The sequence below is a fragment of the Narcine bancroftii genome, chromosome 1, assembly GCF_036971445.1.
Source record: "Narcine bancroftii isolate sNarBan1 chromosome 1, sNarBan1.hap1, whole genome shotgun sequence".
Lineage (NCBI taxonomy): Eukaryota > Metazoa > Chordata > Chondrichthyes > Torpediniformes > Narcinidae > Narcine > Narcine bancroftii.
In genome coordinates this window covers 400,383,146-400,671,503 of record NC_091469.1, presented here as the reverse complement: position 1 = coordinate 400,671,503, position 288,358 = coordinate 400,383,146, and the positions used below count along the sequence as shown (strand labels likewise).

The following is a 288,358-nucleotide window of genomic DNA, read 5'->3' as shown; positions in this document are numbered from 1 at the left end:
ATAAATTGGGGAAGGTTTTTTTTTTAGTGTAGGGCCAAGAGGCTTTGTAAAAACTTTGGAGAGTGCCCAAGAGACGTCACTAATAGATTGTTGTTTACAAAAAAGGCAATAGATGAAATAACTTGTCAGAGCTGCAGGCTGTCTGGAGTGGAACTTGCTGTTCTAAGAGGGTCATGTGGTTTTGCAAGCAGAGAGAGAGAGAGAGAATTAAATTCTGCAGTTTTACAGTCAGCAGTAGCAGCTAGGAATGGAACAGGACAAGCTGGCAAGCTTGTGGAAAACCCCATTTTGGAAGATGGCATGTGACTGCTTCGTTCAGCCTGGTCAAAGCCCCTGTGGTTCTTGGAAGAGGAGAGGACTGGCTGCCTAGTGTTTCACTTGAAATAAGGGAAACAAAAAGGAACTCTGTGATGCCCTGAAAGAAAGAAGTTATCATCTGGAGAACCCTGATGGGGTAAGTTTCTTTGGCAAGACACTGATGTGGCTGGTTACAAGGAATCAGTGTGGGTGTCCAGCGAACAACAAATCTCTCTCTGAAAACAGACAAGAACCTTCCTGAGCGGTAACTATTTACCTTTCTAGCGGCAAAGTCTGGTGAACTTTATAAATGTTAAATTCTGTGCACAGTATAAGAATTGCCTGCAACCAGTGAACTTGGAGGAATGAGAAGTGAGATTGGACTGTGAACCAAAGAACTTTTCTGAACTTACACACACACATTACATACACATGCGCTTAGAATTAGAAGGGGGTTAAGTTAAGTTAGTAGTGATAAGTTAAAGTGTGATTCTGTTTTCATGTTTAAAAATAATTAAAAGCAACTTTTGTTTAAGTTACTATTTGTCTTGGTAAATATTTATTGCTGCTGGGTTTTGGGGTCTTCTGGGCTCATAACATTATGCACAAACTCCTTACAGACTGCACTGGATTTGAACCCAGGTGATTGGTGCTGTATTTGTGTTGAGCTAACTGCTCCACTAACTGCTGCCGTAATGAGCAGCTTAAGGAAACCTCTCCCAGATGTTTCAAGGGAGTGTCATCAGACAAATGCTGATGAGATATGTAAGAAGACATCAGGTCAGATGACCAATTGTGGCCTGCAATTGGTTTAAATCCATGTCTTTAAACAGAAAAGAGGTAAAGCTGAAGTGAAATACCAGTAAAATGCTCGGCTGGTTACAAGCTCAACAGCTGTGAGAGGAAGTTGGTATAGTGGTCAAAGCTCAATTTAACATTTAAGCATTGGATGAGCTAGGCAGAATATGCAGCATTTAGGCTTTACTCTGGAATCAGAAGCAGGAGAAGATGCACAGAACTGTAAAGAATACAGTGTTGGGATCCATCTGGTCCAAACCAGCTGATTAAAAAAGTTCTTGAGACAAATTGTATCCTTATCTCCTGTTGGTACTATGAAACCTGTTGAGTTCCTTCTGAACTTCCGTGCTTTTGAAATGAATGCCAGCAATAGGCTGCAGTCTCTAAGATACAACTGTTCGAATAGTTATCTTGGTCAATTTGAAATGAGATGTGGGTTTCTCCTCTAAAAGCAGCCACTCTCAACCTTTTTTTGTCTATGGCCCCTCAGAACTCCACTCAAAGTTTATGGGCTCCCTTCCTGTGAAGCAGTCAAGTTTAGTTGGTTTCTTCTGTACTTCTCTCCTACTAACTACATTAAAAACATTTTTAAAAATTATGATTTCAGTCCACCCTTAAATGCATGTGACCCAAGTTGAGAATGTCTGTTCGAAAGCATTTCTTCAGATCCTTACAACCCTTAGGGTGAGAAAAGTTACACTCAGTTCTCCACCATATCTTATATGTTAAATTAAAGTTGTCTACCTGAATCATTGTTCTGGTTTTCTCTCTAAACAGATGTTGCCTGACCGGCAGAATATTTCCAACAGTTGATAATTTTATTTCACATTTTCAGCATCAGTATTTTGCTTTTGCTTTTGAACTCATATGCACCAAATCTGCAGAGGAAGAATAAACCACCAGATAATGATGATGTGCACATGTAGAATTTTATTCCAGCAAAGAGACAGCAAATTGAAAGAAATGTAAGGCAGAATATTGGCAAACAAACACATTATTTTGAAAAATCAGACATGCGACCAATGATCATTGGATATCTTTACATTCAGTGTTGCTAAATAGTTAGAGATAATTATATATAGTCATCAAGTTGTGCAACATGGAACTAGGCCCTTCAGCCTATCTTGCCCATGTCAATCAAAATGACCCATCTACACACACCCACACTAGTCTCACCTTCCTGTATTTGCTCCATATCACTCTAATGCCACCCCATCAAGGTATTCAGCCCATGTTTTTCTTAAATATTTCAATAGTACCTACCTCAACCATCTCCTCTGACAGCCTATTCCATCCATCCACCACCTTCTGTGGGGAAAATAAAAGTTACCCCACAGATTCCTTTATAATCTCTCCCCCATTCCCTTAAACCTATATCCTCTGGTTACTGATTCCCCTACTTTGAGCAAAAGACTCTCTGTATTCATCCAATCCATTATTCTCATGGTCACCCTTCATCCTCCTGCACTCCAGGGAATAAGGCCCTAGCCTACTAAACCTTTCACTATAGCTCAGGCTTCTGGGTTCGGACAACATTCTTATAAATCTTCCCTGTACCCTCTCCAGCATGACATCTATCCTGTAGCACAGTGATCCAAATTGAACACAATACTCCAAATGGGACCTCAATAATGTATTGTACAACAGCACCATGACCTCACAGCTTCTCCACTCAATGTTCTAACTGATGAAAGCCAATGTGCTGATTGCTTTTTGACCACCCTATCTAGGTGTGCCGTACCATTCAAGGTACAACATACCTATACTCCCAGATCCCCACCTTTCACTGTGAGGTCCTACCCATCTTAGACTTCCTAAAATGTAACACCTATTAAATTTCTCTGCCCACCTGATGTACATGATGATGACATATGACTATTCAGATTTACCTACAGCATCAAAGTGCTTCATAAGAGACACCATCAGAGGATGAATATTTTCTCATAAAATTATATGAGAGGATATCATCATTGATTTTTCCTCTTAACAGAGAATTCAAAACCACTATTATCAGAAAAGCTGAATTGGTAAAACTGAAGATGTAAATTTTGAGCAATCACATAAACTACAAATGAAATTAGCCTGAAAATGTAGTAAATAAACCATGGCCTTTTCTATTTACCTCCAGTTATATTTCAACTATTTTTCAATATCTATGCATCCTTGTCTTAAATACAGTGAATGACACTGCATCTACTGCTTTCTTGAGTAGACAGTCCACAAATTCATTACTCTCTGGGAGAAGCAGTTCCTCCTTATACTCATCTTAAACTTATTCCCCTGAATCTTGAGGCTATGGTTCCCAGCTCAGTCTGAACTGAGAGAGGAAATAACCTCTCTTCTTTTTATTTTAACTATTTATTTCAATATTTTATATGTCTCTATAAGATCCCCCACTCTCATCTTTCTAAATTCTAATTAATCAACTTGGTGCACCTATCTGCACTTCTTCCAAAGCCTGTATATATGATCTGATATAAGGAAAATACAACTGCGCACAGTATTCCAAGTGCTGCCTCACTAGTACCCTGTATAGTTACAGTAGATCCTCCCTCCTCTTCAATTCAATACCTATAGCATTGAAGTCTATTATTCTTATTACCTCTTGATTAACTGCTGTTCCTGCTAACTAACATTTTTTGAGAGAGAGAGAGAGAGAGAGAGAGAGAGAGAGAGAGATCAATTGTACAGTGTTGCAGCCAGCAAAAGGAGCTGGGACTGAAATAGGAGAAGATGGCAAGCCTGTTTGGAAGACGGCTTGATCAAAGCCCTTGTGGTTCATGCAAGAGGAGAGGCTGTCTAATGTTTCACTTGGAATAAGTGAAACAAAAAAGGAACTCTGTGATGGCCTGAAAGAAAGAGGTTATCATCTGGAGAACCCTGAAGTGGCAAGTTTGGTCAGCGAGACACTGAAGTGGCTGATGGAAGTACATCAGTTGTGGATGTCCTGGAACAACAAATCTTTTGCTGAAAATCGACAAGAACCTTCCTGAGCGGTTACCATTTACCTTTCAAGCACCAAAGCCTGGTGAACCTTAGAAATGTTAAATTCTGTGAACAGTATAAGAATTGCCTGCAACTAGTGAACTTAGATGAATGAGAAGTGAGACTGGACTGTGTGAATTAAAGAACTTTTCTGAACTTACACACACATTACATATACATGCGCTTAGAATTAGAAGGTGGTTAAGTAAGTCAATAGAGTTAAGTTAAAGTGGGATTCTATTTTCATGTTTAAAGATCATTAAAAGCAACTTCTGTTTGAGTCACCATTTGTCTTGGCGAATATCTATTGCTCCTGGGTTTTGGAGTCCTCTGGGCTCGTAACAAAAGTGCTATGGAGTATTCAAAGAAGATAACATGGCAACACTTGAAACAATTTTTTTTCTTGATCATGATTTGAAATATCTTCCTTGTTTCCATGATTGTGAGAATGGGAATAGATAACTTTCAGAGAAGTTTCTCTTCCTTTTTAATATTTGTAATACCAGTGAAATTTTCATCTGTGCCACCAGAGTACTTCCTTTCATGCCACTCTGCTCCATTTCACAATTTACAACATTTAATGCAATTTGCAGCTCCTTTTACATTTGGGTCCCTCTAAATCGGCCGTTCAGTGTTCTGATGTTTTTGCTATTCACACTTAACCACTCTTAACTGGGACACTGTATGCATTCACAGTTGCAAGGAGCCATCCCTGGGGTTAGGGATGCCTTCTACCTGTAATGGCATGATGCATCAAGCGATGGTGGACCTGCCCTAAATACTAAGTCCTTCAGTCCCTATTGTTGTTGTACTGACTTATATAAACATTTATAAGGGACCGTGGGAAAGTGCGAGCAATAAATAGCAATAGTGGACAATTTTTAAACAGCATGAGACTGTTGGTAGTGCTATAACGCTCAATTTATAAATACTGTGGGGAAAGTAATGGTGGACCTGCCGTCCCAGAATGCCATGTGGCAGAGAAAGAGCTGCATGCACAAAGAACTCATAGAGGGGTTTCGCCACCTCATGACATTCTGGGAAGTCAGGTCTGTCATCGCTTTTTTCCTACAGTTTTTATAAATTGTGCATATTAGTGCTACCAACTTTCCCACGTTGTTTATAAATTATCTGCTATTGCTATTCATTGCTATTTATTTCCTTTCTTTCTCTCCCACTGCGACTTTCCCATGGCAACGTTTATACCTTCATTTTAATCTTTTCATCCTTCATATTCCTGCACTCATACAAAAACGGGTCATTTCTATCCAAGAATGCAATTGCCTGTTCTACACTTGCCTGATTGCAATGCTGGCTTCTGCAGATGCTGGGGATTGTACTAGGGGTCAAGGCAGTACATTTCCAGTGGGAGATGACATCATTTCACGCCAGTGTTGAGAAGATTTTCATTTTACAATAGACTCTTTTTAAGCTGATTGGCAATTAATTCCCAGGACTACTTGCTAGTTGTAGTGCACTGTTAGCTAGAATCAGACACACACAAAGATGAAGACTGTACAACAGGCTTTAATCCACAAAGACTTCCACAGAGCCAGGCTGGCTGTGGCTGCAGCAACTCTGAGTGAGGCCTCGGGAGGCTGGCGCAGGCTTATATCCCGGAGGGTGATTGACACCCGACCGGGTGGGGCTTGATCCCTTCAGGCCGACTAATTGACAGCCAGCCAGGTGTTGTCCTGTCCCCTTATATTCCTGCAGGTACAGAGGTTGCTCCCTGCAGTAGGCCAGTGATGTACCACCACACAAGTGTAAAATGGGCTTACAATGGCAGCAAAGAAATGTATAATAGCCCAGGTGTCTGTGTGATACATTTGTGACATTTGATTGAGCATTAATCATATTTTATGGTACTTGTCATGGTGCTGCAGCTGTTCTTAAATTGTCAGTATATCCTGCAAATTACAAAGAACTTGTTTTCTTTTTCAATCTTTTTACCAACTTCTCATGGGTGCGGGCACAAAAACGACTGATAATCTCATTTAAAAACTAGGGGATTTGATATACCACAAACACAAAGTTGAAATGAGTTATTTTATTATCTGAACTTAAATGTGAAATTATTTAATTCCATCCATCATCTTTACTGGCAGAAGGTGTCATGCTGAAACTTTAATGCTTTGTGTAAGTGTATTTTAACAAAACACTCCCTTTTTACTTCTCTGCCTGCATTTATCTCTTACAAATGTTTTGTCTCTTTATACCTGATAGCAGTAGTCACCACCTGAAGTCAATTACAGTTTAATTACTAGCAGAAGGGAAATTCTGTAAGGAAAGAGTTTTTTCCCCCACACTTCCAGCTTCAGGTCAGAAAGAGATATATAAAATTAAGTGTGGATACTTCTGTTCTGTTGAATGATTTTAAAGTGTTTTGTGAAATAGATGATTCTATTTTTCTTTTGCTATCTGGTAATGTTATGTTGTCTTTCAATGTGGTGACAAGTTGATGGAGTGTTAAATAATTATGTATATTGAGGTAAAACACAAAAGTCTGCAGATTGTCACTGAAGTAAAAACACAATACTGGGAAAGCTCAACAGGTCAAGCTGTGTACTTTTATAACAAAAGTAAAACTACGTAGCCAACATTTTGGACCTGAGCCTTTCATCAGGTTAAGAAAAATTGTAGGTAGATGTGGGGGAGGAGGGATAGTTCTGTGAATGGAGAGGGAGGGGGTGGAGAAAAGGAAGGGAGGAAGAATAGAGTGTAAGTTTGCAGAAACCAGAAAAGTCGATGTTAATGGCTTCCAGTTGCAGAGTGCCCAGGTGGAAAGTGAAGCATTGCTCCTCTAATTTTCTGGTGATCTTGATGGGATAGCACATGAGATCGTGGACAGACATGTCAGCATGGGAGTGGGGTACAGAGCTGAAGTGGTTGACCACTGGAAGATCCCCATCACAGATGCAGCAGAGTGAAGATGCTTAGTCAAGTGATCTCCCAGTCTGTGTCCAGTCTCTTTGATGTAGAGAAGGCATACCTAAGCGATATCAGAGAACTGTTATCAGACAGAAGGAGGTCCATGTTTCAGTGTTTCTTTCTGTACTGAAGTAACTCTTGAGAATCATCCTTTGGTTTTCTCCTTTCCCTTGCAAGTTTTTCATGTGATATCTGTTGAACTAATTCCCTCTTGTTAATTGTAATGCAGTTTGCCTTCATAATTCTGTGAAACAAATGCTGTTGGCGTTTGAGAACTTAACACTGCTTAATTTTTGGATGTGAAATTAAACTGATATATTGCATTTATTTTCCCTCTTAACTCTTTGAATGGTAATTATTTGGAATTTCCAATGGTTTAACAAAGCTCTCGTTATCCTCTTGAATTTGTTCTGGTGTACAAGTACATTTTTGTCCATTGCAGTTTGGAAGTTGGCATTATAATTTTCTAGATATGGTGCTAAACATTATTGCTGAATAGCAACATTGTGTTGCTGATGGTAAATGCTACTCAATTAATTATATTTTTAATAAACATTTCCTTGGCACATTCTTATTTCCGCCACCTCCCCCACACCTTCCCTGCTGCATTTGGTGTTTGGGGGGGGGGGGAGTCCCCAAGTTGCACTTCTGAATTGAAATGATCATCCTTTACTTTCTCAACAATCAGTTGTTGTTATGTTCATTCACTTGTACCTCCTTTTACTTAAAATCAATTTTTAAAAAATCGTTATTCTCTCTTAAACATGAGCTATAGATCTAAATGTGGCTGTGCTGTGCAAAACTAATTCAGCCATCTGTTGTCAGCCTGATCACATCATGAACCATCATATTGGTATGCCCTTCCGGTATAGATGAAAGCAATGACAAGGTATCTCTCCAACCATAATGACTGTAGTTTTCTTCTGGCTGATTCTGTTCTCGTGTTCCAACTCTGAGCATAAATGTATTTAAAGAACTGCTTTCAAGCTTCCATGAAGTCCCATTTCCTGCTGTGTCTACTCTTACTAACTGGGACTATGATGAATCTGATGAGAACTTGATTTTTGAATTGCCTTTTTAAATGTATGACGTTACTGCACCCCATCTCTGGTCATCCTGGTACAATGGGATTGAAAATCAAGCTATCCAAAACAGGTTGCATCTGTCACTGATACTGGGCAGAATCAACCAGACACTTGTTAAATCAACCTCGTGGCCTCCATTTGGCTTCGGCTTCAGGAATGAACAGGTTAACGTTCTTCATTGTGTAGTGGTCCTCAAGAGTTTGCAGAGGAATTTGAATCATATCCTGCAGGTGCCAATCATAAAGAGCTCTCAGGAGCTCATGGTGATAATTTTGTTATGCTGGTCTCAGAAACGTGTCAATAAGTAAAATACTTGTTAAAACCTTTTCATCTATGTTCTCTTTATTTCTGATATTATGAGAGTTCCTGTGAGGCACTTCAGGGTATGTGAAATGTACAGTAATTTAAAATAGAAATTTTGAGTTCTCCATTGCTTAACTTTCCCCAATTTTGTAGGTAATTTTTTTGCTCTCTGCCAATGCATTTTCTGCTTTGCTATTCTTGAGAAAAGGAAATGCAAATGAGAGTGCTTCATCAAAAGGTTGCAACCATTGCTGATGCAGGCAGACTATATTTATGTTCCTTTCTTCTTTAGCTTGGCTTCGCGGACGAAGATTTATGGAGGGGGTAAAAGTCCACGTCAGCTGCAGGCTCGATTGTGGCTGACAAGTCCGATGCGGGACAGGCAGACACGGTTGCAGTGGTTGCAGGGGAAAATTGGTTGGTTGGGGTTGGGTGTTGGGTTTTTCCTCCTTTGTCTTTTGTCAGTGAGGTGGGCTCTGCGGTCTTCTTCAAAGGAGGTTGCTGCCCGCCGAACTGTGAGGCGCCAAGATGCACGGTTTGAGGCAATATCAGCCCACTGGCGGTGGTCAATGTGACAGGCACCAAGAGATTTCTTTAGGCAGTCCTTGTACCTCTTCTTTGGTGCACCTCCGTCACGGTGGCCAGTGGAGAGCTCGCCATTTAACACGATCTTGGGAAGGCGATGGTCCTCCATTCTGGAGACGTGACCCACCCAGTGCAGCTGGATCTTTGGCAGCGTGGACTCGATGCTGTCGGCCTCTGCCATCTCGATTACTTCGATGTTAGGGATGAAGTCGCTCCAATGAATTTTGAGGATGGAGCGGAGACAACGCTGGCGGAAGCGTTCTAGGAGCCGTGGGTGATGCCGGTAGAGGATCCATGATTCGGAGCCGAACAGGAGTGTGGGTATGACAATGGTTCTGTATACGCTAATCTTTGTAAGGTTTTTCAGTTGGTTGTTTTTCCAGACTCTTTTGAGTAGTCTTCCAAAGGCGCTATTTGCCTTGGAGAGTCTGTTGTCTATCTCGTTGTCGATCCTTGCATCTGATGAAATGGTGCAGCCGAGTTAGGTAAACTGGTTGACCGTTTTGAGTTTTGTGTGCCCGATGGAGATGTGGGGGGGCTGGTAGTCATGGTGGGGAGCTGGCTGATGGAGGACCTCAGTTTTCTTCAGGCTGACTTCTAGGCCAAATATTTTGGCAGTTTCCGCAAAACAGGACGTCAAGCGCTGAAGAGCTGGCTCTGAATGGGTAACTAAAGCGGCATCATCTGCAAAGAGTAGTTCACGGACAAGTTTCTCTTGTGTCTTGGTGTGAGCTTGCAGGCGCCTCAGATTGAAGAGACTGCCATCCGTGCGGTACCAGATGTAAACAGCGTCTTCATTGTTGAGGTCTTTCATGGCTTGGTTCAGCATCATGCTGAAGAAGATTGAAAAGAGGGTTGGTGCGAGAACACAGCCTTGCTTCTCGCCATTGTTAATGGAGAAGGGTTCAGAGAGCTCATTGCTGTATCTGACCTGACCTTGTTGGTTTTCATGCAGTTGGATAACCATGTTGAGGAACTTTGGGGGGCATCCGATGCGCTCTAGTATTTGCCAAAGCCCTTTCCTGCTCACGGTGTCGAAGGCTTTGGTGAGGTCAACAAAGGTGATATAGAGTCCTTTGTTTTGTTCTCTGCACTTTTCTTGGAGCTGTCTGAGGGCAAAGACCATGTCAGTAGTTCCTCTGTTTGCGCGAAAGCCGCTCTGTGATTCTGGGAGAATATTTTCGGCGACACTAGGTATTATTCTATTTAGGAGAATCCTAGCGAAGATTTTGCCTGCAATGGAGAGCAGCGTGATTCCCCTGTAGTTTGAGCAGTCTGATTTCTCGCCTTTGTTTTTGTACAGGGTGATGATGATGGCATCACGAAGGTCTTGAGGCAGTTTTCCTTGGTCCCAACAAAGCTTGAAAAACTCATGCAGTTTGACATGCAGAGTTTTGCCGCCAGCCTTCCAGACCTCTGGGGGGATTCCATCCATACCTGCTGCTTTGCCACTTTCAGTTGTTCAGTTGCCTTATATGTCTCATCCTGGGTGAGGACCTCACCCAGCTTCAGCCTTAAGGGCTGTTGAGGGAGCTGGAGCAGGGCAGAATCTTGGACTGAGCTGTTGGCACTGAAAAGAGATTGGAAGTGTTCTGACCATCGGTTGAGGATGGAGATCTTGTTGCTGAGGAGGACTTTGCTGTCTGAGCTGCGCAGCAGGCTTTGGACTTTTGAAACCCATTGTTAACTTCCTTCAAGCAACTCTTTAACAGTGGTGAAGTTTTTCTTTCAGTATTGTTTAGAAGCAGTCTGGGATATTGACTATGCCAAAGATCAAATAGTTAATTCAATCACTGGTCTTTCATATGAAATGTGAATTTTCCCCAAGTATCTACAACTTATTTTCTTCCTACTTTTTATAAATTGGTGGATTTGAGGGAATATGTTGAAAAAGTGTGAGTCAGTTCTCATTAGCACAATGCATTCATGCTGTTCAGGTGATGAAGGGAGCAAATGTTTAATAAGGTAGTGATGAAGAACATTTTAACTTTGATTATATAGAGCTCCTTGATAGATGTTGCAGCTGGAATTATTATTGTAAAAAGTTAGAATGTGTTGTCTCTTTGACTTTATTTGATAACATTTTATCTGCAAGAGACAAGTAATAGCCACAGTATACCTAGTTTTAGATCAGCTCTTGTAGGCACTCAAATTATCTGGCCCTGTTAACTTTCTGGTTGTTGTGCTCATTCTCTTCATCAACTGCTGCAGGCTTAATATCACAATTACATCTTCACACCATTGTCAGGTGTCTTGCCTCAGAGCCACTTTAGCTGATGGGCATTGAAGTCATTGTTGGTACATTCCTTTGCCTTTCATGCTCTCACATTTGGCAAATTGCATTTAACATTAGATCAAAGGTTCTCAACCTTTTTTTGCCCCAGGCCCCACTTAATTTTTTCAAAAAAATGTGCGTCCCACCATTAGCAGAAAAAAAAGTTATATATTCTAAAGAAGTTCTAATTAAATCATTTACTGCATTTCAATGCAATTAAGGTTGGGAAAACACTGGAACACATTTCATAATTCAACTACTACTTCAATATGTCAACCATCTCAAATACATTCAACAATTGTCGTCACCTCAATGGGAATCTTGCCCCTGATACTGGCTGTAAGTTTTTTTTTTGATTCGAGGGATTAATTTTGTTAGTTTCGACCTTAAATCTCCATGTTTTGTAATTTCCAGTTGGATTCTCTTAGCTTGTAGCACTGAAGCCATGTTGTACTAAATAAGACGATGGAAAATGTATCAATCGTTTCCTTGCTAAAGTAGTCGAGTTTGGGTATTTCTTTTTGATCTTGTTAGACAGCCACATCATGGTTCCTTTCACTTTAAACAGAGTTTTCACAGATTCATCATGTTGCAAATCAGAACCCTTCTCTTGCTATTGCACTGGCTCTTCAGATAAGTCCACCAGCAATGGCTGAGTTAACCAAGAGGGAAAATCCATTGCCTTTAAATCACAAAATCTATCATTGAAGTCGGTAACCAACATTTTCCAATGGTCAACAATGTAATTTGTAGCAGTATTAGATACCTCACACTTAATCAACCAATAGAATTGGCTGAAATTTCTTGCTGAAATATTCATTTGGCACAATTCTTGACATGTCATAAATCCAAATATCTTTCTTTTTGCATCAATGAGCATCCTATTTGCTACTTGGAGTTGTATAATATATCTATAGATAGAGATAGATAGAGATAGATAGAGATAGATAGAGATAGATAGAGATAGATAGAGATAGATAGAGATAGATAGAGATAGATAGAGATAGATAGAGATAGATAGAGATAGATAGAGATAGATAGAGATAGATAGAGATAGATAGAGATAGATATTTGGGAGAAAAATTGGTAAAATTACAGAAGATTACATACATTTTAAAACATCTTTGAAATACTGAAGAATTCATATTCACTAACATTACAAAAACTGGAGAATGCTTTGCACATTTCACAAGTTGCTGCTAATTGAAATGATGTCATCAAATGAATCGACTGGAGACAGGTCGTCTGTGTTGAACATTTTTACAAGGGTTCTGAGCTTTCCGAAAAGAGCTAACAGAAAGTTCACTCCTGAGAAGTTTGTTTACCAAAGACTAACTCCTATTGTTTGCTGGAGAAGGTGGGGTGGGGGGGGTTGCAAGTGAGAGTCACATGGTTCTAGCAGTTGGGGGAGAGAGAGAGAAAAGTGTAAAACAAGTTCTCTCAGCAAGTGTGTGTGTGTGAGACACTGAAAGACAGCTGAAGCAAGCAGGAGAAGCTTGTTGGAACTGAAACAGAAGCTCCATAGTGGCGGATGGCTGGAAGTGCAATCTGTCTGATGTTTCTGTTGGAATAAGGAACAGAAAGGACTTCTGTGGTAGCCTTAAAAAAAGAGGTTATCATCTGGAGAACCCTGATGGGGTAAGTTTCATCAGCAAGACATTGATGTGACTTTTTATTTAAACTTTATTTAAGATTTTATAACATGAATAAGATATAAGATTACATTTAAAAAAAAATTAAAAATGAAATAATGAAATTACAATACAACATCAGTAATCTAAACAAACTATATCCCCCCAATAATTATTACACAACATTAATAAACCAACTCAAATTAATCCAACCTCCCCTCCTTCTCCCCTCCCACAATAAAGAGTGAAGGATTAATAAGATTAGTAATATATGTAAAAGAAAAAAACCCACTTACCAAAAAAAACAAAAACATTAAACAATAATCAATTCTTAAAAATGAATTGTAGCATGAGAAAAAAAGATTAAAAAAAACTTTCTCTATAAAAATAAACCTTCACCAAATATCAACTAACTTCACATCTATCATCATATTAGTCGCATAAACCACCATCTTAAAACAAAATCCAAACCTCATTAAGCATTGTACAATTCAATTTTAGTACTCTTCCACCATTTTTCCCTTTTGCTCTTGAATACTTATCCAATAAAAGCCCCAATACTACATTTAAATATCCCCAATCATTCCTTTAAAATTCACATATCCAAATAATAAAAACACATCGACAACAAAAACTATATCTTCAACAAATGGAGCATAAACAACAAACAAAATTCAAACCTTATTAAGAATTGTACAATTCAATTTATAACTTTCACCATTATTCCCTTCTTTCTGTAACTAAGATAATAAAATAATTTACACCAGAATTACCACTCCTTTCACCTTAAAGTTAAATAAAAAGCTTATCCATCCCATTCAGATTTAAATTTCAAATATTCCTTATCTACTAAATAAACTTTACAAAAAAAACCACGTCAACTTTTAATTTTTTAAACAAGCAAATACTTTCTTATACTTAATAAAACTGGTAAAACTGTAAGTATTAAAAAAAAAACAAATTTAAATTTAAACATTACTTAAAAGAACACACAAAAAAAAGAGAACGAAAAAAAGTAAAAAAAAGAAAAAAAAACACAAGCTCCCCTTATCCCCTCCTAAAACTACAAAAAAAATATATTAAAAAAAAATTTAAAAATAATTAAAAAAAAACCTTCACTCCTCAATCCAAAAATTAATAAGAAAAAAAAACCAGGCAGGAGGCAACTGCTACCTCCTCCTGGGTCAACCGCTCATTACGGTAACTCCCACACAATATCGGGTGTGAGATAACTCACATGTAGCTGATGACTTCTGGAAAATAGTGCCCACCCAACTCCCTCTCCCAACTCACGTTTCACATAAACTATCATCATTATTTAAGATTTTCTCAAAAAGAGAAAAAAAAATTCTTTTTAGTATTTTTTAATCAACTTTATCACTTCGACCACCATTATTTCCATTTCTCCTTGGAATTCGATTCCCATCTTGTATCTCCACTCTCTTTGGACACCGTGGAGGACTACGTCTTTCCTGAAATTGTATAATTGATAACGATTGAGCAAAATCCATAGCTTCCTTAGGATCATCAAAAAATTTTGATTGGTAACCATCTTGAAAAATCTTCAGTACCGCAGGATATCTAAATGTTGCTTTATAACCTTTTTTCCACAACATTTCTTTCACAGAATTAAATTCACGTCATTGAGACATAACTTCTTGACTCAAATCCGGATTAAAAAAAAACACGATTATTCTGAACCATCAAAGGAGATCTTCTTTGTTCTGCACTTCTTATGGCCACACGCAAAATTGTCTCTCTATCATAATAATTTAAACAACGAACCAAAACAGGTCATGGCTTTTGTCCAAAAGAAGGCTTTCTTCTCAAAGCTCTATGTGCATGTTCCAGTATTAAGCCTTCCGGGAACTTATCTTGTCCTAATACTTATGGAATCCACTCAGTAAAGAATTTTCTTGGATCTGATCCTTCCATATCTTCTGGTAAACCAACAATTTTTATGTTATTCTGTCTGGATTGATTCTCCAAATAATCAACCTTTTTCATTAAATTTTTATTCTGAATTTGTAAAATTTCAATTGTTTTATTGACACCTTGTAATTGATCTTGTACCTCAACTAAACCTTGGTCACAAAAATCAAGTCTTTCACTCATTTTAAACTTAAAAGGTCCATAATCAGCCATCTGTTGAGTATTAATATCCACCAAGGTATTAAGTTTAGTATCAAGTTGATCTAAAGCTTTAACAAATTCTTTCAATATAGCAGTTAACTTAGATTCAAGACTCTTAAGAAACTTATCGACTGAAGTAGATTCAGATACAGTAGGGTCCAGTTGTTTCTGAATAGCCAAAAGGTCTTGTATTCCCTCCCTTAATTTAATTGCTTTTCTTGCAGTGTGACTTTGTGTAGAAACCCCTACCATAACCTCCCCAGTAATATTTGGAGGTTGATGGCGAGGGTTATCCCCAAGCCATATTCTGTCAAGCATCTCCGACGCATCGAGGTCTATAGGAATCTTCATTTCAGGTGGTGCACTTCGCAGGGCCACCACTACATCAGTCAGTGGACGTCCCTTTAACTGCAAACCTTCAGCTGGCGGCTTCCCAGCTGTTTCAGCTGTCAAAGGCTCTGTGACAGCGCTCATAGTGGGCATTGACTGAAATACACGCACCTGGCTAGCCCTTTGTTCTAAGGGCTGCCGGGTGCCATTTTTAAAGAGCCCTACCGGCAGAGAACGGAGCTCCGCTGCTGATTCCTGTGCTTCTCCTCCTGGATCCATTCCATGCTGAGTCCTGGCTTCTTGTAAACAGATAGGCTCTGATATCTTCAGAAAATGTAATTTCTTAACAATCTGTTGCCATTTTTTCTTGCTTTTTTCAACAATTGGACCATTGGAAACTATTTTAACAGCTCTATCTATATCTAACCTTGAAAAGACTTTAATGGGCATTTAAAGACAAAACAACACCAAAGAGTCGGGAGAGGACTGGAAGGCACGTCTATTCCTTACGCCATCTTGCCACGCCCCCACATTGATGTGACTAATGGTGGTACCTCAGTTGTGGAATTTCTGGAACAACATATCTTTCTCTGCAAACCTACAAAAACCTTCTTGAGTGGTAAGCATTTACCTTTCAAGCACCAAAGCCTGGTGAACTTTATACATGTTAAATTCTGTGCACAGTATAAGAATTGCCTGCAACCAGTGAACTTGGAAGAATGAGAAGTGAGATTGAATTATGAACCAAAGAACTTTCTTAAATTTACACACACATTACATACACATGCGCTTAGAATTAGAAATGGGTTAATTTGGGTTAGTTAAGTTAATAGTGATAAGTTAAACTTTGATTCTGTTTTCATGTTTAAAGATAATTAAAAACAACTTTTGTTTAAGTAACCATTTGTCATGGTGAATGTCTATTGCTGCTCCTTTGGACTCATAACAGTTGCTTGTTCAATGTTTCTCAAAAATTTACATCCAGTAACTCACATAAGGTTTGCCATCTGTTGATAGCAAGAGCTTCATTTCAAGTTTGTCCTTCAAAAACTTGCCAAGGGGATCAAACAGTTCCATAAACCTTTTGAAGGAGTTTCCCTTTGACAATCATCTTACTTCAGTGTGAAGCAAAAATCTCATGTTCTGCATATTTATTGATATAAAACTGCTTAATCAGACACACACATTGGCATTAGCTTTGATCGCAGGATGCAGTTGATCGCAGGATGCAGTTGATCGCAGGATGCAGTTGATCGCAGGATGCAGTTGATCGCAGGATGCAGTTGATCGCAGGATGCAGTTGATCGCAGGATGCAGTTGATCGCAGGATGCAGTTGATCGCAGGATGCAGTTGATCGCAGGATGCAGTTGATCGCAGGATGCAGTTGATCGCAGGATGCAGTTGATCGCAGGATGCAGTTGATCGCAGGATGCAGTTGATCGCAGGATGCAGTTGATCGCAGGATGCAGTTGATCGCAGGATGCAGTTGATCGCAGGATGCAGTTGATCGCAGGATGCAGTTGATCGCAGGATGCAGTTGATCGCAGGATGCAGTTGATCGCAGGATGCAGTTGATCGCAGGATGCAGTTGATCGCAGGATGCAGTTGATCGCAGGATGCAGTTGATCGCAGGATGCAGTTGATCGCAGGATGCAGTTGATCGCAGGATGCAGTTGATCGCAGGATGCAGTTGATCGCAGGATGCAGTTGATCGCAGGATGCAGTTGATCGCAGGATGCAGTTGATCGCAGGATGCAGTTGATCGCAGGATGCAGTTGATCGCAGGATGCAGTTGATCGCAGGATGCAGTTGATCGCAGGATGCAGTTGATCGCAGGATGCAGTTGATCGCAGGATGCAGTTGATCGCAGGATGCAGTTGATCGCAGGATGCAGTTGATCGCAGGATGCAGTTGATCGCAGGATGCAGTTGATCGCAGGATGCAGTTGATCGCAGGATGCAGTTGATCGCAGGATGCAGTTGATCGCAGGATGCAGTTGATCGCAGGATGCAGTTGATCGCAGGATGCAGTTGATCGCAGGATGCAGTTGATCGCAGGATGCAGTTGATCGCAGGATGCAGTTGATCGCAGGATGCAGTTGATCGCAGGATGCAGTTGATCGCAGGATGCAGTTGATCGCAGGATGCAGTTGATCGCAGGATGCAGTTGATCGCAGGATGCAGTTGATCGCAGGATGCAGTTGATCGCAGGATGCAGTTGATCGCAGGATGCAGTTGATCGCAGGATGCAGTTGATCGCAGGATGCAGTTGATCGCAGGATGCAGTTGATCGCAGGATGCAGTTGATCGCAGGATGCAGTTGATCGCAGGATGCAGTTGATCGCAGGATGCAGTTGATCGCAGGATGCAGTTGATCGCAGGATGCAGTTGATCGCAGGATGCAGTTGATCGCAGGATGCAGTTGATCGCAGGATGCAGTTGATCGCAGGATGCAGTTGATCGCAGGATGCAGTTGATCGCAGGATGCAGTTGATCGCAGGATGCAGTTGATCGCAGGATGCAGTTGATCGCAGGATGCAGTTGATCGCAGGATGCAGTTGATCGCAGGATGCAGTTGATCGCAGGATGCAGTTGATCGCAGGATGCAGTTGATCGCAGGATGCAGTTGATCGCAGGATGCAGTTGATCGCAGGATGCAGTTGATCGCAGGATGCAGTTGATCGCAGGATGCAGTTGATCGCAGGATGCAGTTGATCGCAGGATGCAGTTGATCGCAGGATGCAGTTGATCGCAGGATGCAGTTGATCGCAGGATGCAGTTGATCGCAGGATGCAGTTGATCGCAGGATGCAGTTGATCGCAGGATGCAGTTGATCGCAGGATGCAGTTGATCGCAGGATGCAGTTGATCGCAGGATGCAGTTGATCGCAGGATGCAGTTGATCGCAGGATGCAGTTGATCGCAGGATGCAGTTGATCGCAGGATGCAGTTGATCGCAGGATGCAGTTGATCGCAGGATGCAGTTGATCGCAGGATGCAGTTGATCGCAGGATGCAGTTGATCGCAGGATGCAGTTGATCGCAGGATGCAGTTGATCGCAGGATGCAGTTGATCGCAGGATGCAGTTGATCGCAGGATGCAGTTGATCGCAGGATGCAGTTGATCGCAGGATGCAGTTGATCGCAGGATGCAGTTGATCGCAGGATGCAGTTGATCGCAGGATGCAGTTGATCGCAGGATGCAGTTGATCGCAGGATGCAGTTGATCGCAGGATGCAGTTGATCGCAGGATGCAGTTGATCGCAGGATGCAGTTGATCGCAGGATGCAGTTGATCGCAGGATGCAGTTGATCGCAGGATGCAGTTGATCGCAGGATGCAGTTGATCGCAGGATGCAGTTGATCGCAGGATGCAGTTGATCGCAGGATGCAGTTGATCGCAGGATGCAGTTGATCGCAGGATGCAGTTGATCGCAGGATGCAGTTGATCGCAGGATGCAGTTGATCGCAGGATGCAGTTGATCGCAGGATGCAGTTGATCGCAGGATGCAGTTGATCGCAGGATGCAGTTGATCGCAGGATGCAGTATCTCATGTTGAATGGGAAACTTTCTTTGCAACTAAGTTTTCTCAGTGGGTATCACAATACCCAACCAATATGTTTGGATTTTCATCCTTCATTAATTTTAAACATCCTGGGTTTTTAAAAAAAAGCCTAGCATAGCAGGTGCATCATCTGCAGCACAAGATACAATGTTCCCTTTTGGTATTTCATTTTCATCCAGATAATTTTTGAGCTTGCTGTAGATTTCAACTGCATTGGTGGTTATTTCTAATGATTCACAAAACAACATCTCTTCTTGAAACTCTATATGATCAATATTTCACGTTTGCCAATAAAAGAGCCTCACTCTCCTGTTAGGTAGATAAATCCAGTTGTATTGAGAACTTTTGTGATTTCAACTTCTCAATAAGCTGTTTTTGAACATCTTGACCCATGTCATCTATTCTGCTACAGGCATTACTCAATGGCATTTCTCAGATATCTTTGTCATCCTTTTGCAGAACTGTTTTGAGAATCAATGATATTGTGGGTTTAATCAGATCCACTCCATTTATATGATTCTTCCCATGTTTTGCTGTCAGCAGAGAAATTTCATCTCTTGCTTCAAGGGTGCAATTCAGGGCTGTAGTTTGTGCAGCGAATAATGGAGTGATTTTTTTGGATCAATTTTCAAACTTCTTTCAGTGATTTTTAAAATATTCCAATTTTGAATTGATATTTTATCCTCAAATGAGCTTCAAGATGGCCTGCTTTCATTGATGCATTTGTCGAAAAGGTGCATGTTCATCATGTACAGCAGGTATAAACCCAAATTTAAAGAACTCCACTGAATATTGAAGAAACTTTTGCTTGCTTGGTCTGCTCATTTTGAATATACAACTGCACAAGCTCCCTTAAACAGATTAATCAATTTTGTATTGTGTCTTAGAATTGAAAAATGTTATAGAAGTAATGATCAAATCAAAGAATACTGACCCTAAAAAAACACACTAGCATGGTTTCTGTCATTTTTTTCTCACCGAGAGTTTATCAAAATTGCATTGCTTTACTTTCTAGGATCCCTATTTTTTTTTTCAATTTTTGGTGTCCCCCTCATGCTTGCACTTGGGGCAGACCCCTCCTGCCCACCCCCCCACCCCCATCAATATGCTGGTGCACAAAGATACATGCAGATACACGTCTCACTCACCACCGAACTGAAAAAGTAAAGGGGTATGGATGGAGACATGATTGTTGAAATAATTTAGAATCCTTGTTGCCAATGAGATAATTTGGAATGGATGATAATATGACCAGTCAAAAAAATATAGTTGTAATGTTAACCAAGAGTAAAAACAGTTAAAATGTGGGAAACAACAGAGAAACATTGGAAGAGTGAAAAACACACATTATTGAAATAAAAAGAGCAAAGTGTGACAATGCGCATAATTGATGGACAGGCGAACCAGCTCCGTCTGTTATCCATGTGTCAGCAGAACAGCTGCATTAGAGATGGCGCTGCATTTTTTTTCTGTTCCGGTAGAAGCTTAAGGCCTGCATATGTGTGGGTAGCGTACTTTCATCACTGAGGCAATTTCTGGTGCGCGGGAGCTTGGAATGTGCTAAAATGGCAGCGTGCTTGCCATTTTAATACTGTTCAAGTTCTGACGATCTCACCGACTGCTGGTCTCATTCACTCACTCAGTTAGCTCGCTTGCTACAACTACTTGGAAGTTGCCACTATTGTGTTGTACTTGAGAGTGTTTCCAAGTCACATCTTTCACACCAACATAATGTTAATTTTTTCAAACCAACTTTTTAATTATTTCCCAAAATATGCCAATGACCCACTAAAATATTTTTAAGGCTCATGCCCTTCCTAAATATTCCCATGCCCCACCGGTGGGGCCAATGCCCCATGTTGAGAATCTGATTAATGAAATGATAAGGAAAAAATTAGAACTAGAAAGAGAAAATCTCAATGGACCGAAATGTTTTCTAAACTGTATCTAGATTCTCAAAATAGTTTTAACTATCAGATTCTCAAAATAGTTTTAACTATCAGATTCTCAAAATAGTTTTAACTATCAGATTGTCAGTTAATTCACTTAAAAGTAAGGGAAGTGAGGATCCAAGAAGAAATAATAGAAAGTTTTTTTTAGCAGAATTACAGTGCATGTCGATTGGGATAAAAGTGGATTCCCCCCCACCCCCCAACCTTTTCAGCCTTATTTTAAGAGTTTTATGGTATATCTGGCATATACGTTGATTCCAATTTTCTGGCTGCCTGAGATTCCCCGTTGTCCAGCATATATGTCGACACCCAAAGCTCTCATTTCTTGAGATGGGCCATTGACTGGCATATATGTCGACACCCATAAATCGCATGAATCAATTTATTGGCTGGAGGTGATTGCCATCGTGGAGGATCATTTTACACAATGCAGCACGCGATGAAAATATGAAGTGAGCTTTAATTGAAAGTGATAGAAATGGCCAAGAAAACCAACTGCGCTGCTGTAATAAAATTTGATGTGCAGAGAAGTTGGTAAGAAAATGGAGGAAGAAAGAAAAGACTTTAAGAAAAATATCAAAAAGGCAATGTTCTTTGAGAAAAGAAATCCCTCATTGGCCAGAGTTGAAAAATCACATTGAAGACTGATATATGAACAGAGGCAAGCTCGCTACATAGTCACCTGAAATAAAATAAGAACATTTGCACTGCAGTGGGACAAGTCACACCCAGACTTCAGTAATGATTTTGAGGTTACAGTAGGCTGGTGCAATCATTTCATGAATAAGAAAAATCTGGTATTACACAAAAAACAAAAATTGCATAGAAATCACTAAAAGATCTTGATCATAAAGTTGTAAGTTTTCACCATTTTATTATATGGAACTGGCAGAAACATCAGTTTGCATTGGCAAATATTGAAAACATGGATAAAACCCCAAGATTTTTGACATGATGGGTAATAGAGCAATGGAAGAGAAAGGTGTTAAAACTGTGCAAACCAGAAGTACAGGCCACAAAAGGACCAAGTTTACCGTGGTGTTATCGTGCATGGCCATGGTAAACTTCAAACACAAACTTAAACTGAAATGAAATTCCCTACAAGGATTTTTGTACATTTTCATGAAAAAGAATGGATGGATGAAAATTGTGTAAAACTAAATATCGACAATGTGTGGAATAGGCAACCAGGCAAAGAACAGAGTTTGCTGGTCGAGAATATGTTTTGTAGTCACTTAACTGAGAACACTAAAAGGAGATTAGCACTACATAATACTTACATGACAGTTATCCCAGATGAAATTTTTATTGAAACCTCTTGATGTCCGCTTGAACAAGCCATTCAAAGACCATGTGCACGAGGAATGGAATACGTGGAAGTCGAATGCAGAAAAGTTGTCTACAAAAGGCAGGGCAATGCTTGCTGCATCACTTCATGTGATGTGTAATTTTGTGCTTAAGGCATGGGACAAAGTTAGAGACTGTGATTAAAATAATTTAAAAAGTACAATGAAGATGATTTATTGTGGGGCACTGTCGATGAAGCTTAAACTGCCTGATCAGACACAGACTGGGACCCATTCGATGACTTTTTAAACAGTGAGAGTATGGATGTGCTTGCAGCCAGCTTTGCTTCAGATGATGAAAGCAAGAGTGATTTTGAAGGGTTCGAAATGCGCTGTTTTCAGACAATTATGGCAATTTTGAAGGGTGTTCATTTTGTTGTTTTCTATAAAAATCTGTCGCAGTCCAGTTTTTGTTTTTCAAGATCAACTTGTACACTGGTTCAGCTGGATTTAAGGTCTCAAAAGTACAAGTTGTCCTCCATATTTTGAGAGATTTTTTTGGGTATCACTACTTGACATGTATGCCGAAATATACAGTGGATTCCAAAGAGACCCATATTTGACAGTCTTTGCAGTTAATATATGACCAAAATGTATAATTTCATAAGTTGTCTGTCCAGTAATAGAACTTAAAATTTGTTACGGCTAAACCTCCATTCTTTCTAAATTTTTGAAGGTGGTCTTTATTCAGGCCAGGAATCCTGGGCAAGCATGGTGTCAGCAAGTGCAATGACAACCGGCGCCTCCAGTTGGAGCTCTGCGCAGAACAGCGGCTTGTCATTACAAACCCCCTTTTTCAGCAGAGGGACAGCCTGAAGACTACCTGGATGCATCCCCGATCCAAACACTGGCACCCCCTGGACTACATCCTGGTGCGAGAAAGAGACAAACGAGATGTGCTCCACACCAGGGTCATGCCCAGCATGGAATGCCACACTGACCACCGGCTTGTTCGCTGCAAGCTCAACCTTCACTTCAAGCCAAAGTCCAGTAACAGTAATGCCCCCAGAAAGAGGTTCAATGTTGGAAACTTGCAGTCAGACGAAGTGAGAAGAAACTTCCAGGCAATCCTCCAAGCAAAGCTCGAGGATGCAATCCGCCTCACGGACTCGTCCCCTGAAACCCTCTGGGATCAGCTGAAGACTGTCATACTGCAATCCACTGAAGAGGTACTGGGCTTCTCCTCCAGGAAAAACAAGGACTGGTTCGACAAAAACAACCAGGAAATCCAGGAGCTGCTGGCAAAGAAGCAAGCTCCCCACCAGGCTCACCTTGCAAAGCCGTCCTGGCCAGAGAAGAAACGAGCCTTCCGTCGTGCATGAAGCCATCTTCAGTGCAAACTCCGGGAGGTCACAAATGAGTGGTGGACTAGCCTCGCCAAATCAGTGACAAGATCTCCATGCTCAACCGATGGTCAGAACGCTTCCAATCTCTTTCAGTGCCAACTGCTCAGTCCAAGAATCTGTCCTGCTCCAGCTCCCTCAACAGCCCTTAAGGCTAGAGTTGGATGAGGTCCTCACCCGAGAAGAGACATATAAGGCAATTGAACAACTGAAAAGTGGCAAAGCAGCAGGTATGGATGGAATCCCCCCAGAGGTCTGGAAGGCTGGCGGCAAAACTCTGCATGCCAAACTGCATGAGTTTTTCAAGCTCTGCTGGGACCAAGGAAAGCAGCCTCAGGACCTTCGTGATGCCATCATCATCACCCTTTATAAAAAACAAAGGCGAGAAATCAGATTGCTCAAACTACAGGGGAATCATGCTGCTCTCCATTGCAGGCAAAATCTTTGCTAGGATTTTCCTAAATAGAATAATACCTAGTGTCGCCGAAAATGTCCTCCCAGAATCACAGTGCGGCTTTCGCGCAAACAGAGGAACTACTGACATGGTCTTCGCCCTCAGACAGCTCCAAGAAAAGTGCAGAGAACAAAACAAAGGACTCTACATCACTTTTGTTGACCTCACCAAAGCCTTCGACACCGTGAGCAGGAAAGGGCTTTGGCAAATACTGGAGTGCCTCGGATGCCCCCCAAAGTTCCTCAACATGGTTATCTAACTGCACGAAAACCAACAAGGTCGGGTCAGATACAGCAATGAGCTCTCTGAACCCTTCTCTATTAACAATGGCATGAAGCAAGTCTGCATTCTCACACCAACCCTCTTATCAATCTTCTTCAGCATGATGCTGAAACAAGCCATGAAAGACCTCAACAATGAAGACGCTGTTTACATCCAGTACCGCACGGATGGCATTCTCTTCAATCTGAGGCGCCTGCAAGCTCACACCAAGACACAAGAGCAATTTATCCGTGAACTACTCTTTGCAGATGATGCCGCTTTAGTTGCCCATTCAGAGCCAGCTCCTCAGCGCTTGATGTCCTGTTTTGCGGAAACTGCCAAAATGTTTGGCCTGGCCACCGAGTCAGAGGTGCACCAAAGAAGAGTTACAAGGACTGCCTAAAGAAATCTCTTGGTGCCTGCCACATTGACCACCGCCAGTGGGCTGATATCGCCTCAAACCGTGCATCTTGGCGCCTCACAGTTCGGCGGGCAGCAACCTCCTTTGAAGAAGACCGCAGAGCCCACCTCACTGACAAAAGACAAAGGAGGAAAAACCCAACACCAACCAACCAATTTTCCCTTGCAACCGCTGCAACCGTGTCTGCCTGTCCCGCATCGGACTTGTCAGCCACAAATGAGCCTGCAGCTGACATGGACATTACCCCTCCATAAATCTTCGTTTGTGAAGCCAAGCCAAAGAATATAAGAATGAGTCAAGGGAATTTAAAAAAAAAAGACAGGAATAAAAACAAACAAAGCCTGAAAAAGGTATATAAATTTAGGTAAGATATTCATTTTAATAGTTGATTCGACCAACCAAAGATGAAGAAAAGGGTGACCAGTTTGATAATGCCCCTCTCAAGTACTTTACTCCATTGATAAAAATTTCTTGAAATATTGTTTATATAATTTTTGCCATGTTTCTTATCTGTATGTATGGGCCAGCTTTATGTTTTAAACTATTCAACAGGTCCTTGGGTTTGGCCACTCAGTTGTTCTTTTTGGGTTTTTTAGTAAAATAGTTTGTTTCTTTATATAGAATAATAATATTATATATTTTTTAAATGTTTTTGTTGGGAGAATTATTTCTAATATGTAACATTTTCATTCTTTGGAATTTATTTATGATACTTGTACTATGTAGACTTGGACATACCATTTAAATTGTATTATTTCTATTCTCCTTGTGCTGTGTATATTGTGAAACGTTAATAAAAAGATTGAAAAAGAAATAGATATTTACAACTAGTAAGTGTTACACCCAAATAAGTAAGTTGATTTCTAACAGTTTTTAAAAGGAAGATTAATATTTATTGGTGCCAAATTATTCAAAGGAAAGTGTTCACGTATGCAAATTCAACTTGTAAAAATTGACTAAAATTAGAAAGTAAAGCAAGTATAGAAGGCAATGTCTCAATTTTAGAAATAAAAAGCAATAAATCATCAGCATGAAGTGAAACTTTGTGGGCTGTTCTCATCCTAAAAATGCTGGAAATATCATTAGATTCTCTGAAAGTGATAGCTCAGGGTTCCAAATCCAGGTCAAAATGCAATGGACTTAAAGGGCATCCTTGTCTGGTTCAACACTGCAATTTAAATGGTTTAGAATTCTGAAAATTAGTAAGAATACAAGCAGATGGTGAGAAAAATAATAATTTAATCCATTGAATAAAGTCATCCCCAAATTGTTTTTTTAAATAAATAATTCCATTCTACCCAGACAAAACCCTTCTCCACATCCAAAGATGTCATACATTCCAAAATCTCCTTAGAAGAAAAGTATATAATATTTAATATATAAAATGTATTGAAATGGGAATCTATGCAGTCTGATCAACAGATGTAATTTGCAAAATATTTTCAAGATTATGAACCAAAACTATATATAAAATTTTAGTATCAACATTGAGTAATGAAATTGGCCTGTATGAAGAGCAGTTGACTTGGTTTTTTTATTCTAGATTTACCCTGAAATTAACAATGAAAATGCAATTAATTCCACCGTCTAAAAAGACTTGTGTTTCACTGATGCATAGATATATTTCTTGAAAAAATCTAATTGAGGTCTTACATTTTTTAACATAAGCATAAACCTTGTTTTGTTTTAGATGGTGATTTAACCCTTTAATGTTAAACCTAAGTGAATTAATAATTTGATAAATTTTAACTTTTTTAAAGTAAAAGGGTAGCAAATAAGGAACTTATTCTAATTATAATGAACAGGCATTGAAAATAAGATAACTGAAAACAAAAGTGGCTTTGAAAAGCCAAAATGGCTTCCAAAGAAATGTTAATGCCCCCACCCTCCTCCCAAAGCCAGAAAACTAATCTATAGACAATTGGCACACTACTAATTAATTTGCCCATCCCCCAAATTTTCTGCTGACAAGAGTCCAATATTATAATGAAATCTTGAATGTGTTCCAGATGAGACAAAACACAGCTACTGCAGTTAATGCCAAGGGTAGAAACAGATATAATCACGTTTTTACAATATTAATAATACACTTTAATCATTATTAACAAGGGCAAAACTTTAAAAATAAAGCATATCCAAATATTAAAATATAAATTTATATAGTTAAATCAGAATGAAAAAGCTTAATATTATAAGCTAAATGACTGAAACAAAATGAAATATTTTAAAAAAACTAATTAAAATGTAAAAACACTAAAGACATTAACTCATTACCGTAATTACTATTACTGTAATTAAAAATTAAGAGATTCAAGAAATGAATCAGCTACAGAGAATTAGAGAAATGTTACTCAGATGGAGAGATAATAGATGACAGATCTTCTTTCAAAAATATCTAGGCCTCTTTGACGGAATGGAACAGAATTGTCCTTCAGTGTAATCCGAAGGTGCGCTGGAAAAAGCTGAGATGGCTGAACACCTTGATTATAGAATTCTGACACGATAATCTTGTATTTAACATGTTCTCTCATAACCTCAGGTGAATAAGCCTCGATGATCCTAATCTTCTGACCTTTGTAATGAGATTCATGTATCAAAAGCTCCTTAGTTTGAAATTCATGAAAAGACATTATAAGCAATCAAGGTTTCTGATCGGGAGCTAGTTTAAAAGCCAGCGATCTGTGTGCATGATCTCACACAGGGAGGGTTGGCAAAACTCCGGGTCCAAACCTGCAAAGAATTTAATAAGTTGTCCACCCTCAGTTAACTCTTCCAGGCCCAGAATTTGTAAGTTATTTCTTCTACTTCTGTTTTTGAGGCTAAAGTTCTTCTGCATTAATTTTTCATTAGTTTTTGATAGCTTTTTACAGAGCTTTTGCATATCATCCACTCTTCCATCCAAAGCGGTCGGTCATGATTGCTTCATTATCTTGAATAGGTTTATTATGTTCTTCTAATTTTTTTTGAAAATAATCCAATTTTGCATCCATCTGTTTAAACTAATTTCTGAATTGTTGTAATTCATCAGAGGATTCTTTTCTGTTTTTTTTTTAAAAAGCAATTCCATGATAGATTCCAAAGATGCTAGAAGGTCCTCTTTTCTAGTATCTTTAGCCTTCCTTGTAGTAGTCATGTTAAAGACAGTTACAGTCATTAATCCAAATAAATTCAGTAAGCAATCTGTAATTTAAGATTAAGGACTTAAAAAGGTTGCAAACAATAAGGTAAGTTGGAGCAACTTCAAAAGGCTGCTATTCGATCAACGGCCAGCAGGAAGTACCACATTTAAATGTTAAATTAATTATTTAACAAACGAAGCAAACAGTGCGGAATAGGGAACTAAATTTACTTGTTTGTTCTGCTGCTTCCTTGGCAGCAAGCAGATGGTTCAATTGTCTGTTAGCAACAGTGTAATTAACTCTCATATTTGCAGCTCAGTGGCTGTTAAAATTAGTTCATGCGTAATGAGTTTACTTGCTAAGTTTCAATAAAAATAAATTGTTGGCATTTTTGGCTAATGTAAATCAATAATTTGTTTTTACATAAAGGACATCATCCTCACTATATCTCACATGCAAAATAGTAATCACCTCTCAAAAATTAATTGACCCCAAGAGCTCATTTTTATTGCAGACAGTAAGTAACTTGCAATATTTCTGTGTTCGGCTGCTATAATTTCATATTTCAATTTTACTACCCTTCAGTGGATTTTTAAACTTTTTCTTAAAAACTGAAGGATTGGGGATTGGTTTATGCATTTTTCAATTGTTTAACATTAGTGTGAATGTTTTGCTGACTTGAATACAATGTGTCAGACCCTGGCCATACTGTGCTAAAAAGTGATCCTCAAAAATTCCTTTTATTTGTACTGTGCATAATTTGTGTTACAATGTACCCGATGGAATGTGCATAATTGGTGATTGTTCTTCAAGGTCATAAACCTTTGGGATTTATCCAGTGGTGTTGCTTTGGCCTTGGAGACTATTTTGGTGGTCTCTTCCAATAATCAGTCAAGTACAAATTGGAACTTCTGATTCAAACCATGAACAAAATTCAGTAACATAGTCCTTTTTGGACAAGTGCTGACCAAAACTCGCCTCTTCTTTGGCGTAAGGGGTCAAGAAGCAAATGATGCTCACAAAGCTTCCAGAACCCTTTTCGTGGGTCAGTCAACCTCGAGCGACTCTTACTCTGGTCACCATCCAAGTGCACTATTCCTTCTGCAAGCAGAAACCTTTTCATGGGTCAGTCAGACAAAAGTGACTTTCACTCTTTTTGGTCACCAAGTGGTCCTTTCATTCCTCTATAACTAACAGGAGGAAATCAGACAGATTTTCCAAAACAATGCACAAGGCCAATCCAGCACAGTATTTCTTCTTCATAGAGCGGTTTGCTCCTCTGCTGTCTCCTTAAAATGGCCCCTGAGCAAAACTTTGCACTGCTTCTTCAATATGCTGGTCATATGGCCTTAACACTTGGTATTTTCAGGGGTTCTCTCTTCATTCTGCAGATGCATCCAATTTTAGGAACATGCTGTTCAAAGCCTGCTCCCAGTTTCACACACTCCAAAGGTCTTACAGGGCTGTGCAAAATGTATCCTCATAAAGGGACAGTCCCACACAAATTTAAGAAAAAATATTAAATGGGAGTATGCAACACCATCACTATTTTCTTTTTAAAAGTTCTTTGCATCTACATTTCATGTCTAATCTAAACATTTAATACAAGAGCCATTGTTGCATTTGACCTAGTTTGCACTTTGCACCACATATCAGCTATTTTTTAAAAAATAGCCATTTTTTAAAAATGCCGAGGCACTTAAAACATGAAATACCACAGCCTGTAAAAACTGTCACAAGCAGTTGTAATAAAACGCAAAGCAAGACGTGCATAAAATGTGTAAATGTCTGGATTTCAGACCAACTTCAGCAATGATAGTTGCATATATTGATGTCACTGTCACCATGGCAACATTTTTGGCTTGAGATTGTCACCACCAGCTGTCATTGCCAAGGTTGTGTTTTCCAGGTTTTTAACATTTGTCTTTCCTCGTCATGTTGCCATTGCTTCAAGGTGTAAGTATGTCAAGGTCATTGTAGAAACATAATAACATGCATAATGCCCATCTTAAAATCTATGGTTGAAATTCTCAGCAAATCAGGCAGCATCCTCCAACGAGATTCAAGAAGACAGATTAGCTATCAGCAGAAATTGCCAGGTAACTCTTACAGTCAGAGAAGGAGTCGCAAAAGAGAGTTCCCCCGAGTCTACGAGTGTCTGTGAATTCTCCTCCAGCGCTTCCGCAACCACTCACAGTCCAGTCCAAACTACTGGTAACCTCAACCTCTGACACAATTGGGAACCCTTCAGCACTCTCATCATCCTCTTGCATCCCAGATCTGATACCTGGTACCCCGATAACTAGTCTCAAGCCAGACTTTAGCAGTCTACAGCCTGGTGTGAATCCTTTGACCGCAGTCTCCAGCAGCCCACAGCCTGCGTGGGTTCCGTGTCTCGAGTTGCAAACAGCCTGTCTGTTCCTCAGCCGCAGAGCCCCTGATCTGCTGCTGTGGTCACCACCCTATGGGTCATCTCCTCTATTTTGCCTTCTCAAACCGGGGCGGGGGGGTGTGTGGTCTCCCTGTTTTCTGGTGCCCGGCACCAGTCCTTTGCTTCCCCAGAATCTGCAACCCCTCGTGGCTGCTGCAGATTATAGGCACTCCCACCTTTGGTCACAGGATTTTAAATACAAGCACCATGGGCTCCTTTAACAGGCCATTTGTAAAGAGCCAATGACAGTCAGAGCAGATGGTTGGTCCTCACAGTGGAGCTCCCCATCGGTCCACACCAGCAGCTGTTACAGCAGCTCCAATGGTGCCATCATTTTTCACAGAAGACTAGAAAGCAGCGTTAATGTTTCCAGATAATGACCTTCAGTCAGAATTGGTGAAATGAACAAAGATTGAATGTGTTGAAAATGGTTAGAGAAGAAAAGATGAGAATCAGTTGGTGTCAGAGGAGGAAATTATTAAATGGATGTTGCAAAGCAAAGTAACATTGGATAAATAAAAAAAATGTATCAAAGAGCAGAGAGTGGTAATGGAAAGATTAATGTGACTGAGAACTCATTGCAAGCAGGGAATAAAATATACTGCAGTTTCCCAACATTGCATCTGCAGGCTGATGTTACGTACATTAGCAGGGTAAGTCAGGGATGAAGTGCTTTCAGAGGAATTTGTCTTTTATTTGGAAGAATGACCAGATTTTCTTTCAAATTCATGGCTGTGTTGCATTAAGATCTGAGTTCATTTCACATGCCATAGGTTGTAATCCATAATCTCTGGAGATTTTTGAACGGCATTCGAATTCACCCAAGCAAACTTGACTCCTACATTTGTTGCATTTACAAACTATTACGCAGTGTGCAAGCGAAAAGAAAATCGGAAAGCATCCATGATGCTGACAGGCGATTCAACGTAAAACTGGACAATGTTGTGCATATCATATTTTCCTCCATTAATTTCTTTCCAAACATTGAGGATGTAGGAATCATCTTTTTGGATATGAGTGAATGGAGGTCACACTGAGCAGAGTTGGAGAGGTCCCTCCCAACAACTATTTCTGATATCCATTTCTTACTTCATCTTAAAAAAGGTTCAAAATAATTAGGAATTTCTGCACTTGGAGTTTATTCTGATGTTTTCCCCCAAAAAAATTTTAATTGTTCTTGGGTACTACTTGAATACACTTGTTTCATTCAGTCTTCCTCACACCAGAATGGCACAAGCCCTACTGGAGCACAGTTTCATGGACATCTGCTTTCACTCTCTCTCCCCCTGCTGGATAGAGCAAGACTGAGTTGCTTAGGTCCTTCTACTCATCAGTTCTTGTATTGAACTGATCATTCTTCACAATTTTGGCCAGGTCCAACAAAATTCTGCCAACAGATGTTTTCCATCACTACTATACATTAAAAAAAAAGCTGCTCATAGGCTCAGTGGCTTCTTGACTTTGACACATTTGAGGATTCATGACAAATTCCAGATGAGTTTTAAAACTGTTCATTAATGAAAACAATAGAACTCGTAAACTCTGTGGTAAAGTTTTTAAAATTGGTAATGGTAATGATCAATGTCTAACAACCAGTCTCTTCGGTAACGTAACCTTCAATCTCCTCTGTAACGGTCAACAGAAAATATCGGAGCCTCACTCGTCCACCCTTTATTCCACTATTACAGTCAACACGGACTAACTAAATGCTTGAACCACACACAAACCCCGCCCATCTCACATACGTATTGGAAGATACTGAATGGTTGCAGCCTCTGGAACCCAGGATGCCACCGACACCCACAGCAAAACCAACAACGGTAAACAACAAACCTTTGGCTCATACACTGGCCCATATTTATTATATTTGGAATAATAATAGCACAATTATAAATAACAATCAAATACAGTAAATTCCAGTATTGTGTAGCTCTTTCTTCATTCTTCAAAGGCCAGAGGTTACCAGCACATAGCCTTGAAAAGAGTGATCTTTACCACTGCTCTGGACGAGTAAATTCTGTATAGTGGGAAATGGGGCAAGGTCGAAAACCTAACAAAATAGCCTGTTTAGTTTGTAAAAAAAATCCTCCTTCTCTTGTCGAAGGCAAACTTTGTTGATGGGTCTGTTCAGAAAGCTGGTTTTGGTTTTGATCTGATCTTGACATGCAAGTCACTTTTGTCCAGAATGGTCTCACAATTTTTCTAGCTAGCCAGGAGTTTCAAGGCATTAAATCATCCATGATGATCGCGATGTCTCCTGATGTGAAATTGTGCCCAATGTAAGACCATTTCTGGCATTCCTGCAGATGGGGAAGATGTTCTTTAATCCACCTTTTCCAGAACAAATCTGATGTATACTCAACTTGCCTCCACTTTTGAGCCTTTGTCTTCCTTCTGAAACTATCCTGGTGGCATTGACGTCAAAATTTGAAAGAGCAGAAGGGGGTTCAGGTTAAGTACTTCAAGGTCATTTGGATTTGTAGAAGCCTTGGTGATTGGATGACTGTTGAGATAGCCTCAGCTTCACATAAAACTGTGTGGAGACCCTCCTCATCAAGACTTTTCACATTTAATGTGGAATTGAGAACCTTTTGCACTGATCTAATTAATCTTTTCCAAACACTTCCATGGTGTGAGCCATGCAATTGATTTGTTTTTTTCTGGAGAAGTACATTATGGATTTTTTAAAAAACTTTATTTAAAGATTTTATTACATGAATAAAACAAAGAAATTACATTTAAAGAAAAAATAAAAATGAAAAAATTATTGCAACACAACATTAATAACCTAACTTAAATCAATCTAACCCCCCCATTTATACGACCACTAAAAAAAACTATATATAAAAAAACACCCTTCCCCCCCAAAATAAAGAGTGAAGAATTAATAAAGTTAGTAATATTATATATTAAAAAAACACTCAGAAACAAAAGAAAATAACAAGTAAAGATATTAATAAAAAAAGTTATCAAATCTAAAATATCACACATAAAACATATTTAAATCAGACTTAATTGCAAGTACTTAACAAATGGAGTCCACTTCAACTTATAAAAAGACATCCTGAATTGAAAAAGATATCTTTTCCATAATTAAACAAGACTTCATCTCTAAATACCACCTATCTAAGGTTAGTATATTTCTATCTTTCCAAGTAAGTGCTATACATTTCTTAGCCACTGCTAAGGCTAAATAGATAAAAGAAATCTGATAATCATTTAAGCCTAAATCGATTAATGATTGCATATTCCCTAATAAAAATATATCAGGATCTAATACAATATAGATATTATATAAACTATTAAATATAGATTGAATACCTTTCCAAAACTGTTGCAATCGATCACAAAACCAAACTGTATGTAAAAAAGTATTAGCCGTCTGATCACAACGAAAATAACAATCTACCTTACTAAGACCAAACTTTTTTAATTTCTCTGGTGTTAAATATAATTGATGTATAAAATTATAATTAATCATCGCTAATCTAGCATTAATCAATTTCCGAATACTATTCTGACAAATTTCCATCCAAGCTTCTTCAGCTATTATAGAACCTAAATCTTTTTCACATTTCAACTTATCTTTATCCCAATCTGTCTTATTTTCATTTTCTTGTAAAATACAATATAAATCAGATATATACCCCTTTTTTGGTATAGAAAGTACATATTTCTCAAAACTAGTTTCAGGCAATAAAATCATATGTCGGCCACATATCTGTTTTACAAATGATCTTAACTGATAATATACAAATACAGAATTTCCACTAATACCAAATTTCCTTTGTAATTCCTCAAAAGAACAAAAACATCCTTCAAAAAAAACAATCTGATAATTTTTTTATTCCTTTCCTTTCCCATTGTTTCAAAGTAATATTGGAGACTGTAAAAGGAACAAGTTGATTATTATATTATGGCAATCGCCCAGACCATTTATTTTTAAGCCCCAGTTTATTAAGTTTACTCGTCCATAAATTCAATATATGTTTCAATATTGGTACATCATAAGTTTGTAATAAATTTTTATTCCATCAAAACAAAAAACTCATGTGGAAATTTTTCTGAAATAACTGCCATTTCTATCTTTGCCCAACAAAGTGGGTCCTCCATATTCATTAATGCACTAAGAAATTTAAATTGAGCTGCCTCATAATAATATTGAAAATTTGGGATTCTCAAACCTCCAAATTGAAAATCCCACATCAACTTTCTCCTTGCTACCCTCGGAAATTTTCCCTTCCATAAAAAATCTCTAACTGCTTTATATAAATCCTTAAAAAAACTTTTTTTTTAAAATAAGGAATTGATTGAAACAAATACTGTATCCGAGGAAAAATATTCATTTTTATAGTATTAATCCTCCCCAATAAACCTAAAGGTAAATCCTTCCACCTAATCAAATCTAACTTAATCTTTTTTTATTAAAGGAAGATAATTAATTGAATATAAATCTTGATATTCTGTATTAACATTAATTCCTAAATATTTAATTTGTTTAGTCCACTTCAAATTTATAATATTTTTATATATTGAATAATCATCTTTAAAAATTGACAAAATTTCACTTTTAGCCCAGTTTACCTTATAACCAGATAATTGACCATAATTTTCTAAAGATTCTTGAATTGCTGCTAAAGAAATATCAGGATCCACCAAATATAATAAAACATCATCAGCAAATAAATTAATCTTATATTCCTCATTCAAAACTCTCATACCCTTAACATTTTCATTTTGACGTATTAATTGTGCCAAAGGTTCAATAACTATAGCAAATAAAGCAGGTGACAATGGACATCCTTGCCTAGTAGACCTTGTTAAATCAAAGGATTCTGAAATCTGCCCATTGGTAGCAACTCTAGCCTTCGGACTATTATATAAAGCCTTTATCAATCCAATAAACGAGAATCCAAAACAAAATTTTTCAAGTATTTTAAATAAAAACTTCCACTCCACTCTATCAAAAGCCTTTTCTGCATCCAACGAAACCACTATTGGATAATTCATTTGAGATTTAGATTTGTTTATCAAAGTTATTAAACGCAAAATATTATCAGACGCATATCTATTTTTTATAAATCCTGTTTGGTCTTTATGTATTATTTTAGGTAAATATTGAGCTAATCTATTAGCCATAACTTTAGCTACAATTTTATAATCCACATTTAACAATGATATTGGTCGATAAGAATAAACCTGTAAAGGAGCTTTATCTTTTTTTGGTATAACTGTAATTATAGCATTAGAACAAGATTCAGGTAATTGAAAAGTTTTATAAATTTGCTGTATTACATCCTTATAAAAAGAAGATACATCAACATAAAAAGTTTTATAAAACTCTATAGAAAACCCATCTTCACCAGGTGCCTTTCCATTTGGCATATCTCTTATTGCCATTTCAATTTAATTTTCTGTAAAAGATTTATCCAACTCTTGTCTATTTTCTTGATTCAATTGTGGCAATTTAATATTTTTCAAAAAAGAATCTATTGCATCTTCAGCTACATCTTTACATTCTGAAGTATATAATTTTTAAATAAAAATTACAAAATTCCTCAATTTCTTTTTGTCTAAAAGTAATACCTGATTTCTTTCTAATTGCTAGTATAATCCTAGATAATTGTTCTTTTTTCAACTGCCATGAAAGAACTTTATGAGCTTTCTCACCCCATTCATAAAACTTATGTTTAGTTCGATTCATTAAACATTCAAACCGATATGTTTGTAATTCATTATATTTAAATTTTAAATTAGTTAACTGATTCTTTTGCATTTCAGTAGGATTTTTTTTGAAATTCTTTTTCAGTAACAGTTATCTTTTTCTCTAAATCTTCAATCTCTCTAATTCTCTCTTTCTTTACTTTAGAAGCAAAACTAATAATTTGACCTTGTAAAAAAAGCTTTCATTGCATCCCATAAAACAAAATGACTAGAAACAGAATTAATATTATTACTAATAAAAACCTCAATTTGTTTTTTTAAATAACTAATAAATTCTGTTTTTTGTAATAGCATAGTATTAAATCTCCATCTTGGGGTTCTCTGAACATCTTGCGAACTCTGATATTCTAATAATAGTAATGAATGATCTGAAACCAACCTAGCATTATAATCCACAGATATAACTCTATCTTGCAAATGCATTGAAATTAAAAAAATAATCAATTCTTGAAAAAGAATTATGGCGTAAAGAGTAAAAAGAAAAATCTTTCTCTGTAGGATTAAATCTTCGCCAAATATCAACTAAATTCAAATCTGTCATCAAGATTTCTTAATTGCTCTTGGATACTTGTCTAATAAAGGCTCCAATACCACATTTAAATCTCCCCCAATCATCACATTAGAATTTGCTTGTCCAAGTAATAAAGACATATCCACAACAAAAGCTGTATCCTCAACATTTGGAGCATAAACATCAAGCAAAGTCCAAACCTCATTAAAGATTGTACAATTCAATTTAATAATCTTCCACCATTTTTCTCTTCATTCTGTAACTGAAATGGTAGATTCTTGTGCACCAAAATTGCCACTCCTTTTGCCTTTGAATTAAATGAAGAATAAAAAACTTGTCCAACCCATTCACGTTTAAGCTTCAAATGTTACTTATCCGTTAAATGAGTTTCTTGCAAAAAGGCCACATCAACTTTTAGTTTTTTTAAGTAAGCAAGTACTTTCTTACGCTTAATAGGAATATTTAAACCCTGAACATTAAGAGAAGCAAACTTGAATTGAGACATTTCTTACAACAACAGAACAAGAAAAAAAGGAAAAAAAACAAGAAAAAAAGAGGAAAGAAAAAAAACCCCTCCCCTTATCCCCTCTTAAAACTAGAACAAAAAAAAATTATTATATTTTTAAAAAATAATAAAAATAAACTTTATTCCTTAATCCAAAAATTAATAAAAAAAAACAGGTAAGAGGTTATGACTACCTCCTCCTGTCTAAACCGCACAATGCGGTAACTCCCACAAAATATTGGGTGTGAGATAACTCACACATAGTTGACGACTTCTGGAAAATAATGCCCACCCAGTTCCCTCTCCTAACTCCCATTTCACATAAAACTATCATCATTATCTAAATCTTCTCGAGAAAAAAAACATTTTTTAAATTTAATCAGCTTTGTCACTTCGACCACCATTGCTTCCATTTCTTCTTGAAATTCGATTCCCATCTTGCGTCTCCACTCTCTTCGGAGACCGTGGAGGACTACATCATTCCTGGAATTGTGTAATTGGTAACAATTGAGCAAAGTCCATAGCTTCTTTAGGATTGTCAAAAAATTTTGGTTGATATCCATCCTGAAAAATCTTCAATACTGCAGGGTATCTAAATGTTGCTTTATATCCTTTTTTCCATAACACTTCTTTCACAGGATTAAATTCACGTCGTTGAGACATAATTTCCTGACTCAAATCTGGATAAAAAAAACACGATTGTTCTGAACCATCAAAGGAGATCTGTTTTGTTGAGCATTTATAATAGCCACACGCAAAATTGTCTCTCTATCATAATAGTTTATACAATGGACCAGAGCAGGTCTTGGGTTCTGTCCTGAAAAAGGTTTTCTTCTCAAAGCTCGATGAGCACGTTCCAGTATTGAACCATCCAGGAACTTATCTTGTCCTAAAACTTGAGGGATCCAATCAGTAAAGAATTTTCTTGGATCTGGTCCTTCTATATCTTCTGGCAAACCAATAATTTTTATGTTGTTTCGTCTAGACTGATTCTCCAAATAATCAACCTTTTTCTCCAAATTTTTATTCTGAATTTGTAAAGTTTCAATTGTTTTATTTACATCTTGTATTTGATCTTGTACCTCAACTATACCTTGGAAAAAAACATCAAGTCTTTCATTTGTTTCAAGCTTAAAAGCTCCATAATCAACCATCTATCGAGTATTAATGTCCACCAAGGTATTAAGCTTGGTGTTAACTAGAACCAATTGTCACATTTGTGGCCCGAAATGTGAAGTTAATAAAACATCAAACACAAGTTTTATCAGGTAAACTTCTCAGGGTCTTTATTTTCCCAGATTTCTTTTGTTCTCCTGCTTGTGCTCTTATCTCCCTCTCATACCACGTGACTTCCGGTACATCTCATACATATTCATTATCATGACATCCCTCCTTTAATCAGAAATAAACTTTACCTTCACTTACCAATATCCCTCGGAAACATACAAACATCGTAACTAATGGTAATACTATAACTCAACTATATAAAATATACTTCCTACAGCACTCATACATGCACTTTATGATATAAGATTAAAATACTGTCCCAAAGTTCTTATTAAAACTATGGCACAAAGTCTTTGTATCGTTTGGGCACTTTCCGGTTTCGTTTCGGCCTGCCTGCGATATTGTTGTCGCTTCTCGGTTGTTCACTCTCGGCGTCGGAAATACTGCTCGCCACGGCTTCGGGTGTTTCTGGCGCTCTAGTCACTTCATCAGGAGTGCTGGTAACTGCCTCTGGAACATCATCAGGTCTCTCAGTTTCAGCATCTCGTATTGGCCTTTCAACCTCTTCGCTCGATGTATCTCTGGACTGGTACCTTTTTACACCTGATACATTTCTCTTATACAGGACTCCAGTCGGAGACTTGACCGTCACCATACTGTCACTTCTGGATACGACAGTATAGGGTTGATGGTAATAAGGTGTGTCTAGCTTACCACCAGTTTCATGCCTCACTAGAACATTATCTCCTGGCATGATGTCTAAGTACTTGGCTCCATGTTTCAAATCTGTGTACAGCTTTGCTGCACCTTTCTTTTCAGCATCGTGGTCCCCATCTCCTGGTCGTCTCGGATTTCCTTTATTTCTGGCATTTTTGTGTGGATTTTTCTCCCATAAAATGCTTCTGCAGGACTTTTTCCAGTGGTTGCATGAGGCGTTGCTTGATAGACAGCCACATAAGATAGCAATGCTTCTCGCCAATTTTGTCCTTCTGCGCGTGCAATCCTCAATCGTTTTTCAATGGACTGATTTTGTCTCTCTACTTCTCTGTTGGCTTGCGGCCATTTCGGAGTTACTTTATGATGGTGGATACCTGTGGTCCCCATGTATTCCGCAAATGTCTCTGAAATGAATTGTGGACCATTGTCAGGGTATAATGTAACAGGTAATCCATATCTTGCGAATATCTCTGCTAACGCTTGTATTGTTTTTTTCAGTGGTTGTGGACTTCAACACCATGTACTCATAGTATCTGCTGTAGTAATCTATCACTACCATAATTGATTCACCCGTCGGTAAAGGTCCAAGAAAATCAACAGCTACGTCGATCCATGGTCCTGTCGGGAGTTGCGTACTCCGGATCGGTTCTGGCGGATTACTCCTACTTGTGATTTGACATCCGTGAGAAGTTTTAACAAATTTCTCTGCGTCCTTATCACAACCTGGCCACCATACCTTGGTCCTGAGGTTTTGCTTGGTACCAACAATACCTAGGTGTCCTTCATGCGCTAAGGATACGATCTTCGGTCTCAATCTTTGCGGTATCACCAATCTGCAACCTCTCAATACACACTGTTAGATGCAACAAAGTTCGTCTCTAATGGGAATGTAAGCCTTGTGAGTACACTTGTCCCATTGTCCACTCTGTATGCATTCTCTTACTTCCATGAGTTCTGGATCACGTTCGGATTCTCTCTCGACTTCCTTCGTAGTCACAGCTTTCGGTGTCGACTGAATAGCTACGAAGCGTACAAAGCTCTCTGTTTCTGTTCCCAATTCTGACTTGGATTGTGGATCACCATCCTTCACCAATCTGGACAGCGGATCTGCAATGTTTGTTTTCCCTGCAATGTGGATTACTTTATATTTGTAGGGTTGTAGTCTGAGTACCCATCTCTCTACTCTGGCACATGGTTTGGATCTAGGTGCATATGTCACCTCTAATGGCTTATGGTCTGTGATGACTTCAAATTCAATGCCGTATAAATATGCATGGAACCTCTCACAGGCCCATACAAGTCCGAGTGCTTCTTTCTCTGTCTGAGAGTATCTTCTTTCCACATCTGATAATGATCTGCTGGCATAGGCAATGATTCTTGGTCCTCCATCATGCATCTGGACCAACACGGCTCCTAAACCAACGGGGCTGGCATCCGCTATGACTTTGGTTGATGCCGCCGGATCGTAATATCCAAGAGTTTTTGCATCTGTCAGGCTTTGCTTCAGCGCTGTGAACGCTTTCTTCTGCTCAGATCCTAAATGAAAAGGTACACCTTTCCTGGTTAGTTTCCTTAGTGGTTCTGCCACTGTAGCGAAATTAGGAATGAACTTTGCACAAAAATTGACCAATCCCAGGAAACTCCTCACCTCTGTTGCGTTCTGAGGTGCACGTGCCTCTGCAATAGCTTTCACCTTGGTCTCTGCAGGGTTTAGTCCTTCCCGTGTAAGTCTGTGTCCCATGAAGTCCATTTCTGACACACCGAACTGGCACTTGTTTCCATTCACGGTAAGGCCTGCCTCCTGTAGTTTAGATAGTACACGCCTCAACCGTTTGTCATGCTCTTCCTTCATTGGTGCATGGACTATGATGTCGTCAGAAATGTTGGCAACTCCAGGAATGCCTTGAATCACTCGATGGATTTCATACTGGTAGATCTCCGAAGCTGCATTAATTCCAAATGATAGTCTCTTGTAACGATACAATCCACAGTGAGTCACAAATGTTGTTACATTTCGGGAACCTGGATCCAGCTCTAATTGATGATAGCCCCATTTCAGATCAATTTTTGAGAATACCTTGCTGAGTTAGTTCTTGAAGTATTTCCTCCACTGATGGTATAGGGTGTTGTTCTCTAATTATAGCTTCATTGGCCATTCTCATGTTAGCACATAGTCTTATGTCACCCTTTGGTTTGGGCACAATCACTACGGGACTGACCCATTGTGTCGAATGTTCCACCGGTTCAATAATGTCTTGTTCGATCAATTCTTTAATTTTGGCTTCGACTTTCCCACGAAGTCCAAACAGAGTTCGGCGCATTGGTTGTGCCTTGGGTTTGACCGTTTCATCTACCGCTAGCTTCAATTGTCGACCTTTCAGCTTTCCTACTCCTTGGAAGACTGCGGGGAATTCTTGCTTCATATCCTCGTATGACTGAATTGAATTGACACAAGCTCCAATATGAAGTATTGCCAGGTCTTGCGCTGTGCTTCTACTCAACAATGGTTCTCCCCTCTCTTCTATGACCATAAACTCTGCTTCGGTGTACTTATCTCCAGCTTCAACAGTTGCAGTAAAACATCCAATGGTCTGCAATGGCTTGGTTGCTGTGTATGGATACAGTTTCTTGGAACACTTCTTTGAGGTACAGATGATCTTTTTCCTTTTCAACTTCTCCCATAAATGTCGATCAATCACATTACTGTCACTGCCTGAGTCTACAATGACCTGCACTGTCACTCCACCAATGATCACTGGGACCTTCTCATGACGTACTTCATTCATCGTCACTGTCTATCTGGTGAATGGTATCTTTCTTTCCATGATACTTTCCTTTCCCCCAGGCTTTGCCTTTGGAAGTTGTACTCTTTCTCTTCTGGTCTGCATTGGACTTGCTTTTGCACTTCTTTGCAAAGTGGTCCTTACCTCCACACTTTCTGCAAACTTTGCCTTTGGTCGGGCAATATGGGTCTTTTCCAAGGTGACCTCGGTTTCCACATCGATAACACTCCACATCATGTGTCGGCGTATATCTTGGCTGATTATGGCGATGTGAGAGCCTCTTAATTTGTTGGCTTGAGTTGTCTTTCAGGGTCATGGTGTGAAATTGCCCTTCAACAGCCTCTAATGCAGCAGCAATGGCTAAAGCATCGGTGAGTTCCAACTCACTCCCTCTTTCCAGTAGACGTCTTCTGAGTTTATCTGATCTGCAGTGCTGTACGACTTGATCCAATAATTGGTTGTCCAAATCAGCTGGCATGTAATTGCATCCAACAGCTAGCTGGCGTAGTCTCGTCACGTACTGAGCAATTGACTGGCCATCTTCTTGTCTCGTTCTCCGAAACAAATAGCATTGAAATGTAGCATTCGGTGTCACTACATAGTGTGCATTTAATGCATCTACCGCTTTCCGGTACTCATCCTTTCTTCCAGTATTCAAAAGTGTCTTAAATGTTTCCCGAACTGCAGGTCCTGCAGTGAAAAGAAGTAACGCCCTCCTCTGCGCTTTTTGTTTAACTGTACCGGTATCTAGAAATAGGCCACGACTGTCGGCGTAGGATTCAAATTCTTCCAGCCATGCCTTCCACTTCACACTTACATTGCTTGCATCACCCGTTGGGTCAAAATGAGCAATTCCACTATACGTTAGAAAGTCACCGTCTTCACCAGCCATGAGGAAATATTCCAGCCCCAAAAGTACTGAGACAAAGAGAAAATTCTTATCACCTTGAAGTTGTCTGTAATCCTCTGTAATCTTGTTTAGTCTTTAATTTTCTTCAAGCTTCTTTCATCCTCGTCGCCAATGTCACATTTGTGGCCCGAAATGTGAAGTTAATAAAACATCAAACACAAGTTTTATCAGGTAAACTTCTCAGGGTCTTTTTATTTTCCAGTTTCCTTTTGTTCTCCTGCTTGTGCTCTCATCTCCCTCTCATACCACGTGACTTCCGGTACATCTCATACATATTCATTATCATGACACCAATGATTTACCTATCTCTTTGATTGAAGAAGATAACTTAAATTCAAGATTCTTGATAAGCATATCAACTGGAATAGATTCAGGCAAAATAGGGTCCTGCTGTTTCTGAATAACCAGAGGGTCTTCTAATCCTTCCCTTAGTTTAACTGCTTTCCTTGCAGTCTGACTCCGCGTAGAAACCCCTGCCACAACCTCCTCAGCAATATCAGAAGACTGGTATTCAGGGTTGTCCTTAACCCATATTACATCAAGAGCCTTCATTACATCGAGATCTATTGAAGTCTTCATAACTGGTGGTGCATTTCGCAGCGCCACCGCTACATCAATTGGTGAACGTCTCTTTAAAGTTGGGTCTTCTGCTGGCAGCATCTCAGCTGTTTCAGCTTTCAAAAGTTCAGTGACAGAGCTCATAGCGGGCGTTGATTGAAATTCACGCGCCTGGCTAGCCCTTTGTTCCAAAGGCTGCCGGGCGCCATCTTTAAAGAGCCCTACTGGTACAGTGCGGAGCTCCTTTGCCGAATCCTGCACTTCTCCTCTTGGATCCATTTCACGCTGAGTCCTGGCTTCTTGTAAACAGGTAGGCTCAGATAACTTCGGGAAATGTAATTTCTTAGCAATCTGTTTCCATTTTCTTTTACTTTTTTTCAGCAATTGTACCATTAGAAGCTAGTTTAACATCTCTAACTACTTATAAACTTTTTAAAAAGTTTCAACGGGCACTTATAGACAAAACAATAACAAAGAGTCAGGAGAGGACTGGAAGGCACGTCTGTTCCTTACGCCATCTTGCCACGCCCCCGTATATTATGGATTTGACTTGTTTCCAGCTTTCAATTGCCGCCCTCAACTCGCGCTGAACTCCCACAAAATTGGTGCCATTGTCAGATCATAGTTTCTCACTTGACCATATCTGGCTGTAAAAACATTGAAGGGCATTGATGAAAGAGTCTGTGTCAAGTGATGCTGCCACTTCAATGGGAATTGCTCTTGCAGCTAAACGTGAAAATAACAGCTTCACAACACTCCTTCCATATTTCACTTCAAAGGGTCCAAAAATAATAGACTCCAACATATGTGAAGGAGAGAATCTGTCCAGGGGTAAACCTGTCATCTGCTGTCCAGGAGTAGCATTTAAATCCCGACTAACAACACATTTCAACACCATTTTCCTCATTGACACCAGGAATCCAATATTTTTGGCGTAGTCTGGATAACATATGGTTGCGACCACCATGACCCACCTCTTCATGAACATGTCAAAGAATTAGATCAGAAATGTGAAAATCTTTGGCGAGTATGACAAGCTGTTTCATCTCTTCTGGCATTGCTGCTCTGCTACGCCGCCCACCAACTCTTCATGTATCATTTTTCCATAATGGGGTTGAGTTTACAAATATGGCTTGTGCTCTTAACACTTATTCTTTTCCTCAGATTTGAGATTTCATGTCTTCTGGAAAAAGCAGATTATCTCCATTTCATTATTAGCCAGTCCCTCAACTGTGAGACCACTGTTTTCTTGAGTCCCAAGATTTCCTGTCACCTTTTGTGGCAGATCTCTTTGATCGATGTTATCTGGATGAAGCTGAGCAAGAACACTGCTTGCTTGTTTCCTTTTTCTGCTACAATACAAAAGCAGTCCTTTAAGTCTTTGCATCCATGCTACTGCCTTTTCAAATGAGTCCAGGATGAGAAGTGCTGGATTAAGTGGTTACTGGATCCACTACTTCAGACATTATCTGAGCACCATTAACAGTTATGCTCCTGAGTTCAGAGTTCTCTGGTGAGATTTCTTCCAATCCATTAGGATTTTGAGTCCACTCTTCCCAAGGCCGAAGAGGAAACGGGCCTCTACTCCCATATTTCTTCCTTCAGAAAAGATTTGACTTTCAAACCTTGGGAAGCCATGTCTGCTGGATTGTTTACTCTTTTAATGCACCTCCACTGTAGTGCATGTGAGACTTTGGCAATTTCAGCAACTCTGTTCACCATGAAAGTTTGGAACCTCCTGGTTGCATAGTTAATGTATTTGAGCACAGAGCTACTATCAGTCCAAAATATGTTGTACCATTTGCCACTCTTTTCATCACTCGATGTCCATTCTGCTCTCCATGGTGGCATCAGTCAACTCCATTCAAGTGATAGTGGCTGGCTTTAATGGAGCCATTCTTGCTTTTCCCATTGCAAACCCACTTTCACTTGGTGGAACATTGCTTCAATTCACATTGCAGTGATGACAAAAGGTTCTTTTAAGGAATCTAGCCAAGACTCCTATCAATGTATTGGTCAGGCCTGGCCTCTGTGAGAGCTGAAAATTTAGTGAAACTTCTCAAAATGTTGCTCCACAGTCAAACAACACTCAAAGTTTTTTTCTTTATTGGATGCAAAGCCCCATGTGTGGTAGATACCATTTTCTGCCATCGCTACATTACAAATCACCATCTGGTACCTTCTCTGTATAACCTTTGGGTATCATACCAGACATGAAGTTGGTGTCCGAATGAAAGTAAGAATCCCTCTTGAATCTTTAGGTTCAGTGTATGTTGTTCAGCAACAATTCTCTGGTCAGGCATGCATATTTCTTTCTCCTTTAAAGGAAATCCAATGCAATAATGACCATCCACTAACTTGGCAGATTTTGAGACTAAATCCAAGAACTGCTTGTCTTCCCTTGAAGGTTCTTGGTTATCACTGAGGCCCTCATGAAAATCAGTCCTGAACTGCTTTTCCCACAGCTCATCAAGTTTCATAACTGATCTCCCCTTGATACCTGTCACTGACTACTCCTGAGCATTACCATTTTTTTCCTCCTAATGGTCCATTAATTGTCCAACCAAGCATGGTTTTGACATGTAAGGTTTGTCTCCCACAATCCATATAACATCTTGTGGTTCCAGAGCCTTTGGTACATCTAAGCCAATCAGCAACTTAATCTCAGGGCCAATTTCAGGTAGAGGAGACCACTGATCGATATCGTTTTGATGTGAGATGTTTCCTTTGTCCATAGGCATAATCTTCTGGGTGCATCTGCCTGGGAGATCAGAAAAATCGGTGCTATCAAGTCTAGTGACCTCTAAGCCTGAAACAATGCTGGTTTCAACGACCTTCCTTTGACCCATATTTCTCAGTAGAATCCTTGACATTCTTTCCTGAAGATTAAGCATATTCATTTGTCTCACTGTGCAAAAGATGCAGTGCTACTTGGGTCAAGAAATGCGTAAGCATGCACTGTTGCATTCCTCCCCTTGCCTTGACTTGTACAGGCACTATTGAGAGTTTGCAGTTCTCTTCACTGGCCCCAGTAAGACCACTTGCCAGAAAGGAAGCTGCAGCACTGTTTTCATCTGCTTCCTTTTTTTCTTCTTGCTCCTTTTCTGTTTCCTTCTTTGGTGGATATGCAGAGTTCTCGGATGCTTTAAACAGCTGAGTCGCTTCCTGCAGTTTTTGCTGATGTGCCCTTTTCGCAGACAGCCCAAATGTACACCATTTTCCTTTTAGGAATATGATTTTTTTTCTCTCCCTTTGTGCCCTCTCTTCCAACTGTGGACACGTCTCTAAAGCATGTCCACCTCCACAGAACAAAGTTCTTCCCAACAGGCAAACTCCCCTTTTCCTCAGTTCCTTTATAATTTTCCTTTTTGCAACTGTCACCGTGGTAGCAAAGATACTTTCTTTTAATCTTGGATGAGGTTGTGACTTGGACCCCCTTACACCTTTGCTCACTGTTGGAGTGTTTTTGATATCTCCAAATACCAGCTCTGTTTCAATCTTCACTTACCTTTCAAGGAAATCCACCATATTCTTAAAGGTAACCTTTTGATTGTTTTTCTTGGAATTTACAGACCACACTTCCCCACATATCCTTATGTCAGTATGGCAACTTCATGTAGTCTATATATTCCATGGCATTACAACATCCTCTTAGAAAGAGGATATATGCTAATAGAGCCTTTGTGTTTTCAGTTTTTAGTAATGACCATGAAAGAGCCTTCTCCATACAAGTTGTAGCAATTTTATGCTCGTTTCCAAAATGCTCCTGTGGTAAAGACTTAGCCTTTGTGAATTCTCTGTCCAAGGCCGTATATGGGCAACTCCTTACCAGTTCTCTTGGCTGTCCATTTGTGCACTGTTCCAGATAATAAAGACAATCTATGTGTTTTTTGTTCTTGTATTCAACATTGTGATCAAAGTATTTAATTGGGAGTCTGACTAAATACTTTGAAAGATGGAATATGAAAATGCAGAATTGCATTCCCTTGGAGAAAATCACTTAAATCTAAGGGTGGGGGAGGGGGGGGGAACATAACACATTCATTAAAGAGTGGCAACCATATCTGAAATACGTGGGGATGTAGATTGACTACCTCCCCTTCCCCGTGAAACATAGATATTATAAAAATCTGTCCCAGTAGGAAAAGAGATAGAGCTAAGGAAATGGAACATGGCACAGGCGACATGCATGTTTTCTTTTCATCCCTTTTTTAGTTTATTCTTTTTTTCCTTGTGTTATTTAGTTAATTAGGTTGTTCTATTTTAGGTTTTGGTGGGGGCTCTGTTCCCCACTTGTATTTGTATAATGTATGATTGGTATAGTTATATGTTTGGGGGAAAGGTGGAGGGAGATAAAATACAGACACATGAACAAAGATTTAATGAATGCTTGGTACTGATGTAAGTCACCAACAAAAACATGAATCTCCTTCATGGGCATGGAAGAGAGACGCTGTAGCTGGATTAATAATGCAGAGATTTCATTTAGCCTTTCCATGGCTGAGAATTTGTTGCTCTGTTCACCGTTGCTTGGAGCAGGTAATGTATCTGGAGATGTGTGTACATGTTCACCCAGTGTTCTGATGATTAACTAGTGTCAAGGGAGCAATGGTGAAAGATTGGCTTGAGCTACAGCTCTTATGGTTGTTATTATTGGTGTTTGAGGATTGCTAACACTGTCCTTTGGGAGGATTTGTCCATCTGTATGCGTGTCTTGTGACTGTAGTATAAAAGGATCTGCCTTGAAGTTAAATGTTTTCTTTTCCTGTTGTCCTTTCTCCAAACATGATTCCATACCATCAGACACTTCAGATAAGTTGCTTCAATCACTGGATCCCTCGGATCTTCACTTTGGCCCTGGTAGCAGCAATGTTTGCTTCCAGCTACAGCTGCTCATTTTTTTCCCTCCTTAGCTGCCTCCTTACAATCATGTTTGTCCTTGAGCAATTTCAGCCTCACCCTTTGTACCTGTTGATTTAGGACTGGATACTCTGGAACTTCATTTGCTTCTCGTCCGTCAAACATTTGACACACTGCCACCTGGTTGTCTTTCATCCTGCCTTAATACTTGACTTTTTTTCCACATCCTTTGTATCTTCATCCTCTTCACCACCATTTTGTGACACACCTTCAGCCATTTCCAAATTTCTGACTTTAAGACCACTGCAGAAGACATCACAGCTCAACAGCTTGGCATAGCGGTTCGCACAATGCCTTTACAGTGCCAGTGATTGGGACTGGACCTGGGTTCCAATCCCGCACTGTCTGTAAGAAGTTAGTGCATTCTCCCCATATGTGTGTGAGTTTCCTTCGGGGGCTCCGGTTTCCTCCCACCCTTCAAAAACTTAATGGGGTGTAAATCGGGCGACGTGGACTTGTAGAGTCAAATTGGGCTGTTACCATGCTGTAAGTCTAAATTTAAAAAGAAAAATAACAAAATCTCATCTTCTATTTGGGTACGTTAAGGTATCTGGATGATATTGAACTTTTTGACTTTAGTAACTTTCTTTTGAGGGCTAGTCACTTCTTCCTGTTTCATTAAAAAAATTCTATTTGTGTAATCTGATAAGCTGGGCATATTTTATAACCTTTATATGCACTGCAAATACAAAGCAGCATTAGGTGCTTTATTTCACTGCTTCTCTCAGCACTTCCATCAATTTGGTCTTAATCTATTGGAGATTTGTCTTTGTTCACTTATCCTCCTTCCATCTTCTCTGCTAGTTCAGAGGAGGATTTTTTTACTCCAGGGAGACAACAGGTCCTGACAAAAGCCACAGATCACCATTGGAAGGCTATCAGTGTGGGGAGGAAGCAGTGGGAGATGTGGGAGGCAGAATTTCTCCGAACTTCCACAATCTAGCCATTAAGGAAGGCATGGCGTGGCAATAATGGATGAGTGATTAATTGCTGAAGTTGAGGATTTGTTTCAACCCTGTAAATAGCCATTTTGCACTTTAATTTTGAATCACTCACACACCCATTGATGAAGAGAGAGATCTGAGAAGAAATGGTTCCTTTTGTGGCTACACTAGGCTTTCATTGTATTTCTGGGTTCTCTTTTTGTTGGAGAGATGTCCCGATATGGTTCCCTGTCCACAACTCCTGGCTCATCTCACTCCAGCTCCGATCTCATGAACTTTGTTCTTGTATTCGTGCCTTCCTCTTGCCTCCCACCTCTCCCGAATCAAGGGTTGGAGAAAATGATGTCCAAATAACAAGAAAATAAATCGCCCTGAGATTCAAACAAATTATTTTTTAATGTTTTGTGTCACAAAGTATTGATGTGGGTGTGTGTGACTTAACACCAACAAATTAGTGTGTTTTCTGATTTTTAAGGCTAACTTTGCATGCTAATGTTCATGACCCCTGTAATTTGGCATAGCATTAATTTCCAAAGCTGTAGAAAATTTAAGTAAGAATTATGTATGCAAAGTACCTCTCCTAGAGCTTTGGCTTATTGGTGCCTGGCAGTTACTGATGTCAATGAATCATTTCACTGAGGTTTGCACTGTACAGGGCAAAAGTTGTACCTCGCATGCTACATTAACAGACCATGCAACTTTCATTGCTGCACTTGGCCTCTGTGGTAACTATGCTTCCAAGGCTTCATTGTCACAACCATATTGCATCGCAGGATGGTCCATGAATGACCATTAGGCTTCAGCTGATGTTCAAATTGGACTGGTACCCTGGCTCTGGTACCCTGAATAGCCATGTGCTCTCAAATGTGTTCATCTATAGTATATACAATAAATGAAGGTTGTTTCCAGAAATGAGTTGAAATATTTCATCAGTGTTTTTTTTCCCTTTATGAGTAGTGTGGGTACCAGTAGAAAGGCCAACATTTATTGCCACTGCTAATTGACATCGATCCACTATTTTGAACAACATTTCTAGTCAGCAGAGAACAGGAGAAAATAGAATGTGATGAGTGTAAGTGGGCATTTTGATGGGGCAAAGGGAATATTTCTGTGCTGTTGAATTCTGACGCTGAATCCATGACCTGTGTGATCTCAATGCTGGAAAGTCTTTTTGATAGAATTAGAATCTCAGCCTCTGACTTTGTGTGGCCAGCACAATTGAATAGTAGGTCCAGTTAAATTTCTGATGTGCGGTAACCACCAGGATGTGGTGGGGCTTTGTAATGGTAAAGATGAACAGTATCAAGTCAGAAGTCGAATCTTTCCCAATGGTGATGGGCATTTGCTGGTGTGAATGTTACTCGCCACCTCAAAGCTGAATGTCACCAAAACAAAGGAGCTGATTGTTTACTTCAGAAAGGGAAGACCACAGGTATATGATCAAGTGATCGTTGGGGAATCAGAGATGGAAAAACTTTTCTTGGGAGTCACCATCTTGGATGATCTTTCCAGGACTCGGCACACGAATAGCATCATGAAGAAAGCATGACAGATCCTTCGCTTCCTCAGGAGGTTCAGTGTGACATTGGGAACTCTGGCAAATTTCTACAGATGTGTGTTGGAATGTGTACTGATGGCTGCATCACAGTTGGCTCTGGGGACAACAAAACCCCTGAGCATAAAGCTTTGGAGATGGTCATGGACACAGCCCAGCACATCAGACTAAACCATCAAGGAATGTTGCTGTTGGAGAGCAGCAGTAATCATCAAGGATCTACATCACCCACCACACACTCTTTTCTCACTGCTATCATCAGGAAAGAGGTAAAGATGCCACAAAACTTGCACCATCAAGTTCAGGAACAACTGCTATCACGTCATTATCAGACTCCCCATGGCCGGCGTCGCCGTCGGGCGCCCCGTGGCCGGCGTCGCCGTCGGCCTCATTTAATTTCTTAATTTTTTGCACTCTGTTGATTTGTATCTCTATCTATAATGCACAGTCAATTTGTTTACATTTTTTTTGTTTCCCTGTGTTTGTTTAGTTCTCTTTTTTTCATCATGACCAGTAAGTGGTAATTCTACCTCTCCTGCAGGAAAAAAAAAGAACCTTGGGGTTGTATGTGATGTCATGTATGTACTCTTGTAGCAACTGCTGCTACGAAATGAAGAGATGTCCACACAGTACAAGGGTGAACCAAAAATGGACTTTATTATTTGAATTCATCGTGTTTCCCCATGGGGAATGCCCACTTCCAGTGATGTATGCACCGGTTTCTGGAAGTGACATCAGCGCGTTGCTGCATCACTCCTCGGCCAGTGGTGCACCACACGGATGCGGGTAGGGTGGGGTTCCCTTAGCTCGCACATGGTGTCAACCATGGGCTGCTTCTCGGCCCTGTGCCATCTTGGGATGGCTGACTATTCCGGTGATTCGGCTTGTCCGCCGTGTGGTCGCTCGCCCTGCTACACCCTGACAATGACTCTGAAATCTGAGTATTTCTATGTAGAGATGCATGAGAAATACCAGTGGTTGAACTTGTTTTCTGTAAAATATTCAATGTTTAAAATTATTTTGTCAGAATTTGGCATGTGTTGCAAACTGCCAATGAGTTTATTTAACAATTCGACAAAATTGCTGAAACAAATGTTACTGTTTGATGACAGGAATGTGATGATCTCTTTTAGCCACCCCATTCTGATACATTGGGAATATGTGCTCACTTGCAGGAATGCTGTTATTGATGAAGTGAAATAACTAACCACATCCAAATTGTTGTGGTTCATTTGATTATTTTAATGATGTGAAAACTTAGCACATCCTTGTCAGAAAACAATTTATCCCAATCCACGCATTCTAGATCCTTTCTCATTTCCTCAAAACTGGCCTTTCAATTCGAGGCCCAGACCTATCCTTCTGGATAATTAGCTTGAATCTAATGGCATTATGATAATTGGACCCAAAATTATCACCTGTCATGTCTCGTTCCCTCATAAGAGATCAAGTATGGCACTCTCTCTCTAGTTGGTTATATTGTTGGAGAAAACATTCTTGAAAACATTTGACAAATTTCTAGTTTTTCAGCCCTTTTTCAGTATGGGTATCCCAGCAAATATGTGGAGAGTTAAAATATCCTGCTATCTTTGTTTCCTGCAAATGTCTACTATCTCTCTACAGTTTTGCTCTTCCAATTATCGAGCCCTCTGGTCTGTCCTGCCTGAGCACAGCAGTGATGTTTTCCCTGATGAGCATTACCACTCCTCACCTTATTACCACTCCTCACCCTTTTTAACTTCTGACATATATGCAGTCGTAACATCATCTTTTTCCTCCTCCACTCCCCTATCTGCTCTGGCCTTCTGGTCCCCATTCCCTTGCAAATCTCGTTTTGACACCCCCCCCCCCCCAACCCCGGAGCAGCACTTGCAAACCTCCCGCAAGGATATTAGTCCTTCTCCAGTTCAGATGCAAAGCGTCCCATCACAAAAGGATTTCCCTTCACTGGAAGGGAGCCAAATGATCCTGAAATGCCCTTCCTGCACCATTCCTTCAGCTACCTTAGATTCCATCAGAGATGGAAGCACCTGGCTTCACTGCCTGAAACTAAAAATACATTCCTGGAGCCAAATGCAATTCCGTATATTTTATTTCCATCTCCGTAGAATTTTGAATAGGTACCAAAGAGCACAGAGAAGATGCTGGTGGAAATATCAAATGAATGTTTAATTGAAAAGCAAACATGATAGGTACTGGAAGTATGATTTGAGAAGAAAAAAAACCAAAAAAGCTTCAAGTGTTCACTCAGGTAAGGTAGCATCTATATACAGTGAGAATTTGTCACTAAAGGTTTTGACCTGCTGACCATTTCTAACTCTTGCACTTTTTTAAGGATATTGTTTGCTTTTCACTGATCTTTCCCTGTTCACAATTTTTAGCAAATTACTAGCCCATTAATAACTTCTAAATTTAGACAAAAACAAACGACTGGCCAGACAACACTTGATGGAGAGAAAAAGCAATTGTTATGAGTTGAAACCCTGCTTTGAGACCTTCCTAATTTACAAACTTCATATACTTGTTACGTTCATCTGAACTTGCCTCAGTTTAGGGCAAGCGGGTCATTGTAAAAATAAGCCTATTTAATGAATAGCTATGGAAAAGTGTATAAGACTCTACAAACCAGTAGAAAGTAAATTGTGAACCGATTGTATATCCTGTTATATTTGATCATTCAAGAAGGCTGCTCTAATATTGAGAATCTCAATCAAAGTCTTCCTCTATCAACTTTGACATTTAGAGAAGGAAAAATGTTGCAACGTGCAAATGAAAAATTATTCTTCAGCTAGATCATTGCGATGTGCTAAAAACCTTCAATTGTTCTCAGTGCTCTGAGTTGTCACTTAATCGATAACATCTAAAAATGAGCTATATATTCAATAAACAGGAAGCAAATACCCCTGAGGCAGGCTTTTGAATAGCCTTAAAATGTGTTATTTAAAACTTGATTTTCAAATACAAGTTTTTTTTTAAAGATCAAACATTTATAATTAGTTTACTTCCTCCTTTGTGAATTGAGATTATTCAAGATTTTTCTGGTTTTTTTATATATATATTTAAATTAATCAATAGTTAATTACATTTTGTTTGAACTCTATCCTGCGAAATTGACTTAACCTTTAAATTAATATGAGGGAAACTTTCAAAACAAAGGCCATTCTGACTTTCTGTGACAGGCTTGCCGGATTATTTTTGAGCAAAGTTTAAAAACAATTTTTTCCAGCTGACTGAGGACCAATGCAGCATCCAGACAAATGTGTGTAATGCTGGTCATCGTGCTGAATTACTGCAGCAAATGGTTTTCTTGCACCATGTACAATCTTTTGATTCTCTGGGAAACCTCAAACTTTTTCAGTTTTTTTGCAGGATAAGAACTGAACACTGTTGCAGCTGCCTCATTTCAATAGCTTTCAGATCGCTGTAATTTTGTTGTATCTTCTTCTGTATTGGAGAAGATGCATGTTATTCCTTATCAGAAATCCTGCAAACTCTAGAATCCTTTTTGTATCTTCAAACATTCTCTTCTTGCACAGTATTTCAATTTCAATCAATTTCGTCTTAACCTGTAGTTGTATGGACCAGATCAGAAGTAATTAAAACATTGTACAATGTTTTTCTTGGTGTTGATTTTTTTTTATGTGGGAGGTTTTGGTTTGCTTTGGATTCATCTGACCCTGCTTTCCATCTGATAACAAGTTTATGGTAACATATATTGTATGACGTTCACTGCTCTGTAATTCTTACATGCTCCATCTGAATGGGTGTATTATTTAAAATGAACTTATAAAAGAGTAGTCATTAAAATTTAAAAGATAATAAATACAAAAGACAGATAATTATTGTTACCATAATGCAAGACAGAAACAAAGTAGAGCTAAATAGTGCAGATTCCTTTTTGTTGAGTCCAAGTCGTTAAGTGAGAAGCTTCAAAATGCCCATAGGTGTTTGGGTGGGGGGTGGGGGGGGGGGGAGAGAGGAGGGGACTGTTCTTGAACCAGCTGGTCCAAAGGCTTCTGGACAATTTTCCTGAGGCTGTGTACAGGATATGATCTTTTATGAAGGCTACCTGCTTGAGGCAGTGTCTCACATGAATATCTTCAATGGATGGGAGGTCAGAGCCTGTGAGCGACTGGCCTTCTGCCGTTTTCTTTAATTGCAAAACTAGGCTGTGATACAAACAGCCAGAATACTTTCCACTGTGTACTGGTCATCATTTTTATATTGCTAAATGCATTAGATCCAACAAATTACTAAGACTTTTTATTGAGATGCTAATTCTGGATTGAGTGCTACTTAAAAGTTTGAATTTTAATCTGTTATTGTCTCTGAGAAGTTTATTGGGTATGCCCGAGCACTGTCTGCAGGTCATACACTTGCACCTTCTGGATAAATGCCAATAAAGTCCAGTAAAATACTCAAGCATTTAAAAAAAACAGATAGTAAAAGGACTAATAAATAATATTTACAATCATGTCAAACTTGATCACTTAAACTCAGGCATTCTAAGATGGGTCCAGCTAAACCTAGAAGACCATTTCTGCCTCGATGGAATTTCCAAAAATATAAATCGGGTCCTGACCTACTTCTTATCTCATTTCTCTGAGGGTGCTTGGGAAGTTCCTATGTGGTCGAATTGCTTCAGTGTAATGATAATTAATTTTTAAACCACTTCAGAGCTCGTATTTAGTTGACCTCCACCTCAATTATAAGTTCCATATCTGGGTTTATTGAATCTACATGCTAAACCTAACTCTTGGTTATTGAGAGTTGTGAAATATTTAGTAAATGTTGCATGGCATTTTGTGGCAATGTTTATGAAAGAAATTGTATGATTTTCCAATGTACATTTGTTAACTGCATTTTAAGTAGAATCATTCTGATTAATGGGGATTTCTATGTTCTTTTCTGTCAATGTACTATAGGTTGCGTGTATTTTTTTCTTATTGAATTGTTTGTTCCATGTACCAAAATACAGTGGGAAAAACTTTTTATCTGCACTGAATTTTTTTTTAAAGAAACAAGCTATAATATGAATATCACTGGGGAACAAGAAACATCTTATATTCTAAAGATCTGGCTCTTCATTATTAATTTTTTCCCTATTTCATTGCATCGCAAAGATGTCCAGGTGGATTCTTGGAACAATTCGTTTTTCATAAGATATAGAAAAAGATGTATACTATTCAGCCCATCGAGTCCACTCATCATTCGATCATGACCTGATCCATTCTCTAATTCAGTGCCAATTCCTGCCTTCTCAAACACTTGATATCCTGACTATAAGCTCTATCTTAAATGTCCCCTAATGACAGTCTCCGCAGCCACTTTTGGTGGCAAATTTCATAGGTTAATCACTCTTGTTAAAGGAATTCCTTCCTTCCTTTTAAATGGGTGGCCTTCAATCCTGAAGTTGTGCCTTCTTGACCAAGATTCTCCTGCAGTGGGAAATAACTGTTGTGTATATTCTGTCCAGGCCTTTCAATATTCTAAATGCTTCTGAGCCTCCAAGGAGTACAGTCAAAGAGCCATTAAATGTTCCTTGTATGCTATTCCCTTCATTCCAGAAATCATTCTTGTGAATCTTCTTTGAATCTTCCTCAATATCAGCACATCCCTTCTAAGGAGTCCAAAACTGTGCCCTGTACTCCAAGTGAGGCCTCAGCAGTACCTCATAAAGCCTCAAAGTCACAACCCTGCTCCTTTCCCCCCCACCTATTCAGGCACGCCCACCTCAAGATTTCTTCTGCCACTCAACTACACATTGTGAGTAATTTTCATAAGCCAATTAAGCAAACAACCAGTATGTGTTTGGGATGAAGTGAGCATCAGAAGTCAGAATCTGATCCAGCTTGCTGGAAGTATGAAAGATGAATGCCAACATCATGTTCACTTTCTTCACCACCAACTCAACCTGATGGTTACCCTTCAGGATATCCTATTACAATGACGTCCAAGTCCCTTTGCACCTCCAAATTTTGAATTTTCTTCCCATAAAAATTATAGAATTCCCTTTTATTCCTTCTACCAAGGTGCATGATTGTATACTTCACAACATTGAATTTCATTTGCCACTTCTTTACCCATCCTCTTAATTTATCTCAGTGCTTTTCAGCCTCTGTTTCCTCATCACTACCTATCCCTCCTCCTATCTTTATATCAACTGCAAACTTAGCAACAAAGCCATTTATTCTGCAATCCATATAATTAATCTGCAATGTAAAAAGCAGCTGCCCCAAAACAGGCCCCTGCAGAACACCAGTGAAAACCACTGGCCAATCATCCATCCATGCTCGAGTCTTTCCTGTAATTCCACGGCTCTCATCTGGTTAAGCAGCTTCATTTGTGGGACCTTGTCAAAAACCTCTTGAAAATCTAAATGTACAACCTCAACTCCTTTGTCTAAAGAATGCTTGTGCTTTTCTTAAATAATTGCAGTAGATTTGTCAGGCGAGATTTTTCCCTTCAGGAAATCATGCTGACTTTGGCCAATCTTGTCATGTACCTCCAGTTACTCTGTAGTCTCATTCTTGACAATTGACTCCAGCAACTTCTTAACCACTGATGTTAGGGTTAATTTCCTTTCTGCTGCCTCCTTCCCTTTTTAAATAGAGGAGTGACCTTTGAAATTTTCCAGTCCTCTGGAACCATGCCAGAGTATATTGATTCTTAGACAATCATTATTAATGCTTCTACAATGTCAAAAGCTACTTCTTTCAGAAACCGAGGGTGTATTCCATCTGCTCCAGGAGGCTATCTACCCTTGGACCATTCAACTTCCTAAGCACCTTTTCTCTGATCATGGCTGCACTTGTCTCTCTCTTCCCTGGCACCCTTGAAAGTCTGGTCTCCTACTGAAGACTTCCATGGTGAAGACTGCTGCAAAATATTCAGTTCCCCTACCACCTCCTTGTCTCCCATTACAGTTTCTCCAGCATAATTTTTTAACGGTCCAATATCTACTCTAAATTTTTTTCTTTTTTTAAACATTTTCATTGAGTTTGTCATCTAATAGTAACAAACAACAGGTCCTATATACATATCATGTATTAAACATGTAATGTAAATCAAAAGCCTATCCATAATTGTTTATTTGACTTGTTTCTTTAAGTTATCAAATTGTATAAATATATCCCAGTATGATTTTGGATAGAAAATAGATAAGACTAAATTAAACATTCCCTTTATATAAACAAAGGGTAAATTCTATCTTCTTTAATCCATGATAAACCATATTTAAACCCATGTTTAACTAATTAATCTAAAAATTGAAAGATAAAAAGAAAAGAAAACAAAAATCCTCTGGCGAATCTAACCCCTCCCTCTAACAAAGGTTAGCTTGTAGAATTTTGAAGATCTGGATTGAATAGCGACCTACAGGCACCAGACAGAGTTTTCGGAGCATTTTTCCATTCAAATATTTATTTGAGAATATACCTGTCCTGCAGCTTCCTTATTTCTCACAGAACTCCCAACTATTGCTGCTCTCCTGTCCTTTCTGCTCGTGTGCTTTTCCAAACAACTTTGTCCAGTTCCTTTTCACACCACTGCTGTCCCCTTTTTTCCCCACTGGTATGCAGATACCTCTGATTTTAGTTTCTCCCTCACAAACTGCAATCATGGTCACTGCCTGCTAAAGGGCTCCCTTATCAGCTCAATTTGTATCTTCACTTATTTTCCTTGTAATCTCTTCTCTCAGACAACCTCACCTCAACTACATCCTCGGGATCTTTTTCATGAGCTAATTAAGCAAACAACCAGCTTGTCTTTGGGATGAAAGAGGAAATGTGAGCACCAGAAGGAAAGCATGCAGTCACAGGGAGAACCAAGCAAACTTCAGTCAGATTCTGATCCAACTTGCTGGAGATGTGCGGCAGCTGCACTTGCTGCAGACCCATATCCAACTTTTATGCCTGCATTGCAGATAATCTCATGTGATGTGGCTTCAAGAGACACAGTGCTGCTTCTCCTTTTGAATGCTACATCAAAAATTAATCCATGGGGGTGATTTAGTGTTCTATGAACTGTTCTGTCATGTGCAATATGAGCAATTGAATAAGAGGTTAACAAAACCAATGGAAACCTGGATGGCCATTCAATAAGATTCATCTGATCTGTTAGCTCCATATTTTCTGTCTAGTTTTCTCTTTACTTAACAGCCTCTTTTCCATAATCTATCACCCCTCCCCACAATCCTTGAATGATCCTGTCTCCACATTATCACATTTTGGCATATTTCCAAATAATCCTAACTACCTTGAGAGAAGAAATTTCTCATTGATTCCATTTTAAATGGCCGGGCATTTATGAAATTCATTTCCTTTTTTTTTTAAAGCTTAATCTCATTCTTTCCCTGCCCCATCCCCTAACAAGGTCAATCTTTCTTGACATTTTTGTAGTTGCCATCCTCAAAAGATGTGAGGGGATTGGGTACTGTGTAGAAGGGATTTCTCCACATTACCATGCGTTTAACATTTTTGATGTGCCATTGAATTTTACTCTTGATTTAGAAAAAAAATTGAGCCATTTTTGTAGATAGTGCATTGAGGAATTGTCTGCAAGAGTTGTCCAAATCATGTGAAACCCACAAATCCTCTGTAATAAAAGGGCATAAAATCTTAAACAGTTGGGTGGTCATGGAACTATCTTAAAAATATTAGTGAAAATATATCTGGAACAGAACTTTAGGAACAGTTTGTTGGCCCTGTGAGGAAAAAAAAAGCTCAGCAAATTTTTTCTTGGGCAAATGAAGTGAATGACTTCCTTCATCAGTATCTGTCGTGTGGCTTTCTGTTTAAGACAGGGGTGGACAACCAGCAGCCCACGGGCCAGAGATCCAAATTTATCTGGCCTGCGACCCCACACTTAGCAATTAGCTACATTTTTAAGCCCCGCTAACACTGGCAGCTTACGGAAAAGTGGTTGGGTTTGGCTACCGTAGTGCAGTGTATTGTTGGACAATTGAGCACTGCCATGCCAGGTGGCAGTGGGATCTGATTTTGAACAAGCAACTGTAGTGGTGGGGCAAGACCGGACCGGCGGTACCAGCAGGTGAATGAATAACGTTGGTATCTGGTTCCCACAGGCTGACAGCGAATGTTTATTGGCGGGCACAGTGGGCCATAACCAGTCAGTGATGCAGGAAATCATTCTGGGATGAAGAGTTTAACTCGACCACAGGTATTCTTCTGGACCTTCAGGTATCAAAACAGCTATTGCTTGTGCTGAAAGGGAAAACTTGATATGTTAACATTGAGTTTGGAGTTGATAAACTCCTCCTTCTCCCATTAATTTTTATTGAGCTAGGCCTGATTCTTGTTAAAGGAGCCATTGTCATAAAATTTCCAGCAGTCACACTAGGGTTGTGGTCGGGTGGTGCATTTAGAGATGGTCACTCATTAGTGTCAAAATGTATCGAAATGCTCATGTTGAAACTTAGCAGAGTCTGTTGTGTTCACAAACACAGGACACATGATGCAAGTGACTTCAAGCAGTTTGCAACTCCATTCATTCAGTGTGGAAGTGGAAACCATACCAGAAAATTTTCAGGTGGAACTTATTGTGATGCAGTGTCAAGATTAGTTGAAATCCAAATTCAATGCAGATGATGTGTATTTAATTGACTTTTACAAAAAAAAACCATCTGTATGAGAATTATAAAAACTGGGTGGAGCACACAAAAAAGATGGCATCACTCTTTACGTCTATGAGCAAAAATGAAATACACCAAGAACCATAAGGCACATGTCAAGATTTAAAGATGCCGTCCCTGACCTGAAATGCATCCTCATAGTTTTTTTGGAAGGAATACAGTTGTACTCATTGTTTGAATTTTTTTTCTATGGATTGTACATTACATACTTAAAGCAGAGATGATCAAAAACTTGCATTATGTCTGTGTTTCAGTAATTATTTAGTTTGTGGTAGTGTCAGTGCAGCCTGCCATTCAACCACTGACACACCATCTGGTCCATGCATGGGAAAAGTTTGCCTTTCCCTGGATGAAGACATTGTTAACTTGTTCCTTGGAGTACTTTTGCATATAGCCCTGTTGCTGTTGGAGTCTGACAAGTGTCATTGTAAAGGAAAGCTAATATCTGAAAGACGATGAGTTCCGACATTGCAGGGTACTTTTTAAAGGGACTTTTGCATTCCATGCATACAATGTGAAAGACTATTTGCTCTGGATGTTCTATACACAAGGTTGCATATTTGCCAGTAAATTACAGATCAAGCTATCGTTATTATCTCCAAGCCAAGAGTGAAAATAGTTTGTGCGTCAAATCCAAAAAAATTACGAAATGTTTATACCCCAACATGCCATGAGAGAATTAAAGGCTCTCTTACTGTTTAAACTATGAGAATAGAGGAATGGCATCGTTTATATTTGTTTGCTTAATTGTGCATTTTCTTTTGAGCCATGTGGATTTTTTGATTCTGCATCCAGCTGTTAAATACGGTCGTAGAGGCTTCATAGTCAGAAGTTGTAGTTAGATCTCTGAGAAAGAGTACTTGCATGAAGGAAGCAAAAAGGTTGCAAATGGAAACCTTCATGTGTCTTGAAATCATGTTTATTTACTTCAGAATCAATATTGGTTTGAGCAAAAATACAAGTTTAGATATTTTTTTAGTTTTGTATTCCTTTTCTCCCTTAAAATTAAACTTCAATATAAATATTAAAAATTGCTTTCCTGAAACACCTTGTAAAGGTTAAAACCTTGTGTTTTTGATTTGTAGTTAATTTTGTGCCCATCCCTTCAAGAAAAAATATTGTTTGTAGTGTTACCATTAGTGACTATGACATCATATGTCATAATGTCTGAGCAGACTGAGAGTTTGCATCTCATTCTTCAAAGTATTATGAGATTATTTTTCTTTGAATTTATCTTAATTCATCTTATTTTGTCTTACTTTTGTCTATTCTTATCTGTTTGAAGTTGAATATCGTGATATCATTGTACAGTATGTTTTGTTTACTCATCATTATGAAAATCTCATTGTGAAGTTATGCAAAAATTTTATTTTTTTAATCAACGAATTAAAGCTACAACTACAAAATTTGGTGCATTGGATGAATAAGATATAATTTGGAATGTCATTGCTCACGTTTCCTTGTAGATGACATGTTTTGAAATTGGGAAATACTAGAACTTAGAAAGTGTTGTCTTTAAACCACCACCCCTCCCCCTCCCCCCCCTCCCCCCCCCCCCCCGTGTCAAGAGGTCTATTTTTTCTAGAATTCTATTCAAAAACTGACATAGATATTGGACAGGAGACAGGGAGAAAGCTGAGATTTGGTTTGCTCATGTTGGGGTGAGGGAGTGATAAAGCAAATCTTCAAATTATATCAGTAATAGCTAGTGAGATTTGAATTTGGAAGTAATGCAGTCAGAAAGAGTCACTCAGCTGCCACGCAAGGTTGTAGGGGAGATCTCCAAGATGCAGGCTATAGTTAAGGTTAATCAACAGGAACTGTCTTGATGGATTATCAGATTGACCACTGAAATGCTTGTGATTTGTCTCTGCTCAAAGTTTGGAAGGGAAGAGTGAAATGATGCTGCATTAATAAATTGTAAACTTTTATTCATTTAAAACAGCCTTTCCACAGAATAAGGAATTCTAGCCTTCTGTTATTTCATGAAATCCTGGTCATTATCTGTGAAAATACACTTGCTGTATTCATGTTTTATAAATGTCAGTAAGCAGTGGAATACATGAGACTTATAATGGTTGCCCTTTATTTATGGCCCTGTGATTCAATCATCAAGCTTTTTACCTCCTCTTGATTCTCATTCATTACCATCTTTACTGTCCAAATTTTAGACTTTATACTTCTGTGAAATAACTTGGAATATTTCTTGCATCAAAGGTGGATAGTAAATTTAAATTGCTGCTGCTTTGTTTTTTTTTACTGTGCTGATTCTTTTTCAGACCAGTGCTCCTTGTGCACATTACACCAAATTGGTCAGAGAATCAGCTCTTGTGTGTGCATTGCATCATTGATTCTCAAAGCTCACTGTGAGAGATGTGGATACTATAAACATAAACATGTTATTGAAAAAAAAATTGATGTTATTTTTCTTGAGGGTGGGTTTCATGGCTTTGTTTCATTAGTCCACACCAACGCAATCATAAAATACAAATCAAGAATATTTTCCTTGAGGCCCACAAGTTCGATACACAAAAGTACTGGAGAACCTCCGCAGGTCAAGTAGGATTCATAGGAAGTAAAAGGTAGGTAACATTTCAGACTTGACCTCTTGATCAAAATTGTGGAAGAGTTCAGGCCCAAAATGTCTGTTACCTTTTGCTTCCCGTGGTTGCTGCATGACTCGCTGAGTTTCTCCAGCATGTTTGTGTATTGCATTCGGCCCCAGCGTGTGCAGATTTTCTTGTTTAACTTTTAGGCCCGCAATTTCTGATATATTTTCCTTGAAGTAATGTAAAATTGATAGGTGTGTCATCTATATAAGCTTATCAATAGTTCACAAAAGGCTGAGTGGAGAAACAATCAAGCTTTTAATCGCTAAATCCAGGAACGCTATCAAACAACCATCTACCTCATGACTGGTTGGAGCAAAAGTAAAATGGTAGCATGCAAGGGGCTATGGGTAGGATAAATCTCAGGAGGCATATCTAGTCGGTAGCAGCCAATCACAGTATAATAGTTGTTCACCACACTCACCAACTTCTATTTGAATTTCCATTCTGTACCCATGTTGCCATTAGCTCAAATTTGTAATCCCTGCATAGAAATGAGTCGAATGAAAGTCTTCCTTCTTTATATCACCACAAGTAAATTCCAGTGTGAACTCAATGGTGTGCAAGACTCTTTGGGGACAAGATTTAATTTCTCCATTGTGATGAGGTAGGAGCCACTATTTCCACAGGATACATTTCAAATGATGTTCATGTTATGCATAACTGCTTAAAAGTGAAAATGGAACAAGTTAAACACATTACACTCATTCAGTTGTTCTACCTTGCCTGTCATTTTATGGAGCAGAAAGATCAAGCCAAAGTAATGGGAAATGATTAAATTTTTTGCAGCTTTTTTGATTCATTTTGGCAGATTGGAGAGCATTTATTTCGAGCGTTCTTTCAGACTGTGATCAGTGAAAGGAGCAAATGTGTTTGAACAGTCTTTTCATTGTACGTTTCCTGGTGTTTACAAGTTGAGAAATGTAATTGTTTCCTTCCATTTTTATTTTACTCTAATTTTGGGTTGAAGCAAAATAATTGTGAGGAGCAACTATTACTTGTGCAACGGTTGCTGTACGCAGCTTTTTGAATGCGTGTGTGACACTACCAATTCAAGTTAAATTAGGTATAGTATAAAAGTGAGGTCAAACCATGTAAATACATCAGAGTTTTGGTTGCTATGTAATACAAAAGTTTGGATCAAATTGGTAACTTTAACGTTTGATCTTTTAAATTGCCTCCTTAGTTAAGGAATTAGGAATGCACAATATATGCCAGGACTGTCAGTGAGGTGCACAAACTGTGAACTAATACCTAAACCATTGGTTCTTAACCCTTTTTCTTTCCACCCACATACCACTTTAAGTATTCCCTTTGCCGTGGATGCTCTATGATTAGTAAGGGATTACTTAAGGTGGTATGTGGGTGGAAAGAAAGTTTGAAAACCACTGTTTTAATTGTACCTAATTTACTCATTAAGTGGATGGTTGCATAACTCCAAAGGAAATGGGCCAATGACAAATTTTCTCAAGCAAAATATTTCAGTAATAATTGGGTCTAGAGCAATGATTCTCAACCTTCCCTTCCTACTCACCTTAAGCAATCCCTTACTAATCACAGAGCATCGATGGCATAGGGATTACGCATGTGAGTGGAAAGAAAAAGGTTGAGAATCACTGACCTAAACCAAATGTAAACTGAAGGAGAAGCATAAAATAGCCAATCAAACTTGTTCTTTCAAATATCTAGCATAGATGTATTTATAATTCTATTTCTTCTTTGGCTTGGCTTCGCGGACGAAGATTTATGGAGGGGGTAAAAGTCCACGTCAGCTGCAGGCTCGTTTGTGGCTGACAAGTCCGATGCGGGACAGGCAGACACGGTTGCAGCGGCTGCAGGGGAAAATTGGTTGGTTGGGGTTGGGTGTTGGGTTTTTCCTCCTTTGCCTTTTGTCAGTGAGGTGGGCTCTGCGGTCTTCTTCAAAGGAGGTTGCTGCCCGCCAAACTGTGAGGCGCCAAGATGCACGGTTTGAGGCGATATCAGCCCACTGGCGGTGGTCAATGAGGCAGGCACCAAGAGATTTCTTTAGGCAGTCCTTGTACCTTTTCTTTGGTGCACCTCTGTCACGGTGGCCAGTGGAGAGCTCGCCATATAACACGATCTTGGGAAGGCGATGGTCCTCCATTCTGGAGACGTGACCCATCCAGCGCAGGTCGGGTCAGATACAGCAATGAGCTCTCTGAACCCTTCTCCATTAACAATGGCGTGAAGCAAGGCTGTGTTCTCGCACCAACCCTCTTTTCAATCTTCTTCAGCATGATGCTGAACCAAGCCATGAAAGACCCCAACAATGAAGACGCTGTTTACATCCGGTACCGCACGGATGGCAGTCTCTTCAATCTGAGGTGCCTGCAAGCTCACACCAAGACACAAGAGAAACTTGTCCGTGAACTACTCTTTGCAGACGATGCCGCTTTAGTTGCCCATTCAGAGCCAGCTCTTCAGCGCTTGACGTCCTGCTTTGCGGAAACTGCCAAAATGTTTGGCCTGGAAGTCAGCCTGAAGAAAACTGAGGTCCTCCATCAGCCAGCTCCCCACCATGACTACCAGCCCCCCCCACATCTCCATCAGGCACACAAAACTCAAAACGGTCAATCAGTTTACCTATCTCGGCTGCACCATTTCATTAGATGCAAGGATCGACAATGAGATAGACAACAGACTCGCCAAGGCAAATAGCGCCTTTGGAAGACTACACAAAAGAGTCTGGAAAAACAACCAACTGAAAAACCTCACAAAGATAAGCGTATACAGAGCCGTTGTCATACCCACACTCCTGTTCGGCTCAGAATCATGGGTCCTCTACCGGCATCACCTACGGCTTCTAGAACGCTTCCACCAGCGTTGTCTCCGCTCCATCCTCAACATCCATTGGAGCGCTTTCATCCCTAACGTCGAAGTACTCGAGATGGCAGAGTTCGACAGTAATTCTATTTACAGTGTTGATAAAATGATATTTTTTAAACAAAGCTGTTTATTTTCCTCTGGTTTTCGAAGAAGAAACTAACAATCATCTAAAATTTTAAATGCAGCAAGATGTGATTATTAACACTGATTTATAACTTAGTAACTAGTATTGCAGTGGATCAAAACACATAGGAAAGTCATGAATTGTGATTAATGAATTGTGAACATTCTAGGACAGATTCTGAACATTCCATCAATCACTCAGCTTTATTCTGCATCAGCTTGTTTGCAAAGTCTCACAGGTCTGTTTGGATTTATGATAAGAGTTGCAAATGTTGGTGATCATTTGCAAAGGAAATAGTTCACACAGTTCTAGAACAACATGCTCTATCATTAGAAAACTCTAAAGGTGAAGAAATAAGTCAACAATCCCCACCAATTGATATAAAGCCTCAAGTTAAAGAGTTGAATACAACATGCTGTCAGTATCTGGCAAGTTCATCCTTGCTGGCTGTGGCTGAATTTGTAGATGATAGTTTATACAGGCATGAGTTTGTTTATATTACTAAAAACATGGCAAGTGATTTTTAAGTTACTTGACAGACACTGCCCATGAAGTAGAGGTGCATTTTAAAACTCCCTTTAATGAATGGTAGCTGTCTCAATATTCAATTTGTAATTTAGATTTTTTTGCTGCCCCAATAATTCATGGCAATCCTGGATTGTATATTTTGCATGCTATTTCTAGGTTGATATATTTCAGAACCCTAACAGCCTGAATATGCATGAGATTATCTGATCTCAGAAGCCAAGCAGGCACAGGCCTGGTCAGTACTTGGAGCAGAGACCACCTAGGAACACCAGGTGCCATCGGGACCTTGGCAAAGTGGCGAATCTATGTCTGCCTTATGGTGACTTCATTTGTTTATTTGCAGTTTTGTTCACCAAATGGCAGTCCCTCAGGAGAATGATTTGTTCTTTTCTCAAGTTCTGGTTGAGACCAGTGCATTATATATTGTTTATATTATGGGTTGAGTAAATGGGGACCCGTGTAGGAGTGGATCAGCACTACATGCCCAGCAAATTTGTACTTTGTACCCCTAGAGCTGTGAGTGCAATTTAATAAGTATAATGCAAAATCACATTCAACCAGGTATGTGAGGGTTGTAGTTGTGAGTGGTGATTTGCTTTGGTTACCTTTTAAGTAAGTTGATTGCATTGAGACTGCTTCAATGGGTCCTGTGGGCAAATTTTGGCTTGGATCTATGGTGGATGGATGGAAAGGAGAATGTGTGGATGCTCACAGTAAAACAAGATGGTAAAGACATTAATGAATTAAAATTGTTAATTTCTATTTAAATTTAGTCATACAGTATAGTAACGGGCCATTTTGGCCCATGAGCCTGTGCCGCTCAATTACATCCAATTGACCTACAGCCCCAGGTAAGTTTACAACAGTGGAAGAAACCAGAGCCCACAGAGAAAATCTATGCAGACATGGGGAGAACCAACTCCTTACAGACAGCACAGGATTTGAACCGTGGTCCTGATCGCTGGTGCTGTAAAGGTGTTGCGCTAACTGCTACACTGACCATGCAGCTCCGCCTTGACCTAACTGCTATGCTAACTGTGAAGCTGAGGGTCTCTTTCAATTTAAAAAAAATGGAAATGTATATAGGAAGAGCCTTGAAGAGCTGATGTTTTATTCATTAAGTGGCAAAATTGTTTGTCCAATAGAGCCTGGTTTGTGTATATTACAAAGGAGTAAAATTTTCATTTACTATATCAAGGGTATTCCCCATTTTATGCCCATATTGAACATTAGAAGTGATCTATTCATTAGTATGTCAGGCATCCACCCTCCCTGTTCCATGATTGTAATCTATATTTACACGCTTGGAAGTTGTTAGCAAATGCTACTTTTTTGACTGGGAATTTTATGGAAGTTTATGAAATATGGAAGCTTTCAGACTTAATTAAGTGTGAATAAACACAAAAACTGCAGATGTTGAAATCTTAAGTTTAAAACAAAATAATCGAGGAATTCACCAGGTCAGATAGCATCCATGGTCAGATAACATTCTGTATGTGAACTTTTTGCTAACCATTTCTACCCATGGATGCTGTCTGATCTGCTGCGTAGCTCCAGCAATTCTTTGTTTTATTTTGTGTGGTAGGGTCCTAAACAACTCTAGCCTCCATAATTCCCAAACATGTGAGTGGCATTAAATCGGTCTATGCATGCTTACTCTTCAAAGAGGTTGTACTGCATACTTGAGCACAGCAATTGGCCTGAGGTGAGATGATTCTTTTCTCCAAATGGCAATTGCAAGGGAAAATATTTAAGTAAATTCCTAAGGTTTTTGGTCTTTACTTCCAAAGGTGACACTTTAACGTTTTTTGAATATTTTATTTAAAAATTTTAACCATACATGCATTGAAATACATAATAATATATTGAGTATTGAATATATGATGATAATACCCCCCACCCCCCCCCCCTACAGTCCCAAGGAAAGTGAAGGAAAGGTGAAGGAAAGGTGAAGGAAAGGTGAAGGAAAGGTGAAGGAAAGGTGAAGGAAAGGTGAAGGAAAGGTGAAGGAAAGGTGAAGGAAAGGTGAAGGAAAGGTGAAGGAAAGGTGAAGGAAAGGTGAAGGAAAGGTGAAGGAAAGGTGAAGGAAAGGTGAAGGAAAGAATGAGAATGGTCTGCTGAAAGTATTAAGATCCATCTAGCCTAAAATTCATATCTATTTTTATCATTAATGGGGTTAAGAAGAATATTTAGAAATCTAAAAAAATTAAACGCTTAATCCTCTTTGTAGATGTGGACACCACATTTGTAAAAAAAAACATTTTTTTTTCCTTAAATTGTATGTAATTTTCTCGAGGGGAACACAACTGTACATTTTCCCCATTCCATTGATTCAAACTTGGGTGTAAATCAGATTTCCAAGCAAGTGCAGTACACTTTCTGGCCACTGTCAATGCAAATTTAACAAATTCTATCTGATAACTTCAATTTAGGTCTTATCCCTATAATGTTAGCTAATAAAAATAATGCTGAATTTTGTGGAAATAGGACTCCTATAATTTGTTCTAAAAAAAATGTCCTAATTCCAGCCAAAAAGGTCTTGCCTATCATAAGACCACGTTGAATGTAAAAAAAAATCCCAACTCTCCCTCATCCAAAACACTGATCTGATAAATCTGATTTCAATTTATTTAATTTCTGTTGCATGAGATACATAGGGATCTATACCACATCTGGTAGGTGATGTAGGATATAGACTAGTACAACATAATTTTTTTACATTTATTATATTAATCATATAGTCTCAACATAAATCAGCCCAGTTCTTCTCATCTATTATTATATTTAACTCTGTCTCCCATCTTTGTCTGGATTTAGGGGTCCCCACTTGAAGTAAACGATAAATTGCCGAGATAGATTTATTTGTATTTCCCTTTCTTATTAGAGTCTCCATATTGCTACACTTTGGTAAATACATTGTTGGACTCAGCTTATCAGTTAAGTAAGTTCTGATTTGAAATTATCAAAATATCATATTAAGAATACCATATTTATTCTTCAGTTGTTCAAATGACATCAATTGCCCTCGTTCATAGCAGTCTTCAATATATCTGATTCTTTTTACGAGACCAAATTTCAAAAATCCGATTATCTAATGTACAAGGTATGAGTCTATTATGAGTCTAAGAAGTTTTAAGAGAGAAATTACTTTCTATTCCAATTTCTGTATTTGTATTATGCCAAATTGTAATCAAATGTTTTAATAGAGGAGTCTCCCTTTCAGCAGTCATAATTTCGCACCCATTCGTATATAAAGTCTTCTGCTTTTCTCTCTCATAATTCTATTTTTACCCAAGCAGATTATTTGGGCTGCTCAATAGTAATTTTTAAAATTAGGGAGCTGTAAACCTCCCAATTTATATTTCCTTGTTAATTTTTATATAGAGACTCTGGACATTCTACCTTCCCATAAAAAAGTTAATCAAAGGCACCAGCAGATTCAACTGGGCAGACTCCAGCATGTGGGATTAGGTCAAAGGAGTCGCCCCGTTCTGTTTGCTCTTTAGAGTGGAAAAAAAACAGCTTCTTATTTTCACTGGCCATTCCCATGCTGATGTCTCCCCATGATCTACTGTACTGCCTGTATGAGGACACACACAGGTTGGTGGAACAGCATTCTGTCTTGAAAGTCTCCAACCAGATGGCATCAACATCAACTTATTCAACTTTCAATGACTGCCCCCCCCTCTTGATTTCTCTACTCCCAATGCCCCCACCCCATCTTTCCCATCTCTATTCCTCCTCCTGTTTTCCTCTTTTTCTCCACCCTCTATGCCTCCCCGGACTTTCCTTCCTCTAATTTCCTAGCTGCTTCCCATTCTTCCTTCTATCAGCTTCCTTAACTCTCTTCCATTCCTTCCTATCACATCTGAGCTTCTTTTCTTTCCCTTCTCACCCGTATTGACCTATCACCAATAGATCAGTGGTTAGAGCACTGGTTCACCAGTTCATTCCTTGCTGGGGCTTCATTTTGCAAAGTTCAAAGATTCTCAAATTGTATCTGAACTGCCATTTTAGGTGTAATGTTGGGAAATCATGGTAGTTCTCAATAAATCAAGTTTCTGACATGATACACATTTTGATTATTTTGTACCTTGTTAAGTTAAATATTTAATGAATGTGAGTCAATCAGTGGAAATTAATGTTTTCTATAACTGAAAGCCAGTAGGAATTTTCAAGTCATGTCAAGCCATAAATGTTTTTAAAAAAAGTTAACCTCTTATTAGTATATACCATCTTAATCTTTTTCATTTACATTGCATATTCTTTGGACATGAAACGCCTGCATCAATGATCTCTCTTGTCTGTGATAAATTTAGATTTGTATTCTACATGTATTTTTTGTGTAAATTTGCATTTTTTTACAACAAAAATTAATTGCCACCTGAATACTTCATTATATGACCAAACAAAACCTCTTTGGAAGCCTTAAACATCTATTGTCTCTGCAGTTCAGTTGAGCAAGATTTTGACTTGATAATTACTATTTGAATGAATTTTAGAAGCTTGAGATCTGGAAACATAGTTCCCTGAAAGTGGCGACTCAGGTTGGCAAGACTGGTGAAGAAGGCATGTAGCAAGCATTTTCACCATTGGGCAAGGTGTTGAGCTCTAAAGTTGAGACCTTGTGATGCAGCTGTGCAAGATTAAATTGAGTCTACAATTGGAACAGTGTGTGATTCTGATCATATCCGAGGATATCAATAACTTGGAAGTGGTACGGAGGAGATTCAACAGGATGTTACTGGGACTGGAGGGGTTTAGTTAAAAGGGGAGCTGGGTCAGGCTGAGGATTTTCTCCCTGGAAGGTGGGAGGCTGAGAAGTGATCTTATAAGAGATGTATTATATCATGATGGCATGAATTATGACTGCTCAGTCATTTTCCCTGTGAAGAGTATTAAAAAATTTGATTTTGGAGTAACTTTTCACTTGGAGGGTGGTCCATAGCTGCATGGAGTTGGAGGAAACTACAGAAGTGGGTATTATTGCAGTCGTTAAAGGAAACATTTGGACAGGTGAAAAGTGGCAAAGCAGCAGGTATGGATGGAATCCCCCCAGAAGTCTGGAAGGCTGGCGGCAAAACTCTGCATGCCAAACTGCATGAGTTTTTCAAGCTTTGTTGGGACCAAGGTAAACTGCCTCAGGATCTTCGTGATGCCACCATCATCACCCTGTACAAAAACAAAGGCGAGAAATCAGACTGCTCAAACTACAGGGGAATCACGTTGCTCACCATTGCAGGCAAAATCTTCGCTAGGATTCTACTAAATAGAATAATACCTATTGTCGCCGAGAATATTCTCCCAGAATCACAGTGCGGCTTTCGCGCAAACAGAGGAACCACTGACATGGTCTTTGCCCTCAGACAGCTCCAAGAAAAGTGCAGAGAACAAAACAAAGGACTCTACATCACCTTTGTTGACCTCACCAAAGCCTTCGACACCGTGAGCAGGAAAGGGCTTTGGCAAATACTAGAGCGCATCGGATGTCCCCCAAAGTTCCTCAACATGATTATCCAACTGCACGAAAACCAACAAGGTCGGGTCAGATACAGCAATGAGCTCTCTGAACCCTTCTCCATTAACAATGGCGTGAAGCAAGGCTGTGTTCTCGCACCAACCCTCTTTTCAATCTATTTCAGCATGATGCTGAACCAAGCCATGAAAGACCCCAACAATGAAGACGCTGTTTACATCCGGTACCGCACGGATGGCAGTCTCTTCAATCTGAGGCGCCTGCAAGCTCACACCAAGACACAAGAGAAACTTGTCCGTGAACTACTCTTTGCAGACGATGCCGCTTTAGTTGCCCATTCAGAGCCAGCTCTTCAGCGCTTGACGTCCTGCTTTGCGGAAACTGCCAAAATGTTTGGCCTGGAAGTCAGCCTGAAGAAAACTGAGGTCCTCCATCAGCCAGCTCCCCACCATGACTACCAGCCCCCCCACATCTCCATCGGGCACACAAAACTCAAAACGGTCAACCAGTTTACCTATCTCGGCTGCACCATTTCATCAGATGCAAGGATCGACAATGAGATAGACAACAGACTCGCCAAGGCAAATAGCGCCTTTGGAAGACTACACAAAAGAGTCTGGAAAAACAACCAACTGAAAAACCTCACAAAGATAAGCGTTAACAGAGCCGTTGTCATACCCACACTCCTGTTCGGCTCCGAATCATGGGTCCTCTACCGGCACCACCTACGGCTCCTAGAACGCTTCCACCAGCGTTGTCTCCGCTCCATCCTCAACATCCATTGGAGCGCTTACATCCCTAACGTCGAAGTACTCGAGATGGCAGAGGTCGACAGCATCGAGTCCACGCTGCTGAAGATCCAGCTGCGCTGGATGGGTCACGTCTCCAGAATGGAGGACCATCGCCTTCCCTAGATCGTGTTATATGGCGAGCTCTCCACTGGCCACCGTGACAGAGGTGCACCAAAGAAAAGGTACAAGGACTGCCTAAAGAAATCTCTTGGTGCCTGCCACATTGACCACCGCCAGTGGGCTGATAACGCCTCAAACCGTGCATCTTGGCGCCTCACAGTTTGGCGGGCAGCAACCTCCTTTGAAGAAGACCGCAGAGCCCACCTCACTGACAAAAGGCAAAGGAGGAAAAACCCAACACCCAACCCCAACCAACCAATTTTCCCCTGCAACCGCTGCAATCGTGTCTGCCTGTCCCGCATCGGACTTGTCAGCCACAAACGAGCCTGCAGCTGACGTGGACTTTTTACCCCCTCCATAAATCTTCGTCTGCGAAGCCAAGCCAAAGCAAAGGAAACATTTGGACAGGTGTACAGATAGGGAAAATTTAAAGTAATTGACCAAATTCCGATAAATAGGAGTAACCCAGATAACCAACTTAGTCAGCTTAGAGGAGTTGGGTCGATAAATCCATCTAATTTCATCCGAATTAAGAATATTTTTTCACAGTGGTAAAGATTGTAAATGAAGGGCAGGCAAAGAAAGATCCTGGTCAGTTTATTAAAACTAGCATATAAATACATTAGAAAATATGGGAGTAATTGTCAGATCTAATTTTCACTAAATAATGGAATAGATTTTTTCTTTTTTGTTTTTTTATTAATTTCAAATATACACTATATTTATGGAATACATAATATTAACAACAAATTTGTTAACTCATTAAGCTGTAAAGCACATAACCATAATTCAAAATTATAACAAAAAGAGAGAATATTTTTTCACGTATAGCATGATTTTTTTTTCTTCTACTCCTATTGCCTCTGATTTCTGTTGTTCAATTTGTTGAAAAAAGACGAGTTCTATTGCAAATTGGCACAATATTCTAATTGTCCTGATTAAATAGAAGCAATGAAAGAACCACCATTTTTTATATAAATTTAAGAAAAATCTTGTCAAATTAGAGATGATGTGACCAATTGTTTCGGTTCAGATCTGAAATGGAGGCTTATCTGCCCTTGCTGGACGATGAGTTTTCAATGGAATGACAAAGGAAGAGAAGAAATTGTTTTTGTGCTTGAAAGAATGATGACATGAACTGATTAGAGGTAAAACACAGGATTCTGTTGACATTGTGGTTAAGTTTAAAAAAAAACACGCACAAATGCTGGTGGTTTTCAAACTTTTTCTTTCCACTATAACAGCAGCTCACGTATGCAGGTGTTGCGAATTACATTGATACAGATTGAACACATGTTCTTCAGTTAATAGCATAGTGAGTGTACTTAAAAATATCATTTATTGTCTTCAGGAAGATTCAATGCAGCCGCAGCTGTGATGCATTCTGATACATTTTTGGCAACTACAGAGCACCAAACTGCATCTAGCTGATTGACATGCTTCAAGCATTCAAAACCATGAAGAGCAACATATCATTGAGAAATTATATTCTGCATTTGCACTACTTCCCAACTGATCTTGGTGCAGTCAGTGAAAAATATGGTCAAAGCCTTCACAAGGACACTGAGACCCTGGAAAATCAGTATCAAGGCAAGTGGAATCTATCAATGCTGGCTGACCATTGCTGGACACTGACAAAGGGGCATCAGATGCTGAGTACAAACAAAAGTCAGCAGCGAAACATTTTTAGGTCAGTTGATTAACACAGAGTCAGTATTATTATTCGATTAAATAAGCTTTGATTGAACTTGGCATGTTTAATGTTTCACCAATTTCCTACATGATACAGAAAATCTGAAATTATCTTTGTGTTTAGATTGAAGTGGTCTATCATAATCCCCATTTTATTGTTTTTTTACTGAAGGAAGCAAACCTTTTGGGGAAAAATGTTGTTGAAGTATACAGTAGAAAGCATTCCTTTTACAATTGGATTGACTGGGTTATGATTGATAAGTTCAACTATATTAACCAAATGATTTCTAAAAATTAAATGGGTATTGGCCCAAATGTCCATATTCAGTCTATAAAGCAAAGTTGATTAGGAAAATGATAAAGGTGGATATCTTGTGAAAAATGTATTTGTACTCCAGTTCAGGATCGTAACTGCGAAGGATACAGTATTAATGTGACAAGCACCAGAATAACATAGTGTTCAGTTTTAAAGTATGGGGAAATGGGCAACATTGGCAAACAATGTATTATGAAGTTATAATAATGGATGATGTATTCACTACATTCCTGTAAATTATGAGAAATGGAATTCTAATGAAATGCCAGAACTGCTTAAAAGAACAAAAAATCATAATAAAGATGCTGCCATTCAAGCTCAGAAGTGTGAAGAGGGATGGGGGTTACAATGGTGGATAAAATATACTTTGGGGACACAAAATGATGGATAAAATGGTGGATAAAATATCCACAAAATGGTGGATAAAATATACTTTGGGAACACAAAATGATGGATAAAATGGTGGATAAAATACACAAAATGGTGGATAAAATATACTTTGGGGACACAAAGACCTTATTCTCTCAAGTAGTTTTTATGTTGTTGGGATCGAAGTTGATGACCTGGCCTTTCAAATGGAAGATGGAATGGATATGAAGATGTGAATGGAATAGCATCTAATTTTTCCTCATTTCAAATCTACTTTTGTTTAGATACATAAATAAGGCTGACAAAGGGAGAATCTCTCCTGATATTTTGACATGTATTGGTTGTATGTTGAATTGTTATTGTAAATAAAGGAGAAAATAGAAAACTAATCTTGAAATGAATAAGGGAAACCTTGTTGGTATAAGCCTGTTGAATTAATTGAAGTAGAAACAGATGGTGGATGAGGATAATACAATGGAACAAATGGATTAGGTTTCTAGAAATTTTGCTAAGATAGATCATAGAATATGCAGAATCAGTAGATTAATTGCAGGATGGATAGCAAGTTGGCATTTGGCAGGATGAGTGCTGAGGTCCTCATTGACGAATGCTGTTAATACTTGTCATTCTAATTTGTATAAGTGATTCAAAATTTTGGCATCTGAATAAGTAGTTAAATGTGTTATGACACCAAGTTTCAAGCTTGCAGTTGTTGTCACCTGTACGGAGATGCAGTAAAACGGATTGTTTTGTCTGTTAAGCAGCAAATATGTCCATACATTGTACAGCAGAATAAAACAGTGCAGAAACAACAGTTATCAGTTCAAATGGTATCTGGGCAATTGTGAAATTAGCTCAGTGGTCTTATAGTAACAGGAAAGAAACTTCTTGAATGTGGTGGTGCATGATTTCACACTCTCAAATCTTCTTGACAGTAGGAGGAGGAAGATGAGAATGTGGGCAGGGTGGAATGAGTTCTTTAGTATGGTGGCTGGTTTTCTGAGGCATCGGAAGGTGCAGGTGGAATCAAAGAAGGGAAGGGAGATGTGTGTGATGGTCTGAGCTGCATTCACAATTCTGGGCAGTTGCTCGTTGTTGAGCAGGTCTTGTACCACATGGTAATCCATCCTGACTAGATACTTTTGATCCATCTTAAGTTGTTGAGACCTGCTGGGAGCATGCTAAATTACACCAACTTAGGCTCCTGAGGAGTTTCTTTGCTGGCAGTTTAATCTGAATGATCGAAGACAAGTCATTGGAAAGATTTACTCCTTGCAACTTAAAGTAAAAAAAAAAGAACCAAGAAGGAGAGCAGCGAATGACTTGCAGAATCAATGTATAATTTATCAGTGAATTTTAACATGTATTCTTAGAATTTAAGAAAAACATCTCATTACTTTGAAAATTCAAGTGAAATGGAATCAAGGAAGAAAGATATGGCTTGGGCTAAAAACGCATGACTAAAAGTGCCCATGTGGCTCAACTAAAGCCATAAACATAGCAGGGAGTATTGGAAGTGCCTCAAGTGAGATGAAATTTAATAATAGATTAAGTTACTGATTTTATGACTGAATTAATTAAAATTCATTAGAATTTCCTTGGCAAATTTTGGATGCAAAAGTAAAGAAAAAAATAGCTATGATAAATGTGAGAGAATAAACATCATGAAAAGTTGAACAACCTGCTTGTGAGTCAGGAAACATGATCTAAAGGAAGCAATTGTGATAGATAGAATAAAGTGAAGTCCAAGGCCATGTTGGGTTAGTGGGATGGATTTGATGCATTCAGGGGGCAGCACTTCAAATTCCTGGGTGTCAACATCTCTGAGGGCAGCATTCAGGGGGCAGCACTTCAAATTCCTGGGTCAAGTGCCTTCATGTTCTGTAACATATTTCAACATGATTTACAGCAAATTCCTGCACCCAGAACAAAGTTACCGAAGTCATCAAGGCTCACAATTTTTTTTGGCTCTTTTCAAGCTATCAGTTGTTATAGAGTTCTGTGTTGTGTATTGGCCTATGTGTTGTGTGGTTTTGTGTTGGCAAGTGACAGTTTGCCTTAGAGAGCCAAGGTGAAGGCGGACTGCTGAGAGAGTGGGAGATGGAATGAGCATGTGCAGAAGATGATCGAGAAATTTCTGGACTTGGAAAACAAACCACCTGGCTGTGAAGTGGAAGGAGGCCCAAGCAGAGTCATTGTCTGGGAGGCAGTTTAGAATGTTGGGCATTTTAAAAGGAATGAACATTCCGAAGGCAGCCAGAAGGATCTGGACCAAGCCATTGTTCAGCTCTCTGCAAGCCACACAAGAATACAACTTCAAATTCAATGAACTGATCTATCTCCCTCCTGTAAGCTTCCTCATTGCCATTTGTGATTCTGCTGACAACTGTGGTGTCTTCAGAACAATTGGAATTGTGTCTGACCACAGTCATGTGTGTATAATAAGTAGATCAGTGGGCTAAGCGCACATCCTTGGGGTGTACTTGTGTTGATAATTAGTGAGGAGGAAACATTATTTCCAATTTGTACTGACTGTGATCTTCCGATGACCAAGTCAAGGATTCAGTTTCAGAGATGGGTGCTGAGGCTTAGGCTTTGGAACTTGTTGACTAGCTCTGAGATGTTGAAGGCTGTGCTGTAGTCTATGTTAGAGAACCTGCCTGCATGTATTGTTATTGTCTAGATGTTCCAGAGCTTGGTGGAGAGCCAGTGACATTGTCTGCTTAAGAGTGATTGTGCAGAAGACAAATTGTATTGGGTTCAGTCTTTTAAATACATACGTGTTAATTTTGTCCATGACCAACCTCTCAAAGCACTTCATCGCAGTAGAAGTGAGTGCTTTTGGATGATGGTCATTGAGGCACCTCACTGTGGTTTTCTTGGGCACCAGGATGATTGAAACCCTTTTGAAGCAAGTGAGAACTTTTGATTGCAGCAGTGAGAGGTTTAAAATGTCTGTGAACGCTTAAGCCAATTGATTGGCACAGATTTTCAGTACCTTGCCATCAGGACCTGATGCCTTACCCTCTTAAATAATGTTCAGATGTCAGCCTTAGAGACAGATATCACAGCTTACTCATCCTTTGCAGGGATTCACATTGGCACTGTTCTTCTCAAAGCGAACATAGGAGGTGTTCAGCCCATCATAGATGTCCAGCTACTTATGGTGTTCACGCTTGTTTTGTAGGATAAATGGCCTGCCATAGCTGGTGATTATCTGTCTCTAGCTTTGTCTGGAATGGTTTCTTTTTTGCTGAGATAGCCATCCACATGTTGTACCCGGACTTCCATAGAGATCTAAATAACCAGCCTTAAATGCCCTTGATCTTGTCCTCGGGTTCAAATCTTCTGATTCATCCACGGCTTCTGCTTTTGGAACTCCCAGTATGTGCACCTGGGCACACACTCGTCCACTCAGGTCTTGATGAAGTTGGTGACACTTGTTGCTTATTCATTCAGGTCCAAGTATGAGTCATTGAATATGGTCCAGTCCACTGATTCAATACAATCCTGCAGCCTTTCCTCCATCTCCCTCAACCGTACATTCACCGTCTTCACCACTGGTGCTGTCGTCATCAGTCTCTGCATGTATGCCAAACAAGCAGGCATTTTTGATTGATCTGCTGTTGAGGGCATAATGTTGGTAATTTTTCAAAATGGAGCCGCCGTGCATTCCCTTTAAGAACAAAATTTGTTGCAGTAGAATTGAGTCCTGTTGTTTTTTTTCTTGATTGGTGATTGCATCTACATTGTGGTGTTGACTTTTTAGCTTCTGTTTTTGTAAACTGCAGGGATTTCCACTAAATGCAAATCGCAAATTAATTGTAAATATCAGTTATACAAGTCCTGTCAACAGCTACAAAGTTTTTAATTTATAACAACACTCTATACCTCCTAGTTTTTTCCCTATGGCCAAAAATGAGAGGCCAGCTATTTAGCCCCTCAGCTCGCCACTTATAAGCCATTTCATGCAACATGTTTGAACTGCCCCATGCTTGCAGTTGGGGATCAAACTGAGCCATAGTTGCTGCATCACTCTTCTCGCTGATGGATCCAACAAACGAGCACAGCAATGCATTTTTTGTGCCATAAATGGTGAAATAAAATTGAAGAATATTTTTAAAAACAAAACTTGAACCAGATTGGAAGGAAGTAAAATTAAGTTGTGCGTAACTGCATCGAAATAAAAATTTGCTTATTGGCAATGTGAATACAAATGTTGGGTCAGAACAACAACAGTTAAAAAAAAAACTGGAAAAATCCAAGTGATTTTAGACTCAAATCTCCTTGCTCATTTAAGCATTTAATACATTCTCTGGATTTATAAAACATGTATTTAATTTCACATTAAACTCCGAAAATTGTGTTGCTCTTCAAATCCAATTCTGATTTGTCTAATTGAGTGTGTATTGATTGTTTAAAGATGTTTTGACTCTTGGGTTAAAAAGTGTAGACTCTGGTTTCTGGCATTGTTCTGAAAGGACAAACATGGTCCTATTTTCTTGCATTACAAACTAAATCCAAGGCACTGCAGTTACAATGTGCAATCATTAATGAGTTTGGATTCTGTTCTCAAGTAAAACAAATCTATTTAGGAGCATGTAAAATAAGAACAGAAGTGTTCCATTTGGACTTTTGTACCCTATTCTACTATGATAATGGTTGACCAGCCACTTCACTATCTGGTTCTTGCCTTTTCTCCATATTGCTGTCTCTTCGTGTCTACCTCCTTGAGTATATTTTCTGCTTGGTCTCTACTGCCTGGTGCAGAACTCCACAGGTTCATCAGGGTTTTTAAAAAAAAAAAATTGGTTCGAAATGGCATTTCCCATATCACTTGCCTCCTGCCCAACTGTATATCTTCCTAACACCTCATCTATTTATTTCATTTCCAGAATTTTGTAAATACCTAGTGTCCTTTGGCCTAATTAACCTCTTTTCCAATGTTATTTCAGCCCTCTATTTGTTGTCCTTTTTTTTTGGTTGCTTCATTTCTGGCAAGAACCTCCTTTTTGGGATAAGGAGACCAAAACTGCATCAACTGCTCTGGAAAGGATCTCACGAAGGCCCTGTACAGCTGCAACAAGATATTTTCCTGTTCTCAATTTTTTTTCAACTGAAAACCAATATGCCATTTGCCTTCTCAACTGATTAGAACATAGAACAGAAAAATGCAGAAACAGGCCCTTTGGCTCATGCCCTCTGCACTGCACTTGATGCTAAATTAAACTAAATCTCTTTTGTCTGCACATGATTTATATCCCTCAATTCCCTGTAATTTCATGTCTAACAGTCTCTTGAATACTAAAAAAACTTATCTTTTCCCATGATTATGCCAGCTGTCCATTCCAAGTACCTACCATTTTGTGTATTATAGATGCTTGGCCAACCTCTCCCACTAGCTCATAGCCTCTAATCTAGGCAGCAAGAAATGTATATTGTGAACAGCTGAACCACAAGCATTGACCCCTGCAGTACAGTATTTCATTTGTCCTTGCCTGCCATCTGGAAACATATCCCTTTTTTACCACTTTCTGTTTCCTTCATGTTAAACAGTTTTCAATCCATACAACTATGTTATTCCCCAATACCATGTGCTTTAACTTTGCACAGTAACCACCTTGTGTGGGACTTAATAAAAAGGCTTCTGGAAATCAAAAGAACCCATATCCACTAATTTCTCCTTTACCAGTTACTTCCTTAAAACTCCTCAAACTGTCTAAGAGATTTGTTGAGTGCAATTTCCATGGCATAAATCCAATCTTTTTTGATGCTTTTCAAATGTTCTGTTATTACATCTTTGGCAATTTTTTTTCCCCACTACCAATGTTACACATGCTGGTCAGTTTCATAACAGAAAATAATGAGCTGATTTATTGTTGTGACCTCTAATATTGCTGTGAACTCTGTGGCTTCACCGTCTTGATCATTTTAATATTATCATCTTAATATATTCACAAAGAGAAATAATGTTTTGTAGCCCCCATATCATACAACTAAATGCATCGATGAAACATGTTACAAGATTCTGTTGGGAACATAATGAGATGAATACCTCAAACTTAAAATTTTATAACCATTGAAATTCCCTTGGATAACAGCAATGTTTATATTTTCCAAAATTTAATTGGAAAGCACTTGTGTTCAATGTTCTGCTCTTATTCACTTTAACCTAGTTTATCAGTTATTACACGAAAATACATTGTCTTGCATTTGGGGAGAAAATGCGTAATTGCCTGCTTGAGGTGGCTCTGTGCAAAATTTTATCTTCATTGTTTTATCTAATAAGAAGTCGTTGGCCTTCTCTGGAGGAGGAAGAGAGTCACATTTTGAGATATTGCCTCACTTTAAACAATCTTTTGATTGAAATGTATTTTGTTGGTTCTATGACTGTAATTTAAATACTGACTCCAATGAAGGAAAACTCAGCAATTTCCCAGCAAGAATACCCTAAGCTTGTCTGTAAAACTTGCGTGGATAGATTTGGTGCATGAATCCATTTCATTCATGAAGCATAGCATTGAGACATAAATGCAAACCTTAGATAATTGTGCATCATTTTGGAAACAATGGAGTTTGTTTAATTGTTTTCATTTGGATATTACTATTCCTTTTGAGTATTTTAAAACATTGAATCCATTTCTATACTATTAGTAGTTTGAGTTTTGGAGGGAAGCTTAGGAACCCATGAGTTTCTTTCACTTTATGAAGTTGCATATCTTTTAAAAGTAGTAAAAATGTTTTTTTTGTGCATGGGTTTGAGATTACCTTCCCTGACACTGAAAACCCTTTGTCACTGGCCTTTGGGTTTGTGAATACCCTCCACCCTCCTCCTTGATTTAAAAAAAATCTGTCCTTGGTTGTATGCTACTTCTCCTGTCAGTCCAGTGTTTGGATTGTTGTGCACTGTTGAATAATTTTATGGATATTTGTTGGATTTTATTCATTGAATACTGGAATGAAGGACAGGAAGAAAAAAAAAGTACTTCCTTTGAATCCAATTAGAAATATTTTCTCGGGATAAGATGAAAAGTGATTGATATTGAAATTGGAAGGACTAAGGATGCCTTGGTTGATGTAAGCCTGCACAATGTCTAAGAGAATTCCTGTAGTTTTTGTACCAGAGTCAATGGAAATATTCTTAATGAATGTAGTACAAAATTGAGAAACCTGAGTAAATCTGTTTCACTTGGAATCTTCTTCTATGGAATGCTGGCAGATAGATTGGGCAGTTGGCAGGTATGGTATGTTTGTGGTAGAAGAAGGTGGTGCTAGGAAAGGCAACATTTTAAGATATTTTGAATGAGACAATGGAAAGGGATCTCCCCTGTTCAAATGCTGATAGTGGAGAGGAAGTTGTATTTAGTGGCAGTGACAGTGTAGTTGATGGTCATTTGAATATTGAAGCCAGAGTGATTCAAAATAAGTGCAAAAGCATCCTTGTGGTCCTGGGAGATAAGTAAATGGCTGAGATTGCAAGGAAAGATTGAAAGTTAGTGATGATGAAGAAGTGATCTGTTCATATATTTTAATTCAATGTGTAAGGTCTCCAAATAAGCCAGTTAAACAAGAAAGCCTGCAAACCCTGTGATTGTAGTTTGATAGACAAACCTGCTGGAGAAACTCAGCAGATCCATAGATGCCTCAATAACCCCTCTTCATACCCTGTTCCCTGGAAGGATTCTAATCCTTCCTCTCAATTCCTCTGCCTCCATCACATCTGTCCCCAGGATGAGGTTTCCCTTTCCAGAACATCAGAGATGTCCTCTTTCAAAGATATTTGTGGCTTCCCCTCTATTGCCATCAACTCAGCCCTTTGCTGTATCTATTCCCTGCACATTTGCTCTGGCACCCTCTGCTCCGAGATGCAACAAGGACAGGATTGTTCATTGTCCTCCCATACCACCCCTCCAATCTCCTCATCCAACATGCAATCCTTCACTATTTATCGCACCTAAAACATAATCCCACCACCAGATACATTTTCCTGCATCTGATTTCCACAGGGACCATTCCCTCCTTGACATCCCTTCCCACTAATTGCTCCTTTGGTGCCTATTCCTGTGACGGCAAGAATTACTACATTTGCACCCACATCTCCTCCCTCACTGTCCTCTAAGTGAATTTTAAATCTACAGGGATTTTTTTTTTATGCAACCCAGTGCTCCCATTGTGGCCTCCTCTACAAGAGAGAGACTGGATGCAGACATGGATTTTGTTTTGCTGAGCACCAGCACACTGTCCACTTAAATAACGTGAACCTCCCAGTGATCAACCATTTTAATTCAATACCAGTGATCAACCATTTTAATTCAATACCAGTGATCAACCATTTTAATTCAATACCAGTGATCAACCATTTTAATTCAATACCCTATTCCCACACCAACATGCACTGCTACAAACCTAGGCTGTCTGGAATTCAGAGGAACAACGCCTAATATTCCATCGGCACTCTTCAACCCGATAAGATGTAAACAGACCTCCAATTTCCATTAAAACCCTCCCCTGAGTCTCTTCTTCCTCCAGCTCCCCACCCCTTCCCTCCCCTCTCTATTCAGAGCTCCCACTTCCCATCACTTCTCAGCTTTCTTTCTCTTCAAGCTCACACCCATATCCACTTATGACCTATGACCTCTTACCTCTTAGCCGGTTCTCCTCCCTCAGCCCTTCCTCACTCCTTCCCTTCCCTTTTTTTTTTAAATTCTGTGACCGATGTGCATTTTGCTCCAACCTTGATGAAGGACTTGGGCCCAAAACTTTGTTTACCTTTTACTTCTATGGATGCTGCCTGTCCTCCAGGCATTTGTGTATTACATCTCAAATAAGTCAATGGTGTGATTCGAGTTTTAAAGCATTAGAAGATGGCATTTAGTTTATTTCTGTGGTCTAGGCTGTTGACAAGGAGTTGCCACACTGCCAGATTTTTCACCATTCAGGGAGAGATCATTCAGTCATTTGATTCTCTTTCAGAAACTTGGAATTGGATTCAATTAAGCCATTCCATACAATTTCATCAGGCCTTCTGTTGCTTTCAGCAAAGGTGCACAATCCATTTGCACCAAGGATGCAAAGGTTAACCTCTTGCAACAAAAGCCTTTTGCTTGTTTTCTCCACATTTGTTTCCGCATCTCCACTTTGCTCCTGGAAAAGTACCATTCTACTATTCAAGTAGTCGAATGTCTGTTCGTAAATCCGATGTGACTTTAGTGGCATTTTTGAGCATCTTTTAAACAAGTCAAAATACATAATTAAGCTGAGGTTTGGTGGTGATCAATGTTGCTTTCCATTAATACAATGCTTTTAAAGCTATTATAAATCGTTGTGCCACCTGACCTGGGTTAATGACTTACACATTTTGGTTGTTGCGCAGAAACAAAAGATCTCTAGCAATTGTTCATGATGAAGAATATACATCGACTCATGATCATTGCAAAAATAGTTTCCATGCAATGTTATCTTTTGATCCAAATAGATTCTAATTAAGATGATTATGTAAAAAATGTTGCTTGATCTGATGCTTCTATTTTCCTTCAACACTTTTGCCTCCATGAAATAATAGTCCAACATGTTTTTTTAAACTTCATAAATACCTTGACAATTTTATCCATGCTATAATGCAATGAAAGTATGAACCATCAGTATAACTGTAAAACGTTTTGAAATCAGTCTCTGCTGAACAACATACAAGGCTTGGTTTCTGAAAGTAGCATTGTTGTAAGAAAATAAAGTTGAATCGGGAAACAAGAAAGCACATCGAGTGGTTAACCTTTTTTTTGGCTTCTGGACAGATGTGAATCATCTTAATTTGCTGCACTTCAGGTTGCCTCCCTACCCCAACACCACACCTCCTCTCACCAGCCTGGAAAAAAGGTACCTAAACAATTACATTTCCCATAAAGGATACACAAATAGTTTAATGCTATTTGTGCTCAATTCTCAGTAATCAAAATTTCTAGATGCATTGAGAAGTAACTGCTGGTTTAAAAAAAAAACTGAACCGACGCAATTCAGATCAGTAACTTTTTTCAAAATTATTTATCCTTGTGAGCAACAGTTCACCAAAGAAAACATGTTCACAATTGAAGGGGAGCAAAATGGACTGCATTTTGTTTTTGAGCTGTGCAATTGGCAATCAATGTTTCTATGGAAGGAAAGTGATTGAAGCAGTTGAGTCATGTTACTGACAACTCCTGCAGTGATGTTCTAGATCTGAGGAGATTTTCATCCCTTAATTACACCCATCTTATGATTGTGATTACTTCATCCCGGAAAAAAAACCCTTTTGTTTCCATTATTGTCGGGCCTTCTTGATTCTACATTCACTTGTTGGGGAACACTGTTTATGTAACAGTTAGCGCAATACCATTATAGTGCCAGTGACCTGGGTTTGAATCAGGCACTGTGTGTACGGTGTTTGTACATTCTCCCTATGTCCCTTGAGGGTTTCTTCCAGATTCTTGCCTTTCCTCCCATGCTTCAAAGACCTGTGGGGTTTGTAGGTTAATTGGTCACATGGTACATTTGGATAGTGGGGGATCATGGGTAGGAAGGACCTGATACTGTACTGTATCTCCAACTTAATTAATTTTAGTCAATGCTGCCTTCATATCGGGTGATCTCTCAAATTGAAGCTCTTGCTGAACACCAAATGGGCAGATTATTAAGAAGAAAATGCCATGAAATACCACAATGTTTTGCTTTTTGTTTTGTGATTTGGCTGGATAAAATGTACTCTATCCTTTTGCCAAGAGAGTCATCTTTAAGTTTTGCCAAGTTTGTCATTACATTGGAAGTTTAACTGGAGTGGAGCTCCAGCTGGAGAATGTCTTCAGCCCTGAATCAGGAATTGCGTTGAGATGCAAAGCCTTTAGCCGCATACAGAAAGTGCAACCCTTAATCTTTACCCAACAGAGCACTTGAAAAAAAAGTACAAGTTATTGCTGGATCTGAAAATAGTGGATAATTTAATGTGAAGAAAGAGGGCTCCTGCTATTCAATGACCAATGAAATATTGTGAAGTAATTAGCACGATCTCTAATTGTATTGATTACCATTGCCATCAAGAATGGTGCAACACTATCAATAATTCTTATTGTCAATTAAATTAATTTTCCATCCGTACTGGTGAATGCAGGTGGCATTTGTGATAATTGTTTCATTTAATAGAACCACGTGAGTTTGGTAAGTCACAGGCAAAAATTATTTTTTGAAATACCATTGTGATTTAGGAAGGATATTTGACTGTAATAGCAGGTTTGGATTTTATTTTTTACACACAAAAATATCCAAAGACTCGTACAGTGAACTGTCCTTGCAACAGCCAAACAGAACAAAATAATTGCAGGTTTAATTTCGACTGAAGATTATCTGCTGAATTTGGCCAAAGAGGAGGTGTGACTTCACTAATCACTTATTTTTAGCTTCCTCCTTCACTACCATTCCCCAACTATCCTGTCTGCATTCCTCTTGAGTTTGGATATCCATATATTTGATTAAGGCACAGTTGGGCTCTAGCATACCTTCTGATCATTGATTCTGACTTACTGTGACAGAATATCTGGGAGCAAGTTCACTGTTCATCATCTTAAGAGAAAATAAGCGATTGAATATTGCATTTTATACTATTTGTACAAAAAAAATCAGTTGAGTTGGCAGGAGTAAACAAGAAAATTTGCATATACTAGGATCTAGTGCAGTACATAAGAGCTGAAGAAACTCAACAGGTCATGCAGCATCCAGAGGATGTAAAAGGGTGTCAGTGTTTTGGCCTGAGTTTTCCTTCAGGGGTGCTGAAAACTACTGTGTATATATTCTTCTAATAATAAATCCCATGTAAAAGTCATTTTTTTTTGCCCCCAAATCACATTTTCTGTATATTCTGTGTAAAAGCCGACCATCCCCCCCCACCCCCCCCCCCCCCATTTGTGGCTCAGACTGCCCACCCATCGGAGTTTCTGACGCCCTGAATGTGGATCTTCACCTCGCCTCGGCCGCTCACCTGTTGAAGATCTTGATGGCCCAACGGTGGTCAAAAGCAGTATCCATGTGAAATTTGACCCAAAAAATTGGTCTCCAAAAATGAAATATTACACGAGTACAGACAGTAGGCAAAAGCCTGAATAAAATGGGGTTGAAGGGAAAGGAGCACAGGCTAATAGTTAAGAGTACTCAGTGGGAGGCTTGAAAAGAAAGAGGGTGAGAAGTGATGTGGAGAGCAGAATGTTAGAATGATAGCTCTCTGGTGAAGGAAGGGAGAAAGGGTGAGGGGAAGAGCAACTGGAGAAAGGGGAAGTAGAATGGAAATCGGAGAGTAAACATAAGGCCCTGGACAGATATGTACGTGTGGAAATAATGTGTGGAATTGAAATGGTCGGATGTTGGGAGGTCCTTGTGACAGCAGACACAGCGAAAGTTCTCAACAATGCAATCTCGCAGCTGACATCCAATCTCCCCAGTGAAGAAGCAGTCACATCAGGAACACTGAGTGCAGCAAATGGCCAAAACAGATTCCCAGATGAAGTATTCCTTCACTTGGAAAACCTGTTTGAGACCCTGCAGCGTGGTGAGAGAGGAGTTCTAAGTGCAAGTGTTGCACTTCTTCTAATCATAGTGGTAGGTACTAAGGGGCCAATTGGTGAGAAGGGATGAGTCGGTGGATTCTGCTTTTTGTAATTTGTATGGAAGGTGCATTGAGAAAATCAGTTATAGGGATAGCAATGTGGATCAAGTATCATAGGGAAAATCTGAGTTTTAATTGTTATCATTGCCTTTGCCTTTGAGATTGGTTGGATGCCACCTTTCTTGACTTGTGTGGAGCTTGTGGCAAGGAAATTCTGAGAGAGAAGCTGTATTTCCAGGTGAAGATGTGTTGTGACTTTAAATCTAGTTTGGATCTACTTGAAATGTCAAGTAACAGCTAAAAACAAAAGTGCTGGAAGAACCACGCAGGTCTTAGAGTCCATAGGAGGCCAATATGTTTGGTGCTGAAGGCACAGCTGGATTTGTTAAGGCAACAGGTGATCATTCTTCAGAGTCTTTGCAACTGCTAAGAACCTAATAAATCTCCTCCAAATGATCAAGTTCTGTGTCTTACAGTGGGCAATGTGAGGAGAGTGTTAGGCAAGGTCAACCCATGGAAAGCTGCTGGACCGGATAACATTCCTAGCAGAGTGCTCAAGGGCTGTGCAGCTCAGCTGGAAGATATTCTCACCAACATCTTTAACATCTGAGAGGTGCCGTGGTCCCAATGTGCTTCAAAGCCCCTACCGTTGTCCCTGTGCCGAAGAAGTTGTCTGTGTCCTGCCTGTCACACTCGCATCTATCATCATGAATTTCTTTGATAAGCTCATCATGGAGCACATCAAGCTCCCACTGCCTCCATCATTGGATCCCCTGCTGTTCACATATAGATCCAACTGCTCTCCAAACGATGTCATCACCACCGCCCTCCATCTAGCTCTGGCCCTCACCCGCCTGGAAAGTAAGGACTCATGTTTGAATGCAGTTTATTGACTTCAGCTTGGCATTTAACATAATCATACCTCAGTATGATTTGGGTCTAAACACCTCCCTCAACTTCCTGTTGGGGGAACCTCAAGCAGTCTGGATCGCAAACGACGCTTCCAAGACCATCACACTGAGAATGGGGGGCCCACAAGGTTGCGTGCTTAGTCCACTGCTGTTCACTCTGCTGACCCACAACTGTGCAGCTAAAGGGCCTATCTCACTGGCCTGGAGACTAGGTGGAGACCTGCTGGCGATTCGAGTCTCAGCTGGTTGCAGAGACATCTCCACGACGTCTCCTGGAGACTAGCTGGGTCTCCGGGGAGTTGCCGGAATTTCTGGGACATTTTCAAGCAGGTCTTCGCAATGTCTCCATCAGTCGCAGTGACTAATATTGTCCGCGACTGGGGAGACGTCTTCGCAACCTCTCTGTCACGGTGAGGCCGCAGCGATGTCTCCCCAGTCGCGGACAACATTAGCCACCATGACTGATGGAGATGTCGCCTTGGTGAGAACGCAAACCATGTTTTGGTCACCCTAGTTGCCATGACTGATTAGTCGTGGCAGTCATGGCGACATCTCTACCAGTGAGATACTACAGTAAGTATAGCTCAAACCACATCATGAAGTTCACTGATGACATGACCATGGTGGGCCTTATTAATAAGAATAATGAGTCTGTGAAGAGAGATGAGGTTTTTGTCACTAACAGACTGGTGCGGAGCCAACAACCTGTATCTAAACGTTAATAAAACAAAAGAGAAGGTTGTTGACTGCAAGAGGGCCTGAGGGGATCACTCTCCACTGCCCATTGACAGGTCCACAATTGAGATGGTCAAGAATATCAAGTTCCTTGTTGTGCACTTGACGGAGAATCTCACCTGGTCCCTTAACACCAGCTCCATAGCCAAGAAAACCCAACAAGGGCTGAGGAAAGTTCATCTCCCACCCTCCATCCTCACTACATTCTCCAGAGGATTTATTGAGAGCATCCTGTGCAACTGCATCACCGTCTGGTTTGGAAGCTCTACCTCCTCAGACTATAAGACCCTGCAGGGAATAGTGAAGTCAGTGGAAAAGATCAGTAGGGGCTCTTTTCCTACTATGACTGACATCTACAACACACAATGCATGTGGAAAGCAACAAACATTGTGAAGGACTTCACACACCCCTCACATAAACTGTTCTCTCTTCTGCTATCTGGTAGGAGGTAGCATAGCACTCGACCCTTGCTTCCAGATTTGACAACAGTTTCTCTCTTTCCCCCACCCCCCCCCAAGCCATCAGACTCCTGAATTCCCAGAACATATGTGGATAGTATACCATGGACTTTTATTGTATACGTCTGAATATTTTAAGTTCTATTTTAGATAATATATAAATCTGCTCTGTGGTCCTGGTGAAATGCTATCCCTGACCCTCTACCATCAGGAAGGATGTACAGGACCATCAAAATTAGGACTGGCGGGGTGGGCTGTGAAATTGATGAACAGTATCCTGTAATGTGGGGTCTCTAAAAATTAAATGAATAAATTATTCTTAAATATTTGCATATTTATTTTTTTATTACTGTATATTTTGGCATATAAGTCGAGCCAAGAAACCCTTAAAAATTTTTTTTTTCGCAAAAAGGTGGGGGTGGGGGTCGACTTCTATTCTGGATGTATTTTTGAGGCTTTAAATTCATCAAAAAAACCCACATTGATGTAGATTTAGCGTATAAATCGATGCTGGAAGCACCCCACTGCCAGCGCTGCAGCTCCCTAACACCTTCCCACTGCTGGGCGCTGCCATAACTGCTCCTACCTGGGACCCTGAAGTTGTCGTTGTCACTCCTGCCTGGTAGGTTGAGATTCCTGCTCCCACTGGGAGCACGATACCACTGCTCCAGCTCTGTGGGCTATTACAGTTGCTGCCTGGTAGGTTACGGTGTATTTTTTTTTTAAACTTAATTTACAGCTTTGTTACGTTTGGGGTGTTTTATAAAAATTTTGGGTTGTTCCTGGGAGGCCCAGACATCCCAAAAAATGGGGGTTGACTTATTCGCCGATATAACATAAAACCATTAAAATGAAGCTGGGGGTGGGACGGGTGTTGACCTATCTGCCAGTCAACTAATAAGCCAACATATACAGTATACTGTATTGGCATCTAAGACTACTCGTGTTTCAGACGATCCCCAAAATTTCCATTTAAAATGTAGATTTTGAGCTATACTTGCTGTATAAGTCATCTCCATGTCTGGGACTTACTACTGACCCATGAGCTGATGATGTCACATTTTTAAAAGCAAATGACCTCACCAAGGTTTAAATTTAATTTGCTTATTTAAAAAAAATGTCATTGGCTCTTGCAACAGGAACATAGGAACATAGGAAGTAGGAACAGGAGTAGGGCAAAAATGGCCCATCGAGCCTGCTCCGTCATTCAATAAGATCATGGCTGATCTAATTTATGACCTAACTCCACCTAATTGCCTTCTCCCCATATCCCCTAATTCCACTATCATGTAAAAATTGATCTAACCGAATTTTAAATATGTTTAATGAGGCAGCCTCAACCACTTCCCTGGTTAGAGAATTCCAAACATTCACTACTCTCTGGGAAAAACTATTTTTCCTCATCTCTGTCCTAAATCTTCTCCCCCAAATCTTGAGACTGTGACCTCTCGTTTTAGTTTCCCCGGCCAGCTCAAAAAACCTTCCTACATCTATCCTATCCATACCCTTCATAATCCTATATGTTTCTATAAGATCTCCCCTCATTCTTCTGAACTTGAGCGAATACAATCCTAGACGATTTAATCTTTCATCATAAGTCAACCCCTTCATCCCAGGGATCAACCTAGTAAACCTCCTCTGGACTGTCTCCAAAGCCAGTATATCCTTCCTCAAATATGGAGTCCAGAACTGGACACAGTACTCCAGGTGCGGTCTCACCAGTACCTTATACAGTTGCAACATTACCTCCCTACTCCTGAATTCAATTCCTCTAGCGATGAAGGCCAACATTCCATTTGCCTTCTTAATAACCTGCTGCACCTGCAACCTAACTTTTTGTGATTCATGAACAAGCACTCCCAAGTCCCTGTGCACAACAGCATGCTGTAGTTTTTCACTCTTTAAATAATATTCTGCTCTTTTATTTTTCTTGCCAAAGTGGATAACCTCACACTTACTAACATTGTACTCCATCTGCCAGACCTTTGCCCATTCATCCAGCTTAACTATATCCCTCTGCAGACTCTCCACATCCTCATTACAATTTGCTCTTCCACTCAATTTGGTGTCATCTGCAAACTTGGCTACACCACATTTTGTCCCCTCCTCCAAGTCATCAATGTAAATGATGAACAGTTGTGGGCCTAACACCGACCCCTGCGGCACCCCACTTGCCACTCTCTGCCAACCTGAAAACTCCCACTTATCCCGACTCTCTGCCTCCTGTCAGACAACCAATTTTCAATCCAGGCCAATATACTTCCCCGGACTCCACTTTCCTGTAATTTAATGATAAATCTCTTGTGCGGCACCTTATCAAACGCTTCTGGAAATCCAAATATACAACAGGCCATCTAAGGGTTGTACAGAGCCAAAAGCAGTGGACTGGGTGGATGGGCCTAATTGAGACTTTGCTGTTAAGGTTTGGATTTTATACTTGTTTTGGGGTGAATTTTTAAAATTCAAATCCTATCTTGTATGCTGACATTTATAATTATGGATGTGGACATGGTTTCATCTTGTATATGAACAATCAGTTAATGAACTTGAACTCTTCTCTGCTTGTTCTTTCTGTGACCATCCTATCTCTTCACCAAGTTGGAAGCAGATCTCTGGTTGGCCCATCAGAATTAAACAACTTTCCTCTCATTGATGTGTAACAAAAATTATAGTCATGTTTTGGTGTTGCTAAATTGATTAAAATCTCTGAAAATTTTGAATGCTGAACTTTAGTTCAATCCCTGGTTACATCTCTCTCTGTTCCCTGCAAAAAATATTAAGCTGTGGCTTTGAATAACTGCTCTTAACATGATTGCCTTTTTTGCCAAATCTACTGCAAAGTTGATTTCCAAGATCAACCATTTGAAGTTTCCTCATTTTATTTATTTGTAGTATGTAAATGTATTTTATCTGTTCTATTGCTCTGCATTTATTCAAAATTCCTTTTTTTAATCATAAAGCCTTTGACTGAGGTACTTGGCTTTCAATTGTGTTCCAACTGCATTGAGGTCGCTGTAATAGCCATTCCAATTTATTTCTTGTTTTATTCCTTTCTCGAAATGGAGTAAAATTGCATAATTGTTTCCATTCTTTAGGTATGTTGTTTCTTTAAACACTTGGCTTTTCATCACCTCTTCTTATCTTCATCTGAATCTTTCACACTTCACTATTTATCCTTTCCCACAAACGGCAGGAGTTTCATTTCTGCTTGCAAAGTTTGTAACATTTTTCCTGTGGTATGGAGAGGAACCCCAAATATTTTCTCCTTCACACAATGGTGCACTTACTTTCTTGTCCAATCTGCACTCAGTTCTGCACTGAAAAGTGAAGTGTAACTATTGATCAGGACTGACGGTCCCTTCTCAACTCACCATATGCCTGATAGTCGATAATTGAGATCTCATCTTTAACTTGTCCAATGGCTATTTATGGCTAATGTTTTGCAGCTCCATGCCTCTGGATCAGAAATGTAGCTGCATTTCAGGGATGGTAAGTAATTTTTTTTTAAATCAGTATCAATAAGCTTAAAAAAACAGAGCAGGTGTACAGCTTTTGAGGAATAATCTTGCACAAGGCTCAGCTGTAGCCTGAAATCTTTCCTTCGAGTGTTTTTTAGTCCAAGATATCAGTCTAATGCATTTATTATAAGCTTGTGGGTGCTGAGTCTGACGTCAGTACTCAGGAACATAATTATACACCTACAGTTCATCTCTTGTATAGCATTGATTGTCTTGCTGCTAGCTTTGACGGTATTGCTGCACCCATTTGAAAGATAACTTGTGTGGATCTGGTTTGATGTTGAATTTTTTTTGCTGTTAATGCTAATAGAGGTTTGAGGTACATGGACTGTATCCTTTTACAGTAAACTCATTGATCTGCAGCTGCTAGGTGCATTGTTCAATAAGATTTTCTACTCCTGGATAATATTGAAGGTAGGTGCTGTCATTTAAAAAAAAACAATTAAAGAATTTAATTTAAGTCGCTTGTTTTAAAAATTTCCAAGTGCAGGATTATCCTGGTTAAGATTGCTGCTATAAACAGGGCTAGTTCGTAAGCCTGCAGCCATACCTTTTTTCTGCATTGCTTCATCTTATTTATCGTACCTTTGCCAGAGAATGAACAATTCTTGTTGTTCAGCAATCAACTTTGCAATTAAAGCTTAAACTGTGCTTTGCATTTGCAACACCGCCTTCTTCCAAAGTTTCAAGGTATGGAGTTGCGACTGTCCGCCATCTACTTTTGGAGAGCAATTATTTTAATGAATCCCAATAGTATGTGGTCTGAAAAAAACTTGAACCATTTTAAGCTGTATTTTGTATATAAAGTAAATTCATTTTAGCTGATTGAGGACTGAACCTGGACTTCATAGCACCATCACAAGCAAAATTGTTTTGAGCAATCTCTATTTCCTCTATGCAAGAGAATCCTCTGTTTTGCCATTAGCAGTTACTTCAAAAACACCATGCCGCAGAATGTCAGGATATTCAGTGAAGCCTGATATTTCTAATATGCAAGATTTTTTTTTGATATTTCGGGTGGACAAAACATTAAGATCATTTACATTTAATGATGTGTTTTAAATTTGTGATATTTGATTAAGTTAAGAATAGACATATATAACCATAACCATATAACCATTTACGGAGCAGAATGAAGCATTCACCTTTAGAAGCAACTTGGCCTTTTTAAAGAGTCCTACTGATGATACTGCAGCATTGAGGCAGAGGGTGGGGGAGGCAGCTAGAAAGAAATGCTCTTGAAAGCTGTGTGAAAATGTAAATAAAAACAAAATAGTGGAAATGCTCATCAGTTCAGGCAGCATCCATCTGAAAGAGAAACATTAACATATCTGCTCCAGGTCGCCTGATCTTAGTAGCTCTGATTGAAGGTCCCTGAGCAAAAATACAACTTTTCTTTTTCTGCTCTGTTGTTTCCAGCATTTTCTGATTTCACATTTACAATATCTGATTTTTTTTTTCAAGGAAGGAATGTAAGAAGTTCCTGTGAAAATTGGTTGACTTTTAGGCATGCAAAGTTGATCAGCTATTAATAAAAAATATTTGGTACTTGTGGATATTTGTATCCCACTATTTTAGAACCTGTTTCATAGTGACCAGATGTACAATATTTAATATTTTATTGAATGTTCTTGTCCAGAAGCTGAAAGCACAACAGTTGAGTTTGAAAGAATTTCTGGATTTATCATTTTAATGTCTTCAGGATCATGGACTGTATGAAGATGGTAGGTTTAAAAAAAAAACGTTGTGTAATTGGAATAGGAGAGCTGCGATACAGATCATATTAACAAATTTGGTGCACAAGTATTAGGCTATTTGCTTTGAATTCAAGAATGATAAGTAAGCCATTATTTTAGATGTGGTACATGTGTTGGAACTTTTTTACATGCTGTTTGGTCTTGTATGTTTGTATGTTCAACCATTTTGAGAAGAAATTAAGTCAATTTTGGAAAAATTGTATAAGATTAAGTTACCATTAGATCCATCTGTTTTCTTTACTGGGTTACGTGATTCCTTTAAAGGGATTGGGGTTGGATAAATTTCAAGCATTTGTATATTTAGTGTTGTCCATAGCTCGAAAATGTATAGAGCAAGTACACAGAAGGATAATACAGGTATTAGTATCATGAGAAGCCATAATGAAATGAAAGCTTGTATTGTTATGGATAAAATTACCTTTGTTTTGCATGATAATTATTTTTTTTAACGTGGTCATTATATTTGGAATATATGCATTTAGAGGTATTTTGATTTATTTTATTTTTTTAGATTTTTTTTCATATTTTTTGCCTCTCCTTAAGAAAGCTGGCTGAAGGGGTGCGAAGGGGGTGGGGTTTCATTTTTTTCTTTTTATTTTCATATAAATAAAAAATTTGTTGTGAAGTGTATTTGAATGTTTACCAATAATTTTTCAAGAAATCAAGTTTGGGAAAAATGATAAGTAAGAAGAAGAAAACAAGAATAACAAGAAGAAAATGATTTTTAGGCCAATGAAATTGCATATTACTTTGAAAGAATGAATTGAGCAAACCTAAATTGTTTTTCTTTAAAGGCACGATATGTTGGGAATACAAAATCTAAATGGATTTGTGAAAGATGCTCCTTGCAATTGTTTTGTACATGGTTTTGTAAGGAGTATATCTTCAGAAAAAGAAAGGTGGAAGTTTTCATAATGCCCTTCAAGTTAATTATGGAGAAGGATAGGTCTGGGACCCAGATGAGAGTTTAAATTTGAGAGGCCAATTTTGAGGGAATGAAAAAGGATTTAGAATGTTTCGTTTGGGGTAAATTGTATTTAGAGAAGGATGTGCAAGGTAAGTGGAAGAGGGGTTGCCATGGTTAGCCTAGCAGTTAGTGCAACGTCTTTACAGACGCAACGATCGGGTCTGTGGTTTAAATCCTGCACTGTCTGCAAGAAATTTGTATGTTTTCCCTCAGCGCTCCGGTTTTGTCCCACCATTGGAAACATGCGGGGGTTGTAGGTTAATTGTGCAGCACATGCTCGTGGGGTGAAAGGGCCTGTTATTGTGCTGTATGCTTAAAAAAAATTAAAGACCTTCAAAGGTGAAATTATGAGAGCACACTTTGTATGTCAGGATTAAAGACAAAGACAAAGTTGAGAGGTATCGTGTGCCTTGGTTTTCGAGGGATAATGGGGAGCTGGTTCGGAAGAAGAGAGAGGTGTATATCAGGTATAGGCAACATGGAGCAAATGAGGTACTTGAGGAATATTTTTTTAAAAAATGTTAAGAGAAAACAACAAAGAAATCAGGAAGGCTAAAAGGAGGCATGAGGTTGTTTGCACAATGTGAAGGAAAATCCTAAGGATTTCTATGGGTATATTGAGAGCAAAAGGATAGTAAGGGGCAAAATTGGTTCCCTTGAAGATCAGAGTGGCCGGCTATATATGGAGCCAGGAGAGTCGGGGAGGAGATATTAAATAGTTTTTTTGCATCAGTGTTTACTCAGGAAACTGGCACAAAGTCTCAGGAAGTAAGGAAAACAAGCAGTGAGGTGATAGAACCTATCCATTTTAGAGGAGGAAGTGCCTGCTGTCTTAAAGCAAATATGTGTGGATAAATCCCCAGAGCCTGACAACATTCCCTTGGACCTTGAGGGAGACGAGTGTAGAAATTGCAGGGGCTCCAGCAGAAATATTTAAAATATCCTTGCCCACATGTGTGGGCCTGGAGGATTGGAGGGTAGTTCACGTTGTTGCTTTGTTTAAAAAAATGTCTCAAAGTAACTCTGGAAATTATAGACCAGTGAGCCTGTTGTCAGTAGTAGATCGGTTATTGGAAGTTACCAGATTGGATGCAGAGGTCCGGGCCCTTCTCTGAGCTTATGATGATGCCTTCAGGACAGAGGATAAGATGGCACAAAGATCAGCCAGGGCTGAACTCTCCTGTGCAATGTGGAAGGCAAAGTGAGAATTTGCACAGAAGATCCACACACACAGCTGCCCGACACCGGTAACATGAAGCTGTCACATTTGTGGCCCGAAATGTGAAGTCAATAAAACATTAAACACAAGTTTTATCAGGTAAACTTCTCAGTGGCTTTATTCTCCCGTTTCCTTTGTTCTCTTGCTTGTGTTCTTATCTCTCTCTCATACCACGTGACTTCCGGTACATCTCATACATATTCATTATCATGACATCCCTCCTTTAATCAGAAATAAACTTTACCTTCACTTACCAATATCCCTCGGAAACATACAAACATCATAACTAATGGTAATACTATAACTCAACTACATAAAGTTTACTTCCTACAGCACTCATACATGCACTTTATGATATAAGATTAAAATACTGTCCCAAAGTTCTTATTAAAATTATGGCACAAAGTCTTCGTATCGTTTGGGGACTTTCCGGTTTCGTTTCGGCCTGCCTGCGATATCGTCGTCGCTTCTCGGTTGTTCACTCTCGGTGTCGGACATACTGCTCGCCACGGCTTCGGGTGTTTCTGACGCTCTAGTCACTTCATCAGGAGTGCTGGTAACTGCCTCTGGAACATCATCAGGTCTCTCAGTTTCAGCATCTCGTATTGGCTTTTCAACCTCTTCGCTCGATGTATCTCTGGACTGGTACCATTTTACACCTGATACATCTCTCTTATACAGGACTCCAGTCGGAGACTTGACTGTCACCATACTGCCACTTCTGGATACGACAGTATAGGGTTGATGGTAATAAGGTGTGTCTAGCTTACCACCAGTTTCATGCCTCACTAGAACATTATCTCCTGGCATGATGTCTGAGTACTTGGCTCCACGTTTCGAATCTGTGTACAGCTTTGCTGCACCTTTCTTTTCAGCATCGTGGTCCCTCATCTCCTGATCGTCTCGGATTTCCTTTATTTCTGGCATTTTTGTGCGGATTTTTCTCCCAAAAAATGCCTCTGCAGGACTTTTTCCAGTGGTTGCATGAGGCATTGCTCGACAGACAGCCACATAAGATAACAATGCTTCTCGCCAATTTTGTCCTTCTGTGTGTGCAATCCTCAATCGTTTTTCAATGGACTGATTTTGTCTCTCTACTTCCCCGTTGGCTTGCGGCCATTTCAGAGTTACTTTATGATGGTGGATACCTGTGGTCCTTATGTATTCCGCAAATGTGTCTGAAATGAATTGTGGACCATTGTCAGAGTATAATGTAACAGGTAATCCATGTCTTGCGAATATCTCTGCTAATGCTTGTATTGTTTTTTCAGTGGTTGTGGACTTCAACACCACGTACTCATAGTATCTGCTGTAGTAATCTATCACTACCATAATTGATTCACCCGTTGGTAAAGGTCCAAGAAAATCAACAGCTATGTCGATCCATGGTCCTGTCGGGAGTTGCGTACTCCGGATCGGTTCTGGCAGATTACTCCTACTTGTGATTTGACATCCATGACAAGTTTTAACAAATCTCTCTGCGTCTTTATCACAACCTGGCCACCATACCTTGGTTCTGAGGTTTTGCTTGGTACCAACAATGCCTAGGTGTCCTTCATGCGCTAAGGATACGATCTTCGATCTCAATCTTTGCGGTATCACCGATCTGCAACCTCTTAATACACACTGTCCGATGCAACAAAGTTCGTCTCTAATGTGAATGTAAGCCTTGTGAGTACACTTGTCCCATTGTCCACTCTGTATGCACTCTCTTACTTCCCTGAGTTCTGGATCACGTTTGGATTCTCTCTCGACTTCCTTCGTAGTCACAGCTTCGGTGTCGACTGAATAGCTACGAAGCGTACAAAGCTCTCTGTTTCAGTTCCCACTTCTGACTTGGAATGTGGACCACCATCCTTCACCAATCTGGACAGCGGATCTGCAATGTTTGCTTTCCCTGCAATGTGGATTACTTTATATTTGTAGGGTTGTAGTCTGAGTACCCATCTCTCTATTCTGGCACATGGTTTGGATCTAGGTGCATAGATCACCTCTAATGGCTTATGATCTGTGATGAGTTCAAATTCAATGCCGTATAAATATGCATGGAACCTCTCACAGGCCCATACAAGTCCGAGTGCTTCTTTCTCTGTCTGAGAGTATCTTCTTTCCACATCTGATAACGATCTGCTGGCATAGGCAATGATTCTTGGTCCTCCATAATGCATCTGGACCAACACCGCTCCTAAACCAACGGGGCTGGCTTCCGCTATGACTTTGGTTGATGTTGCCGGATCGTAATATCCAAGAGTTTTTGCATCTGTCAGGCTTTGCTTCAGCGCTGTGAACGCTTTCTTCTGCTCAGATCCAAAATGAAATGGTACACCTTTTCTGGTTAGTTTCCTTAGTGGTTCTTCCACTGTAGCAAAATTAGGAATGAACTTTGCACAAAAATTGACCAATCCCAGGAAACTCCTCACCTCTGTTGCGTTCTGAGGTGCATGTGCCTCTGCAATAGCTTTCACCTTGCCCTCTGCAGGGTTTAGTCCTTTCCGTGTAAGTCTGTGTCCCATGAAGTCCATTTCTGACACATCGAACTGGCTCTTGTTTCCATTCACGGTAAGGCCTGCCTCCTGTAGTCTAGATAGTACACGCCTCAACCGTTTGTCATGCTGTTCCTTCGTTGGTGCATGGACTGTGATGTCGTCAGAAATGTTGGCAACTCCAGGAATGCCTTGAATCACTCGATGGATTTCATACTGGTAGATCTCCGAAGCTGCATTAATTCCAAATGATAGTCTCTTGTAACGATACAATCCACAGTGAGTCACAAATGTTGTCACATCTCGGGAACCTGGATCCAGCTCTAATTGATAATAGCCCCATTTCAGATCAATTTTTGAGAATACCTTGCTGGTAGTTAGTTCTTGAAGTATTTCCTCCACTGTTGGGAAAGGATGTTGTTCTCTAATTATGGCTTCATTGGCCATTCTCATGTCAACACATAGTCTTATGTCACCCTTTGGTTTGGGCACAATCACTACAGGACTGACCCATTGTGTCGAATGTTCCACCGGTTCAATAATGTCTTGTTCGATCAATTCTTTAATTTTGGCTTCGACTTTCCCACGAAGTCCAAACGGAGTTCTGCGCATTGGTTGTGCCTTGGGTTTGACCGTTTCATCTACCGCTAGCTTCAATTGTCGACCTTTCAGCTTTCCAACTACTTGGAAGACTGCGGGCAATTCTTGCTTCATATCCTCGTATGACTGAATTGAATTGACACAAGCTCCAATATGAAGTATTGCCAGGTCTTGCGCTGTGCTTCTACTCAACAATGGTTCTCCCCTCTCTTCTATGACCATAAACTCTGCTTCGGTGTACTTATCTCCAGCTTCAACAGTTGCAGTAAAACATCCAATGGTCTGCAATGGCTTGATTGCTGTGTATGGATACAGTTTCTTGGAACACTTCTTTGAGGTACTGATGATCTTTTTCCTTTTCAACTTCTCCCATAAATGTCGATCAATCACATTACTGTCACTGCCTGAGTCTACAATGACCTGCACTGTCACTCCACCAATGATCACTGGGACCTTCTCATGATGTACTTCATTCAACGTAAATTGGTAACAACTCTGTTCCTCCTGGGTATCATCATCGTCACCGTCTATCTGGCGAATGGTATCTTTCTTTCCAGGATACTTTCCTTTCCTCCAGGCTTTGCCTTTGGAAGTTGTACTCTTCCTCTTCTGGTCTGCATTGGACTTGCTTTTGCATTTCTTTGCAAAGTGGTCCTTACCTCCACACTTTCTGCAAACTTTGCCTTTGGCCGGGCAATATGGGTCTTTTCCAAAGTGACCTCGGTTTCCACATCGATAACACTCCACGTCCTGTGTCGACGCATATCTTGGCTGGTTATGGCGATGTGAGAGCCTCTTAATTTGCTGGCTTGAGTTGCCTTTCAGGGTCATGGTATGAAATTGCCCTTCAACAGCCTCTAATGCAGCAGCAATGGTTAAAGCATCGGTGAGTTCCAACTCACTCCCTCTTTCCAGTAGACGTCTTCTGAGTTTATCTGATCTGCAGTGCTGTACGACTTGATGCAATAATTGGTTGTCCAAATCAGCTGGCATGTAATTGCATCCAACAGCTAGCTGGCGTAGTCTCGTCACGTACTGAGCAATTGTCTGGCCATCTTCTTGTCTCGTTCTCCGAAACAAATGGCGTTGAAATGTAGCATTCGGTGTCACTACGTAGTGTGCATTTAATGCATCTACCGCTTTCCGGTACTCATCCTTTCTTCCAGTATTCAAAAGTGTCTTAAATGTTTCCCGAACAGCAGCTCCCGCAGTGAAAAGAAGTAACGCCCTTCTCTGCGCTTTTTGTTCAACCGTACCGGTATCTAGAAATAGGCCACTACTGTCGGCGTAGGATTCAAATTCTTCCAGCCATGCCTTCTACTTCACACTTACAGTACTTGCATCACCAGTCGGGTCAAAATGAGCAATTCCACTATGTGTTAGAAAGTCACCGTCTGCACCAGCCATGAGGAAATATTCCAGCCCCAAAAGTACTAAGCAAAGAGAAAATTCTTATCACTTTGAAGATGTCTGTAATCCTCTGTAATCTTGTTTAGTCTTTAATTTTCTTCAAGCTTCTTTCATCCTCGTCACCAATGTCACATTTGTGGCCCGAAATGTGAAGTTAATAAAACATTAAACACAAGTAAACTTCTCAGTGGCTTTATTCTCCCATTTCCTTTGTCCTCTTGCTTGTGTTCTTATCTCTCTCTCATACCACGTGACTTCCGGTACATCTCATACATATTCATTATCATGACAGAAGCATGCAGACATTGATCTGAAAGATATTTTCCTGTCCCATGTTCAGTTGATGAATCGATGGTTGGTGTGTTGAATAACACTTCGAAAAGGCTCTGATGGTAGCAAGGTATGCTGGGTGGCAGAATAACATGGCTTCTATGCTGCTTGTGATAGTTGGTGACTGAACTATAAATAATCCTACCAATCTACCTGTTGCAGATGAATCTCTCTGCACTTTCATTGGTAGAAGTGACACCATTGCAGTTGTTTTGGAGACGAGGTGACATTAACTTCCATCCTACATGGAACTCTAGTGCTACTTTGGCATCTCCAAATGAAGCATCCATGGTAGCAAAGATGTACATCAAAACTATGGCTTGGGATTACTAAGATTGTACAGCTGGGATCGTCTCTGTTTCAGTAAGGATTACACAATGGATATCTAAGAATGGGAACACATCTGGTGAAACAGTATGCAATAGAGAAAAGTTGAGTAATTCCACACCTCAATGATCAGAATAGAACTTTGCAGCCTCTCTCACTGCTCTCCCTCTGAACTCCCTGCTGTTCTTGAGCTTTATTTGGGCACTTGCCTGCATTTTGCTCATACCTTGAAGAATGGCTCAGGCCTGAAATGTTAATTATGTATCTTTGTCCTATGGATGCTATGTGACCTGTTGAGTTCCCCCTTCATTCTTGTGCTCTTGCTATAATTAAGCAGTAAGTGTTCAGAACTTGTTTCCAGAGCATCACCAATTCAACATCAATGATGACGCTGAAGTATCCTTAATCAATACATAACCAGACTGAAGTGTCACATTGATGCATCTGGGCTTCCTACTGAAATCCTCATATGTTTGACCAATTTATATTTGCTCTGCATGCTTAGGGATTCGCTGCTGGCAGAGTAAAGCCCTTCCACCAGCTGCAAATCCAAACCTGAGTCTGATGCGATCCTCTTCACTTTCCTGAATAGGTGTTCTCCAACAAAACCTACAAAGTCTAGTGAAATCTCAGACCAGTCAGCCCACCTGATTGGCACCCTAATTATTCATTCCATCTGTAACTCTGCACCATGGCATATTCACTCATGGACTGCAGTTACTTGCCACTTCCACCGGCTCTGTCCCCTGATCATCTCACCTTTGTACCAGATTGACACCCCGACCAAAGTCATCCAATGCCCTTTTGATCTCAACCTCCTCATTCTCAACTTAGGCTCAAAAGTTTTGACTCCCTTCTGTTGAATTCACAATCAGATTCAAATAAGAAATGTTATCTTGAACTATCTTTTTTTCAAAAAGACTGTCCTCCCACCTGCTAAGTATGCTTTAGATGTACTTTAATTATTTCAACATTTTGTCTTCAATGTCTTCTTCACTGTGGAAAGACATTTGGAAGGCCCACGCAAAGGAATATCAAAGGATTTACAATTTGAAGTGAAGCATACTAACTTTAAAGGTTCAAGGTTGTATTTATTGTCATGTAATAACACACAAAAAAAATCGATTGGACTTCAGCTTCTGTCTGACATAAGGCAAACAAAGAGTTGCCACGAGCATTTCCCTGCTCCCCTAACAATAATAGAAAGAGAAGCAAAAGTGAGTCCCTTCAGAGACTGAGTTGTCTATGGATTTGCCTCCAGGACTCCCGAGGCCTCAAGATTCCAGTTCAATCCACTGGCAACCTAAGCTTCCGATCCAAACCTCCAGTACGATCTGGAACCCTTCCGCACCCTCTTGAATTCCAATTGTAACTTTGGCTGCAAGTCGCCTGCAGCCTGTGTGAATCCTTCAACCACAAGTTGTAAGTAGCCAACAGCCTGTGTGGGCCCTTCAGTGGTTTAGCCCTTCACTGGGCTGTCATGGTTGTTTTCCCGATAGGGTTGTTTCCCATGCTGCTTCTCCCTATTTCTGGTGCCCTCCAGGAGTCTGCAACACCTCATGGTCCCCGCCCAGCACAGGTGCTGCCTCCATGGTTGCAGGATTCTTTTTTTTTTAATGACTTTAATAGGTCGTCATAAGCCTGTTTGGATTGGGATCACTACTGAACAGTAAGACCTTGTGGACCAGCTGTGTCTCTGCTCCCCTCTTCAAGAGGTGCCAGAGAGATTGGGTCCTTGGATCCAAAAATGGAATCCATATTAACTGCTGAAGAACACCTCATAATCTTCAAATTTTTCAAAACCGGGTAAGAGCAGGAAAGCTGGTAGCATTAAGACTAGGGAGCAGTACAACTGAGGGTAGGAAATTTTAAGTTTCAATGCAATTTTAAGTGAAAAATTTAAAAAAAAGTTTTATTATATATTTAGATGAAGGAGCCAGTATAGTTGAATGGGCAAATGGGAAAGGCAAATTAGCATTTATTGTTACACTCGGACAATGTACAGATGCAATGTAAGGTTTGCTGATTGGAGCAAGAGATCTCAGGTAACCTGAGGAGGAGCAGTAGTTAACAATTAAAAAGGAGTGAAACAGCTGCAAAAACCTGATTGGAGGAAGAAGCTGGTATCACTATAAAAATGAGGGACTGTGTAGCGGAGCAGTGATCATTGGAGTGGGATGAGTTAGAGTGCTAAGGCTTTGAATTAAGAGGCTTTGGTGAGAACCGGTAAGAGGCAAGGGATAATAGGAGTTGAAGTAAGAAAGGTCCACCCTATTTGAGGAACAAAAAATATTCAGCAGATTGGCACAGGTAAGGGCAGGTTTTAGATTTCATTTTTTTTTATGCTCATTCTAACAGTGGGAATGGCAGGTAAGGCAGGGATAAGCTCCTCTTGCAGAATGTGAATTATTGGGGAACTTCTGCTGTGAGAAGTACATCCAGCTTCAGCTCCTGACAAGCCGAGTTAAGGAATAGGAGTTGGATGAACTCTGGATCATTTGTGAGCCAGAGGGGGTGATAGACAGGAGTTACAGGACCACTAACACAGCTAGGAGGTGGGAGGAGGGTAGATGGATGACAGTCAAGAGGGGGAAAGGAAACATGTAGGTAGTGCAGGGCACCCCTGTAGCAATTCCCCTATATCATTTTGGATAGTGTTTGGGGAGGGAGGTGTGGAAAATGGCCTATCAGGAACAAGTCATGGTGATCAGGTCTCTGGCATGGAGTCTGGCCTTGTGGCTAAAAAGGGAAGGGAGAAGATGAGGTGATTTGTTGATAGGGGATTCCACAGTTTTGGGAGTGTTTCTGTGGCAGGATTAAGGTATCCCAGATACTATGTTGCCTCTATAGTGCTGGGGTCTAAGATATCTTGGATCGAGTTCATGGCATTCTCAGGAGGGAAGATGAACAGCCAGAAGTCATGGTCCATGTAGGGACTAATGACGTGGGTAGGAAGGGTGAGGAGGCCCTGCAAGGAGAGTTCAGGGAGTTAGGTGCTAGGTTGAAGGACAAGACCTCCAGGGTAGTGATCTCAGGGTTGCTGCTCATGCCATGAGCTCGTGAGGTTAGAAATAGGAGGATAATGCAGCTTAAAACGTGGCTGAAGATGTGGTGCAGGAGGGAGGGCTTCAGGTTTCTCGATCATTCGGCTCACTTCAAGGGAACTTGGGACCTGTTCTGATGGGACAATTTGTATCTCAATGGGAAGGGGACTAATATCCTTGTGGTTAGGGTTAGTGTTGGTAGGTTTAAACTAGATTTGCGGGGTTGGGGGAAGGGGGAGGGAGGACCCAGAGTGATACACCAGATAGAGGAGGGAAAGGACTATGTGAAAATGACATGTACTGTTGGAAGTCAACAGCAGGACTGGCAGCTCAATGTTTGGGGCTTCTGTTGCTTTAGAAGTGTTGGAATGGGGGGGGGGGGGTGAGGGGGGGTGTGGTGGAATGAAAGGGAGAGGAGTGGCATTGCTCATCAAGGAAAAGATCACAGCTGTGGTTGAACAGGACAGCCCAGAGGGCTCGTCTACAGAGGCCATCTGGGTGAAACTTAAGAAAGGGAAAAGTATGACCACACTCATGATGGTCTATTATGGACCACACAATAGTCAACGAGAATTGAAGCAGCAAATCTGTACAGAGATAGCAGACAGCTGCAGGAAACATAAAGTTATGATGGTAGATTTTAATTTTCCACATATTGACTGTGACTCCCATATTTTAAAAGGGCTGGATGGCTGGGAGTTTGTTAAATGCGTTCAGAAAAGTTTTCTAAATCAATATATAGAGGTACCAACTAGAGAGAGTGGATCTCCTATTAGGGATTCAGACAGGACATATGATAGAGGTATCTGTGGGGAAACATTCTGGGTCCAGTTATCATAATGCCATTAGTTTCAAGTTAATTGTGGAGAAGGATAGGTCTGGGCCTCGGGTTGAGATTCTAAATTGGAGAAAGGCTAATTTTGAGGAAATGAGAAAGGATCAAGAATGTGTGGATTGGGCTAAATTGTTTTCGTGCAATGTCATGCAAAGTGAGAGGAGGACCGTCGAAGGTGAAATGTTGAGACTAGAGAGTTTATGTCCCTGTCAGGATGAAGGCAAGATTAGCAGCCATTGGGAACCTTGGTTTTCAAGGGGTACTGGTTCAGAAGAAGAGGGTAATGTTTTGCAGGTGTAGACAACATGGAGCAAATGAGGTACTTGAGGAATAAATTAAAAAATGCAAGAAAATCCTCGAAAATAATCAGGAAGGCGAATAGAAACCATGAGGTTGCTTTGACAGGCAATGTGAAGGAAATTCGGAAGGGTTCCTTCAGGTATATTAAGGGCAAAAGGATAGAAAGGGGCAAGATTGGTTCCCTTGAAGATTAAAGTGGTCGGCTTTATGTGGAGCCAAAAGTGATGGGGAAATCTTAATGTTTTTTTCATCAGCATTCATTTAGGAAATGGGCACAGAATTGTGGGATGTAAGGAAAACGAGCAGGTTGGTTGTGGAACCTATACAGATTAAAGAGGAGGAAGAGCTTGCTGTCTTAAAGCAATGAATTGTGGATAAATTCCCAGGGCCTGACAAGATATTCCCCTGGACCTGGGGCTCTAGTGAAAATATTTAAAATGTCTTTAGCTGCGCATGGGGTGCTGGAGGATTGGAGAGCAGCTTGCATTGTTCCGTTTTTTGAAAAAGGCTCCAAAAGTAACCCTGGAAATTAAATGATGGTGAGCATGACATCAGTAGTAGGTAAATTATTGGAAGATGTCACCAAAGACTCTCAAAAGCTTCTACAGGTGTACTGTGGAGAGCTGGTTGCATCAGTGCCTGGTATGGAGGTGCCAACTGTCAGTACAAGAAAAATCTCCAGAAGATTGTTAACTCTGCCTGCGGCATCACAGACACCAACCTTCACTCTATTGAGGACATCTACAAGAGTCTTAATAAAGCACCCTCTATCCTCAAAGACCCCCATCACCGAGGCCAAGTCCTCTTTACTCTGCTACCATCCGGGAGGAAAAAGGTATAGGAGCCTAAAGATGAGCACTCAGTGGCTCCAGAACAGCTTCTTCCCCACTCCCATCAGATTCCTGAATAATCAATGAACCAAAGACACTGCCTTACTTTTCACACACTATTTTAAAAAATGTATTGTTGTAAAGTGGTTTATATGAACGTTTGCACTTTGATTCTGCAGCAAAACACAAAATTTTGTGACTTGTTCATGACAATAAATTCTGATTCTGAGATCAGATGCACAATTGCATTATTCGGATTGCCAGAAACTGATTAGGGATAGTCAATATGGCTTTGTAAGTTTTGCGTCGTGCTTCACCAATCTTAGAGATATTTTCAAGTAGGTTACCTGGAACGTTGATAAAAAAAAAGGGTATGGATGTTCTTTACGTCATCTTCTGTAAGGCCTTTGACAAGGTTCCACATGGGAGGTTAGTCAGGAAGGTTTAGATACTAGGTATTCATGAGGAAGTAGTGAACTAGATTTGACAATGACTGTACAGGAGATGCCAGAGAGTAGTAATTGCTTCTCAGATTGGAGGTCTGAAATAGTGGTGTGCCTCAGGGACCAGTGGTGGGACCATTGTTGTTTATCATCTATATCAATGATTTGGATGATTGTGGTAAATTGGGTCAGCAACATTGCAGACAATGTTAAGATTGGAGGTGTTGTGGACAGCAAAGAAGATTTTCAAAGCTTTCAGGGGGATCTGGACCAGCTGGGAAAATAGACTGAAAAATGGCAGATGGAATTTAATGCAGACAAGTGTGAGGTATTGCATTTTGGAAGGACAAACCAAGAAGGGATGTACATGGTGAATGGTAGGACACTGAGGGACCTGAGAATGCAGATACATAATTCCCTGAAAGTGATGTCACAGGTGGATAGGGTTGTAAAGAGATCTTTTAGCATATTGGCCTTCATAAATCAAAGTATTGAGTATAGGAGTTGGGATGTTATGGTAAAGTTATAAAAGACATTGATGAGGCCAAATTTGGACTATTATGTGCAGTTTTAGTCATCTTACTGCTGGAAAGATGTCAATAAGATAGAAAGAGTGCAAAGAAAATTTAGTAGGATGTTGCCCAAAGTTCAGGAACTGAGTTTAAGAGAAAGGTTAAACAGGTTAAACTTTATTCCTTGGAGTGTAGAAGAATGAGGGGAGATTTGATAGAGGTATTTAAAATTATGAGGGGGATAGACAGAGTAAATGTAGATAGGTTTTTTTTCCACTGAGGGCAGATGAGATACAAACCAAAGGACGTGAGTTAAGAGTGAATGGGGAAAGGTTTATGGGGAATATGAGGAGGAACTTCCTCATACAGAGAGTGGTGGGAGTCTGGAATGAGCTGCCAGCTGAAGAGGTGAATGCAGGCTCAATTTTAGCATTTAAGCAGAATTTGGACAGGTATATGAATGGGAGAAGGTTGGAGGGATATGGACTGGTTCCAAGTCAGTGGGACAAGGCAGAAAAAAGGTTTAATACATTCTAGAAGTGCCAATAGGGCTTGCTTCTGTGCTGTAATGTTTCTTGCTGTTGCTTCGCAATTTCAAAAGTAAGTCAGGGGTATGCAACCCAGTCTTAATTGAGGGGTTAGTAGAGGAGAGGGTCAAGAACTTCAAATTCCTGGGAGTAAATATCTCTGAGGATCTGTCCTGGAGCCTCCATTTTGATGCAATCACAAAGAAGGCTCACCAGCAGCTATACTTTGTGAGGTGCTCAAGATTCAGTATGTCATCTAAAATTCTCAAACTTCTACAGGTGTACGGTGGAGAGCATTCTAGCTGGTTGCTTCACTGCCCAGTATGGAGGCGCCAACTTTCAAGACAAGAATAAAGTCCAGAGGGTTGTTAACTTGGCCTGTGACATCACAGGCACCATCGAGGACATCTACATGAGGCAATGTCTTTTTTTTTTAAAAAGCATGCTCTATACTCAAAGACCCCCACCACCCAGGCCACACTCTCTTCGCTCTGCTACCATTGAGGAAAATATACAGGTGCCCAAAGATGAACACTCAGCAGTACAAGGACAGCTTCTTCCCCACTGCCATCAGAATCCTGAATAATCAATGAAACAAAGTTACTGCCTTACTTTTTGTGAACTATTATTTTTTATTTTTTTAATTATAGTAATATCTTAAGATGGTTATAATGTTAATGACAATAAATTCTGATTCTGTCATGAATGACACTTTCACTAAGTATAGTGAAGATGCTGCAAAGTGGTGGTTGTGGGGGGTGGGAAACAAAATGATAAAAGAAAATAATATTCACAGTTAGTTGTCCGGTAGTGCAAAAAAAGTGTTTTGTCAGTAGTATAGATGACTACAGACCAATTTGGAGGCCTTGAAGTAGTGTTATGGTGAGGTTCAAGATAGCTGTTTGAAAGAAGCTGTTCTTGAACCAAGATGTGGTGGTCTTCTGTACCTTCTGGCTGAAGGAAAGATTGTCTAGAGTGCATAGGCAGAGTGATGGAGGTCTTTTATGATGGATGCTGCCTTGAGAAAGCACCTCATGCAAATGTATTTTGATAGATAGGAGTTAATTTCTAAGCAACATTTTCTTCAGCAGAATAGATGCACACCAATGGGACAAAATAAGTTAATTTGAAAGGCAGATTTAATGTTGTACAACAGTTCATCATACTGTTTAGAAATTGTATAGAGAAAAGGCTGAGATGGCAACTGGTTTCTGGGTCACAGAACTGTGATCCTGTGAGAGGGTAGCTGAATCATAAATTGGTTCCACATTTATTACTTTGTGACATAAATGGAAGCAAATTTGACTATGCCTGCTCACAGAACCATTTTATTCCCCATTGATAATCTCTTTAGCTCACTCTCCCCTATTCCCATAAACTCACCCCTACCCCGACTTGTGCCTTTGCACAAATGCATTTATAATGAACCTCACAACCTCCAAGTCTTGAATGTGGGAGGAAACTGAAGCACCTGGGAATACAATGTAAACAAAGGGTGAAAGTGCAAACTCCATACTGGTATCATCTGCAGTCGGGAGTGATTTCAGTTCAACCAAGTTGTGAGCCATAAGCTGTGCCATTTCGGATTCAGATTTCAGATTTATTGTCATTGGTACAAACATGGCATCACATACAACCCTGAGATTCTTTAATTATGTGGGCGAGGGAGAATTTCTATTCATTGGGGGTGCAATAAAAAAACTGTCTACAGAGTATACATGTAAACAAACTGTGCAATTCAAAGAGTGGAAAAAAAATCAATCAAGTGCACAGGTAAGAGTCCAAAATGAGTCCCTGATTGAGTTTGTTGTTGAGGAGTCTGATGGTGGAGGGGCAGCAGCTGTTCCTGAACCTGATGGTGCAAGCCTTGTGGCACCTAGACCTCTGAAGGCAGCAGCAAGGACAGAGCGTGTGCTGTGATGTGGATTTTTGATGATTGCTGCTGCTCTCCGACAGCAATGTTCCCTGCAGATGTTCTCTTCAGTGCGAAGGGTTTTGCCTGTGATTCCTCAGGCTGTGTCCACTACCTTTTGGAGGTCTTTATGCTAAGGGGTATTAGTGTCCCCATTACCATGCAGCCAGTCATCACCCATTCTGCCACAGAATGTTCCAAATGCGGTTTGTGCAATGCCCTTTCAGTGCCAGCGAATGGGACCAGACCTGGGATCGAATCGCATACTGTGTGTAAGGAGTTGATATGTTCTCCTCATGTCTGTGTGGGTTTTCTTTGGGGCTCAGGTTTTCTCCCACCTTTCAAAAACATATTGGGGTGCATTAATAGGGTGTTAATTGGGCGGCATGGACTTGTAGGGCCGAATTGACCTGTTCTAGTGCTGTATGTCAAAAAAATATTTAAATCAGCTAACACACAAATGTTTCTAATATGTCTGTATTTTTAAACGAGTTCATAACTGACAATGTTTTTTAAAGATCAATAAAGCCACGATAATATTTTTAACTAGCCACAGTTTAAGGTGGAGGAACAGAGCAAAATCATGAATGAAGATAATGCTCACCAAGGGTTGAGAGATCAGTAATGCAGTGAACTGGAACATTAAGTGTTAATGTGCAAAGTATTTAGTCTGCACTGAATGTGCTAACAAGGTATGGCTCAATAACAAAAGTATCAGTTCAGACTACAAGGAATGCATCAGTGGGGTGTGGTTTTCCCAGAGAGGAGAATGAAATCAAGTGGAATATGAAAAATAAAATCAAAGTACAATTGACAGAATCTATACCTGTGTGTTTTCAGTTATTCTGGTTGATGTTTATTTGCATGTTAATATTTTTCAAGTTCTGTGTATGGGTTACTGCCACGACTTCTAAACCCAGAGATGTGTAGTTAAGACGGGGGACTAGTATAAATAGACACTTTCAGGTGGCCAATTGACTTGCTTGTAAAGCCGCATATTTTGGCAAAATGTGGCTGTGGGAAGGCCACATGAATGTGCAGGAGGCACCTGCAAGGCGAGTTTGGTAACCCTCCTCCGAGAGGGATAGTCTCTGCAGCACAGTGGCCTCCCCAGCCATCTGAATGCAGCTGACCAGCACCTGACAGCTCCTCTCCCAGTCCCCACACTGTTGGGCAGTCGGCGCGGGCTGTCCCCACATTGTCGGGACTGATTTCAGGAGTGGGGAGAAGGGGACTGGCCGAAACAATGCCAGTACTCGATGATCACCTCCTTCTCCTCCACCAGCCGCTCCAGCCCCCGTACTCCCCCGCCAGCTGCTCCAGCCCCATGAGTGGGGAGAGAGCAGGGCAGCGGGATAATTGTGGGGACGTCCTCATGCCGACTGCCTGCGCCGGCTGCCCCACAGTGTGGGGACTGAATTCATGAGTGGGGCAGCAGGATCAGTGTGGGGATATCCCTGCGCTGATAGCCTGCCCCAGTTGACAGCCAGCCATCCTGAATTGATGGGACAGGAGCTGGAATGCGCTCAGATACACATCCTGGTGCAGCTGTCCTTTCAGGTGGCCAGCGGTGTGCTTTCAACGCTGCCACCTGAACTGCAATTTAAAAGGCCACTTCTGCTTCTTCAGGCACATTCTTAGTGGAGAATGCACCTGAAAAAGCCTAATGTCAGTGAGGATGAATGGTAAGAGAATCAGTTGGGTGTTAATGGGCATATAAAGAGTATTAGATGCAGGGAAATAGGATTGTTCTGAGAGTTGGTGTAAAATTAATGAGACAAATTAATTATTCCAATGTCATTGAATTTTAAATTGTTTTAAATTTTTATTTAAGAGCCAATTCAGACCATTTAAACCCAAGCCACCCAGTTGCACCCAAATTAACCCCCAAACCAGTATGATTTGGATGGTGGGAGGAAACCAGGGCACCTGGGGAAAAAAAACCCACAGAGATAGCAGGAGAATGTGCAAACTCATTACAGATAGTGAAGGATTTGAACCCCTGTTGCTGGTGTTGTAATAGGGTCATGCTGACACTGCCTGTATGAGGAAAATAAAAGAAGATATATTGGAAATATTTCCATGTTTCTTGTTGAAGCAAAGTAAACAAAAGGAAGACAAGATGGACTCTCCAGGGAATAGTGTAGATAGACTATAGGGTTGCCAGTGGAGTTAGATTGTGATTTTAGGACAGAGCTGTGACTCTGGATTCATGAGCATCAACTGGATTAATAAACTGGAGATAAGGGATTGGGTGTTTCAAGGAATTGGGTGGGTACACTCACCTCACATGAGAGTTCTACTCATCAAATTGGCTTGAGGGACGTCAAAGTGTCTGGAATTCAGAAGTGCCCACTCCATGATGATCAGTTTTACTTCTAACATGGTGGTCCTGCAGAATGAACTATAGTTGGCCACAACTTAAGGACAGGTGACCCTCTGAGGGTAAAAAAAAAATGTGGTCATTGCAAGATGCACCTCCACCAATATAGTTGAAGTCTGCATAGAGGCTATGTGCAGAATGAATAGTTTGGGCCACCAGTTGTGGGGAAATTAGAAAATGCAAAGTTCTCAAGAGAAGGAACGTCAGAAGTTTAATGAATGTGGTGGCTATCTGAAGAGCAGATCCCAAGAAAATCTGATAACATGCTCTGAAGGACTGTTGTGGAATTGCAAGGTGATAATCTGAGATGCAAAACAATCAGGCAAAATGAGAATACCAATGAAGAATATGTCTTCCAAGACATAAAGATAACTATTGACATATTTTTTATCTATCAGGATGACATACACACTAATGTACTTGACTATAGGACAGAAAGTAAAGGAAAATCTGTCATGTAATGGCAATGAGGTACTTGTCAGAATTGTCGAAGGATTCAAATGGCAAAGGTGATACTCTTATGCAATGACGTGCTTCTCAAAGGTAGGCCAGTCAGTTTACTATCTGTTGGATGGATGTTTTAAAATCAGTAACCAGGCATTTAAAAAGTGTTTGAATTAAAAATGACCAACAAGCATACATTAAAGGCAAATCGTGTTGGACTTGACTGATTCAATTTTCTCATGAAATAATTCAATTGTATTTGCTTAAACCTCAATGTACATTTAGATTTTCAGATGATGTGTGACAGATTTCCCTGCACAGAGCTGGTTAACAAGTGCAGGGAGCCATGCTACGTGATGATGTGGGGTTAGACTGATAATCCCTGCTCTCCTCAAAAAAAATGAGAAAAAGTGATAAAAAGGTTATAAAATTTACAGAAAATATATGAAAGAGTTGTCTAAAGACATAAAGAAGACATTAACAATGCTACCAAAGAAGGACAAAGGACTTACTATTGTATAAGAAACCGAACAAGAAAAGGAAGCAAGGCCTACCTTAAGAAAGGATCATGGAGCTGTCCGCAAGGTAATATCCAAAGGAGAGAGGTCACTGTTGCACAAGGTCTCCCCTATCAATGGCCACCGACATCGGGTGACGAAATGACTCTGCACATGCGTAACTCCTCGCATATGCGCAGAAAACAAAAAAGATGGAGGAATTTTTTAGAAAAGATTCCAGACACCCACAGCTCCAGTGATCAAGAAGAAAACCTAGAAAAGCAAAGGAAAGAAAAGGAACAAGCTACAATCAAGAAAAAAAGCTGAAAAAGGTGCAGAAGCTTCTTTGTCTTCTGGTGAATTAAAACAAATGTTATATTTTTTTGACAATCCATGGAGTGTTAATTTATGAAGAAAAGGAAGAATGGTGATAAAATGGAGAGATTAATACAACAGATGGACACTAGATTTGAAATAGTGGATGGAAAAATTAAAGGGAATGAATTCGAGATTCAAAATCTGAAAGATCAAGTAAAGAAAGAACAAGCAGAAGCAGCTGTAAAGCATGATCAGTCAATGTAAAAGATAGATGTTTTGGAAAATTTCAGTAGACAGAATAATATCAAGATTGTTGGACTTAAAGAAGGGGATGGGGGTCAGGACTTGAAGAAATTTCTGCAATGATGGATACCGGAATTTTTGGGTCAGGCTGCATTTCAAGGTGATTTTTGAGATAGAATGAACCCATAGGGCATTGAGACCCAAACCTCAGTCTGACCAAAGGTCCCACCCAATACTTGTCAGATTCCTTCGATATGAAGTAAGAGAGAAGATATTGGAGCTGGCTGCGAAACAAGCTAAAGTGAGACAATTATCTTTCATTTGTAATGGAAATAAGATTTTTTCACATACAGATACAAGTTTTGATTTGTTGAAAAAGAAGAGTTTAATCCAGTAAAAGATGTATTGTGGAAAAAAAGGCTATGCCTTTGTTTTGAGATATCCAGCTGTTCTGAAAGTATTCGTCTGGGAGGGAGGAATAGATTTTTCACTGAAGCAAAGTTATATGCCAAGATCAGCAGATGGTTGTAGACCCCTGAATTTTGATGAATGTATATGCACCAAATGTAGATGATGGAAAATTTAGACGTGATATTTTTATGCAGTTAGCTAATGCAAAAGGGAAAATGATTATGGGAGGAGACTTTAATTTTACTTTTGATTCCAAGTTGGATAGATTAGGAGGAATCATGGTTAAAAATAAGGTGACAAAGGATGTGAAAAATTTTATGGATGAAATGAAACTTGTGGATAGTTGGAGGAAGATGCATCCTGATATTAGGGATTTTATTCGTATAGGTATAGGCCATATTCCCGTATAGATATGTTTTTCATTGCCTCTCAACTTCAGTCAGGAGTCCATAGAATTGAATATCAAGCGAGGATATTATCTGACCATTCACCTTTATTTATTTCAGTTTTACTAGAGGAGGAGCAAAATATAGGTTATAGATTGAGGTTTTAATGCAGCATTATTGAAAAAGAAAGATTTTTGTGATTTGTATAAGCCAACAGATAATTTTTTTTTTAATGGACCTGAATGAACACTCTGTAACTAATAAGTTTGCGGTATGGGATTCTTTGAAGGCTTATTTAAGGGGAGAAATAATAAGTTACACAGCTAAAGATGAAAAAGAATATATGTTTGAAGTTCATTCTTTGGAAAAGGAAATAATAAAGATGGAAAAAGAATTGCAAACTCGAGGGAATGATGAACAAAGGAAAATGTTGGATTTAAAGAAATTGAAGCTTAATACAATCATATAGAGTAGAGAGGGATACAAGACGAACCCGACAAAAATATTACAAATTGGGAGATAGAACACATAAAGTTTTAGCATGGCAATTGAAAACTGAACAAATATTGAGAACAATAGTAGCTATAAAAGAAGATATGGGTCATCTTATAAAACACAAGGAATTAAAGATGTGTTTATGAAATTTTATAAGAAATTAAATAAATCTGAATCTTTAAAAGATGGGGATAAAACAGATGAATATTTTTCCAAAATTACTTTACCACGGTTAAGCATAGAAGAGAAGACAAAATTAACAAATCCATTTACAGTTACAGAATTAAATGATATATTGATGTCTTTACCAAATAATAAGGCTCCAGGGGAGAATGGTTTCTCTCCGGAGTTTTACAAAGAATTTAAAGAACTATTAATTCCAGTATTTATGGAATTGTTAGATCAAATGGAAGATCTTTTGGACTTACCTGAGTCATTTAAAACTGTTAATAAGTTATTCCAAAAAAAAGGGAAGGACCCTTTGCTTCCATCTTCTTATAGACTAATTTTGTTATTGAATACTGCTTATAAAATTTTGTCCAAATTAATAGATTAGCTAAATGTTTACCTAAATGGATTAATATGGACCAAATACGTTTTATTAAAAATAGATCTGCTGATAATATTGTTAGATCTTTAAGTATAATAAATATGGCTCAGAAAAGAAAAAAAAATACCATCAGTGGCCTTAGCTTTAGATGCAGAAAAGACATTTGATAGATTAGAATGAGACTATTTATTTAAAGTACTGAAGGTATTTAGAATTCTGACAAGTTTTATAAATTGGATGAACATTATATAATTCTCCAAAGGCTAATGTGATTACAAATAGGCAAATCATTTTTTTTTGTGTTGGAAATATCATCTAGACAAGGATGTCCATTATCTCCTTTTTTTAAATTTGCATGAGCTATAGAACCTTTAGCTGAGGTGATTAGAAGTGATAATGAGATTGAAGATTTTAAGATGCATAATAAAGAACACAAAATCAGTTTTACTCCAGATAATGTAATACTGTATTTTACAAACCCTGGAATTCATATTTTAAAAAGTAAATGATGATTGGTGGAGTATGGCTTAGGATCAGGTTACAAAGTAAATATTGATAAAAGTTAAGTGATGCCAATGGTTGAGACAGATTATTTTTAAGTTAAGAAAAGGACAAAATTTTAATTAAATATTTAGGAATTAATGTTGATAAGAATTTAAATTAAATTACATACATTTATTGAGGAAAATTAAAGAAGATTTATTAAAATGGAAACATTTGCCTTTTTCTTTAATAGGAAGGATTAATTTTGTGAAGACTAATATCTTTCCTAGAATACAATACATTTTTCAATCTTTACCAATTTTTGTTCCAATAATGTTTTTTCAGGATTTAAATCAAAGTATAAGAAGATTTATTTGGAGGGACAAAACGCCTCAGATGGCATTGGAAAAATTAACATGGAAATTTGATCAAGGGGGATTTTGATTGTCTAATTTCAAAAATTATTGTAAAGCAGCTAAATTTAGATTTTGGCTGTCTTGTTATCAGACTGATGAAAAGATTGCATGGTGCAAATTGAAATGAATAAAATAGGAGGAAGTATTTCTGAACATATTTTAGATAAGGCATGAGGGGTTATTAAAAGGAAAATCTGATCCACCAGTTTTGAAGCATATACTTAAAATATGGAATGGAGAACATGTAGAAGGAGGAATGGAAAATTATCAGTTAAATTATATTAAATCAAAATCCTTTAATTCCTTTTACAGTTGATAACCGTTATTTTGATGTTTGGTATAATTGTGGAATAAAAAATGTGTTTTTTGGGATCTGTTTTCTTGATTTTTTGATCAATTGAAAGATAAGTAAAATATACCACATAATACTATTTTTTTCTTATTATCAACTTAAATATTTTTTTAAAAAAGGGAGGAATATTAAATTGCCAGAACAAAATCCATTTGGATATTTAATAATAGACACGTTTATTGAAATATTTATTACTGATATGGTATATTAAATTACAAGAGACTAATCAGAAAAATGATTTATTTAAATTAAGATCTAGATGGGGAAAAAAGATTCAAGATGAAGTATGTTAAAATTATGTTATGGAAGTGTAACTAATACAATTAATGTTAGATATCAAATGGTACAATTTAATTTTTTATATCAATTATTTTTCACTCCATATAAATTGCATGCTCTTCATTCAAATTGTTCTGATCAATGTTTCAGATGTAATCAAGAAGTAGGATCCCTTTTGGATGCAATTTGGAAATGTGAAAATGTAGTTAAGTTCTGAAAGGATACCAGTATTGGGAGAAGATTTGAAGATACACATTTTGAAGGATCCCAGAGTATTTTTATTGGGTGATATTCCCCAATTGATGTTAGATATTTATCAGAAGAAGTTTTTAAGTGTAGCGATAGCAAAGAAATGTAAAGCTGTTACATGGAAATATGGTGATATTATGGGGTTGAATAGATGGCGAATGGAAGTATTAAATTGTATATCATTAGAGAGAATAATGTATAATTTAAGAAATCAACCAGAAAAAACATTATAAGATTTGGAAACCCTACATGGATTTTATTGCTATGACTTTACTTGCAGCGCCCACCACGCCCCCATCCAGCTCGCCCTAATTAGTTTTGATTTAAGACTGTTATGTAAATTGCAATTAATTGATTATAAGATATAGGTTTATTAGACCGGTTTTTCATTTTTTTCCTACTTTTTTGGGAAGGGAAGGGGAGAAAAATTTTATTATTTTTGTGTCATAATGTTATCTTTTTCATGTTATGGATAAATACTGTATATCTTTTGATGCAAATGGAATGTAATTTTTTTTAAAAAGTGCAGATTCATTCAGGCAAGGTGAAAGGCCTTTCAAGTCTAAGCAATCTCATCTATCCCATAATAGATAGGATTTCCTTGCATGTCCAAAGCATACATTTGTTCAGGATAGTTGAAAGGGTGCTGAGGGCAAGAAGGGCTCCCAAAGGGCCACTGGCACTGAAGGCTTCCTGATCACGTTGGAGGTTTGGATCTGGAGCTCGAATTACTGATGGATTAAAGAGGAGTCTGTGCGGCTGCAGAAGCGGTAGAGGTGAATCCATGGACACTCAGTGAGTCTGAAGGGACACCGATGATGACTTTGTCTGCCTTACGGCAGGCAGAAAGCAGTTTTGTGTAACATTACATGTTCTATACTATTACATGACAATAAAGGAATCTTGAATACTGATAATCAGCATGACTGTACACAGAGGTCATGACCAAGGTTGTGAGACAGTCTGATAACTCCCCCCAAAAGAACACTCATCTCGGTGTGTAGGGCAGGGATGGGGAGGGAACTAGCATAGACTTATTCTGAAAATATATCAAATGTTTTAAGGAGAAAACATTTAATAAAATGGGAAGTCTGAAATGGAGAAAAATATTAACAACACCCTAAAAGGGTGGGTAAAAGAGGAAGTGTGAGCGAAATGAAAGGCAATTATCAATGGTTCCAAGATTAAAATAACTTGATGAATTCGATGAGCCAGCAGCAAAACAGAGATGTACAGGGAATCCAACAATGTAAGATCTTTGTAATGCCAAGTGACACTTCAATTCTTCATCTGTGTTAATTTAAACTTGGAGTGCTAATTTGGAGCTCGATGCTCTTAGTGTTGCCCAACAGAACTTTCATTCATTGGCATGAAGGATTCCATCTCCTTCACCATTCCTATGCTCTTCCCATCTCCAATTCTTTCTAGGGGTAAAACTTGAAAATCTGCAGACACCTCCAATCCCTTCCAGCGGCGCAACTTAAATCAGTCATCTATTTTTGAGTTCTGCTGCTGATCAGCTACTCTTTGGTCATGAGAATCTCACTGTTGTGGTATGGAGAACAGGGTGTTCCAAGAGCTGAAGGACATGGTCTTCACATTTAGTCTTGTTTTCCACAAAGAAATCTGTCTAGTCTGATATTCCACTTGGATTACTGCAGGAGTGGACAGTGAATAGGGAATGCGTGAGTCTGCTGAAAAATTATATAGATATGAAGTTGCTAGGCAACCATGTTTATTTTCTCAGCATGTAACTCATACCTCAATGCAGATCTATTCAATCCAAAAAAAAGTGCTGGAGGAACTCAATAAATTTCACAGGCCTCAGTAAGGGGGAAGAAAAAAAAAATCAATATTTTGGATCCGTACCCTGCATCAAGTCTTAATGAATGATTCTGACCTGAAGTGTTGACTATTTTCCTCCCAATGATGCTACTCAATCCGTTGAGTTCTTTTTGCAGAATCTTTTTTGCTCTGATTCCAGCATCTGAACTTTTATATAATGGGCTTCTTCCTCGTCTGGAGAGGTCTGCAATGCTTTGTTACTTGATAACCTGCATAAAGTAGAGATAGCTTTGTGGGATTTCTGGCTTCTCAAAGGGTTCATGACTGCATGTGAACTATTTTGTCACCACTACACTTGCATCGCTTATTGTAAAGTACAAGGAAATATTCTGTGAAGGATTTAATTCCCTGAGTACTCGTCCATTGCCAAGTCCTAATTTAGTCTCCTGGCAGTTGTCATCCTGCATCAGTCACTGCACCTTCATGGGTGCTTAACATACACATATGAACTGAAATCAAGAATAAATAAGATATCGCAGTGATACAACCAAGATGATATAAACACAAGATAAAATAAGTAATATTTATAATTATTTGACTAATGATCCAAAAATGTGTTTTCAATAGTTCCTACTCTTTTGTGGTCTTGTGGTCATTTTATCTTCCAGGTGGGGATCAAGAGCCTGATAGCTGTTGGACAGAATCTGTTTTGGAACCTAAAGTTTCTGGACATCTGACATCTGTATCTTTTGTGTGAAGATAGTAGTGAGAAGAGAGCATGGCCAGGGCGATGAGGATCTTTTATGTTACTGGATGCCTTGAGGCAGTGCCTCGTATGTCAATGGACAGGAGTTGGGTTCCCATGATGGACTTGCCAACATCTTCTATTTTAGGTGGCTTTCTGCATTTCTAGGCCTATTTAATACTTGATGCACTAAAACAAATCTGGATGGTGAACTGTGAGATGTGCGCAACTGCTCAAAACGAAAATGGTCATGCAACATCTGTGGACAGAGAAACCAAATTGTTTTTTTTAAGCAGAACTGGAAGATTGGAAAATAGATGTTATGATTGAAATGAGATAGTAAAGATGAAGTGAAGTAGTAGTAGTTTTGGTTTAGTAATGTCCAAGTCTGATGCATAAGATTGGAACTGTCTAAGAAAGGTAATGAATTATTTTTATATACTCCTATCTGGAAGAACTCAGATAAAATGGAGTGAGATGAATGAGAATAATACAGGAAAAATCTCATTCATCTTCCTTTCACAGATATTCCCTTCTCTTCATCCCTTTTCCCCTCCCCAACCTAAAGCATGATGGTTTACTCATTTTCACAGTTCTGCTGGAAGGTCCTTGACCTGAAACATTAGTTCTGTAGCGTGCTATGAGTGGGTGCAGCATTGAAACTGCGACAACAGGCCATGAGCTTGACTATTGCAACTGGCTTATTTTGAATTCTGTGCTGCAACCTTTAAGCCCATCCTTGGTCCTGCCCCTAATGCCCTGGCACTTGCGACCCAAAGACACAAGTGTGTACTTGACTTTCCAGTCGGGACCTGTAGAGATGGTCCTGTGATGCCTTGGATGTGTCAAAGGTGCGGTGTGTTGTTTTGGTGGCTGACCTCTGCACACTGGTGGGGAACCTGTACTGGCTGGGACAAATCTAGATGAGCTGGTTTTAACCAGTCCAGTGTGAATAACTCTCCCTTGCCCCCAATGTCAAGGGTGAATGTCAAAGTGTTCCTGTATAGCACCCTGTATGAACCCTCATAATGTCGCTGAAGGGGAGTCCTGTGCACACCCCTGTGCACAAATACATACTCACAGGAGGACAAGTCTTGGGGGGGGGGGGAGGTTGTTGCAGGGCAAATGACTATTTTGGGGGTGAGACAATGGAGTCCAGTTTATAACACAACCTTTTGAGGATGACAGCAACATGGATGCTGGGGTGAGTATTTGCCCTGGTACTGCGATGGGTCTCTCCATAGACTAGTTTGGCAGAGGAGGACCCAAAGTCATCCTTGGGTGCTGTGTGAATCCCCAGGAGAACCCAAGGCAGTTTGTCCACCCAGTTGGGCTTAATGAGGTGTGCCATCAGCACCGATTTGAGATGGCGGTGTACGCATTTGACTAACCCATTGGCTTAAGGGCGGTAAGCTGTGGTGTGATGTAGCTGAATGCCCAGGTGTCTGAAGAGATCTGTCCACAGGGCAGAGGTGAATTGCACCCCCCAGTTGGTTCTAACAAGTGCTGGAAGACCCAAATGGCGAGGAAAGCTCTGGGGCATGTCTCTGTGGAAGTTTCTGGAAAGGGAATGGCCTCTGGCCAGTAAGTTAACCTGTCCACCGCTGTGAGTAGGTAGCATGACCTCTGGGAGACTGGCAAGGGTCCAATGTGTTGGAATCTGTAGGTCAGGGCATCAAACTGCTGGGAGTTGGTGTTTGATGTGCTGCTGGACGCTGGACATCTGATAGTCCGTTCAGGCTTTCACCCACTCCATGACCTGTTAACGCAGGCAAATTTTGTGGGCACCAGTTGCACTGTTGTGTGGATGGAGGAGTGTGACAAACTGTGGATCACGTCGAAGACTGCTCTCCTCCATTGGGCAGGAACGAGGGGTTGGTGCTGGCCTGTGATGAAACATCACTGAGGAGGGTGGTGCCATTGGTGTCAATTGGGAGGGTCTGGAGCTGCAGTCCCGTGATTGCAGTCCTGAAGCTGAGTGTCTTGGGCTCGTTCTGTTGTGCCTGAGCCAGATCATGATAGTCGATGTCTTGCGACATAGCATTGACTGCCAGCCTGGAAAGTGAGTCTACAACCACATTGTGCTTTCCTGAAAGATGTTGGATAGCAGTGGTAAATTCAGAGATGTAGGATGTGTCTTTGTTGTCAGGCAGACCATGGAGTGGAGGACTTTAAAAAGGCAAAAGTAAGTGGTGGACAGCCAGGTAGAGGACGAGCAATTTCCCATCAAATGTTCTGTACTTTAGTTTGGATGGCCACAATTGCGACTGAAAAAGGTGAGGGGTTATAATAAAACTGTTCCAGAACAGCACCCACTGCTGTGTTGGATGTGTCGACTATGAGGGCCGTTGGTACATCCATTCATGGGTGTACTAGCATCATTGTGTGAGCCAGGGCCTCTTTGGTCTGTTAGAAAGCGTTGTCAGACTCAATGGTCCATTTGAGCTCTTTGGATGAACCCGACATTGACATGAAGAGAGGACACATGATTTTGGCTGTCACAGGGATGAACCTGTTGTAGAAATTCACCATGCCCATGAACTCCTGCAGGCCCTTCAGTGTTTTAGGGCTGGTGAAGCATCGTATGACATCCACTTTGATAAAAGGATCACGCTGGGAGTGGTAATTTTGTGGCCCAGAAAGTCTATTTCCATGAGGCGGAACTGGGCTTCTCCTAGTTAATGATGAGGCTGAATGGAGTAAAAAGTTGGTGGAGGTGATGCGAGTAAAAAGTTGGTGGAGGTGTGACGTATGCTCTGCAGGCAAGTTGCTGGCTACCAGGATGTCATTGAGGTAGATGAAAAGACAAATCTCTACCAACCACGTCCATGAGGCACTTGATTTTCTACGCTGAATTTTTTAACCAAATGGCATGCATAAGAACCCAAACAGGCTGAATGGGATGATGATAGCCATCTTCTGGTTGTCATCCGGGTGCACAGGGATCTGGTGGTATCCTCGGATTAGGTTGACTTATGAGAAAAGGTTTGCACCATGGAGGTTCACTGCGAAATCCTGGAAATGGGGAAATTTGATAGCGGTCCAGCATCGTTGAGATGTCTGTAATTGCCACAGTGTTTCCAGCTGCCATTGGATGGGCACCAAATAGAGGGGTGAGGCCCATGGGCTGTTGGAATGACAGACAATGTTGAGCAACATGCATCTGAACTCTTCCTTGGCAAGGCTGAGTTTGTCCAGGGCCAGGTGGGGGAAATGTGAATGCAATGTTGGATGTCTTACTTATGGATGGCTGCTGTGAACTGGGGGCGCAGGATGGAGAGAAAATCTGCAAGGAGGCGGCTATGCTGGCCATGTTGGGTTTCCACAGAAGCAAGTTGGGTAGAGAGCTCGTTGGACTTGCCGAGGGGCACTGTATGGAAAGTCTCAACATGGTCTAATCGTCTCTGTCCTGGCGGTTGACAAGTAGGGAGTGCACCCAGAGGAAATCTGCTCCTAGCAAAGGTTTGTTCACTGACGCAAGCATGAAGGCCCATTGGAATGTGGTGTCACTGAAACGCACAGGAATTCGCCTTTTTCTGAAGGTTTTGATGGCAGTGTTATTGGCAGCATGCAGGGAAGGGCTGTTGGGTCACGTGCACGTCTCGAGCATTGTAGGGGAAATGACACTTCTCTTCACCCCCATGTTCATGAGGAACCTGCAGACTGAGATGCTGTCTCAAATGTGGAAAAGGCTATTCATTCGACCTGGAGCCATTAACGGTGGCTGGCTCCATCATTTCCCGGGAACAAACACAGCTGATGGCATCTGCATGCAGATGGCCTCCAAAGTTGGTGGTAGAAACTACACCTGGGATCGGACCCTTCTGTTTTCTAGGGGAGTGGGTCCTGCTCATGTGGTGGACTTGATTTGAGCATTGTCCTTGGTGATGGCCACTAGGATGCCATCAAGGTAAATGAAAAGGCAAATCTCTGCCGACCATGTCCATGAGGCACTTGAATGTCTAAGCTGCATTTTAAACCAAACAGCATGCGTAAGAACTCGGAATGGAAGAGAACATCCGCTTGCACCACAATCGTGTGCGGGTTGCTGAAGTCCGCGTCAGTCAATAAGAGTCTGATGTCTTTGGGCATCTGCTCGAGAAATGCCTGCTCGAATATAAGGCAGGGTTTGTGACCTTCTGCCAGTATGAGCATCTCATCCGTGAAGGCAGAGGGGGTCCTATTGCCTAAGCCATCCAGGTGCAGGAAGCTGGCTGCTTTCTTGCTTTGTGAGAGATTGTACATGCTAATGAGGAGATTCTTCAGAGCCATATATTTACCATCTTCTGGCGGGGCTTGAATAAGGTCATCAACTCATGAGGTGGCTTCCTGGTCGAGCGAGCTGACGATATAGACATGTTTCATCAAATTGTAGGTTATCTGTTTGATCTAGAACTGGGCCTCTGCTTGGCCAAACCACATGCAGGGCCTGTTCATTCAGAAAGTTGGCAGCTTCAATGCAACAGCACCTAAAGGTGCCGAGTCTTCAGGGTGTGGAGACTCGTCAGGGGTCACCAATGTAGCATGTTTTGAGCAAGCGCAGTGAAGAGACTGTGAAAACAGGCTATGAGCTGGAGTATCACAACTGCTTTATTTGGAATTCCATGCTACAGCCTTTAAGCCCTTCCTCGGTCCCGCCCCTAATGTTCCGGTGCTTGTGGAAGAGATGGTTCCGTGACGTCATCCTTGACGTGACTGACAAGTGAGGCTGGTTCACTGTTATAACCATATAACCATATACAGCACAGAAAAGGCCAGTTTGGCCCTACTAGTCCATGCTGAAACAAATCCCCACCCTCCTAGTCCCACTGACCAGCACCTAGTCGCCACAGTTCCATTCTTTTTTCTCTAGACAGATGCTGCCTGCCGTGTTGAGTATTATCAGTTTTCTGTCTTAATTCACATATGGTTGATTTACTATTGATTCCTTTCTGCAATTATTACCGACCAATTTCACACTAAAGAAAGAAGTGAGTAGAGATAAAAGGCAAAATTAATGACTGATGTAAAGGAAATAAACTCTAACCAACTGAAGTACTCAATAAAGAAATCTCCTAAAAACAAATCATACATCATGTTTATTCGAACTTGCTGAAATCACAGATTATTTTTATTTACAATGCTGTAGAAGCTGATTTGAGCACATTGAAACTTGTGCTGTCCAATTATACTCAATTAAATTACAACCCTGAATGTTTTTGGAGGGTAGAAGCAAACCAGAACACCTGGAGAAAACCCATGCAGGTCATAGAGAAAACATACAAACTCCTTACGGACAGCACTGGATTCTAACCCAGGTTATTGCTGCTTTAATTGCATCATGCTGCCTTAATGGTTTGGGTTGGCATGGTTGGTGTAGCGGTTAGCTCAATACCTTTTAAAGACCTAGCAATCTTGAACAGGCTTCAAATCCTATGCTGTCTGTAGGAGTTTGTACGTTCTCCCTTTGTCTGCATGGGTTTTCCGCAGGAGATCCTGTTTCCTCCCACCGTTCGAAACATAATGAGGTGTAAGTTATTTGAGTGTAAATTGTGCTGCATGGACTTGTGCGCTTAAATGGCCTGTTACCATGCTGTATGTCTAAAAATTTAATGTCAGACATTGATGTTGCAAGTTTAAATCAATGATATGTATGCATTCACGCTTCTCCTGTGTTGTATGTCGCTTACTTTGGTTATGTACATGGATCCCATCATACCATTTTCAAGTTATTTGCTCCTTTTTAGAATATCAGTAATATGTTGATAAACTTCATACAAATAGTTGCCAAATAGCATTTTTCAGGTTACCTGACCAACTCCATTAATTTCTTAGCAGACAAAGAATTGCTGCAGGAATTCAACAAGTCAAATGGCATCCCTGGGTAGAAGTGGTCAGTCATCATTTCTAGTGTGAAGAACCAAAATTTTGCTGACCATTTCTATTGATGGATGCTGTCTGGCCTGCTGAGTGCCTCCTGTGATTCTTTGCTTTGTTTTTCTCAAGATTCTAGTATCTGCAGCATTTTTGTTTCTCCATTGGTTTATTTCAGAGGTTCTCAGCCTTTGTCTTTCCATTCACATACCACTTTAAGTAATCCCTATGCCATCGGTGCTCTGTGGGACTGTTTAAGGTGGTATGAGGGTGGAAAGAAAAAGTTTGAAAACCACTCTTTTAATCCTATCTAATTGACTCGTTATGTGCACGGTTTCACAATTCGATAGGAAATGGGCCAATGACAATATTTCTCAAGCAAAATATTTCAGTAACAATTGGGTCTGGAGCAGTGATTCTCAATCTTCCCTTCCCACTCAATCCCTTACTAATCACAGAGCACCAATGGCATAGGGATTACTTAAAGTGGTATGTGAGTGGAAAGAAAAAGGTTGAGAACCATTGGTTTATTTGAGTATACAGGCACCAGATAGGAACTCAATAGCTTGAGTTGGTATTGAAGGGTTCCAGCTCAAAACTTTGACCGTTCTTTTTTCTCCCACTGATGCTGTTTGACGTAGCAATTTTTAAAAAAAAGTCAGTATTTTTTCTCGAATTTGCTGACTGTGCATTTCTGGCATTTTGCTCTTCCAATTTCCCAGTTTTGGACTTTGATTATTCCCCCTTTCTACCTTTCCAATGACTTGCTTTCATTTCCGGTTGCAAATGTATCTCATTCTTTTCTGAATTTTAGCCTTTTTTTTCTGGGAGCTGTTTTTATTCAGTAGAAAAAAAAAGTTCATTCTTCCAGTCTCGTGCCTCATTTCAAGCTTCATTAGTATTGTGCCCCTTTCTAAGTGATGCTGCCCTGATGCTCGCATTTGTGCAGACTGTGCTTCTCAGCTTCTCAAGAGCCTTAGAAAATTTTACTGAATTGTTATTTCAAATCATTTCCCTATTTGTATTTTTTTTTCCTTCCATTGATCTTTAGTATATCTGGCAATAATGTGAAGCAGCAGGCCAAGTGATGGATGGATGTAACTGTATGTCCCTGGCAGACTCCTGGTAATGACTCTCACAATGTTGGCACACAGTTTGATGCCATTGTTGAGGAGCAGAGATGAAATTATGAAGGTCAGCTTCATTCTTGAATGGACAGTCCAAGTGCTCCAACATATATGACTGACCAGATGCTGTAAATCTGATCCGACATTGCTTTATTGGGGAATTTTAAAAGCAATCACTTCAGTACTCTTATCTTTCCTAATTTAATGCAGCTTTCTTTGGTTCTGAAGGCTTGTCATTCTCTCCATGTGCTGTAATGCAATTACCGATTTTTGATTTTTCTCTTAAAAATTCCCAAAATTTTCTGATACAGGGCAAGAAGAGAAATTGAACAATGGCAAATCAGTGGAAAATTGACTGTGACTTTTTAAGGCCTCCTATGCTCAAGAGATGTCCTTTATCACTCACTGCAGATTGACAGAATACAAGGTGATTCAGTCTCTTAATGAATGATGAATGTACTTGGGGTTATTAACATGGATCTTAAAACGAACATTTAGGGTGACAAAATGACGGCTTGAAAAACGGTTTGCCATTCAAAATAAACAATCTTCTACAAGAGATGTTACTGAGGGGAAAAAAATAATGATAACACTCAAAATATCTGAAAGGCAGAATCTGAGTAAATATTTTGGGTGTATAAACTTCCTGCAAGACTTTGCACCCCACTCATTCCATGCTGCTGGCTCTGTGAAATTTGAGAAATTACTCCGTGTGTGAAGGAACAGTTACAGAATTCAAATACATTGCTTAGTCTTTGCACTGGAAAAGGATCTCCTGTTTCTGGCTGATCTTCACTGGTGCTGAACATGCTTAATTCCAATGATGTATACCCAGAATGGGCAAACTCTAAAATTGAGGTAGTTCATTTTCAGTACTTAGAATTTTGCAGTCTGTTCGTTGTGTTTTTATTCTTTCACATCTGAGAAAGCAACTATTTAAACACAATTGTTTGCAATGACTGAAAAATGCTTCATTGTCAGGTTTTATTTTGAAAATATTTATTTGGAAAGTGCAAATAAAATTTGACTCCATTTGCTGTGACTGCAGCTGAGTTGATTGGGGCCAGGGGCAATAGTTGCAGTGTCAGAGATGCAGATAATTTCAAAAGCAACAGAAAAATGATTTGCTCAAAAGAAATTGCCACACACTGTTCTTCCATTGCCACTTATTTCTTCCCAACGACATTGGAATCTTAAATTCGCCTCTGCCGTGGAAGTTATTCTTGATGTTTTTCAGTTGTGTCGAGAAAACATTATTGTATGATTCAATGCCAACTTATTTTTTCTATTGTGTTTGAATTCTGCCCATTTAATTGTTCATTCCCTCAGCCTCTGCTTTCCGGAGATAACATTACTGATTGCAACAAAATGATTTCATTAATGGGGTTATTAAAAGTTAAAAGCAAATATTGACCTTTTCATTGGCTATTACTTTTTAATGACTGTAGAACAAGACATTGAGACTGGAGTGACAATTCCTGTTATTACATACCAAACAGCAGTGATTTTATTTAAAAAAAAATAGCCCAGGCAGTGTTATATTTAAAACAATATTTTTTAATTATTAATTAACAATTATAGAACACTTATCTAAATTTAGCTAAATTATTCTACACTTAACTAACTTAACCCCCAAACTATGCATAAAATATACGCGTGCGTGCGTGCGTGCGTGCGTGCGTGCGTGCGTGCGTGCGTGCGTGCGTGCGTGCGTGCGTGCGTGCGTGCGTGCGTGCGTGCGTGCGTGCGTGCGTGCGTGCGTGCGTGCGTGCGTGCGTGCGTGGAATACCCCAACCCACTGCAGCTGAAAGCCCAATTCTTGAAAGGCAGTTCAAAGTTTGGAAATGCAGTGAAGTTGACATGTGGGCTTGAAAGCGATGTGACACGCAGGCTTCGGATGAATAGACGTGCAGGCCTTGGGTGGATGCGTCGTGCAGGCTTTAAATGGATCATATACGCAGACTTTAGATGAAATTAGCAGTTCACGAAGTTGGGGAAAGAGACTGGGGGGGGTGACAGAATGTTGATTAACTCATGAAATTTCAACGAAGTGCTCTTTTTAGACAAGTGCCAACTAAAGTTCTCCTCTTCTTTGGGATAGGGGGACACAAAGCAAGTGATGCTCATGAAACTTTCAGAACCCTATTTGTGGGCCAGTCGAACTCGTGACTCTCTGGTCACCATCTGACCACAGTATTTCTTCTGCAAGTAGAACCCTTTTAGAGGGTCAGTCAAAGTGGTCTTCTCATCCATCTATACTAATAGGAGGAAATCTGACAGTTGGTCTATAACCACACAATGAGGCCAAGTTTCTCAATCCCACAAAGGAGGGCGAAGAGCTCTTTACTCTTGTGCTGCCTTCTTAAAATGGCCTCCTGAGCAAACTGAGCACTGCCTTTTCAATATGATGGTCACATGGTCTCTGCCCCCTGGCTTCTCCAGGTCTGATTCCCTTCACTCTTCAAATGCATCAACATTTGAAATCTGCTGTCTTTGAAACCTGCTGCTGATTCACAGTCATTTTTTTCCAAAACGTCCAAGCTTTTGTTAAATCCATTCTCTTAAAGGGACGATCCTACACAAATAAATTGAACTGAAAAATGGGAGAGCATCAGACTGAAAATAACTTGAAAATTAGCACAAGTATATGGTATAACATTGTACTTCATGAATGTATTTTTCAAGAGTGTGTTGGCATCTAAATGTTACTTAGTCAATCGGAAAATGATATACAGTATACATAGTGTTTCGCCCTATACTGTATTATCAAGTTCATTTATCATTTGAATGAGCAAGTACAACACAGGAAAACAGTTTTCATGTCCTCAATGGAAAAACACTGCAAATACACATCCAGACAAATGATACATTTGCACATGGTGTAGATACAAAAATTAAAATAAATATTATTGCTAAATAAAAAGAGTCATGGAGAGTTTGCATGAGGTGTAACAGCACTACACCAGCCACTACGCTAACGGTTCCACTGTCATAATTAAGCTCCTCCCCCAATTTTACAGATAAAGTCTTATGAATATACCTAATACTCATTAAAAATAAATCCTCTAGGCAGGGATAGGGATACACTTTGGGAGAATTGTTCCAGTAGTGAGTGGCATTGACTGGCTCTTTATCCTAGTTTCTCAATCATGCCATTAGCGCAGCCTGACTCACCTGCATGCCAGTCTCCCAGTTGGGCCCTTGGTGCAAACCGACTCATCTCCATTCCAATCTCACGGTCAGGACCATCAGCGCAACCTGACTCTCCTCTACGCCAGTGTCCTGGTCAGGCCCTTGGTACACCTTCTTTGCGTTGGCACCCGACCCTGCTTCCAAGCAAGTGGAAACAGCAAAAGGATGCTCATGTGATGAGAGGTATTTCCCATTCATTGCTTGTTCATGGATTTGAAGGGACGATGATTGGTCAATGGAGAGACGTTCCAGACTTTCTCCCTCGATGAGGCAATATTACCAGCCCTGCACCTAAACTCCATCACTTATTCCAACAATGAGTTCACCAGAATGTTATTGGAGTTCCCATCTATCATCATGCCGCAGTTTTCCTCAATGGACCCCAAGCACAGTGTGATGCACCACATCCCAGACAGAGGCCTCCCCTTCATGCCCGGGCCCATAGGCTACCATCCAACAAGTTCCACCTTGTGAAAGAGGAATCCAATAAAATGGAGGAGATGGGGATTGTGCAGCATTCTGACAGCTCATGGGTCCTCCTCTCTCCATATGGTACCCAATTCCGCAGAAGGGTGAAGACAGTGTCACATCTGTAGGAGCTGAACGACGCTACACATGCAGGATTTTATGGCAAACCTGCATGGAGTGTGCATCGTTTTGGCGATTTGATCCGAATGTATCAGATCCCAGTCCAGCAGGATGATGTACTCAAGATGGCCCCTATTACCCACTTTGGTCTGTTCGAGTTCCTCAGGATGCCATTCAGGCTCAAAAGCATGGTGCAGACGTTCTAGCGCCTGATGGATCTGGACTTTCTGTTCATCAATCTAGATGACATATTTATCGCCAGTTACTCCCATCTGGAACATCTAGCATATCTACACATGCTCTGCTGTTGCCTAAGTGACTACGGCTTGGCTATCAACCCAGCCAAGTGCCAGTTCAGCCTACTCGCCATTGACTTCTTGGGACACTGGATTGACCGCCATCTGCCAATTTGCCAGGCTCAGCACTGTTAAAGACCTGTAAGAATTTGTTGGGATGGTTAACTTTTACCATAGTTTTCTGCCCTCATCGACCTTGATCATGCGGCCCCTTTTCGGCTTAATGTCCGGCAAGGTCAAAGAGGTCACCTGGACAGAGGAGGTGACGGCAGCTTTCGAACAAGCCAAGAATGTACTAGCAAATGCCACGCTCTTGGTCCATCCCTGGGTTGACGTCCCCACTGCCCTCACTGTGAATGCCTCCAACGCAGCAGTTGGTGGCATGCTCGAGCAGCTTATCTAATGCCGGTAGAAACCACTCACTTTCTTCAGCCAGCACCTATGACCACAGAAATTTAAGTACAGTTCTTTCGACAGGGAGCTGCTGGCCCTGTATTTTGCCATCCAGCACTTCACGTATTTCCTGGAAGGTAGGGAGTTCACAAACTTCAGACCACAAGCCCCTCACTTTCGCATTTGCCAAAGTGTTGGACCCATGGTCTGCCCACCAGCAATGCCACCTGTCCTACATCTCAGGATTTACCTCCACGATCAAGAACAACATAGTGGCTGACATGTTGTCATGCACCTTCTTCCAATCACTCTTTGTCTCTGGGAGTGGATTATGTCGTGTTAGCAGATGCACAATGACTGAACAGTAAGATGCCGTCAGACAGAACTGGAGTCTCTGCCTTGAAGACATAACCATCGGGCCTGAAGTTAACACATTCCTTTGCAACCTGTCCACTGGGAAACCTAGGCCCATTGTCCCGACTGCTTGGAGGTGTTGAGTCTTCGATACCTTACACAGTTTAGCCCACCCTTCCATCTGGGCGACCATATGGCTTATTGCAGATAGGTTCTTGTGGCACGGCCTACGCAAGCAGATTAGGCACTGGGCCAGGACATGCCTGCCCGAAGGTTGCCTTCTCAGTAGCTACAAAGTGCTTAGAGGTCACGTGAAAGTCCAACTCCCAGCTAAATATCGCATGGTGGAATATGGAAATACAGTGTTGCTTTCCTCTGGAGAAAATCACCTGCAATTTACAGAAGAGATATGACACATTCATTGCAGTGGCAACCGTATCTGAGGCACATCGGTGCACAGATATAATTCACACCCCCCTCCCTCCTTGAATAAGAGAAAAGAAACAAATCTGTCCCAACAGGTAAAGGATTAAGAGTATGAAATGGGGAATGTGACGCAGACGACATGTTTTTGTCCCTACCTGCTTTTATTTAACATCCAAAGTCCTCTAGCTTCGAGGAGGATCATTGTCTTGGTATTTAGGTGGGTTTTGTATGTTTGTATTTTTATATTTTGGTATTTGTATAATTTAAGGGATTGGGAGGGAAGGGTGTAAGGAGGGGAAATAAGGACTCTGCAGATCATATTATGTAGAAAGAAAATATACTACTTTGTTTATTGGATTTGGATGAGTCTTTGGAAAATCAAAAATAAAATATTCACAATAAATTTCCAAAATCCAGAGGCACATGAAGGCCCCACTGCAATTCTGCCAGCCAAAACATAGGAGGTTTGAACATGTCCACGTGAACATCTTAAACCCACTACCTATTTTGAGAGGAGCAAGATACCTGTTCACCATGGTGGACAGGTTCATGAGGTGGCCAGAAACTGTCCCAATTGCTGACATGGACACAGAGATGTGCTCCAGAGGCCTGATTATCATCTGGGTGGGATGGGTTGGGACTCCCAGCCCACATTGCTTTGGACAGGAGTGTCCCATTCACATTGGCTTTGTGTTCTCACTGGCACAACTCCTCGGAACCCAGCTCCACCAAATAACTGCTTACCACCCGCAGTCCAGCGGCCTATTGAAACTTATCCACAGGCACTTGAGTTAGCTCTGTTGGCACACTTCTGAAGGCCAGACTGGGTGGATGAACTCTCCTGGGTGTTGCTTGGCATTCACACGACACCCAAGGAAGACCTGGCTGCATCATTGGCTGAACTGGTATACAGTGCCCAGCTCATAGTTCCCAGTATGTTTGTGCCAGAACCCTGTGACCAGAAGGACACACCTATGGTAGTCCTAACTAAACTCTGGGAGTGGGTTGGAAAACGTGCCCCAGCCCTGATGTCCCACCACGGAACAACATCCTCTTTCATGCCCAAAAACCTACAACAGAGCGAGTATGTTTTTGTTCGCTGACCAGACCACCCCTGCAGCGACCATACGAAGGACCCTATAAGGTGGTGCTCCATAATGGGATGACCTGTGTTCTCAACATCGGCAGTTGTGAAGAGACTTTTATCATTGACCGTCTCAAACTGATGCATCTGGATCTTGAAAGCTCGGTGCAGTGCCACCCCCATGATGACGAGGCCAGGCTGTGGACTCTGCACCTCCTATCACCAGTTCTGAGGCGGTGGCATCATGTGGCAACCAAACCGGCTCCAGCAGTTGCGAGTGAGTCCGCAGCCAGCGATGACCGGGAGGGCTCTGAGTGTGGGCAGACCTCGGCCTGGAAGCCAATGTCACTTCCGGCCCACAAAGTGCGGGGATTGCTGGGAGGGGGTTCTTGAGCGCGCACTGATTCAAACAGTTCACCTGGACCCTGCTCAACTGTGTTGCTTTCACTCTCTGCAATCAGCAAGACTACCCCATCTTATTTATAAAATCTTGCTGTGTCTGCACTGTTTTAATGGAACATCTTCTCTGTTACACCATAGTCTATACTTTTGTTTAATTTTACATGACCTGCTGTATTCGAGGATGGATTCATTTGCTTGGCTAGCACAGAAAACAGTTTTTCACAGTATCTTGGCAAAAGTGGCAGTAAACTATTAAATTTAACTCTGTTCAAAAGGAAATTAGCCACTCATTCAATGTCCTCCCCATTGCACATTCCCTTACTTTGTTGCCCCTTTCCAAATACAACACACCTCTAGATTACATTATAAACTGATCAGACCATCAATTTTTTTGTTTCTTGTTGCAATTAAAGGCTTTCTCCCTCACTACTGCCAACAAACTAATTTTTTAATCAAATGTGAACAACTTTATCATTCCCCTTTGTTTAAGTCTAATTCATCAATATTGGTTACAAAATGATAAGACTGAATACTGAGCCACTCTCTTTGCCACTCATTTGGATCCCCTGGGCTTTTTACATTTCCTCACAATCCTGGCATGGGAGTTTTACAAAGCTAAAATCCATGCACAGGTTATTAAATGCCCTGTCTTAACTGAGTGTTACACAATTTCTCTTAATAAATAGATGCTTATCATCCCTTTTACATTTAAATATAGACATACAGCACAGTAATAGGTTCTTCTAGCCCACAAGCCTGTGCCACCCAATTAATCTACAACCCCTGTATGTCTTGAAGGGTGAGAGGAAACCTTTGCAGACACGGGGAGAACATACAAACTCCTTACAGACCATGCCAGTTGCAAACCCAGGTCACTGATGCTTTGAGCTAACCACTGTTTAACATTTGCCTTCCAAACTGATGGTTTATTCTGAACCTCAAAATCTACCTTCACGGTTAAGTCTGTGATTGGTTAGTTTATCCACTTTTTTAAGGAAGGGATATATGGGTTAGCACAACATTGAGGACTGAAGGGGCTGTACTGTTCTGTATTGTTCTATGTCTCTCTTTAAACTTTAGTTTCATCTCTGACTTAATATTTTTAGTTTGTGTCCCACAATTCCACATTCTTGCAAAAGGGGAATTAGCAGAATCAGGATTTATTGTCATGAACAATTTATGAAATTCGGTGTTTTGTTGCAGTGTTATAATGCAAACATACATATTATAACCATCTTACAACATTACTATAAAAAAGTAACCTTCTTAGCTGCTGCCTTACATTTCTTGCACCATTATTGCACTGCGGGTGGGCGAGAGGGAAATCTATAACATTGAATCTTCAAACATGAAAGACTAAGATAATTCATAAGGTAAGCATACCTAAAGTCAACTGTTTCTTTCCAATAACTATCATGCTCTTGAACCTCTTCTTGTCACACTAATCATTTACTTATCATCCAACACAAAGTACGACCTGCTCTAATGCTGTCACTTTTTCTCATTAGAATATCTGTGAATATTTATAATCTATTTTGTGTTCACTTGATTTGAAATACAATCAAGTATACCATTGTATTTTTTTAGTTTCTTGCAAAGTTCATTTGTTATCATCATAGGGACATAGGAAGTAGGAACAGGAGTAGGCCAAAAATGGCCCATCGAGCCTGCTCCGCCATTCAATACGATCATGGTTGATCTAATTTATGACCTAACTCCACCTACTTGCCTTCTCCCCATAACCCCTAATTCCTCTATCATGTAAAAATTGATCTAACTGAATTTTAAATATGTTTAATGAGGCAGCCTCAACCACTTCCCTGGTTAGAGAATTCCAAACATTCACTACTCTCTGGGAAAAACTATTTTTCCTCATCTCTGTCCTAAATCTACTCCCCCGAATCTTGAGACTGTGTCCTCTCATTTTAGTTTCCCTGGCCAGCTCAAAAAACCTTCCTACATCTATCCTATCCATACCCTTCATAATCCTATATGTTTCTATAAGATCTCCTCTCATTCTTCTGAACTCGAGCGAATACAATCCTAGACAATTTAATCTTTCATCATAAGTCAACCCCTTCATCCCAGGGATCAACCTAGTAAACCTCCTCTGGACCGTCTCCAAAGCCAGTATATCCTTCCTCAAAAATGGAGACCAGAACTGGACACAGTACTCCAGGTGCGGTCTCACCAGTACCTTATACAGTTGCAACATTACCTCCCTGCTCCAAATTATAAAATTCAACTCGACGAAACAGCTTTCTCCGGTCCCCAGTGCAAAAATATGCAAACTCACATACAAACACAACACACATAATGACAACAATACACATGCAGTACGCATATATGTACATTAAAATAAATAAATATTAAATAAACAGTGGTACATTAAAATAAATAAATATTAAATAAACAGTGGTCTTGGAGGCTTGTTTAAGCAATTAAGCAGTCATTCAGCTGCAGCAAGTAAAAAATTTCAATGCGTATGTATATTGTACAATTTCTCTGTCGATGACTTGCATAATTTTGTACAGTTTGAACAGTTCACCTTCTCAGCCTCGTTCACTCCATGGAAAACAAACTCTGCTTATCCGCTCTTTCCTCATAACCGAAATACTTCATCCTGCTAATCAACTCCTTACCCAATTAAGTATGATGACCAAAACTCAAAGTAGCAGGTCAGCTCTAGCCTAATAGCTCAGATAGTTGTGCTCTGTCTGCCCCAACAATCCACATCCCAGTGAATGAATTGTGCTATATTCCCTCATGACATGGAAAGACATTTGAGACCGTTAAGTTAATGCCCCTTTCCAAATGGTTTTCAAACTATTTTTTTCCACTCGCATAGGAATTACTTAAGGTGCTATGTGAGTAGAAAGAAAAAGTTTGGAAACCACTGTTTTAATCATATATAATTGACTCATTATGTGCATGGTTTCACAACTCCAAAGGAAATGGGCCAATGACAATTTTTCTCAAGCAAAGTAATTCAATCCTCCACTTACTCCCCATCCTATTCCCAGTCTGTACCACCCATAAACACAGGTTAATTTAGAGGCCAATTAATTTACCAACTCATCAAAATAACTCAATGTATGTGGGCTGTTATGTTTATTCCTTGAAGAACAGCCTTGCATGCTTAAACAACTTTATTTTTCAAATTGCTTGAACCAACAACACACTGTACTTCTGTTGTAGTTTCCATTTTGTTACCACCCCAACCGCATGCATTGTCTACAGGGAAATATAGTTATTTATTATATGTGCATAATAACACATAATTTCCTTTAAAAATAAACAAACACAATAAGGGTGTCTACATACCATGGCCAGTCTCTTTCCATTCAGCAGCTTTCCATCATTCTCTGAGGTGGTTTAACAGTCATTTTTGGTCTCAAATGTGTTTCCACCAATGTATTCCTTGCATTTACTGTGTTAGTATTTGTGGCTTGAACAGTCATGTAGGAGGGAGGGTTTCAGTTTCTTGAGGTGGAACCGGTTCTGGGGCAAATGGGACCAGTACAAACCGAATGGTCTACATCTGGCAGGGCCAGGATCAATGTCCTATGGAGATTGCTTGCTGGTCCTGTTGGGGAAGGTGGAGGGAACCTCCAAGGAAAGAATGAGGAAGGTGGTACAGAGACCAAAGGAAGAGGTAGGAAAGAGGAAAAGAAAAATAGAGGGCAAAAAAGTCTAAAGCAAAGTCACTAAATTCTAAAAGGGCAATGAACAAAAGGGCACTTTATCGGAATGCCCATGGGCAAAAGCCAATGTGGCCACAGAGAGCACATGCAAACTCGAAGCATCAAGTTCGACCTGGTTTGCTCAAGTCGTGAAGCAGCATCTCTGTCAGTTTTATGAACCATACCATTCAAATGAAGTAAATGGAAATATCATGCATGCCTTCTTAACCATCTGTGTTACTACCTTCAGGGATCCTTGGACCTAAATACCAACCTTCCTTTGTTCTCAATGCACCCTGGGGCTAGACCATGTGTTATACAGAACAAATGTTTTATTTTAAAAAAAAGGCAAATTTATTTGAACTTCTATAAGAAGAATCTGCAATCCAAAAAAAAAGTAGGAAAGCAAATATATTCTGGCGAAGCTAACATATTAATTTTTCCCATAATGAGAGATGGCTTTAGGTAATTAATTTGCAAGATCTGTTCAGGGCATTCTGCAAATATTGATTGCAACGAATAATGTAGAAATCTGGAATATTATCAAGTCTTGTAAAATCTCTTCTATGCTTTGGTGATTGAAGGCAAGAATCCTGTGTGCTTTCTAACAATCATTCGACTTGCATTATTGCATTTGGGGATCTTTGGACACCGACTCCATCTGTTCCTCAGTACTCAAAATTTCCAACCATTCATTGTGTATATTTATCTTGCTAAAATTTAACACAGTGTATATATCAGAATGAAATTCCATCTGTCATTTCTCTGCCCATCTTACTAGCTGATTAATAGTCATGTCCAAATTATTGCCAAATTGCCAACGTTACTGACATTTGTGTCATCTATGAATTTACCAATTAAACTACCTATATTCACTTTCAAATTATTTGTGCATATAACAAAGAGGAAAGGTCCAACAACAATCCTAACTTTACATCACTCATCAAGGTTCCAAAGGCAAAAGCAACCTTTGTCTCCATCTCTTTTTAACGAACGATACTTGTATTCAATTTGTCAAATTGTTGTGATTGGATGAGCTCGTAATTTTTGGGCCAGATAACCACATGGTCAGAGGCCTTAGTGAAGTTGATTTAGACAATATCAACTGTGCTACCCTCTCTGACATAGTCACCTCTTTTTAAAGAAAAACAACCCCATCAAATCGGTCAGACTTCTCAATAAAGCCTTGTGAATGATCCTGATCCATCCTTGACTCTCAGTGCAGTTCTAGAGCCTTATTACCATTGGTAAAAACTGTTATTGAGCTTTGACATGCAGGACCTCCAGCTTCTTTTTCTTATTCCTGAAGGAAGCAGTAAGAGGAGGTTGTGACTAGGATGATGGAGGTTGGCTGCTTTCTTGAGGCAAAACCTCACATAGATATCTGCAATGGAAGGGAAGATGGGTACCCATGATAGACTTGGCTAGCTTCAGTGGCAGATTATTCATGAGGCTGAGTAGGCTGAAGCCTAGTGGCCTGGAAGGGGGCTTTCCTGTGATTTGATTGCCCGACACCAATGAATGGCTGAAATCTGTGCAGAGGGCATGACGTTTGGCCAATGAAAGTAGACATTGGGGGGTACGGAGATCGGTAGCCACTATTACCTTGAGAATAAACGCCTTAGTCACTGACAGTAGCCATGGAGACTGTTGCACATCAACAGCTCGGTGGACCGGAGCAAAGTGAGTATGCCGTGCCATTGGAATTGGGTCGCAGCTGCATCTCGGAGTGGGTGCCTCCACTGTGGGCGATAATGTCCATGTGCTGCCCTGCTCTGTATTTACCACGTCTGCTTGGTGTGTGTGTAGGGTAGTAGGCCCAGGGAAGGGTTCAGAGTCAGCATCAGGAGCTCAGGTGTGTGCCTGTAGGCTAACTACTGAGGGGAAGGTTTGAAGTCAGGCCAAACCTGACTTTGAACCCACCCCTCAGCCGACACTCGAGCTCCCAATGCCCAATTTTGAACCCTCCCTTTGACCCACCACAAATGCTCATTGTGGAATCTTTCCTTGGCCTACACTGGAGCCCCTGACATCGACTTTGAATCCTCCCCTCAACAGTTGGCCTACTGCACTCCTGATGCCAGGGCAGAGAATGATGTGTGCTGAAGGATGAGTTTGAGTGTGGGCTTCAGCATCTTCCTGCTTCTCTCCCAGCATGTGTCCAGCACTGAGAATCACCTTTCTACCAAAGGTAAGGGACAGCACACCCAAGAATGGTGACACCAACACCTTTAAATTTGGCCGCTCTGCTCTGGCCCAGGGAATGCCACTAGTAGCTGTCATTCAATGAATGCTGGCCTTTGAAATAGGCAGAGGGTTTTTAAAAATTGAACAAATGTGTTTTTTAAGGTGTAGATTGATTTCCAATTTAACCATATAACCATATAACCGTTTACAGCACGGAAACAGGCCATGTCAGCCCTTCAAGTCCGTACCGGTTCACTTGAACAACTCCACTAGCTCCTCCGCAAACTCCTGAGGAAGTAGAGGCTTTCTTCATGATGCCATTGGTGTGTTGCCTGGCATTAGTCAGAACAATCCCCAATAATATCTCAATATATCCAACACAACATTGGATATGACTATTTTAGGGTTCTAAAGTGACGAGGACAGGGAGGGAAGATGAAGTGGATGGCGTGGTGATAGATGGTTGCAGGGTGAAGGGTTGAAGTAAGCAAGTTTTAACAGGGGAGACGTAATTTCAGTGATTGCTATATGTGCTATTCTCCCTAGATTCACCACTGCAGGGGGGAGGGGAATTACTAAAGATCAGCCTAGGGCACAGGTGATAGTTAATCCACTGTTGAACTACCTGTCTTGTTTTCCCCTGCAGGTTCTAAGAACAATTTATACAATTTATTGCTTCACTATTTTATGACAGACCTGCTAGATTTTCTGACAGAGTTGCGAGATTAATTCCACCTTCCTGCTTGATCTCCATATTCAGCTTGAGTTTTTAAAAAGATTTATTGCGAACAATTTTTTTCTGATATTTAGTGCTTATGCATATTTACTTTTCTGATTTATATACTGAGAATTTGGATGAATTTTTTGATAAGTAACAGAAATTATAGGTTCGTTTTAAGAATGTTTGTTTCCAATGCTCTGGAACAAAATACTCCTGTTGAACTTTGCAAAACTTGTATCAAAGGACATAATTTTTAGCTTCCACCTGTTTTGTACAACTGTTCAGAACCATGAAGGAATAATCCAATGAGTTTAGGGACTGAAAATTAGGCCACTGCCAAGAATACATGGCATAATTTGAAAAAAAAAATCAGTCAGTAAATTGTTCTTATGGTTGTATCAGGGCAACAAATTTGCATTTCTCAAACAATAAAGAGTATTCAAAATCACCCATCATTCTGCAACTCACCTCTTTGGTAAGCAGAACAGAGCTTGCATAGTAAATGGTCGTATCCTGGGAAGTGTGTTAAGTATTCAGGTATGCAGTGGTGATACAGATGGGCAGTGTTTGACCCACTTTCCTTCATTGCTCACGGCATTTCATGCAGGTGTTGGGACATTGTGTTACAGCTGGTCAAGACGTTGTTAAGACTGCACAAGGAAGACCACATAGGTCTGGACATATTGCTATCAGAAGGATATCATTAAACTGGAAATGATGCAAAAGAGATGCTGGTGCTGGAGGGCATGGGTTTTAAGAATAGGGGTTGTTTCCCCCCCCCCCCCGCCCCCCAAGAGTGTGGGAGGTTGAGGGGTGACTTTACAAAAAGATACAAAATCTTGAGAGGTATAGATGAGATAAATAGTCAGCATTTTCCCCAGGGTAGGAGAATCAGAAACAACATGGCATTGGTTTAAGTTGAGGGGAGGAAAGATTTTAATAAAGAGATGAGGGGCAACTTTTTCAAACCGAGGGTGAAATTAAATGTACGGTGCCAAGAAGTGGTGGAGGCAGGTGCCATCGTTACATTTCAGAGATTTGGACAAGAATATAGACAGGGAAGCATTGGAGGGATGTGGGCCAATTGGATGAGATCAGACAGGCATTTTGGTTGCCACGGACAAGTTTGGCTGAAGGATCTGTTTCTGTGCTGTATAACTGACTCTCCCTCCTTTCTAATTTTCACACTGTTAAAGGATGCGTGTGTTGCTTAAAATACTTTATAGAAATTAAATCAACCATAATGGTCACTTGCACATGTTAATACAAAACACCTTGACTTCAATGTTTGCCTTGTGGATACAGGATAAGATGATGAAGAGTTGCTGATTAATTCCAAGGCCAATTTCCTATTTCAGGATGGGTTTTCACAAGTCCCAGGGAAAAGAGCTGCGTAAAATTGGGCTAACTCGGCAATTTGCCCGGTTAGTGACCCAGTTTCACGATAGTTGGAAAGGGTCTGACCTGGTCAACTCTGTCAGAATCCAACAGGGTCCCCCGCCTTCCTCAGAGGTCGTCAGGGAACCCAATTAAACTTGCCTAGGTCACATCCACAAACGATAATGGTTGACCTGCTTATTCCGGTAACATGCGTGTGTTACTGGGCTGCCAGCCTCCAAACCTTCGGCGGTGCTTCTGGTGAGTGGGTGACGCGTCACTGCAGGGCGAGATCCCCCTTAAATCGCCGAGTTGGCAATTTAATGGGTAGACCCCCCCTGCCATTTAAAAGGTGCTTCCAGCACCTTTGCCCCCAGTAATGGCATCTGGGTCCCAGGTGCTGCAGTTTTGAAAGAGGCGAAGTTAAGAGAAGGGTGGAAGATTTTGACCTTGCTGACAGTAGCTGAATGGGAGTTGAATCCCACCATTTAACATCAATTGCAGCACTGGAGTCTCAGAACATAGAGTTCAAAGAAACAGCCTTTCGTTTTGTTTAAATCTCAATTAAAGATAGCTTGGTTTCAAAGGAAGTTGAAATAGATGAAGTGGATTGGGTGGCTTTTGTGGATGAACCTTTCTTCCCCAGGGCCAGAAACCTATGATGCACTTGGCATATGGAGATGATTACATTCAACACTCCACGTCCTCATTGTGCAGCCGACTCTCAAATAATCGATAAGATCATTTTTGGGGCAATATATCAGATCCGTAAAATGTCTCGCGTTGACTTTGCATGAAGTGAACCTGGACCTTTCCACTGGAGCCCCAGAGGTCCCCGTTTATCGCCTTCTCCGGCTCTCGCTGAAACAAGTTCTGATCTAATGAACAAATGCATCACTGCTGCCTGCTTTTGTCTATTTCCAGATATTTGCAGCAGTTCGACCTGGAGGCGCTTGTACCAGCAGTCGCTTCTTGACGCCGCTTCATGCTGACATCGTCCCTCGAAGTCAGCCAAGACATGAAAGCCTCTCAAGCTTAATGTGGGTGCCGTAGAGGGGAGATCCCACCCTGCAGCGGCTGATTTCTTGCAGAAAGCGGACCTGGCATGTCAGAAAAATGAGTGCGAAGACCACCATGACAAACCGGGAAAAGTGGATCACCCTCAGCCCTGCAGAATTCTCTCAGCTGCAGAAGTATGCCCAATGTAAGTGTTAAAGAATCAAAGCATTTCGTTTGCCTGCTGCCACCGCTGTTTCAGATCTAAAGTGGCGCAGGTTTAATGTACAGTTGGGTTGCATGAGAATCGTGTTGAGGATTAAAGCTGCTCAACACTGTGACATAGAGTAACGGGGGCTGTATCGCTTGATGCTTCTGCATGTCCTATTAGTGATGGAACGGCGTTGTTCCACCGCGATTTTAAAGTGTGCAGGCGAAATTCAATGTGCAGTCCTGGAAAATAAGCCCTTCCTCTTTTCCTTTATAACAAATGATCCGTTTTGCTAATGAAATCACATGCTTTGCGATTTCTCGGGCTGTATTTCAGAAACAGCCTTGTTTGGATGCCGATTGCTGAGCCCCGAACACCTAGCGAACTGCTTCCCGTGAATTTGCATCCTTGGACTTTGCGTCATGTGCTCTGCGCTAATACCACATCAAGGCTGGTCCCGGGCTCTTCGTAGGAGGAGGAGGAGGAGGGGGAAGGAGCCCCATTCCTTCTTTGTCTGTTCAATTCACCAACAAATTTAAGAATCTTATTAATATTCCACGTTGATATGGAGCCAGAAGATGCACTTGGTCCATGGTAACTCTCTCCACTTCTTCAATCCCTGTCTCCATCTCAGGAGACAAATTATCTACAGATATTTTCTGTAAAAAAAAATTCACTAACTTCCATAGGTACCTCAACTACTCTCTTCCCACTCTGTCTTCTGTAAGGATTTTATTCCTTTCCCTTAATTTCTCCCTTCTCTTCCCTTAATTCCCCCTTTTCCCTATCTGCTCTCAGAATGAAGCCTTACTGCCATTAACTCAGCTGCATCTCCTCGATTTCACACATCTGCTCTGGCCCCTTCCCCCCCTCCCCCACCACCACCCCTAACACTACAAGGAGTGGGTTCACCTTGTCCTCACCCCATTTGAATCTCCAAGCAATATATTATTTTCTGCAGTTTTCCCCTCCTACAACAGGATCCCACCACCTCCCCTCCCCATTCTGCTTTTCAAAAGGATTGTTCCCTGCAGGACTTCCTTGTTCACTCATTCTTCCCACCAATTGCCACATCACGCTGTACTCCTTTGACTGCAAGAAATGCTATACTTGTGTCCACGCCTCCATCCTCATCCCAAAACAGTCCTTCCAAGTGAAGCAACCCATCAGATGTGAATCTGTAAAGGTCATTTACTGTATCTGGTGCTCCCAGTGCATTCTGCTCTACATGGGAGAGACTGGATGCAGACAGGGAGATTGCTTTTTTGAGCACCTTTGATCTATCTGCTCCAACAGCAAGGATCTCCTTATAGCCATCCATGTTATTTCACATCCCATTGCGCCAATGACATGTCTGTCCATGGCCTTGTGTCTTGCCAAGTTGAGGCCACCCTCAAAATGGAGCAGCCACACCTCCAACCAGGCGGCATCTATATTGACATTCAGTTTCAATTTCTCAACTCCTACCCCTGGTCTCTCTATCCCTTATCCTTCTATCTCACTTCCTCTTGCTCTACAACCCCTTAATTTCCTTTTTCTAATCAGAGATCTATCTTTCTTACCCCTCTTCCCTCCCTACTATCAGCTTTTTTAAAATCCTCTCACTTGCCTCCACCTCTTAATTGCTAGCCTGTGCTTTTTTCCCCTCTCCTCTCCCCACCCTTTCATCTGCCTGATTTTCAGCATTCCTGAAAAGGGATTCAGTCCTGGAACAACTGACTCCCTTCTACTTTCAATTGATGCTGCATAACCTGCTAAGTTACTCAAGCACTTTTGTGCAATTAACTTGATCTCAGCCTCTGCAGCTTCCTATTTACCTCAAATTATTCAGGTAAATTGTTGTACTTTAAGGACTTACCTATTGGGAATCTCACTTCTCTGGTGCCTCTAAATGTGAACTAGCTTTCAGATGAAGAGCTGAGTCGATCTCGGCACCTGTTATGTTATTGTCATGCTGTGGCGTTATGGATCAGATTTATTTTTAACGGAATTGCAGAAGTGTGAAAGCAATTTTTCCTATCTTTGGATTTTATTTTCTATTGTTCAAATCCTTGTGCATAGGATATCAAGTTTAAATTTATTATCATCTGACTGTGCAACCTGGTGAATCTGTGTTTCACCAAACCTTAGTTGACACATATATATGTAGTTCCCTCCATAATGTTTGGGACAACTACATTTTTTCCTTTATTTGCTTCTCTGCTCCACAGTTTTAAATTTGTAGTCAAACTATTCACATGTAATTAAAGTGCACATTCCAGATTTTATTCAAGGTTATTTGTGTATATTTTGGTTTGACCATGAAGAAATTACAGCATTTTTTATGCATCATCCCCTTATTTCATGGCACCATAACGTTTGGGATATTTGGCTTCACAGGTGTTTGCAAGGACTCGGGTATGTTTAATTGCTTAATTGGTGCATGTACAAGAGAGCTAGGCTTGTTTCTTTGCTCGCCTTTGGAGTCTGTAGTTATCATTTTTTTCCAGCATGAGGATTAGAGTTGTTCCAATGAAAGTCAAAGAAGCCATTATGAGGCTGAAAAACAAGTGTAAAACAGTAAGAGTCATTTCCTATATGATTAACAAAATCAACAGTTTGGAACATCCTTGAGAAGAAAGAGTGCATGAGTGAGCTCAGTAATCGCAAAGGGACAGGTATTCAAGGAAGACCTCCACTGCTGATGTCAGAAGAATTTTCAGATTTCACATTTATTTTCAGAGAACATGCTTGACATCACATCTAACTCTGAGATCCTTTTTCTGCAGGTGATGCAAAAAAAAAGCACATTGTCACCATTATGAAGAAAAGTCCCTAAACATATGTCCGACAGATGAGAAACACTTCAGGAGACAGGTGTGGATGTGTCAATGACGACTGTCTGCCAATGGCTTCGTCAAAAGAAATACAGTGGCTACACTACAAGATGCAAACCACTAGTTAGCCACAGAAACAGGATAGCCCGATAACAGTTTGCTAAGAAGTGTTTAGAATAGCCCACAGAATTCTGGAAAAAGGTCTTGTGGACAGATAAGACCCAAGATTAACCTGCATCAGAGTGATACAAAGTGTGGGGGTGTAAAGGAACTGCCCAAGATCCAAAGCATATCATGGTGTACATCTTGCAGTGTAGCCTCTGTATTTATCTTCATGAAGTCTTCTGTGGACAGTTGTCATTGACACATCCACACCTGCCTCCTGAAGAGAGTTTCTGATCTGTTGGGATTTTTTGTCATGATGTTAAGAATTCTTCTATCATTAACAGTGGAGATCTCTTTGTGATTGCTGAGCTCACTATTATGCTCTTTCTTCTTAGTGACATTCCAAACTGTTGATTTTGGTAATCTCACTATTTTATTCTTGTTTTTCAGCCTCACAAAGGCTTCTTTGACTTTCATTGGCTTAACTCTGTTCCTCGTGTTGAAAAAATGGCAACTATAGACTCCAAAGGTTATCACAAGCTTTGAAGCAAGCCTTGCTCTTTTATACCTGTGCCAATGAATTAATTAAATTTAACTGAGTACTCACAAACACCTGTGAAGCCAAATGTCCCAAATATTATGAGGGGACTATGTGTAAAAAGTGCTGTAATTTCTACATGGTCAAACCAAAATGTATACAATAAACTTTGAATTAAATCTGAAATGTGGACTTTAATTACATGTGAATTGTTTTGAGTGCAAATTTACAACTGTAGAGCACAGGAACAACTAAAGGTAAAAAGGGTATTTGTCTCAAACTTTAGGGAGGGCACTGTATATTTATACACACACACAAGACACAGACTAAATAATCACATTTATACAAAGATGACATTTAAGATCATTATCTAAATATTTTGGGTTGATTTATGCAGTTCCAAAATGCTGTTCATCAATTTCACAGCCTATGGGAAAGAAGCTATTTCCTATCCTGGCAGTCTTGATATTCATGCACCTGTGTCTCCTCCTTGATGGTAGTGGGTCAATGAGACAATGTGGTGGATGGAAAGGGTCTTCTATAAATCTTTGAGCCCCATATAAGCAACACTTCCTGTAAATGGTATCATCGAAGAACGGGAGATCCCAGTAATCTCCTTGGCTTTTTTAATGATCCTCTCGATTGACATTGTCTGATGGTTTGCAGCGACTAAACCACAGAATGATGTAGCTAGATGGGACACACTCAGTTGTGCTTCTATAAAATGTTGTCAAGATTGGGGTTGGTAGTGTTGCCCTCCTCAATCTGTGCCTTCCTGACTAATGAGGAGGTGTTGTGGGTCCACGATAGGACATCTTGAGCTCTCCACTCTCTTCATGATGGAACCATTGATATGTTATGGTGAATGGTCAACCTTCATCCTACTCAAGTCCACATTTGTCTCTTTTGTCTTGTCTGCCTTGTTGTTCTGCACAATTTCATTCTCTAGAAGGGCCAGGATGGAGTGGAGGGTCAAATCTTAGCTTCATCTGTGGACATATGTTGTCAGGAGGCTAACTGGAATGGACCCAATGTTGCTGGAAGGTGCAATTTGATGTGTTCCATCACTAGTCATTCAAACACTTCATGTTTAGTGCCCCTGGGTGGTAGTCATTTAGTCTGGTTATTGTTGCTCTCTTGGATGCTGGGATGATGGCTGCCATGAATCTTGTAAAGATGGTGGATTGCTGCAGTGAGATGTTGAAGATGTCTGTTAAGTCCTCTATCAGCTTGGCCACACAGTCTTTCAGCACACCACCAGGTTTGTTGTCTGACCCTGCTGCTTTGCGAGGGTTCATCCTGGATAGGATCCTCCTCACCTCAGCTGTATCTACGCAGGGTACTTATCTCCCATGTTCTAGGCTTTTGAACTAATTGAAAGATCCAGGATACAATCAGAACAGAAACTGGAGTCACTGAAAAGTTTGTGGAACTAGTCCAAACTATTATCTGACAAATGATGAGGTGAATTTTCTTTCACAACTTGTCAACTGCTTTGACTAACTGCAGAATTCAGTAGGATAGGGACAAATATTTGAACGTATTTTATTTCCACAGAATTTTCCAGTTGTTTTTGTTGTTCCCTTTTGGGGGAATCAACAATAAGTTGAGGGTTTTTTGCCTTTCCCAAATTGCCACTCAAATGACTTTTTTGCTGGCCATTCAAGAGGGAAATTTGAGAGCTGACCACATTGATCAGTCTGAAGCCACACTGAGGTCAGATTGAGGAAGGAAAGCAGGTTTCCACCACTGGAGGACAAAGGGTGGGGAACTCAATGGTCAGGCAGCATCCATGAAGAGAAATGATCAGTCAAGATTTCGGGTTGGGGCCCTTTGTTGAGACAAAAATGAGTAGGGAAGATAACAAGTATACTGAGGGGAGGGAGGGGGTGAAGGGGCAATGACTAGACAGGACCAACAGGTGATAGGAGGTGGAAGAGTTGGTGAGATAGGGGCGGACACCACATAGAAGGAGGTTAGAAAGTATGTGAGAATAGGAACATGTAAAGGATGGAAACAGTGAAACTGAATAGAGATGATGGTTAACCAACATAGGAAAATTTAATGTTCATGCTGTCGATTTTAAGGACATCCAGAGAAATATGATATGCTTTTCCTCAAAGCTATGTTTAGCCTCATCCTTGCATTGAATGAAAGGATGATTGGGGAGGACAGAGTGGATCAGGGAGTCTTTCGAGATGCTGATTCCTGCAAAAAGTCGAAGGGGGTGGGGAGGGGAAAATATGGCTGGTGGTGGGATCTCCTTGAATTTGGCAGGTGTTGCAGAAAGATGTGTCAGATGAGGAGGCTGGTAGGTTAGAAAGTGTGGACTGATGGAACTCTGTCTTTGCTCTTTTGGGAGGGTTGAGGTAGAGAGAGTGGGAGTGCATGAAATGGAGGAGATGTGTATAAGTGCTTGATCAATGATAGCAGTGGAGAAGTTGTCCCTCATAAAGAAAGAGGACATTTTGAATGTCCTACTGTGGAACGTCTCCTCTGGAGAACAAATGGCAGAGGAGGTGGAAATGGGAGAAAGAAATAATAGTCAGGGTATAATTTGTCTCCTGAGATGGAGACAGAGGTATGAAGAAAGGGGAGAGAGGCATCAGAAATGGTGAAAGTATGGGAGTTTTTTGTGGTCACTATTACTTGTGACTTTTTTATTCAATTCCATATTAATTAATGAATTTTAAATCTACACCTATATGATTGTGATTTAAACTCAAATTTCTCTTTTACAAAAACCATTCATTTTAGTTTGATGCTTAAAATAATGATCTATTATCCATTATCAAGCTCCATTATCTGCAACTTCATATGAGGTTGCTCTGCAGGAACTCCATGTTTAATTGCCAGTGAGAGTAAAATTGGTGATTAGCATTAGGGGTAATGAGTACATGAAATGGAGTGAAAGATCAATGATGGAAACTTGACTGCTTATGGCTTGTTTGTTAGAAATTCGTTTTCACCAAAGTTCAGCTCAGAGTATCTCGATAAATGCCCATTTCTTGGTTGCCCCTCTGATAAAATACTGAATTCATGCTTTATCATTCCAAAGACCAGTCAAGATCCTCAAGATGTGTCACATCCTAGCCACACTATCTTCTCTCTCCTTCCATGGAGATGGCTCAAGAACGTCAAAGTTAGACATCAACAAGCCGAAGGACAGCCTCTTTCCAGGAGCCATCAAATTCCCGACCAAACCCCACAACTATGCTCTCATGCTGTCCTTGCTTGATACTAATTGATCTTTCTTTTCATTGTCATTCTATACTCTGTTCGGTGTGCTATTTACAAATATTTGTGAATGCAAGAAGTAAACCATTGGACTGCTTGCAGGAGAATCCTATCAGGTGTAATATTGACAAACACACTTGAACTAGGACATGATTGTGAATTATGTTGTTGCATGATATAGTGAACTGAGGCGGCGTCTGGTTTTTCTTTAGGGTGTCGAACAAATCCTCACCATGATTTTTGAAAAAAATAAGTAATGTTTTGAAATCCTGGACCTTTAACATCTGACCGATGCTACATAACCTGCTGGCTTTCTTCAGCACGCTTATGTATTCCAGTCAACCCCAGTGTTTGCAGTCTTTCTTGTTTTGGTCTGAAAGGTGATTGAAGTGAAGAAAAAGCATTCAACAGACCCACTGCCTCTTTTGCTGCAATTTAAAAAATATTTATTTTGGATTTCCATATTCATTTTCTTTTTAATATTTTCCCCATTTTGGTATTTATTTATCCTTTGGTTATCAATCCTTATACTGATAATGGAGTTATTGTTGATTGGTTTTTGCTCTAAATAAACTAAGTTTCATGCTTCCAAGATTACAACAATGAGATCAAAAGTATTACTTGTAAAATGCTTTAGGATGTTTCAAAGACTTGTAAAATGTGCATCTGAATAATGATCAGTCTTTCTTTTGACTTTTATTAACAACATTAATAATGAAAGATAGCCTTGCATACATGATTGGTGATGGGAGTAGTGATTTGTGGCATCTGAAGCAGTGTACAGTCGATGAGAACACCAAAATTATAATGTGTCATTGACAGGTTAAATGATGAAAAAATTGTGGTACATGTATTTCAGTGCAGCTAAGGGAGAGATCATCTACTTTTGAGATCAGATAGTGGTGTGAAAATTAATTGGTGAGATAAATAAAATAGCATTCAAATATTGCGTAATACATTGTGTAATTTTCACACAATATTGATTTCCAATAGTGTGGAATCTATTCATCTGTCCATGATGTGTAATGGATCTCATGATTGACAGGTCATCAATGACAAAAAAAAGTCAACAGGACCATCCAGATTAATAATATGGGAACAAAAGCATGCCAGTGACTTCCCTCTTGATGTTCCACCATCTCTAAGACGCAAATCATTTGTGTGCTGGAAATTTTCCATTTATTTGGAGGGGTAAAGTTTCAACCACTGTCAAGATGTTCAACAGCATTGAGGACAAAACAGTGTGCTTGATCGATATTGCATCTGCAACTATTCATTCCCTCTTGCTAACACTCTACGACTGTTGTGTGGACAATCTATAAAATGCACTCTAAATATCTCTCTAGGGTCTAGATTATTGAGACGCCACTTCCCAAACCCACAACCTCTTCTACTCAATAGTACAAGGTCAGCAGAGGCAAGAGAACATTAGTGCTTTCAGTTTACTGTCACTGGTCTTAATCCTGGAACACACTTCCAATGGCATTGTGGGAATATAATTGCCAGAAGGACTGTATTCATTCAATAATATACAGTAGCTCACTACTTTCACTTGAAGGATAATTGGGAATGGGCAATAGTAGGCACATTCCATAAACTGATATATAAAAATATCTGCTGGAAAGATGTCTCAATGAAGGGAATAATTATAACATCAAAGGGAGGTTGTTCTTGAATGAGGCTGGGTAAATCAAGAGGAACAATTAATACCTTAAAAACCGAGATCACAGTGTTGTGTTAATCAAGGTTGCTTAGACCTGTGGAGATGGAGCAATTGATGTAAGGAAGGATGGAGGTAGCCATGATTTTATAACATGAAAAACTAATTTCAAGCAGAGGCTATGGAGAATTGATCTTTTCTATTCAAATATTCCTGTGTTTCCTGTTTTTCTTCAAGTAGCATCATTTTGTAAATGGGAATGTAAAAGATATGCTTATAATTTAATTACAAATGAATTCAGGAAAGACATCAAAGCAGGAGAATAAAATAAAGATTCCACAGATCGCATTGTACATTTGCTAAAATCATTGTGGACTGAAAAGAGGATGGTTACCGAAGACACCTTTAAGTCAGAATGAACTTACACCCTTGACTTTGAGCAATAAAATTTTGGAAACCTGGTATCATAAGGGGATATGTCTGGAAAATTGTTATGAAAATGGACTTACCATGTCATTTGAACAGCTGTAGAAGAAATATGATTTGTCCAATAAGACCTTTTGTAGTTATTTCCTTAGGGCTAATTTGGGCCCTGAAATTACTGTACAGGTACTCACTAAAAAGGAGAAACTACTCCAAAGCAAATCTGAAGGCTTTATATCTTAATGCAAAAAGCATTCGGAACAAGGTAGATGAATTAGCTGTGGAAATTGAGATAAACAAATATGATTTGATTGCGATTACAGAAACATGGCTGCAGGGTGGGCAAGCCTGGGAACTTAAACATCCCGGGGTATACGATATTTAGGAGGGATTGGCAAGAAAGAAAAGGGGGTGGGGTAGTATTGATGGTGAGAGAAGGGACCGACACGATTGACAGGAAGGATATTAACTCAGAAGATGCGGAATCTATATGGGTAGAACTGAGGAATAGCAAGGGGCGGAAAACGTTAGTGGGGGTGGTGTATAGGCCTCCAAATAGTAGTGTAGAGGTGAAGGAAGGCATTAAAAGAGAAATTAGAGAAGCATGCAATAAGGGAACAGCTGTCATCATGGGAGACTTTAATTTGCATATAGAGTGGACTAGTCAAATTGGTAAAAATACAGAGGAGGAGGAATTCCTTGAATGTTTACGGGACGGTTATCTAGACCAATATGTCGAGGAACCAACTCGGGAGCAGGCCATTTTAGAATGGGTATTATGCAATGATAAGGGGCTAATCAGCAATCTTGTTGTGCGAGGCCCTTTGGGTAGGAGCGATCACAATATGATCGAACTCTCACTCGACATGGAGAGTGATGAAATTAAAACCGAGACCGAGGTCCAGAATTTAAATAAAGGGAATTATGATGGTATGAGACGGGAGTTGAGTAAGATTGATTGGGTTGTGTTTATGGGGGAGTTGACTGTGGATAGACAATGGAAAGCATTCACAGATCTAATGGAGAAATTGCAAAAATCGTTTATACCGGTTTGGCATAAAAATAAACCAAAAAAGGTGACTCAACCGTGGATAACAAGGGAAATTAGAGACAGCATTGGGTCCAAAGAGAGAGCAAATCAATTGGCCAAAAAAGTACGACAACCGAAGACTGGGAGCAGTTCAAGATGCAGCAAAGGAGGACAAAGGGATTAATCAAGAGAGCAAAAATAATTTACGAAAGTAAGCTTGCGGCAAATATAAAAACCGACTGCAAAAGCTTTTATAAATATGTCAAGAGGAAAAGATTGGTGAAATCCAGAGTAGGTCCTTTGCAGTCAGAATCAGGGGAATATATAATGGGGAATAAGGAAATGGCAGACCAATTAAATTCTTACTTTAGTTCTGTTTTTACAAGAGAGGATACAAATAACCTCCCAAGGATGTTGGGAAACATAGAGACTAATGCAAGGGAGGAACTGAAAGAAATCAGTATCTCTAAGGACATGGTCTTGGGAAAATTGATGGGATTGAAGGCAGATAAATCCCAAGGGCCTGATAATCTACATCCTAGGGTACTCAAGGAAGTGGCCATTCAGATAGCAGATGCTTTAAGAATTATTTTCCAGAACTCGATAGACTCAGGATCAGTACCCATGGATTGGAGGGTAGCTAATGATACCCCACTATTTAAAAAGGGGGGTAGAGTAAAAGCAGAGAATTATCAGCCAGTGAGCCTTACATCAGTAGTGGGCAACATGATGGAATCCATTATTAAGGATGTAATAGCGGAGCATATGACTAGCAGAGAAGGGATCGGACGGAGTCAACATGGATTTACAAAAGGTAAATCGTGCTTGACAAATCTATTGGAATTCTTTGAGATGGTGACAGGTAAAATAGATGGGGGAGAGCCAGTGGATATGGTGTACCTGGACTTCCAAAAGGCCTTCGATAAGGTCCCGCATAAACGACTGGCTTCCAAAATCAATGCTCATGGGATTGGGGGCAAAGTATTGATGTGGATTGAGAACTGGCTGGCAGGTGGAAGACAGAGACTTGGGATAAATGGCTCATTTTCTGAGTGGCAGGTGGTGACCAGTGGGGTGCCACAGGGATCTGTACTGGGACCCCAGCTGTTCACAATTTACATTAATGATCTGGATGAGGGGATTGGATGTAATATCTCCAAATTTGCAGATGACACTAAGCTAGGAGGGGTTGTGTGCACGGAAGAGGGGGTCAGGAAGCTCCAGTGTGATTTGGATAAATTGAAGGACTGGGCAGTTACATGGCAAATGCACTACAATGTGGATAAATGTGAGGTTATCCACTTTGGTAATACAAACTGGAGGGCAGATTACTATTTGAATGGCAATAGATTAAGAGATGGGAAAGTGCAGAGAGACCTAGGGGTACTTGTACATCAGTCTCTGAAGGCGAGCATGCAGGTACAGCAGGCGGTTAAAAAGGCAAATGGTATGTTGGCCTTCATATCAAGAGGGTTTGAGTATAGGAACAAGGATACCTTACTGCAGCTGTACAGGGCCTTGGTGAGACCACACCTGGAGCATTGTGTGCAGTTTTGGTCACCTTATCTAAGGAAGGATGTTCTTGCAATGGAGGGAGTGCAGAGGCGATTCACCAGGCTGATACCTGGAATGGCAGGAATGACTTATGAGGAAAGATTGTGCAAATTGAGATTGTACTCGCTGGAGTTTAGAAGATTGAGAGGGGATCTCATAGAGACATATAAAATTCTGGCAGGACTGGACAGAATGGATGCAGATGGGATGTTTCCAATGATGGGAAAATCCAGAACCCGGGGCCATGGTTTGAGGATAATAGGCAAACCATTTAGGACCGAGATGAGGAGGAATTTCTTTACCCAGAGGGTGGTGAATCTGTGGAATTCATTGCCACAGAGGGCAGTGGAGGCAGGTTCATTAAATATATTTAAGAGGGAATTAGATATATTTCTTCAGTATAAGGGTATTAAAGGTTACGGAGAGAAGGCGGGGACGGGGTACTGAACTTTAAGATCAGCCATGATCTCGTTGAATGGCGGAGCAGGCTCGAAGGGTCGAATGACCTACTCCTGCTCCTATCTTCTATGTTTCTATGTTTCTATGATAGAAATGTTTTTAAGTTTATTTCTAGAATGTATTTTTTTATTGATGAGTGAGAACCCAAAGCCAGGTTTGCATAAATCTAAAGTAAGATGGGAGTCAGACCTAGACACATCAAATGACGAACAATTCTGGTCAGATCTATGTCTCGGAAGTTTGTTGGCTACTATCAATGCCAGGTATAGATTGGTCCATTATAATTTTCACCCCACAAAAATTACATCAATATAAACTTGAATTATCAGAGATGTCTTTTAGGTGTGGTATAGAGGTTGGTTCCTTTTTTTAAATTCTACCTGGCTTTGCATGAAGGTGAGGCCCTTCTGGCATGACCTCTGTGAAACCCTAACCAAGATCATGGGACTCACCTTCCCAGTAGACCCAGAGCTTTGTCTTCTGGGGAACTTTACCACAACTGATTGGTTACTAATTCTCAAATTAAATTCACAGAAATTGCCTTATGCGTGTCCACAAAATGCTTAGCAGTATAGTGGAAGTCTGACTCCCATCTAATCATGGATAGGTGGTTTTTGGAGATGAATAGCTTCATCCCACTTGAAAAGGACACATACAATCTCAGAAAGGGATATAACACCTTCCTATAAATCTGGCAGCCTTATTAAGAGCATATACATATCTTACTTGTGCTAATATAGAGTTACGATTGCTACTGACTAGCCAGTAGACCTCTGTAAAAAAATTAACTATGTGGTATTATCATGTCTCCATATTTTTTAATGGATGCACTGACAATGGAATGCTTTTTTTTTGTTTCCTTTTCTTCATCTTTCTCTGTTTAATATGAGTTGTATAGGGGGTCGAGGGAAGGGTTCGCCTGATGTTTTGTATTTGGCATGATTGTTGATCAATATATTTAAAATGATTAATATATGACAAAAAACATTGTGACTAAAACAGTTGTATGTTATAGTTTTATAATATAGTTATGGAGGATTATGGACATGGGTTAGGGAAGAATTAGATTATTATGGAAAAGGTTTACATGGGTCAGCACAACAAAGTGGGCAGAAAGGCCTGTACTGTGCTGTAATGTTCAATAGTTCTAGCCCAGTGGTTCTCAACCTTTTACCAGCCACATACCACTTCAAGTATTCCCTCTGCCATAGGTGCTCTGTGATTAGAAAGGGATTGCTTAAGGTGGTTTGTGTTGGGAAAAAAGTTTGAAAACCACTGTTTTAATTGCACCTAATTGGCTCGTTATGTGCACAGTTTCATAACTCTAAAGGAAATGGGCCAATGACAATTTTTCTCAAGCAAAATATTTCAGTAACAATTGGGTCTCAATCTTCCCTTCCCATTCACACACCACCTTAAGCAATCCCTTACTAATCACAGAGCACCAATGGCATAAGGATTACTTAGTGGTATGTGAGTGGAAAGATAAAAGGTTGAGAACCACTGTTCTAACCATTTCACCAACTTTCATCAAGACATTAAGCTGTTTCGCTGAGTGCAGTTTCATTGAATAATGGTAGAAAAGTACATTTATTTTTCACTCAAACCTCTGAAAATATAATCTTTGGGAATCCAAGGTGGAATCAGTGATCAGCTTTGTTACAAGTGCCATTAGGTATCATTGGTGCAGCAATTCAGCAGTTGTCTTACAATGTCCAGTCAACTGCACCAATCCTACGTACTGAACCACTGATCACAATCGGTATTAAATTAGTTAGTGCTTCATGCAATTTCATTATAACTACTGGCAGTATTTATAATGGATACTGCAATGCAACAACAGTGCTAATGTCAGTGGTCTGCAAACGAATCCCAATAGAACAGTGATAAAGACATTTGGTGAGAATAAGTCTGAGCAAAAGTGATAATGGGCTTTTCTGTAAGAATCCAGGCAGTATGTTATTACTACTGTAACTGTTCAAATTTGGGTTCTTTCTCAATGGTAATTGATTACAAGGCAAAATAGATTACATATCTTTTACAATTCAGAAGATAAATTTAGAACACTTCATTAAATAACTATTTTAAGTGTTCTGCTTCCAAAGAAGGCTGATGCATTCCAAAGACATCAAAGAAGGGCAATAATAAAGATTCACAAGATTCAATTTGTCGTCATTCAATATGACACGGAATTTGATTTTGTCTGCGATAAGGCAAACTGATTCACCATCGACAGAAACTGCCTGAAGCAGATCTTACAGTCAGAGGCAGAAAAGCAAAACAAGAGTCCCTCAGAGTCACTGAGTGCCTGTGGATTTGCCTCAGCCCCAGCAACCACACAGACTCCCATCCAAACCATCAGCATCCCTCTGTCCAGATCCGAACCTCCCAACGCAATCAGCGCCCCCAGTATTCTCTTGCATTCCAGATCTGATGCCTGGTACCCCTTCATCCAGTCTTGAGCAAGTCTCTAGCAGTCTGCAGCCCAGTGTGAGTCCTTTGACCACAGTCGCCAGCAGCCCACATCCTGCATGGGTTCCTCACCTTGTCACTGACACCCATTTGTGTGTTTCTCAACCGCAGAACCCCTCACTGGTCTGCTTCTGTGGTCACCATCCTGTGAATCATCTCCTCCGCTTCTCCTTCTCAAAAGGGGGACGGGGGCTGGGGGGTGTGGTTTCCCCATTTTCTGGTGCCCTGCACCTGTCCTTTGCTCCCCTAGAGTCTGTAACCCCCTTGTGGCTCTCCTGCTGATCACGGGCACCACCATCTTGGGCACAGATCCCATGGTCTGACATGGCATTAAGCTGCAAAACGGTGAGCAATCCAAATTAATTTAAAGAAAAAAAATTGGAAAGAGGCATGACCCAGATCTTTGAAATATTGAAAGATATGAATCATACAGATAGAAGCCAATCATTCACATTGGCTGTGAATGCAAAACTGGAAGATAACAGCACAATGTACAGATTTGGGAGAGATTAGAGAAGGCAAGCAATTTCCCCTTCAGGTATGTTCAATGCTTTGAGAAAGTTATGAGAATAATTCAGTCTCCACAAGGAGATAGTGTGTTCTATTGCCGTTTTCGTAACACTAGTTTAGTCTGTAAAAGCTGAGTGAATTTTTGGTAATATTTAAATTAATTATCATTAAAATTCCTGTGGAGGTACTAGATACTCCCTCAATGGGAGAAGCAGCTTTTCCTCTCCTTGCCCTTGTCAACTCCAAGCTTCTTAATTCCTTCAAGGAGCTAAGGGAGAGTTTCAGATTAGATCTATTCATCTAGCCCAGTGGTTCTCAACCTTTTACCAGCCACATACCACTTCAAGTATTCCCTCTGCCATAGGTGCTCTGTGATTAGAAAGGGATTGCTTAAGGTGGTTCATCCCCAATTCCAGTGAACTGATGGCCATGCTCATATATTCAAGAAAGGATTTCACCTTGTGTTAGCAGTTTCTATCCAAAATGGAAAACATTCTTATGAGACACAAATAAAGTCTGTTATTAAACTGAAGATTAAGGCAGAATTGTTAAAGCCATTGCCATAAAAGGTCTGAGAATGTGATAAATATGGCCAGGATCTTGTAACGCATGGTATTATGCCAACACTTTCCCTATATCCCAGCAGCAGGGCCACTTTCCAAAGTTGGTGTGGTAAACCACTGTTTGTATATTTATCTCTTTGGGCCCGCCCCTTGGCTGATTGTGCCTGTGACCTCTCCCACAGACTCCTGAATAAAGGTGACTGTTCAACAGCCCCCACCCCAGTCCAGGACTGCCATTGTCTCCTCTGCACCCACTGCAATTGCATTGCGGCCATTGTACTTGCAACAGTGCACTGCGCAGGCGTGAGCAATGCGAGGATGCATTAGTTGAATTGAGTATTGGCAGGGAGCAGACGCCACACTATGGGCTCTCTCTCTCTCTACCATGTTTGGTTGTGTTCAGTAAAGTCTTTGGTTTACCTCGCCCATTGACTCAACTCATTATTAAACACGCAACAAGAAACATGGTGTCAGAAGTGGGATCAAGAGTGCCTGAAGCTTTCCAGTCGTAAATCTGTCGCAGTGTGTATCCACAACCACGTTTTGCACAGTTGCCATAATGGTGGACAGATTCAGACGACCCTTTCTACTTGATGGAAGTGTGGCAGAGAACTGGCACATTTTGAACAGGAATAAGATGTATTTATAGCAACAGCACAAAAGAGTCTGGAAAAACAACCAACTGAAAAACCTCACAAAGATAAGCGTATACAGAGCCGTTGTCATACCCACACTCCTGTTCGGCTCTGAATCATGGGTCCTCTACCGGCACCACCTACGGCTCCTAGAACGCTTCCACCAGCGTTGTCTCCGCTCCATCCTCAACATCCATTGGAGCGCTTACACCCCTAACGTCGAAGTACTCGAGATGGCAGAGGTCGACAGCATCGAGTCCACGCTGCTGAAGATCCAGCTGCGCTGGATGGGTCACGTCTCCAGAATGGAGGACCATCGCCTTCCCAAGATCGTGTTATATGGCGAGCTCTCCACTGGCCACCGTGACAGAGGTGCACCAAAGAAAAGGTACAAGGACTGCCTAAAGAAATCTCTTGGTGCCTGCCACATTGACCACCGCCAGTGGGCTGATAACGCCTCAAACCGTGCATCTTGGCGCCTCACAGTTTGGCGGGCAGCAACCTCCTTTGAAGAAGACCGCAGAGCCCACCTCACTGACAAAAGGCAAAGGAGGAAAAACCCAACACCCAACCCCAACCAACCAATTTTCCCTTGCAACCGCTGCAATCGTGTCTGCCTGTCCCGCATCGGACTTGTCAGCCACAAACGAGCCTGCAGCTGACGTGGACTTTTTACCCCCTCCATAAATCTTCGTCCGCGAAGCCAAGCCAAAGAAAGAAGACATAGTGACAAGCCTGCCCACACCACATTATGTTAAATTTGGTGGGCCTGGAAGCCATTGAAATGGAAAGGTCGTTTGTACACGTGGGTGAAATGCATGACAGGAACCTTGTTACCAGCCCAGCTGAGTCAAGAGAGGACCCCAAATGTTTAAAGTGAAATTTAAAGAAATGTGCGACCCCCAGAAAAATGTGACAATGGAAAGACACAAATTCAAAAGAGACCTAAGACCTGGCGAGTCGATGTACACATACGTCAGCGATTTAAAAATCAAGGCGAAAACCTGCAATTTAGGCAAGGAACTAATTGAAGACGGAAAGGTCTGTGGCATTTATGATGAGGGTATGCGGAAGGCGCTCCTGTGAGACAGCGAGCTGACACTAGAAAAGGCAATCACAACATGTTTGGCATACAAAACTATTGAGGAAAACAGTAAAAGGGTGGTGTTTCCACAACAGCAGGCAATAAGCATTGATGCAACACTGGCGGGATCGGCGAGCAGACAGTGGATGGAGGCCAGAAGGAAGAGCCAGCCAAGTCAGCCAGGCCACCCCACACCCAGGACAGGATGCGGAAACTGTGGAGTAAACCACATGCCGAGAAAGCAGATGTGCCCAGTGTTCGGCCAGAAGTGCAGGAACTGTGGAAAATGGAACCACTTCGGCAGGTGTTGCAGATCCAGGCAGTAGACCACCACATGGTCCAGACCCAGGAGGACCATCGACCACTTAGAACTGGAGCAGAGAGGAACTGACCCTGATGATGAGTACTACGTCGACGGGCTCGCCACGAGAATGGCAGGCAACAGAGCAGAAACCCGGATCAGAGTTAACAATGAGGCCTTTGTATCCATGGAAGTCAACGGCAAGATGGCTAAGATGAAAATTGACATTGGGGCAAAATGCAATGTCACGTCACCAAGGACATTTAACCGGATGAAAAAGACAGAACAAATCAAACCATGCAGCAATGCTATGAGCCTAGTGGCTTGTGAAAGCAGCAGAATCCAGACAAATGGCACAGCACTTCTGCGGAGTTTCACACAAGGACGGCTTCACATGCTAACCTTCTTTGTTGTCTGCAAGGATGTCATGCCTCTGCTCGGCATCAGTGCGTGTATGGACATGGAGCTTGTTTCATTTAGCATAGGGTCCATTAGATAAGCACATCTGAGGATGACTTCTCACAGAAAATATTTTCTGAGTGCAGTGGGGAGGCTGCCGGTGATGCACTCCATGTGGCTCAACCAAGAGGTAAGACCTATAGTGCTCCGCCTTCCAGTAGCAATGAAGGATAATGTCAAGGCCGAACTGGACAGAATGCAGGACTTGGGCATCACCACTCCAGTCCCAGAACGAACCAAATGGGTATCCTCCATGGCCACCAAGTTAAAAGATGGACAGCAAATCCGAATTTGTGTAAATCCGTGAGACCTCCCTGAAAAAAACCACATCACCCCATGTGCACCATAGAGGAAGTTGCAGCACAGATGGCCAGTGCAACGGAATTCTGAATCCTGAATGCAAAGAACTCAATTTGGCAGGTCTTACTCAACTACCACTTGTCACTACTGAACCCGTTCAGCACTGCATTGGTCAGTACAGGATCTTGAGGATTTCATTTGGCATCAATTCGGCGAGCAAGGTATTTGAAAGGTCTATGGAACAAATTTTTGCCAGGTACCCCTGTGCCATTATATTCAACAACATACTAGTAGGTGACAAAACTCAATAAGAGCACGACACTAGCCTAAGGAAGCTCAACTGGACACAGAAGGTAAACCTGTGGCTCAACCCCCACAAGTGCAGGTTTCGTCTAAATCAAGTCAGCTATGTGGAGCACATGTTCACCAACAAGGGCCTGTAGGTGGACCTGTCCAAAACGAGGGCCAGCAGCGAAACGCCGATGCCATCAGTTGTGGCTGCCTTGCAATGGTTACTGGGCATGGTGAAATACTTGGGCATGTTCATCCCCAATTCCAGTGAACTGATGGCCATGCTCAGACTGTTGAACCATGGAGATGTTGAATGGACCTGGCTCGAACAACAACAAAATGCCTTCGATGCCTTTCCTACTGTGGCATCTATAGACCAATGATTCTGACCTGTGATGCCTCACAGTATGGCCTAGGAGCAGCGTGCCTGCAGGACAGAAGACCAGTGCTTCCATCTCTTACACAGAAATGAGGTATGCTCGGGCTGCTAAGAGCTACTAGTGGTGGTTTTTGCCTGCTTGAAATTGTATGATTATGTCTATGGCAGGTCGGTCACCATATAAACTGACCACTTACCTCTGGTGACCATAATAAATAAGCCAATTCACGCAGTTCTGGCGTGACTGCAGCGTATGATGCTCAGGCTCCAGAAATACCACATTACCATTGTACACAAATGTGGCAAGAAAATGTATTTAGCCAATGCTTTATCATAGGCTCCTGGAAAATGCACTGTCCAGCTAGATGAGGAAGAGGACAGTTTTGATGTGATGGCAGTAACCCATGTATCCTTGGCCTGGCTGGATGAACAAAAAAAAGCGCACAGCAGAAGATTGATCCCTAAACACCCTGGGAACCCTCATTAAAGGCGACTGGCCGGCCAAGCAGTGCAACCTGCCACCAACGGTACAACCCTTCTTTCCTTACAATGATGAACTGCTTATTGATGAAGGGCCAAAGGGCAGTCATCCCCAGCACACTGCAGAATGCGTACATAGCGATCCTGAACAGAGGGCACCCTGGTGCAGAGCCAATGAAATGCAGAGGGAGGGGGGGGCATTGTCCTTTGGCCAGGTATGACAGAGAGCATAGATGAAGACGTTCAGTCCTTCTCTGTGTGGAACAGTTCCAAGGCACACCAGCAAAAAGACCTATCCTGGTTGATGTCTTTGAATGGCAGAGCCAACAGTACCTAGTACTAATAGACTTATACTCAGGCTGGTTTGAGATAGATCTGCTCAGGGTCGCAACCTCTGCGGCCGTCATCACCAATTTAAAATGCCATTTTTCAGAACATGGGTACCTCATACACTTCTCTCAGACAATGGCAGACAATTCACCAGCCAGATATTCTGTGAATTTGTGACAGCATGCGACCACCCACATCACCAGCAGCCAAATCAAATGGGCTGGTTGAAAGAGTGGTGAGAAATGTCAAGCAGTTAATGGAGAAATCCCAGAGAGAGAAGACAGATATCTTCCTCAGCCTACTGAACTTAAGAAACGTCCCTTGCAACACCATCCTTGGCTCGCCGGCACAACGGTTAATGTCGTGGCAGACCAGGACTACCCTACCAGTGGCAAGGAGACTTCTGGAATTGCAACTAAAATGACCCACAAAACATCAAGGCCCAGCTGCTAAACAGAAGTCTGCCTCAAAAGAGAAGCTACGATAAAACCAGGCAGCCGCTCATGCCATTGACTGAAGGGCAAGCCTTAAGGATGGAGACTCCACAAGGTTACAACCAATTGGGTATAGTGGAAATGAGCTACCAGGAACCCAGGTCATACCTGGTTCGTTCAAAGGAGAAAATATACAAGAGGAACGGATGACACATCCACCAAGTAAGAGAGCCACCCCCGTCTCAAACCAACTCTGACAAATTGGTATTTTTCAAGTTAGAATGTGAGCCCGGGATTGGTGAGACTCCCTCCTGCTAACCACAAGAGAGGTGATGGACAATGCTCCTGAGACTATGGACTGAAGAGATAATCAGGACAAGGTGCCCAAGCCTCCACATCAGCAGAGGGCTTTTACAAAACGCGCACTGGGCATGTCTGTAACCCAACCCAAAACACCGGGACTGAATGTAGATCTTGTTGTACGACTGAAAGTTACATATGCGACATGCCGGGGGTAGCTTAAGAAAGGGGATGTAGACAGCCACTGCCCTAGGCTGCTCAGCACCTGCTGCGATTGCATTGCAGTAACTCAGCTGCAGCCAGCACTTCGATGGTCATAGCAACAGATCAGACCACCTGAAACACTTAATTTATGATAACTTCTGATGCACTTTTTAAAGAATCAAAACTGTACATTTATCTCTCTGGGTGTGCCCATTGGCTGATTGGCCCCTCCCACAGACTCCTGAATAAAGGTGACTGTTCCACAGCCCCCTCCTCAGTTCAGGACAGTCGACCATCATGGACGTGTCTCCATTCTATTGTGATTAAAAGCCGACCAGTCATTGGTGTGCATTAGTGAGAGCCTTGTTTTGTCATCACCATTGGGAAGACTGCATGCTGCCGATTGCAGTGAAAGCAGGTCGGAAGGGGAGTATTTTTAAGAGGATAGGTTGTAGGCAGAAAATTGACATTACTCGCTGGCTCCATAATTATTTTTTTTTTAAGTTTTGCCAACTTTGCCAAGATGCGCTGGAGGATTTGAAGATTATTTGTTCCTGCAGGAAAAAAGTGAAGTCTGATAAGTAGTTTGTTCTACAAATTCAAGGTGCAGTTTTCCTGATGGAAAATGACCCTGCTGGGGAGAGTTACTTATTGCGTGACGAGATAGCATGAATACACCATCTTCCAAAACCCTAAGGATAATGGTGCATGCCCCTGGGCCAATAGTTTTGTTCAAATGTTGTCCTGGGTGCCGTCTCTCTTGAGAGCTCGCAGCATCTCAGGGTTGCAGCTTTGTCTCACGGAACTCAAAATATTTCAACGGCCCTGCCTGAGGATCACCAATTATAAAAGCTGTCAGAGTTGCTGACTGTGAACATCTTTGACATCCAATGTCAGTAACAATCAAGATCTATTCAAATGTTGAAAATCTATTTTTACACTTAACATGCTGATAACACATCCATGTAATAAAAACATTGAAACTAATTTAAATGAAGAAAAACCGATTACCCTTTTCCTGGAAGCCGATTTCTCTCAGTGCTCATTACTGAGCTTGCCTCAAAATGATCCTGGGGAAGACTCGCACATCAAGCTTACCAGTGTGTGAGCTGAGAGCCTGCGGATGTTGATGCTGGTCCATAAGATGGTGTCTACTCGTACAGGTGCCTAACCTTTTCTCTGGAATTCTGAAAGCTTGTAACCTCCAAAAGCAGCACTTTATTTCAGTAGATGACGTCTGCAAACATGGCCCGATGCGACCCTCGTTCAACTCCCATGTATCCCGTTGTCTTTCGCGTCGATAATTTGCTGTGTCGTCGACTAATAGGTGGGTCTTCATGGCACATGCCATCGCTAATTAGTGTGATCACCACTTTATAAGAGCCACTCCCTGTCGGGCGCCATCGCTGATTAGCATGGCTATAGCCTTGTAAGAGCCCCTCCCTCTCGAGTGTCATCACTACCCTCCCTTCCAGTCAACACCACCAGTCAGAAGTCTCTGTGAAGCCAATGAACATGGCAAAGAGAGTTGCAGAGTCCCCAATGGGTCACAGTGAGATGCAGAAAAGGAAGTGTCTTTCATTATCAATTGCGCAGAAAGTGGAGTTCTTGCAGAAGTTTGATGGTGGCATATCTGTGCGTCGTTTAATGGAATATTATGGTGTGGGATTGTCCACAATATATTAACTGATGAAACAGAAAGAACAGTTATTGAAGTTTTACAGTGAGAGCGATGACCATAGACTGATGAATAAAAGAAAAACTTTGCCAAAAGCAAAAAAAACATAGATTTTGATCGAGTGCTTATTGAATGGATGTGACAACAAAGATGTGAACACATGCCACTAATTAGTCTGCTTGTAATGAAAGAAGCTTGAAAATTCCACCAAGAACTGAACATTGAGGGTGAGTGTGAATATTCACATGATTGGCTGCAAAAGTTTAAGAAGTGTCCCAATATAAAATATCTGTGGTGAAAAAGCTTCTGCAGACTATGAAGCAGCTGGACTTTACATAGATGAATATTGTTGAAATGATACATGATCAAAACCTTAACCCAGAGCAAATATACAATGCAGATGAGACAGCTCTCTAATGGCATTACATTCCCAGAAACCGCAGGTGAAAAAGCATCATCAGGTTTCAAGGGTGCCAAGGACAGGGTGACTGTTCCTGGGTGTATAAACGCTGAGGAACACATAGGTTAAGGTTAGCAGTGCTTGGAAGAAGCCAACATCTTTGCTGCTTTAAATGTTAACTCTGCATTATTATGCCAATAGGAAAGTAAGGGTAAAGCAAGAAATTTTTACTGATTGATTCAATAACCACTTCGTACCGGCTGCACATGCAGGTTGACCTGGAAGAAAACGGAAAAATTTTAATGCTCCTAGACAATTTCTCTGCACATCCCCCTGCTGAAGTTCTTGTGAGAAATCATGTGTTTGGCATTTACCTTTCCTCTAATGTGACATCATTAATACAGCTTTGTAACCAAGGAATTTTACACTCAATGAAGAACGACTAAAAGAAATTTTATCTGAACTGCGCCTCGATGCAGTCAACAGAGGCGTACGCATTAAAGACTTCTTGAAAACTTTCACTCTAAAGGATGCAATTTATGCCCTTGCTAATGCATGGAGAAATGTAACTGAAGCAACATTAAAGCATGCTTGGTGTAGACTTTGGCCATCAATAATTTTTGATGAAAATGAGCTTACAGGTGAAGACTTCAAAGGTTTTTATGTCAGTGACGAGAGGAGGATGATCGCTAACCTCATTGCCCGCGCCAAAAGTGTTGCAGCAGAAAATGTAAACACATTAGAGGCAGCTGACATCGAAAAAGTGCTGACCATTGACACTGATGCACCTATTGTGCATTCCTTGAGTGATGGGGAAATGGCTGAAATGGTGTTACATACCGATAAGCATGAGGAGAGAAGTGATGAGGACAAAGACATTGTGTGGACAGGTGAAAAATGGCCATTGATGATGCGGTTAAAACGTGCGATCAGTTAATTGGTGGGATGGAACAACATTCATTCATCAGTGAGCATGAGATTATGGCTGTTTATTCAATTAAAGAGAGACTTCTTAGACAGAAACATCTTTTAATTAAACAGACGATACTGGAAGAAGTCTTTAAAAATAGTTCATTCTGATACAGTATTTGAGCTGTAATGTGTGTTTATTGCACTGTTTGAGATGTCTGCAATGTTTGATCCAGTTTTATTTTTAAGCTTTACTTTAAAATATTAAAAAAAAATGCTAGTGAAATTATGGTGTTTATTTATCTCATTTATTTAATATATTATAATATATATAATTATAATATTATTATAATATAACACCCCGTGCCCCCTGTTTTGTGCAACTTTGAAACATCACATGCTTAAAATGACCGACATTTCAAAATGATTCCAACATCCAGAAGATTCTGAACAATGGTTCAGATAAAAGGTTAGGTACCTGTACAGGATAGAAGTAATTAATAGCTCTGTCAGTTATTTAGAAATCACTTCTAAACAAGGCCTTCACCAACTTTGCAAAGTGGCGCTTCTATTGGGATATTAAGAAAGTGTTGGTGTTATACCATGTGTTAGATGATCCTGGCCCATATTTATCACATTCTCAGAGATATTTCCTCAAAACTTTCATTGCAATGGCTTTAACAATTCTGTTTCAATCTTCATTTTGACACCAGATTTTATTTATGTCTCATAGAAATGTTTTCTATTTTAGATGGGAACTGCTAATATAAGATGTAATCCTTTAAATTACCATGATATAATGGCTTTTGAATCCCTCCCTTGGCTCCCTGATTTAGAGTTGGCAAGCTTAACCACATGGACTATCTGCAGATCTCCTGAACCTTGGATGAGTCAGGAATGGGTCCGCTGGAATGCAGAGCTCTTGAAGGTCAAGGGTGGAAATGTAGCAAGAGGATTGGGATGCAAATCCTATTGAAGTGCAGAGGGCTGAGACCTCACCTACTGAAAATATTTCTGGCAAAAAGTTGAGTCATTAGAAAAGAAAATTGATGAATTCAGGGTAAGGCTGCTTTATCAGAGACTGGTGAGACAAATCTGTTGTTTGCTGCACCAAGACCTGGCTAGCATAGAACCCACCGGACACCTCGACCCAAGGGGAGCATTTTGCCATTCATAGGCTAGATCAGAACTTAAATTCTGGCAGGCAGAGAAGAGGTGTTCTTTTTAATCACTGCAATCTGGTGCAAGGCACATTAAGGTAACATTAAGGAACCTCCTGTTCCTCTGCTTTTTAAGAAATATTTTATTTTTGATTTTCCAAGACTCACTCAAATCCAAAACAACAATATTTTCTTCCCCAGCCTGCCCCCTCCTTCTCTCCTATACCCTAATGCCCCAATGAAATATTATGTAAATTAAACAAATATAAAAACTAAAAATCTATAGAGACACAGACCCTTAAAGGAACCAAATATAAACCCTAAGTAACACAAAGTGAAAAAGACACAAACAAGAGCACATCATCTGCACCACGACCCATTACATTTATCTTCGTCATCCACTATTAGTACAGGTTTTTATCTTTCTTCTGTTTAAAAGGAGTGTAACTATATCTGCATATTTAAATGTTACAGATAAGGCTGTTAAACTCCAACATATTTTCTCCTTAAATTGTACTTGATTTTCTCCACTGCTTTCAGGCAAATATTGATTAAATGCAGACCTTTATATCAACCCCAAGAATTCTCATCAGCGATTCTCACTGGAGTTCATATCCCTCCTGATGTTGATTACAAATAGACACTCACAGATTTGCATGATGTGGTCAGTAAAAAAGAGATAGCTTACCCTGACACAATACAAATCCTAGTCGGTGACTTTAGCCAGGCCTGTCTTACAAAAACACTACCAAAGTACCACCAGCATGTAACCTGCTGTACCAGAGTTCCCAGCACACTTGATCACACATAGGTCAGGAAAGCCTGTCGTTCTTTCCCAAGTCTTCATTTTTGCATGTTAGATCACCTAGCAGTGCTGGTTCTGTCTGTATAGGGACTGAGCCTAAACCGAGGTGCTCCAGAGATCAGGATGGCAGAAGATGGTTGTGGGAAGCTGAAGAATGGTTACAAGATTGCATGAATTGGGCAGTGTTCAAGAACTCCTCTGAGGATCTGAATGATTATATCAGCCAGTTATGGACTTTGTTACAACAACTGTGGACAAGTGTGTCTTCAGCAAATCCAGAGTACTATACAAGTAGCAGATATGACCTATGCAAAGATAGCTTCAGGGCACAATGGAGATTTCGGTTGAGAATATAAATGACTAAGAAAACCTGAAAGCTGTGGCAGGGCTGCTCCAAAGCCAAATCAGGTGTAGTGGGAGAGAGCAAAGCTTCACTCCTAGATGAGTTTCTGTGCCCGATTTGACCACCCAAACTGGGAAGAACCACGTTGAATCCCGACGTTCCCTGATAAACCTCGACTGTCCATACCTGAAGATGATGTTCAGGCTGGCTTCAGATGAGTAAATTCAAGGAAACCATTTGGTCCAGCCAGAATACCTGGCTGAGTACTGAATTTAGTTTATTCGTTTGTTCATTCAAATGTAGCAAGTACTCACCAAGGCACAGAGTTCAACTTAACTCTGCAACTCAGATAGTTTACTTGCTCCCAAAACTTCTGACCCATACTTGGTCTTTGTATTAAAGCGTAGTGAGAAATTTGCAGAATATTTGCCTGGATCAACTATTGACCATTATGATACAAAAAAAAATTAATGGCTCATAGCATTGTCTTTTAGAAGCTAGCAGTAATATTATTCTTGGCAAAATCTTATAGGAGAATGACACACATGTCATTGGAAATTCTGAATTTGAACTTCACTAACATTTTCATAAATGTGGAGCATGATGAGGAAAACTGCAGAAATAATATTATTGGGGTGGAAAGCTTGAAATGTTAAAACTGGATGACAATATGGCTCTGCACTCAAAAACATTTGAAATAGAGAACTGCCGTTGCTTGTTCTAACATACACCTGAATGTAAATGTCTACAATAAAGATATTAGTAAGATGCAATGAAAGATGCAGACCATTGATCATTGTTGACTTTAAGGTTCAAAATTGAAGACCATACTTGGGAGCTCCATAGATTTAAAGCAGAATTTCTAATAAATTATGAAAATGATTGAGGCAGTGGATGATTCAGGATGACTCAGTGCAGATAGATCACCTGGTCTATAGTTAGTCACTTTTTGTCTTTCCTCTTGAAAATTGAGTCACATTTATGGTCTTTCAATCCATTTGAAACACTTCAATCAATGGCTCCACTATTTTTGTGAGCACTTCTGTTAAAATTCTTGGATGCAGGCCATTGGGACCTGGTGACTTGTCTGTTTTTTTTAGTCTCACTAGTTTTCCCCCAATACCTGCCCTCATGATATTGATTTCAAATTCTTATACACTGTTTAAAACTAGCCCAAAAAATATTTTGGGGATATTTACTGTTGCCTCCATTGTGAAGACTGAGAGAAAGTATTGATTTAGCTGACCTGCTATTTCCTTGATCCCTGTAAATAATTCTCCAGATTCACTCCCTAAGGATTCCGATTTACTCCACTTATTCTCATCCTTTTATAACATGATGAAATGTGGGTTATTTCCAGGAAACCAACTATTAAAGGTAGGATTTTTAAAAAAACCTGTTTAAAGCTAATGGCAAGTCTGTTACAGAAGTTATGGACATATTCCTCTCCTGTACACTGATAGACTTGCAGGTACATCCTTATAATTTGTTGGGAATCTGATGGAAGCTGGTCTTGCTGACTCTTGCCTTTTGATCACTATTGCTGGCCAGTGACATGTCTCAGAAGGGGAATGTGAAATGCTGTGGGGTCAGCCCACCACATTTAACAGAAGGTCAGCCAATTCACCCCCCCCCACCCCCGTTTACAGTAGAAATATTTGTTGAGAGCAACTCCTTAAGAACCCCATGGCACTGTAAAACTCTAGGAATTTGATTGGGTTATTCCAAAGTTTCAATAAACATGCCACGTACATGTGCAGCCTACTGAATACTGTGTGCATGCTAAAATCCATTTGATTTTACTTTCCTTTGTGTGGAAAAAGTTGCCTTCCCTTGGAAGTGTTGTGAATCAGTTCATAATTTGATACCTCAAGATTTTTGCTGAAAGCCTCTTTTGATCTGAAAATCAGCCATGTTCCAATGGTAAGACTGAGAATGAACATTTTTCATTTTGATTAGAAGTTGATATAACAAAGCAATATCAATTTCAATCACTCTGAATAATTTATAGCTGATGCTTTCAGAAAAAGTGAAAGTTTTCTCTGCTGGTGAAATGCCAGTATACAATTTACAAACTCAGAAAAGATGGACTGCAAAGAATTTCAGCACCAGAACGAAGTACCTTGATCAAAGCAATGTTCACATAAGATCAAGTATAATGAAGGGACTGTAATGATAGTGATCATTGTTTCAATGCAACCAGCAATGGCTTACCATTTGATTAGGCTTGGCTGCCAGCAGGGAACTGACAGTGTGCAAGATCTGTAATGGAGGCTTGCAGCATCATGGCATGCCTCATGGTGCTGTTTACAACAACTTTAAAGTGAAGAACCTTTTCCTTCATCCATGTGTTGACTAAGAACTCACACATACGAATACAAGAGGAAACATGGTGTCAGAAGTGGGATGAAGGAATTTAGATGGAAATACTTTAAAAGGTAAATTCTGTCAGCAGCTGATCAGTGAACACAGTGAAAAATGGAAGGATTACATCCACCAGCGAAACTTCAGCTGACAAGTAATGTTGCTGAAAATTTGAACAGATTTAAACAGAGATTAGGATTGTATTTAGTGGCAGTGATAAAGTGAAAGTGTCAGTTTTCTTGCATGTCATGGTTGATGAAGCCTTAGAGGTGTATAATAACTTCACATTTGCTGCTGAAGAAGTCAAAATGAAAATGGGAAAAAAAAATAATGGAATAGTTTGAGGCATACTGCATACCTAAACGTAACGTGATTTTTGAGAAGCACAGATTTTTCACGTATACAGTAAATGGCAGAATGTATTGATCAGTATGTGACTGAATTGAGAAACAGAAGCAAAACATGTGAATTTGGTGGACTGACTGACTCGCTGATAAAAGACAGACTTGCGTGTGGTATTGCAGATAATAGTCTAAGGGAAAGACTGCTAAGAGACCAAAATCTAGACCTGGAAAAAGCCATGGTACTCTGTAGGACTACAGAAACTATAAAAATGCAGGCAAAAGAGCTGATCAGTGAAACTAGCTGCAACGTGGATGCAGTGAGCAATAACAGACATAAACCGTTTAACAATGTGCATGCCAAAGTGGAAAGAGAGGCGTGACCAGTGGAAAAAAAATTAAAGGGACAATCAAAAGCCATGTTATCAATATGGTACACAACACCTACCAAAAAAGTGTCCAGCATATTGGTAAAACAAGCTATATGTGCAACAAAAGCAACCATTATGCCCGTTGCTGTCAGAACCAAGTGCAACAAAGCAAGATTCATACAGTAGAAGAAAGGTAGATAGAGGAATTCTATGTAGATGGTGACTGAAAGCAAGAAAGAAAACAGAGACTGGATGCTGAGATTAAAAGTGAATGACATATGCATTTCAGTTAAATTGGATACTGGAGCACAAATTAATGTAATATCAGAGACTGATCTTAAGAAGATTAGACTGAGACCAAAGATGTATGGAACAAAAGTTAAGGTGACAGGATATTCAGATACTGATATATCAGTGCATGGTCAAAGGGAAACACAAGGACAAAGAGCACATGCTAGCATTCATCATGGTACCAAAGGATGTACAGGCCATACTAGGTTTAACAGCCTGTGAGAAACTGAACCTGGTTTTAAAAAAAAAGGCCTCGTTGTGTTGTGGAAAGCAAAAGAGAGACAGTCTATGATGAACTCATGAAAGAGTACAATGACCTATTTCAGGGTCTAGGTTGGCTTCCAGGAGATCGCACATTGGAGTGGATAAACATGTGCCACCGATAATACAGCATGCAGAAAAGTTCCATTTGACCTTCAAAAGCAACTAAAGGCAGAGTTGGACAGGATGGAAAGCCTTAACATGATTCAAACGATAGACGAACAAACGGAGTGGGTGAGTTCACTCATCGTTGTGGACAAAAAGAAAGGAAAGCTGAGAATTTGCCTGGATCCAAGAGATCTAAACAGAGCAATAAAGAGAACACTTTAAGCTTCCGATGCATGAAGAAATCATCTCACATTTTGCAAATGCAAAGTTTTTCAGCAAGTTAGATGTATAATCAGGATTTTGGCAGTTAAAATTGGATGAAACATGTTAAAGGATGTTCATGTTAAGAAATAAATTAGAAAAGAGGCACGAAGAGGCTTTGGCGGGCAGAGTAAGAATAAATCCAAAGGGTTTCTATAGGTACATTAGAAGTAAAAGATTAGTGAGGGATAAAATTGGACCCTTTGTAGATAGAGAGGGTAGGCTATGTGAAAAGTCAGAGGAGATGGGGGAAATTTTAAATGATTTATTTTCCTCGGTATTCACTAGGGAAAAAAATATTGTACCAGTTGAAGTAAAGAAAAATAGTGGGGAGGTCATGAATCATATAAGGATAACTGAGGAGGTAGTGATGGCAGTGTTAAAAAAGATAAAGGTGGACAAATCTCCGGGCCCGGACAATGTATTCCCAAGGACGCTCAGGGAGACTAGTGTACAGATAGTGGGGCCATTAACAGAGATATTTAGGATGTCACTGGTCACGAGGGTAGTGCCAGAGGATTGGAGGGTGGCTCATGTTGTTCCGCTGTTTAAGAAAGGGTCCAAATGTAATCCTGGAAATTATAGACCTGTGAGTCTGATGTCTGTAGTGGGTCAGTTGATGGAAAGTGTTCTGAGAGATGGCATTTACAAATATTTGGAAGAACAAGGATTGATAGGTAGTAGTCAGCATGGTTTTGTCAGGGGTAGATCATGCTTAACAAACCTTATAGAGTTTTTCGAGGGGGTTACAAAAAAGATTGATGAAGGGAAGGCTGTGGATGTTGTTTATTTAGACTTTAGTAAAGTTTTTGACAAAGTTCCCTACAGGAGGTTAGGAAAAAATGTAGAGGCATTGGTATAAATAAGGAGGTAGTGAAATGGAGTCAGCAATGGTTGGATGGGAGGTGTCAGAGAGTACTGGTAGAAAATTATTTGTCAAATTGGAGGCTGGTGACTAGTGGAGTTCCTCAGGGACCACTATTATTTGTTATATATATTAACGATCTGGAAGAAAGGGTGGTAAATTGGATAAGTAAATTTGCAGGTGATACAAAGATTGGGGGTATTGTGGACAGTGAGGAAGATTACCGTAGCTTAAAAAGAGATATAGGAAAGCTAGAGGAGTGGGCTGAGAAATGGCTGATGGAATTTAATATGGATAAGTGTGAAGTGTTGCATTTTGGAAAGGCAAATCTAAATAGGTTATATATATTGAATGGTAGACAATTGAGGAGTGCAGAGCAACAAAGGGATTTAGGAGTGATGGTAAATAGTACCCTCAAAGTTGATACTCAGGTAGATAGATTGGTGAAGAAGGCATTTGGAATGTTGGCCTTCATAAATCGGAGTATTGAATTCAAGAGTTGGGATGTTATGATGAAATTGTACAAAGCATTGGTGAGGCCAAGTTTGGAATACTGTGTGCAGTTTTGGACATCAAATTATAGGAAGGATATAAACAAAATAGAGAGAATGCAGAGAAGGTTCACGAGAATGTTGACAGGATGTCAGGGTTTGTGTTACAGAGAAAGGTTGAGCAGCCTAGGGCTTTTTTCTCTGGAGCGTAGAAGATTGAGGGGGGATTTGATGGAGATGTTCAAGATTTTAAAAGGGACAGAGAGAGTCAACGTAGATAGGCTTTTTCAATTAAGAATGGGGGATATTTAAACCAGAGGCCATGGTTTGAGATGGCAGGGGGAAAATTATAAGGGGAACATGAGGGGAAATTTCTTCACGCAAAGGGTGGTTGGGATGTGGAATAAGCTTCTGGCAGAGATGGTTGAAGCAAGGACGTTATTTACATTTAAGGAAAGACTGGATAATTACATGGAGGGGAGAGGATTGGAGGGGTATGGACCAGGTGCTGGTCAGTGGGTCTAGGAGGGTGGGGATTTGTTCTGGCATGGACTAGTAGGGCCAAACTGGCTTGTTCTGTGCTGTATATGGTTATATGATTATATTTTCAATAATCCTTTTGGCAGATACATATTCCAAAGATTTCTGTTTGGAATTGCCTCAGCTCCTGAATTGTGTCACAAAACTATCTATATGGTCTATGAGCACCTGGATGGAGTTGTTACCTCAATGAAAGACATTATATTATGGGGAACCATGAGAATGGAGCATGATGAGAGACTAAGGAATGTGCTGGAAGCAACAAGGAAAGCAAACCTGAAGCTGAATAGAGAGAAATGCCAGCCCGGGGTGACAGAACAAACATTTGTAAGATATATAATTGGCAGTGAGGGCATCAGATCAGATCCCAGAAAGGTGTCTACCATTGGGAACATGCCAAGGCAAGGTTAATTAATGCAAAAAGGTCATACAGAGGTTTAATGCAATGGTCAACTATATGGGTAAATTCATGTCCAACCTCTCAAAAAAGATGGCTCCATTGAGAAGACTAACAGAAAAGAACATTGAATGGGAGTGGAATCATGAGCATGAAAAGTCATGGAGCGAGCTAAAGAAACTGCTCACAGAGGAACCAGTTCTGAGGTTTTACAACCCAGCGAGACACATCAAAATGTCGTCAGATGCATCACATAGTGGGCTCGGTGCAGTTCTTCTGCAAAAATATGATGACTGGAAACCTATTGCGTATGCATCACGCTCAATACCAGACACGGAGACGCGATTCGCTCAACTTGAAAAGGAGCTGCTCAGCGTCACATACATTTGTGAAAGATTTCATCAGTTTGTGTCAGGACAAGCAATCAGTGTCGAGACTGACCATAAGCCGTTGATTGCATTGTTACAAAAGCTATTAAATGAATGACCACTTAAAATACAAAGAATGATGATTAGGTTGCAATGCTATACACTGAATGTAGCCTACACTCCAGGTAAGCTAATGTACACATCAGACATGTTGTCTAGAGCTGTTGACACAAGAGAGCCTGCAAATACCAAAATGAATGAAGACGTGAATGCCTTTGTGGACATGATCACGTGCACTGCCCATATCAGATACAAAAATGGAGCTCATAAAGTCAGAGACTTAATACAAAGACAACTGAGGAAAAAAACATCTAGGATGGATGGCCCATATGAAGCAGGATTGCTCACCTGATGTTTCAGAGTACTGGAACTGCAGTGGGGAGTTATCAATGGTTGAAGACATCATGTACAAAGGAAGCAAAATCCTTGTCCCAAAATATCTGAGAAAAGGATCCATGGAGGACATCTTGGAATGTAAAAGTGTAATAAAAGAACATATGAGGTGATTTACCAACAAATGAAGTGTCAAACTGTACAATATGCTGGAAATATCAAACAAGCAATCCTGCAGAACCACTAAAGCCACACCCAGCACCAGAAGGTAGGCGCTGACCTATTCGAATGTCAAGGGAAGGACTACCTTGTAGTCACAGACTATTACTCCCTTGTATCCAGAGTTGTGTAAACTGAACACCACCACTGCAGACGTAGTAATTACAGACATGAAAGCAACAACTCAGATTCAAGGACAATCAATCAGGAGATTGTTAAGACACGTGAATCTTCATTGAGCAAATTTAAAGACTCCTGTTATTAGATTCAAGTAATGCTCTTATTTGCTCTTCAAGTTTTAGTGTATGTAAATATGAACACAAAACAAGTTTAAAAATGTTAACAATGTTGATAATAATGTAAATGTAAGTTCTTGGTGTTAAAGTTAAAATTGCAGAGTTATACAAAGAAAACATATTAGTTAAAAGTAAACTACTTTTGTTTTAACAAAGGCAGTTGTTATGAGAGTGATCATGGTTCCAATGCAATTAGCAATGCCTTGATTAGACTTGGCTGCCAGCAGGGGGCTGACACACAGTATGCAAGATCTGTAGTGGAGACTTGCAGCCTCGTGGCAATCCTCATGGTGCTGTTTACCACAACTTTAAAGTAAATAACCTTTTCCTTCATCCATGTGTTGTTTAAGCACTCACACACACAAATACAAAATGAAACAGGGACATTTTGCTTTTGTGCAATGTAGTAAATTTGAAAAATGCTGAATTCACGAGGTACCTTAGAGAATTTTGAGTGGATTATTTGATTGAGTTTCACACAAGCTTGGCACTGTACTACTAAAAGTTGAAGCAGGAAAGATGCCTGTTTTGTTGAATGTAGTTAGATTGAGGAAAAAAAAAATGAATTTGAATATTTGTGAGGCATGTATAATTAGGACTGCCATATCAGTTGTTTGAGTTTAATACACATTGCATATTATTTGTGTTATTCCCTGTGAAATATTTAGACCACATACTTTTGTTTTTGTAATCGCCTTATGAGCCCAACCAGAAAGCTGAAGAAGTATTGAGCTGCAAATCATTCACTCCATTTACTATTTCCATTGCAGTTACCCTCAGTGGACAAAACAATTTTTGATTTATTTTCAGTGACCCTTCTGTTCACGTCCTTATTTCTCAAAAATAGCACATTTCCCAACTTGTTTCTCCTAATTTCTGATTGACATTAAATATAACACTTCATTATTCAATAAATATGCCAACATAGACTTAATAATACAGAACCCTCATTTAAAGAATAAAAGCCACATTAACAGAATTAGTTTGATGTCAACTCTGTACATTCCACTCTCATTTTCACTTGCTGTGATTCTGTAATGCAGAGAGAGTGTGATTCTTAATGAAGTGACGGCCCTGGAATGCTATGTGGAGATGGGGAGCAATGGAAACATGTTATTGCTCTGAATATTTTTTTATCTGTGATTCTATTTCTGTCTTTCTCAGTTGGATAATGAAGTCAATTACTCCTTTCTGAAGTGGTTTTGTCCCTGGATAATTTGAATATCATGTAAATTTTATACTTCAGTATCACACACTGGGCCTTCTGTACCTACTCTAATAGTTCAGATAGTATAAAAAAAATTGAATGTAACTGCATTCAGTTGTATTGGTCTGTGGTGCTGGAAAGTGTGGTCACAAGGCTGCCATCTAAATAAATCCAGTAGTTCTACATAAGGGGTGCATGTTACTTAACAAGTAACATTGCATGGAAACTGGTGTGAGCCAACCAATATGTCTGCCAGAGTTTGTCCTATTTGTTTGCATTTGGACTATATCTCTCCAAATGTTTTTGACAATAAATGAAATTTCTTTCCATTTTATTTTGTATTTGACATGTTTCACTGCATTGATCTATTGCAAGATTCTGAAGGTTTTATGGTAGGATGTGGACAAGGTTACTGTCTGAATCAAAGATGAAAATCAGATATTGAATTTGTTGTGACTGGATTACTTTTTACCAGTAAGCCCTTCAACACATATTTGATTAACTCTTTTTAATAATATCACAATAAGCTGATATTTTAAATGTAGCCCCTACGGAAGGCGGAGGCGGAGGAGAGACAAAGGTGTCTGGTGGTGGAATCCTGTTATAGGTGCCAGAAATTCCACCATGGCCACCAGCTCCCGCTCTGGCCCCAATCCTCTTCCCAATGGAGGTCCCAATGCCACAGCCGCTGACTTGAATGCTGGCCCTGGCCGCTGACCCAGTGGAGCTCACCACACCATTGCCACCAACCCAAATACTGGCCCCAGCTGCTGACTCACTGGAGCACCCGACGCCCCAGCTGAAATCTCTAACCCAAGCCCCGACCATCTACTCACCATAGCTCCTGCATTGACCCATTCCACCTACCTGCAGGAGATCCCAACGCTGAAGCTGCCAATTCTCACCTGAGCCCAAGCCACCCTCAGGCTGGAGTTTCCCCATGCTGACTCCAACCATGTGGTTCCCAAAATAGACTCCTACTGTGGTCCCGTTCTCTCTGCTGGATTCCACTTACTCATCCCCCTACCACTTCTTACCCTTCCCTATCCCCCTACCTATCTTCCTACTTCACTCCTACCTCCTCCTCACTGCCCCTCCTATTCTCCCAACCCCCTAACCCTCAGACCTCATCTCCCCCCTCTCTATGGTTACCTCTCACCCTCCTCCTCCCCATTTTGACCTCCCCACTTTCCTTCTCAATTCTCCCTAATCTCCCCAACCCTTCACTTCCCCTCTAATCTCTGTCACCCCCACCTTCACTCTCTGACAAACACAACCTTCATCCTCCCCCACCAAACCTCCAACCCTCCACCTCCTCTCTCTGACCTCTGAAACCATCCAAATTCTCTCATCACCCTCCACAACACCGATTCCAATTCTGACCCCTGCTTGGTTTTAATGATCTCCTCTGGCTTTCCCCTCTCTGAGACGGAGCGCTCGGTCCTCCACAAAGGTCTTACCTTCATTCCCCTCTGCCTACACCTTCATGAGTTCCGCACACATAATGATGCCAAACTCCTGTCGCCTATGGCTCTCCATCCCCCCCAACCCAAGACCCCATCTCCGCTTTAAACCTTTTACCTCCTCTTGGACACCTTATTCTGGCCGGTATCCCACTCTGGATCTTTTTATTTCCAACTGCTGCCAAGACTCAGCTTCACCACTCCCCTCCCATTTTCTAATCTTACTTCCTCCAAATGCTCTACCTTCCACTCTCTCTGCAACAATCCCAAACTCACCATTAAACCCACAGATAAGGGTGGTGCTGTTGTGGTCTGGTGAACTGACTCTATCTTGCTGAGGCCAGATGATAGCTCTCAGACACCTCCTCCTATTGACCCCTCCCACAGGATCCCACCTCAGTTCATCAAGCCACTGTCTCCAACCTCATCATCTCTGGTCACCTAACTCCCACGGCTGCCAACCACATTATCTCTGCTCATTTCTATCTTCTATCCAATTGTTTCTGCTTGCTCTTGTTCCACCAAACTAGTTTCATCTTACCTTGACTCCTCTGGATTAATCCCTCCACAACACCTCACATGCCCTCCTCATCTCTTCAATGACTTCAGATTCCCCAAATTGGACCACCTCATTTTCATGATAGATGTCCAATCCTTTTATACCTCTATTCCCCATACAGAAAGTCTTAAAACACTTTGCTTCTTTCTGGACCAGAGACTTAACCAGTCACCCTCTACCACCACCCTCCTCCACCTGGCAGAACCTGTCCTCACTTTAAACAACTTCTTCTTTGACTCATCTTACTTCTTCCAAATCAAAGGAGTAGCTTTAGGTACCTGTATAGGTCCCAGCTACACCTGCCTATTTGTGGTCTTTATGGAGCAATCCATGCTGCAAACCTACACAGGCAAGGCAGTCATCTCTTCCTCCGATATATTGATGACTACATTGGTCCTGCTTCATGCACCTGTCATGAACTCATCAACTTCATTCACTCTGTGGCCAATTTCCACCCCGATCTCAAACTCACCCTAACCCTAACCCATCTCCGACAACACTTTCCACTTTCTGGATCTCTCTGACTCCATCTCTGGAGACAAGCTTTTCACTGATATTAAAACCCCACTAACTCTTACAACTACCTTGACTACACTTCCTTATATCCTGTCCGCTGCAAGGATTCTATCCCCCTTGTCAATTTCTCTGACTCTGCTGCATCTGTTCCCAAGATTAGGTCCTTCAGTCCAGATCTTCTGAAATGTCTGCCTTCTTCCATAAACATGGCTTCCCCTCCACCACCATCAACTCAGCCCTCACCCGCAGCTCCTCCATTTCTCACTCATATGCCCTGGTCCCCCTCTGCATGGATACAACAAATATAGAATTGTCTTTATCCTCCTCTACCACCTCTGGCACTTACAACAGGATCCCACAACCAGACACATCTTCCCCTCTCTTCTCTCTGCCTTCTGTTGGGACCACTCCCTCTGTGCTCCCTTGTGCACTCATCCCTCCCCAGCACCTTCCCCTGTGGCTATATGAAGTGCCACACTTTTGACGACACTTCCTCCCTCACCATGGTCTGGGGCCCCAAACAGGCCTTTCAAGTGAAGCATCACTTCTATTGTGCATCCACTGGACTGACTTACTGCATCTGGTGGTCCCTTTGTGGCCTTCTCTGCACTGAAGAGACTGGGCGGAGATTGGCAGATCATTTTGCTGAGCACCTTCACTCCATCTGCACCAGTGACAGGGACCTTTTCAACCATTTCAGTCACACTCCCATATGTACTGTCCCACCAAGACCACCCACAAATTGGAGGAACAACACTGGATTTTCTGTCTGGGCACTCTCCAGCCAGATGAGATTAACATTGACTTTCCTGGTTTCTGCTAACCTGCTCTCCTCTTCCCCCTTCCCTTGCCCTTTCCAGTCTCTCCATCCCCTTCCCCTAGCCATCCCTCTGCCCTTTGATCACTTCTGCCCCCTCCCTCCCTTCTCCATCCATCACCTCCTGCCTCTGCAACCACACCTCCCTCCCCCTCTACTCTTTGTTTGGACGCCTGCCAACATTTTTCCATACCTTGATGAAGGGATCAAGCCTGAAACATTGCTTATATATTTTTACCTTTGGTATATAAGGACACTGCTTGACCTGTTGAGTTTCTCCCAGCTTTGTGTGTTTTTTTACATCAACCACGTTGTCTACAGTTTTTCGTGTTTTACTTCTTTATCACCAGGTGAAGGAAATGGTTCTTTCCATGGCCAGTAAGAATGGTGAATGACAAAAGGAACTGCTCACACTAACGATCTGAAACTCTCATATCCCAAAGCAATATTTATTTATTTATACAAATACTTGTTGATTATATGTATTGTTGAACTATGTTTGTGTGTTGACTGGATGTGTATCTGGAATGGAGGACCATCGCCTTCCCAAGATCGTGTTATATGGTGAGCTCTCCACTGGCCACCGTGACAGAGGTGCACCAAAGAAAAGGTACAAAGACTGCCTAAAGAAATCTCTTGGTGCCTGCCACATTGACCACCGCCAGTGGGCTGATATCGCCTCAAACCGTGCATCTTGGCGCCTCACAGTTTGGCGGGCAGCAACCTCCTTTGAAGAAGACCGCAGAGCCCACCTCACTGACAAAAGGCAAAGGAGGAAAAACCCAACACCCAACCCCAACCAACCAATTTTCCCCTGCAGCCGCTGCAACCGTGTCTGCCTGTCCCGCATCGGACTTGTCAGCCACAAACGAGCCTGCAGCTGACGTGGACTTTTACCCCCTCCATAAATCTTCGTCCGCGAAGCCAAGCCAAAGATATGTATTGTTGAACTATGTTTGTGTGTTGACTGGATGTGTATCTGCGTGCTTTGCGCCGAGGACCATAGAATGCTGTTTTGCTGGGTTGTACTTGGGCAATCAGGTGACAATAAACTTGACTTTGTCTGAGCCCTTCTTCAGGAAAATGGAAAAGGCTGGTGCAGAGCCTTCCATATTGTTTGGGATAGACACTTTATTAAAAATTAATTTTCCCCTATTCTCCACAGTTTTAAATTTGTAATCAACAATTCACATGTGATTAAAGTGTATATTCCAGATTTAGTTCAAGGTTATTTGTTAGAAACTACAGCCTTTTGATATAAGAGTTCCCCCATTTCAAGGCACAAATGGCTTCACAAATGTTTGTGATTACTCAGCTGTGTTCAATTGCTTCTTAGCTTTTGATCACATTTGGAGTCTGTCATTTTCATTTTTCAACATGAGGACCAGAGTTGTGCAAATGAAAGTGAAATAAGCAATTAGGAGCCTGAAAATCAGGAATAAAACAGTCTGGGACATAGCCCAAACCTTAGGATTACCAAAATCAACTTTTTGAAATGGGCAACATGGTTGGCATAGGAGTTAGTGCAATGCTGTTACAGTGCCAGCAATCAAGAATGGGATTCAAAACCCCTGCTGTCTGTAAGGAGTTGGTATGTTCTCTCCTTGTCTGCATGTCCCCAGGTTCTCTGGTTTCCTCCCACCTTTCAAAATGTTTTGGGAGTTGTAGGTGTCATTGGGCTGCAAGGCCAAAATAGCCTTTTGCTGTGTCGTATATTGAAAATTTAAGTTAAATATCGTTAAGAAGAAACAGTGTGCTGGTGAGCTCAGTAATCACAAATGGAGTGGTGAGCCAAGGAAGACCTCCACTGCTGATGGTAGAAGAATTCTCATCATAATTCTGTGACTCGTTGTGTGCCTCAGGGTTTGGCCCTGGGACGATGGTTGTGTGTCATCTATATCAATGATCTGGATGATAATGTAAATTGGATCAGAAAATTTGCAGATTATTGGAGGTGTTGTGGTCAGCGAGGAAGGTTTTCAAAGCTGACAGAGGGATCTGGAACAGCTGGAAAAATGGGCTGAAAATGGCAGATGGAATTTAATGCAGACATGTCTGTGGAAGGACAAACTAAGAAATGATATACAACATAATAAATGGTAAGGCACCGAGGAGTGTGGCAGAACAGGGGGATCTGGGAATACAGCTATCTAGTTCCCCATAAGTGGTGTCACAGGTAGATATGGTTGTAAAGCAGTGGTTCTAAACCTTTTTCTTTCCACCCACATACCACTTTATGTATTCCCTATGCCATAGGTGCTCTGTGATTAGTAAGGGATTGCTTAAGGTGGTATGTGAGTGGAAAGAAAAAGATTGAAAACCACTGTTTTAATCATACTCAATTGACTCATTGCATGCACAGTTTCATAATTCCAAAGGAAATGGGCCAATCACAATTTTTCTCAAGGAAATATTTCAGTAACAATTGGGTCCAGAGCAGTGATTTTCAGCCTTCCCTTCCCAATCACATACCACCTTAAGCAATCCCTTAATAATCACAGTGCACTGATGGCATAGGGATTACTTAAAGTGGCATGTGACTGGAAAGAAAAAAAGGTTGAGAACCACTGTTGTAAAGAGAGCTTTTGGTATATTGGTCTTTATAAATCCAAGTATTGAGTATAGGAGTTGTAGTGATATGATAATGTTGTCTAAGACATTAATGAGGCCAAATTTGGAGTATTGTGTGTAGTTTCAGTCACCTAAATACAGAAAAGATATCAATAAATTAGAGAGGGTGCAAAGATGATTTACTAGGATATTGCCTGGACTTGAGGAATTGAGTTACATGGAAAGGTTAGACAGGTTAGGACTTTATTCCCCAAAGCATAGAAGAATGAGGAGAAATTTGATAGAGGTATATAAAGTTATGAGGGGTGCAGACAGTAAATGTAAGTAGATTTTTTCCATGAAGGATTGATGAGATACAAACAAGAGGACATAGGTGAAAATTTTGTTACAAAACTAATTAAATCTTAATAGTACTAAAAAAAAACAGCAATGGAGAATTCATTAGACAATGGTAAATTCAAAATTCTAGTTTTTATTAAACTATTAATAACATAGGAGCCTGGTGTGATGGCATAGGGAGAAGTGGAAAACACTTCTTCTGGCAGGAATAATTAATACTCGACTTTTAAATTAAAAAAAAAGTACTAAATAACTTTAAATTTTTTCTACAAGTCTTAAAAGATGGCTGCAAAAAAATCTAGAACACAAACTGCAAAAAAATTGGCTGTAACTGAAGTTACTGTGATGGGAGTAATTGGGCCTATGAAGACTCAGCCTCCAATCCTGGTTCCTCTCCAGCCTCATACTTCAAAGGCTCCGCGGGTAAGAATCCAAGCTCCAGCATCACCTTCTCGGGGAGCTGGAGAAGATGGCGCTGGAGCACGGAAGAAAACTACAGAACTGACTGTGCAAAAACACGCATGCATGGAACTTCGCGCATGTGCGCTGCGGAAGTGATAGAGTCGGAGTCTGCGGACCAGACTTCTTCTATGGTTGCAGTTCAAACAAGGACTAAGCAGAAAGCCCACCTGCAATTTCAACCATTGGAAACTTCCACAGAGGAGGTAGAAGAAGAAGAGGTACGAATAGAAGAAGAAAGTCTTGTGCCACAATCACAAGGAGAGGAATCAGAAGAAGGAGGAGGAGATCAATATATTCAAGGTAAAATGGGTGCATATTATGTTACCCCAAAACCTCTTGCTCCACAGATTTTTGATAAAAATATATTTAATTAGTGAAAAAAATATGCAAATTTTGCTGAAGTGAAAGCAAATTTTACTTCTCAATTGGGAGCTATTAGAGAAGAAATTACTGTAATGAAGACAGATATGGCAAAGTGTTGCAAAACTTGACAAAATTAAAATTAAAGTTCAAAAATTTGAAGATTTTCAGCAATATCATATGGAGGTAGAAGAATGCAAAGAAACAGTTAATAAGATAGAAGATTATTTTACAGTGTGGGAATTCAGAAGGAAGATTTATTGCAAAAAGTTGACATGTTGCAAAATCAGTGTACAAGAAATAATGTAAAAATCATGATAAGTCTGAGGACTTTGAAGGCAATAATCCAGTACACTTTTATCAAAATTGGCTGGCTGAAATTTTGGGTCCAGAGAATTTTCCAAATGGTTTGGAACTTGATAGAGCACATAGAGCTCTAAGGAAAAAAAAACATATCTAGGACAACAGCCATGCTCTATTTTGATTAAATGTTTATGTTACCAAGATAGAGAAATTATTTTATGCAGATTTCAGGAATGAAATTGTCAAAAGAACAAAAGAATTTAATCCAGACAATTTCAAGCACAATTTTTTGCTAATGAGTCTGAAGCTTTGGAATTTGCCAAATAGTTGCCTAATATTAAACAGAATGGGGACAATCTTATTTCTTCCAACAAATGGAAGGGAATCAAGAAAAATTGAAGGGAGGGATTTCACCTGGAAGACAGCTGACTGAATTGAAGTTGATGATGATCAAGTTAATAGAGATCTTGAAGAAGCATATCATACTTGACTGATTGAAATTAAATTTTGATATTCTGTCTCGGGGAGGCAGATTCTCATTTTTTTCCGCTTTCCTCTTCTGAATCCTCATGCCACTAGTGGTGAGTGCCACTTCTCATAATTAAGGGAGTTAGCACTGAATTAATTGGCGCTTTTGAGGTTTTTATTTTTAAAAATATTTATTATTTTTATTATTTTTGGGTTTTCCTACCTTCTATCTTTTGATATATGTTTTGAAAGTTGACTGTGGAGCTGGGATGACCCAGGATGGAGAGGAGAGGAGAGTCGAGTATTTTTATATTAAATTATGGTAACACAAGGTTTGAATTATGCAGCATTTAATGTGAATGTGTTCAGTAATACAATTAAAAGGAGAAGAGTTTTAGCCCATATCAAGAAATTGAAAGTAGATATTGCTTTTTTTTACAGGAAACTCATCTAATGGAGAAAGAACATAAAAAATGAAAGAGGGAATGGGTTGGTCAAGTTTCACCTTTTAATTCTAAAGCATAAGGAGTAGCTATTTTAATTAATAAAAACCTGCCATTTAAATTACAATCAACAATTATTAATCCAGTTGGTATGTGTTGGGTAAATTGTCAAATTTATTTAAAAATCTTGGATTTTTATGAATGTGTTTGCTCCTAATATAGATGATGAAAAATTTATTCAAGATGTTTTTCTTAATTTGGCACAAGTAGATGGAAATATAATAATCGGTGGAGATTTTAATTGCAGTTTGGACCCAATTTTAGATAAATCTACAAAATCGTTAATAAAACAAAATGGGTAAAAGAATATTGACATTAATGGAAGAGTTAAATTTGGTAGATCTTTGTAGGAAATTGAATCCTAAAGAGAGAGATTATTCATTTTATTCTTATCGGTTTGATTCTTATTATAACCATATAACCATATAGAGCACAGAACAGGCCAGTTTGGCCCTACTAGTCCATGCTGGAACAATTCCCCACCCACCTAGTCCCACTGACCTGCACCTGGTCCATACCCCTCCAATCCTTTCCCCTGCATGTAATTATCCAGTCTTTCCTTAAATTTAAATAACGTCCTTGCTTCAACTACCTCTGCCAGAAGCTTATTCCACATCCCAACCACCCTCTGCGTGAAGAAATTTCCCCTCATGTTCCCCTTATAATTTTCCCCCTGCCATCTCAAACCATGGCCTCTGGTTTGAATATCAGCCACTCTTAATTGAAAAAGCATATCCACATTGACTCTCTCTGTCCCTTTTAAAATCTTGAACACCTCCATCAAATCCCCGCTCAATCTTCTACACTCCAGAGAAAAAAGCCCCAGGCTGCTCAACCTTTCTCTGTAACTCAAACCCTGACATCCTGTCAACATTCTCGCAAATCTTCTCTGCACTCTCTCTATTTTGTTTATATCCTTCCTATAATTCGGTGACCAAAACTGCATGCAGTATTCCAAACTTGGCCTCACCAATGCTTTGTACAATTTCATCATAACATCCCAACTCTTGAATTTAATACTCCGATTTATGAAGGCCAACATTCCAAATGCCTTCTTCACCACTCTATCTACCTGAGTATCAACTTTGAGGGTACTATTTACCATCACTCCTAAATCCCTTTGTTGCTCTGCACTCCTCAATTGTCTACCATTCAATGTATATGACCTATTTAGATTTGCCTTTCCAAAATGCAACACTTCACACTTTCCTATACCTCTTTTTAAGCTACGGTAATCTTCCTCACTGTCCACAATACCACCAATATTTGTATCATCTGCAAACTTACTTATCCAATTTACCACCTCTTCCTCCAGATCGTTAATATATATAACAAATAATAGTGGACCCTGAGGAACTCCACTAGTCACCAGCCTCCAATTTGACAAACAATTTTCTACCAGTACTCTCTGACACCTCCCATCCAACCATTGCTGAATCCATTTAACTACCTCCTTATTTATACCTAATGCCTCCACCTTTTTTTCCTAACCTCCTGTGGGGAACTTTGTCAAAAGCTTTACTAAAGTCTAAATAGACAGCATCCACAGCCTTCCCTTCATCAAATCTTTTTTGTAACCCCCTCGAAAAACTCTATAAGGTTTGTTAAGCATGATCTACCCCTGACAAACCATGCTGACTACTACCTATCAATCCTTGTTCTTCCAAATATTTGTAAATGCCATCCCTCAGAACACTTTCCATCAACTTACCCACCACAGACATCAGACTCACAGGTCTATAATTTCCAGGCTTACATTTGGACCCTTTCCTAAACAGCTAATTCTAGAAAAGATGTTTTTCTTAATTTCAGTTCATTGACAAGAAAGGATTGACTATGCACAATATAAACCTAGAATTGTATTGGACCAATCACCATTATTGACGTCATGTTTAAATTCAGATACAATTGAAACAGCTTATAGATAGTGATTTAATTCATCATTATAAAGAAATTTAGAATTTTGTGACTTTATGAAAAGTCAAATAGAGATGTATTTAGATATAAATGTTAATTCAGTTGATAATAAATTTGTTTTATGGGATGAATTAAAAGTTTATTTAAGAGGCCAAATAATGTTATTTGACTAAAATTAAGAAAAATTATCTTAAGGGAGTAGATAAATTAGAGAAGGAAATTATAATTTTGGAAAAAAAAATATAAAAAACTCCATATGAAAAAAGGTTAGAATTGATAAATTTAAAAATGCATTGTAATTCAATTCAAGCTTAAAGGATTGAGAAATTAATTGATAGAAATAAACAAAAATATTATGAATTAGGAGAATGAATACATAAGGTATTAGCTTTGCAATTGAAAATGGAGCAAGGATTATTAATGCTGTGAAGAAGAATTCAAAAAATTACATAAATTACAATGTGTAAATGATTCTCTTGGAGAGTATTACAGCAAGTTATATTCACCTCAATCATTGAATAATGAAGAAGTATTTAATGTTTTTTTTTTACAGAAGCTTCACCTTCCCTCTTTGAGTTGCCAAGCTCGGGAGGATTTAGATTCTGATTTATGTTGAAAGAAGTTATTAAGGCTTTTAATTCTATGCAAAATGGTAAATCTCCTGGTGAAGATGGGTCTACATCTGAATTTTATAAAAAAAATTCAGGACATACTGATGCCTTCATTAATGAAAGTATTAAAACAAGCCACGGTAACTTGTTCATTACCAGAATCTTTTTTTGAATGCTGTAATAACAGTAATGCACAAGAAAGATAATGATTTACTAAAACCTGAGTTTTATAGGCCTATATCTGTATTAAATGTTGATTATAAAGTTGTTGCTAAAGTTTTGGCTAGTAGAGTAAATGAATATTTACCTGAGTTGGTTCATTTAGATCAATCTGGATTTATCAAGAAAATATATTCTGCTGATAATATTGCAAAATTAATTAGTTTAATTCATAGTTCTCAGAGGCAATCAGATTTAGCGTTAGTTTTATCGTTAGATTCTGAAAAGGCTTTTGACAGTCTAGAATTAAATTATTTATTTAAAGTTTTAGAAAAATTCCAATTTGGGCTAATATTTATGAATTGGATTAAAGCTTGATATAGAAATCCTTTGGCTAAAGTAATTACTTATGGACAACTTTCTTTTTTATTAACAAGATCTGTTGGATAAGGTTGTTCCTCATCTTCTGCATTATTTATTTTAGTAATTGAACCATTGGCACAATCAATAAGGCAAAATGTTAGTATTAAAGGAATTAAAGTGAATAAGGAGTATAAAATTAGTTTATTTGCAGATGATGTGTTAATTTATATAACAGATCCTGAAAATTATTTAATTTCTTTATATAAAAAGTTACAAGGTTATGGGGAAATATCTGCTTATAAAATTAATTAGGATAAAAGTGAAGTCACGCCATTAGTAGAAAGAGATAATGATCGTTGTGAACCTGTAGCTCAATTTCAGTGGACATATAATCCAATTAAATATTTAGGTATTTGAATTGATAGAAATTTACATAATTTTTTTGTTAAATTATGTTCCATAAGCAGATGGAACGACTTACCTATTACCTTAATAGGAAGAGTGAATTGTATTAAAATGAATGTTTTTCCAAGGATCCAAAATCTTTTTCAATCTATGCCTTGTTTAGTACCCCAATATATATTTTTTAAAGATCTTAACTCAATTGTAAGGAAATTTTTATGAAAGGGGAAAATGAATAGGTAATCTTTGGAGAAATTAACTTTGTAATTTGAATTAGATGGCTTACAACTTCTACGCTTTCATAATTATTATAAAGCTGAATAATTGAAATTTATTAATGCAATGTTTGGTTTAAATAAACCTATTTTGGCGAATATAGAGTTAGATAAAATTGATGAGAAATCTGTGTCAGAATTTATTTACAAATGGAATTCAAAATTGTTAATTGGTAAAGATCCACCAATCCTGAAACATTTAATTGAAATATGGAATAACATTGATTATGAGAGATCGAAAAGGAAAGATTTCAGCAAAAATGCCTTTATATCAAAATAAACTTTTTTCTTTTTATTGTAAATAATCAGTTTTTAAAGATATGAAATCAATTGGGGATTAAAATAAGTTGAAGATTGTTTTGAAGCACGGAAATTTTTTATCTTTTAATCAAATGAAGGAGAAATTTCAAGTTCCTAGTAATACTTTTCTTTTGTTATTATCAGGGTAAAAAAAAAATTATTGGAAAATTTAGGACATGGTTTAAAATTACCTAGACAATCTGCCTTGGACTTATTGCTTACTAAGGAAGAAACAAATAAGTTTTTCTCTGAGATATATGTTATTATAAAATAAAATGTCTACGTTGAATGTTCATAAATCAGGAATTAAATGAAAACTTGATTTAAATAGAAAGATAGATGAAAACGTTTGGAGAAATTTATGTAAGGATATGATGACTAAGCTTATAAATGTAAGCAATGAATTAGTACAATATAATTTTTTATATCAATTGTATTTAACCCCTCAGAAATTAAATAAATTTGAATTAATTTATTCAGATTTGTGTTTTAGATATGGACAAGAGATAAGTACTTTTTTTCAGTTGACTTGGACTTGTTCTAAGGTTAAGAATTTTTGAATACAAGTTAAATTGTTTTTGGAGCAAGTATTAAAAGTGAGTTAACTATTTGATCCAATGATTTTTTTTTATTAGGGGATATTAAGTCGATTACTTTAGGATTGAGATTGACTATGTACTAAATCGAATTTATACATTTCGCTTTAGCCATTTCTAAAAAAGTGTTTGGCTATTACTTGCAAATCTGATTTAATTTTAGGAATGCAAAGATGACATACTGAAATGAAATCCTGCATTCCTTTAGAAAAGATAATGTATAATTTGAGGGATAAATATCAGGTTTTTTATAAAAGTATGGAGCCCACATTTAAAAACTCTTGGTATGAAGATTTAATCTCTTAGTCCGCTCTGGTGGATGTCTCAGTTTCTGCAGCTAAAAAAAGTTGATTATTGTTGTCTTCAAGTGATGATCTCCTTTCTTCTTTGTAGGTGGAAGGGGGAGGAGGGAGGGTGTTAGTGGGGTGGATGAAGGAGGTTGGGGAGGTTTATTTAATTGTATAATGTTTGTATGAATATGTTATAATTAATGTTATATGATTTAAAATTATAAATAGAGTATTGAAAAACTATTACTAAAATAGAATTTCTTACCTATCTCTAAACTTAACTCTATTTTAAACACCGCTCTCCATAAATGTATAAATGTGTGTGTAATCCCAAACTATTACAGTTAAGCTTGATTCTGAAAAAGTCAATTTTAAAGTCCAGTTTCAAATATCTTGTTGAACTTCAGGATATTTTTAAAATTGTGGTTCAGAAGTAATTATGAAGCACTTTTAAATATCATGCCTATACATCTCTTTAAACTCTCAAATTTTTTGATGAGCTGTCTTTTAGAGAGATATTCTTCTTACCAGTGTTTTAACAAGTTTCCCCCTATCTTGTTAGGTTGCAGAACTGTGATCTTCCCGATGATTTCTTTCTCAAACATTTTCTGGGCATAAATGAGACTGCCTCTCTCTTTTTTAAAAGAGCATTCAGAAGTTATTTAACAGCCATTTATGTTGTGTATCTCCTATGATAAAGATAATACAATACAGATTAGCATCTCCTTCTCTCTCCAGAGACTACTGTTTTACCGGTGTGTCTTCAACAGGAGGGTCAATTTCTCCTTCTGGTTTCAAAATGTCTATGCCTTCTTCATTTATGTTTCTCTGGCATCATGTTCTCGACTCTGTTCCAAGAAACTTAAGTGGTTTACGATTCCGGAAAGTCTACACATGTCACTCAGACGGCACTTGAATTTTGAAGCAGCTGCTAGCATTATGCTGATTGTATACAAAAATGCTTTTAAGAACCACACATGGGACTTGAGTTTCAATGAAGAACACTTCTTCAGCCTTATGACTCTGTTTTCCAGATGCTGCGACTCCAAACCGACTTCTCTATCAAGGTCTGTGGTGTCTCTGTGTAACCCTGAATAGATCTCACAATTCCCTCACTTGAAATATATTTAAGTCCTAATTTACTTTACTAAGAAATATATATTTTATAACTAAATATTTTTAACTTTAAAGATTAACGCAAATCCATTACAACTGAAAAGGGAAAGGTTTAGTCGGAACATAAGGGGGAACATCTTCACACAGAGAATGGTGGGAGAGTAGAACAAGGTGCCAGCTGGAGTGGTGAATTCGGCCTCAATTGTAACACTTAATAAGAATTAGGATAGATACATGGATGGGAGGGCTCTGGTCGAGTTGCTGGTCAGTGGGACTAGCTTAAATATTATTTTGGCACTAGCTAGAAGAGCCAAAGGAACTATTTCTGTTTTGAAATGTTCTTTTGTTCTATAATGAAGAAAAATCCACAAACCTTTGTTGGACAGATCAGAAATACTCTTCATGAGGCAGGTGTATCAATGATTACTGTCTGCAGAAGACTTCAAGAACAGAAATACAGATACTACAATGCAAGATGAAAACAATGAGTTGACCACAGAAACAGAATGGCCAGATTACAGTTTGCCAAAAAGTATTTAAAAGAGCTTGTTGAATTCTGGGGAAACAGTCTGATGGACAGATGACACCAAGATTAACTTGTATCAGACTGATGGCAAGAGCAAATTGTGGAGACAGAAAGGAACTGCCCAAGATCAAAGTGTACCACTTCCAAACAAGCAGGAATTGAAGATGGACTGGCAGAGCATCACCAGAGAAGATACTCAGCACCTGATGATGTTTATGAATCACAGACTTCATGCAGTCATTGCATGCAAGGGATATGCAACAAAGTACTGAACATGACTAATTTAATGTGCATATCTTTGCTATGTCCCAAATATTATGGTGCTGTAAATTCTACATGGTCATAGGAACATAGGAAGTAGGAACAGGAGTAGGCCAAAAATGGCCCATCGAGCCTGCTCCGCCATTCAATATGATCATGGCTGATCTAATTTATGACCTAACTCCACCTACCTGCCTTCTCCCCATATTCCCTATCATATTCCTCTATCATGTAAAAATTTATCTAACCGAATTTTAAATATGTTTAATGAAGCAGCCTCAACCACTTCCCTGTTTAGAGAATTCCAAACATTCACTACTCTCTGGGAAAAACTTTTTTTTCCTCATCTCTGTCCTAAATCTACTCACCCGAATCTTGAGACTGTGTCCTCTCATTTTAGTTTCCCCGGCCAGCTCAAAAAACCAAAATGTATATAAATAAGCTTGAACAATGTCTGGAATGTCAACTTTAATCACATATTAATTGTTTGATTACAAATTTAAAACAGTGGAGCACTTGTAAATATAGGAAAAAAAATGTTTTCCTCCCAAACATTATGGAGGGCCCTGTAAATGGCTGAATTAAAAGGTGGGAGAAAGAAGAGTGAAAACGAGGGAGGGAGGAGGTAGAACACAGGCTAACAGTAAGAGGTAATAGATGAAAAAGGCAGCCAGATAGAAGGTAAAGCTGAGAATTTTAGGGGGAGAAGGAAGAGGGGTAAGAAGGATACCTCTCAGATAGGAGCAGGAAGGAAAAAGATGAGGAGCTGGCAGAAAAGAGACAGTGGGATAGAGACTATTTGGGGCTCTGAATAATCCCTTGTTACTAATTACCACCTTGGTACTTATCGCTGTGACTGCAAGAAGTCCTACACTTGCACTCGCATCTCCTCCTACACAATATGGGGCCCCAAACAGTCTTTCCAAGTGAAGCAACCCTTGTGATTCTATAGATGGCATTTAATGGATCCAGTGCTCCATCCAGTGCTCCATCCAGAGCATAGGATACAAACTGGAGATTGTTTTGTGGAGCACCTTAGCTCTGTCCGCTGCAATAACAAGGATCTCGATTTAAGTACCACATAGAGATGCACCGACATTTTTACTTGCTGCAGCCAAATGACACATAAGATACACTAACTACAATACAATAAAAAATTACCACAATATGCCAAGACCAAACAAAGGATCATCAATATGAAAGTTCACTGTTGCAGTTAATACAAGATTTTTTTAAAAATGATATTTCAGGAGTAAAGACAGATCTTTTGGTGTACTGGAGTAGTATATAGTTAGGATAAGGATAGTTTGGAGAGGTTAGAGAGCCTGATGTCTATTGGGGGTGGGGGGAACTGTTCTTGATCCTAGAAGTGCTGAGCTTAATGTTTCTGTTTTCTTTGCCCGAAAGTAGCTGTGGAAAGACAATGTTGTCAGGGTGACAGGAATTTTTTATGATGTTGGATGTGTTCTTGAGGTGGCATCTAACAGGACAGAAAGTCTCCATCCAAGATGGACTTCACTAAGTTTGCCATTCCTTGCGGCCTTCTAGATCTTAAAATTATAACAAATTAAATAGTGAACTCTTTAAAAAAAAACTTAATACCCAGAGAGTACTTTACAAATAGAATCTCATAATTGATGAAAACATTGTTTCGCTATTTGCCTCGTTTATTTAGACGCAGCAACTTACAATAAAAAAAACAGAGTAACTTCTCTTGAAAATGGATTGAGAAATGGATCATTACACAAATTATATCTTTGCAATTAATCTCAGTCACTTGAAGCTTTGTTTTATCTGGGTCGTCACCAAATTTAATTAACATTTCCATTTTGGCCTCCTAATTGAGGGATCAATTAGCTCTGTCTTTCAATTAGGAGGCAGTAAATACAGGCCAATTAAATATTATGAAGTGACATAGATGAAAGAAGTTATAGACTGAGGTTGGAGTTGGCTTCTTGTTCATTTTCTCAGCTTATTTGTGACAATAAAATGAAATTCTCAGTTGCTTGGAAATGACCACAGTGCATGAATTTAAGTTGATCCTCAATCACACACTGCTGATCCATGAATATCCTAATTAACTCCAGCTCTCAAGACAGTTCTGTGGCCACTCTGCAGCTAAGTGAAATGCCAGTTTAACGAGATCCATTTGTGCTTCTGGGAAATAATGGAGCATGTCGTTAAAGTTTTGAAAACCTGCTTCAGAGGTCTGGGTAAGCTGGGGATGTTCTGCATCATGGTCTTGCCAGAATATTGAAGATTTATAGTGGTGTTTTGTGTGCTCACATTCCTTTTATAATGAGGTCTCGGAGGAGAATGGGTTCTGATGGTGAGAGAGCACAACAGGCACAGTAAAAGTAGCGTGAAGGTGATGTAGAAGATTATCTTGTGGTGCCTGTATGAATGATTCGCTTTTGTATAAGACACTTTTTATTCAAATAAAGATAAAGAATGTGTTTTTTTGTCTCCCTTTGCTAAGTGCAGCACCAATTTGAAAATGTGTGCAGCTTTGTTTTTGCAGCCACATTTCAGAATGCATCAAATGAATGCAGCTTTTGTACCGTTCAAGGAGCAATGGCTGGAAAATGTCTTGGAACAGTTCCAACTCACCGGTGTACTTTTACTGGAGGTGGAGCAGAATTGGAACAGCTCAAAGGAACTCCCTGACCAAAATATACACCCAATGCAACTTAAGGGTTTTCATCATCTCCAAGTTAAATCATGAGAGGATGTCTGATCAGTCAGTGACTTTCGTTTCGAGAGTATTAAATGTATGGTTTTATATTTAATCATGACCGTCTTCCAGCAGTTACTTCAGCGGCAGAAGTGCACAAAGAAGCGCTGTCTGCATGCTTGTCTAAGTCATCTGTTATGCTGCCATCGTAAAATGCAGTTAGAGTAAGAAGTCTGAGATCCGAAAGCCAAGTGAGCTTTTTGTTACAGGTTGCATCTCTCATTGTGGCAAAGGCAATAAATAAGCATGAGGACCTGCAGGACTCTCGGATCTGACCAATAATTTCCTGCCTTTTGTCTCTCTCCTTTTAAAGTGGAGTGATTTTTGCACTTTTCTCATTCTCTGGAACCATTTCCTGACATTAGTGGTTCTTGAACGTTTACTATTCGAACATTCATAATCTCTTCAGCTACCTCTTTCAGAACCCTGGGGTGTAGCCTATCCAGTCAAGAATTTCTGGCAAGCTGCTGGTGTCCTTCTGCTGATAAAACTGATGCAAAATATCTTGTTAGTTCATCCACCATTCCTTTTTTCCCAATTGCTCTTTCTCTACCATATATTTTTGTTGGTCTGATATCCAATCTTGCCTTTTTTTTACTCTTCAAATATATCTGATAAAAAATTTCTCCTCTTTCATATTATTCATTGGCTTAATTTTGTATTCCATCTTTTCTCCCCCTATTCTTTTAGGTGCCTTCTGTTGGCTTTTAAAAACTATCCAATCCTCTGCCTTCCGCTTATTTTTTTTTTGCATTATTTGCTTTTATGTTGTCTTTGACTTCCCTTGTCAGCCACTTACCTCATTCTCCCTTTAGAATGTTTCTTCTTTGGGATGAAACAAGCCTGCATCTTCTGAATTACTCCCAAAAGCTCCATATTGCTGCTCTACCATCATTCCTGATCAAGTCCCCTTCTTATCCTGTTTGGTCTGCTCCTGTTGCATGCCTTTACTGTAAGCACATTGGAATGTTGGAGGAACTCTGCTGGTCTTTTCAGCATCTACAGGAGTCAAAGATATATTGTTGATGTTTTGGGTCTGAGCCCTTCTTCAAGGGAAAAAATCAGAAAAGGCAGAAGGACACAGAATTCAAACAATGGGGGAGGAATCCAGACCATCAAAAAGTGATAATTGGATGTGATAACGGACTAGATAGAATTTATCATGTCTATGTGAAAGGAGACAGGGAATGGAGAGATGATAGGGATGGGGGTGAGGGGTGGTTAATGAAAGCCAGATAAGTCAATATTAATCCCATCCGGTTGGAGGGTGCCCAGTCGGAAGATAGTGTTTGTTGTTCCAATTTATGGGTGGTCTTGGTCTGGAAGTACATGAGACCATGGACAGACATGGTTGACAAGGGAAGTCAAAGACAGTAAGGGAATGGGATAGAGAATTGAAATGGAAGGCCACTGGGAAATCCATGCTATTGCGAAAGGCAGAGCCAAGATGCTCAACGAAATTATCTCCCAGTCTGTGTCCGGTCTCTCCGATGTAGAAGAGACCACAGTAGGAGCAAACTGTTGCTTCACTTGGAAGGACTGTTTGGGCCAAGGGGGAGGAGGTGTGAGCGCAAGTGAAGTATCTCCAGTCATGGGCAGGTCCCAAGAGGATGATTGGTAGGAACACAGGAATGGACAAGGGAGTCATGGAGGGAGCAGTCCCTGTGTAAGGTAGAGAGGAAAGTATTACCTAGTGGTGGCATCACATAGTAGTGGCAGAAGAGGATGTGTTGGATTCAGAGGTTGGTGGGGTAGTAGGTGAGGACAATAGGAATCATGTCCTTGTTTGTGGGGGTGGGGAGGGCCAGAGCAGATGTGAGGGTAATAGAGGATATGTAGGTAAGTGCCAAGTTGATGGTGGTGGAAGGAAAGCCACATTGTTTGAAGAAGGAGGCCATCTCTGATGATCTGGCATGGAAGTCCTCATCCTGGATGGAGATGGGGCAGAGATGGAGGAATTGAGAGAATGGAATAGAATCCTTATAGGTGACAGGGTGGGAAGAGATGTATTCGAGGTAGCTGCTGAGTTGGTGGTTTTATAGAAGATGTCTGGCGAGAGTATGTTTCCTGAGATGGAGACTGAGAGATCAAGGAAAGGGAGAGTTTTGCTAGAGATGGACCAAGTGAATTGAGATCGGGATGGAAGTTGGCATCAAAGTGAATGAAGTCGATGAGCTCATCATGGGTATATGAGGCAGCACCAAAGTATTCATTGATGTGGAGGAAGAGTTGAGGGGCCTTGCTCGTGTAGGCTTGTAGCATGAGTTGCCTTCACTAAATAGCCTGCCTTCACTGGCCCATCTAATTTCACCCTCTCCCTCTCAAACAGTAGAGTGAATTCTATCATATGAACACTGTCTCCTAAGGATTCCTTTACTACATAGGAACATAGGAAGTAGGAACAGGAGTAGGCCAAAAATAGCCCATCAAGCCTGCTCCGCCATCCAATAAGATCATGGCTGATCTAATTTATGACCTAACTCCACCATCTGCCTTCTCCCCATATCCCCTAATTCCTCTATCATGTAAAAATTGATCTAACCGAATTTTAAATATGTTTAATGAGGCAGCCTCAACCACTTCCCTGGTTAGAGAATTCCAAACATTCACTACTCTCTGGGAAAAACTATTTCTCCTCATCTCTGTCCTAAATCTACTCCCCCAAATCTTGAGACTGTGTCCTCTCATTTTAGTTTCCCCGGCCAGCTCAAAAAACCTTCCTACATCTATCCTATCCATACCCTTCATAATCCTATATGTTTCTATAAGATCTCCTCTCATTCTTCTGAACTCAAGCAAATACAATCCTAGATAATTTAATCTTTCATCATAAGTCAACCCCTTCATCCCAGGGATCAACCTAGTAAACCTCCTCTGGACCGTCTCCAAAGCCAGTATATCCTTCCTCAAATATGGAGATCAGAACTGGACACAGTACTCCAGGTGCGGTGTCCATCAGTACCTTATACAGTTGCAACATTACCTCCCTACTCCTGAATTCAATTCCTCTAGTGATGAAGGCCAACATTCTATTTGCCTTCTTAATAACCTGCTGCACCTGCAACCTAACTTTTTGCGATTCATGCACAAGCACTCCCAAATCCCTCTGCATAACAGCATGCTGTAGTTTTTCACCCTTTAAATAATATTCAGCTCTTTTATTTTTCTTGCCAAAGTGGATAACCTCACACTTACTAACATTGTACTCCATCTGCCAGATCTTTGCCCACTCATCCAGCTTAACTATATCCCTCTGCAGACTCTCCACATCCTCATTACAATTTGCTCTTCCACTCAATTTGGTGTCATCCGCAAACTTGGCTACACCACATTTTGTCCCCTCCTCCAAGTCATCAATGTAAATGATGAACAGTTGTGGGCCTAGCACCGACCCCTGTGGCACCCTACTTATCACTCTCTGCCAACCTGAAAAACTCCCACTTATCCTGACTCTCTGCCTCCTGTCAGACAACCAATTTTCAATCCATCCCGATATACTTCCCCAGACTCCACTTTCCTGTAACTTACTGATAAGTCTCTTGTGCGGCACCTTATCAAACGCTTTCTGGAAATCCAAATACACAACATCAACCTGTTCCCCTCTATCCACCGCACCCATTATATCCTCAAAGAATCCTAACAAATTTGTCAAACAAGATCTTCCCTTTCTAAAACCATGCTGCGTTTGCCTGATCGAACCCTTACGTTCCAAAAGTTTCACTATTTCATTTTTAATGACGACTTCAAGCATTTTTCCAACTACAGACGTCAAGCTAATTGGCCGATAATTTCCAGTCTTCTGCCTACATCCCTTCTTAAAAAGTGGCGTGACATTTGCTGTCTTCCAGACTGCCGAGACCTGCCCAGAATCCAAGGAATTTTGGTATATGACCACCAATGCATCAACTGTAACTTCTGCCATTTCTCTGTGCTCCTTAATCAAATCTAGTTCAATGCACAACACTAAATACAGAATTATTTTTCTCTTGAGGTCTTGACCACAAGATGGTCTAAAAAGCCACTTTGAAGGCATTCCATAAAATTCTTATCTTGAGATCCAATGCTAACCTGTTTATGCAGTCTACTTGTATAATGATGTTCCCCATGACCACCATAACGCTGCCTACCCTCTCTACCTCCTGGTGTCATTTGTACCTTGTATTTCAGCTGCTATTTGGAGGCTTGTATATAACTCACCTTCAAATGATTATTCTAAATTATTACTTGTTTTGCGAGGTGGTAAGAACATTAAAATGAAGTTGACGACCATTTTTGAGATAATTCATAACAGTAAGTCAGTGATTGATAGGATTGCTGTGAGACTGTTACTGATTCTGTGGGCCAAATGACATCCTATTTGGAAGGAAGACTACTAATATCCCGTGAGAGTGAATGACTCTGTTGTGAAATAGTTTTGGCCATAAAGGCAGTATTATATTTTCCTTCACTAAGTAACCTCCACTCAATTAGTTTCTGCTCAGCACCCCTTCCATTTCACTTGGGATCATTTTAGTGTACTCCCCAATGAAGATCTTAAAATAGATGTATGGGAGGGATATAGAGAGTAATGGTTCATGCTGTGAAATATTGATGATCTGTACAGGAGGAATGAAGATTTTCCCTGAGGGTGTCTCATGTGTCCTTTTCAATGTTTGAGGCATTAGAATCTCCACCCAAATTGAAATTGTGAGTAAGTAGGACATTTGGGCTTCTATGTACTTGACAGCTGTAATCCATAAGCTTTTCTCCCACAATTTATTCCCTCGTATTCTCATAGCTCTGACTGGTTCACTAAACTTTCAAGTCTTGGCAACATCTTGGTTTGTAACTTTGTTTTTGTAGGATGATTAACAGCATCAGAAACTGCAGCTAATGTATTACCATCCCATTTTCACAAGTCCAACGCTCATCTTCCAGCAGTTGGAATCATTCCACCTCATTGTGGGAGAAACTTTGGTTTCTTGAGCTCCTCTGCCTGTTACAGAGCCACTCAATTTGAAAATCAAAACAGCAAATGTGATGTACAAGTGCTGTAATGTGCATTTTACATTCTGTGCCTGTTGTTATGTTTAATTATATGCAACAGGCAGTGACACATTTGATATACAGGGTACTTGTGAAGTGCAGTATTTAAGAATGTGACTGAATAAACATTTTGTCATAGATTATGAATCCAAGAAGGGCTTTGCGACATGAAAGAGTTTTTTTTTGAGGGGTGGTAACGGTAAATAATATGTTTAATACGAGGAAATGGTTGTTGCTGCTCCTCTTAACTTGTCCTGTGAAAAAATTTCTTCATTGGGAGCCTGTGGTTGAGATCACACTCACTTTCTTGACCATATTTAAAGGGCCAGGCCATCGTCAAGGTGAGGGCTGGAAATGTGGCATTGAGGACCAGGATCAGAAGTGCAGGGTACTGAGACCTCTCCTACTCACCACATTATTGCTGAATGTCCAGTCATGGGAAAATAAAACTGATAACCTCATCAGCTACTTTATCAGAGGTAAGTGAGAAAAATTTAAGTCACACTGAGACCTGGCTAACAGAATACAACAGACACTGTGATCCAACCAGGTTTCACCATTCACAGACTGGATCAAAATTTGGATTCTGGCAAGAAGAGGGTGGCAGGGTGTGCTTTTCAGTTAATATTGGCTGGTGGATGGATAATGGGGTTGTGTCGACCACCTGCTGCCTTTCCTCAGAGAAAATCTCATTTAAATGCGGACCCTTCCATCCACCCCGAGAGTTCTCATTAGTGATATTCACTGGAGTTTATATCTCTCCCAATGCCGATTACAAACAGGTTCTTGCGGAGCTCCATGATGTGGTCAATAAACAAGAGATGGCCTACTCTGATGCACTACAAATCATAGTCAGTGACTTTATCCAGGTCTTTCTCAAGAAAACCAAGTCAATTATCACCAGACTGTAATCTGCTGTACCAGATGTCTCAGCACACTTGATCACTGCATCACTCAGATAGGAAGGTTTCCGTTATTTCCTGAGACCACATTTTTGGCAACTCACACCATCTGACAGTGCTCCTTCTGCTTTCATATCGATGGAGCCTAAAATGAATGGATCCAGAGATCAGCACAGCTGGAAGGTGGTTGCAGGAGGCCAAAGAACAGTTACTGCATTGACATGAGTCAATGGATTGGGTGGAGTTCAAGAGCTCAGTTGAGGATCTGAATGATAGCACTAGCGCTGTTACATACTTCATCAAATTAGCTGTGCATGAGTGTGTCTCCACCAAATGGATCAGGGTCTTCCCCCAACCAGAAGCCCTGGATGAGCAATGAAATCCAAACCTGCTGAGAGCTGGATCACAGGTTCAGAGATACAGAACACTACATAAGGACCAGGTATGAAAAGCCATCTCCTGGGTGAATTGAAGATTCCAGATGAAAATGGAAGCAAGCAAGTATACCCAATAGTTGTGGTAGAGCCTAAATGACAAAACCAAATCCAGTGTGGTAGGAGACAGCAAGGTCCCCATCCCAGATGAACTCAGTGCCTTATCTTCAACTGTCAGTTTCCGATGATGAAATGCAGGTTGTCTTTAGGAGCGTGAATCCAAGGGAAGCATCTGGTCCAGATAGAGTACCCAGCCAAGTACAGAAAACCTGTGCTGACCAACTTGCCAAAGTATTCACAGATATCTTCACCATCTCACTCTGGCAGAGCGTGGTGCCCACTTGTATGAAATGGGCTGCACTTGTACAAGTGGCCAAAAAGAGTGTGACCTGCCCATGTGACTACTGACCAATGGCGTGCACATCCACAGTGAAGACGTGTGTTGTGAGACTGGCGCTGAAGCATATGGACTTCTGTCTGAGTGGCGGCATGGATCAGTTCCAATTTGCTAACCACAGCAACGGGTCTACTGCCAATGTTATCTCACTGGCTCGACACAAATCCCTGAATCACTTGGCGTGAAAAGACGCATACATCAAGATGTATTTTATTGACTATACTTTGGCATTCAACGCCATCATTCCTCTAAACTGATCAGCAAACTCCAAGACCCGGAACTCTACACCCCACTGTGTAATTAGATCCTGTATTTCTTCACCTCCAAACCCCAAAAAGTGAGGATTGGTAAGAACATTTTTTTGCAGAATCCCACAAAGCTGCATTGATAGTCCCCTGTTCTACTCGCTTTACAGCTATAACTATGCAGCTCAGTACAACAACAGCCCCATCTACAAATTTGGTGATGATACCACGGGAGTGGGTTGTATAAAAAGGATTGATGGGTCAGCATAGAGGAGGGAGATCGGAAACATGGCTGAATAGAGCCCCAACAACAACCTTGCACTCACTGTCATCAAATACAAGGAGCTCATTTTGGATTTTACGAAAGGAAAGTCAGATGTGTATGATCCAGTGATCACTGGGGGTGGGGGGGGGGGGAATCAGAGGTGGAGAGGATGAGCAAATTTAAATTCCTGTGGGTCACTATCTTGGAGGACCTTTCCTGGATGCAACAGACCAAGGTCATCATGAAGAAAGTACATCAGTGTCTCCACTTATGAGTTTGTGGAGCTTTGGTCTGAGATTGAAAATGTTGATAATCTTCTACAGATGTGTAGTGGAAAGTGCACTGACTGACTGCATCATGGCCTGTTATGAGGAAACCAATACTTCTGGTAGAAAGCCATGGGAAAGGAATTGGACATAGCCCAGTACATCACAGGGAAAATTGTCCCCACCACTGAGAAAATCTACATGGAATGCTGCCATTGGAGAGTAGCAGCAATCATCGAAGATCCACTCCACACCTCTCTGTTCTTGCTGTTGCCATCAGGAAAGATCTATTGGTGCCTTAAGATTCATTTCCAGGTTTAGCAATAGTTGCTACACTTCCACCATCTGAATACCAAACAACAAGCGCAATCAGATGCTCTTACTTTGTACATTGTTCATTAGTAATTTTTCTCTCTCTCTGTATTGCAGCAATTTTGTTTACAGTTCTTTTGTTTACATTTTTCTTTGTATACATTACCGAAAATTAGAAATTCTGCTTCGCCTGCAGGAAAAATAATCTCAGGATTGTTTGTAAAGTCATGTATGCCCTCTGACACTAAATCTGAAGTTTGTCATTGACATCTCTTTCATTGCCCTGTTCTCCTGCTCCTTCGGAGGATGTTACTTCTCAACAAAACTTCCACACCCTGCAACCCCACCCCCCCCTAACCCCGCCGCCCCTTGAAATCCTCCTGCTCTACAATTCAAAGCTGTTGCTCCTTCCCCTCTGCGACTTCACAGAGGATATGGGCTCGGAGCAGCAGATCCAAAATTATTTTCTTGCCTTTAAATTGCCGAGCAGTTGATTTGAGGTTTCTCTGCTGTTTCAAGATATTGCAATAAGACTGAGCAGGAAAATTAACATCAGTGTTCAAGATTTGCATGCCTCGATGTTTCCAATAGGTATGTATATCTGATTGGTTTATTTGATCTCCTTTGTTCATTTACAAGCCTTCTTCTTTAAAGCTGTTTCTCCTACAATAAATGGCAGTCCTGCCATAATGCCAGTGTTGCCGCTGGTGCAGACCCAGGAGAGCAGAGGCACAATGCTGCTCGTAAGGGTTCAACCTCCTCCTAGTCTAAATGCTAGCAGCTCTGTACAGTTGTTAAACAGCCTGTTTGAGGACCTTACAGTATTTTTAAACTGTATTCTTGGAGTCATGGGTCTGTGCCCAAGATGGCGGCACCTTCACTTGGCAGTCGTCATAAAGGGTTGGGGGCTCTGGGGGAGCAGCAGATCAATGCAGGGAAACAGAAACAGGGAGAATCCCCTCACCGGTTGAGAAGGAGAAGCAGAGGAGACAACCCTACAGGACGGTGACCATGGCAACAGACCAGTGAGGGGGTCCGACTGGGGGACCCATTCAGGCTGCAGGTGAATTGCATTCAGGGGGCCTGCACAGGCTGCAGGTTGCTGGGGAGTGGATCATGGGAACCAATTATTGGGACCAGGATTCAAGATGGTGCTGAGGGCAAGAGGGGCTCCTGAATGATGTCTGGTGCTGCAGGCTTTCTGATTGTGTTGGAGATTTGGATCTGGAGCTTAGGTTGCCAAAGAATCTAATAGGTGTCTGTGCAGACACCATCTCTAAAGGGGTTTCCTTTTGCTTCTCTTCCTCTCTTACTGTCAGGGGCACCAGGCAACATTAATGGGAACGCTTTATCTGCTTTATGACAGGCTGAAAGCAATTTTGGGTAATATTACATGTTCTGTATATGACGACAAAGGAATCTTGGAATCTTTCTCGCTCACGCAGCTCCAATTGATGGACCTTTCAAGCCTTGGCAAAAGCCTCTCCTGGCACTCTTTCCTTTTTACTTCCTGACTTAAATATTGCACGCTGTGATTTATTCTTTCTTCAAGTGTGATCTTTCAGTTGCATGTGAATCATCGTCATTCGACAAAGGCAGCCTGCCAACCCTTTAGTGTTGTAAACCAGCTGTGGTGATTATTTTGCATGCTGTATGTTCATTTTGGACATGTAATTGATCCTTAATTTTGTGCTATTGATGGCATTTCATGTGTTATACTTCATGCAGTTTTAAAATTATTTTTGGAATTGCTGAATTTATTTGGTGATCTTTTGATGTTTAACGGAATAAGACCATGGTGTTTGTACATTTATACAAATTTAAATGTGTATCCTCAACTGATGCAGACCATACAGTTCCTTCTATCCTACTTTGACCATCTTCCATTCCATTCTTTTCTCATCATAGAACCACAGCGCAGAAATGGGGCCCCTTCAGCCCTTCTAGACATGTGGAACCTGTTTTTTCTAGTCCCACTGACCTGCACTCAGTCCATAGCCTTTCATACCTGTCCCATCCATGTACCTGTCCAAATTCTTATGAAATGTTAAAATTGAGCCTGCATTCAGCACCCCCTAAACTTTTCCCCTTTCATTCTTAACCCCCGTCCTCTGGTTTAAATCTCTCCAACCTTCAGTGGAAAAAGCCTATCTACATTTATTCTGTCTATCCCCCTCATAATTTTAAATTCCTCTATCAATTCTCCCTTCATTCTTCTACGCTCCAGGGAATAAAATTCTAACCTGTTTAACCTTTCCCTGTAACTCGATTCCTGAAGTCCAGGCAACATCCTAATAAATCTTCTCTGCACTCTTTCTATCTTATTGATAAGTCCTGGAGTCATACAGTCCAGAAATGGACCCTTCAGCCTACTGAATCTGCAGTGACCATCAGCCACTTATTTCCACTAATCCTCCTTCTTTTAATATTTTATTTAACATTTTTAAAAACCACAATTACAATTATTAAGAATAAATTGAAAAAAAAGATACATATGTGATATATATCCCTTATCCCAACCTCCCTCCCTACTTCCCTCCCCTGCCCCAACCATCCCTAAATCTCTAGAATAAAAAAAAAGGAGAATGTCACAAATACAAATATAATCTCAATTCAATAACCGTGGAGCTGAGAATTTCCATCAGGACGAGTGATGGAGAGCTCTCAAACTTTCAAACCGACATATTGTAATTATGAGCTCCACATTTTCAAAAAATAAATGATATTTATTACATAAAGTACAAGTTATTTTTTCAAGTAGATACAAGATTGCAATTCAGCATGCCATCTCTGCATTCCTAAATCTATATCTGATTTCCAAATAATGGCTATCCCCTTTCTAGAAATAGCTAAAGCTAATCATAAAAATTCAATTTGATACATAGTTAATCTTAATTTAAGACTAATCATTTTAACATTACCACACAAAAATAAAATCTGATCAAGGTGGAGATTTACATTTAATATTCTTTCCAGAAATACTTTCCCTTCAATCCAGAAAGGTTTTACCTTGGGACATTGCCAAATAGAACGAAGAAATGAGCCTACTTCTTGGCCACATCTAAATCTAAAACCTAAATTGATAATGTTGATTTTTTTTGAAAATTTTTTTTTTGGGGTTAAATACAATTGATGTAAAAACTTGTATTGAGCCAATCAATACCTTACATTAATAATTTGCGCCATACTATCATTATATAACTACATCCAATCATTCTCATCAATTTTTTTATCTAAATCAATCTTAATCTTGATTTATGAATACCTAACAGGAGCTTTTCTTTGAAGTAATTTATACATTTCTGAAATAAATTTATTCATATCACCCTTAGTAATCAATAATTCTAACTCATTCCATCTAGGTCATCTCAAAATTTGACCTAATTTATCAATCAAGAAGGCTTTAACTTGATATAACAAAAAAAGTAATATTTGGAATATTAAGTTTTTCCTTCATTCATTGAAATGTAATAAATTTACCAGCTTCAAAACAATCTATTTTTTCAATCCCCATTTGACACCAAATCTTCAAACTAATCCTATCTTTAACCTAATCTTGTATTGTCCTCCACATTCTCATCAACTACCTGAAACACAATGGGTAATTTGCAGGGTCCAATGAAACTTCCAATGTCTTTAGGATGTGGGAAGAAACCTTATCATCCGGAGGAAACCCACAATATGCAAACTCTTCAATAGTGTTTTTTAGACAGCAATGTTGGAAAAATCTAAAAATCAACATAATTTAACATAATTACTCACCTTGTGGTTGTTTACACTGCACACCTTAAGTTCCTGTGCATGGTTAGTCCTCGTGCTTTTACATGGAGCAACACGGCCTGAGTCGTCATCTGGATGTGAAATTTGGTGAGTTTTGTGATGTGATTTAGACTGCAGGCTTCCCCTGAAAAGTGGTAGGGGGTCCTGCAGGATGAATCGCGGGAAAGGAATTGTTAAAAAATTCCTGCACTTTCCTTTTTAGACTGCCTGTTTGACTTTCCACAATGTTTTAAACTTCTTCAGTCATTTTTTCTTGCAATTCCAAGACCAAACATTTCTAGGCAAGAAGATCCCCTTGCAGATGTAAAATAAGCAGTGGAAAAACAAAGAATTGGGTATTTGGATTGGTGGGCAGCACTTCTTTCTTTTTGGGCTGGCACGGTTGGCATAGTGGTTTGTGTCATCACACAAATCAGGACCAGCGTTTGAATCTTGCGCTGACTTTAAGCAGTTTGTACACACTCCTCATGTCTGCGTGGGTTTTCCCTGGGGGCTCTGGTTTCCTCCAACCATTCGAAATATACTGGGCGAATAGGTTAATTGGGCAGCACGGGATCGTTAGTCAAATTGGCCTGTTACCGTACTGTATGTCTAAATTTAAATTAAATTTTCTGTTTTTAAATGGCACTTTTACTCTATCTTCTATCATTGCTTTTGAAATCTAAAGCATGTTATTGAATGTTGCTCATCAGTTCAAAATTGGATGAATGAGGTTCAAAGTAAATTGGATAAAATGAAATGTTTGTATAGGCTGCTCAAACTACAGGGGAATCACATTGCTCTCCATTGCAGGCAAAATCTTCGCTAGGATTCTACTAAATAGAATAATACCTAGTGTCGCTGAGAATATTCTCCCAGAATCACAGTGCGGCTTTCGCGCTAACAGAGGAACCACTGACATGGTCTTTGCCCTCAGACAGCTCCAAGAAAAGTGTAGAGAACAAAACAAAGGACTCTACATCACCTTTGTTGACCTCACCAAAGCCTTCGACACCGTGAGCAGGAAAGGGCTTTGGCAAATACTAGAGCGCATCGGATGTCCCCCAAAGTTCCTCAACATGATTATCCAACTGCACGAAAACCAACAGGTCGGGTCAGATACAGCAATGAGCTCTCTGAACCCTTCTCCATTAACAATGGCGTGAAGCAAGGCTGTGTTCTCGCACCAACCCTCTTTTCAATCTTCTTCAGCATGATGCTGAACCAAGCCATGAAAGACCCCAACAATGAAGACGCTGTTTACATCCGGTACCGCACGGATGGCAGTCTCTTCAATCTGAGGCGCCTGCAAGCTCACACCAAGACACAAGAGAAACTTGTCCGTGAACTACTCTTTGCAGATGATGCCGCTTTAGTTGCCCATTCAGAGCCAGCTCTTCAGCGCTTGACGTCCTGCTTTGCGGAAACTGCCAAAATGTTTGGCCTGGAAGTCAGCCTGAAGAAAACTGAGGTCCTCCATCAGCCAGCTCCCCACCATGACTACCAGCCCCCCCACATCTCCATCGGGCACACAAAACTCAAAACGGTCAACCAGTTTACCTATCTCGGCTGCACCATTTCATCAGATGCAAGGATCGACAATGAGATAGACAACAGACTCGCCAAGGCAAATAGCGCCTTTGGAAGACTACACAAAAGAGTCTGGAAAAACAACCAACTGAAAAACCTCACAAAGATAAGCGTATACAGAGCCGTTGTCATACCCACACTCCTGTTCGGCTCCGAATCATGGGTCCTCTACCGGCACCACCTACGGCTCCTAGAACGCTTCCACCAGCGTTGTCTCCGCTCCATCCTCAACATCCATTGGAGCGCTCACACCCCTAACGTCGAGGTACTCGAGATGGCAGAGGTCGACAGCATCGAGTCCACGCTGCTGAAGATCCAGCTGCGCTGGATGGGTCACGTCTCCAGAATGGAGGACCATCGCCTTCCCAAGATCGTATTATATGGCGAGCTCTCCACTGGCCACCGTGACAGAGGTGCACCAAAGAAAAGGTACAAGGACTGCCTAAAGAAATCTCTTGGTGCCTGCCACATTGACCACCGCCAGTGGGCTGATAACGCCTCAAACCGTGCATCTTGGCGCCTCACAGTTTGGCGGGCAGCAGCCTCCTTTGAAGAAGACCGCAGAGCCCACCTCACTGACAAAAGGCAAAGGAGGAAAAACCCAACACCCAACCCCAACCAACCAATTTTCCCTTGCAACCGCTGCAATCGTGTCTGCCTGTCCCGCATCGGACTGGTCAGCCACAAACGAGCCTGCAGCTGACGTGGACTTTTTACCCCCTCCATAAATCTTCGTCCGCGAAGCCAAGCCAAAGAAGAATAGGTGTAACACCATTTATTGTCAGAATATTACTTTTGATGTGTGATTATTGCTGTTATGTGTGCAAAACAGCCAGAGCTAACAAACAATAGATGGTTTGATGTCAAGTAAGGAATGAATATATAGTTAGCATATTGAAGGAAAACTTTTGTCTTTGCCAAGTCAAATTTATTGTCATCTGATTATACAAGTAAACCTGTCAAAACAGTGTCTCTGGTCCTCAGTGCAAAATATGCAGGCACACAACCAGACATAACACACATAAAGATAAATAATACATGGGTAGGACAGGTATACAAATAAATAAATAAATAATGTTTCATGAATATAAAAGTCTCAGATGGTTAGTGTGAGGAGTTCCTTTGGTCATTCAGCATTTTCACTGTTTGTGGGGAAAAGCTGTTCCTCAGCCTGGTTGTGTTGGCTCTGATACTCCTGTATCCCTTTCCCGATGGGAGCAACTGAAAGATGCTGTGTACAGAATGGAAGGGGTTCTCAATGACTTTGCAAGCCCTCTTCAGACAATCATATCGATTGGTGGGGGGGGGGGGGAAGAGGTAGATGGGGGGGGGAGGGACTACATTGATCCTCCCTGTCTCTCTTATGATCCTGTAGATTGACCTCTGATCCATTTCTATGCATCAACCATACACAGCTGGCCAGGGCACTCTCAATAGATCTTCTGTAGAAGGGTGACATAATGGTGGCCGGTAGCATTGCCCATTTCAATCTTCTCAAAAAGTGCATTCGCTGTGGCACTTTATAAGTGAGTGGATGTTGAGTGTCCACATTAGGTCATGAGATCGTCAAGGAACTTGGTGCTATCCACTCCAGAGTTGTTGATGGAGTGGTGGTGGAGGCTGGTGGTTCCTGGTCTTCCTGAAGTCCAAGATCATCTCCTTCATCTTGTCCACATTGAGAATCAAATTGTTACTATTGCAGCATTTCACAGGATTTTCCCACCTCTTTTCTGTCGTGCATCTCATCATTGCTGCTGATGAGGCCAACTACAGCGGAGTCATCTTTAAGCTTGACACTGTTGGAGCTAGATCTGATGATGCAGTCATGGGTCATTAGTGTGAGCAGGAGCAGGCTGAGCACAAGCCCTGAGGTGTGCCAATGCTAAGCATGAGGATATTCAATGTTCTACCGCTGACCCGATATATTCCTGAAGTAAAGGTTTCTTTCCCTCTTGTCTTGCATAGGAAAAATAATTAAAATTAAAAATTGTGATGTGGGTAAAAAGTTTATTATCATGGAAAATTCCCCTTTCTCAAAATAGGCTTAATCCATTTTCAATGGATAACCAATTTTTGAGGATTTGGAGATGGAAGTATATTAAGAAGATTGAGGACTGCTTTGAAAATGGGAAATTTATAACATTTGAATGAATGGGGGAACAATTTAATGTACCTAAAAGTACTTCATTTTGCTATTATCAAGTGAAAGCATTTTTATCTGGTAAAATAGGTCCTAGTTGGATATTACCTAATCAAAGTGAATTGGAATTATTGATTTGTAATGCTAGTGTAAATAAATATATTTCTGTAATGTATAATTTACTTCAAATGAAAGCACCCATAAATCAAGATTAAGATGGGAATTAGATTTGCAGACACAAATAAATGAAAAGGATTGGGTGGAGTTATATAACACTAATATGACTAAATTATAAATGTAAGATATAGGTTGGTCCAATCTAATTTTTTACATCAATTATATATGATTTCACAAAAATTAAATAGATTAAATCCTTTTATATAAGATTTTTAGGTGTAGATCAGAGATTGGAACTTTTTTGCATTAAATTTAGACAATTTTGGTTAGGAGTAGGTAATTTGTTTGGGATGAATTATGGGGGTCAAATTCCCACAGGATCTGATGTTATTTTTACTGAGTAATATTAAGGTTATAAGACCAAAGCTAAAATTAAATATGTACCAAAATGAATTTGTGCTAATTGCTTTAGCAGTTTCTAGGAAATGTATAGTAATATCATGGAAGCCAAGAATAGATTGAGGTATGGAAAAATGGCATGCAGAACTTTGTAGTTGTATACTATTAGAGAAGATTATTTATAGTCTGCAAGATAAAAATCATGTGTTTTGTAAAATGTGGCATCCATATTTACTAAATATGTTTAATAGGCTCTCTAAAGACCTCACTTCTTGGTAACCTCCAATATAGACTTTATGGTATAAATGTTTTATTCCCTTGGCATCTTACAGTTTTTCTTTTTCTTTCTTTTTTCTTTTTTTTTCTTGCAGGGGTGGGGGGAGGGGAGATGTGATTATATATGACATGTATAATTTTTTTAAATTGAATATAATCATTACTTTGGATCAAAATTTATAAATAAAATAATCCAAAAAAATGATGATGTGGGGAATCAGGTGTAGTTTTTTTTTCGAGTGGGAAAATTCAAATTGTACATTCCCACCTCAATTTATCTAGATCATCTGATTCCACTTTAGGTATAAAAAAAAAGCTAATTTTCCTGTGATTTCTCAGGATTGGGGCAAGTATTTTTTGCTAGCATCAATGTAGTTTTTCCTGCTCTGATTTTGTTGTGGTTATGGCCTCTTGTGAGAGTAACCAGAAATGATCCTCCATTGCAAATATTGCAAAGGAGAAGAGAACCAAGAGTTTTTGCTCCCACGTAAAGTAACCTGCAGTTGCATTTTAATCCTCATACTTCTTCATAAACTTAACTGATGAATTGTTATGATAGAGTTCTTGCTGATTCATCTTTTCATCCAAGTACTTAAATATTGAGATATCAGACCATAAAACTTAAGCCATTAAAACCACTGGGTTTGTTTTTCCATTCAAATTATAGCCATCATAATTTTCATTTTAACCTAATTCTCCTGCCTTCTCCCATGACTTTTGATGCCCTTACTTACTGTGACAGATTATGTTGCATTTGTATTGTAGATTGATATGTTTCTGGGAAATAAATTGGGGCAGGGTTTTTAGTGTAGGTCACATACAAACATTTTAAAACAGATCTTATTTAAAATACTGGAGCTCTGCTCATGCTTGACATGTCAGGGCCAAAGAACCTTTGCAAAAGCTTTGGAGAGTGCCCAAGAGACTTCACTAATTGATTATTGTTTACAAAAAGGCAACAGATGAAAGAACTTGTTGGAGCTGCAAATTGTCTGGAATAGAACTTGTTGGTCTATGAGGGTTATATGGTTTTGCAAGCAGAGAGAGCAAAAGAGGTTTTCTCTCAAAGAGTGAGAGGGAATTCAGTTCTGCAGTTTTACAGTCAGCAGCAGCAGCTGGGACTGGAACAGGACAAGCTGGCAAGCTTGAGGAAAACACCATTTGGAAGATGGGTTGTGAGCGCTTAATTCAGCCTGGTCAAAGCCCTTGTGGTTCATGCAAGAGGAGAGGACTGGCTGTCTAATGTTTCACTTGAAATAAGAGAAACAAAATGGAACTCTGTAGTGACCTGAAAAAAAGAGGTTATCATCTGGAGAACCCTGAGGGGGCAAGCTTCTTCGGCAAGACACTGAAGTGGCTGAGTAAAAAGGAATTAGTTGTGGGTGTCCAGTGAACAACAAATCTCTCTCTGAAAACTGACAAGAACCTTCCCAAGTTAACCATTTACCTTTCAAGCACCAAAGCCTGATGAACTTTATAAATGTTAAATTCTGTGCATTGTATAAGAATTTCCTGCAATGAGTGAACTTGGAGGAATGAGAAGTGAGATTGGACTATGAATCAAAGAACCTTTCTAAACTTACACATTACATACACATGCGCTTAGAATTAGAAGGGGGTTAAGTTAGGTTAGTTAAGTCAATAGTGATAAGTTAAAGTGTGATTCTGTTTTCATGTTTAAAGATAATTAAAACCATTTGTCTTGGTGAATATCTATTGCTGCTGGGTTTTGGGGTCCTCTGGAGTTGTAACATTTTCAACAACCCATTAACTTCTATTTTAAATATACCCAATAACTTTGCTTCCACAGCCATCTGTGGCAACAAATTCCACAGATTCACCACCCATTGCCTGAAGAAATGTCTCCTCATCTCTGTTATAAAGGAATGTCCTTTTATTCTGAGTCTGTGCCTCAGGTCTTCCACTATTGAAAACATCTTCCCCACATCCATTCCATCTTGTTCTTTCAATATTTTAAATGTTTAGGTGTCACACCCCCTCCCCCCCATCCTTCTAAACTCCAATAAGTACAGGCCCAGGGCCATTAAACACTCTCATGTTAACCCTCTCATACCTCAGATCATTCTCATAACTTTGGACCCTCTCCTATGCCAGCATATCAATCTATCCCAAAACGGCTTGCAGTACTCCAAATGTATCAAACCTCAGCATTACATCTTTGTCGTGTGTGTGTGTGTGTGTGTGTGTGTGTGTGTGTGTGTGTGTGTGTGTGTGTGTGTATACAAAAATGAATAGTTGGAATATCCTTAGTCCATTGTACATGTCAAGATTTTTTTCTGATCATACTGCAGTATTTACAAAATATATTGTGTTGCATTATGGTAGGCCTGAGTATGGTGTGATAATACGATACATTCTTCGTGAGTTGTTTGCACTCTCCTTGCATGTTCAAGTAGGAATGCACAAACACATGCACAGTATTTCAGGTTTGCCTTGAACATCTTGCTTACCTCTAATCTGTACATGTATATCAATAAAGAAACTTTGTAATATTAGCACTTGACATTGCAACTGAGAATTGGAAATGTAAATAGTGAACAGCAGATTGAAAAATACTCCATTTGCGTATTTTCCCAATCAAAGCCTTTTTTAATTGGTTCTTGCTATTTTTGACATTCTACAATAATTGTGCTAAGCTCAGCTGCTTTGTGCTCTTGGTTCACCAATGATAAACTCAAATGATCAGAGAGATCCAGGAACAACGCTGACTCAACTGAGACCCGCGGTCAGTGATGATGGTGCCTGGGACAGTCAACGAATGCTCGAGCGACTATCTCTTCCGCGATGTTAGAAGCAGGAATGGCCTCCTGCCATCTCATAGCTCAGTCCTCACGTGAGTAAATAAGTGTACTCCCTCAATGGTGGGAGTTGTCTGACCAGTCTAGGTGGATGTGATAGAAACAAAAATCCAGAATAGAAAAATCTCCAAGTTTGGAGGCTTTAAAATGCTGACATGGCAACTAGGTCCATGCCCACAATCTAACATTTCACTAATTGTGAGGCCACATAAAGCCGTTCTGTAACCAGCTTGACTGTTGCTCTACTGCCTGGATGAGATAGATTGTGGAGGGAACTGAAAACTTCCTGGTGCATTGTCATTGGTACATAGGGTCTTGGTCTACTGGTGGAAGGGTTGCACTCTAATGTCTTACCTGAGTCACCAATGAGCAAGTCTTTTAGGTTAAGACCTGCATTGATCTGGTGGTACATGATGAGATCGGGATCTGTATGCTATACTTGATCCAGTAGTAATCATACGCAAAGGCTCCACATCTTGTCTGGGTAGGGTGTTGGCCACCGTATTTGATTTCTCTTCAAGTTACTGGACATAAGATGAAAATTGTAGGATTAAATAAAAATGTCAGACTTAATGTCGTGAATAGTGGTGTGCGCTTGTTTGTGAAATATATGTCAATGGCTGGTGGTTTGTGTAAATAGTGAAAGGGCATCCCTCCAAGAAATAGTTTTACTGTGAGGTAGATGGCCAGGAGTTCTTGTCCAAAGGTACTGTATCTTACCTGAGCAGTTGACAGCATTGCTGAAAAGGATAGCCAGAGGCTTCAACCTTCCATTGACTCATTGCTCTAACGCCATTCCCATGATGTTGATGTTGAGAGAGAGCAGGGCATTCTGCATCAGGTGTATCCATGAGTGCAGTCTTCATGTAGTTAAAATCACAAAGTGCATCTTCATCCAAACTCAAAGATCTTTTGAAAAATGACTTATCTGACCATTTCAGGAGGTTGGTTAGAGGTCAGAGGGACATGACCACATTTGGTAGGAAAGGGCTGTAGAACAAACTGGGGCCATCTATGACCTGGTCCGTGTGTAATGACATGGAGATTCTAATTCGAAGGGGGAACGTGTGTAAGTTTATTTCTAGGATGTATTTCATCTTCCAAAGTGAGGGCCCGAAGCTGGGCTTACACAGTTGAGGGAAAGGAGGGAGTCAGATTTGGGCACAATATTCCATGAGTGGTGCTCATCAGACTGGTCTGGACAGCATGACAGCTGTTATTAATGCCAGATTCAGATTGGTTCCACACAATTTTGTGCATCAACTTGAATTCACACCTCAAAAACTACATAAATCTAAATCAGAAATCTCGGAAATGTGCTTTAGGTTTGGTGTGGAGACTGGAACCTTTATCCACTCAACTTGGCTGTGTATAAAGGTGAGATCCTTCTGGGAGGACCTGGGGGACATTCTGAAGAAAAAAAATTGCAGAGGTGGATTTTTCACAAGATCCAGAATTGTACCTTCTGGGAAACATTATGGACGTGTGTTTTAAACAGTCCAAGAACCAAATTCAGTTTGTGAAGGTTGCCTTGGGGGTAGGCAGGAGATGTATAGCAGTCCAACTCACAGCTAAACTTTATACGATTGAATATGGAAATGCAGACTTGCATTCTCCTGGAGGAAATTACATACGATTTAAGGAGGAAATATGACACATTTGTAACAACGTGGCAACCTTATCTGAAACACACAGGTATACAGACATAATTTTCATTCCTTCGGAATAAAGGAAATGAAGTAACCCGTCCCAGCAGGGAAACAATTGGGATCAAAGGAGTGGGGCGTGGCACAGACAACGTGCTCTTGTTTTTTTTTTGTCCCTTGTCCCTTTTTAAGTACCTGGGGTATTTTTGAGTTTTTCTTCAGTTTCTTTTACAAGGGTCGTTGACCTCAACGGTATTTTTTTTTTTGTTTTCTTTGTATTTGTATAATTTATATAACATTATTCCCACCTCACTGACAAAAGGCAAAGGAGGAAAAACCCAACACCCAAACCCAACCAACCAATTTTCCCCTGCAACCGCTGCAACCGTGTCTGCCTGTCATGCATCGGACTTGTCAGCCACAAACGAGCCTGCAGCTGACGTGGACATTTACCCCCTCCATAAATCTTCGTCCGCGAAGCCAAGCCAAAGAAAGAAGAAAGATTCTTAGCTGTATTGGGGCATTGGGGAGGGGAAGGGTTAGACAGGGTGTTGTAAGAAGGTGTATTGTTGCCTGAATTTAAATGAAACGTATTCCTCAGAATCTGTGAGGTCCTCCTATAACTGAGACTGTCGTTGGCTAGCAGTTTCGCAATTGCGGGATTGTTGGGACAGCTGCATAAACTCCAAAATGGCCATCTTAAGGAAGTTGTGTGGAATGTTTTCATCTGGATTCAGCAGCATGTCTTCCACCTCGTAAACAATCTGATCCATGTGGCACATCATGAGCAAACTGAACTTTGTCCCCTGACTCGTTACATTTAGTGACAGGACACGTGGCTTGAAAACAATTTCTGCGTATTGTCTGTAAACATAGTGGGGATTTCAAGCTTGACTTCCCAGACTTCCCCCTAAATGCTTTTATCATCAGCTACAGGAGAAGGGTTAGATAGGTAAACCCCCTGGCCGGGTTCTCCACTTTCAGGTGGCCACCCAACAGCCACATAGGAGTACAATTGGCTGCTTTACAGTTGGGTATTCTGGCCACCTGAAAGTGGAGAGCATTTTGCAGGATCACAGTGAGCATGAACCCACAACACACTCGCACCAAATTGATGACAAATAAACATAAAGAAGTAATCTAAAGTGTGTGTGTGTATATACTGTATGTATCTCTTGCTCTCTCTCTCTCTAAATACAGTACACACACACACACACACACACACACACACACACACACACACACACACACACACACACACACACACACACACACACACACACACACACACACACACACACACACAGTATATACAGTGTATATATGGTATGCCTGAATGGTAGAAAGAAAGCTTGTAATTCTAATGAGATGGGCAGAGGGTGAGGGATGCAGGCTTCAGTTTTCAAGTGTGAATATTAATTAGATAAGTAGAGCAGCTAAAGTTAATAGAGATGGATGAGTCATTCATGACAGGCAATGCATCAGAATATAATTTCTCCAAGTTCTGGGTGTTTTTTGATCAAATCTATCATATTGTTTGGTGTGTGCCCTTTTTATTCTAACTAATCTTTCATCGATGGAATGAAGTTTCTGTTCTGTGTAAATTACAATTCTCATGTCCTAATACTTGCACCAGAAGAGAGGATGAAATATACCTCATTCAACCCATGAAAGTCTTTGCCCTGCATTTATTAACCACTTTAAGTGATCAGAATTCACAAAATAATTGTTGATTAAATTGATTTCATATTTGAATCATAAAAATTGAGTGTTTGTTACATATCTTAAAATGACCCTATGATGCTTCTCATCAGGTTTACATCAGTAATTTATATTGTTCTTCATTCTTTGTCAGGTGGCCAAAATCCCCGATTGTAAAGCCGCATATTATGCCAATATGTGGCTGTCGGGGGGCCACTTGAGAGCACAGGAGGCGTCTGCGAGGCGAACTTTGTAACCTTCCTCTGGGAGGGATAATTGCCGGAGCACTGAGGTCATCCCCTGCACATGAATGGCAGCTGCTAAGGGGATGACAGTCAGCTGGCAAGCGCCTGTCAGCTCCCCTCCAAGCTGCTATCCCGCTCTCCCAGCAGCCGAATGTGGGTCCCCGTGCCCGCTCTCCCGGCAGCCCAGCATGGGTCCCCATGCCCGCTCTCCCAGCAGCCCAAAACGAGTCCTCGCACTGTGGGGCGGCCGGTGCGGGCTGTCAGTGTGGGGACGTCCCCATGCCATGGCCCAGTATGGGTCCTCGCACCCACTTCTCCAGCGGCCAGGCGTGGCTCCCCACGCCCACTCTCCTGGTGGCTTGGCGTTGGTCCCCACACCCGCTCTCCCAATAGCCCGGTGTGAGTCTCCACGCCCACTCTCCCAATGGCCTGGCGTAAGTCCCCGCACTGTGGGTCAACTGGCACGGACGGTCCATGTTGGGACGTCCTGCGCGGGACATCTCTGCATTGTGAGGGCTCGTGTTGGGCTGTTGGGGGAGCAGATGTGGGGGCTCGTGTTGGGCTGTTGGGGGTTCGTGTCGGACAGTTGGGGGGGCGATTGTCGGGACTCGTGTTGGGCTGATGGGGGAGTGGGTGTGGGGGTTCATGTCGGGCTGTTGAGAGAGCGGGGCAGCGGTGTCAGTGTGGGGACGTTCTGCGCGGGACGTCCCCGTGCCGGTTATCCCAGCTGTGACAGCCAGCCATCCCAACTCTGACAGCCCGAAGGGACAGCAGTCGGAATGTGCTCAGAGGTGCATCCGGTGCAGCTGTCCCTTCAGGTGGCCAGCACTGTGCTTTTAGCGCTGCCACCTGAACGGCAATTCAAAGGGCCGTTTCTGCTTCTGCAGGCACACTCTTGGTGGAGAATGCACCTGAAGAAGCCTAGAGTCTCTTGTTATTGGAGCTCACATCTAAAAGAACATTAGAGAACTCAGTCATGCACACCTGATTTCCATTTCAATGCAGGATAAATCCATGACTTCTGAAAATGGTCATGAATTGAGTACATTTGTTTTTGCATACTGCTGCATTCTAATGTACAGGAATCCGTTCTGTGCAATGAACTGAATTATAATAGGGAGGAAAAATCCAAGCAACAAATGTTCGTTATTTTAAATTGGTAGCTTGTTTATTCACTAATTTGAATCTGTATTGAGAACAGAAAGAAATCTTCACAGCAATCTGTTCCCATGTTAGTTATTCAAAAACGAGTCAAAACAAGAGTATTGCAATTATAATTTCAAGCATGACTTGAGTGCAGTTATTCCTAAATATTTTTCATATTACCAATGTTCAATTTTTTAGACTGATGGCTTTTAAATATCAGAGAAAACACAGAACCATCGAACATTACAGCACAGAAAACAGGAGTCCTCGGCCCTTTGTGTTGCAGTATTATTCTGCCTAGTCCCACTGAACTGCACACAATCCATATCCCCCCCATCCTTTACCTATCCAAATGTTTCATAATTAACCCCACATTTACCACTTCAGCTGGCAGTTCATTCCATACACACTGCCTCACACTTTTATGTGAAGAAATTCCCTCTAATGTTCCCCATAAACTTTTCCCCTTTCACCCTTAACCCATGTCTTCTGGTTTGTATCTCATCTAACCTCAATGGAAAAAGCCGACTTGAATTTACTCTATCTCTACCCATTTTAGATATGTATCAAATCTCCCCTCAATTTTCTACACTCCAGTGAATAAGTCCTAACCTGTTTAACCTTTTCCTCAAACTCAGTTCCACAAGTTTGTGCAAAATCATTGAAAATCCCTGCACTCTTCAATTTTATTGGTATCTTTCCTGTAGTTAGGTTACCAAAACTGCATACAATACTCTAAATTTGGCCTCACCAATGATTGAAACAACCTTATCATAACATCCCAACTTCTAAATTGATTTGATTATGAAGGCCAATGCGCCAAAAACTCTCTTTACAAACCTATCAACCTGTGAAGCTACTTTGTGTATTGTGTATCTAGATCTCCTCATTTCCCTCCTGTTTACCATACATGTCTTACCTTGGTTTGTCCTTCCAAAATTCAACCCCTCACACTTGTCTGCATTAAATTACTTGTCATTTTCCTCCACTTTTCCAGCTGATCAAGATCCTTGTGCAAGCTTTGGAAGCTTTCTTCGTTGTCCACTATACCTCCAAGTCTTTGTGTCATTTGTAAATTTGCTGATCGAATTTACCACATAATCTTCTTGATCATTTAACTAGGTAACAAACAATAATGGACCCAGCACTAATCCAAGTCAGAGGCAATTATCCACCAACACTCTCTGGATTTCCAATAAACCCAATGTCAAATCCAGTTTACTACCTCAGCATGAATACCAAGTGACTAAACCTTTCTGACTAACTTCCCATATGGGACTATGATGAGGAAACTGGTTACAAGGGTTGATAAAGTGACAAACCTGGACACGTGTTTGTATCGAGCCGTAAATTTTATTCGCACACAGAAATATTCAAATCATGTACATCGGATACAAATGATCTACTAATGATCACAACTCCCAAGAGTACAGTGAGGATTAAAACAAACAGTACCTGCCCCCCCTTCCCCTAAAAAGCAGACATGACACATCAAGTCTAGTTACAATTCACAACAGGTGAGATAGTCTCTCCCACAAATAACTTCCACCCTTTACTGGCACACACCTCACAATTGGTTCTCCAGTGTTCTCCATGGCTCACAACCTGGAGTGGATACCTTAAAATTGGCTGCCCAAGGCTTTCAACCTGGAATGGATTGTCTCAAGGGGAAAAGTGAGTGAATTAGCCCATGAGGCTGAATTTTTATCCTACAGTCGTCTCAAAGGGGCAGCCCACATAGGCTTGTGTGACCTGAGGTAAGGTGGACCAATTGGAAGATGTCTTTTCCCGTGAGTTATTCTAACTTTGATGACATGGGCAAATGACTTGCCACCTGTTCCTGCCTGGCTGGTCAGATGACCTCCATGAGCAGAGCAAGCACATGCAAATTTCTTTGTTCTGACCAGTTTCCTGTCCAACCTATTGGATAATCCTTTGGATTAACAGGGGCCTTGCGAAATGCTTTAGTAAAATCCACGTAGATAACACCTATAGCGTGAAAATCTATAATGTGAAAATAGCACCATAGCATTGCACAACACTCCTTCCATGCTTTACTCAAAAGGGTCCAAAGTAATCAACATATGTAAATAGAGATTCATCAGGAGAGAATCTGTCCAGGGGCAAATCTGCCATCTGCTGTTGTCCAGGACTAGCATTTGCACGCTGACAAACAACACATTTTGACATAATTTTTTTCTGATTGATCCAGTGGCACCAAGAATCTAATATTTTTGGAGTAGATTGGATAATGTGAATGTGACCACAATGGCCCACCTCTTTGTGAGTATGCTGAAGAATCAAATCAGAGGTGTAAACATCCTTAGCCAGTATGACAGGATGTTTCTTCTCTTCTGGCATTGCTGCCCTGCTAAGTCATGCCCCCCACCCCCCAACTCTCCAGAATGGGGTTGAGTTGACGATTGTGGCCTGTCCTGTTAATATTCATTCCCTTTCTCAGTCTTGAAGTTTCATCTGCAAATTTATTCTTCTGGCAAAAGCAGATGATCTCCTTCTCAGCATTAATCCGTTCTTCAACTATGAGACCATTGTTTTCTTGAGTTTTTCAAGATCTCATGTCTCTTTGTTTGGTAGATCTCTTTGATCGATATTGAGCAGGAATGTCACTTGCTTGTTTTTCTTTCTTTTTGCTATGATTCAGAAGCAGTCTTTTAAGTCTGAACATCCATTCTGTTGCCTTTTTCAAATGTTCCAAGATTAGAATTAATGGATTAAGTGAGTAACTGAATCCACTTGTTCAGATATTATCTGAACTGCATTTGCAGTCTTACTCCTGATTTCAGGGTCCTTTGGTTAATTTTTTCTAACTTATCAGGATTTTGAGGCCACTTTTCCTGAAGCTGGTGAAAAAACCAAGGCCCGGACACCCACATTTCTTTCTTCAGGAAAGGGTTGACTTTCAAAACTCGGGAAGCCAGATTGGCAGGATTGTTAATTGCATTAAGATATCTCCACTGTATTAGAAGTGAAACTTTATCAATTTCAGTGATTCTGTTTGCCACAAAAATTTGAAACCTTGTTGTTGATGTATTTGAGAACAGAGGTGCTAGTAGTCCAAAATATGAAGTCTGTTAAGATGGTGATACAACCACTAGCCTACTGCAGGAGGCAATCTCCTTACCTGCAGGAAGACCACCTAAGGACTGACTCCCCCTGGCCGGCTGTCTATCATCTGACCTGAATATAGGCCTGAGCCGGCCCCTCCTGAGCCAGTCACTCGGGAGTCACCACAGCTGACACTGGTGTGTACAGACTTTTAGCAGAATAAAGCCTGTAGTACAATCTTCTGAGTTTTGTGTCTGCTTGCTCCTGCCATAGCGCGTCACAGTTAGTTCCATCTGCAACTCTCTTCTCAACATTGTGTCCTTTCTTCTTGCCATCGTAGCAGCCGTCAACTCCATTCATGGGATAAGGAGCCACTCTGGCCATTTCCATTGCAAATCCACAATGTACCTGATTTTGGTTATCATGCAGAGGCAGTAACTGTTCCGGAATCATCTTCACAAGCATCAGCAAAGTGATGCAATTGAGCAAATGTCACAGCTCCAAAATTTGTGAGTTTGAAGCATCTGTCAATGCTTAAGTCTTCTTGCAAAGGAAGATCCTGAATCCAAAACATCCATGCTTGAACATTGGATTCTGGTATCTTATCATCCCAACCAATCTTCTCCTTAAACAAATCTTGCAAGATCTTCTTGGTAGGCAGGAAACGTGGTGCCAATATTCCTGACTGTTGCTAGAATCCCCCTTCTTGTGAGAGGTCGATCCTTTAAAATGATTTTGAACTTAAAAAGATCACACTGAACACACCATTGTACACCTCTCCACGGGAAGGTGGGCATGGTCTAAGTCCAGATTGTTAATTTATTTTGCCCTGTCTACTTCAGGTATGGCAGCCAACACATGATGACTGTTACTTATCCATTTGGGAAGTTGAAAGCCTCCCTTGAAAGAGATCGCTCGCAACTCATGATAAAGAGCTCTTGCTTTTTCTTCTTTTACTACAGAGGTGAGACAGTCATCCACATAGAAGTTATTCCTGATGGTGCTTACAGATTGAGAGCTAAACTCTTTTGTATTGTCCTCATTCCGAAGGGCAAAATTCGCACAACTTGATGGCTCCAAATAGATGCTCTGTGATTCTGTATTCCATCATGTTCAGATCGTGGTCTCCATCAGGCAACCAAAACAATGTTACATGTCACGGTCTTCTTTCAGTACTTTCACCTGGTGGAACATTGCTTCAATGTCTGCAGTGATGACAACAGGTTCTTTGCAAAAGCTAGTTAAGACTCCTATCAACGCACTGGACAAATCAAGACCCTGTAGGTGTTGCAAATTTAGTGAAACTCCCCAAAATGTCGCTCCACAATCAAATTCTTTTGTGGATGCAAAACTCCATGGTGTGCTGAGTACCATTTTTTACCATCACTACATTCCAAGATATTGTCTGGTACTTTCTCTGCAGAACCCTATTAAAATATCATGTCAGACATGCAGTTGGTGTTGTCTGAATGAAAACAAAAATCTTTCTTGTATCTTCTCTTTAAATTCAGTGTACATTGTTCGACAACACTTCTATTTTCAGGTATGCATATTTCTCTTTTCTTTAAAGATAATCCAATGCATTAATGATCATCAACCAGCTTCTCAGATATGGACACCAAATCCAAGAATTGCTGGTCTTCCCTTGAAGGTCACCCCTGAGGCACTCAGGAGAGTCAATCTTAAAATGCTGCTCCCACAGCTCCTTAAGTTTAACATTCGATATCTTGTTGAGATTTATAGATGACTGGTTTTGAATATCATTCCGTTTGGGCTCTGGCAACCTACAGGATCGAGCCTCCGACATGAACTTTCACCCTGAACTCGGCGACCTTCAGACGCAGGTTTCCACTTTGGCTCCTGTGTCCTACACGACCGAGCCTCCGTCGCGAACTCCCACCAGGCTTCGGAAATTCACTGGCCTCACTCTCTCTCTCTCTCTCTCTCTCTCTACCCTCTGAATTCCCAATCCTTCCCACTCTCCTTGGATTCTTCCAACACTCCACCTCCTGATCAGTGGCATATCTTTGTCAAGTGGCACCCAAGGGTGCTACTGATATCGGCGCACCCCCATTAAAAAAAATGCACAAAACATCACCACATACATATCATCCCACTGCCACCCGACATAATTTCCATTTTAAACATAGGCATATGGGGACAGTTTGGTTAAGTGTGACAGTGGAGTTGATTTGCCTGCAATTTTCCATGGAGCCCATACGGCAGCACAGGACCGTCCAGTGCAGCCATAGACCCAGCAAATGTACCCCTCGGCCTCCGCATGTCCCCCTAGTTTTGACCAGAACTGGTCGTCCCTACAGTTCAGATACCACTGATATCCGGACGCTGCACGGGGCAAAGAGCTCAACACACCCCGCTCACCTCCCTTCCTCCTGGTGCTGGTGCTCAGCCCTCCCTCCTGGGGCTGACCTGGTGAGGACAGGAGGGCACCATGATTCATCACTGGTGGGCTGAGGGTTTTTCTCCATGCCCGCACACAGTGGCAATGAACTGCACCAGCTTCCCCTTCCACTTGCTGCCCATGTCTTCCTTCCTTGCCCCGGCTGCTGCTCCTCCTTCTCTGCCGGACCTCACCGCGAGACAGACTGCTCACCGTTCAGACGGAGATCCCCTCGTCGTGCACCCTAACTCACTGAGTGCTTACCCTAAAGCAGTCAAAGGAGATTCCCCTTGAATGAGACATGGACCCATCACGTCCATGCTTGACAAGGAATTCTCTCGCCTTATCTTACCTCTCCCCTGGTTCTGGCACCCTGCTGGTCACAATTCTTGGCAAACCATCCAAGCAAACATTTTTCCTCAAATCCATGGTTTACATGTTTTCAATGTCTTCCTCTCTGTTGAAAGACAGAAATCCTAGTGATTACAGAGGTGCCAGAGTGGCGCTTCGATGAGCTCGGGCACCATTGCACCTCTGAAAGTAAGGCTGCAGCTGTGAGATAAAAAGGGAAAGTGAGATCGAGCAAAGTTGGGAAGACAGAGATCTGAACCACTCAGGTGGATAATTGTTTTCCAATGGAGGATTGCAACATTTTTAGGGCAGCTACAGAAGGGCCACCTGGAGAAAGGTTGCTATGGCAACCTTTTTTTTTAGCCCTCAACTTGTTTAGAATATTCATGAGGCTGTAATTTAATCCAGAATTCTCCACACTTGCATAGTAGTCAGGATTTACTATGCAAATAAATTGGTTTTACAGGCTGCATCTTAAAAAACTCGTCAAAGCCATCTTCTCACTAAAAGGCAATCGAACCTTAGATTAATGTGACTTTTGGTCCTTTCAAACTGCTGTGTAAAATGGGGTTAACTGGGCAATTAGTGCCCCACTCACGCGGCGTCTTGAAAAGGTCTGACCTGTTCAGCGTGGTCCAAATCCAACCAGGTCCCTGAACTACCTCAGAAGTAGTCAGGGAACCCAATTAAACGTAACTAGGTCACATCCACCAGTGGCTTGAACAGCAAAATGGCTGACCTGGTTATTCCTGTGATGTCAGCATTTGCACACTGGCTGAAGTGCCTGCCATGATCGGGGGGAGAGAGGGGTTGCTGCCATGGTGGGGAGGGAAGAGTGGGGGGGGGGCTGCGCACTGCCGCAGATGCAAATGCCACTCCAGTTGTGACAGCTCAACGTTCACGGCAGCAGGACGTTGCTGAGGGAGGGGGAGGGGGTGGGTGCACGATTGATGGGGTGGATGTTGATTGGTATCGGGAGAGGGTAACTGACTGGGGGAGTGGTGATTGATGGGGGTGGGACTTACCAATAGTTCCCAAGTGCATGACGCATCACTTACTGCGTCATCGCGGGGGTGGGATCTCCCTGAAGTCACCAGGTTGGCGATTTAATGTGCCGATCCTCCTGCAGCTTGAAAGGTCCTGGAAGCACCTTTGCCCCAGTAATCGCACCTGGGTCCCCGGAGGACTACCCAGGTGCTGCAGCTTAAAGGTGCCTACTGTTTGCTGTGGTTCCTGCCTTTCGCGAAAACCATCAGGATTTGTAAAGGGAAGCAAGAGTCATTGCTTTGCACTTCTCTGCTAATCCTTCCTCACAACTTCTAACTACATGACCTGAAAGATTTTATTTTGTGAATGTAACACTATTATCTGCCCATGAACTTCTCGTGTAACTGCATTTCCACAGACGCCACATGATTGTCAACATAATTGGTAAATCCGTTATCATGCTTCTTCTAATCCACCAGCAATAATGATGCCTTCCTTGCAGATTGCTGTGGTTTGGTCCTCGTGTCTGTTTTGTCTCTGGGGGATTGCTTTCTCAGTTTCGTCGAAAATAACAATTGTTTTAGCCTTTATTATCCTACCTTTTAACAAAACCATTGTGCTGTTTATCAATATTTAATAGGATGTATTGTTATGTGGATAATCATCCATGTATTAAAATGGAATTTGGTCTTTTGAAATTGCTCTTTTTTCAAAAGAAAGCAGGAAAAAAGTGTCATAACGTTTAATAAAAAGAACGGCGGAAGAATTAGTTCTTTGTTCAGACCAGATTTGATCACCTCATGGTGATCTTTTCGATCACCTGTTCTTTTGCGGGGGATGGTGATCCGCACCATCAATAACTCCAAAGGCTGAGTGAGGAAAGATAGGCTTTAATACACATAAGATTTCAGCTGGCTCAATTCCATGTGCTCAAATGAATGGAAGGGGGAAGGAAGGTTAACCTTTCTGGCCAGGTCACAGGGGGAGGGGGTTACAGGCGATCGAGTCATCAGTGGGCAGGCCAGCCACTTATACACAGAACAGCGCAGAACTGTATATACATATCACCACAGATGGAAAGATGTGTCCCTATCTCTGACTCAATCCATTCCAATGTGCAAAGGCTGCATGTCAGAGCTGAGTCCTCTGGTTCTGCCAGGGATTTCCTGACCTGTGTGATTCACCTTGACCATTTGCCTCTGCAAACATATTATTATTGAGCAACGTTGGAACAATGAAAAAGTTGCCTTTTTTTAACATTTAAAATCACGCCTTGGGTTTCCATGTTCCTTAAAATGTAATGTAAAAGGTGATATATGTACTTCAACTGCCAACCAGCATGGCAGATGATCATGTTTTGAATCTGTTAATGTGAGCTCTGGTTAGAACTTGGAATTGATAGCTTAAAATGCAGGGCCTATAGCATATGCTGCTTTTGCTATTAAATTAATCCGGGACTACGTCTGGCAAGTGGCCAGCACCTCCGGACAGCTGCCGAATCAGAGGGGCCACACCGGCCATCTGCACCAGTGAGTCTTGACTCACTGCTGGATCGGATATCTCCGCCTTCTCTGCTGATGTTGATGTTGTCTCTGCCATCTGGTGCCAACGCACCAGTGTCACTACCACTTGCCGCAGCTCCGCTCAATGTGGGATGAATGGGCAAAATGGCAGTCTTTGTCTTCCTACCCATAATCCCCTGACAGCAGGAATTGTTCTGCCACTCTGCCACTGCCAATGCAGTGCAGTTTCAGCTGCATGGGGGGAATTATGGGTAAGGAAGATGAAGACGGCCATGCATTGAGTGAGGTGCCGCAGAGGCCCCAAAGCAGCCTGATGAGGCGCAAGCCCGGAACAGTGGTCAAGTGAACCCTGGCAGCACAGCACTGCACCCCTCGGATGGAGATTCATTCTTGGGCTATTGGGAGATTCACTATCGGATATTGGGTGAATAAGGTGAGGACAATGGCGCTTCCCCCCTCCCCCACCTTTCAAGTGTTGCCCCTGCAGACAAGGGTGGTCCTGTTGTGGTCTGGCACACTGACCTCTACCTGTCCAAAGCCAGCCGACAATTCTCAGACACCTCCTCATACTTACCCCTCCAATCGGACCCCAACAAAACTCATCAAACCACTGTATCACGCACCATCTCTGGACTCATCACTTTTGGTCACCTCCCTGGCACCACCTTTAATCTTATTGTTTCCCAACCCTGCTCTGCCTGTTTCTACCTCCTATCTAAGATCCACAAATTCAATTGTCCCAGCAGATCCATCATGTCTGCTTGCTCTGCTCCACTGAATTGTCTCTGCTTACCTTGACTCTGTTTTGTCCCCCTGGTCCAGTCCCTTACCACCTACATCCAGGACACTTCACATGCCCTCCATCACTTCAACAACTTCCAGTTCCCTGAACTTGATTGCTTCATATTTACCATGGACATTCAATCCCAATACACTTCCATTCTACCTACTGAATGCCTCAAAGCTCTTTGTTTCTTTCTGGTGAATAGAACCAACCAGTCTCCTTCCATCACCACCCTTCTCTGGCTAGCAGAAATTGTCCTCTTCCTCAAAAGTTTCTCCTTTGACTCATCACACTTTCTCCAGGTTAAAGGGGTAGCCATAGGTACTCCCATGGGCCCTAACTATGTCTTCCTTTTAGTTGGCTATGTGGAGCAATCCATGCTACAAGCCTATGCAGGCAAGGCTCAACTCTTCTTCCGCTACATAGATGACTACTTTGGTGCTGCCTCATGTACACAAGATGAGCTCATTGACTTCATCCGCTTTGCTGCCAACTTCTATCCTGACCTCAAATTCCCTTGCTCCATCTCTAGCAACCCTCTTTCTTTCCTCGGTCTCTGTTTCCATCTACTGTCGGACTCTGGCTTTACCTTACTCTTAATTTAGTCTATGTGTGGTCTGAGTCCAGCGTGTTCTTTGAATGAAGTGATAGGAGAAGGTATTCAGTTCAACAGTCAATTTATTACACAGCACAAGAATAAAACTTAACAGAGCTCTGGGTCAATCGTTAGTTCATAGGTCACCTGCACAGTGAACTATTCCCCAAGACTGACCCCTATTGTCCAGTTGGCTCAGTTTATATAGATCAACCTTATCATACAGAACAAAAGTTGGCTTCCTTTGCTAGATCTTTTTGCATAAGGGTTATCACAAGTCATCTCCTGTTTTGCAGATATCTGGGGTGTAGCACTCCCATCTTAATCCTCCAAGCCAGACTATCCTGTTGATTGGATCAGAAAGTAATTCATCCCCAGATATTTCTAATCCCCATTCTGTTCCTGTCTGGCCAATTTCTGCTGTTCTCTTTAACACCTCCTCCTGCCTTAATCTTCCTCCTAGACTGGTTTTCCATTCCCTTTGTTTCTTGCAGGCCATTCTTTGTTCTGGTCTGGCCTGTGTCTCCTGTGCTACTCCCCACCTCCTTCAGTTTGAGCATTCCTCCTAAATCGTTTTATGCATTTCCTCTCCCTGTATTTGGGAGCAGACCATTTTGCTCGGCCAACTTTGCTCCATGCTGTGATTGCCACTTAATCACATTACTCTTTTTCCCTAAACCACGCAGTACATATAAACTTATTAATTAATAATTTCTTTCATAATGTTTTAACCCCTAGATTCCAACACTACCGACAATAACCCTTGAGAGACATCTTCTATAAACCCATCAAATCCCACAGTTATTTCAACTACACCTCTTCCCAAGCTGTCCCCTATAAGGATTCAATTCCATTCTCTCATTTCCTCCATCTCCACTACATCTGCACCCAGGATGAGGACTTCCATGCCAGATCATCAGCGATGTTCTCCTTTTTCAAACATGGCTATCCCTCTACCACCATCAACTTGGCACTCACCTGCATATCTTTCTTTATCCGTATATCTGCCCTGGCCCCCTTCACCCCCATGCGCAACAAAGACAGGATTCCTCATCCTCATTTACCCCTCCACCAGTGTCCACATCCAACACATCCTCCTCCACCATTTCCACCACCTAGTACGTGATTCCATGACTAGATACATATTCCCCTCTCCTCATCTCTGCATCTTCCGCAAGGACTGCTCCCTCTGTGACTCTTTTGTTCACTCTCCCTCCATACCAATCGTCCCTTTGGAACCTACACTTGTGACCGCAGGTCACGCTCCACTTGTGCCCACACCACCTCCCTCAGCATATTTCAGGGCTCCAAACAGTCCTTCCAAGTGAAGCGACATTTTACTTGTGAATCTGCAGGAGTCATTAATTTGCAATCGGTTTTCCTGCTGTGGTCTCCTCTACATTGGAGAGACAAGACACAGGCTGGGAGAACACTTTGTTGAGCAACTTGGCTCTGTCCACCGCAATACCTTGGATATCCCAATGGCCACCCATTTCAATTTTCCATCCCACTCCCTTTCTGACCTGTCTGTCTATGGCCTCATATACCACCAGACTGAGACCATCTGTAAATTGGAAGAACAATACCCTCCAACCGGATGGCATTAATATTGACTTGACTGGCTTCTGTTAAATCCCCACCCCCACCCCCTTGCTTCCCCTGTCATCTCTCCATTGAACCAACCTCTTGTGTCCTTTCACACAGACATGATAAATTCCAACTCGATCCTTATCACATTCAATTAACTCTTTTTGTTAGTCTGGATTCCTCCCCCATTATTTTAATTCTGAGACTATCTGATATATCCTCCTTCTGCCTTTTCTGATTTTTCCTTGAAGAAGAGCTCAGGCCCAAAACGTTGACAATATATTTTTGACAACTGAGTTCCTCTAGCATTTTGGTGTTTTTACTGAACCTCATGTCTTCCTCCTAATGGTCCAGTAATCATCCAACCAAGCATAGTTTTGACAGCATAAGTTCAATCTCCCACACTCCTTCCAGAGCTTTTTTGTACATGTGAACCAATCAGCAACTCAATCTCAGAATCAATTTCACATAAACAAACATTTTTCAAATGCTTCGACAGTTCAATGTCATTTTGATGTGAGATGTTTCCTTTATGTACAAGTGGCATTGTTTTCTGAGTGTATATGCCTGGGAGTTCACAAAATATGTTATTATCCAGTTCAGTGATCTCTAGGCCCCAAACCACGTTGATTTCAATGTGTTTAACTTGGCCTATAATTCTCAATAGAATTTTTGACCTTCTTCCTTGAAGATTAAGCTTATTCATCAGCCCCACAGTGCAAACTGATGCAGTGCTTCCTGAGTTGAGAAAGGCATAAGTATGTACTATTGCACTTCCTTTTTTGGCCAAGATTGCAAAGGTACTACTAAAAGTTTGCAGTTGTTCTCTTTGACCCCAGTAAGACCAGTTGTCTGTACCGAGGCTTCAACACTGTATTCATCTGCTTCTTTTCTTGTCATTTGTTCCTTTTCCATATCCTTCTTTCCCTGGAAGATTTGTAACATTTTGGGATGCTTTTTGTAATGATAGAGATCCTATTTGCATTGCTACTAGCAATGACTTAAAGATCATAGTTTCTGTTTGATTATACTTGGCTGCCAGCAGGGGGTTCACACAGACAGAGAGACTGCTGTATGAGGGATCTGTAATGGAGGGAGGCATGTCTCATGGTTGCTGCCTACAACAACTTTAAAGTAAAGAACCTTTTCCTTCATGTGTTGTCTAAGAACTCACACATAAGAATACAAAATGAAACATGGTATCCCAAGTGGGATGAAGGAAATAGTTTAAAAGGAAAATCTAAAGTTCGGAACTGATCAGTGAAAGTAGCTCTCCACAAATTAGCAAGAAAAAAGAGAAGCTAACAAAGTGAAAAATGGAGGGACTACACCAGCGAAATTTCAGTTGACAAGTAATGTGGCTGAAAATTGGAACAGATTCAAACAATGTTTTGAATTGTATTTAGTAGCAGTTGGAACTGATGGGAAAAGTGATAAAGTAAAAGTGTCAGTTTTCTTACATTTCATGGGTGATGAAGTCCTGGAGGTGTATAATAACTTCACATTTGCTGCTGAAGGAGAGAAAATTAAATTGGAAAAAAATAATGGAACAGTTTAAGGCATTTTCTTTGGCTTGGCTTCGCGGACGAAGATTTATGGAGGGGGTAAAAAGTCCACGTCAGCTGCAGGCTCGTTTGTGGCTGACAAGTCCGATGCGGGACAGGCAGACACGATTGCAGTGGTTGCAGGGGAAAATTGGTGGGTTGGGGTTGGGTGTTGGGTTTTTCCTCCTTTGCCTTTTGTCAGTGAGATAGGCTCTGCGGTCTTCTTCAAAGGAGGTTGCTGCCCGCCAAACTGTGAGGCGCCAAGATGCACGGTTTGAGGCGATATCAGCCCACTGGCGGTGGTCAATGTGGCAGGCACCAAGAGATTTCTTTAGGCAGTCCTTGTACCTTTTCTTTGGTGCACCTCTGTCACAGTGGCCAGTGGAGAGCTCGCCATATAACACGATCTTGGGAAGGCGATGGTCCTCCATTCTGGAGACGTGACCCATCCAGCGCAGCTGGATCTTCAGCAGCGTGGACTCGATGCTGTCGACCTCTGCCATCTCGAGTACTTCGACGTTAGGGATGTAAGCGCTCCAATGGATGTTGAGGATGGAGCGGACACAACGCTGGTGGAAGCGTTCTAGGAGCCGTAGGTGATGCCGGTAGAGGACCCATGATTCGGAGCCGAACAGGAGTGTGGGTATGACAACGGCTCTGTATACGCTTATCTTTGTGAGGTTTTTCAGTTGGTTGTTTTTCCAGACTCTTTTGTGCAGTCTTCCAAAGGCGCTATTTGCCTTGGCGAGTCTGTTGTCTATCTCATTGTCGATCCTTGCATCTGATGAAATGGTGCAGCCGAGATAGGTAAACTGGTTGACCGTTTTGAGTTTTGTGTGCCCGATGGAGATGTGGGGGGGCTGGTAATCATGGTGGGGAGCTGGCTGATGGAGGACCTCAGTTTTCTTCAGGCTGACTTCCAGGCCAAACATTTTGGCAGTTTCCGCAAAGCAGGACGTCAAGCGCTGAAGAGCTGGCTCTGAATGGGCAACTAAAGCGGCATCGTCTGCAAAGAGTAGTTCACGGACAAGTTTCTCTTGTGTCTTGGTGTGAGCATACCGCATTGCAAAACATGACATTTGAGAGGCACAGATTTTTCACGTGTATACACAAAATGGAAGACAGTATTGATCAGTATGTGACCGAATTGAGATACACATGCAAAACGTATGAATTTGGTGGACTGACCGACTCGCTGATAAAAGACAGACTTGTGTGTGGTATTCCAGATAATAGTCTAAGGGAAAGACTGCTAAGAGAGTCTAAAATCTAGACCTGGTAAAAACCATGGTACTCTGTAGTGCCACAGAAACTGTAAAAATGCAGGCAATAGAGCTGATCAGTGAAAATAGTAGCAACGTGGATGCAGTGAGCAAGAACAGACTTAAACCGTTTAACAAAATGTGTGCCAAAGTGGAAAGAGAGACACGGCCAGCAAATAAAAATGAAAGGGACAATGAAAAGCCATGTTGTCGATGTGATACACAACATCTACCTATAAAGAGTCCAGCATATGGTAAAATATTCAATGTGTGCCACAAAAACAACCATTATTCCCATTGCTGTAGGAACCAAGTGCAACAAAGCAAGGTTCATGCAGTAGATGAAAGGGAGATAAAGGAATTCTATGCAGACGTTGTGACTGAAAACAAGAAAGAAAACGGAGACTGCATGTTAAGATTAAAAGTGAATGACATATACATTTCAGTTAAATTCGATACTGGAGCACAAATTAATATAATATCAGAGACTAATTTTAAGAAGATTAGACCCAGACCAAAGATATATGGAACAAAAGTGATGTTCAGGTACCGATATACCATGGTCAAAGTGAAACTCAAGACAAAGAGCATATTCATCGGGGTACCCAAGAATGTACAGGCCATACTAGGTTTAACAGCCTGTGAGAAAGTGAACCTGTAAAAAGAGCCCTTGTGGTGGAAAGCAAAAGTGAGACAGTTAATGATGAACTCATGAAAGAGGACAATGACCTATTTCAGGGCCCAGGCTGCCTTCCAGGAGAACCCATGATCAGAGTGGATCAACTTGTGCCACTGATAATACATCTATGCAGAAAAGTTCAATTTGCACTTCAAAAGCAATTAAAGACAGAGTTGGACAGGATGCAAAGTCTGAAAGTGATTCAAACGATAGATGAGCCAACAGAATGGATGAGTTCACTTGTCATTGTGGACAAAAAGAATGGAAAGCTTAGAATTTGCCTGGATCCAAGAGATCCAAACAGAGCAATAAAGAGAGAACACTTTAAGATTCTGGCGCGTGAAGAAATGATGTCACAGTTTGCAAATGCAAAGTTTTTCAGCAAGTTAGATGCATAATCAGGATTTTGGCAGTTGAAATTGGATGAAGCAAGTTCAAGACTGTGAATGTTCAATAGTCCATTGGACAGATCCAGATTCCTAAGGTGACCATTCGGAATTGCCTCAGCTCCTGAAGTGTATCACAAAACTATCCATCTGGTCTATGAGAATCTGGACAGAGTTGATACCTCAATGGATGACATCATATTATGGGGAACCATGAGAAATAGCTGAATAGAGATAAATCACAGCTTGAGGTGACAGAACTAACATTTGTAGGAGATATTATTGGCAGTGAGGGCATCAGACCAGATCCCAGAAAGGTGTCCGCTATTGGGAACATGCCAAGGCCATAATGTAAAAAGGACATACAGAGGTTTAATGGAATAATCAACTATATGGGTAAATTCATATCCAAACTCTCAGAAACGATGGCTCCATTGAGAAGACGAACAGAAAAGAACATTGAATGGGAGTGGAATCATGAGCATGAAAAGTCATGGAGCGAACTAAAGAAACTGATCACAGAGGAACCAGTTCTGAGGTTTTACGACCCAGCGAGATCCATCAAGATATCATCAGATGCATCATCCGTGCAGTTCTATTGCAAAAATATGATGACTGACAATTCATTGCATATGCATCACCCTCAATGCCAGACCCGAGACATGATATGCTAAAATTGAAAAGAAGCTGCTCAGCATCACATACACCTGTGAATGATTTTATCAGTTTGTGTCAGGACAAGCAATTAGTGTAGATACTGACCATAAGCCCTTGAATGCATTATTCCAAAAGCGATTAAATGAATGTCAACTTTGAATACAAAGAATAACGATTAGGCTGAAACGCTATACACTGAAAGTAGTCTACACTCCAGCCAAGCTAATGCACACAGCAGACGTGTTGTCTAGAGCTGTTGACACGAGGGAGCCCGCAAACACCAAAATGGATGAAGATATGAATGCCTTCGTGAACATGATCACAAGTGCACTGCCCATATCAGATGCAAAAATGGAGCTCATAAAATCAGAGACAAACAATGATGAAACACTGAGACAACTGAGAAAAACATCTTGGATGAATGGCCCAACAAGAAGCAGGAAAGCTCACTTGATGTTTCAGAGTACTGGAACTGCAGGGCAGAACTATCAGTGGTTGAAGACATCATCTACAAAGGAAATAAACTCCTTATCCCAAAGAGTCTGAGAAAAGAGATGCTAATAAGGATCCATGGAAGACATCTCAGAATTGAAAAGAGCACAAGAGGTGATGTATTGGCCACGAATCAACAATGATATAACAAATGAAGTGTCAAACTGTACAATATGCCTGGAAATATCAAGCAAGCAATCCTGTAGAATCACTAAAGCCACACCCAGCAGGTAGGTGCTGACCTACTCGTATGTCAAGGGAAGGACTATCTTGTAGTCCCTGTATCCAGAGGTATGTAGAATGAAAGGTATGAAAGCCATATTCTCCAGACATGGTGTGGCAAGTGTGGTCTTCACAGATAATGGATCCCAGTTTTGCAATTCCATGTTTGACACTTTACAAAAGGGTGGGACTTTGTACATATCACGTCAAGTCCTCATTTTCGACAGTCCCATGGACTAGTGGAAAAATCAGTACAGACAGTAAAAAGACTGATGAACAAAGTAAAAGACAGAGGAACAGACTTCTACCAGAGCATGCTCGTGTACCGCACAATGCCGCTAGAGAGTGGTATGTCACCAGCACAACTCCTTATGGGGCATAGGCTAATATCAAACCTACCCATTCAGGAGATCTTCCTAAAAACAAAAGAGGGTGAAAAAGTATGGAAGTTCAAAGAACAACAGAAAGAAAATCAAAAGTATTTTTTTGATAGAGGAATAAAAAACCTACCGGAACTCTACACTGGTGACCAAGTTAGGCTAAAAGACAAAACAAACTTATGGACTCAGAAGGGAACTGTCCTTAATGAAGTTCAACCAATCAGATAGATGAAGGTGCTGTTCTGCAAATAAATTATCAAGATCTTTAAAAGGAACCAGCCACAGTAGATGGAAAGATGGATACTGTTGAACAACCTGAACATACAGCTGAGAAGGCAACAACTGAGATTTAAGGACAATCAATCAGGAGATCATCAACACAAGTGAATCCTCCTAAGAGAATCATTGAGCAAATTTAAAGACTCTTGTTATAGAATGAAGTAGTGCTATCTTATTCACTCTTCAAGTTTTAGTGTATGTAAATGTGAACACACAAAACAAGTTTTAAAATGTTAACAATGTTGATAATGATGAAAATTTAAATTACTGGTATTAAATTTAAAATTTCAGAGTTGTACAAAGAAAACATTTTAGTTAAAAGTAAGCTACTTTTGTTTTAAGAAAGGAAGATGTAATGATAGTGATCATGTTTACATTGCTACTAGCAATGTCTTAAGGATAATAGTTCCTGTTCGATTATACTTGGCTGTCAGCAGGGAGCTCACACAGACAGATAGACTGCTTTATGAGAGATCTGTAATGGAGGCTGCTTACAACAAATTTAAAGTAAATAACCTTTTCTTTCATCCCTGTGTTGTCTTAGAACTCACACACACAAATACAAGAATATAAACAATTTTGACTGCATATGTCACAGCTGAGATGCTTTTTGTAGTTCTTGCTGATGTGTCCTTTACACAGAGGGCCAGAGCATGCTCCATTTTCCTTCAGAAAAGTGATTTTCTCACTCTGCATCTTCTTTTCCAACTGTGCACACTTTCCCAAAGCCTGATTCTTTTTACAGAACAAACATTTCTTCACAGCAGGCAAACTTTCCTTTTCCTTAGTTTCTTTATCCGTAACAGCCTGTGAGGTTGCAAATGTACTTTTTAAAACATTTTGGTTGAGGGTATGATTTGGACCTCTCAACTTCTTTGCTTACTGTGTGAGTGGCTTTGATATTTCAATACATTGTAACTGTGACAATGCCCACTTCTTCTTCAATGAATTCCATCCAATCCTTAAAAGTAGCTGTTTTATCATTTCTGGTATTCAACCACTGAACTTTTCCATAGTTTTCTCATCCAGTTGCATAATTTATTTAAAATGATTACCATATTAAGCATGTCAAGCTCTTGTAGATGGCAGATCTCCACCATGACATTACAGCATCCTTTTAGAAAGAGGACGTAAGCTTGTAGAATTTTTGTGTTATTCAATTTTATTGATAACCATGAAAGAGCCTTCTGTACATTAGCTGTAGCAATTTTATGCTTGTTGCCAAAATGCTTCTTTAGTAAAAACTTACCCCTTTTGAACCCTTTGTGGCAATTCCTTACAAGTTTTTGTGGTTGTCCACTCAAATTTTAGATTTATTGTCAGAGTATATACTTGACATCACATACAACCCTGAGATTCCATTTTTTTTCTGTGGGCATGGCTGTGTTATGAACTAACCGATCCCCGTTACAGAAAACAGTAATGGAAGATTCACAAAACTGGGATTGCTTCAGGAAACTTGGAAATGGTGCACATCATGATTAGAAAATATTTATTCCCAGCTTTTGTTTTGGGCAATGGACTAACACAGTCCACAATCACTTCAGAAAAAAGTTCTCCAAAAGCAGTAATATGTTATAAAGATGCAACTGATGTATTCTGATTAGGATTTAAAGGTGCTACTGTGGGACCTTGATTAGGTTTCCCTGCAATTTGATAAATGTGACAGGTCATTCAAAATCTCTTAACACCTTTTCTTAAATTAGGCCAATAAAATGGTTTCATAATTTTGTAGGTAGTTTTCCCCAAGTTGTCCACCTAAAGATGGTTTATGAGCCATGTTCAAAATCTCACCTCTATAGAACTACAACCTCTAGGAACTACAACCTACTGAAACTCTGCTCATTCTTCATTAACTGGCATCTCCCAAGACCCCCATTTTCTCATTAATAATAATCATTTAATATAATATCCAACTGGCACTTTCTTAATTTCCTTATCAGAGAATGCATTATGTCCAACTTCAGCAAGACATCTGTTTTTTTCTATTAATTTTGCTCTGGATAGTGAAAAATTCTTTTTCAACAGCTGTGCACTATCACCAACTTCTAATCCTTTAAAATTATTTTGTACAGCACTGTTTTATTGACTTCTATTGACTTATATTGTTGCAACTACTTTCTTTTATAGTGTTTGAAGGATAAAAGAATGTTGTCTATGACTCATTCAAACAAATTTTTACTAAAGTCAAATTGAGCTTTCCAATGTTTATAAAACAATATTAAACACTGTTGATGTTATTATAAATTGCTGTACATCACTGCAAGCCATTAAAATGTTGTGGTGGGGATAGTCATGGTGGGGAGCTGGCTGATGGAGGACCTCAGTTTTCTTCAGGCTGACTTCCAGGCCAAACATTTTGTGTGCCACCCCCCACATCTCCATCGGGCACACAAAACTCAAAACGGTCAACCAGTTTACCTATCTCGGCTGCACCATTTCATCGGATGCAAGGATCAACAATGAGATAGACAACAGACTCGCCAAGGCAAATAGCGCCTTTGGAAGGACTACACAAAAGAGTCTGGAAAAACAACCAACTGAAAAACCTCACAAAGATAAGCGTATACAGAGCCGTTGTCATACCCACACTCCTGTTCGGCTCCGAATCATGGGTCCTTTACCGGCATCACCTACAGCTCCTAGAACACTTCCACCAGCGTTGTCTCTGCTCCATCCTCAACATTCATTGGAGCGACTTCATCCCTAACATCGAAGTACTTGAGATGGCAGAGGCCGACAGCATCGAATCCACGCTGTTGAAAAGATCCAACTGCGCTAGGTAGGTCACGTCTCCAGAATGGAGGACCATCGCCTCCCCAAGATCGTGTTATATGGCGAGCTTTCCACTGGCCATCGTGTCAGAGGTGCACCAAAGAAGAGGTACAAGGACTGCCTAAAGAAATCTCTTGGTGCCTGCCACATTGACCACCGCCAGTGGGCTGATATCGCCTCAAACCGTGCATCTTGGCGCCTCACAGTTCGGCGGGCAGCAATCTCCTTTGAAGAAGACCGCAGAGCCCACCTCACTGACAAAAGACAAAGGAGGAAAAACCCAACACCCAACCCCAACCAACAAATTTTCCCCTGCAACCGCTGCAACCGTGTCTGCCTGTCCCGCATCGGACTTGTCAGCCACAAACAAGCCTGCAGGTGACATGGACATTTACCCTTCCATAAATCTTCGTCTGCGAAGCCAAGCCAAAGAAAGAAGAAGAAACATTCAATAGAAGAATGTTGGAACTTTTCTGATTCTTCCATTTTGCAGAACTAAAGAAACTAAACTGAGCACCCTTATCTCTTAAACAAGTCATATAACCCTGGTTCAAAGATGTTGCTAGGAGACAGCATAAAATATGTTAAATAAAACCACAAAGCCACAAACAGACCACTTGCTAATATGAAATACATTTTAGCCCTTGCAGTCACGAAGGTTCAGTCGCTAGGTACTCATGGTGAAGTAGTGAATTGGATTCGACAATGGCTGGAAAGGAGAAGCCAGAGTTAAGTAAAGTATGATTGCTCACACTCGAGGACTGTGACTAGTGGTGTGCCTTAGGGATTAGTGCCAGAAAAATGGTTATTTGTCATGTATATCAATTATCTTAAATTGGATCAGCAAGTTTGCAGATGACACTAAGATTGGAAACATTGTGGACAATGAGGAAGATTTTCAATGTTTGTAGAGAGATCTGGACCAGCTGGAACAATGGACTGAAAAATGACAGCTGGAATTTTGGAAGGACAAACTAAGAAAGGGTGTACACGGTGAATGGTAGGGCTCTGAGGAGTGTGGTAGAACACAGGGACCTGAAGATACAGTTACATAATTCCCTGAAAGTGGCATCATAAGTGGTTACAGTTGTAAAGTGAGCTTTTGGCATATTGGCCTTCATAAATCAAAGTATTAAGTATAGGAGCTGGGATGTTATGGTAAAGTTATAAAACACATTGATGAGGCCACATTTAGAGTATTGTGTTCAATTTTGTTCAACAAAATAGAAAGAGTGCAGATAAGATTAACTGGGATGTTGCTTGGACTTCATGAACTGAGTTACAGGGAAAGGTTAAACAGGTTAGGAGAATTGAGGGGAGAATTAATAGAGATAATTAAAATTATGAGGGGGGTTGAAAGAGTAAATATAGATAGGCTTTTTCCACTGAAGGTAGGTGAGATACAAACAAGAGGACATGGGTTAAGAGTGAAAGGGAAAAGTTCAGAGTGAATATGAGGGGGATTTTTTTTTTTACACAGTAAGTGGTGGGAATATGGAACGAGCTGCCAGCTAAGGTGGTGAATGCGGGCTCAATTTGAACATATAAGAAGAATTTTAACAGGTACATGGATGGGAGAGGTATGGAGGGTCATCGTTGGGATTCAGGTCAGTGGGATAAGATAATAATAGTCAGGCACTGACTAGAAGGGGTGAAGGGTCTGCTTTGGTGCTGTAATGTTCTATTGTTCTAAGAAGAAAAACCCTGACCCATTTTTGTCCAGAAATGGGCACAGGTGCATGTGATTCATTCTGGTTTTTGAGTCAAGGATAACCAGCAAAATCTTTAGCTTAACTGAAAGCAACTGTGGTGCAATTCTCACCATTCAGAAATTTGACCCAGCTCCATGATAAATTCTAATTCAGGGTTAAAGGTGGGCTCAATTTTAACATTTAAAAAGAACTTAGATGAATATATGAATGGGAGAGGTATGGAGGACAATGGACTAGATACAGGTCAATGGACTAGAAGGGCTGAAGGAGCCTGTTTCTGTGCTGTTGTGTTCTCTTAGGATTTTCCTCCACATTGTCTATCAAAGGAACATCATGTCTTTTAGCTCCCCTGATTTCTTTCTTTTTTTTATCCTGCAATTTTTAATACTCCTCAAGTACCTCATTTGCTTCTGTGTTGCCTTTACCTGCTATACACTTCTTGTTTCTTCTTAACCAGTTCCCTAATATCCCTGCAAAACCAATGTGCCTTATGCCTGCTAACGTTGCCTTGAATCCTGACAAGAATGTACAAACTCTGTATTTTCAAAATTTCACTTTTGAAGGCCTTCAACTTACTGATCATATCCTTGCCAGAAAACAACCTAGCCCAATCCATGATTTCTAGATCCTTTCTTATTTACTAAAAATTGGTCTTTCTCCAATTTAGAATCTCAACCAGAGGACAGGTCGATCTTTATCCATAATGATCTTGAAACTAATGGCGTCATGATCACTAAACCAAAAATGTTCCTCTATCATCTGTCCTGTCTCATTCCTTAATATAAGATCCACTATTGCACTCTTGCCAGTTGGTACTTTAATATATTTAGAAAACTTTCCTGAACCCATTTGGAAAACTTTAAATGATCCTGCTGCTTTACAGTGAGGAAGTCCCAGTGTGGAAAGTTAAAATCATCTACTTTTACAGCTTCCGCAGAAGACTTCATGAAAAGAAATACAGAGGCTACACTGCAAGACGCAAACCACTATTTAGCCACAGAAAGAATGATTAGAGTGATGGCAGGAGCAAAGTGTGGTGGCATAAAGGAACTGCCCAAGACCCAAAGCATACCACTTTTTGCCATGGTTTGCATCTTGCAGTGTAGCCTCTCTATTTCTTTTCATGAAGTTTTCTGCGGACAGTATTTATTGACATATTCACACCTGCCTCCTGAAGAATGTTTCTGACGTAAGTTTATGGATTTTTCTTCATTATGATGAGAATTCCTCTTTCATCAGCAGTGGAGGGTCTTCCTTGAAATATCAGTCCCTCTGCGATTACTGAGCTCACCAGGATACTCTTTCTTCTTAAAGATGTTCCAAACATTTGGTTTTGGTAATACAAAGATTTGGGTGATGTCTCTTACTCTTTTATTCTTGATTTTCAGCCTCATAATAGCTTCTTTGACTTTCATTGGCACAGCTTTGGTCTTCATGGTACAGACACCAAAGGTGATCTAAAGCTTAGAAGCAAGTCTAACTCTCTTATACCTTCACCAATGAAGTAATTAAACATACCTGAGAACTCACAAACATCTGTGAAGCCAAATATCCCAAAATTATGTGGCCTGAAATGAAGGGAACAATGTATAAAAAGTGCTGTAATGTCTACATGGTCAAACCAAAAAGTACACAAGTAATCATGAATAAAATCTGGAATGTGCACTTTAATTACATGTGAATTGTTTGATTGCAAATTTAAAACAGTGGAGCACAGGAGCAAATAAAGGAAAAAAAAAATGTATTTGTCCCAAAGATTATGGAAGACGCTCTAATTCCCTGAACTCTCTTTGCAAGACCTCATCACCCACATCATAGACCACAACACTCCCTCTTGTGAATGTCATGAACTCTACCTGAGATACCTGGACCCTGGCATATGGGAGGCAACATACCATCTAGGATTCTATTGAATCTCTATCACTACAGCTTGCCTCTACTCTTCCCTCACATTTTTAGCCACAGGGCCAAACTCTGTGCCGGTGTTGACTTTTGTGGCATGTCCCTGGTAGGTCATCCCCTATCTAAAACAGTATATGTGTTATTGAGGGAAACAGCCACAGGAGTACCCTGCACTGCCTGCTCCCTTTCTCTCTCCTGACTCTCACTCAGCTACCCTCCAGCTGCCTACTTGGTTTGATTGCATCCCTCTAACTCCTTTCTATCACTCCTTCCGCTTCCTGAATGGTTCAGAATTCATCAATCTCCAGCTTCAATTCTCAAACACAGTTTGTTAGGAGCTGCAGTTGGATGCACTCTCACAGATGAAGTCGTTAGTGATACTGTTGGCTTCTCTGACTATCCACATTCTGTAAGAGGAAGCTCTTCTTGCCTTGGCTACCATTATCACTGTCTACGATATAGAAAATAAAGTCTGATGATGAGATATGTGAAGCTTCCTTTCATCCACAGCTGTACCTTAAACACATGCTGTCAGGAATCTATTTTTAGAGCAGAGTAAATCTCATTCTGGTGACATGTTCTCTTGAAGTGTAAACCTAAGTAGTTTATTTGCAGCTTTTCTGTTGAAACTCAGTTTTCCTTATCTAAAGCATGCCACTATTTTAATCATTTTGATGAATACCAAAGTTATCCATGCTTTCATAATTTAATAATTCAGATAACAAACAGAAAAATATATGAAGAGATATGTCCAGTTCACTTCCTTGTTGTCTTAGCTGTTGTTATCAGTGATTGTTTCTTATTTAAATACATTTATCCATTTTGAGTAAAAAGAAATTAAATTTAATTTCCATTTTGCTGCCTTTAGTAAACAATTCCAAAAACTGATCGGCCTTTTTAGAAATGTCTGAAATGTTGATCATTTTCACCCCTTGCTGCTAACTGACAAATTGAGTTCCTTCAATAGCTCATTATTTACTCAGTTGTGTTCCTTCTAAATGTAACACTTTTCATTGTTTTAAGTGCGAGGCTTTTAAATAAAATAAAACCCTTGATGTTATTACTTTTACATAGTTGCCTTCAGATCTCAGTAAGAGAACCATGTCCATGAAACAATAGTAAGTGTTTCATTTTGAACTTCTTTCATAAATTGATTAATTCTTCTCTATATCCTCTTCAGCTCTGCTGCAGTTTTTTGAAAGGCACTCAATACTTCAGCCGTGAGTGGCCAGTTTAATGCAGTGGCTGGATGAGATCCTATTGTTTGTGTATCAATTTCTACACAAGAGACCAGAATTAGGTTCTTAGAGAAATGTCCAAGAGGATGAAATTCAAAGCCAGAGATTAATTTGAACCTCATATGTGAATGTGTTTGTTGAGTCGTTGGTAGGCCAAGCATGGAGGTGAATCGTGAAGGGGATAGGTGCATGATTTGACATATCCTGAACTAAACCAAAATTTCATGTACAAGTTTATAAATAGGAAGAAATTAATTAATTCAGTATGTTACTTTTAAGTTGAATTGTGTGCATTGGATGAAGAGATGCAAGATAAAAGCTAACTGAAGGATTGATATTTACTTTTCAAACAACATGGGAAGTGGGCAACTTGTTGAAGTTTCCTGTGAACAATACTGGGAAATGAGATATGTATTGCCTGGTTCCATTTTGATTGAATAAAATAGTATTTTTGTTTCTTTGCATCCTGTTCATTCCCATATTATTTCTAGTAGAGTTGTATGGAATTAGTCTTCTCAAAGTAATCACAGACCAATTATAAGATGGTTTGTTCCTTGACATAAAAGCATATTTAATATTATATATAAAATAGGTGCTTTTGACAATGACACCAGTGTGTTCAGTTAACCAATCAGTTCAAACTTATTAAAATGTATTATGCTTGCCAAGGTTGATAACCATCCCGGGTTTGATATAGGCATGAGGTTGTTATTATGGTTACTCTCTCAAACTCATGACAACATGCAATTCATTCTCTTTATTGGTGATCATATCACTGACACACAATGGATTCATCTTCCTCACTCTCATGAAGACACTGTTTGAAAGTAGAATGCAATAAAACCAATCTCTGTAATGTATACAACATTATTTATCTTTTAATACTATATTGTTCATCAATGATTTAAGTGCATAAAAGGGTGTCTTTTTTTAAAATATTTTATTTACATTTTGTTTAAAACCAAGCATGCAATCAACAAGAAAAAAAGGAGAATATTTCAAATACAGAAAAGAGCTAGTGATCTATAATACATGATGACTATAATCCCTCATCCCATCCACCCTCACCCTCCCAAAGAAGGAAAAGAGAGAATTAGTAAAGAAGAAATCCCAAGGAGAAAAGAAAGTAAGAAAAAAAAGAAAAAAGGGAAGAAAGAGGAATTGTCGAGGATTCATTGTCTACTTTCAAATTTCTATGACTTACCTAGATCTCAAAAAAACGTTGACGCAGGTCTCGAAGGTAAGGGGAGAGGGGGCACCACTAAAGCTATGCACCCATATTTTGTAAATATGATTGCTATATTTTTAAAAACATGCCATATTTATTTCTTAGGTTATAGGTAATCTTCTCAAGAGGAACACAACTATGCACTTCTGCTTTCCAGCGAGCTATATCTAGACTTCCAAGTAACCGCTATACATTTGCTGGCCACTACTAATGCAGTCTTGATAAATTCTGTTTGATATTTGGACATGCTCATTTTAGGTCTTATGCCCACTATATTCCCCAGTAAAAACACTTCTGGGTTCTGTGGAAATTGAATTCCTATAATTTGCTCTAGGAAAATCCCTAGATCCACACAGAAGGGCCACACCTTGAGACATGATCAGATTGAATGTGAAACGGTTCCTACCTCTTTGCTACATCCAAAATATCTGATTTTAGATTTATTTAATTTTTGTGGCGTGAGATATAGTCCCGATATAAATTGGACCAGTTTTGTTCACTAATTATTTTATTTGAATCTGATTCCCATGTCTTTCTAGACTTGTGTACTCCCTGTTTAGGGGTTCCAATTTTAAGTGAGAGATACATTGCTAAGTAAGTTGCTTTGTGCTGCCCTTTTAAATCTGTGTCCACATCACTATTCTTTGATAGAATCATTGTTGGGCCCAATTTGCCCCTTAACTAAGCTCTTATCTGAAAATGGCAGAAGAATGTTCTTTTAATAATACCATACTTAGTTTTTAACTGATCATGACATAAGTTTCCCCTGCTCATAAGAGTCCTTGGTATAACTGATCCCTTTCTGGGACCAGATAGCCAAAATCTTATTATCCATTGTTAAAGGTATAAACCTATACTGAGTCAGGGGTGTTTTTCAAGATAACCTCTCCTTAATCCTCTGCTGATAGTTTATTTTATTTATTATGTTTTTACAAGGGGGCTTTTTTTCTCACCAGATGTTAATTTTGAGTCGGATTGATATACAAATTTCTCTGCTATCCTCTCTCCAACTTTATGCAGTTCTATTTTCACCCATGAAAGCTGGTCTCCTCCTTTAAATAAGGAGGTGACAAATTTCATCTGGGCTACCCAATAATGATTTTTAAAGTTTGTAAGTTCTTAACCTCCCAGCTCATGTTATTTGTTTTCCATTGGAGACTCTAGTCATCTTACCTTTCTAAAGAATTTTTTTGACATATTTATTTAAATCCTGAAAATAAAACCTCTGAGGCAATGGTATGGACAGTGTATGAAAGGAGATATTTTACTCTTGGAAATATGTTCATTTTTATACAATTGACTCTACCAACTAGTGTTATTGGTAGAACCATCCACCTATTCAAATATTCTTCAACCTTTTAAAGCAAGTGGAAATAATTTAATTTATATAAATTCTGTAAATTATTATCTGTTCTAATCTCTAAATATTTGATTCCATTTAGTGGCCACTTAAATTGAATATTTCTTAGACATTGGCCATGTTTCTACTGAGCAACGAAAATTCGGGGCAATGCGAGGTGATGCGCGGTGATGCGAGGTAACACCTCAAAATTTTCCTCAGTAGAAACACATCGGGTAGTGGCCAATGCGCGGTGATGCAAGGTGCTCCGTCATCCACCTTATGAGGTGGTCGATGCGCGGTGATGCGAAGGACAATTTTTCAGTAGAAACACAGCGAGTTACAAATTTGTGGTGTACCGGAAGTCTCGATTTTTCACCTTTACTTTTCAATTGATCATCGCATGCACACACCAGCTCAGCGCATTATCTTATTGCATATATATATACTGCACAAACTACCTACTAGCTAGCTATACTGCGTTCATATTGCCTCCGCTGTTCCTTTGTGTATCGTTAAATTGGAGTAATTTCCCTGGATAAATATCAAGCTTGTCTGTCATTATAATAACTTTTTCGTTTCTTCATTGGAATATGTCGGACAATATCAACTGGACATTTGATCTTCAGTGATTCTTGATCACAAAATGGCAGGAAATGATGGTGAAGGGCATTTTGGATGGGAAAACAAAACGACCAGATATGTGTCCTTAAAATACGCAACTTCCTGGTCACCTCGCATCACCCCGCATCTCCGCGTATTTATCGCTCAGTAGAAACAGTTCGGGTAGTCGTAAAATACGAGGTGATGCAGGGGACAAAAATTCGCAGTGATGCGGGGTGATATGAGGTGTCCCAGTAGAAACACGCACATTGGCTATAATCCCCATCTATAAGAAGCATAATTTTGCTTTTATCCCTATTTATTTTATAACCCAAAACTTACCCATAAAAGGGTGTCCTCTTAAGTACTTGGCATAAAACAAACATTTGCCTTTCATATTTGGATTTTAAAAAATATTTAATACATCACAATATAACCAATCACGAACAATATTACACAAATTTTGTATGTATATATACATAGTTCATATTTGGATTTTGATATATGTTCTGGGATGCAATAGCACCTGCCACAAGGTCTGAAAATAAATGGAGACTGGGATTATTGCATGTAGTAGTGTCTGAGAAATATTCAATTTGATCATGTCCTTCGTCATTGAGAACAGTCAAGTCGCGGCCCTGTCCTGTAACCCCTAATACAAGGTAAACAATGTTCTTTGATGTTCTTTATTACCAAAATGCTGCATCTGAGGCAACATCCAGCAGGTAGGATCCATCAAAGGTGACTCCTAGCAACTGAAACAATTGAAGATTGGGACTCTGTCTATTGGGAAAGTGTTTTGACTGATGCCAGGTTTGGACAACAGGAAGAAAAGAAAGAGAAGCACATGAAGGAGTTCATGGGGGAGGGAGACAAATCATTACAAGCTTGGAGGGAGTATGAAAGTATTATTCATTCTTGTGACTTGCAAATTATTTTAGACCTGTTAACATAACAACCGTTGTCAGGAAGTCACTAAACTATAATTACTGATAGAGCAACTGAATGCTTTAAAAGCTTACAGCTGATCAGAAAGGAAGCTAGCAGGAATTTAAATGTAGTCCATGTCTGACAAAATTTAATATTTCTTGTTCATAAATAGTTGCAAAAGATATTTGCAAAAAGATCATGTAACAGGCAATTTAACTAAAGTTTAGGTTTATTGGGATGATTGCAAGTTATTAACTTGATTGGGAAATTGATTCAATGACAGGAGATAGAGAATGAGGATAATGGGTAAGTCTTCACCAGGAATAATGTATGAGATTAAAAATAAGGAGGAATTTCTTTAGCTAGAATGTGGTGAACCTCTGGAATTTGCTACTATGGCTGCTGTGGAGGCCATTGTTCTGTGTATTTCAAGCAGAGATTGATATTTACCTGAATAGTTGGGTATTAAAGTTACGGGGAGAAGTCAGGGGAGTGGGGCTGAATGGGAGAATGAATCAGCTCGTGATGGAAAGCAAAGTAGACTCAATGGGCCAGATGGCCTCCACCTACTCCTTTATCTTATGGTCTTGAGCGACATATCTGAGTATGCCAACGGCATGAATGTGATGTGTACATTTGGGATCAGAAGGAACTGGTTTTCCCAGAGAGTAATACATTTGTGATGTTCTCGGCCTAATTCAGCAGGAGAGAATGGCCTATTGAATATATTAAAAACATATATTTTTGAGTAACAGGTGACTTGAAAGTTATAAAGAATGGGTGGACAAGTGGAGCGGTCTATGGCCAACTCCTGCTTATTTCTGATGTTCTTGTGGTATAAATACATGAAGTAAATGGGAAAAAAAATAGGAACTGCTGGTGTTGTGCAATAGGAACTGGGATGGCTGCAGTAAATTAGTGAAGTTTTTATTTAAAAACACAATGTGCCATGTATAGTTTTTAGACTGCAATGCCAGGAAAATTGCAGAAAAGTTAACATAATTACTGCCCGTGTAGTCATTCACACTGGGCGTCTTTTTAGACAGCAGGTACCTGAGTGCAACTGTCCCGGTTGGTTGGATGTGCAGTAGAGTGGATGACCGTCAATTAATTTTTCCGGTATGATTTACATTGCAGGATTCCTCCAAAAAGCTGTAGGTGTCCTGCAGGATAAATCGTGGTGCAGGAATAGGATCAAAATTCCTGCATATTCCTTTTTAGATGGCCCATGTAGCAGCAAAAATTCCTTGATTATGCCATTACATGCCTGCAGTCTAAAAACCATTTTAATATCTTCTTCAGCCTCAAAGTGATTCATTTTATGGCACTCTTTTAGATGAATAGCCATTTATCTGTAGTAATTTCAGAGATAAGACAAAATAACACCTGTTGGTGTGAAACAGTAGGATGTTAATTCAAAGCTGCTGCTCACAGCATGGTGATTTCTAATCCGTGTGAAGTGTGACAAAACCAAACATATTTTTGAAGCCCTTGGCAAATCGCTCAAAATAATACTGAAAATTTATCTTATATTTTGTCTATGATATTTTCTCAATAATTAAAATGTTTATTGTCCAAAATAAAGACGGGGAATGGCTTTTAAGCCTCTATTTTATAATGTTATGCATAATTAAAGCTTAAAAACTTTAATTCTGCATTTTAATACCCACATTCTTTCTTGAAAGCTTCGGGCAGTATGTTTGTTTGTTGGTTTGGGGTTGACATTTTCACAGGGACTCGTGATTTAAATTGTTCAGGTTGTGTGTCAGCACTGAACTTTACTTCCCCCATGCACGAGTTCTCATTGTTCTGCTGTACCAACCGAATATTATTTTAGATGTGCTGGAGCTTCATGCTTTTTTACCTCATTATCTTGATTGCAGATTTTTTCAAGTTTATTTGAATACCTTTATAAATGTGCATTTAATCATGTTGAAAGAGAAAAAAAAAGACCAGTCCTGATTGAGATCCTTTTGTTGTTTTATATTATGTATCATTTTCTGGTTTATGGATGAGTGAAGAGTGAAGGGAGCAATAATCATCCTTGCGCTGATATTGTTTCAACATTCATTTTATAAAAAGGAGTGCTTGGAATTTTTGAACCATTTAATTTTTTTCACCTTTTAATAGCTATAAATGGGAAATAAATATTGCTAGCATAATTAAAAAATAGAATTACAATTTTAATAAAATGAAATGACATTGAAAATCTGACAGTACTGCTTCAGTGTGTCTCCAGTGGTTACTTGTTTTGTGGAGAAGAGAAAACCTTTTGTTTGGAGTTGTGAGAAACCACTGAATGTTGGCATTCGGAAAGTGAACGCTTTTGTAAATTTAACATTTGAGATCAACATGAGGGTGCAGTGTGACATTAAGAGGGCAAATGAAAGGTTGGGGTTTACTTGAAGGTTATTGTTCTCGATCGTGAGTGGTGTCTGCAAAAGAATATAGCAAGCTAAGATGGTGGAGCTAGCATGTTTTGACTTTCAGTGAATGACGATGCACCAAAAGAGGGGCTGACATATTTGCAAGTGATTTATGAGTATAGAGAAAGGATTTGTTGTTGTACACAAAAAAAATTGCAATAGCTGTATCAGTTTCAGTTTTGCAGCTGATTTTGAATGAAGTGCCAGATGGATCAGTGTTCAGACCCTCACCATTTATAGGCCATTTAAATGACTGAGATTAAGCAACAAAAAGAATGTGCAATCAAGTTTTCCGTACGGAATCAAATGACAAAGTAGTCCACGTGAGGAAGATTCAGATGAGTAAATAAGAGGGCGACAGAGTATAATCTGCGAATGTGGTAAGAATTAAAAAAAAAATGTTTATAAACATTCCTGGATTTCCAAAAGGGATGCATTTTGAAAAATAATTTAGGTTTATTTTTAATTGTCATCGCTAAATTGAGTACTTTCTGGATATTTTGACAGAGTTCACTCTTTATAAAATTTATAATTCAAAAAAGATTCATAGAGCAAAATTCAATGGAGTTAATGCAAAGATTCACCAAACACATAATTGAAAGTCTAAACATGTTGCATCTACTAACTGAACTTGCTTTGCAGTTTCTTTGGATGACACTTGAGGCTTTAAAGTTTGTAAGTCAGGCTTTTGGGCAAACTGAAATTTAAGGTCCACATTGTGTTAAACAGTGCGATGAACATTGACCATTACAATTGGAAGATGGCTTTGTATTGGAAACATGGAATTTGACCTGCACATATAACAGTAAATTAAGAAGTCCCCGTCAAGGCCAGACCACATCCTCAATTCATGCCCTTCCTATCCACCTCAGTCTCTTCCTGCTGTCTCCCTCAGGCAGACTACATTTATTTTCACTTATAAGAAGAATTTATATTCTATCAATTTGCCTCCTTTATCCCTGACTGACACATGGAACAGGAACAGGATAGGCCAGATCCTGTGTAGCATTTCAACTTTCCTTGATCCCCTTCCCTTGGAGCGCAAACTCCATTGATCTCCATCTTGATGAACCAAATAGCTTTGCAGCTTTAGTCCCAGTGCGTGAAGAATTTCAAAGGTTCACAAATCCCCAAGTGAAGAAATTTATCCTCAACATTGCCTTAAATGGCCAACCCCTTATAATGAGAGGATAACTTCCCATCATCGTGTCTTGTCTCAGAATCCCTAATATATACAAAGAGCCTCTTGAAACTTAACAAGCCTAATCTGAATCTTCATGAACTAACAAACCAAATTCTTTTAAAATAAACACAAATGACTTAATTTCCTTTGAAGAATAATCCTCTCAACCTTGCAGTCCTTCTGGTGAACCCTCATATTTTCTGTCCAAGGCAATGAAATAGTTTTTTTATGGTTAGCATAGCAGTTAGTTCAACACCGTTACAACGTCGGTGACCGGGGATCAAATCCACTGCTATCTTTAAGGAGTTTATACACTTCCCTGTGACTTTCATGGGCCTCCTCTGAGTTCTCTAATTTCTTCCAATGTTCCAAAACATTTAGGGTTAATAGGTCATAATAAAAATATTGGAAATTATATGCAGCATGTACTCTTTAAAAAAAAGACATCCTCACCTTGTGATGTGCTATCAATAACTCAAAAGACTGAAGTTACAGAACAAAAGGCTTTTATTTACAATAAACGAAGGTGACCCAGGATTTCTGTGGAGGAATTATGGTGTTGGATCCTTTGTACAAGGTCAAGTGGAAGGAGCCACGCGTACAGTCACAGAACAGGGCAGAGCCAGATAAATGAGTGTATATCAGTTCATCACATTCCCCCCCCCCTTGTTTTTTTTTTGTTTTGTCCAGCTAGGTGACATGGGACACAAAGTCTTACAGATTAAGTCTGTCTGGTCTTCCATTGTAGCTGATTGTTGTGCTATAGCTGGGGGCGTTGTTTCATCCTTGACCTCCAGCGCTGTGTCAACCTGTTGGGGGGTGTGGTGACTTGACCGGAGTGAGTGGGGCTGAGGGGTGCAGGTATTAGTGCAGCTCATTGCTCATGAACGAGGACCCCAAGTTGCTGTTGATGTATGACAGGTACTCAAACAGGATGAACAAATTGTACAGTGCCCTGATGACCATGGTGGTGGTCATGCCTGGGAAGGGGATGGCAAAGGGGAAACGTGAATACTCATCATTGACCATGAGGAAATACACGTTGCAGATAGAGGAGGTAAGGGGGCCCTTTAAGTCCATACTCAGGCATTTGAAATGTGGTTAGTAAAAGTGTGGTTTACCTCCATGCAGACCCAGCAGTCCCAAGTCTCTGAAATCCCAATGGAGTGCGAAAGATTATGAGATTTGATGAAGTGGAAAAATTTCATGTCACCGGGGTGGCAGAGGTCATTGTGGAAGGTTTTGAGGTGGTCTATCTGTGCGCTAGCACATGTCCCTTGGGACAGAGCATCTGGGGACTCGTTGAGCTTCCCTGACCAATACAGATACAATAGTTATAGGTGGAGAGTTCTTTCCTCCACCTCAAAATTTAATCATTCTTCATCTTACCCTGCTGTTTATTGTTAAACATGAATGCCATGGCCCCTTGGTCCATGAGCAGGGTAAAACATCTGCTGGCCAGGTAATGCCTCTAGTGCCACACTGCCTCAACTATTGCTTGAGCCTCCTTCTCGATGGAGAATGTCAGACTTTGGAGCCTTGGAAGGTACAGGAGAGGAAGGTCACTGGCCAACCTGCCTGATTAAGGGTGGCAGCCATGGCGAAATTGCATGCTTCGCTCTCCACCTGAAATGGGGCAGATTCATCCACCATGTATGTGGTGGCCTTAACAATGTCTTCTTTTATATGACAGAAGGCTGCCCAGGCCTCTCATGTTAGGGGGAAGGATGTGGATTTGATAAGGGGGCAAGTTTTGTCTGCATAATTAGGAGAAAAAACCTAGGCACCTTTTGAAAGGCATGAGGGTGTGGAGGAGGGGAAGCTCTAGCAGAGGGCACATGTGGTCAGGGTCAAGGCCAATGACTCCATTCTCCACAACAAAGTCAAGGATTGCTAGGCAAGTAGTGCAAAAAACACATTTATCCCTTTTGTAGATTAGATTGAGGCATTTGATAGTTGTGAGGAATTTTTGGAGGTTGGCGTCATGATCTTGCAGATCATGGCAGCAGATTATGATGTTATCCAGTTAGGGGAAGGTGGTGCACAGGTCATTTTGGTCCATCACCTGGGCCATCTCCCCTGGAAGATGGAGACACCGTTGGTAACACCGAAGGATTCCCTAAGGAAGTGGAAGAGGCAGCCATCTGCCTCAAAGGTGGTATATTGACGGTCTTCTGAGCAGATGGGAAGCTGGTGGTAGGTAGATTTCAGGTTGATCATGGAGAACACATGATATTGGGCAATTTAATTGACCATATCCGTAGTGTGAGGTAGTGGATAGACATCCAGCTACATATAGCAATTAATGGTTTGGCTGTAATCAACCATCATTTTGTGTTTACTCCCACTCTTTACCACGACTACTTGAACTCTTCACAGGCTGCTACTGGCTTCGATGATCCCCTCATTCAAGAGTCGCTGACTTCCGCTTTAATGAACGCCCTGTCCCCCTCACTGTATTGCCAGCTTTATCTAGCGATTGGTTTACAGTTGGGGGTGAGGTTCACAAACAGCGGTGGGGAATAAATACAGACAGTAAAGAGACCTTGTGTTGGTTGGGCTGGTTGGGGGGGAAGGCAGCCGGCTGATAAACTGTGGGTTGCCGACTGTTGGGGGGGAGGGGGGGAAGAGGACCATCATATTGTATCGTAACATTCTTGAAAGTCAAACTCCAGCAGCACTGGCACGCAGAGCTGCAGCAGGATGAAGAGTTTAAAGGCCTTGTAAGTCCTGCCCCGTATGGACAGCATCACGGTGGTGTAGCTGCGGATCTCGGCTGAGTGTGAGCTTGAGGCCAGGGCCACTTTATAGCTTACTGACTTTGCTTTAAGGGAGTAACACTGCACTGTATAAGGGCAGATAAAACTCCCAGTGCTCCTGCTATCAAAAAGGCATTCTGTCATCTGATCGATGATCGAGATGTCCATCATAGACCGGGAGAGTTGATGCGGGCTGTTTTGGTTAAATGCCTTGGAGGCCAGTGTGGTCTGGTCCATGCTGACTCATAATCTGGGAGCTGTATTGGGAAGGGTTGTGGCTGTCTTGTGACAGCACTGCCCCCTACCCAGTCGGAGGACACACCAGCTGCCAATCAAGGTTTGGTTCTGCCCCACCTATTAGTGCATACCTTGCAATTGGCCTGTACTGCACTCTCCAGCCTGCCTGTACTTGGCCTTGGGCCATTGGCTGTTGTAATTAGATTAACCCTTCTGCCACTGAGCTATTGGCCCCCAGTAAATGATGTGGGCTTGTCCCTCCAGCACTATAAAGGTGCCATGTGCTCTTTGTTCTCCCTCCTTGCCAGCTTAGGACCACCCTGCTTCACTCCAGTCCTAGAAATGTGGAAGGGTGCTGGAGAAACTGTTGTTAAGATGTGCACTGTTAAAAGGGTTGGGAGTGTTTAATTAGCATCCCTTGTATCATAGAGCCGTGCCAACACTGAGTCAAGGGGTGGTGGGCCATCGTAGTGATTTTCCCCTGATCACTGTATGTGAGTGTTTGTACGTGTGTGTGTGTGTTTGTGTTTGCGCGTGCTCTGCATCAGTTGCCATTTTCTTACACTTGCCTTCTGTAAATAAAATCCTTCCCCTACATCAAAACTATGTTCAGAGTCCTTGCCTTTGAGACCTACCAAACTATTTCCTCACTCACAACAGGAGCATAATGGCAGTGACTATCTGATGGTGTAGTTAACTCTGGAAGTTGGCAGCATCCAAGATGGTGGCCCCCATGCTACGCACACGATGGCAGTGGGGCTGGAAGGCAGTTTTGATTGATGTACCGTCGTGTAATGTCCCTTTCTGCACTTCAAGCACGTTGCATCTTTTGCTGGGCAGCGTTTTCAGGGCTGTTTTGGTTTGGCACAGAAGGAGCACTTTGGGTGCTTCTGGAAGGTGGTGGCTGTGGTGGGCTAACTCATTGGATGTGGTAGTGTAAAGCGTGTCCCAAGATGGTGGCCCCTGTGTGGACCCTGTCCCATTTACTGAGTAACCTTCCATGTTACGGAGGGTAATCTCCAGCAATTTCACAAGGTCAATCATCCCTTTTAAGTCCAACTTACTCTGCTCAAGTAGCCTTTGGCGCACATAGTCCAACCTGACGCTTGCGACATAGGCATCCCGGATCATGTCCTCCATGTTTTGGGCAGCCGACACAGTCTGGAAGTTGCACACACGTGTGAGTCCCCACAGGGCCTGGAGGAACTCGTTGCTCAATTCACTTGGTCACTATTTGGGGGGTATCCAGCATGTGCCTGGCTTATACTTCACTGATCTTCTCCCTGCACTGGTCCTTGAGTATGTCCATTGCCTCCCTGTACGTTGCAGTGTCCATGATCATCAGGAACACTCGATGTCTGACCCAGGAGGAGAGTAGAGGCAGCTTGTTTGCCTCCCTGGCAACGATTCTGGAGTTATTTTGCAGAAAGATCTCAAAGCAGCTTAGCCAGAGTTCAAAGCAGTCTGAGGCTTCTGGCAATGGTAAGCCAATCTCCAGCTTATCAGGCTTCAAGAGTTGTTCCATCATTGGGAAAAAAAAATATTGTAAGTAAAATTAATGCACTATCAATCATTCAAAAGACTGGAGTTTCAGAAGTATAGGATTTTATTTATAATAAACTTGAAGGTCATCCTGTGCGGTGACCAAGGATTTCTGGGGAGGGGTTACAGTGTTGGAGCCTTTATACAGGGTCAAGAGGGAGGAGCCACGGGTATGGTCACAGAACAGGGCAGAGATGGATAAATGATTATACAGCAGTTCACCTCACCTTGGATGGAATATATGAGGGTTCACCAGAATGATTACAAGATTGGGAAGGTTATTCTGTAATGGAGATCATTTTATTTCATTTTATTTCATGAAGAATCAGATTAGGCTTGATAAATGTCAAGAAGCTGTTTGCTCAGGTTGGGGATTCTAAGACAAGACATGATAGTGGGAAGTTATCTTCCCAGTATCAGGGGCTGGCCATTTAAGGCAATGTAGAGGATAATTTTTTTTTTACTTGGGGATTTGTGAATCTTTAAAATTCTTCATGCACTGGGACTAAAGCTGCTCAGCTATTTGGTACATCAAGATGGAGATCAGTGGAGTTTGCGCTCCAAGGGAAGGGGATCAAGGAAAGTTGAAATGCTACTCAGGATCGGCTGGATTCTTATTGAATGATGTAGTCTGCTTGAGGATTATATGGCCTATCCTGTTCCTGTTCCTTGTGTCAGTCAGGGATAAAGGAGGCAAATTGATAGAATATAAATTCTTCTTTAGAAGTGAAAATTAATGTAGTCTGCCTGAGGGAGAAAGCAGGAGGAGACCGAGGTGGATAGGAAGGGCATGAATTGAGGATGTGGTCTGGCCTTGAAGAACATATGAAGTGGCCATTGAAGGGCCATAAATTAGGACAGATGAATGGCTGAATTAGAGGTAAGAGAGAACAAAGAACAGATAAGGTGAGAATGGACGATTCAGATTATATTAATCATGTAGATCACCCTGAGTTTTTTAGATCTTTGTTTACTATTTTACCCAATCTAAATGAATATCATTTAATAATGGGTGGGGATTCTAACTGTTGTCTGAATCCCCTGCTAGATAGGTCGAAACCTTCACAGCTCCTACCGAATAAATTGGCTACATATATTAACTCTTTTCTTACTAACTCTGGAGCTGTTGATATTTGGAGATTTCTTCACCCGACAGATAAAGAGTTTTCCTTTTTTTCTCATGTATACCATTCATACTCGAGAATTGATCACTTTTTTATTGATTCACGTTTTATTCCACTTGTAACTGCTTGTAAGTATGACATTATAGCCATTTTGGATCACTCTCCATTACAACTCTCTCTTAAATTCAAAGACTCTGTTTCTACTATTAAGCACTGGCGTTTGATGTTACATTATTGCAAGATTTAGACTTTGTTAAATTTATGAAAGAACAAATTAACTTTTTCTTTTCAACAAATTACACTACGGAAATTTCTTATGGAATATTGTGGGATACATTCAAGGCTTATATTCGTGGTCAAATTATTTCTTACTCAGTAGCTTTGAAGAAATGCATCAAAAACAAGATTCATCTATTGGTTGAGAAGATTAAAGACATTGATAAGAAATATGTGACTGATCCTACTGAAGAACTTTACAAACAAAGAATTGAACTGCAGATGGAATATAATTTGTTACTTACATCTTCGATTGAAAACCAGCTAATTAGATCTAAATCTGATTTTTATGTGCATAGTGAGAAATCGGGTAAACTGTTGGCTAATCATCTGAAGAGTATTTCAGCTAGACGCCAAATTGTGGAGATTCGCAAACAGAATGGAGAACTGACTGTTAACCAGGAAGAGATAAATCAATCTTTCCAAAATTTTTATACATCCTTATATAGTACAGAATCCCCTCAAGACCTTAGTAATATGTTTAATTTTTTAGAACATTTGAAATTCCCAAAAGTATTACCTCAAGATAACTTAGAATTAAGTAAACCCATTACAGATTCGGAGATCAATAATACTATTTTCTCACTGAACTCGGGGAAAGCACCAGGTCCCGATGGATATTCTGTGGAATTTTATAAAGCTTTTTCTTCTACTCTCTCTCCCTGGCTGATTAAGATGTTTGATGAATCTATCACATTGGGTAAACTACCACAATCATTTTACAGAGCTACGATTTCTCTAATTTTGAAAAAAAATAAAGACCCGACCGAATGTTCTTCTTATAGACCTATTTCTTTGTTGAATGTTGATTCTAAGATCTTCTCTAAAATTCTAGCGACAAGGCTAGAGAAGATATTACCATATATTATCTCTGAAGACCAGACTGGATTCATTAAAAATCGTTATTCCTCCTTTAATATTAGAAGATTGATGAATATTATTTACACTCCTTCACATAAGTCTTCAGAATGTGTTATTTCACTAGATGCTGAGAAGGCCTTCAATAGAGTAGAATGGCCTTATTTATTTACAGTTCTTGAAAAATTTTATTTTAGTCCGATATTTATATCTTGGATTAAACTTTATAATTCCCCAGTTGCCTCGGTTTTTACTAATACCCAAAGATCGCCATATTTTCGATTATTTCGGGGCACCAGGCAAGGGTGCCCCCTTAGCCCTTTATTATTTAACTTAGCTTTAGAACCTTTGGCAATTGCTATCAGAGAAGCACCCAATATTACTGGTATTGTTCGTTGCAGGGATATTCATAAAGTATCACTATATGCAGATGATTTATTGTTATATATTTCCAATCCTGAAAATTCTATTCCTGCCGTTTTATCTTTATTAGCCCAATTTAGTAATTTTTCGGGATATAAACTGAATTTAAATAAAAGTGAATTATTCCCTTTTAATGGATGGGTCCCTATTTATGATAGTTTACCTTTTAAAATAGCTAGAGACCATTTTATATATTTAGGGATTAAGATTACTAAAAAACATAAAGATTTGTTTAGGACTAATTTTTTCCCTCTATTGGACCTGATCGGCAGTTTACTTACCAATTGGTCACCATTATCCCTATCCATGATAGGCCGAATTAATGCTATTAAGATGATGATCTTACCTAAATTTTTATATATATTTCAAGCTATACCTATTTTTGTTCCTAAATCTTTTTTTTGATAAGGTCGATTCTAAATTGTCCTCATATATCTGGCAAAACAAGAATCCTAGATTGGGGAAAAAATATTTACAGAAATCTAAACTAGAGGGAGGGTTGGCATTACCCAACTTTAGAATTTATTACTGGGCAATTAATATTAGTTACTTAAGGTATTGGTTGAATTATTCAGAATTATCTCTAAATCCCCATTGGGTAAATTTAGAAATTAAACCGATACAAAATTTTTCAATTAGCTCTATTTTGGGAGCTGTTCTCCCTTTTACTCTTACTAAATTATATAAACAAATTGATAATCCAATGGCTAAACATACACTACGTATATGGTTTCAATTCCGGAGATTTTTTAGCCTAAGTCATTTTATCTTGGAAACTCCTATTGTACTAAATTTCCTTTTTCATCCCTCTCTAATTGATCAAGCTTATTTACTCTGGAAAGTTAAAGGTATAACATGCTTTTCGGATTTATTCTTGGATAACTCTTTCATGTCATTTGAACAATTATCCATGAAATATGATTTACCTCGATCTCATTTCTTTCGATATTTGCAGATTAGGAGTTTCTTAGTTTCGACTTTACCCTCTTTTCCCAATCGGGAGACTACGACTGTTTTAGAGGATATACTATATTCAAAATTCCCTCCAAAAGGTGTGATATCTAAATTATATAATATAATTACAAAAATAAATTCTGGGACTTTTGAAAAGTTTAAAAATGATTGGGAAAGAGAACTCAACCTTCATATTTCTAATGAAAATTGGAATAAAATTCTGCGACTGGTAAACTCTTCTTCTCTATGTGCAAAACATTCACTAATACAGTTTAAAGTTGTTCATAGAGCTCATATGTCTAAAGATAAACTCCATCGCTTTTATTCTCATATCGATCCTATATGTGATAAATGTCAATTGGAAATAGCTTCCCTTACACATATGTTTTGGTCCTGTCCCTCTTTACAGAATTATTGGAAGGAAATTTTTTCCATTATATCTACTGTTTTGAATATTGATTTACAACCACATCCCATTACTGCAATTTTTGGATTACCTATGATAGATTTGACTTATTTATCTCTTCCTGCGGATCGTATGATTGCTTTTCTTACACTAATGGCTAGAAGATCTATACTATTGAATTGGAAAGAGGTGAAACCTCCCACTGTTTTCCAATGGTTTACCCAAACTATACTATGTTTAAATTTAGAGAAAATTAGAAACTCTGTCTATGAATCCCCTTCTAAGTTTGAGTTAACCTGGCGACCATTTATTCAATATTTTCATTTGTGGTGAGTTGAACTGGCTCTGTTTTCTTTCTATGATTATGTATGATAATTGGGCTGTAAGATGAGATCGGAGTGATCGGCGTGGTTTAGCTATATCTGTAGGTTTTTTTTAAAGTTTTTTTTAATTCAGATTTGTTTTTTCTTCTTTTTTGGGGTTTTTTTCTCTCTTTTTTCATATATTGTTATTAATTATATCTTTTTTTAGAGATAGTTCACACCCTAAACTGATCAAAATTTTTTTATGATATATTTTTATTCTGTAATATTATTGTTTAATATCTCTGTATTAATTCATTACTTACTATGTATTTTTTTTATATCTCTTTGAACTGTATGTGTTTATAAATTATAATAATAATAAAAAGATTGAAAAAAGAAAAAAAAAAGATTATATTAATCAAGGTGAAAGGAAAGAGAAAGTGGAGGGCTCTGGGAATGTAAATGAATAGTGGACAAATTGCAGGTGAGGGAATTGGGGAGGGACAAAGCCCCTGCTTAAGGGTGGTGATGGAAGCTTCTGGAAGGCACATTTCTTTCCTTAGTTAGCATCCAAATGCAGCAATCACTTTTGATTTTTTTTCTTGCTGATCAGAATCAGAATTTATTGTCATGAGCAAGTCATAATATTTGATGTTTTGCAGCAGCATCGTGGTCCAAACATTCATATTATAACCATCTTACAAAAATACGAGAAAAAATCTAATGCACGAAAAGTAAGGTAGTGTCTTTAGTTCAATGATTATTCAGGAATCTGATGGCAGCGGGGAAGAAGCTGTCCTTGTGCCACTGAGTGCTCATCTCTATGCTCCAGTACCTTTTTCCCGATGGTAGCAGAGTGAAGAGGGCATGGCCTGGGTGGTGAAGATCTTTGAGGAATGAGGCTGTACTGATAATCAGTGAGGAGGAGATGTTGTTTCCAATTCATACTGACTGTGATCTTCCAATGAGAAAGTTGACGATCCAGTTGCAGAGTGGGATACAGAGGCCTCGAGTTTGTAGCCTCTTGACCAGCACAGAGGGAATAAAGGTATTGAAGGCCGAGCTGAAGTCAATGAAGAATGGCCGTATGTACAACTTGCTGTTTTCTAGGTGATCCAGAGCTGAATGGAGAGCCTGCAATATTGTATCTGTGGTGGAGCGATTGTGACAACAGGTGAATTGCAGTGGGTCCTGATCTTTGCCTTAGTACATGTTAATTCGGGCCATGACCAGCCTCTCAAAGCATTTCATCACAGTAGAAGTTAGTGCTACTGGAAGATAGTAATTGAGGCAGCCCACACTACAGTTTGTACCCAATTGAATAAAGACAGATACAGTAATTGACTGGAAGAAGAATGGATCAAAAAACCTAAAGAAATTATATTCTGTGGAGGACTGGGTGCAATGGCCCATGGGAAATCAGATCCTACTGCAATAATAATTTACAGCTGTAAGAACATCTTTAAAAATCAAGTTAACTGGAGCGTTGCTGGAAAACTTTATTTTTATATGAGATATTTTGTTCCAATACCAGTGAGCTTTTTTTTCAGTCTGGTGCATCCCCTTCTTACTCAGAGAGACAACGTATATCGTGGAGATTGTCATTAAAGGAAAAGCAAAGCATTTCAGGTTAGAACATGTTGATGAGGAAGAAGAGTAATGTATCCATTCCCAACTTTCTTCATAACTGTTGGAATATAAAACTACTTTATTTTTGGAAAGACATTGTGGTTTTAAAACCAACTTAGAAGTTTAGAGGGATATGGCCCAAGCACAGGTAGATGGGACCATTGTGGGTGAGACATTTTGGTCGGTGTGGGCAAGTTCAGTCAAGGGGCCTGTTTCCATACTGTTTGACTCTCTGACTTGATTGAAGTGGCATGCAAAGAAAAAGACTTGTAATTTACCTTAACTGGCGGCATGGTTAACGTAGTAGTTAGTACATCGCTATTACAGTGCCAGAGACCTGAGTTCTAATCCTCCAGTGTCTGTAAGGAGTTAATAGATACTCCCTGTGATTGCACAGGTATCCGCTGGGTGCTCTGGTTTCCTCTCCCTTTCCAAGAAAGTGCATTGTTCATCAGTTAATTGGCCATATGGGTGTATTTGGGTAGCACAAATTTGTGTGTCAGAAGAGCCCGTAGCCATGCTGTCTGTCTTATTAAAATCAAAATAAACAAAAGCATAGAGCTGACCATTGTACCCTTTGAGTCTGTGAAGGGCTCGTCGAAAGAATCAAAGACTTGTTGATCCAAACCAAGGCTTTTATTAGCAAAAGACAGGAGCTCTTCACAGGTGGCCGACCAGTCTGGAATGATCCAACCTGGCTAGGGTCACAACCCTTTAAGGCCCAGACAGTAGGCGTGGCTAAGCTCTCAACCAATCGCTGTAAGCACAGTCTAGATACTGTAACTATATACACTATATACATTGGTGATAGATCTGTACTATCACAGTCTGCACCACATTTCATTGAGATCATGTCTGATATTCTGCCCCAATGCCATTTCCATTCCATTTTAATTTAATTTCCTTGATGTCCAGAAATATATTGATCTCTATTTTGAATAAATCCAGCAACTGAGACCCCAAGAGAGATAAACTGAAGGATTCACCACTCTGAAGAAAGTTCTCCTTTTCCTTCATCAGTTTGTGATGAAGTCTCTATTTCTGAACCTCTCAAATGGAGAAAACATTCAGCCTGTTTAGCTATGTACAAATTTTGCCAGAAGATCTAAATAAGATCTCTTCCCATGCTTCTGACCTCTGGACAGTATGTCCAGTTATCTCAACCTATCCATATACAATCTCTCCCTGCCATGTATGGTATCAGACAACACTCCTTTTGTGGCAAAGTTATCCTTTCTCAGGTAAGACCAAAGCACTCTACTGTGCTCCAGCTGCAGCCTCATCAAGACCAAAATTACATCATGATACATGTGCTCTATATCTACCCATGTATTCAAATCCCCATGTGCCCTTCTGTTGGCTTTCAGAGACTTGTGTACATTTTGAACATCAGTGATACCTCATCCCTTTCCCTTTAAAAATATGACTTAATATACTTGCACATAACACTCCACTGTTCCTTCAAACTCATTTATATCCTCTTCCCAACATACAAATCCTCTTAGTTCTATACAATCAGCAAACTTTGCAATCTAACATTTGGTCTCAGCCAAATAGTTGACATAGATTGTGAACAGCTGGACTCCAAGCACTGATCCCCTCTGATATCCCATTTGTCACAGTTTGCCAACCTGCAAAGGATCTGTTTAATATTAGTCTTTTGCTTTACGTCCAATAACCAAATTTCAGTCCATTTCAATATAATATTCCAACTTAACATGCCCTGACCTTTTTCATCAAACTTTGCTGTGAAACCTTATTGAAAGCCTACAAATCCTTTGAATTCTTCCTTATCTACTCAGGACATGCTCTTAAAGTTTTCTATCATTGTTAAACATGATATTCATTTCATAAATCCATATTGGCTCTACACAATTCTGTTATTTCTATCCAAGGTATTTTCCTTCTACATTATTCATGACCAAGTCCAGCATTTTCCCTCTGACTTACAGTAGGTTAACAGGTTTGTGAGTCCCTGCTTTTTCTCTCCCTCCTTTGTAAACAGTAGGGACACATTTGTTCACAATCTAACCATTAAAGCAATTTCAGGATCTGTAGAATTTTGCAGGGTGATAATTAGAACATAATAAACACATTACAAATTTTCTTAAATGATTTTTCAGTACTTAATTTTTGATTCACTGGTATTTCCAGCATGTTTTTTTTTTCTTCTTCTCTTAAGGCAACACAAAGTATTTGTTTAAACCCTTTGCAATTTCCTTTTTCTCCATTGAAACATTCTCCTGTCTCTGTGTAATTAAAAGCTGTTTGTCAGGTGCATCTCACAGAAAATTATTGTTAACTGTTCGTTTATTTATGGGACAAAGTGTTACAATCCCTGGTGGTTAGATTGATCCTCTCTCATCATACGGTCGGTTGAGATAAAACATTCCTGTTGATGTGGAGAGTGAATATAAGACTCCATGAGCATATCTTAGCATCAGACACACATTTTCAAATACTAAAGAGACTACAACTTCACTTTCTTGGCTGTTTATATTTTGATGCCATTATTATGTATGGATGAGGGGAGTGAACTCATTTTCTGTGATCTTATTGCATGCAGCCTATGTTCAAGATGTGCTCAACTTTGGTGTTCAATTTTAAGGCTTGGGAAGATTTTAAGAGGATTTGTAAAGATTAATTTCTGCCTGTGGTGCACAAAATAGGTATCGTGCAAACTCAGATTCACTGTAATCATGCCAAAAGTGTTTACCCAAATGGAATGTATGTAATTTTTACCGTGATCTATTTATATATGGGGTGTTAGATTTAAAAAAAAATGCATGAAAAGAAAAGGCAAAGACAGGAGATTAAATTGGAGAAAAAGCATCAAGAGATTGAATACTGAGTTTCTCTACTATGACATTCCATTAATTCTGTAAAAGTAGCAATGTAGTGAACTGAAATTCATTGGTAGTGTGTGGTGCTGATGCTGGCCCCACCTCCTGGCTCTGCCCCCATCTGCTCTCTTATAACCCTAAGCCAGAACCCTTCTGAAGACTACTGTGAGACCCTACTCTTAGTTATAAGCTAATAAATGTGTTTCTTCTCCCTCTAGTCATGAGAGCTTTTATTCACTCTACAATTTTATTAGCTTATTCCCCAAACGATGGAAGTGCTGCTCAAGCCAGGTATGATACTGACGTGGCTGAGCTGTCTTCCACACCGATGAACTCAGGATGTTTGCACTCGTTTCGAAGGTAGGAACGAAAGGGTATGTAATCATCAGGGACTGCTCAACATATGACACTGCTATCAAGGCATTGAAGGCTAGGTACCTGAAGTCACAGAACGAGGTCCTAGCGAGGCACCGACTCGCTTTACATCTCCATCGGCCAGGAGAAACCATTGATGACTACCTACTGGATCTGCGGACGCTTGTCAAAAAGTGCAGGTATGAAGCGGCTATGGGCCACATTTATGAGGAAGAACAGACCTGGGACACTCTAGTCGCAGGAGTCCACTCGAGGTACGTGAGGCAGAGTCGGGTAAGAAGGACCTGGCTAGCCATGTAGAGCTGGCCAAATCACTGGAACAGGCCAAGCTCGAGAACGATGACCTCAAAGACAGTGAGCTCGCTCACCCAGGTGACTCGTTCCAAGGACCAGCTGCTCCTTCTATGCCTGCCCTAATGGCTGTCAGTTCCCATGCTAGGGAGTGCTTTTTCTGTGGCAAGAGTCAGCATCCACGATCTCGTTGCCTGGCAAAAGACTCCGTGTGTTCCAACTGTGGAAAGAAATGGCATTAGGTGAGGGTTTGTTGCACAAAGGGAAGCCCAGGGAAGTCTGCAACCTGCACCACTCCCGGATCCGATTCCAGCCCCAAGCTGACTGCCCCGAATTTACTTGAACCCACGCTGCGCGACACGCCAAATGAGGGTGGCAATGAGCAAACAGCACAAAAAGACTTGGCGGCCATCTTGCTGTGACCCAAATTCAAACACGGTGCCATCATTGTCGGAGGAAGAAGGAGGGCGGCCATCTTGAAGCACCACGAAGTTGACACCTTCTTACCCACGCAGGGCAACTCAGGTCTGTGGGGGAAACTCTAGTGAGGAGCATGGAGTCTGTGGGGGCCTAGCCTCGATAGTCCTAGATCAGGACAGACCTCACCAGCTCAGCAACTCCATAGTCACTGTGAATGTAAACGGACATTCCACTAAATGCCTAATCGACACGGGCTCGACTGAAAGCTTCAGAGACTCATAGACTGTGCCAAAATATAACCTGAAGATGTATTCTTCTAATTACCGCATATTTCTGGTATCTCATTCGCGTTCTACACATGTATAGTATACCTGTCGTTTGAAAGGAGAGAATTCTGTAAATTTCACTTGTACATACTTGATGAATTGTGAGCTCTGGTGTTGTTGGGGCTGGACTTCTGTGTCACCTTAAAAGCGTGACCTGGGAGTATTCTGGTCCTCTCCCCCTGTAACAGTTCGGAACAGATGGCCCATAAAATCAGCCTTTCCACACTGAATATCGACCCCACCCCTCCTCTATTCCCGAATCGTCCTCAGACCTCAAACCAATTGCTAACAAGAGCAGGAGGTACAATACAGCAGACCAAGATTTTATAAAATTTAAGGCACAACGACTGCTTGATGAAGGTATCATCGAATCTAGCACCAGCCCATGGAGAGCACAAGTGGTGGTGGTAAAGGGGAAAAAACAAGTCCAGACTAGTAATTGACTATAGCCACACTATTAACCAGTACGTACTCCTGGACACATACCCCCTCCCTCAAATTTCAGACATGGTGAATAATATTGCACAATATTGGGTCTATTCAACCATTGACTTGAAAGCTGCCTATCACCAGCTGCCAATCTATTTCGAGGACATCCATATAGGGCATTTGAGGCTAACGGACATTTCTATCAACTCCAGAGGATCCTTTTCGCTATTACTAATGGGGTTTCTATCTTCTAGAGGCAGGTGGGCAGAATGGTGGATGAGTATGGGTTGAAGGCTATCTTTCCCTACCTCAATAATATCACCATCTGTGGCCACAACTTGGAAGACCATGACACCAACCTCCACCTGGTGAAAGCCCTGAACCTTACTTATATCTCTGACAAGTGTGTGTTCAGAACTAAACGGATGGCGATCCTTGGCTACGTGATGGAGAATGGTATCATTGGTCCCAAGCATGATAGGATGCACCCCCTGTTAGAGTTCTCCATTTACAGGACCACAAAGGCTTTGAGGAGATGCCTGGGGTTTTTCTCATATTACACCCAGTGGATCCCTCAATACACTGATAAAGGTTCACCCTCTCTTAAAAGCCACTAATTTCCCCCTCTTGGCTGAAGCCAAAATGGCTTTTAACTACCTCCAAAATCGCATTGCAAAATCCACCATGGACACGGTGGATGAGAATGTACCTTTCCAAGTGGAAAGCGAGGCTTTGGACGTAGCTCTGGTTGTTACCGTCAACCAGGCGGGAAGGCTGGTTGCAATTTTTTAATGTACATTACAAGGCCACAAGCTCCAAAACCCATTTGTGGAAAAGGAGTCTCAAGCCGTTGTAGAAGCTGCGAAGCACTGGATATACTACCTGGCTGTTGTTTTTTTAAAATTTTTATCTATCTATTTATTTATTTTTTAACGCTCCTCACTGACCAGCATTTGGTCGTATTCATGTTCAATAATGTCAAGAGGGAAAAAATCAAAAATGATCAAGCTCTCCACCAACAATTATGTCATTGCCTATTGGCCAAGAGCCCTTAATGACCCTCCAGATGCCTTATCCAGAGGAAGCTGTGCCTCTGCACACACCAAATGCGGTCTATGCATAATGAGTTCTACCATTCAGGGGTCACCTGCATGGCTCATTTTGTCAAGGCGCGTAATCTGCCCTACTCGATGGAGGACATCAGGGAAATGACCAGGTCTTGCCAGGTCTGCGCAGAGTGCAAACCACACTTCTACCATGAAGGCTCACCTGATCAAGTTATCCAGGTCCTTCGAATGGCTCAGTGTCAATTTTAAGGGACCTCTTCCTTTCACGAATGGGAACATCTTCTTCCTTTCAATCATTGACGAGTAGTCCCACTTCCCGTTCCCCATTCCGTATCCAGACCTGTCCATTTCATCAGTCATAAAGGCCCTAGACTCAATTTTCACCCTTTTCAGGTATCCCAGCTATATTCATGGCGACAGGGGCTCAGCCTTAATGAATGTCGAGCTATGTCAGTACCTGCTGGTGAGGGGAATCCGTCCAGCAGGACTACTTGCTACAACCTCCAGGGGAATGGGCAGGTTGAGAAAGAGAACACCATAATCTGGAAGGCTGTAAAACTGCTCCTGAAGTCAAAAGGCCTTCCAGATTCACACTGGCAGGAAGTCCTCCCCATGGCACTCCATTCTATCCAGTCACTGCTATGTACCGTGACCACTGCTACTCCTCACGAGTTCCTATTCACTTTTGAGAGAAGGTCGGCATCAGGAACTACATTCCCAATCTGGCTCACCTCTCCTGGTCCACTCTTTCTCAGGAAGCACATGAGGAGAAGCAAGACCGACCCCCTGGTGGAGAGTATTAAACTGCTCCATGCAAATCCCATGTACACATATATGGAGTACCTGGATGGCAGGGAGGGCACAGTCTCCATCAGGGTCCATTGCTTCAGGGCCCTGCGAGCCACGGAGCTCATTCTTGCCACCGCAGTCAGGGCTTCGGGGGGATCTGGATCAGGAGGAACGTGCATCCCCTTCAACCGTTGAGCCAGAGACTCAGCCCACCTCTTCTCCCTCACAAGGGGACCAGGAGACCCAAGGAGTCCAATGCCTCCCGGTGCTAAGGCGCTCCACCAAGATCTCCAGCCCCCTGGACTGCTTAAATATGTAAATTTGTAAATAATTGTATATTTTACAACCATTTTTGTTCTGAACCCATGTTCTCTGTCTTCATTCACAGATCCTAAATTCTACCTATAACCCTGGTTTCCCGCCTAATCTACTGTGAGACCCTACCCTTAGTTATAAGCTAATAAAAGCATTTGTTCTCCCTCCAGTCATGAGCACTTTTATTCATGCTACAAACAAGCAGTCCATATGAATTTCCTATGTTCTTCCAATCTCTTTAATCTTTTACTTAGTCTAGTACAGATAGGTTGACCATGCCTCTTTACTGGATAATAGTAATCGTAGTCTATGCAGAACTTATTAATGACCTTACTGTCATTGATAAAGCCATGTCCATATCTCCTATATTTCTCATCCCACTTTCCAGGCAGAACAAGGACAGAGTCCCTTTGGTCTTCACTTCCCACCCACATACCTCCACATCCAACACATTATCCTTTAACACTTCTGTCAACTTCAGCATAATCCCACATCTACTCGTATTAATTTTTCAAGGGATGAATCTCTTTGAGATTCCCTCATCTGCTATTGCCTCCACAACCACCCTTCCACCCCCTTAGGCACTTACTATTCTAACTGGAGAAAGCACAAAACTTGTCCTTGCATTTCCTCCCTCCCTCCATCCAGGGCAACAAAAATGCCATCCAGGTGAGACAGGGCTTTACATGCATGTTGTCCAATCTAATCTACTGCATTCCACATACCTTGTGTAGTCTTCTTTACATCAAATACAGATGAACACAAAGACTTTGTGTGTCTAAACTTGAGCTTCATTTATCCAACCATTTCAATGCCCTCCCAATCATTCCAATGGTGTCATGTCCTCTGCCTCATCCAGTGATAAAGGATTCTAACTCGAAACATTGAATGACCATTTATACCTATGGGTGCTGTCTAACCCGTTGAGAGTCTCCGGCAATTGCTTGCTTATTAATGGATATGTTTTTACAGTACCTCAGTCACAAGAGCTGTTACTCATTTTCTATTTAACTAAGCCAGTTATGGTCACCCCTTCCCTCCTTTCATTGCTGCTGTAATTAGGTCAAACCTGAATTGTTCCACAGATGATGGTAAGTTGAAAATGAGCAAAAACAATATTATCCCCTTTTCTAGTTGAAGTTGAATCATGACTCTTCCTCAACAGAGGGTCTTATAATATTATTGTGTGGGATTATTTATATCTCACACTCTTGTGGTTAAATATGATATATCATCCATTAGACATTGGTTAGAGAATACATCTATACAATGAAGCTTCAACCATCCAGAGAAACAGTGAGAGCCAAGCCCATGGATTGTAAATTCTGGCAAGCCTAAATTTCATTTGGTTTCTCAGCCAAAACTCATAGATCTCCAAAGGTTTTGGAAGGTAATCAACAGTGTGAATGATGGGGTTGCAAATTAAAAAAAAATGTTTGCACTGTATGCAATGCACAGTATATAGAGTTTCTTATTTAGAAATTATACAGTTTGTGCTTCAGATATTTGTTTAACTTTTAATATAATTTTTAATTATAAGATGGTTTTCTTCTGCCCTTTAATTCACTTATGGAATTATGTTATTCTTTTGTTAAGAACACAAAGAATAATTTTCATCCTAAAGTTGTCAATTTGGCTTTTTTTCACACCTCAAGACTACAAAAATGTTCAGCATAGCAATGAATAATATGTATGTGTGTATGTATATATATATATATATATATATATAAATAATACAGCACAGTAGAAGACCCTTCCAGCCCATGAAATCCCTGACATCCAATTACCCCTGCTTTACCTGTAAGAGCTGTTTAGATCCTTGGTTGGAGATGAGAGGAGCTGAAGAGTTGGTTGTGGTAGAAAGTTAGTGTAGGGTTCCCTCCTCTGCTGCTGACAACATAATGCCTCTTCTTTGTGTCATCTTGAAAGTCATAAAGCCAATATAATAAGGGACTGCATCAATATGGTCACAACCTGTTTTTATTACTCCCTTTGGGACGAAGGTACAGAAGCCTGAAGTTCAGCAAGGATAGATTTTTTCCAAGAACTATCATGGTCTTGAACCTTCACTTATCCATTAATCATGGGGCACTACAAAAAGGCCTCAGATTTCAGATTTATTGTCGGAGTATATACATGACATCACATACAACTCTGAGATTCTTTTTCCTGTGGGCCAGGCAGAATTACCACTTATTGGTAGTGCAAAATAAAATTGTACACAATGTATACATGTAAACAACTGCAATACAGAGAGGAGAAAGGAAACAATAAAGTGCAAAAGTAAGAGTCCTTAAATGAGTCTCTGATTGAGTTTGCTCTTGAAGAGTCTGATGGTGGTGGGGTAGCAGCTGTTCCTGAAACTGGTGGTGCAAATCTTGTGGCATCTATAACTCTTTCCTGAAGGCAGCAGCGAGAACAGAGCATGCTGGGTGGCGTGGATTCTTTTTTTAAATTTTTTAAAAAATTTTCACACTATGAACCATATTGACCAAAATACACATAAAAATTTCCCTCTTGAATATACACAGTGTCATTTTCTCCCCTTTCTCCCCCCTCCCTTCCCTCCCTCCTTCCCACCCCCTTCCCACCCACTAAATGTTCAACATATACAATACATTAAAACCCATTAAATAATGTCATCACACAATGAAAATAAACAAGAAAATTGTGTCATCTACTTTTACACACTGGGTCAGTTCATTTCGTCTTCTTCTCATTCTATCATTTTAGGTGGTGGATGTCTGCGGTAGGACTTCTCTGTTGTGTTCCATGTACGGTTCACAAATTTCTTCGAATACTGTGAAGTTATTTCTTAAATTATATGTTATTTTTTCCGATGGAATACATATATTCATTTCTATGTACCATTGGTGTATTCTCAGGCTATTTTCTGATTTCCAGGTTGACATTATACATGTTTTTGCTACAGCTAAGGTTATCATAATAAATCTTTTTTGGGCTTCATCCAAATCGAGGCCAAGTTCTTTACTTCCCATATTACTTAGAAGAAAGATCTCTGGATTTTTTGGTATGTTATTTTTTGTTATTTTATTTAATACCTGATTTAGATCTTCCCAAAACCTTTCCACTTTCTCACATGCCCAAATTGCTCTCTGATGGCAGAGATCACTGTATATGTTCCCAATAGTGGGAAGTGTTTTGCCTATGATGTGTCCTTGGCTGTGTCCACTACCTTTTGCAGGAACTTACATTCAGGGGCAATGGTGTTCCTAGACCAGGCCGTGATGCAGCCAGTCAGCACACTTTCCACAACTCATCTATAGAAATTTGCCAGGATTTCTGATGTCATATCAAACATCTGCAAACTCCTGAGGAAGTAAAGATGCTGACGTGCTTGCTTCACTATGCCATTAGTCTGTTGGGTCCAGGAAAGATCCTCTGAGATAGTGACTCCCAATAACTTAAATTTGCTCACCCTCTCCACCTCTGATCCCCCAATGGTCACTGGATTGTATACATCTGGTTTTCCCTTCCTGAAGTCATCAATTAGCTCTTTGGTTTCGTTGGCATTGAGTGCAGGGTTGTTGTTGGTGTCCCATTCAACCAATCATCCCTCCTGTATGCTGACTCAATGCACTATTGTAATGCCAGTATCTTTTGCTTTTTTTTCATCTCTTCATACGATGTATACTATTATAGATTTTGTTACATAAAGCATGACAATCTATATTCATTTCCATTATACAATTTACATGTGCACTCAAAATGTTACTGAAATTGAACAGGTGCTTGTATTAAAAAAAACCTCAAAGCAACTATAAATTTAACAGAATACTTATTTGAATTAAAAATATAATAAATACACAACAATTATATATTTACAGTTATTCTAGTGCAAAATAAGCACTTGCTCGGCTGCAGCAAGTAAGAATTTTGGTGCATATGTACATTATGCAATGTATATGACAATAAACTCATGATAAGACATCAGTGGAGAATTCAGACAATTGCCCATGAAGTTTGTTCCATTATTTAAATTATGGCTGATGTTCTTTTCTTTGACTTGGCTTCGCGGACGAAGATTTACGGAGGGGGTAAAAGTCCACGTCAGCTGCAGGCTCGTTTGTGGCTGACAAGTCCGATGCGGGACAGGCAGACACGGTTGCAGCGGCTGCAGGGGAAAATTGGTTGGTTGGGGTTGGGTGTTGGGTTTTTCCTCCTTTGCCTTTTGTCAGTGAGCTGGGCTCTGCGGTCTTCTTCAAAGGAGGTTGCTGCCCGCCAAACTGTGAGGCGCCAAGATGCACGGTTGAGGCGATATCAGCCCACTGGCGGTGGTCAATGTGGCAGGCACCAAGAGATTTCTTTAGGCAGTCCTTGTACCTTTTCTTTGGTGCACCTCTGTCACGGTGGCCAGTGGAGAGCTCGCCATATAACACGATCTTGGGAAGGCGATGGTCCTCCATTATGGAGACGTGACCCATCCAGCGCAGCTGGATGTTCAGCAGCGTGGACTCGATGCTGTCGACCTCTGCCATCTCGAGTACTTCGACGTTAGGGATGAAAGCGCTCCAATGGATGTTGAGGATGGAGCGGAGACAACGCTGGTGGAAGCGTTCTAGGAGCCGTAGGTGATGCCGGTAGAGGACCCATGATTCAGAGCCGAACAGGAGTGTGGGTATGACAACGGCTCTGTATACGCTTATCTTTGTGAGGTTTTTCAGTTGGTTGTTTTTCCAGACTCTTTTGTGTAGTCTTCCAAAGGCACTATTTGCCTTGGCGAGTCTGTTGTCTATCTCATTGTCGATCCTTGCATCTGATGAAATGGTGCAGCCGAGATAGGTAAACTAGTTGACCGTTTTGAGTTTTGTGTGCCCGATGGAGATGTGGGGGGGCTGGTAGTCATGGTGGGGAGCTGGCTGATGGAGGACCTCAGTTTTCTTCAGGCTGACTTCCAGGCCAAACATTTTAGCAGTTTCCGCAAAGCAGGACGTCAAGCGCTGAAGAGCTGGCTCTGAATGGGCAACTAAAGCGGCACCGTCTGCAAAGAGTAGTTCACGGACAAGTTTTTCCTCTAAACCCCAATTTCCTTTCAGCTTTGATAATCTTGCCAATTAAGAAGCTTTCAATCTCTGCTTTAAATATGATCTTGCCACAACAGCCATCTGTAACTGTGAATTCCACAGATTTGCTACCCTCGAACTGAAGAAATTGCTCCTCATTCTTGATCCAAAGATATCTAATTTTATTCTGAGGCTGTGTCCTCTAGTCTTAGACTCTCCCACTACTGAAAACATCTTCTTTACATCCACTATATCCAGCCCTTTCAATATTCAGTAGGCTTCAACAAGATCCCTCTCATCCTTTTAAACTCCAGCGACTGCAGGCCCACTATTTATGCATGTGTTAATCTTTTCTTGCAAAGCTGCTCTGGACCCTTGATAATTATCCTTGTCAAGTTCCAAAGGGCAGAATCATGTGTAAGGAGGGATGAGAAGACCCTGAATTCTCAAAATGAATGGTCCACAGGGAAGGTAGAAGTGGGAGAACAGAAAGATTATGAGGGGATTTGATAGGATGGACATACAGCAACTCTTTTCCTGGGATGACAATAGCAAATATTAGAGGACACCGGTTTGAGGAGTGTTTAGGGAAGATGTCAGAGGTCAATTGTTTTACACAGAGAGTTGTGGGTACCTGGACTGCATTACCAGGAGTAGTCATGGAGAGTCATACAATAGAGACATTCAAAAGATACTTGGGCATATGGATATGAGAAAAATAGAGGGCAATGGATGTAAGGCAGGGAAGAATTGGGCAGGTAGAGTAGGTTTACATTGGTTGGCACAACATTGTAGGCTGAAAGGTTTGTACCTTGCTGTAATGTTCAATGGTAGTGGTATCATATTGCAGCAAGTGAAAATGGTGTAAGCTTATTTATTGGATGCAGAGATTGATGGGATTGAAGGCAGGAACCAAGGAACTCTATTAATGTTCTCTCTAGAGAGGGTGTGAGAGCAGGTGTGTGGGAAATGGAAGTGGCTGCTCCATCAGCTATTGTATAGAGGAAGTCAGGCTGTTGGAATGAGGACATTTCTGAAGGTCTGGAGCAGAAGATTCAATCTTGAGAACAGAAGAAGCAGAGATGAGGAAATTGGGAAAGGCAGATGTTGCATCATTGCATAGTGGCAGAGCTATAGTCATGATAGCCATGGGACTTGATGGGTTTATGGAAAGTCTCTGACACTGAGACTTGAGAGATCTAGAAAAGGAAGTATCAGGTGTCCAAGTGAATTTCAGACCAGGGTGCAAGTTAGTGGCAAAGAAATAGACCAGTTCTGCATGTGCAGAAGGTAATGGCGATACAGTTGTTGATGTAGCAGGGAATGATTTGAGGATCTGCTGGAAAAGGCTTAGAACAAGGACTGTTCTATGTAGCCAACTAAATGACAGACATTGTTTTGGATCCTGTGAATATCCATGTTTCTCTTTTTGATCTTCAGCTAATGTGAGTAATTTCAGCAAATTGTCGAAGCTGATGGTTAGATTGGTGCAAAATGCTGTTTATGGCAACTGCATCTCTTTGGGTATCTCTTCCTAACTACAAGTTACTTGCACACCAGATTCTATGTGTTTTTAATTCTGCAGTAAAACTTTTGGTATCTGGAATTCAAGGAACCAGCAGCCTCAAGCAACTGTAAAATAAGAAATGATGAAAATACATTTAAAAAAAGTAAAATAAATAAGAATGAAATAATAGGTAAAAGTGTCCAAGTTTAAAACGTAAATGTTCTCTGAAGTAACACATAAGCGTTTGGTGAAGATGAGAGCAAATATTCAGCCATTGCGGTGATTCTTAAAGTGTCTCCTTTTCCCTGCTTACTATGGGTTGCCCCGGTCAGAGGCTTTATCCGTAAACTTAGGGAAGGGGTGTTCATTATCTTTAATGTATTGTTCATCTTTTGGGCAGCTCTGTTGAAGGGGAGGAACCTGTAGATGCAGCGACGGTTAAATGCTTTCAAAGTATGTGACCGAAAATAAAGTAAAATGTTTTACGGTTTATATATTCATGCAAATGAAGTTTCTTCAGTGTAAGGACAGTATCGTATTTCTGTGTTTTGCCTTTTCAACTGTTTATTCTTAATGCAGGTAAGATTAGTTAGACTTTGTAAGAGCAAATCTCAAGCAACTAGAAAATACACTTATTCAGCATCTACCCATCCCTATTGTGCCAGATGCCAAGGATTTCATTGTAGTATTTATAAATTTTCAATGAATGAAAGAGGACTACAAAACAAATCCACATTAACGTGGCTACCTCTGTTTGCACACCAGATTAGATTCAGGTATTGTTTTTTAAATGGCTTAAATGCTTTGCCAACCTGAAGAAATCATGGTATTCAGTTATAAGACCAAAGTAATGATGATTTATTGCTCTCTTTCTGCTGCTCTATTGAGGATCAATGAAACAAAACCAGACTGTGGCTCCCTCAACACCAAAGGAGCTATTGTCTGGAAAAAATTGAATCACAACCACATTCTTTGTTAATGTTCTAATTTCTGTATTAACTGAAGGATGACATAATTAATATTTTTGCCAATGAGTATTTAAAAATGTAATCATGAAAATAATTTTAAATGTCCTATTCAAAATTGCTTTCTCCAAGTATTATTTCAAAAATTTAACTCTTCTCTTATTTTGGAGTGCTTAGATCAGCAGGATTATGAACATTGAAATTTTTTGGATATTAAGTTTTAAGAAACAATTCACAAAGGGGCAGGATACTTGGCATTATTTATTGTTATCTTGACTGTTACAAGAATTTTGCCATTTGAACAATGCAAATTAATTCCTCACATTTTTGAATTTGACACTGCTGAGATAACTGATGTTTTCTTTATTAACCTAATAACTTGAGAAGAAAAGCTTTTTAAGCAAGTTTAATTACATGCTGTTCAAGAATCAGTTCTGTACTCATGTTAAGTGCATGGTGACATTATTAGCTAACACAGTGAGGGTTTAGAACAGGAGCACATTAGTGTGTAGTAGAGCTGCACTGAAAGGATCAATTAGTCCCAACCAAGGCAGCATGAGATCACTATTGTGGGATTCATTTGGAGGCTGATGGCTGCAAGGAATAAACTGTCTTTAGATTTTGGTTTTTTCAATGGTCAGAGTTTGGTATCCAATCTTTCCAAGATCTCTTTATTGACCCAAATTTGGCCTATTTTGAACAATTATCTTCCAAATTTAAAATAACTGAACATTTTTTTTTAGATATTTGCAGATCAGGATCTTTTTCAATTCCTTGGTGTTAAAACTGTCTCAATATTTGAAATTAAAGATGATCGCGAAGATGTATAATCTTAAACCAAGTACTAAAAAGTTGTTATCAGTTCTCAGGGTTATTATTGATGTCCAGTGGTAATACCCTGGACAAGACTAGGAAACAATGGGAGCAAGATATTCAACAAGAATTTTCTGTTACTACATGAGATTCTATCTCAAATTGGTTGATTTATCTTCTTTATGCACCTGACATTCATTATTGGAATTTAAAGTAGTACATCGAGCTTACTTTTCCAAAGTTCAATTGGCTAAATTTTATTCTAATTTCTTGTCAAAATGTGATAGATGTAAGACTGAAGAATGTACATTATTTCATATGTTTTGGTCATGTTCCTTGCTTCTGTACCTTGTCTTCATCTTAATATTAATTTGGCTCCTAATCCTTTTTCTTGCCATAATTAGGGTAAGTCAACTGATTTAAATGTGTCTGGGTTACAATCCCATGAAGTTGCCTTTTCTTTACTTATTGCCAGAAGAGCTATACTTGTGAGATGGAAGGATGTTGTCCCCTCTACACATACTCAATTGTTATCTGATGAGATGGCATGCTTGACTCTGGAAAAAAAAATAGATGCTCTATTAATGTAATGAACCTTAATTTTCTAAATTTTATTTTATTTTATTTTCAGAATTTATAAGGTTATTGGATCCCATTTTACAGTTTGGTTGTCCTTTCTTTCATGCATGAATAGAACATACATGTTTAAACAAGGGAAGATTTAGATTTTGTTTTATATACATTTTTTGTCCCTTTTATAGGTTGATTACAGTTATTTGTTAATATACGTTTACTTTGTTGGACATATATATACTTTTATTACATGTGTGTGTGTGTGTGTGTGTGTGTGTGTGTGTGTGTGTGTGTGTGTGTGTGTGTGTGTGTGTGTGTGTATGCCTATATATACTATATGTAAAACTCAATGAAAATATTGGAAACGAATAAGCTGTCTTTGAATCTGCTGTACATGATTGAAGAGAGTTGCCAATGTGAGATGGTTCCTTCAGTATGTTGTCAGTAGAAATTGCAGATGGTGTTCATGGAGGGAAAGATTTTCTGAGCTGCATTCACCACCTACTGCAACTCCCATACCATGCTGTGATGTGTTTGATGGTGTGGTCTGTAGAAGTTATTCAGGGACATGTGGGATATGCCATGGCTTTTTTGCCATTCTCTTCTCATGATGATTTATCATCTGGAGGATGTCCTGGGGGGAAAAATGATTCAGAAGACATTAATTCCATTCAGTTTATTTCTGTGGACCTACCACTGAAGTAACTGGGGAAAATTGGGAAGATTCTCACTGAAATTTCTCATAGTTTGTCCCACAATTTCCCATTCTAATAACTGTCTTTTTAAAAAGAAAAATGACTAGAAGTAAAATCACAAGGCTGGAGAAAATCATGAAAGCTAGTTTTCCCAACTGAGGTGATGGTGGAAATATTGTGCACTCACCTTTGTGTTTTTGTCTCAAACATATACCGTCCTAGTCAATGTTCAAGATTCAATTTATTGTCATGTAATAAAGACAATATTGCAAAAAAATTTGTTTGTGTCTGCCGTAAGGCCACATTACCATTAAAGTTCACAATTGCACAAGCATTCATAGAAATGGAAATATACTGAAGCTCTGAATGGATATGTGTATCCACATGAGACAACATATGCAGAAAAATATTGAATAAGCTCTCTGATTTATTACCTTTTAATCTAAAGGCATATGTGTTGAAAGAATTTTTTTTTTCCCCAGAGCAAAACTGTTAAGAGTTGGCAGTAGGTTAACAAGCCATATTGGGTATTATGTAATGAACTAGAGTTGACAAGGGAGCTGAAGGTAAGGAAGCCTTTCGATGCAGTGATCATAATATGATAGAATTTACCCTGCAATTTGAGAAGTAGAAACTCAGAAGGGTCTATATACCAGTGGAATAAAGGAGACTATAGAGGTATGAGAGAGGAAATTAACTGGGAAGAAATACAAGCAGGGAGGATGCCAGTGCAGCAATAGTTGGAGTTTCTGTGAGAAATCAGGGAAGTGCAGGACTGGTATATTCCAAAAAAGGAAGAAATATTTGAGAAAAAAATGACAAAACTGGCTGACAAGAGAAGTCAAAGCTAAAGAAAGGGCATACAAGGAAGCAAAAGATAATGGGGAGATAGAGGTCTGGGGGACTTTTAAAAGTATAGAGAGGGCAACTAAGAAGGTCCTTGGGAAGGAAAAGATGAAATTTGAAAGGAGGCTAGCAAAAATATTAGAAATAATACTAAAAGCTTTTGTAAGTATACAAGACATGAGTAGTAAATTGGATTTTCACAGGTGTCAGGGAAGTGAGTACAGTCATGATCACCAGAGAGAAGGTTCGAGAGAAGCTGAAAGGTCGAAGGGTAGATGGCACTCCTGGATCAGATTGAATGTACCCTTAGGTTCTGAAACAAGTAACTGTAGAGATTAGACATTAGTAATGATCTTCCAAGAATCAATAAATTCTGGCATGGTTAAAGAGGACTGGAAAATTTCAAAGGTCATTCTGCTGTTTAAAAGGGATGGAGGCAGCAGAAAGGAAATTACAAACCTGGTAACATCAGTGGTTGGGAAGTTGTTGGAATCGATTATGAAGGATGAGGTTGCAGTGTACCTGGAGGTGCATGGCAAGATAGGCCAAAAGCCAAATAAAAATTAAAGAAAAATCTTGACTGACAAACCTACTCCATTTGTTTGAAGAAACTACAAGCAGGTTACACAAAGGATATGAAGTGGATGTTGTATATTTGGACTTTAAAAGGCCTTTAATAAGGTGCCATACATGAAGCTACTTCACAAAATGAGAGCCTATGGAATTACAGGAAAGTTTCTAATCAGAGAGCGGTGAACCTCTGGAACTTGCTGCCACAGAAAGCCAAGTCATTGAGTGCATTTAAGGCAGAGATTGATAGCTATCTGAATAGTTAGGGTATCAAAGGTTATGGGGAGAATGGATCAGCTCATGATAGGATGGTGAAGTGGACTCAATGGGCCAAATGGCCTACTTCTGCTCCTACATCTTATGGTCTTATATCAGGTGTCTGCAGGAGCAGTCCATTTATCACAGTTCCTAATAATTTAAGACATTCAGGTGAATTTTGAGTGCTGCAAGGCTGGAAAGATTTATTTGGAAACTGTAAGATTGAGGGCAACTCTCATTCTCTTCCTGCCTTTCCAGCAGCCGTGCTGCCTCAACGACTCCCACGGGAAATGATAATGCCCATTGCTACTTATTGTAGCCCACTTGTTTGGGGGACAGAATCAGATGTGGTAACAAAAGATGCCGTGAAAATCTCTGCTATCTCCATTGGTTCTGAGAAATCCTTTGGAAGTATTTTGTTGAAGCGGCTCCTCAAAACACTGTAGGAAGTCGGGAGAGAGGCTACCATTATCCGTGGAACCACTTTCCAATGAACACCAGGTCCACCATTCAGGCCTGAATATTCTGCGTTTAGCTGGTGCAATTTATTACATTTGCGTGAAATGTTATTAAACATTGTCAGAGGCTATTATTTTTTTTCTAAATTGTACTTTGTTGTGCCTTGTACAGATCAACAAATCTGGATGACAAGAGGGAGGATGAAAAATATTTTGTTTAAAAAAACATTGAAAATCACAAAGGATATAAAAATAAATCTGCTTGAACAAGAGGAGTACTTTTTAGTTGCAACAATTGAATTGTTCTTCACATCAAATGATATGTTTAATATTAGTTATCAAAGCAAATATCTGTTGGTCCCATTTTCTTGCAGACTGAATGTTTCAGTTGGATGAACTCCAGATCATTCAGGAGGCTGAGGAGGAGATAGACAGATGCAGTCACACCTCGGAGTTAAGAGAATGGTGGCTGACGTAGCAGTAGAGATTCTGGAGACATCTGTAATAATCTTTCAGTAATCAATAGATTCTGGTATAGTCCAGGGGGACTGGAAATTTGCAAATTTCACCCCACTATTCAAGTCATGTTAAGTCAAATTTATTGTCATCTTAATGTGCAAGTTCCACCCATTGAAATAGTATTCTCTGGTCCTCAGTGTAAGACACGCAGACACACAGCTAGACATAACACACAGACTAACAGTACATATGCAGGACAAATATTCATATATGTAAATAAATATTGTTTCATGGCTATATGAGTCTCAGATGATTAGTGTGAGCAGTTCCTTTAGTTGTTCAGCCTTCTTCCTACCCATGGGAAGAAGCTATTCCTCAGCTAGGTGGTGCTGGTTCTGATATTCCTGTATCTCTTTCCTGATGGGTACAGCTGAAGGATGCTGGTTGTGGGCAAGATGCATAGGTTTCTCAATGATTTTTCATGCCCTCTTCAGACAATGATGCCAGTTGATCACATCGATGGATTTGGGGGTGGGGGGTGGAGGCTGGAGAGGAAGACTCCAGTCTTCCTCTCTCCCACTCATGGTCCTGTGGATTGATCTCTAATCCATTTCGTTGCACCAACTATACCACACTGTGATGCAGCTGGACGCTCTCAACAGAATTCCTGTAGAATGTTGACATAATGATGGCCGATAGCCTTGCCTGCTTCAGTCTCCAAAATTCTGTAGACACTATGGTTGATGTAAAAAAACACAAAATGCTGGAGAAGCTCAGCATGTTAGTGTCCTTTATGTAGCAAAGGTAAAAATACATAACCAACGTTTCTGGTTTGAACCCTTCATCAAAATATGAGAAAAAGCCGTCAAGCGTCCAAACAAAAGAGTCGGGGGAGTGGGGGAGTTTGTTAGGAAAAGGAACAGTGCTCTCCACTCCAGAGTTGTTGATATATAGTGGAGGGTGCTCAATACCAGTCCTTCTGGAGTCCACAGTCATCTCCTTCGTCTTGTCCATATTGACACATGTTGTTAGTCTTGCATCATTTCACAAGATTTTCCTCCTCTTCTCTATAGTGCAACTCCTCGTTGTTACTAATGAGACCAATTACTGTTGAGTCATCTGCAAAATTGGAACTGATCTGGCGATGTAGTTGTGGATCAGTAGCATGAACAGGAGTGGGCTGAGCACACAGCCCTGAAGTGCACCGGTGCTGAGCTCAATCTTCTGCTTCCAACCTAGACAGACTGTGGTCAAGAAGGGAGAGAGGCAGCAGAAAGGAAATTATAGACTGATTAAAATGACATCAGTGGTTGGGAAGATGTTGGAGTTGATTGTCAGGGATGAGGTTACGGAGTACATGGAGGCACATTGCAAGGTAGGGCAAATCCAGCATGGTTTGCTTAAGGAAAAATCTTGTTTGACAAACCTGTTGGAATACTTTGAAGAAGTGACAAGCAAGCTAGATGAAGGAGAAGCAATGAATGTTGTGAATTTGGAATTTCAGAAGTCCTTTGACAAGGTGCTGCACTTGAGGCTATATAATAAGAGCCCATGGTATAACAGAAAAAATACTAATGTGGGAAGAGAGTCAGAATATAGGGGTCATATTCTAGTTGCTAGTACTGTTCCACAAGAGTCAGTGTTATGGCTGCTTTGTGGCTAAGTTTACAGAGATACAAAGATAGATGGGGGAGTGGGCAGTGTAGAGGAAATAGGGAAGCTGTTGAAAGATGGGAGAATGGGTAGAGGGTGGAGAATGAAATACAATTTTAGAAAATGTATGATCATGCACTTTGGCAGAAAAAAAATGAATGGGCAGACTGTTTTCTAAATGGAGAGAAAATTGAACATACCCAGATGCAAAGGATCTGGGAGTCCTCATGCAGGATAGCCTGAAAGTAGACTTGTGTGTTGAGTCAGTAAGTGCTTTCAAATTGCAGCACCCACATAGGCCGCCTTGGACCTGGATGAGATTATTGGGTCATGTACCTTTTAAATAGCAACCTAACCTGCCTGTTTGGGTAATTTGCTCTTTCACTGTATTGTAGTGATCCAAAATCTTTCGGGCATATAACAAATTAAGAAAACTCAACGTCTCTGACCTGTAACAAATTAACCTGAGTTTTGTTGCAGAAAAATTGTTAACATTGATAATATTTTTCTTTCTTTAAGACTCCACAAAGAAGTTGAAGGATGTTCTGGATGAATTCCATGGTTCTGGTATACTTGTGAAATACAACCCTGAGCAGGTATTTCATATTTAATTTGTTCCATTTATTACAAAGAATGAATAGATTCTTGTTTCAATTCTCAATTTGTGAGAAAGATCGGATCATTTATTCACCCGTAATGACAAGTATTTTTGTTTTATTTTTATGCATTTGAAAAGAGTATTTTGCAACTTTAAAAGGCATGGTAAAGCTATTAAATCTGGAACTAGTGTCAAACACAAGCCTGACTGGCTATCTGTGACTGTATCCTATAACCAGAAGCCATTTGTGAGCAAATTCAATGCAAGACAATTTCTCTGGTGGGGGCTGTAAATTGCCAGATGTATTGAAATGAATCTTAGAGCCAGAAAAAAGTACATTATGTTGCTCTTTCTGTGTCTTCTTTGGCTTGGCTTCGCGGACGAAGATTTATGGAGGGGGTAAATGTCCACGTCATCTGTTGGTTGGGGTTGGGTGTTAGGTTTTTCCTCCTTTGTCTTTTGTCAGTGAGGTGGGCTCTGCGGTCTTCTTCAAAGGAGGTTGCTGCCCGCCGAAATGTGAGGCGCCAAGATGCACGGTTTGAGGCGATATCAGCCCACTGGCGGTGGTCAATGTGGCAGGCACCAAGAGATTTCTTTAGGCAGTCCTTTTACCTCTTCTTTGGTGCACCTCTGACACGATGGCCAGTGGAGAGCTCGCCATATAACACGATCTTGAGGAGGCGATGGTTCTCCATTCTGGAGACATGACCTACCCAGCGCAGTTGGATCTTCAACAGCGTTGATTCGATGCTGTTGGCCTCTGCCATCTCGAGTACTTCGATGTTAGGGATGAAGTCGCTCAATGAATGTTGAGGATGGAGCGGAGACAACACTGGTGGAAGCGTTCTAGGAGCCGTAGGTGATGCCGGTAGAGGCCTATCTCGGCTGCACCATTTCATCAGATGCAAGGATTGACAACGAGATAGACAACAGACTTGCCAAGGCAAATAGCGCCTTTGGAAGACTACATAAAAGAGTCTGGAAAAACAACCAACTGAAAAACCTCACAAAGATAAGCGTATACAGAGCCGTTTGTCATACCCACACTCCTGTTCGGCTCCGAATCATGGGTCTTTCTGTGTATGTTTGATCTAAAACATGATTGTTCTTGACTGTTATTTTAATAGACCATATTTTTTGTATAATTTTTGTTCCTACTTTATTTATTAATTACTTTCATGAATAAGCATGTGCAAAAGATGATATAGGTACCACAAAGACAATATCAGTTCTCTTTCTTTAGTGGGCAGCAATATCATACCTTCATGCCCTCTCTACCGAAAGCATCTGTTGTAGAGAATCCAAGGCTTTAGAAGTTTTTTGTTGATGGAATCTTGCAAAATTTAATTCATGTTATTCAAAGGTTTATGTCAAACCAGGGATGGAGAGGGCAAATAAAAAAAAGTAACTTGAAATTCATAAGAGCATAAGAAATAGGAGCAGGTGTAGGGCATTCGGCCCATCGAGCCTGCTCTGCCATTCAATAAGATCATGGCTGAACTGATCATTGACTCAGCTCCACCTACCTGCCTGTTCCCCATATTCCTTAATTCCTTTTTTATGCAAAAATCCATCTAACTGAACATTAAATTTGTTTAATGAAGTAGCCTCAATCACTTCCCTGGGTAGAGAATTCCTCAGATTCATGACTCTCTGGGATAAACAGTTTTTCTTCATCTCCATCTTAAATCTACTCCCCTAGTCCTGGTCTAACCTACCAGTGAAAACAATTTTCTCACCTTTGTCCCTTTCATAATTTTATTTGTTTCTGTACGATCTCATCTCATTCTTCTGAATTTGAGAGAGTATAATCCCAGATGATTTAGTCTCTCCTCGTAGGTCAACTCTCTCATCTCCGGGATCAACCTAGTGAACCTCCTCTGGACTGCCTCCAAGGCCAGTATATCAGATAACTTGTCAGATTTTATCTTTGGACACATAATGATAGTAAGTGCAGTGCACTCTGTCATTCATTCCAGGGAAGTCATTTGTATGAATTTAAGGGGCAGATGACAATCCACTGTCTTTGGTGCAATCAACCACAGATCAATTTCTAGACAACTATTTTTCTAAGCCTAGAGTTATCTTTTTTCTCTCTCTTCAGACAAATTATTTGTTAAAAAATATGTTGGGACCTCACATTCATATTAACATCCCATCTTTAAAATGCTGTGACTGATGGACAAAACAAGACTCATCTTTCATAGAATTCTTGAATTTTTACAGAAGGAGGCGAATTAGAGAAAGCCAGCTACAAGTTGATCAATTTTGGTCCATTCCTCTTCTAGCTTTATCATTATTAACTCCGCTAATTCTTTTTTTTCATTCAAACCCCACTTGATTGGCTGGTGCAGTTGCCTTGCACTGCATTTCCCTCATCACCATTTTCTAAATACCATCAAGACGATTTGCCTTTCACACAGGTGTATCAACTCTCCTATGCGAATTCAAATTCTTTAAATGCCTTTTGATGTTTTCTGAGATTATTATTACCAAAATAAACCCTTTCACAACCAGGTAGTTGCATGACTCCTCCTTGCACCTCTTTTTTGACATGCCATTTTCCAGTCTTCTTCATATATCTAGGGTTTTGAAAGATTATAGAAAATCCTTCTGTAACTCCATGCCATCCTCCTTTTGGACTTGGTGATGTGTTATGTGAACATGATCAGCCTTTCCTGAACCTGCTGCTTTTTTAATTTGAGCCCATCCATTGTCTCTGCAACTTTGTCTTCCACTTAGAATTTGGCTGCGTCCTCTTCCTTTTAGGATTGATATTAGGTATTTCCATAATTAGTTAAACCAGTAGTCCCTAAATATAAATCATAAATTGACCCCATCTCTCATTTAGATTTAAATCAATAAGGCAAACCATTATGTGACTCTTATGTTTGTGTATCTAGTTCAGAGAGAGTGTGCAAGTGCCTTATACTGTGATAATTGAGAGACATCCTCTGGTTAGTGATTCTGATAACATCCATCACAAGGCACACATATTACCTGTAGATCTTCCATCTTTTGCAGTTGTATAACTGTCATGTTTCACCTGAAGCAGCTTATACCAGACAGAAGTTAATGCCTCCTTTATCATCTCTGTGGGCTTATTACCTGCTTGCACTTTGGAATTGTTCCCTCAGTGGGTCTCCCTAATAATTTTAAGCACCATCTTCGGATTGGCAAATATTCATTATGCTCCCTTGAGCATATCAAAGAGTTGTGCCTGCATTCTCTAATCAGCCCATCAAGTATCGTGATCCTGCAATGCCTGATCTAAAATGTCTGAAAATTGCATTTTTTTCCCACTGTCTTCAGCTAGACTGTGTGTTCACCAAAGACATTTCTCTAGTTTTGTAGGCACAACCTGTACTTGAGAAAATTTTTGACAGGGCTAGATTAAACTGTTCCTTCAGGTGATGATTGGGAAGGGTATAGAGCACTGTGGTTGGTCCAGTTGCAAGTTGATTGGACTATGCAAAATAATAGTTCGGCCTGGTCTAGAGGGGCTGAAAAGTCTGTTTCTGTGCTGTTGTGTTCTATGTCCTTGTATTAGACCTCATCCTTAATCCACACCAACCTTTCATTTGTCTTTAGTCCTGCCATAATAATAACATTGCCTCACCAATTCCCCATTCTGTGCTCTCATCCACAAGCTCAACCATATTGTTTGCCAGGATTTGTAAAGTCAGCTTGTATCATTCAAGCTTACCCACAGAGCCACACATTGCTCAGCTATCTCCATTCTCTGTTTGCTTTGCATGCCATTACCTCCTGCTTCCTATGACTACAATATCATCAATTCTCTGCTGTTGATATGCTTGCAAGAAGTTTTGTGTTACTGCTAATCTTGGCAAATAAGATGCAAAGGTATCAAAAGACATCCTTTTTTGAAGGCAGTAGCTCATTTGAAAAGCAGTATCTGGTGCACTAATCTATTAAAACCAAGTCATGTAGTTGACTGAGTATAAAGGTACTCTGATGAGCATGCAAAGGAATGCGGGAAAATAGTGATCATTCAGACTTTGGAC

At 40.4% G+C, this 288,358-nt stretch overlaps 1 long non-coding RNA gene across 1 annotated transcript; it reads right to left on the bottom strand.

Annotated features, from left to right (window-relative positions):
• Nucleotides 1-120,098: 120,098 nt before the first annotated feature.
• On the bottom strand, nucleotides 120,099-271,792 carry LOC138751467 (uncharacterized). Its single transcript, XR_011349963.1, has 4 exons — nucleotides 271,713-271,792; nucleotides 215,632-215,801; nucleotides 207,940-208,101; nucleotides 120,099-120,422 (listed from the first exon to the last, which is right to left on the bottom strand). It is a non-coding gene; the product is annotated as an uncharacterized lncRNA (long non-coding RNA).
• Between the last annotated feature and the right edge of the window lie 16,566 nt (nucleotides 271,793-288,358).